The sequence below is a fragment of the Mastigoproctus giganteus genome, chromosome 1, assembly GCF_048544385.1.
Source record: "Mastigoproctus giganteus isolate SK-2022 chromosome 1, ASM4854438v1, whole genome shotgun sequence".
Lineage (NCBI taxonomy): Eukaryota > Metazoa > Arthropoda > Arachnida > Uropygi > Thelyphonidae > Mastigoproctus > Mastigoproctus giganteus.
The window spans coordinates 233,394,109-233,682,466 of NC_143575.1; the positions used below are offsets into that span (position 1 = coordinate 233,394,109).

The window sequence follows — 288,358 nt, forward strand, 5'->3', positions numbered from 1 at the left end:
TTAGTCTTGGTTATCAAAAATGGAGAGAAGAATGGCTTCAGAAAAAAAGGAACATTTCCACGATTTTAGATTGCTGTACAGCCAAGATACTTAAGTTGACAAATATGTGGCTGTTGTTTTTGCCTCCCAGTACCACCAGTTTTATGCAGCCACTGGATCAAGGCATTATTTTTGTCCACAAGAGAGCATATAGAGCCTGCCTGATAAGGTACTTGATCCTCAAAATAGGAGGGAGGTAACAATTTGCAGCCAAATTGGAATGTCTTGGATGCTATCTGTACTCTTGTTATTGCTTGGGACAGTATTGCATCAAGTGTAATAATCAACTTCTTCAGAAAGAGTGGCTTTGGAAAGAATATCAATTGAAAAACATGGTCCAGCAAGCGAATGTGATAGCAACAGTGAGGAATGGGGGAATTTGAAGGGGCATGTGGATTTTGTTGGAAAATTTGAAGAGTTTGTGAAAGTACATGATGTAGTTTCTACCACAGCAATGCAACACCAGAAGAGCTGCTGAGCACCAAGAAAAACGATGTTGTTGTTACCGGCAACAGAAAAAGTGAAGAAGTACACACCGTCATCTAAAAAAGATGCCCAAAATGCATTGAGCATAATAGAGAATGTGTTGGCCTGCAGTAACGTTGATAAAAAAAAATAAAATAAAATATTGCATTTGATAATGTTTGTGTTGTAGTTAAAAATGCATATAGGACAAAACCTGTCCAAAGAACATTGAATTATTTTTTTAAATTGGATTAATTTTCAAAAAACTAATGGTTTCTATGTCTCCTTTTATATTAAGATCTTTTTACTGTGATACTAAAATATTGTATGTATCAAAATATATACTGTACAATATTTTTATTTCTGTTAATTGCTTTTCCCTCAGTTTATCTTACAAATAAAATCAAATCAAATCTAAAGTGTGTTATTCCTAATGCTATACTGTTAGACAAGTCTTTTGTTTTTATTATTATTCTTAGATACAGCAGACCTTCAGAATAGTGGCACCTTCGGGGATTCAAGGTGCTGTTATTTCGATTTTTTCGTTATCTAGAAAGTTTTATTTTTAATATATTTAATGCAGAAATAATGAGGCTAAATAAGAAATACAGAGATTAAGAATGTAATTTTATTAACTGCACATAAAAAACAAACATGTTGACGATCTAATGTTATATTCTGCCATCAATACACTCCTATTTTTGTCCCGTTCTATTTTCTTTATTATATCAAGTTTGAATCCCGTTGATGAAGCAAGGAACTTTTATGGGCTTTTTTTTCACTCCGTGGCTGAGTTAGTTGGTCTCAGGCATAGATAGAAAGGGTTCTCCCCCCCCCCCCGAAACTCGGGTATTTTTGTCCAGCAAAACAGGCAAATCGACCACAGAACACACACAATACACATGGGTATATGAATTAACTTTCCAGGTGACCCTGATGTTAATAGTTTGGATTATATCAAATTTGTCAGTAAGCTTTAATGTTGTTCTTCTTTTCCTCTCTGTATGAGGTTTATTAACTTTAGGAGCCACAGTGAGGGGTTTTTAATTTAAAATAAATGTAAAACAGTGGTATAATCCGTGATATCAGTACAGAATTCATTTTCAAACTGGTGAAAGTAAACAAATAGTAATACAGTAATCACGTGACTTGCCATTTTCTTTTTTTGCCACTGCAAGACATCTCGTATGTAAACATCCAATCTCAATGTGCCGTTAGCTCGAACGTTCCGTTATTTGGGGTACCATTATTTTGACAGTCTACTGCATGTAGTATGTGCCAAAAAAAAAAGTAAAATTTTGATACTTTTGGGAGACCTCGTTACTACAAAAATATGAAAATTTAGGTCTGTAGTGGAAGTGGATGGGTTGAATAAATTCAAGGGAGAACTAGATAAATTCTTGGAGGGTATGGATTTGTGAACTGTTTTTTTTTTTTTTTTTTTTTGGCTGATGCTATATAAGCATGCTCTCTTGCATCATTTGCCATTACTACTACTATTTACAAAGTTTGTTTTTTTTTTTTTTTTTTTGTTTAAAAAAAAATGACATGATCTGATGGGGATTATAAGTTTCTTAAGCTTTTTTTTTTTTTTGCTGGTGCAGCATAAGTCATATGCTGCACCGTGTGGCCATTGCTAATACTAAGTGATTTCACAGATAGTTAATCTTCAGTCATTTTGTATGTTTTGTAACAAAGTTCACACTCGATACACGATTTCATGATTTGTTGAAGTTGAGGACTGTTGAGATTGCAGATCACTTTTGACAGATTCTGAAGTGATAACGCTAGTCACAAAAACCTGTGTGGCCCATTGCAGAGTTCAAAAGATGCTATTTTAAGCAGGTCAAATATTTCACTTGCACAGTTTTTCCAATTTTAAAGCAAAATTGTACACACACACACACATACATGCAGTTCAGTGCACTTAAACATTTTGAAATATGAGGTCTTCATTTTTGGCTGACAATAATAGATTGCTGTAAGCAAGTGAACAGCTTACTACTTTGGTGCATTGCACTCTGCTATCTTAATCTTGAACAACAAGCATAATCCAGATACTTTTTGAACAGACCTCATATTGCTGTGGCTGATTTATTTCTGCATTACAGAAGTAAATATTGATCTATGTGCATTATGTCTGTAAAATTTACTTCTGTGGCAGATTCTAATAAGATACCCTAGGTTTTAATCCTGAAAATTGACTCATAATATAGTGCTATGGAAATGATGTACATAGATCTGTATATACCTCTGTATTGGAGGAGAAAAAATAAATTCTACTCCTTTTACTTTAAACAACTCGATCGAATGTAACCCTTGACTGATTGTGCAAAATAACACTGAAAATCCTGAAAACAGTTTAATCTGCTATCACTTGCACCCTCAATTTAAACAAAAATGATTGTGCATCTTTGAGACAGTCCTTTTATTTTTTTTTCTTTAATTAAAAAAATTAATTTTGATTTGCCAAACTCAATTAAAAAATTGCTGAATGAAAATAAATGAGAAAAGCCAATAATAACAAAGAAAGTCATTTTTTTTTTAGAATTTAAGGTCACTCGTTCCCAGACTGAAACATGGATACAACATGAATATCTATATTTTTGCAGTTGTTTATGTTTAGCTGGTGAAACCAAAGTTCTATGGCAAGGTTAGACAACTGTTGCTAGCATCTTAAAATACTACATAACAAATACTAAATGCTGCAAATTCAAGAATATTGGTGGAATATTTCATTTATAGTTATAAAAAAAAAAAAAGAGAAAATTTTAAAAAAAATTTTAAAGAAATTAAAAAAAAAATTTTTTAAATTTTTTTTTAAATTTTTCTTTAAAAAATTTTTTTTTAAAAATTTCTTTAAAAAAATTTTTTTTTAAAGAAAATTTAAAAAAAAAATTTAAAAAGTTGCATCTATACTAGCTGTTGTATAGATGGATGCTATACTAGCAATAATAAAAAGATAAGCATGTTTAATTTAGTGTCTTTTTTAGAATTAATTTTAGGCTACAAATGTGAATAACTATATCCATTTAAGCCTTAAGGCAGAAGTCTATTCAAGAAGGTTATTTGTCAGTTTCACATGTGAAGTATAGTTTTATTTAATCAATTCCATGAAATTAATAATTAGAATTTAGAAACAATAACAAAATTTTCTTCCTCTAAAATAAATATCAACATTCCAAGATAAGCATGTAGGTTATCTGGAGAGTTAGTTTGAGGTGGGATTTCTGGTAAGGGTGCCAAGACTATCAAAAGTCAGTTCTGTACATTGGCAACATTTAGTTGTCTTAGGTGGTTTTTTTTTTTTTTTTTTTGTCATATTCAGCAAATTCTGCACTCTGACATTAGACTCACTCACAGAAATAACATGAAATTCAATGCCTAAGATAAAATTATTTCACAGGAATAAATGTACTGATAAAATGGTTAATTTTTTAAACATTTTCTGGAATGCATCTTATTTAATGCAGAATTGAAAGGAGGCATGTACTTTCTTTTCTCTGTACATAGTATTCTGCACTTATAATTGTTGTAACAGGAGAAGTCATTTTTGTGTTAATATTCTCCTGCACTATGCACTCTTATACACACTTCATCTGCAACGAACTGTTCATATCTCATGTGCAGCTATCACGAAACTGCAAAAAAGGGTAGTTTAACATTCTTAATATCTGAGCCTATAGTGATTTATTTATAGACACCAGTTTTGTAATTAACACCAATTTCTGTACAATAATAGTTAATAAAGTGTTCTTCATTATCATTTTTCACAGGTGTACTTTGTGTCTATTTTTAAAACTCTGTTTTAAAGCAATAGAATAAAATAAATTTTCATTTATCCTCTAGATGTTCAAAGCTAGTTTTATTGGAATTTAAATTTTTTATTGAAAGTGAAGCAATATACGACTTGAATCAACCAAAGTTTCCATGCTCACAATGCATTAAATATACATTTGTATTCTCATTTTTATCTCATTAACAAAAAATTAATACTTGGGACATACAAAGGGGGGGGTTTCAACTTTATAACTAGGGTAATAATGTACATAATTTTGTTTTTAATACCTTTTGGAATATCTTTTTTTAATGAAGAAGGGAATGGTATAACTAGGGTAGTTAATTACATTTATATAAATGGATAATATAGCTACATTTCTGTGTATAACACATATGAGAGTATCATTGGACTCAGGGGAAGTCACCATGGACTGGAGTAGTGACACGAGTAATTACAGACCAGTTAGTTTAACTTCTGTTCTGGGGAAAATAATGTAGTCACTTGTTAAAGAAGCAGTGCAGGATCATCCAGACAATACTGCAGCAATAATTCAGACACAGCATGGGTTTGTTAAGGGGAAGTCTTGTCTGACCAATTTGATTGGATACTATGACATGGTCACAAAGGAACTGGATGCAAAAAATAATTTTGATATCATATACTTAGATTTCAGGAAAACTTTTGATACTGTTGCACATGGAAGACTACTGTACAAATTGGAGCAGTATGGCATTAAGGGCAAGTTGCTACAATGTATAAAAGGATGGTTGAGGGAGAGAACACAGAGAGTGGTTAATAAATGGACACTGTTCTTTGTGGACTAATGTTATTAGTAGTGTCCCCCACAGTTCGGTGTTGGGCCCGTTGTTGTTTTGTATATTTATCAATGATATTGATGAAGGTATATCAAGCTTAATGTCGAAGTTACAGATAATACAAAGGTTGGCAGGGTTGTTAATGACAGTATGCTACTGCAACAGGATCTTGAAAAGTTGGGCAGATGGGCTGAGAAGTGGCAACTGAAGTTTAACATTGACAAATGCAAAGTGCTACATATGGATAGCAGTAACCCCAGAGAAATGTATGAATTGTGTGGTGTTACACTGAGGAAAGTGGAATGAAAGAGACCTGGGAGTAATTGTGCAGTCAGATATGAAGTTTTCTGAGCAATGCAGACAGGCTGCCAGAGTAGCCTGTCTGCATTGCTCAGTAGGCAATTGAGTCTTGTCAATGATATACAGGAATTTTGCTAGCAGGGATAAGGAGGTGATTATCCCCTTGTATAAGGCAGCAGTCAGGCCACACTTTGGGTATTGTGTACATGTCTGGAGGCCTCATTTTTGGAAAGTTGTAGAGTTGCTTGAGCGTGTACAGAGATAGGCAACAAGACTGGTGAGGGGAACAAAGAAAGGCCAAAGTTCTGCAAATTGTAGCGTCTGGAGACTAGGTACCTGCAAGGTGATCTGATTGAAGTGTTTAAGGCCTCGAATGGATCGAGCAGGCTCAATGCTGATGGGATTCTTCCTCTTGCTCAGATTACAAACCTGAGGGAAACAAACTGAAATTGAGGAAAGACAGTTGTCAAATAGATGTGAGGAAATCTGCCTTTAGCCAATGGGTAATTGATTGCTGGAACAAACTTCCATCTGTCGTTGTGGAAGTTGATAGCTTAAATAAATTTAGGAAGAAGAGGGCAAACTTTTGAAGTGAATGGATGGGTGAAATGGGAAGGGTTTTTTTTTTTTTTTTTTTTGGCTGTATAAGGTTGCTTTTTTCCATCATATGCTAATGCTAAAAATTGATTAAAAATTAAAACCTTCAGAAATGAGTAGAAAAATAACTTAAATTAACAGATGGAAGCAAGACCCTATCACAAATAAGGAAATAAGAAAAAATCATGGGGTTAACAAATATTCATCAGTTGTAAGTAAAGCAAATTTATGATGGCATGGGCATGTAGCAAGAATGGGAAAAGAAAGATTAGAGTTAGATATTTGAAGCAAAATGAATAGCAACAGGCCAAGAGGAAGGTGGATCAAAGATGTCAAGCAAGCAAACATTAAATGAAAGAAGGATTACTCTCTCACTGGGGGATAAAAGATATAACAGGAAATATGATAATGTGAAGGAAAATGGTGAATAGTAGGCTGATGATCCAGAAGAACTAATTTTTAATATCATGGTGGTCTCTCACTGGATATAACAGATTCGGATGTTAATGATATTTCCTAACATTTAAGTGGAAAACACAATTTTTGTAAAAAGGTACAAAGTTTACTAAGAATAACTGGATATCTAGTGCTTGAATGGGTTTAGTTGTCTCAATTGAAAACTGAACGCCAAAAATTACTGATAAAGCTTTTAAAACAAGATTAATCATAAATTAAGATTGTCTTTATTACAGGACTACCTTTATTATTATTCTGTACAGCAGAACACTTATCAAGCTCTCTAATTTCAATAATAATAGCAATACCTGTTAAAGTTACTCTTTAAGTAAATAAATTACATGTAATCAGCAAGTAATTTGCCGAAACATTTCAATTTTTATATGCAGAAGAAAATTACATGGAGAAAAAGTATAGCAAACAGAATTGAGGAAAAAGTTATTTAAATGAAGAAAAAAAATTTACTCAAATACCATATCAAATACATTTTAAAAATACATTCTTCACTGGTTAGTCTGTGTTGTTTATTACATACACTTTTCTGAGACATATCACAAGCTGTTGAACATATGATACCAAAGACTACTGACAAATTTACTAAAATCAGATCGTTCCAGTCTAAAATAAAGTTCACAGTACCCACAACCAGTTACTCTGTAACAAACAATGAAGGGTTATTTCAAAAATGAGTATCTGACTTGCATTTACTAAAATGTCTAAAGTCATACACGAATCCACTAAAATAGCAACCAAAAATAATTTACTGATGCAGTTGCCATACTCCAGCACTGCACACTTGTAGTTCCTTTATCACTGAAAGGCAAAACTTACAGGTGACCTTTATCTTACACAATTCTATTTTTGTTGATCTGAATATGCCACTGGCACTCATGAATGGAAACAGTTGTGATTTGATGATTGGCAGTCCAGAGCAAATGATGAATAAATTTTGAAATGTGGCTAATGTGTATTTTGTGAAGAAGGATGGGGAAAACAGAAGTAAGTTACCACAGTGATGCATCATGACTCTCCATTCCCAGAATCTTCATTATCATCATTAAATTCTTCATTTTCCTCTTCATCATCTACCTCATCTCCATAGTCGTCATCATAGAAATCAGTCATATCTGCTTCTGTTTCTGTAGGCTTTGCTTTATGTTTAATGCAATATTCTTCTAATGTTGTCGGAACTACTACATTATCTTTCTCTGCTTCAAGTCGACTAGCCAAAACTTGTTTCCTAAAAATATTGAACGTGAAATGCATTGTAATATTTAAATACAGGATTTTATTATTAATTCAATATCAATGAACAGAGTACTCATTTTAACCCTTGAGTTAGTGTGGTGTGGCTGACCCTAAAGTGTTACGGAGCCATTAAATGTGAATAAAAAATTATCTATTAGAGTGCTTACCAATTTTAATATTTCTCAATTATTACATTTCCTTTCAGTCTACATCATTGTTTTGTTAATGAAGGAGTTTAGCCATAAACAGATAAAATAATGCATTTTCATTAAACTTAAATGCATGCAATCATTAAAAATATTAATTTAAAATTAATATTTTAAGTGAAAATGAAAAGTGCTGGTGTAAATAACTCAAGAGCCAATAAAGAAGAACATGTTAGATTTGTTTTCATAAGTGCTGCTATTCTTTGTGAGCTTTAGCAATGGGTTTTCCTTCCCATAGCAACAAATTACACCACACCCAAAGAAGGGAGGCAAGTTCAAACAATAAAACATGTATGACCCAGAGGTATTATTTTTTAAAAAAAATATTTAAAAATATACATTTTCAATATTAAGAAATGGATTTTTCACAGGTGTGTTCATAAGAGATTGTAAATGTAGGGTGGGCATTAAAAAGTAAACAATTTTGAATTATTATTTGCCAACAGCACTTGGGGGAAAATGTGCCCCTCATATGAGAGGGTTGGACATGCATGCCCATTTGAGATTTAATATGGCTGACAGAATTACATTTTTATAGTTAAACAAATCAATGCAATATAAAAACTGACACACACACACACACACACACACACACACACACACACACACACACACACACACACACACACACACACACACACCCTATCAAGAAGAGAACAGATCGATGCATTCATAGGGCAATTCTAGTCTACTAAAGCAATGAACTATAGATAATGTGTTAGGGATTGCAAACTAGTTCAAACACTCCCAGCATAAACAAAAAATGAACACAGGACAGTAAAAATGCAATTCAATCCTAATGCAGCTGTGAATGCAAGTAGAATCAGAAAATTCCAGGACTGGATTTTTATTAACAGAAATATATTTACAGATAATTACAAATCTTAGCTATTTACATATTTTTTCCCATCAGTTATATAATTGCAAAACTACTTATTTAAAATCCTTTTTCTCAGAATTCTTGATTGCATTTGCCATAACTTCTGCTTCACTGGAAAATCAATTCCTGTTAATTAGTTCTTTGGGAATAAAACAGAAATCATGTGACTAAGGAGGATATTTCAGATGTATACATAAAGTGTTTAGAAAGGTACTTAGAAATTACTGTTGCAAGACAAACAGGAGCAATGACGTGCAAGAATTAAAAATTTTTCCTTGCCCAAAAGATAAGGCCTCTTCCAACTGCATTTTCTCAAGCACTTACTGAATTTTAGATACAGTCTCATTAACATTATGACCAGGTACAGAATAATAATGAAATTATGATTATGCCTGCCAATCTGTATTTTTTTTCTTCCTGGGAAATGTGGCAGATTTCCATTCAGAAGATCAATGTTTTGTCTATGTGTTTTAATGTAACACGTTTTATTTCCAGTCACTGGTGTTTTTAGAAATTCCAGATCACAATCATAAATTTCAACTCTGAAAGTCCCGAGAGTTGTTTGGTTCCTGAGGCTTTACAGATATTCTTTCAGGTATGACAGTGTAGGTTGCTACCCGGCAGTCTAAATGCCGATGGTACTGATATTCATGTTCCATTTGTGAATAAAGTGGACCAAATTTCAGCAAAGTTCCATCATTCTGTGACAAACAACCAAATCCTCTGCTTGAACCTTCATGACCTTTGTAACCCTGTATACCTCCAGGGTTACAAAGAGTCCTGTCGTGCAACACCAGTAACACTAAACTGTATTTAAGCTGCAACTAGTACTGGAGACAGCTACACAGGGGCAAACCAATGTAAGCGGGATCGATGTGTGGTATCCATATTGCATACAGGAATGGCCAATCCTTTGAACCACCAGCAATACTAGATGGCCAGTGACTCATCACCTGGTGCGATACCACCACTTTGCTTATTAGAGACTTGAAGAGGCAACATCCACATTTATCTCGAGCAACCTACACTTCTTGCTTTCCACCCCCTAAAATAAATCTGTTAACTGCTCATCAGATCATCCTGAACTGTACATTCAGAAGAATGTACAGTACAGCTTCTTTCAATGTCTGGAGCCATGTTGGAAACAATTTAACTAAACTTTAAAACTTCCCTTTTTATTTCGATATTTAATGCTTTCTGTTTTTTGAAATACTTGTTTTTTCTGTACCCATTGTTTAGAGTACAGGAAGGAATATGTATATACAGGAACTGTACATAAGTTTTTACACACAAAATATATAAAAGAATCAAGATATGAAACATACATGGACACTGAAATGAGTAAGAGTGTATATGATGGTGTGTGTTTCATGCATATAACTTCAAATTTTTGTGCATGTAATGGTGGACAAGGAATCGAATAAATATGTGCATAACTTGAAACATCTAAAAGATATTTCTTGGCTCATACTCTCCTTCACACTCTAAATGTCTCAGAGTATGAAGGAGTTTATTAATGCATGGGTAATGCACACATCATTTCTATTACCAAGGTAGGTTTAATTATATCTCATATTGTTAATATCTTTACTACAAGTTGCCCTGGTATTGCACTACCTCGAATAATTAATGCTTCACCCATGGAGAAGATTATTGTTACTTATTCTCGGCAGATACCACCACCACCTAGACGGCACCATTTCCCCATGCATAAGTAAACTCCTTCATACTCTGAGGCATTTAGGCAAGAAATATCTTTTAGATTAAACCATGCACACCAACAGGCATCTCTCATATTGTGGAGTTATACTTCATAACTGGGTTGTCACTATTGCAACAACAGGGTACCTACCCACCCACCGAAGAGTGGCCAAAAAACCTTGACACAGTGCCATCTGGGTGGTGGTATCTGCTGAGAATAAGTAACAATAGTCTTCTCCATAGGTGAAGTGTTACTTATTCGAGGTAATGCAATACCAGGGCAACTTGTGAAGGTATTCACAATATGAGGTATAATTAAAACAATGCATTAAAACTATCTTGGTAGTAGAAATGATGTGTGCATTACCCATGCATAAGTTAGCTCCTTCAACTTGAAACATGTAAAATGGCATGTTATAGCAGGATGAGTTGTATACTACCCACTATTCAGACTGTGGTATTCATTTTGTCATATAACTTGTATGTCAAATAAATTTTAAAGCAACAGGATAAGGCTTAGAATGTAATGGTTGGAAAACTATCTGGTGGTTGCTACTCTAGCAGATATGAGGTATCTTGAGATGGGAAATATTCCACAATTATAAAGCTTGTAATTGAGAACACATGCACAAGTTGCCAAAACAATTTTTTCTGTTATTACTTTCTACATGGAAACATACTACTTTGGGACGTTACCACAAGTTTCTGTGGTTATATATAATTCATGTCAGCTAACACAATTCTTTTTTATTTAAAGATTTTCAAGAAGTGCCAGATTTTGAGAATTAGATTCAGAATGCCTAATTTATGAGATTATACTATTTTATATATAAAAAAAGAAGGCATGCAGAAAACACTGATGATATGATAAGGGGTGAAGTCAGTCTGTGAAAGGTGGCCACAGTTGAGGATTTTCAGAGAGGCTTTAGAAGCATCTCTCCAATGTCAGAACCTTAATTCAACATGGTTGAATGTGAAATGTGTTCAAAGTTAACAGCTATTCAGAATAAAAAGAATTGCAGAAACAAAAGAGAAAACCTAGTTTTTTCTGGATATAGAGGCAGTGATATTTATGTCGAGAATAATGAAATGTACTTTCAATTATAAATCTGGAAGCATTTGAAAATGAGTGCAGGAGCATGTTATCTTTTGTGGGAAATAAAAAAGGAATGAATTTTAGGCCTGAAGTTAAATATGGAAGCTTAGTTAACTAGGTTTCTTTTCTTTTTTTGAAGGTTTTGGTTCCCAGAATCTTATGATTGCTACAGTGTCTCACTAACTGAAGGAAATGCTTCAAAATTTTGCTCTTCTAAATATTTGAGAATGGGATATAATAATTTTTATGTAAGATGGTGTTCCTCAATACAAAATTCTGAATTTAAGTTGAATTTAATTTGTTGGATATAAACTTTCCACATGGAGAGGACAGACAATGGGAAGTGAAAGCATGGCCAGCAAACCTGCCAATCTGGATAAACAAGAACCTTTTAATCTAGATGTGCCAAAGGGATTTCTTAGCATTCAGTAGAAAATGTTGCTGAATTTTCAAAAAATGCACTGGAAAATAATTGGAGTGTACTTATATATTATAATATGGTATTTAGTTATTTAAAATAGAAACTCAATTTTCAATTTCGCTGTATAATTTCCACAATTTCAAGCATTTCACAATTACATTAGTTTGGATGATTATAAATTATCAAGAGATAAAATCCTACAATAAGCACAAACAAATGTACAACCAAATTACTCAGGGAATTAGGCGGGATACAGCACAGTATGAAAATTCCCCAACTAAGAATGTAAAGAAAATAGCAAGGAATTCATTGCATATGTTAACACCAGAAGGGAAGGGAACGGAAAGGAATGAATCACAGTGATTAAATGGATATGAATATGTCTATTGATGATCCTTTACAGACCGCTGATCAACTGAATAAATATTTGCATTCACATATGAAGTAGTTTTGAGAGATGAATTAAGCAGAACTCTATCAAATACTGATTTTAGGCTAAATGATTTTATGATAGAAGGTAAGGTTGTAGAGAAATTGCTACAGCTAAAAGAACAAAGCACCTGGTGCTCACAGAATCTATCCAATCATATTAAGAGAAGTTGTAAATGTATCTGCTATTCACAAGGGTGGTTTTAAGGATGAAGTGGACCTCTCTGACATGGAAAATTATGGAATCATTAGTTAAGAAGTACTACAAGATTATCTTTATAGGAGTGCACTTCTGGACACGTGTTCTGTATTAGGTAGGGTGGCTTCTGAACGCTAGCTCAACTGTGCTGTAGTACTCTGTAAAATGGCCAGAAATTAGTATAGTGTTAGATTTGTGTTGTGTGTGTGTGTGTGTGTGTGTGTGTGTGTGTGTGTGTGTGTGTGTGTGTGTGTGTGTGTGTGTAATTTTGTTATGTTGCTTCTGGCCACTTTGCTACCACGAAAAAACAGAAATCACGAGGAAAGCTGCTTCCTAGTAACCCGTCCATGCTACAAGGGGGTGAACTGCATCTGTACTTATACATAAATCTAAAGATCCTGCATCCACCTGGAAGGCAGAAGCCAAATGCCTGTGATACCAGAAAAAAAAAAAAAAAAAAAAAAAAAAAAAAAAGGAAATTAAGAATACTAGAACACAGCAAAATAAAAATAATAGTTTAAAAATAATATTAATAGAAACGGTGGAGTATGAATAAAAAAGGAAAACAATAGTAAAATTAAGAAAATAAAGTAAAATACAGCTTTGAAAGAGGGCCATATAGATCCTGACCCAAAAGTGAGGCTAACATAAGATATATATATATATATTGCGTTCTTATTGAAGATTATGATAATGATATCTGGTAAAGTTTACCGTATTAGGTATTGTCAGTTGTGCAACGTTAATGCTATTGTACATAGGGCAATTAGACATTATATATGCATGAAATTATATTGGTCGATTTTATTTAATTAAATGGTATTTAGCATTAGTAGAGGCATATGATGCAAGAAAGCAAGCTTATGCAGCATCAGCAAAAAAAAAAAAAAAAAAAACCACTTCACCCCTTCGTTCGAAATACTTGTCCAGCTGAGCTTTAAATTTATTTAGGCTATCAACTTCCACAATAAGGGATGGAAGTCTGTTCCACCAATCAACTACCCGCTGCCTAAAGGCAAATTTCCGCACATCTATCCTACATCTGTCTTTCCTCGATCTGAATTTCTGCCCTGTCCGGTGATTATTCTGAGCAAGAGGAAGGAATCCCATCGGCATTGAGCATGCTCAAACCATTCAAGGCTTTATACACCTCTATCAGATCACCTTGCCGGTGCCTAGTCTCCAGACACTATAATTTGCAGAACTTAAGCCTTTCTTCGTAAGAGCAACCCTTTGTTCCATTCATTAATCTTGTTACCCTTCTCTGTTCTCATTCTAGCAGCTCTACATCCTTCTTGAAATGAGGCCTCTAGACTTGTATACAGTACTCAAGGTGTGGCCTGACCATTGCCTTATACAAGGGAATAATCACCTCTTTATCCCTGCTAGAAAAATTCCTGTATATCATTGACAAGACACTATGAGCTAATCTAGCAACTGTCTGCACAGCTGAGAAAACTTCATATCTGCCTGCACAATTACCCCCAGGTCCTTTTCATTCTCTACCACTGTCAGTGTAGTACCACAGATTTGATACGTTGCCCTGGGGGTTGCTGTTTCCCATATGTAGTACTTTACATTTGTCAATGTTAAACTTCATTTGCCACCTCTCAGCCCATCTGCTCAACCTTTCCAGATAGCGTCAGTAATGTCCTTAACAACCCTACCAACCTTTGTATCGTCTGCAAACTTGGACATTAAGCTTGATATACCATCATCAATATTATTTATAAATACAGAAAACAATAATGGACCCAACACTGAACCCTGAGGAACTCCACTAATAACATTAGTCCATGATGAGCAGTGTCCATTGATTAAAATTCTATGTCTTCTCCCCCTCAACCACCCCTTTATCCACAGCAGCAATTTGCCTCCAATGCCACACTACTCCAATTTGTGCAGCAGTCTTCCATGTGAAACAGTATCAAAAGCCTTTCTAAGATCCAAATATAATATCAAAGTTATTCCCTGCATCCAGTTCTTTTGTGACTGCATCATAGTATCCAATAAAATTGGTCAGGCAAGACCTTCCCTTAACAAAACCATGCTGTGTCCAAGCTATAACTGAAGTCTTGTCTAGATGATCCTGCAGTGCTTCTTTAACCAGTGCCTCCATTAATTTTCCTGGAACAGAAGTTAAACTAACAGGTCTGTAATTACTTGTGTCAGCCTTTGATCCTCCTTTGTGAATTGGGGTCACAATTGCATTTATCTGTAGGGAATTAGGTGTATATGGACCAGGCTACCAAGTTAGCAAATGTAAACTAGCTTTAGCCTGGGAGGCCTATAAACGTTATATTAATGAAATGGTATTAAAAATAATGATGCTAAATAATGAAAATAACAATAAAAATGATAATAAACAATGTAAATAGCAAATAACATTCCCTCACTTGGTCATCTGTCTGCTACTTCATCGGGGGCTTTGAGCAGAATGATAGCCAGACTAAAGGAATGTCTCATACCTACCCGTTTCTGTTGTCCCCATACCAGTTTTGCCAGTTATTAATTTTTAATTGATAGTATTAAACTTAAAATTAATAGAAATTCAATGAGAATGGATAATATGTTTAGCTTAATTTTCATAAAATTTTTAATTTTGAAAACGTAGTATCAGAAACATCAAACTGGGATAGGTGATACAAAGACCAACAGGTGTGTATCAGAATAAATGCGAAAGGTTCGTACTTCCTTCTTGTTCTGTGGTGGTCAGACTGAAAAGGGGGGGGGGGGGTCAATTCCGCCTTCTGGTTGTTTTATATGTTGATGAAATTATATCGCACAGACATGCCTTTTGTAGATTAAGGTGTGATGGTGAAATTGCTGTAGGCAATATTGGCTGTTTGTTTCTGGTTGTTTTATATGTTGATAAGATTATACTGCGCAAACGTGCCTTTTGTAGATTATGGTGTGATGGTGAAATTATGGTATGATGGTGAATATTGCCTACAGCAATTTCACCACCACACCTTAATCTACAAAAGGCACGTCTGCATAGTATAATCTTATCAACATATCAATATCCATAATCTAGAAAAGGCATGTCTGTGCAGTATAATCTTATCAACATATAAAACAACCAGAAGGCGGGAATTGACCCCTCTTTTCAGTCTGACCACCACAGAACAAGAAAGAAATAAGAACCTTTCTCATTTATTCTGATACATACCTGTTGGGCATTGTGTCACCTATCCCAGTTTGCTGTTTCTGACACTACGTTTGCAAATTTTAAAATTAAAATTTAATAATTTTACAAAAATTAAACTAAACATATTATCCATTCTCATTGAATTTATTAATTTTAATACTATCACTTAAAAATTAATAACTGGCAAAACTGGTATGGGGACAACAGAAATGGGTAGGTATGAGACATTCCTTTAGTCTGGCTATCGTTCTGCTCAAAGCCCCCGATGTAGTAGCAGACAGATGGCCAAGTGAGGGAATGTTATTTGCTATTTACATTGTTTATTATCATTTTTATTGTTATTTTCATTATTTAGCATCATTATTTTTAATACCATTTATTAATATAAAGTTTATAGGCCTCCCAGGCTAAAGCTAGTTTACATTTGCTAACTTGGTAGCCTGGTCCATATACACCTAATTCCCTACAGATAAATACCATTTAATTAAATAAAATCGAGCAATATATAAGTAGTATGAATAAAATAAAATGCAATAATAATAATAATGGAAAGGATAAAGACAGAGACATAAGTATCTTCATAGGAGTGAAGACATAATTCAGAATTTTGGCTCTTTAATTGGGTCAACCAGAAAGCTAGTCTCCCACTGCAGCACAGAACTACAATCTTAGCTACTTTGATGGGGATGCCAGTGACTACCTCTTTGAAATGTCTTGAGATTTGGTCTGTGTTCATTTTAGCTTTGGGATTCATGTTACTGGTGAACAGTCAGGCCAGAACTTTGGTCAGCCCCATTGCACTTCACAAAGCATTGGGGGAATTTATCTCCCAAATCAAATGCTAACTGAAGTACAGCACCTCAATGTCGACTTGAATAAATTTTCACTAATAAACCTATAGAAAAGAAGTTTTGGCAGCTTGATTGCATCATAGAAGTCAATAAAAGCAACACTATGTTCCCCCTAAGTACCACCTGCCAAGCTCTTCTGTGTGAGCTATTTTCAGTTACCAGAAACAAAACAGTGATACCAGACCTGTCTGTTGATATACTGTTGTATACGGATAAGAATATTCTGCAATGTGCCATACTGTGGTGTCCTAGACATTAAGTACTGGACAGCACTTTGCCTTTATCTGCGGAGTGCCAACCATGACCCATGCTAAAAAAAAAAAAAAAATTATTATTCCTCCTAGTGACAAAATTCATTTGCTATGTGTGGCAGTGAAGTCTTACCATACCCATGCTTCTTTAAACCAGAGTACATCAATGTGTATCCACATAGACAGTGTGAATATCATTCATACATATATATTGTAAATATAACCTTACATGATGTAGCATTGTAAATACAGTTAATACTTGTATTATGTGAGGAAATATTATAGCTACATTAGTATTAGTATTAGCAATGGCCACATGGTGCAAGGAAGCCTATGGTTTATGCTGCATTAGCCAAAAAAAAAAATAAATAAAATAAAATAAATAAATAAATAAAATAACAAAAAAATAAAATAAAATAAAAATAATAAGAATAAGAAAAAAATATAATGAGAATATAATAAAATTCAGCTGACCTTTGAATTTCCCTAAGCTGTCAGCCTCTATTACCCATGTAGATAACCCCTGGCTTTTAGCCGTGAAGGGTATTGTGTACGGCATGTGCGTTTGTATGCAATAAAGAGTTCTTCTTCTTATTATTCTTCTTATTCCAGTAATTTATAACTTGCTAGCTAAAATAAAACTTCCTGCAACCCAGTCTAAACATCTCCCCTTGTAACTTGAAATTATGGCCCCCTTGTTCTAGAATAATTTATAACTGTGAAAATTTTGTCCTCATTCATTTTGGCTTATGAATGAGGACAAAGCCTCTCAGAGCCTTAAACACCTCAATCAAGTCTCCTCTAAGGTGCCTAGTTTCCAAGCTCTGCAACCCAAATATTTGAAGTCTTTCCTCGTATGGATGCCCTTTTGCTGATCCCACCAGGCGAATTACCCATCTGTGGACCCTTTCAACATAAGGCAATAGAAACACCTGGAATACTGCATAATACAGATTTGGAAACCTCATGTTAGGAAGGACACAGGTCTGTTGGAAAGAGTGGAGATGAGCAATAAGATTGGCTGGGGGCACAAAAGCATATTCTTAAAGAAAGACTGGATTTCTGTAAATTGCAGTCTCTGCAATTTACAGAAATCACAAAGTTGACCTAAATGTGAAGTGTATAAAGCTTCACATTTAGATCAACCATTCAGATAATGATGCAGATGCAGACAATGATGGCGTTAGCATTTAGTAAACTAAATGCTGACGCCATCTTTACTCTTTCTCAGATAATGAGAAAAAAGGATGGCTGCAGAATGGATGTGTGGAAATTTGCATTTGGCCAAACAGCAATCAAATGGAATAAAGTTTCTCTACGTTGTGGAGGTAGGCAGTCTGAATAAATTTAAGGAAGGTTTGGACAAATTAATGGAAGGAATGGGCAATTAAATTTCTTTCCTTCTTCCTCTATTTTTTGTATAAGCTTTGCTTCCTTGCATCATATTGCCAATACTAACAATAACTACAGAATAATCCTACCCAGGTCTTATTATGTGCAGAGAATTGGGCTTTTTTCCCCATCACCATTTCCTGTTACAGTCCACATAGCTTAGTTAATTCAATTTTTAATTCAAATTCCCTCATGATTATTAATATCCTTATAATGCCAATAAATTTATAAAAATGCATATTTTTTGGCATGTACAAATATATGAACAAAAGAAAGAAAATTAGAAGACAATTGATAAACAACACAATACCCAAAAATTAATGGAAAACTTTTCTTATTATTACTTCTTTTTCTGCTGTAGTTTATATAATTTATGGGAAAAGCTAATCATTAAAAATTTTAAATGGTTAAATTTTCATATGAATCTGTATAAATTACAAAAGAAAGAGAGGTAAGGCAAGATAATAAATAAAGAGGTCTTCTGTTAATTTTCTGGGTATTTTTACCATATAACTGCAAACTGTAATTAGTTATTTGCATTAAAAAACTCAATTTTATATATTATATAAAATATATATTATAATTATACCTGATGATATTTTCATACTCCTTATCTCTGCCCTTGGATTCTTTCCAACGCCGGTACATAACTGAAGCATCAACATTGGCAGGAGAGAATGTATTAGGTTCATTAAGTAGAGATATTACACTTAGTAAAATTGTCCTGTTGAATAAAATTAAGTTACATAAATTTCTTAGTACAGATAACTATTAATTCATTCAAATGAATTAATAGTTGTAGTTGTAATTAATAGTTGTAGTTATTATCAATATGGCATTACAAATATCTGAGCTTCATGAAAATACAACTTAAAATCACAATTTTCCAATTATACTTGGATTGTAATGAATGATACCAGCTGTAAATTCAATTTAAGTGGCAGTAATATTCTCATAATTCTCACAATAATAAACACATACATTCATGTGTTTATTATTGCATACATATATATATATATATATATAGTACCTATCTTTCTACATACTTAAACTTGAGCACAGAGGTAGTGTCGTTCGTTGAAATCCATATACACAGGGTGAATAAATAAGTTACTTCACATCTCCTAAGCTAGGCTTTGTGTGGAAACAACTGGTCCACACCCACCATCATCCACTCTTCACCTTCTCATTATGTAACCTGTAAATAGGTTACACCGTTAGGTGAAGGGAGCCAGCTATGTGGCTACTGAAGGAATGAGGATGAGCTGCTAATATGGGACTAATGTTGAAGGATCAAAAAAAAAAAAAAAAAAAAAAAAAAAAAAAAAGTGAAAGAAAGTTCTGCCTGAGATTTAAACATCAGGGAAGGAAATGACATTGTATGCACACACAAATAATATGTTAGAAAATTTAGAGAGAAAAGTAAACCTAATGGTAATGATAAAAGACCACTAAAATTCTGCACAGTGCCAAAAATAAGAGGTATATTAAATGAACAAAAATTAAAAAAAAAAAACTCAGATTTTACAACAACCATTAAATACAGAAAACTTGCTCTAAAGTTAAATGGCATACACTGGATGTTAGCAACTCTAGATGAAAAATTAAAAAAATTACGAAAACATTAGGGGAAGCTGCAAAAGAGAGAAGTGGAGACAGGATAACTAAAGAAGAAATTCTAAATGACATGTTAGGCCAAGAAACTGAAGAGAGTTAGATGGAAGAAAAAAATAAATTTTTGGCAAATTAATAGAATATAAAGAAAAGTACAAGAGTTGCTAAGATATGAGTGAATGAGTTTAAAGAAAACTCTTGGGAAAGATATAGAAAACTAGTATCATGAAAGTGGAAAAATGTTTTGGAATTTAGTTAAAAAATCTCTGAAGGGAAAAAAAAAAAATACCATAACTAAAGTAATCAAAAATTATACGAGAAAGATTTTTATACTATCTCTAATATTGAAATAGGATAGGTCATGGAAAATATCAATTACAGAAAGGCAGTAGGTGTAGATGAAATCAGACCTGATATGCTGAAATCTGGAGAGAAAATAGTGTCACAGTGGTTACATCACATTATCCAGAGGCTATTGTCCAAAGGACAAGTTCCAGAAAAATGGATTCTACTAATATATAAAAAAGAACACAAAGATGAATATTGAAATTATAGAGATTTCACTCTATAGTGCATGCAAAATCTGTTTAAGTAAAAGGTGGCTGAGGATGAAGATTTAAGTGGCTCGTACAATCAAATATGTTTATAATGTAGCACAAAACTGTAGTTGGGAATTCACATGGTATTCGATGATAGGATAATAGCAAGCCTGCTTGGAATATTTTAAACAGGTCTAGAGATCACACATAAAAACAAGTTAGTTAATGTACACAGTGCATTACAATTCAGGCACATTTGATTTATTCTTAAATTAAAAGAATTTTTTTTCTTTTTCTCTTATTAACAGAAGTGAAAAGTAAATATCTCCTTATCAATTAATTACTAAGATTATAACTTTATAAAACTAATTTTATGTACTTTAAAGTTAGCTGTTCATTTTAATTATAGCTGTATAATATTGATTTACTATCTTCTCATATACGCCTCTTTTTTTTTTAAATCTCTTTTCTCTTTGTATGTATTTATGTATGTACAACACACACACAAAGTGTGCAGGGGCTTTCTAAAGTTAATATACATAGCTTTAGGCAGTCTCTGACAAGCCCATAAACATAGTATATTGCATTAATTCTATGTTTAACCTACAAATTTCTTTTTTTACATATAAATTGTATGAAAAAAAAAATAAAAAATAAATAATGATTGTAGATTTTTGTTTGTCTGACTTAATGAAATTTGAAATGGCTTGAAAAATATTTTTAAAAGGCCCCAAAAAAATATTTCATGAAAATTCATCCACTAGAATTCGAGTTTAAGTGGCTCATACAATCAAATATGTTTATAACATAGAACAAAACTGTAGTCGGGAATTCATGTAGTATTCGATGATGTGTCAGACTTTTGCAAGAATATATATATATATAGGTGCACGTACGTAAAAAAGACAGAACTTCGAGAGAGAACACAAATTACTAATTGTTGCCCTTACAAGGAGCAGCTATGATGTGCACTCTAGAGCTTGGCAACTAGACACTTGGGGGGGGGGACCTGAGTGAGGTGTACAAGGCTCTGAAGGAATGAGTAAAATGAATGACGTAAATATTCACTAGAAGGAGAGACCAGGAGAAAGGGGGACACAAATATAAAATCTTAGTGAGCAACAGAAGGTGGGATTTCATGAAGTTTACCTTCAGACAGCATGTTGTAGATCATTAGATTTACAACATGCTGCTGCCTTTGTGAATATGGGACCTTTACACCTTGTGCTGCCTACAGAGGATGACAAAGATCTATGACTCCTGAAGTAGAGAAGGAGATTTTGGATGTTGTGCATGCCACTCCTAGAATCAGAATAGCAATGCAACTGGCTGTTCGACTATTTGGAGAGTGTTGCAAGAATACCAACTGTATCCTTACCATCTGCAATGGGTACAGGCCTTGTCACCAGCAGATTACCCTGCGTGAGTAATGTTCTGCCAGTGGTTCTTGCAGCAGTGTGGTACAACTCCTCACTTTCCTGCCTTAGTGATATTCACAGATGAAGCACAGTTCACACGAGACGGAATCCAAAACTTTCACAATCAGCACGTATGGGCTGAGGAAAACCCACGTGCAATTCTTCCATCACATCACCAACAGCGGTTCAGCCTCAACATCTGGGCGGGTGTTTTTGGTGATAATTTATTTGGTTATTTGCAATTACCTGAATCGAAGGTTTCCTGGGCGGTGGATAGGTAGAGGTGGACCAACTGCCTGGCTTCCACACTCACCTGATTTAAACCCACTAGATTTCTTCTTGTGGGCCATTTAAAGCAATTTGGCATCATCTTCGCAAGTCCACGAGACGTCGATGTGAGGTCTGTATTCAGGCAGAAGGTGGACATTTTGAACAATTACTATAAGGTGATGTGAACAGTTAAGTGTCATAGACAGACCTTCAAAACTCAGAAACCAAGCATTTTTGGAACTATGTTGGTATAAAATATTTTTATTATCTACATATGAGGAACTCATTCCTGAAGTTATGCCGTGCATTTTTGAGACACCCTGTATATTCCACATTCCATGGACACTGCTCATCGTGGACTAATGTTATTAGTGGAGTCCCTCAAGGTTCGGTGTTGGGTCCATTATTGTTTTCTGTATTTATAAATGATATTGATGATGGTATATCAAGCTTAATGTCCAAGTTTGCAGACGATACAAAGGTTGGCAGGGTTGTCAAGGACACTACTGACACTATGCTGAGAGGTGGCAAATGAAGTTTAACATTGACAAATGTAAAGTACTACATATGGGAAACAGCAACCCCAGAGCAACATATCAACTCTGTGGTACTACACTGACAGTGGTAGAGAATGAAAAGGACCTGGGGGTAATTGTGCAGGCAGATATGAAGTTCTCTGAGCAGTGCAGACGGGCTGCAAGAGTAGCTCATGGTGTCTTGTCAATGATATACAGGAATTTTTCTAGCAGGGATAAGGAGGTGATTATTCCCTTGTATAAGGCAATGGTCAGGCCACACCTTGAGTACTGTATATACTTCTTGAAATGAGGTCTGGAGGCCTCATTTCAAGAAGGATGTAGAGCTACTGGAACGAGTACAGAGAAGGGCAACAAGATTAGTGAATGGAACAAAGGGGTACTCTTATGAAGAAAGGCTTAAGTTTTGCAAATTACAGTGTCTGGAGACTAGGCACCAGCGAGGTGATCTGATAGAGGTGTATAAAGCCTTGAATGGTTTGAGAATGCTCAATGCTGATGGGATTCTTCCTCTTGCTCAGAATAATCACCTGAGAGGGCATAAATTCAAATTGAGGAAAGACAGATGTAGGATAGATGTGTGGAAATTTGCCTTTAGCCAGCAGGTAGTTGGTTGGTGGAACAGACTTCCATCGCTCGTCGTGGAAGTTGATAGCCTAAATAAATTTAAGGCCCAGCTGGACAGATATTTTGAACGAATGGAGGGGTGAAGTGGAAGTGTTTTTTTTTTTTTTTTTTTTTTTGCTGATGCTGCATAAGCTTGCTTTCTTGCATCATATGCCTCTCTACTAATGCTAATGCCTCATTCTGTAATTATGTTACCTAATTAAGGGGGCATATTCTTTAGATGGAAATAAGTAAATAAAATTATTATTATTATTAGCCATATGGTGCAAGGAAGCCTGAAGTTTATGTTGCACCAACAAAAAAAATTCAAGTTACCCTGAGAGAGAGAGAGAGAGAGAGAGAGAGAGAGAGAGAGAGAGAGAGAGAGAGAGAGAAATCATCAAGAAAGAGAAGAATGATGATATCCAGCTCAGGACCCTGGGTGTGCCAAGGCCACCATACTCACCAGATGTGAGCCCCTGGGGGAAATCATACGAATGTGGATCCTTATATCTTTTGTTACTGAGATACAAACTACTAAGTTTTTTTATGTGCATTTCATGAAGTTTCATGGACAACATAACCTAATTCCACTATATTTATCTTTGAAATCAAGCTTATTATAACAGAAAAGAAATAATTGAATAATGAAAATGCCAATAAACAGGAGTGGTAAAAGTGGAATAATTTAATTCTTATTCCAAATACTGTGGAATAAGAATTAATTATTCCACTTTTTTTGGAAACAGAATCAACATAAAATTGCATTGACATGTTTCTAAAATGGCAGATATGAATATGATTCTAGGTGAAGAAAAAGGAAATTCAGCCATAACTGAATGACTTTATGAAGAAAACTATTTACACCGAGCTAAGAACAGCTGGTATTTGCAACATATAGTTTCATGTTTGAAAATATCATGTACGTGGAATGTGTTCATTACTCTCTGGCAAGACCATCCTGATTTCAGTTAAGTAAAACTGAACCAAATTCTGGTACTTTCATGGTGATATGGTTTATCACATCGTACTATTTAATATTGTATTTTTCATTTAATTCGGTAATCTCTTAGATTATTTCTTGTAATAATAGTTGCTTTATTTTGTAAAGGAGAAAGAAAAACAGGACTGTTTTCTTAGTTATTAATAACTAAGAAAATAATTTAACATGCTAACCTAGTTATTAATAACTAAAGGGAAAAAGAAATAGGACTGTTTTCTTAGTTATTAATAACTAAGAAAACAGTTGAGATAAATAACTAAAAAATAAAAAATTTCTTGGTTATTTACCTTGGCTTCAAAATCAACACACATTAGATCCAATTGGATAACGTAGTGTATTATAATAATAGTATAGAGTATGAACTAACATTTTACATCAGAGAGATATTTTTACTGTATTCTGCCTATTTTTTTCTTTTTTAGAGTTATATCTAAGTTATTGTGAGGCATCAATAAACAAAAAAATGTTATAACAGTGGATCCAAAGTAAACATGTCTCCTGCAGGAAATAAGCAGTGAAACTGTATAAAATAAAGCAACACAATGAACGTTATGGGCTAAAGCAAAAGTTTCCATTAAACATTTGATTTTTAAAAAATTATTTTTAATTAGTCCATGCTGTTTGGTATACTGTATTCTAAAGTCTAACTGTTGGATGCATAACTATCAAAGCATTTGATGTGATGTAGCCAAGTGGCCAGGAGCAGGAGTGCAGTAGCACATGCTCTTTGAATAGACCAGGGTTCACGCAACTGACTGCTAAATACGGTGAGGAGGCTTCCATCCTGCAGTGGGTTGATAATGGTAGCAGTTTACCTTTTTTTTTACTACCACTATAAATCTCAATATGCCTAATATGCAATCTTCAGAATTATAACGAGAATTCAAAATTATGAAAGATTTACTTGCATATAAATATTTATAGTTTTCTATGTGCCTGTATGCATTATATATTTATTTAAATAATCTCATTCAGAGTTGTGTGTTTGCTGTTATATGCAAACAATATATATGTATTAACAAAATAATTTCTTGGATTAAATGTGGCTCACCTAACATTTTGAGTTGGATTCCAACGTTCACATGGAAGCTCTCCACTTTGAGGATCATCAATTGGTGGATGTAGGATGGAAATACATAAGTCACCATTCTAAAATTTTAAATTTAGCCTATTAATAACATAGTATAAAAAATTTTGGCAATTAACCCTCTGACCGTTAGTGAAGTGCTAGGTGTGTTCATAACAAACTGTAAGAAAACACTGGCAATGCCTAGTGTATCTTGCATTTGCAGTTAGTTTTATTTGTATGCTGTTCCAAAAGTGTGGAGTGTATTTGTGATTTTTTTTTGTGCCAAAATTTCCATATCTTGGCTTACTTTATGATTGATATGTAATTGTGTCATGAAAAAATGGCCCAGAAGAAAGTATTTAAAATGATAACAAACAGTGAGGAGGATTATGAGGAATTATCTCAAAATTAACTGAGGACAATGACAATTTGTTCTTTGGTTACATAGTCAGAACTTTTTTTTTTTTTTATTTCTATAAGTAAAAGCCTGAATGTAGATTTTTAATGCTGGTGAAATATTTTATATGATATGAAATAAAATCTTTAATATTACACAAGAGAGAGTTAAAATAAAAACGCTCAGAGGGTTAAAAATAGTGAAAATTATTTTAAAAAAATAACAAAATGAAAATTTCTCTATGCGTCATAAAGAGGCTTCTCTATTTCCCTGATATCTACACAGCAAACCCCTATAAATGTAGTAAATACTGGGTTCACCAATAGTGAAAGGGATTTCAGTTAATTTTCAAACAAATTCATTGGGATCCAAGACTCACAAGAACCAACCAAATTTAAGAGGTTGGTTGCTTGCTTCAAGTTTAGTTGGTACATCAGTGATGAAGCTATAATGCACCAGACAAAGTCATAAAATGTCAAAATAAAGGTTTTGGCAACCTTTGAAATAGGATACCTCATAAAAAAGTAGTTATACATGTATAAAAAGGGATAAAAAAGCAGTATATGAAGTTAAAATAAATGCATTATTTTATATACAAGCTAATAATGTGTAAAAACTTAAATAGTTCACATAGGATCATTGATGGATAAAATCTAATTGAATGTATAAGGCTGTCAGATGGCTAAAAGAAGTAAAACATATTGTCTATTACTAATATTTGAATACTTAAAATATGCTGGACAGATAAACACAGGAAGGTCATCAGTCCTCAGCAGAAAAGAGTGTGTAAGATGATCATGCAGATCTGAACCAGTGCAACAACTGCCCTAAAGGCTTGGTAACCAGGAAGTTCTTTCCATAGGTAACTGATGTCAATCACAGGAAGAGACCTCGGTTTTAACCTGACTGTATACTACCTTCATACTTATTGGATGTGGATCCTTCAAGGGCTCCATTCCTTGGGGGGGGTCTAGAGGGCAAATCTCTTATTGCTGCTATGGGCCGACTGATGACTGGCAGCATATCCTTTGGCTTTGACTGCCCACCTTATGCTACTATCTGAACTATTCTTCACTCTGTCGTTGGATACCTACTAACACATGATAAACCCATGATGCTTGATGTAAGATGCTGTATCAGAGGCCTCTACAAGACATAACAGCCCTGTAATAGGAAAATATTCCACATCCACTGGAAGAAGCTCAAAACCAAACAGGATCAGCAAAGATCCTGTGCCTTTGGTAACCCAAACCAAGAGCATCAGCCCAAATGTAAATTACAAAATGTAAAGTAAAACACTAAAAATATTAAAGAAAATTAATTAGTAACTAACTGAAAGTTAAAAAGTTGGTTCAGAAACTCCATAAACAAAGTATTAAAGTTAAGCTAGGTAGACACTATGGTTCCAAAAACACAAGATACAATAAACTAGTAAATATCTATAAGGTACAATAGTGCTTCAAAATTCAAGGAGACCTGACCCTATATATATATATATATATATATATATATATATATATATATATATTATTAGCATTAGCAGAGGGATTTGATGCAAGAAAGCAAGCTTATGCAGCATCAGCCAAAAAAAAAAAAAAAAAAAAACCCACTTCCACTTCACCCCTCTGTTCGTTCAAAATACCTGTCCAGCTGAGCCTTAAACTTATTTAGGCTATCAATCTCCACCACAAGGGATGGAAGTCTGTTCCACCAACCAACCACCCGCTGGCTAAAGGCAAATTTCCGCACGTCTATCCTACATCTGTCTTTCCTCAATTTGAATTTATGCCCTCTCAGGTGATTTTCCTGAGCTAGAGGAAGAATCCCATCAGCATTGAGCATGCTTAAACCATTCAAGGCTTTATACACCTCTATCAGATCACCTCGCTGGTGCCTAGTCTTTAGACACTAATTTGCAAAACTTAAGCCTTTCTTCGTAAGAGCACCCCTTTGTTCCATTCACTAATCTTGTTGCCCTTCTCTGTACTCGTTCCAGCAGCTCTACATCCTTCTTGAAATGAGGCCTCCAGACCTGTATACAGTACTCTAGGTGTGGCCTGACCATTGCCTTATACAATGGAATAATCACCTCCTTATCCCTGCTGGAAAAATTCCTGTATATCATTGACAATACTCCATGAGCTACTCTTGCAGCCCGTCTGCACTGCTCAGAGAACTTCATATCTGCCTGCACAACCACCCCCAAGTCCCTTTCATTCTCTACCACAGAGTTGATATGTTGCTCTGGGGTTGCTGTTTCCCATGTGTAGTACTTTACATTTGTCAATGTTAAACTTCATTTGCCACCTCTCAGCCCATCTGCTCAACCTTTCCAGATCCTGTTGCAGCAGCATAGTGTCAGTAGTGTCCTTGACAACCCTGCCAACCTTTGTATCATCTGCAAACTTGGACATTAAGCTTGATATACCATCATCAATATCATTTATAAATACAGAAAACAATAATGGACTGAGCCCTGAGGGACTCCACTAATAACATTAGTCCACGATGAGCAGTGTCCATTGATTACCACTCTCTGTCTTCTCCCCCTCAACCACCCCTTTATCCATAGCAGCAATTTGCCTCCAATGTCACACTGCTCCAATTTGTGTAGCAGTCTTCCATGTGCAACAGTATCAAAAGCCTTTCTAAGATCCAAGTATATAATATCAAAGTTATTCCCTGCATCCAGTTCTTTTGTGACTGCATCATAGTATCCAATCAAGTTGGTCAGGCAAGACTTCCCCTTAACAAAACCATGCTGTGTCTGAGCTATAACTGAAGTCTTGTCTAAATGATCCTGCAGTGCTTCTTTAACCAGTGCCTCCATTAATTTTCCTGGAACAGAAGTTAAGCTCACAGGTCTATAATTACTTGTGTCAGCCTTTGATCCTCCTTTGTGAATTGGGGTCACATTTGCACATTTCCAGTCTATGGGTACCTTCCCTGAGTCCAAGGAAGCTCTCATAATTATGGCTAAGGGTTTGCTTACTTCCTTTGCTGCCTCTTTTAATATAACTGGATAGATCCCATCCACCCCGGGTGCCTTTCTTGTGTTTATCTTCAACAGTTTCTCCTCCACTTTACTCCCAGTTATTTCAAGATTCTGTAGCTTACTGCTAGAGTTGAATACACCTCTGGCATTCCCCTTGCTGAATAATATATATACAATATATATATATATATATATATATATATATATATATATATATATTGTATACATAGTTTTAAAACCAAAAGTTCAGTTAACAATTAAGACATCACTAAGGTTTTAAGAAGCAGAGTTAACCATTGTCTCAATAGTTGCAACAGAATCATGGACATGAGTCAGAGTTTTCTTCCTCTTGAAAATTCTCCGAATTCAAGATGTCTGAACATGATCATGCTGAGTGACTCTAGTGATGGAAAAAAGATGAGTCCTGAGATCATTGTATATATGGACAAAGAAGCAAAACGTGAGCCCAGTCTTTTCTGGGACCACAAAGATACAAATTGGTATCAGATAGATAAAAAGGAAAACATTTTATCATTAAGGCTGCCATGCCCAGTTAGAATAAAATCCATATACAAACTTGGGGTAAACCAACAAGGTTTTAACAGAAAAGAAATGAATGCATTTATTCTTGCACCTCCTCTATTTAAGTGTATCCCATACCTGTAAAAACACTCTCATGGTCTGTGCTTCTTTACAGTCTCATGTAAAGCACAGACCATGCTGAGAAAAATTCTACATCATGAGCCTTGCACAGTCTCTCCAGGGGTAAACTGATTGACAAGGTTCTCATCACATATTCCATCCTATTGTGTCTGGGCAGAATTGCAAATACACTCAAATTTAATCCCAACTCATGATTTTTTCACAACATTTTCCTATACTTGCTAAGTAACTCTTCGGATCTCCTATTCTTAATATCATTAGTACCAAACAGTATATCTACTGTGCCCTAAAAAGATGACAGCTGCTCTATAATGTCAACTTTACTGCTGGTAGACATGTCCTGGTCCTATTGTATCCCTAGCCTTTTTACACAAAATATTTCCTGTTTCCCTCATGACAGTGATCGCTACCATTGAGGATGTTGTTATGTTGTTTGATGCTTGAGCATGGGTTCTGGTGTCAAGCTGGGCAGCTGAATGATTGATAGGTCCTTCTGAATGATTGATAGGTCCTTCATTTCAATTCTGCCGAGGGGATAAACCCTGCTCTTCAGCCCTCATATAAACCTATCAGGACAATAAATTTACACTTCATCTCCTCACACTAAATCCTGATTCATAAGAGAACTGCCAATGGCAGTTCCCTTATGAATCAGGAGATTAAGAGAACTTATGGCAGTTCTTCCCCAAGCCAAAGGGCTCACACTACTTTGAGTCTTTTGTTTTCTGCTCTACTCTGAGGCATGATTTTAGGCTAAATTTAATCTACTCTAAAATTTATTTGTTATGTGGTTTAGTGTTTTCTTTTTTTTTTTTTACAAATCTTAGCTTCAAATGCACATCTATAGCTGTAATTACTGTGAAGTAGTTTTAAATGCTTTATAAAAACAAAGGATATTTTCTATTATCTTACCTCATATACATTTGGGTGCCAAACTTTTGTCAAGAAACGAATACTGGGTGGTGAATATGGATAATCTGGAGGAAATTTCATATGAGCCTGAGTAAAAAATTGATACTCAATTGAAATAAACATGAGTGGTATGATAATGATTAAAATTACATAAAGCAACATAACATTTGAATATTTAATTATTCTGATTTTAAATATAATTAAAATAAATAAATTTCAGTTTATACTCAGTATGATCATTGCAGCCAGGAGCTTAATGGCATACCCAAGTCCTATATGTTACTGCAGAACTATAATTCATGTATCAAATATAGCGGAGACAACAGTAGATATACAAATGATAGTCATTTTAGAAGGCTAATCTTCAAGAACATATTGGTTTTTTACTGTTAGGTAAATTGCAACTAACCTGATGACATTTCATACCATTCATAAAACATATCTCAATAAAGGAATGCAACTCCTGTGGTTTGTTATTGGCTTTCTTCCAGTAATAAGGATAAAATGCTGAAGGAGCTAATATCAGGTCTTACTTATGAGTCAAATTCTGACTGTTTTTGCAACAGTCAAATCCTCTGCTTGCATCTTCACACTGTTGGGATTATTAGTAATCCCTATGTGCAAGTGAGACCAAGAGGGGGAGAAAGAGGAAACAATACCTGGTATACTGGAGATGAATCAACATAAGTCAAGCTCAAAAATGTGGCATTTGTACCACATAGAGCAATGGTCACACCACTCTGACACTAGGTCATCACCTTGTACAGTACCAACACTTTGCTTAATAGGCAATCAAAGCAGCTCAAATTGTGTTTGGCCTAAAGAACAAAGCCTCAGAATCTTATCCATCATTTTCAATCATTCAGTATAACACATTTTTTAAGGTAACAAGGGACATGGAAAGATAATACCTGTTACATTTTGTGGGTATAGCTTTAAAATGTCTTTCACAGGCTAGATAGTTAACTGAACAAACTACTAATACTAGGAGATACATCTGAATCAGTTAGTGTATAATCTTGTTACATCAGCTCTGCCAGCAGTGAATGGGTGAGGTGCTGATGAAGTCACATTATGTTAAGGAGCCAGGTATACCATCTAAAAATTTGATTCCTTTGTACATGTTCCCCTCCTAACTTATCTCACCTAAATTAATGCATCACGACTAATCTTCAGTGACAGTATAACGGTTTTGCCTTCTCTCATTTGGAGAGGTTTGGGTTCAGGTCTCATCACAGACTGGAAGAATAGCTAAAGGTTCTTCAACTGGGGTTGTAGTTAGCCAATATCAGATGGAAGTAAGTAGGGTTTTCCACACCTGAATTATTGTGGGTTTTTCAACCCACACAAACTGGCTTCTGAGCTCACTTTTACAGACAATACACACAGTTCAATATGGTCTTAGTTGCTGATGCACCTAAAAAAACCCAAAAACAACAGCATCACGACTAGTCAAATTAATAAACTTATCTGTGAAAAGAACTAAACCTTCCAAAAACTTTCTAACTCATTTCACTAATATACATGATCTCAGTTATAATCTAAGTGATGGTCCAATTCCATCTACAAAGACCCAGTTAGTTTATTTAATTTACTTCAAATTCTGTTTGTCCTAATTCAAGATTATATCTCTGTGATTCACTAGTGATATCTCAGCTTATGTTAATCATCTTTGGACAAATTCCAATAAAGTGTTTGGAATAATTCAAGTAGTTGTCCTTGATATTTCTAATGTTTTCAACTGTTTTGCATAAAGTCTTCCTAAGCAAGCTTTCATCTTATGGTCTACCTACTCGTATTTTGCAACTGACCAGTCAGTTTCCTCTCTGACTGTTCACTGTGTGTGAGATGGTAGATGGAATTTTGTTATCTAACTTCTCAACTAATGCTGAAGTTCCTTAATGATCTGTTCTGTTGTTATTTAGTTTTTTTTTTAGGAGCATTAGCAACTAAGGCCATATTGCTCCAGGGATATGCGGTGGTCATTCCCTGACCTTTCCGCATCCTCCATATTTGGTGGTGACGGGCTCGAACCCCGGTCTAATCAAGAAGCGTGTGCTACGCACTGCTGCTCCATCCCACCTGGCTACGTAGGCGCCTTCCTTGAAAGCACCATAACTTTAAAATCAACACCCACAAATGCTTTTCTTCAGAATTTATATGAAGAAATAATCAGTATGGATCAAGTCAGTTATAGGGCAGGAGGTTAACTCCTGCAATCTGCAAACTCTGGGAGCAGCAATTGCTGTATGGAAATTGTGTACTGTACAATGTCATGAAAAATCAAGACACCTGACATCAATTTCCTTTTTCCTTTATGAAGCCTTTTTTTTTTTTAAGAACAGAAGCATTTCCAGTAATTGCTTTTGTATGTAGAATATAGTCTATTAAAAGGAAACCTTCTTTCCATATCCCAAAAAAAAAGTAGCCAAGATTTTCCTAGCAGAGTTGAATCCTGAAGTTTTTGGGCAATGGTGACCCATGGGGTTTCCACTGCATAGATTCCTCTTTTGTTTCCAGATCCCATTAACGAATCACTGTTTCATCACCAGTTAAAATTCTTAAAATAAATCCTTGTGGATATCCACCAGGGTTTCTTTTAAGAATTTTAACTGTAAATTTTCCTCACAAATTTCAGCCCTGGTGAAATTTTCCTCACAAAGTTCACACCATGCATGTGTAAATTTTCCTCATTTCAGCCCTACACTGTTTCTGAAGAAGTGTGAATATTTTGGGTACCCAGAGAGGACTGATCTTTGACACAGCCAAGTGTTCATAAAGTTGGTCAGTGCTGTCCCCCTAAGAAATATTACATTCTCTAGCAATCATAGATGATAATAATGCCTCTGTAAGACCAGGTATTCAATATTCTAGAGATATTACTTTCACTGGTCATCCCCAGAGATAATTTTCTATGGATATTCAACCGCATTTAAACTGCTTAGATCAAAATTTTATTTGTTATCAGAAGGGGAAGCATCACCGCATGCAACTTTCATGCATTCATGAATGACTTTTGGACCATTTCCATCATTTGTCAAATATTTAATGATGACTTGATGTTCCAATTTTTTTATGACATCCATGATGTTTCATGACATTAGCTAATTTAATTGCCTTCTGTTCTTTTGTACTTCACTGTATTGAGCTTGGCCTGTGAAAACAAGACAGAGATTTATGAGAAAATAATAAAACTATTTTTTTATATATCAAGCATATTTATAGTCAAGGCAAATTATATATAAAGAGCAATCAATGATCCTCGTCTTCAGTGGAGATGACCTTGGTTTTCAACAGTAAAAAATTTGATTCTCTCTTTCACTTTCAGAATTACTTTTCCAATGTAAACGGCTACCAATTCTGTACAAATTATAAATCTGCCCAGGTTCACATTTGTGATGGTGCCTCAAAACCTCTCTTAAACCTACAGAATCAAACCGTAAGTAGGTCATGATAATTAATGATCCCTCGCTTAAAAATTCACTCTACTCCCTATCACACATGTTCAGTTTCAGTTGTCTTTTTCATAGATATTTCCATTGGCACTATTCTTCTGAATTAGTACTTTTGTGGACTTACTGGATGACTGTTTTCTACAGCTGAACATCAAAGAGGAAGCAATACTCTTTATCTGATTATCATCAGTGATTCTTCACACGTTAAGAGTCTGCAGGTAAAAGACAAATTGGGTGGCAGTGATTACAGTGTACTGATGCAGAATTTAGATAAAGACATAATACTGTTAAGGGTAAAGGGAAGGGCTTTTGCTTTTTTAAGGGTCAGTGGTGGACTAAGAAAAAAATCAGGCCCTAGGCAAGATTCTGATTTCGGGCCCCACCGTTTGATCGTTATTGATTGATCATTATGTTTACACATACAGAATAAAACATTTGAACTCTATTATTGAAGTTGCCAACTTAAATCCAATAGTTCATACCAACTTACAACAGAGGCATTGATTAAGTAACTAAATCTACCTAATCAATGTGCGACTAGCGCTATCTGGTGAATCATCGTATATACCTCGCCTGGCGCAGTACACACGATGATTCACCAGATAGTGCAGCGTGCAAAGATGCTTTGATTGATCGGTGCAAAACATTATAAATTTATTTAAAATAAAATAATGAAAAAAATGTACAATAAAACCATTTTACGGGCTCTAGGCTGATGCTTAGACCAAAGTCCACCCCTGGTAAGGGTGACTACAGTGGTCCCAGTTTTTAAATTCTATGCAGTGGGGCCAACTGATGATACAAACAACAAATTCTAATTGGGAAGCATTAAGTGAAGTAATTGTAGAAGATACTAGGCTTTTCATACCAACTAAGGAACACTATCCAAGGGTAAGATCTAAATGGATGTCAGATGAACTAGACTTGTAGCAGAGATGGAAAAAAATGCATGGGATGAACAAAAGTTATTAGTGATACAGATGCCAACAGCAGATATACACTGGACTGCAATCAAATTACAAAGGAGGTTATGCAAGCTAAGGCAGATTACGAGAAGTCTCTAACAAAGAATGCAAAGAAAAGCAGCAAAGATTTTGTTACTTATATTATCAGTAGAAGAAGGGGTTTCAATCACATTGTTCCACTTGATGCTGATGGTTTAACTGTTAATGATCCTGCTCAGATTGTTGAGAAACTGATTGGGTATTTTTCATTTACATTCACACAAGAAATCTTTAGGAAAGAGGATGTCAGAAGTTTACCAAACTCTAGCAGGGAGCGAAATGATTTTGTGATAACTGAAAGGAAAGTGGAAGAGAAACTGTTGAAGCTAAACATAAAAATTATGCCTGGGATCTATCCAATTATATTAAGTGAGGCAGCAAAAGAGCTAATGCTTAGCCATAATTATGAGAGCATGTTTGGATTCTGGGGAGCCCCTATGACTGGAGATATGCAAATGTATCCTCAATTCACATAAATTAATTAAATTTTATTCCAGGGGGAGGGGAACAATGGAGTCACTTGCGAAAGGAGTAGTGCATGGCTATCTAGACAGGAATGCAATCATACTGCAGTCAGAGCACAGATTTATTATGGGGGCGATCTTGTAGCAAAAAAAAGCAGCAGCAAAAAAAGGAACTTTGACATCATGTACTGGACTTAAGAAATGCTTTTGATATCACTGCACATGAAATACTGCTTAAAGTACATAAATTGAAGCAGTGTGGCATTAAGGGCAAGCTGCTGCTATGGATAAAGGGATGGTTGAGTGGGAGAAGACAGATGGTGTTATTAATGGACGCTGCTCTTCACAGACTAAATATTATTAGTGGGGTTGCTCAGAGTTCAGTGCTGGACCAATTTTTGTTTTATATTTATTAATGATATTGATGAAGGTATATCAGTCTTAATATCTAGATTTGCAGGTGACACAAAGGTTGGCTGGGTGGTTAATGACAATATTGAAGGCATTGTGTTGCAACATGACCTAGAAAAATTAAGCAGATGAGTTGAGAAATGGCAACTGAAATTTAACACTGACAAATGCAAAGTACTGCATATGGGCAGCAGTAATCCCTGAGTAAAGTTATCAAATGTGTGGTTACTATTCTCAGGGTAGTGGGATATGAAACATAATGAAAAAACTTGGGGGTAATTTTGCAGTCAGATATGAAGTTTTCTAAGAAGTGTAGACAGGCAGCCAGGTCAGTTTCTGGGGTTTTATCAATGATATACAGGAATTTTTCTAACAGGATAAGAAGGTGAACAGCCCATTGTACACAGTAATGGTTAGGCCACATCTTGATTACTATATACGAGTCTGGAGGCCTCATTTTAGGAAAGATGTGGATCTGTTGGAATGGGTGCAGCACTGATGGCATTCTTCCTCAGACTAGACACAAGGGGATATAAATTCAAATTGAGGAAGGATGGTCACAGGATAGATGTGCAGAAGTTTGCCTTTAGTCAGCAGGTGTTTGATAGTTGGAACAAATTTTAATCTGTTCTTTGAAAGTGGAAATTGGCAGGGCCGGGTTAACGCTATGGCCAAACCGGCCATGGCCAGGAGCTTCACCCGAAGAGGGGCTTCATTTTCAGTCTAAATATTTTCTAAAGTAGTGATAAAATTTTCTAATAATAATAAAAAAAAAAAATCAAGAAAACGTGTAATATAAAAGCATACTTAAACTTAACTTGTTAAGCGTTTAAATTTTATTCTTATACCATTTTATTGCACAATAATTAAGTTAAAAGTTTTAATTAAAATTGTTTTTTTGTTACTTTAGTTTTCAAGTCAAAAAACAAAACATTTTTCACCTCTTATTTTACATTTTTATCAAGGAATTATTTTTTACAATATAAATATAAAAGGGGTCATTCCATGTCAAGTGGCCTAGGGGTTCCTGCTCGACCATCTTCAATTTTGTTGAAATAGGTTTCAAATGAAGCTGTGCAAAATTTCAGTTCAAAATATAGTTTGATTGAGGTACCAGCACCTTTTTTGTGGAGGTCACTTGTGTTATGCGGAATAAATAAAAAAAAAATTTCAAAGTTTTTAAGTATTACCATTGCAAAACAGTGACAGGTAGTGCTCTGAAACTTGGTATACCTAGTTAACGTTTGGCAGAGAATGGAAAACATTTGGTGTCCAGGCTCAAAAACCTTCACACTTTTTTACAATGCAGTCTAAAAATGGCGCCAAAAATTTGTCACAACAAATTTAAGCAAGACTTTTGAAAGTCATAACTTTGAAATAAAAACCTTTGGTGCCTTCTTTGGACATTCCACTTACCAACTGCATGAATTCAGCCTAACTAAATATCAGCTTTTATACTTGCTTTCTGGCTGAGATATTTTCCTTCAAAGATTGACTCAAAATTTGACCTATCTTAATTGGCAAATATCTTCAATTCTCTCACCACTGGAAAGAGCAGAGTTTCAACTACAAGGATCATGGTTTATCTGTTTTATGTCTTTGCACTTAGTGCCTTAAAATTAAGCCTAAACATCAAGTAGTTTTATGTGCCGTATTGTTATTTTGTGAGATCTTTTTTGTTGCAGAACACTTCCTTAATCCTGCCTAATGTTTAGAATAATCTAGAAATAGAGTATATTCTAGAATTCTGGAATATTCTAGAAGAATAATCAAGAATTATAGAATATTCTAGAATCATACAAAAAAGTATAAATAGCTGATATTTGAACCATGCTGTTATTAATGTGTTTTATCTTCATGATGAACAGTTTGTTTATTTTGTTTCTCTATTTTTTATTGTTTGACTGTAATAAAGTTTTCATTGCTTGCAGAAACATCCACTTATTAGTCAGCATGAAAGCCATGGAATCAGAAGATTTTGCTGGAGATAAGCTGGACTCATGCACCATCAGTCATATAGATAATTTAAATGTCGTGTTATCCTATACATGCAAAACTGAGTTAAAATTACTTAAAGAATTTGAAGAACAACTGATAGGTCGACACTGTGGATTAAAACTGGGTGAAGAAGACAATTTGTCTACATCATTATTATTATTAATAGCCATATGGTGCAAGAAAGCCTGAGGCTTATGCTGCACCAGGAAAAAAAAAGTTCCCGAGGTACCCTGAGAGAGAGAGAGAGAGAGAGTGAGTCAAAAGTAGAAAGGAATCACCAAGAAAGAGAAGAATGATGATATGCTCAGGACCCTGGGTGCGACAAGCCCATACTCACCAGATGTGAGCCCCCCGGGGTTAAGCATTGTTTGACAAAATTTGAATTTTTGCAGCATTCATGTTGCAATCCTTTCCAGAAGAAAAATCATATGGTGAAAAAAAGTTTACAACCAATTGATTTGTTAATGGTAGACTACCTGAAAGACCTTACAAAGGTAGACATAAAACCAAGCCAGAAGCTGTACCCATCATGCTGAAAAGAGTCTAACAGCCAAAAAGCAGCAACAGGAATATCAACTTCATCTGGATCAGACCATGATGATAAAATGCATGTGACTGAAAGCTTGAACACAAGTTTGATGGCTATTGGTATTTCTCCTCAAAATTTCAGTGAATGGCTAAGAGAGACTCACAAGGCTATGCCAAAAGGAAGGCAAGTCAAGTACAAGATGTAATTGCCAGTAAAATTACATCTATTGGTGGCTTGGATCCAAATGACATCATGGAGCCAAGTGCAAGTCACCAGTGTGGAAACTGCTTAGATTACAATGAGCTGCTGAAAGAATTGAAAGAAAATTTGATGGTATCAAGTCATTCAGAAATACTTCAAATATTAACACTAGCTTCAGTTAGTTGGTCCATAAAAAACAATGGAAGAGTTGTGTCTCAGAAAGAATGGTCAAGAAAGCTAGAAAACTTAAAGCAGAAGAAGGAATCATGGCCATACCTTGAAAAAAGCTTTCTGAGCGAGTAAAGCAAAAGGTGATGGAATTTTTTGAAGATTATGAATTTAGTTGGATATGTCTTGGAAAGAAAGATTACATTTCCATTAGAAATGCAGATGGAATAAAAATGCAAATGCAACTACTGCTCAGCAACTTGAAGGAAATGTTTATAACTTATCAAGATAGAAATGGATCTGACATTGCATTTTCTAAATTTTGTGAACTTCGACCCAAGTGGTGTGTCAGAGTTGGTGCACCAGGAACACATTCTGTATGTGTATGCACAATCCATCAAAATGTCAAGTTAATGCTAGCAGCAAGTCCTGTTGAATGTGATTACAAGGTTCTCATTGGTTGAACAGTCTGTGATTTGGAGTCAAAAGATTGTATGCTTCATCAGTGTGAAAAATGTCTAGGAATAGATGAATTTAAAAAGTTTCTAGAGAATATCAGAAGATATTGAATTCAAGCAATGGATACACACTGACAGAGGTACACTGGACACAAAGCAATTAACAACAGATTTTATTGAAGAGTTCAGTACAAAGATATTTAACGTTACCTGTCATCACTACATTGCTAAACATCAAAGCTACCATTTGAAGTCAACAAAGGAAAACCTAATTACAGGAGAATTGGTCATCTTGATGGATTTTGCAGAAAATTATTAATTTGTTGTGCAAGATGCTGTTCAAAGGTTCCACTGGGAGAATAGCCAGGCTACATTGCATCCATTTGTCATTTATTACAAGGATGTTGAACTTCAGAATATAAGTTTCTGCATAATCAGTGACTGCCTTTGTCAGTGTGTATCCATTGTTTTAGACCGCATTGTAAAAAATGTGAAAATCAATTGCAGTTCATGTTTTTCTAACCAACGTAATTGAATATTTGAAGAGTTTCATGACAGAAATCAGGCACATTTGCTACTTCAGTGATGGTTCTGCAGCTCAATACAAAAATTTTATTAACTTGTGTCATCAGAAGGATTTTTATATCAGTGCTGAATTGAATTTCTTTGGCACTAGCCATGGCAAGTCACCATGTGATGGAATTGGTGGAACAATAAAACGATTGCCAGCACATGCAAGTCTCCACCGCCCAATTGAAAACCAAATTCTGACACCAAGAAACATGTTTGAATTTTGTGACAAGCATGTGACTGGAATAAAATTCTGTTTTGTCTCTAAAGAGGAAATTGAGCAAGTAAGACCATTTCAAGAGAAAAGATTATTAGACGGTCATACTATTGCTGGAACAAGAGAAAATCATCACTTCATTCCTATTGATGCAAGACAGATTCATGTTTGCAAAGTATCAAATGACACACCATCATTTGTAGCTTATGTAGATCAGACTAGTGGAACCAATATTCAATATGTGCCAATTGTTAATTTACAACCTGGCCAATACATTGCCTGTATTTATGACAATAATTGGTGGACTGGAAATATTTGTGAAATTTCATTTGAAGAACATGATGTATTGGTAAATTTCATGCATCATCATAGAGCAGCTTGCTCATTTCACTGGCCTGCTAGACAAGATGTCTGCTGGATTCCTGAACAAAAAATTGCCAATCTTCCAGCTCCAAAAACAACAACAATGGAACGACAATAGAGCTTGCCTGAAGTAGTAATATCAACCATCAATGAAAAATTCCAGTCCATTACGAAGCAGTGATTCAATATCTTCACACTCACTTGCTTATTTCAAATTGTATTGTGTTTTAAATAAATTTTGTTGCAGTTATAACTTCTTTCAAGCTTAGAAACCAATAGATCATCATCTTTATGCTTGGAATCCTGAATAAAGACCACTTTTCAGGCTTGGGAACTTGCACTAAAGAAACCCATGCAATTTATTTTTTGCCATTTTGCCAAAAATACAGATCTTTTTGTGCATTGGCAATATATTCTTTCTCCTTAAACCAAAGGGCAGAGTAATTGCAGAAAATTTCACTCTTGTAAATGCAATAGTTCTGTCCTTATTGAGATGTGAAACTTCACCATCAAAATAAGTATGCAAATATTATGTGGAAAATATAAAATATTTAAGGCTATTTTTTAGGACTTAAGTTTTTTAGGACAAAACTGAAAAAACCATGATTCTTGTTGCTTAAAACCTGCTCTTTTCAATGGTGGCAAAAACAAGAGAGTTGAAGGTGCCTCATATTAAGATATTTGCCCCTAAAGATAAGTCAAAATTTGACCTTCAAATTTTGAGTATGTTTGAAGGAAAATATCTCAGCCAGCAGCAAACAATTATAAGAGCTGATATTTAGTTAGGGCTGAATTCATGCAGATGTTAAATGGAATGCCCAAAGAAGAAGATACCAAAGGTCTTTATTTCAAAGTTATGACTTTCAAAAGCCTTGCTTAAATTTGTTGCAACAAATTTTTGGTGCCAGTTTTAGACCGCATTGTAAAAAATGTGAAGGTTTTTGAGCCTGGACACAAAGTTTTGCAGTCTCTGCCAAACATTAACTAGGTATACCAAGTTTCAGAGCACTACCTCTCAATGTTATGCAATGTTCTACCTCTCATTAATGAAAATTAGGAGAGAAATGCTGGCCTTGAAAATTTTAATAGAAATATCACTGGTCACTTCACCTTCCTTGAGCTGTTGGGATACATAAACTTAGCCCAGATCCACGCTAACTAATTTCTTTTTTTTAGTTCTTTCAGAGAATGGTGCGAGCACTTTAGTATTAAGAATGCACAAGAATCCTTACCCAAATGCAGATTTGTCAACCCTGAATTTGAGATAACACAGTTTTATATTCGTATACCAAAATTTTACAATTCATGTTTTTTTTCCTTAAACAAAATAACCTGACAATTATTGCTTCCATCGCCTGTACATCACTATGGGCAGGTCTAGGGAGAGAAATACCAAATTTAGGTAGTCTGAGACCCTATTACACATATTTAGAGGCCCTAAAAATAAGGTGATGGGGAGGAGCTTTACCACTAATTGCTTTATTATGATGCTCCCATCAACCTTGGGTACAATAGAGCAATCAAGGCACTGCAGCCTTGGAAAATCCTCCACCTTGTTAACATGGTGCAATGGGGATGAATTTGTTTACACTCTACCCTCTCTGACTTGCTAGTGTTTAATTAATCGGTCACCAATTAATTTTATTTGTGGTTTGTGTGGTCCAGCCCCTATTTTGGCAACCTGTTTATCTTTCCTTTTATTACAGAACACAAACAGGGTGCATTCAATATAACGTATGATTGATCTTTTAAATATTCCACATCAAATTAAGGGAACTTACAGAGATGAATAACTAAAATAATTACTTTATGCGGGATATTTAAAAGATCAATTGGATAAGGTAAAGAAAGCCTGCACGAGAAGCATGCAAAAGTTTGATGAAATTTACCGGTAAAAGTACTTTGCCATAACTGCATTTGTATTGTTGCTCGCTCGGTAAACAGATGGTGGGTGTTATCGGTCTGGAGTCGAAGTTGAATCCCACGGGAGCTTGAAACCCTCCCGAAGTGCGTGTGTGTGGGGAGGGTAACCTGACCTTTTTTCTTTAGAATCACGAACAGAGTAACAGAGTCATATTGGAAGTTCTGGCATCGAAAAAAATGTTCGTATGTATATATACGTTCGTGTGTATATAAACTTTATTTGTGTAAACTGAATATACATATCGCTTAAATAAAGTACAGTTAGGATGAGTCCATCCTCATAAAGGGTGTGCCTTTAGGAGAGACCCTGTTTAGGCTGAAGATACACATTATCATTCTTATTAATCCATAAGGTATCACATCTAGTTCAAGTAAAGAATTCTTACTTATCAGAACAAAAAGCTGATACTGCACAAATGCTATGACATCAACCTTCTGTTCCCATTCCTTCCCTTCTCCCCCTCACATATCACTGACTGCCTTCATAAAATAGACAAGCTACGAGTGATGAATATATGCTGTTGTTATTTGGTTTTTAGGAGCATTAGCAACTAAGGCCACATTGCTCCGGGGATATGCGGTGGTCATTCCCTGACCTTTCCGCATCCTCCATATTTAATGGTTTACGGGCTCGAACCCCGATCTGATCTAATCAAGAAGCGTGTGCTACGCACTGCTGCTCCTGCCCACGGAGGCACCAATGTAAGTATGAATCAGGGGTCAGTTATGTATGAGTAGGGTTGCATACTTTGAGACCCTACTGTATTTTAACCCATCTACACACCCAAAAAAGGATGTGCTGGTGGATTAAAATATATTAAAAGCATATATTTTATAAATCTCCCTTTAGACTTGTTGGAAGTTGCAAAATGCAAATTTAAAAACTACATGTTTCAATGAACACCTGTGATTGGATGCCAGCCTGTCAGTAACAGGAACACCAGCTCAATTGAAACATGAAGTATGTGCATCAACAGTTTGATTCCAGACAATGCTTCAATTCACGAAGCCAAAGCGTATGATTCGAGGAAAGCATGCAGCAGTAAAGCCAGCTTACTATCAATAACTGTAAGTGACTGATTACAGTCAATACACGCTGCATGCAATTTACGTTTAACTTAATTGTGAATTACGTTTAACTTAATTCACAAATTTTTCCTAACTGTGCAATAATTTTCCATGGAGAAATTAAAGAAAACATTTTAAAAGAACAGCTATTAGGAGTTTCAACTGCATGGCCAGAGTAGATGAAGAGCATGAATTGCTGAAATATTTTTTTTTTGGGGTCTCATCAACCCTATGCACTTGACTTATGGTTAATAGTATAATTATTAGTTTTCCACTAATACCCCAATTCTCTAAAGGATCTTAATTTTGCCAAACACAGTACTTTTCAGGAACATATCCCCTGCAATTAGCCAGGGATTTTTGTATTTATGCTAAAAGATCTATTTTTATTAATATTAATAGATCTAACTGATATTTTTTAAGCCAAGGGAATAATGATCTGAAGAATTATAATAATTTAGTAGGCTCTGCAATCAATAATCAATATAATAATTTACATTAATCTGTCGTACTGTTAGCATTAGTTGTGGCATATGATGCAAGAAAGCAAGCTTATAACAGCATTAGCCAAAAAAAAAAAAAACCTTTCCCATTTCACCCATCCGGTCACTCTAAATGTTTGTCTATTTCAGCCTTAAATTTATTTAAGCTATCAATTTCCACAACAACAGATGGAAGTCTGTTCCAGCAATCAACTACCTACTGGCTAAAGGCAAACTTCCGCACATCTATTCTACAACTGTCTTTCTTCAATTTGAATCTATGCCCCCTCAGGTACTTAATCTGAGCAAGTGGAAGTATCCCATCAGCATTGACCTTGCTCAAACCATTCAAGGCCTTATACACCCCGATCAGATCAGGTCACCTCACCAGATGCTGCAACTTGCAGAATATAAGCCTTTCTTTATAAGCACACCCCTCTGTTCCTTTCATCTATCTTGTTGCCCTTCTCTGTACTCATTCTAGCAACTCTACATCCTTCCTAAAATGAGGCCTTCAGACCTGTATACAGTACTCAAGGTGTGGCCTGACCATTGCCTCATACAAAGGGATAATCACCTCCTTGTCTCTGCTAGCAAAAGTCCTATATATCATTGACAAAACTCCATGATCTGATCTGGCAGCCTGTCTGCACTGCTCAGAGAGCTTCATATCTGACTGCACAATTACCCCCAGATCTTTTTCATTCACCACCTCCCTGAGTGTAGTACCACAGAATTAGTAAGTTTCTCTTAGGTTACTGCTACCCATATGGAATAATTTGCATTTGTCAATGTTAAACTTCAGTTGCCACTTCTCAGCCCATCTGCCTAACTTTCCTAGATCCTGTTGCAGTAGCATACTGTTTTTACTGGGCGCCTCCGTAGCCAGGTGGGAAGGAGCAGCAGTGCGTACCACACGCTTCTTGATTAGACCGGGGTTCGAGCCCGTCACCACCAAATATGGAGGATGCGGAAAGGTCAAGGAATGACCACCGCATATTCCGGAGCAATATGGCCTTAGTTGCTAATGCTCCTAAAAAAAAAACCAAACAACAAACAACAACTGTTTTTACTGTCATTAACAACCCTGCCAATCTTTGTATCATCTATAAACTTGGACATTAAACATGATATACCTTCATTGATAAATCCACAAAACAACAATGGGCCCATCACCGAACCATAGGGGACTCCACTAATAACCAAAGGGAAAAAAAAAAAAAAAAAAAAAAAAGACATTTTTTCCTCTCTTTCTTATATTTTAATATAAAATTGCTAATCTGTATGACAAATAAATATTACACTATATGGAAGACTTCAGACACCTCATGCATTAAGTGAAGGCGAAGAGAGAAAAATTACAAAAAAAAAAAAAAAAAAAAAAGAAAAAAAAAAGAGACATTTTTCCTATCTTTCTTGTATTTTAGATATTTTAATATAAAATTGTACAATTTATATATTTATAAACTTCCAATGTAATTATTGAAATTGTTAAGAAGTGTATACACTGTGTGAAGGTCAAACAATGTTTCAATCCTCATCTTTTAATATTAGAGAACAGCATAAAGTACAAAATATACAGTAATTATCAATTAACAACTTTTTAATGACCTGTCAACTATAAAAAAAATTAATAAAAAAGAGAGTACAAAAAATTACCACTATTGTGGGTCAGTTTTATAAAATGAATATAAAATCCTGTTTATTTTATAAAAACAGTTTTGACTCACTTTGTGTGATATCTATTGAATTCACACAAAGGGTCTCGAAAATTTGTAAGCTATGTTCAAATGAGTTTGAATATACATTACAAATTGCTCCCCAAGCGAAACTTATGTACAGCTTTCTATGTTGTCCGTTCAAGTTATGTGGAAATATGGGCTGCAGAAGAACTATCAGCAATGTGATATTTCTAATATGTGATACATGAAGGATCACAAGGTAGCAGCAAATAAGTTTCCATAAGGAGAAAAGATATGAAATAAAATGCCAATTAATCTTTTTACATCTAATCGAATTCAACTAATTTTAAATTTATAATAAACTCTGTTGGCACTATTTTAGGGCATTTATTAAATGTTATTCGCACATCCAATAAAAGCATTAAAGTTTTAAATAATGGTATATTTCAATTACAATAACTACTAATTGTACACCTAATGCACATAACATAATCATTTGTGAAAACTGAACAAACGCATATTTGTTCAGCATACTTTGATTTGCATGTAGGTGGAAGAAACTCTACGTTCACCTAAGATAAACTGAAGCTAAGCCATAAGACCTTTATTTAGATCTATTCTGGATTGTGTATTCTTTCAGAATACACAAACCAGAACAACTAAAGGTAGAATTTCATCTAATACTGAAAGGTGGCATCTTAGACCTAACAAGGAATTCTGAAATATTTAAGTGATGCATCAGTTTTTGTAATACCGTATAGTGGTTTTGCCAATTGCAAAAAAAACTTGGAAAAGTTTGGATTTGATTCCCAACCAAAGAAATTTTATGACTTTCATTCATGGTTGCAATTACTATTAGTATTGGCAAAATGATGCAAGGAAGCAAGACTTGCTCAGCATCAGCCAAAAAATAAATAAAATAAAATTTTATCCACTTCATTTATCCAATCCTTTTTTTAAGTTTATTCAAACTTATCACTTCCACAACACTAGGTGGAAGTTTATTTCAACAATCAGTTACTTTCTGGATGAAAGCAAATTTTTGCATGCAAAAATTTTTGCAAATTTTTGTAATTGCACTTCAATTAGATCACTATACATATGCTAATTTCCAAATGCTGCAATTTACAGAATAACAGTCTTTCTTGGATCCTAACCAACCTTACTTCTCTGCTGCATACCCTTTCCAAACAGATCTATGTCCTTCCTAAAATGCAGTTTCTAAAGCTGTATACTATATTCCAGAAGTGGCCTAACCACTGCTTTATACAATGGAATAATTGCCTTGTTCCTTTTGTCAAACTTTCTGTATATAATTTACAGAACCCATGGGCTGTTCTAGCCGTGTGCACTACTCAGAGTGCCTTCACATTATACTGTGCAAATACCTCTAGAACTTCTTCCTTATTAAGTACTAAGGCAGTCGATAAGGAAAAAGATCTAGAGTTTGGTGATTTCAAAAGGGCATGTTATTCAGGAATTACTGCTACCCAAATGCAGTAACTTGCCTACATCTATGTTAAACCTCAACTGTCGTTTTTCAGCCCATCAGTCTTGTTTATTCAAATCTTGAAGTAGAATATCCTGATTAATGTCATTAATTATCCAATAAACCTATCATCAGCAAACCTAGACGTTAAACTTGAAATCCTGCACAAATTTCATTAATAAATATTCAATGTAGAAGGATTCAACACCAAAACTTGTGGTATTCCAATGAGTACATAGTAGAACACAAGCAATGTCTATTGAGATCATGATGGGCATTGTGGTAAGATCCAACATCCTTTTTATTTTGAGGGTAGGGTTTGAAAATGGCATTTGCTGGCTGGCTGCTAGAGATAGAGAGAGAGAGAGTCCAGAACAAAAAGCTATTGGTAATTCTCTACAAGGCATCTGCATTAGTTAGCACATAATCTCACTGTTTCTACTCTGCTGTCTGTGCATTTAGCACAGTGGTATCGTCACCGTCTTCTCCACACTGGGTGGAAAAGGCCTGGGTTTGAAATCTGTCAACGACGCAAGGAACTTTAATGGGCTTTTTTCATTCCGTGGCTGAGTTAGTCGATCTCAGGCGTAGATAGCAAGGTTTCTTCCCCAGACACTGGATTTTTTTTTTTGTCCAGCAAAACAACCAGAGAACACACAATACATATATGGGTACGTGTATTAACTTACCAGGTGACTCTAATATAATTGTTTGGTTTTCTTGTTTCTACTCTGCCAACTGGTGAGAGTTTGAGTAGTATGTATAAGTTATGTCAAGGAGCTGTGTGTAATCTTTCTGTGTGTAAGCAATATCCAGCAATTTCATTAATTCATACAACACATTACACTTTTACTTTATCTACTGAATGCATCATGAATAGTCAAACTAATCTGTGAAACGATCTAAATTTCCTAAATAACTTCCTTATTCAATTCATAAATATAGATGGTTTCAGTTCAATCTCAATGATGTCCATTTCGGGCTAAAATCTGAAAAGCTCCTCTTACTTTTTCTGACAGTTTCAATTATTCATTGCCTGAACTAAGGTTTCAAAGATGGTAACACTTGTGCATATGTCTGCTATGATATTCTTTGCTAGAGACTTCCTAATTTGGAATCTCCGAAAGGTGTGTGCAGCCTAAAACAAGAAGGGAGCCAACCGCATTTTGGGCTCTCCCCCCATAAAAACTAAAACATATTTTTATAAATACAGTTTTGTGTATATATATTAAAACTTTTATTTATTCAAAAAATAAATTTATATAATAATTTATTTAAAAAACATATACATTAAAATATATTATAATAGTTTGTAACAAATAAATATTCAACCTTTTTAGGTTTACAATGTTATTAGGCCTATTTATTATAATAATATTCTATGTTCAAAAGGAACAGACACGACAAATTTGTCAATTACTTCTACAGTGACTGCAGCAGTTAAATCCTGTTCCACGTATGAAAGCAATAAGTAGTTCAACCTTTCTTGAGTCATGACGCTTTTTTTGTTTTTATGACTCATTTTGGAAAAAGTTCATTCAGGAGTGCAACTTGTAACACCTAAAACCTGAAAGTCTTATGTCACTTTTGTGAAATTTGGATATAATTTATATCAATAGGCATCATTAAGCCGCTTGCTCCAGGTTAAAAGATTTTTTCTGTCTGTAAATCCATCAAAGATAATTGAAAACAGTCGCAGAGTATTTTCATATAGTATTCAGATGTAAGATTTAATTCAAGGAGATTCCTCATAGCTTTGATTACTAGGATTATTTCTTAATTAAATCTGTTCTATACAGCATTCATTAGGATATCAAGAAGTGGGTAGTAAAAATTTATTCATAAATCTAAATTTTCAAAGTGTTATTGAGCATTTCCACTTCCGAAGGCCCCTTCAAGATTTCAGGGGGCCATACCCCTCATGCACATGCCTATGGAAGCTGAAAATCTCTCTGCCCTATTCATCTGTTATTTTCCAACTCTAATCACATGAGACTCTGACTTCCTACCTCTGAAACTTGATTTTCCAGTCTAATTCTCCCAAAAGTGAGATAATTTTCCTTGGTGATTTTAATGTTGAAAACTCCTTTTGGCTTTAGTTTTCTAGTCATACAGATCAGATTGGTCAAGATACTGAGGCTTTTTTTTTAATTACTAATGATCTCACACTGCTTATTTATTGACCTACCAGAATACTAGTCAATCCAAATCACACACCCTATAATACTCTTGATCTTTTTTTTTTTTTTTTTTTAACCAACAACCTTTCAGAGTAAATGGTCAATGTTAGTGGTCCTCTACACTCAGATCACAACTTGGTGACAGTCCCTCCTCCAAAAGAGCTCTTCTCTTTCTCTCATGGCCATTCTTAGCCTTGTACTATTTAGCATTACAGGAGTGTGAAATGGGATGATCAGTACTATTTCTTGGTTGGATTACTGTTTTAAATCTTCTGATCACAATGTTTGCTCATCTTGTGTTAGTGAAATTATCTTTGTAGAGATGAAATTGTTTATTCTGCATTCCACTCTAAAATTTTGGTCCCTTATCTAAACATTGGTTCTCCAATAAATGTGCTAAGGCTGTTCAAGCTAAGAAGCAGCATATTACAACTGGCTTGCATCAAAATCTCCAGCTTCATTTTCTGCCTAATAAAGCTCACAACAATCGCAAAATAGTTATTAATCAATCCAAATTCAATTTTGAAATGGCTAAGAGTAGAAAACTTGCTTCTTGTACCAAAGGATAGTCAAGTATTTTAGTCTATTGCCAAAGCTATTGGCTGCAAATTGTGCCCATCACTATTCTCACCTCTGTTACAACCAGATGGTTCTATTGTATCCTCAGCTAAAGACAACTTACTAGCATCCTATTTTTCTTCTAACTCTTGTATTGATGAACTTGGTAAACCACCTCCCACCATACCCAATCCTGTGATCTTCCAACAGAAGGATGTTTGAAGAATTCATAACAATCTTGACCCTATGAAAGCTCCAAGTCCTGCTGGCATCTCTCCACTTGTTCTCAAAATAGATGCTCTGTTCTGTGTCACTTTTTAGACTTTATTTAAACAGGGTTTCTCCCTTCTACACAGAAATTTGCTCATATCCAACCAGTTCTTAAAAAAAAAAGGGATGAAAAATCCCTCCTGTCTAATTATTTCCACATTTCACTTACTTCTACTCTTTCCAAAATAACAGAGAAAAAAATTTTTAAGCTGTCTTTTAACTGCTAACTCTTAAGCAGTCTAGAAACCTTCCATCCAATAAATGATGATTAACATGGATTCTGTCAGCGTTGCACCAATGGTGATGTACTGGCTTGTTATTCATTGTTGGTCAAATTCAATGGAAAAATTTGGTAAAATCAAGCAGTTGCCCTTGAAATTTCTAAGGCTTTTAATCATTTTTGTCATAAATGTATTCTAAATAAGCTTTTACGTTATGGCCTGCATTGTTTTTTGAATAGGTATCAGTTTTCTTTCTGGATGGCCTTCTTTCTTCTCATTTCTCCACCAATCTGGTGTGCTCAGCATTAGGGAAGGTTCATTCCTTTCTCTCACTCTTTCCTCTTGTATATTAACTTTCTTCCACTGATTAGAATCTTATCCATGGTTTTGCTGATGACAGCAAGCTACATTCCACTTTCCAGTCTGAGACACCTTTTCCTGCACAAACAGCCTCAACTTCTCAAATATCCACCACCAATTTCTTAAATGCTCATATTGGTAATTTTCCAATGAGGCAAATAAAACAGTTAATTTCAAAATTCTAAAACTCAGTGCTGCCTTATTCTTGCAAAGTCTACTGCCTTTATGCTCATCTTTGATGACACTCAGATTTCTAGAGAAGCTATCTCTATTAGCAATTACTCTGACTTCTAATTTCTCTCTCGGCATAACATATCACAAATATGGCTTCTACTGCATCAAAAAAGTGGGCTTTCTTTTTTGCTCTCAGACGTCATTCCACTATCTTTGCCTAATAGACATATTTTTTGATGCATGCCTTTTCTACAGACACTTCCATGGACACTGTTCTTCTGAATTGATATTGATAAGCCAGTTTGAATATATGGTGCAGTCAGCATCCATTCACTGTTCAACTTGAAACTCACAGAATCAACTTTTCTTTTTCCTCATTTATCCCTTCTGTTTTCTGGAACAACCTTTCTTCTCGTGTACTTCCTGAAAACTACACTCTAGAGAAATTCAAGTCTAATATCAACAAGTATCTTTTGTCTTCTCAACCTTCAGCCCATACATGGGACAAAGTACTACAAGTTTTCTTACCTTTTGTATTCAGAATTTCGATAAAAAAAAAAAAAAAAATTCTCCACTCCACATTAGTCCATGAAAAGAAGTAGCCATTTATAACTACTGTCTCATACCACTGTTCTCCAATGCCACATTTCTACAATCTTACACAACAGTCATTAATGCTAAACAGTATCAAAAGCTTTGCTGAAATCTAAGTATATGATGTCAGAATTATTCTATCCAGTTCCTTTGTGATAACCTCAGGGTAGCTAATCAGATTGATCAGCCATGACCTCCCTTTAATAAAGCTATGCTCTGATTGTCTTATACTCAATGATCACCAAATTGTGACCACCTACCAACTGTCTTGGACCACCATTTGCATGGGTAACAGCTTCTATTTGCCTAGGCACTGACTCCAATAGGTGTCTGAAGACATCCATAGGGATCTGTAGCCATGCTGCCTGCAAGGCTTTCCACAGTGTCAAATAGATGATGGTTGCATGTCCATGTACCTCATTTCCCTTTCCAAAATATCTCACAGGTGTTCATTGAATTGAGGTCAGGCAAATTTGGAGGCCAATCAAGATGGGTGACATCTTCACTGCATTCCATTTCCTGAACCATTTGTGCACAGTGCGGGCCTGATGACATGGAGAATTATCGTCTTGGAAGATCAATTTCTGTCTGGGAAAAAATGCAATGTGGCACGGTGCACATAGTATCCTAAGAGCTATCAGTGAAACACTGGTCCATATACACCAGGGGTTCCTAGTTCTTGCCAGAAAAACATGTCCCATATTAAGCAACCTGGATAGTGAGCACCATACAGGATGGGTCCATGGACTAAAGTTGCTTGTGCCACACATAAAGAGGCATCTGTTGGCGTTTTGCACAAGGTAGCTGGACTCATCCAATCAGCAAACTCGTTTCCAGTCCTCCAGTGTCCAACCAGCATGTTGTTGACACCACAGCATTCGTTATCAATGATGATCAGCAGTAAGGAGTGGGAGTCTCTTGGGTCGTCTGTGTGGAACCCCATATGTCTAAGTGTGTTGCATACAGCCACCTAGGATATTGTTCTTGCATTCTCCATATTGTATTGCGATATCAACTCATACAGTGGCTTGCCATTGAGGCCCATACAATCTGCTGCACCCTTTGCTCACCATGAACATCCACCTTTCATAATCCCTGCCTTGTTTATCTTCAACATCTCTTTCAAAATTCCTTTTTATCATAAAATCATTTAACTCCCAATCAGCATTATAAATATAATCTTTATTGTGTACAAAAGGATGTATACAATGTACCTTTCAAGGCAGGAATGCCAGGGGCTTCACATTGGCTTGAGGATGGAGGCCACATCGAAATTCGGATTCATCCCCCCGGGGCAAACAATATAATAAGTTGCAGTTAAATTATTCACAATATATTCATAAAAATATTATACAGTATTTTTGACATTATATACAATATCATACAGGCATCCTTTTTTAAATTTATTATACTGTGCAGTTTACCTGGTTGAGTTTAGGTCATCAAGGATCTCTCTCTGGTATTTGCGATCCTTGACAAATTTGTAGAGATTGCCTCCGATTGCTTGGACTGCGATAAGCATCTGCTTGGGGAGAAAGTGGTCACTAAGGGCTAGTCTGTAATGGTTGGCTATAAGTGTCAGAGCTGACCTCAGTCTGGGTTGAGGGATTCTCCAGCTGCACAGTTCCCATATGTTTGGCTCCGAGATTATTCCAGTGGTCATTTTGGCAGTTAGTGTGAGGAGTCTTTCCATTATAAGGTTTGGCAGTCGGGCAAAGTTCAGTGCGGTTGCCATCGCAGTTGTTCTTTGCTGGGGTTGATGATGATGTTTATGTGTGATCCAACGAAGGAGCCAGTATTCGAAAGAGTACACACACTTCATTTTCGTGGGGCTGCAGATGCCCATATTTCTGAGGCATATAACACAATGGAGTATACAGAGGTGTATACGTACCGCCGAGTCACATCCAGATCCTTAACGTGGAGTAGTTGTTGTTTGGTAATCCATCGCATTTTGCAGAATTTTGTTAGAGCTTGTCAATCAGTTTGTAATCGAAAACGACTCCCAAGTCTGTATGTATATTTACCACTGGAAGGAGAATGCAATCTAGCAAAGCTTGGACTTCAGTGGGTTGGTGCTTCAAAGAAAAGACAATTTGGACTGATTTTGCAGGATTAATAAGTAGTCCAAATTGATGGAGATAGGATCCTAAGTCGTGTAGCTTTCGATTGATCTTTTCATTAATTTTTGGGATATGTTTGCCGGGGTTAATCTGGGTGTGTAGCTTAATATCGTCAGCATAGCAGATTATGTCTTCTCTTCTTGCACAAATGAAATAATGACTGCAGTAAATAATGCTCCGGAGAGGACTCCGCCTTGGGGAACTCCCACAGTGATTTTTCTTGAGATTATATCTTGATCTACTGTAAGAACAATGATTCTGTCTGATAGCAGGGTTGTGATAAACCACAATATGTCATCTTTTATACGGAAGTAATTTTCTAGGAGGTGAACAAGCGGGGGAATGCTAATTGAGTCGAAGGTAGCTTCCAGGACGACATACGTGATGGCAAGTTCTGCTTTAGCTTCTAGTGCTCTGAGAATGGTGCTGGTTATGGATATTAAATTAGTGACTGTGGATCTTCCGGTAATGGCATAGTGAATTTCTGGGGGTTTGTGAGGCATGATTTGATTGGTGATGGTTGAAAGTAATACCTTCTCCATAAGTTTCAAGAGGCTGGAAGAGTGAGAGATTGGCCTGAACTGTTTAATGAGGGATGCAGATTGACATTTAGGATGTGGCCTCACAGCATATCTGTTCCAGAGAGGGGGAAAGTAGTGCTGTGTTAAGACACGGTTAAAAATCTAGAGTAGTGGATCGATGATAAACGTGCTGAGACACTTGATCATGAATTGTGGCACAAGGTTGAGGCCTGTGGTTGCGATGGGTGGCAATCCATTTATAGCAGTTATAAGCTGTTTCCTGGATATGTTGGGGCCACATTGTTCGAGAACCGTGCAATGTGATCCATCCACAGTTTAAGGTCCAGTGGTTTACAAATTTCTATTATTTCTATCTTCAGAGAGATGGGAATGTAGATGTAAAATATTTATTCAATTTGCCATTATTAATATTATGCCATTCACATAAAGTTGATAAATGGATTTATTAATTTCATTCTACTGTGAATAGAAGCAAAGAATTCTTGGCTCAAAGGTTTTCATAATTTGCACTGGTGTCTATTCCCCTTCAACACCTCCCAGAGTCACTTGATTATAGACTAATTTATGCTTACTACAGGATTCTCTAATCTCTGACAGTTCATAATCCCCACTTTTTTCTTCTCTGCTACTAAACTCATCAGGCCATTTGACACCCATTTTGGTCTAAAGAGTTGTAGACCATGTGACATCAAATTTTTAGAATTTAAGATCCTAGCAAAACCAGCAGATTGCAGCTTAATGACACGATTTTAATAAAAATGGATAAGCAGTTATTCATTGAAGGAAACATCAGGTCCAAGAATCTCCTTAGTTCCAAATTAATTTCACTTATGCAAAAGTTTAAATTCACAAGAGGCAATAGCAACTAATTACAATAGTGTGATTAACTGCAAAGAGATAAGGTATAGTAGTAACTATGCATACTTTTCTTTATATATAAGATCCACATGCTGGCTATTAGCAGTTTGGTGTGAATGGTTGCTTATATGAAGCATGCAGGTGGTCTGCTTTCCAGAGACCAACACCTTTAAACATGAATGGAACTAAGGGTTGCTCTTATGAAGAAAGGCTTAAGTTTTGCAAATTACAGTGTCTAGAGACTAGGCACCTGCGAGGTGATCTGATTGAGGTGTATAAAACCTTGAATGGTTTGAGTATGCTCAATGCTGATGGGATTTTTCCTCTTGCTCAGAATAATCACCTGAGAGGGCACAAATTCAAATTGAGCAAAGACAGTTGTGTGATAGATGTGCAGAAGTTTTCCTTTGGTCAGCATGTGGTTGATTGCAGGAACAAACTTCCATCTGTTGTTGTAGAAGTAGATAGCTTAAATAAATTCAAGGCATAATTAGACAAACATTTGGAGCGAGTGGATGGGTCAAATTAGAAGATGATGCTATATAAGTTTGCATTCTTGCATCATGTGCCTTTACAAATGCTAATATCTTAAATGAATTATATAAGTTAATGGGAGCATATACAGTAACAGAACATCAAGACTGGTCATTGCTGGTTGTGTTAATCTGTCTGTTTACTGGAATGAATTTTAGTTTAAGCCTGCTGCTGGTTGTCAGTGGCTATCCTGTTGCTGGGCACTGACTGGAGGAACAAATTGGCAATATGGCAGATGTGCAGAAATGAAATATTCTTGATTCACTCAAGCCTTTTCTTTGGTAGTCTCTGCTGGGTTAGTTCATTTTTGTCAATTGATGATCAGCCTTTTTTAAAATTTTGGCAGAGTGCTATGACACTGCGCACTGCTTTTTCATATACATTGAGGACATCAACAAAAGAACTATATTTCATTGAGACCTCGATCTGTGGACCAATGAATACTCCCTCTTTTACCTTCACATCATTAGGTCCATGAAATTTTTGTTTTGCAGACCTAAAGTTTTCTTTTGTTTTCAAGTACTGGATCTACATCCTTTGTTCAAACCTTTCATGAAGTTTTTCATTCAGCCCAAGCTTATACGAAGAGGGGCAATAAAATCTTTTCCCTATCAACTAGCAGTGTATGGAATGATCTGTGCAGGAATATATGCTATTTGAGATGACCAATTCATTATAATATGATGGGAATCTTTCCTGTGCTGTTCCATTCACACAAGAAACTGCAAAAAAATTTTGTGAATCAAGCAGCAAAACAAGTAAAAGTGCGATCACTTTCAGATCATAACAAATTTACAGTTATACTTTTCTGTAATTATTATTATTTTTGAGGAACTCCATATGTGCTGTTGCATAATGGAATATTCCATATTCTGTTATGTAACAGCACAACCTTTAAACTATGTTTTGACAAGGCAATAAAAATGCTCCAGTCTTTAGGGTTATGCTTGTGATCTATATCATCTATTAAGCCATCAATATCACTGCAGAAATGAGAACTCCTGTCAAAGAAAAAAAATTATATTAAATATTTTCAGCAACTACAATATTTAGATATGGTTGTGTGAGCAAGTTTCTTCTCTGCAATTTGGAACACTTAGAAAAATTAAGTTGCCAATTGGGTCACTTAATTCTGCTTGAGTAACCAAATTGGGCAGGCTCTTTGTTTGATATATATTTTTCATTCTTGTCAGACAATTATATTTATTCATTATGTTCACAAGATGACATAAAAGCAGAGTGGAAGGCATAAATGGGATATTCTAGAACAAATCAGAATTACAAAGCAATTGACACTTGACTCCACATAAGGCTTGTGGTAAAATTATCAAAATTGGTCATCAAGTGTAAAAGAAATCATTCAGCATCCAATATATCTCACAATTTAAGCTGAAACCTTATGTGAAGTTAAATTTCAATTACTCTGTAATTCTGATTTAGCGAACAGTATGACATATATTTATATGAAGTCCATGTTTGAGGAGGCTTATGAACTGGCATGTCATCAGAATGAGCTGCTGACCATTTCATGAATCCTATTCTTACTTTATTATTATTATTATTAGCTATATGATGCAAGAAAGCCTGAGGCCTATGCTGCACCAGCCAAAAAAAAAAAAAAAAAATTCCTGAGTTACCCTGAGAGAGAGAGAGAGAGAGAGAGAGAGAGAGAGAGAGAGAGAGAGAGAGAGAGAGAGAGAGAGAGGTAGAAGGGAATCACCAAGAAAGAGAAGAATAATGATATCCAGCTCAGGACCCTGGGTGTGCCAAGCCCACACTCACCAGATGTGAGCCACTGGGGTTAGATGAAAAGCCAATGGTTAAATAAAACTGGCAAATACTTTTTATTTGTTCATGCCAAAATCACTGGAATTGAAAATGGCATGCATACATTTAATTTTTCTGTTCAACCATCCTTGAGCATCACTGCACAAGAGATGTCAGGACCCCATAAAAGGTTTACCTTCATCTCTTATATTGCAGCCCAAATACAGATTGCAAGCTTTCTTGACCACAGAAATTGTTCTTCTGTGCTATTAAATTATATACTTGTCACAAACATAACAGAAACCATTGTTTATTACCACACTGATATGAAATTTCAGTTCTCACACTACGGAGTGTGAGAACTGAAATTTTCACACTACGGAGTTCTCACACTACGGAGTGTGAGCACTGCTGCTCCGTAGCCAGGTGCAGCAGTGCGTAGCACACACTTCTTGATTACACCGGGGTTCGGGCCTGTGACCACCAAATACGGAGAATGCGGAAAGGTCAAAGAATGACCACCGCATATCCCCGGAGCAATATGGCCTTAGTTGCTAATGCTCCTAAAAACTAAAATAACAAACAAACAAACACAAATATTTAATTCACACACAACAAATTTTAGAAGGAGCACACAGAAACAACTGACTTCAAGTTGTATATTAAATACAAATCATTAATTTCATATATAGACTGTAATGTAGTACTGTGCCACTTCACACTTTAGTGTTATTTCTGTTAAAATGTAACCCATCATGTCACAATCAATCACACAATAAGGAGTGTCACCTATAGTCAATAACTCAATGATTTCAGGCTAAGAGGTGCTATTAGTCTTCAAGAATTTTAAATGCAATTGCAGTTTATTTCCTACTATAATATAAGTATAGAATTTAATATAAAATAATGAAATTTTCAATCATCTCACATGATAGGAATATTTGTCATTTTTGTAACCAGGAAAAAAAAGTGTATTAAAGAAAAAAATTTACTTTACCAGTAAAATTTTAACAGTGATATTCCCCACAGGGAGGGCCTGAGAAAAAATTTCAAATAATGACACTGTAAGCACCAATTTAATACTTTTTCCTAATGTTAAAAGTTAATTTATTAGCAGAACTTTGGCTGGAGTTTTCATGGGCCCTGCCAAATTACAAGCCCTGAACAATCTTATTTGGTGAGGTGTAAATTTGGTCCTGCTTTAAGACTAACAGATGATGGTATATTCTCAGGGTTACTAACAGTTAGGTGTGAAGACACAAGCAGAGGCTGTCACAGAATGACTGGACTTTTCTGAAGTTTTACATACATGCACAACTTGAATATCAGCTTCATCAGTGTTTTACACTTCAAAGTGTTAAACTGGTTGGGCAGCATTGTATTATGTTTAGGACTGCTTGGATATATCACTAGAAGAATGTCTGGAACTACCTCTTATGAATGTGCATTTGGTTTTATATTTTTTAAAGCATTAATTTTGCACATTTCAGTTTCATTCTTCTTCCTTTTATACACTTAGAGTTGCTTTCTTTGTCATGCCAGTAGGTAAATGCAATCACCACTACACTGTTTGAAAATTTCCATTATAGGGTTTATATTTTAATATGCACATTCTGAAGTGGTACCTCTTAAAATAAGCACAGGCAATTTGCCGTTTCTGAAGCCATGTCAGGCAGCCTTCTTAAGATGCAGGATTAAATGCAATAAAATTTTTAATGTGCTCAGAAAATAGCAACACTTTTGTCAACATTAGGTTTCACGGTTGTGGTATTATTTAACACACAGGAAACAATATGGCTATTTCAGTAAAAACTACATCAGTTGTGCAATTTGTTTCCTAAATAAGTTATTGTTTGGTTTAATTTTTATTATTTATTAATGAGAAAGGGAGAGATACTGTAAACTTTCGTTTCGTGGATGCAAAACTTACTGAATGCTTCTGTTTAAATTCAATGATGAAAAGAGGTGGTAAGAAATAACAACGATACTCAAGTCCTACTTTATTTGAATGTTTATTATTTTTCCTTAAGTGACAGTACCCATCCTCGTGTAATTTTAGTAAATTAAATATACGAGTTTTTTTTAAATAGTATAATACAGTTCACATCACAACTATACTGTAAATCCCTGACTTATTTTATATACGTGAAAATTTAAATAGTAAGAAGCATCGTTTGTTTATGCTTGATAACGGCACTCCCTCCCCCAAGAAAACCGTTTTCCCACTTTAAATAATAATTCTGTAAAATGCGGACTGAAATTCTTAAAGCAGCTTTTCTCAGAAGATCGAAATTCCACTGTACGTCACAACAGATACCTTTAAATGAATGAATAGAAAATCAGTACGATTTTTGTTTTTAACGTTTTCAGTTTGTGTACAGAATCTTTGAGGTAAACTTTAAATTTCAGAGTAGAAATAAATGTAAAATTAATATGCATATATCAAAAAGTAGCACTGCTACTTTCACATATTCACAGCTGATTATCGAAGGAATAAAGAAGCAATCTATTCTGTTTTAACCTTGAGAGAAACCAGTTTTATTTCTAAACGCTCAAACTATTCGGATTTCGTGAAACCGTTTCAACATATGTATTACACCACAAAAGCGTGCCTTTATGCTAACTTTTGCTGCCAAACATCAAACGGAAAAAAAAGCACTGACTCATCTAGTTAATACATAATCTATCAAACTGCGACCGTTCACTATTTGGATGTATTGTTAGGGACACCAGTCTTACCTAAAATATACATACCTTGAAGTATCCTCCTTCATATAACGTTTCTGGGGGACCAAATATTGCAACTTCCCATTCAAATAAGTTTTCTTCATTTATTAATCTTACACGAAATCCTTCAACGGGTTCTTCTTGCAGACCTTTAAATTCTAGGGCCAGGGCTCTCAACGCACTGCTTGTGGGTTGCTGAGCCATATCTGAGCCCAAAAGATATCCGATATCAAATCACTACAAAACAGTTAATATAATTTTTTTTTTTTATGTAAACTGTTCACAAATACAGTTCTATATACTGCTTGCGTATAAGAACTCTGTTCAGCACGAAATTTTGCAACTATCACTAACAAAGAATTTTGAATTTCGAAAAGGCTATTATAACAAAACACCTTTCACACACACACACGGATAAGCCTTAGCTACTAGTACGAACTCTGCGTCAAAACATCACAAAGCTTAGGTGATGATCATGACGTCACTAGAAAGCAGCAGTAAACAAAAATGTTAAGCAATTTTTACATTGAATTTCAATGATTCTGCTTCTTTCCGAACTACATACAGTAATGGTAAGCTTGCATGTAAACCGCGATTAGAATATATTTGAGCTGAAATTACATGTTGGCCGATATACTCTCGTCCCTTTGTTATTCTGAGCTCAGAGACAAGAAAGTGCAATGACATGAAGGTTGACGGATGGGTAATAGTACGGTTTACATGTTATTTTATGTTGAAGTCGGTGATTAGCCCATAATCTGTTCAAGAAGAGGCGGAGAAGGAAAACAGGTTAGATTTTATTTTTTTTTTTTCTGAAGCCATTTCGTAGGCGGTACCGTTGTAGTTAATGAATGGAACTGTCAGTATATATAACTAATCTAATAATCATTTAAATTAATTCTCACTCAAATACGACCCCTTTAACAAATGTTATTTTTATATAAATATGTATTTCGTATTCATCATATATTTTTTGAAATTTTTGCTATATTTGTTTTTATAAAATTTTTGCCTTGTCAATTGATACCGATGTGATGGTGCAATGTAAAAATCATCTTAGCATTTTTTGACAACGTATTTCAGTTTTTCGTAATGTCATCTTTCCTGTTGAAGTTTTTTTTTATATTTATTAAGTCATCTGCGGTATTTGACTTTGTGTCCTCTCCGATTCTTAGCATCTTAAGCCTGTAGAAGTGACCGAAGAATGGGAATATCTGTAGAAACAGTGCGTTAACTGTATTTTCGTAAGTCTTGTATTTAGCGCCTAGAATTTACGCAGCACAGGATGTGAGTAAGGATATTTGATAGCAAGTATAGTCAAAAATTTAATAATATTTCATTGATTTCTACCATATCTGTAGCATGTTGTATGGCATAATGCTGGTTTGTTGAAAATATAAACTCGAATTTACGTTTTCTCATGTATCTCTCTCTCCTCTTCCACCTCAAACTTTGCGAAACCGTCACAGTTCTTTTCTATATAATGTTAATGGTAACGATCTTTGGATGCTGCCTAGTTACATACGGTTATCACTAATGCGCTTCCGGATCAGTTCAAGTGGAAGTGTGTGGGAGGTTAAATATTCTCTGAAACCATCTTTTGTTCCAACTGTGTATGCATCGCAATTTTAATAGATTGCTTATGTTATGAAATTTGAACACAAACTACCAAAAAAAAAAAAAAAAAAAAAAGTTAGGGGAAAATACTCCAGTGTAGTTATTTTCTTGTGCTCTCTCTCTCTCACAGAATTGTAATCTTAAGATGTTTAGAGCACTCATAGCAAAAGCGGAATACTGTTTTGTGAAGGCAGCTAAAAAACTGAGTTTTGTCATTTTCTTTTAACATTGCTTTTTTGAGATTAATTTATTCATGTGCTGTTTTCCCGTAACTGTCGAGATATTATCTGAGTGAGAGCAGTGTTAATTTTTTTTTTATCTTGGTATAACTTTTTTATACTATAGATTTGAAAGACTGGTAGTCCCACTGTATTGTTAATTTTATTTAGCTGCTAAATTTACATAAAACAAATATGTGCAAATAAAACCAAAAAGTGCAAATATAATTTATTAGAACTTATTAAAAGTTAATAATTAAAATTAATATTTTAAAAAGTAGAAATGAAATTGTAAGAGGAATAAAATATGCATTTATAAATTTTTTTGTGGGCCACCTTTAGATTTTCATAAAAATGTATTGTAGACAGGATTATTTCAATACTGGATAATTAAACTCATTGGCCAAGTTGGTCTAAAGGGACCTTTGCAGTACACTGGAAAACTTTCCTTGTAACTTTTTAGTGGTTGGTTAATAGCCTGACAATCATAATACATGATTATCAGGCTATAGATTGTTTGTTTCTTTTTGGTTGGTATTAATTATAACTTTACAGCTGCTATCAATTAGCCTATACATTGCATAGAGTGTGAGTGAACTGTGTCCTTTTAAATGCAGATTAGAAATAAAAACTTTGTTATCTCCATTTGATACTTCAGTAAATTTTCCTAACTTAACAGCATAGCACATCATAAAAATTTGGTAAAGTGAATACAGAAAAGAGAAATTATTTTATACTGACTATATTTCACTGTGATTACATAGTATCGCCAATTTTCCATGACTTAACCATTTAGTTAAGGAAATTGACTAATATCCATTTACTTAAGCATTAAATGTAGATAAGATAGTTTAGATAGATAAGATCTGACCATCCTCCCATCATTTCTAACCCAGAGATGATGGGGTAGGGAGGTATTAAAAGCAAATCTGAAAGGTGTTTATGTTTTTTAGATTACTTTTTTACTAAAAAGTTAATATGTTAAATTTTATTTTTTAGGGAAAATACTGTTAAAATTATTTAATGATAAATAGTGAAAACTATTTATTTATCTACTATCTATTTATAACTAATTTCAGATTTTCAGTTTAGAATCTTATCAATACCACAATTTAAAACAGGGGTTGGCAAGTGGTATCTCATTGAAAAGAAATAAAAACAAATGTAATATTATTATCCAGAGAATACCAATGTCACAAATCTCATTAATTACTTTCCTGATTTAGTTTTTAATTTTATTTAAAATAGATATCCACTTATAAAAAATTGTAATATATCGATCTCACAAGCATGCTTATTTTAAAGGAGCTCTCATAGTGAAACATACATCCCAAAATAGAATGGAAATTTTATTTTTCTCTTCCATTCTATGACCCAGAGCTGCTCTGCCATCCACAAACCCAGAGAGGTGGCAAGTCTAGGATAAGATGAAGTGTTTTATTTTAATTATCACAACAGTTAGTAAAATGCATCCCAATTTTTTTTTTTTTTGTGTAAATAGAAAAAAAAATCTATATCTGTTCGCTATTTTTCACGATACGAAAATGTATGAAATCCCAATTTGATTTCCAGTTAAAGTTAGTTACAGTTAAAGACAAGTGAACGTCATACATTGTGGTTATCAAGCTGTCTTAGTTATCAATCAGTCATAGCAAAGTGTTCAAGAATGCTGCTTGAGATGTTTGTTTGTTATTCGGTTTTTTGGAGCATTAGCAACTAAGGCCATATTGCTCCGCGAATATGCGGTGCTCGTTCCTTGACCTTTCTGCATCCTCCGTATTTGGTGGTGATGGGATCGAACCCCGGTCTAATCAAGAAGCGTGTGTTACACACTGCTGCTCCTTCCCACCTGGCTACGGAGGCGCTTGAGATGAATTTTGGTCAGATTTACTGTCATTAACATCCCCTCATCAACTGATTAGGCTCTGCATGGTTTTAAAATATGTTATGTTGAAGTACTGATATCACATATAATATTTAGTTTAATGGACTGTTCAATAAACCTTCCAACAATTTGCACCTGTTGGAAGGTTTATTAAATAATTATTAGTCATCTAATTTGATTTTGAATTTTTTTTTCCCCTTTGGCATTCATGTTTTACAAAATGCTGTATTTTTTCTTATTTGGTATTCAGTGATTTACACCCAGTTCGTTATGAATTCTTATGCTTATGAATGCTGTTCCAAATTTGTTAAATTATTTATGAATGTTTATGAAGTATGGTAGACATTAGCATTGGTAGAGGCATATGATGCAAGAAAGCAAGCTTATGCAGCATCAGCCAAAAAAAAAAAAAAAAAAACCCACTTTCACTTCCTGTCCAGCTGAGCCTTAAATTTATTTAGGCTATCAACTTCCACGACAAGGGATGGAAGTCCGTTCCACATGGGTGCAGGTATCAGTTGGTTTCATTGATTTGGTTAAAATTTATTTGTATTTTTTTGCTCTTCATACATACAAAATGCATGCATCAATGTATTTCATATTTTTTGCTTTCTCAGAGCTCCCATAGCAAAGTCCTCTGTATCTGAATCTACAAAACTTTTTTATTACCCATCTTTTGCATTTTTTTTGTTCCTCAGTGGTCTCCTTTGATGTTAGCCATCTTTATTCCACCTTTTCCATTTTTACCACTTCTTTTATTTTAATTAAAAAAAATTCATTTTTAGCTTTTTTACTGAATTGAAATCATTGTTCAATTAATTATGATTTGGTACTCTCAGTTACAAAATATTGAAGAGAAATAAATGAGAGAAACCAATAACCTAGCTGCCAACATTTCTCCAGATTTACAATGGAGAATCTGCTTTACTCAGTTTGACCCCTTCTCCATCTCGCAACCATGATATAGTTGATTATAAAGAGTTTCTCTGTTTTTTTGCAAACATATTTTTTTCACATGTTTCTTTTTTCAAAAATATAGTATAACTATGTTAAAACTTGAATTTTTCAAAAAAAATTTGTGAACTTATGTTTATATTTGTTAACAAATTCACTGTTAGATGTACTAGTCTACATTAAAAAATAGAAATGCAGGATAACAGTCTTGTTCTCTGCAGTGTATAATCATTTCATCATACTTGTGTGGTGCAAAGCTAATTAAGAATGTCTTTCAAATTAGCTTCCAAAGAAATGCAAAGCAAAATTTCAGAAGACATATTGCAAGATTTTCCATGTATTGTAATCTGAAAAAGGTAATACATTTTGTCTTTGGAATTGTATGTAGATGAGATGTTTCAACTTTGAGTGGCAGGGAACACAATGTAATCAGACATTTGCAAACAAATAAGCACAGGTGCATCATGAAGTACATAGAAAGAAGTGTGAAAATAGATGTAACATTTTATAGTGACAATAAGTTCTTATGTGCCAAATGTTTATTTGCATCTTTTGCTATAGAACATAATCTTCCTCGAATTGTGCTGATCATGCAGGCATTGTTTGGAAATTTATTATTAGCTATATGGTGCAAGGAAACCTGAGGCTTATGCTGCACCAGCCAAAAAAAATTCCCGAGTTACCCTAAGAGAGAGAGAGATTGACAGAAGTAGAAAGGAATCACCAAGAAAGAGAAGAATGATGATATCCAGCTCAGGACCCTGGGTGTGCCAAGCCTATACTCATCAGATGTGAGCCCCTGGGGCTAGGAGTACAGTTGTGGAAGAACAGAAAATGATGAGTGTTATTAATGAAATTTCATGGATAGGGCTATTGTGGTGACCTTTCTTAATAATAATAACAAAAATCTTCAAATCAAAAGAAGCTTGCTCTCAGGGCCAGCATTACAGGGTACACTGGGCATCTTCTTTTAAAAAGCCTGAAAGCTTGTGGGATTCCTTTAAAAAAACTGTCTGGTAATTATTGGTGATAATGAGCCCTTTTATGGTATTCCTGAAAACTGGTATAGCAAGGCTATTAAGAGAGGATGAGACCTTTTTAGCATTAGCAAAGGCACATGATGCAAGAAAGCAAACTTATATAGCATAAGCCAAAAAAAAAAAAAAAAAAAACCCTTATTTCACCCATTCACTCGCTCCAAATGTTTGCCTTGAATCTATTTAAGCTATCAGCTTCTACAACGACAGATGATGGAAGTTTGTTCCAGCAATCAACCACCCACTAGCTAAAGGCAAACTTCCGCACATCTATCCTACAACCATCTTTCCTCATAAATTTGAATTTATGCCCTCTGAGCAAGAGGAAGAATCCCATCAGCATTGAGCATGCTCAAACCATTTAAGGCTTTATACACCTCAATCAGATTACCTTGCAGGTTCCTAGTCTCCAGATGCTGTAATTTGCAAAACTTAAGCCTTTCTTCGTAAGCGCGACCCTTTGTTCCATTCACTAATCTTGTTGCCCTTCTCTGTACTCGTTCCAACAGCTCTACGTTCTACATCCTTCTTAAAATGGGGCCTTCAGACCTGTATACACTACTCAAGGCGTGGCCTGACCATTGCCTTATGCAAGGGGATAATCACCTCCTTATCCCTGCTAGAAAAATTCATTTCTGTATATCATTGACAAGACACCATGAGCTACTCTTGCAGACCTCTGCACTGCTCAGAAAACTTCATATCTGCCTGCACAATTACCCCCAGGCCCTTTTCATTCTCTACCACTGTCAGTGTGGTACCACAGAGTTGATATGTTACTCTGGGCCCATATGTAGTACTTTACATTTGTCAATGTTAAACTTAATTTGCCACCTCTCAGCCTATCTGCTCAACTTTTCTAGATCCTGTTGCAGCAGTGTACTGTCATTAGTAACCCTGCCAACCTTCGTATCGTCTGCAAACTTGGACATTAAGCCTGATATACCATCATCAGTATCATTTATAAATACAGAAAACAACAATGGACCCAACACTGAACCCTGAGGGACTCCACTAATAACATTAATCCACGAAGAGCAGTGTCCATTGATTACCACTCTGTCTTCTCCCACTCAACCATCCCTTTATCCATGGCAGCAATTTGCCTCCAATGCCACACTGCTCCAATTTGTGCAGCAGTCTTCCATGTGCAACAGGCGGTAATAAACTGGCCTTGTCATCTTTATTAATTTCTGTGCTGAAAAGGGAGGCTGCATTGCTTCCTGTGAAGGTGATTGAATAATTGGGCAACATTTACTACTATCTAGAAGTATTTAAAGGAAAGATATGTTTAAACAATTTCAACATCTGCATACCATGGAAGTAAAAAAAAGTTGAAGCATGTGTGTATGTTGGCCATCTTTGGTTAAATGTGTAACTACACTGGTAGAACAGTGGCAACCTTTGGATAGTATATTTAAAGAAGTGGGGAGAAAGGCCATATGTGCACTTTTCAGAGTTACCAAATTGAAAAGTACAAGTGATCACTGGTGAGTGGTTCTGACTTGTGTTCAAGTCCAATTTAAAAATAATAATATAAAAAAAAAATAATAAAAACTGAGTGAAAATACAATTCAGAATAAATAAGCAGAGACCTACACCCACCCAAGAAAGCATAGCTACACAATCTTCTGCAAAAAACGTAGGCATAACTGTTGCTGGGAACACTCCAGGAAACTGCCACTGTGCTAAATCTGATGGGTGAATACAGATTCACAATTGAAGATTAAAAAATAATTAGTGGTTTAACCACCAATTACACTCATATCAAAGTTTCTTGCAATGACCGACTTATTGTGGTCATCGCAAGAAACTTTGATATAATGCAACCCAATGCACAAGGTCTGTTTTCTACTGATTACACTGGTCAACAAAATGAAACTTTCACTTCCCCGCCTTCAAAGGTGTAAACACACTTTTCTAAACAAGTTTTGCATGTTTACTTCAAATATGTTGGTTTTTACCTGTCATGTGTAGTTTTTGTAGTACAATTGATGATATCAGTACAAATTAAGACAATTTTGTTACAAACCATGCAAGACTGGTTAGGTTGTTAAATAAGATTGGTTAAATTCTTTTCTTTTTACTTTCTAACTCTAAAATTTTATAGCTTAAGATCTATTAGAGCAATTAGAGGGAAATTGAGGTACTATTACTATATTTATTTTTACCTCCTTTCTCCTTATTTCAGCATAAGCATTCTTCTGCACATGTATAAAATAAATAAAAAAACACCACATCTGAAGTGAAAATTATGGTTGGCACTCTTTTTTCTGTATTATATTCTGTATATTCGTTTCAGTGCTATCTGTTGGGCTAGCTGTTATCTTGTCTGTTCGCTGTTAAATTTAAAGTTTAGCATAGATTGCCTTTGTTTAATTATTTGGACCTAGTTAAACAGGCAGATAACAATCAGAAACAGATAGCGTTGCTAATTATTGGTGGGATATATTGAATGGTGTTAGCCTTCGAAAAAGTGCCATTCAATGTATCTGATTATCAATAATTAGCTGCATAATCGTTATTTTATTCTATTTTATATTTTTTTATTTTATTGCTAATTATATGTTTATTTCTAGGGTATAGCAATGTAAACCAACATGGGCTATCTTAGTCTTTATAGGTTCTTATGGCCAACTGAGTACTTTTATGCCAATGTTTTAATACACTTTGAATTATACTCTTACAATAGTAATTAGATTACAGACTAATGTTCAATCTACAATTGATGGCATTAATCTGATCTGACATACCTTTTACATCTATTCAAATATTTCATAATAGACGAGTATATATATATATATATATATTTAAAGCTCAATGTGAAAATGTTGTGTGAATGATTTTTATTCATACACTTTATCCAGAATATCGCAGTACGATGTCCAGCAATAGCCTGCCAACATATGTTCGTTCCAGAAACTTTGGTATTGATTTTCTGTTGACTTAATCTTACTGGAATTGACCCCTCCCCATCACTCATTGTGCTCAGGTTTTTGGGAAAGAAGTTGAAATGTGAATGCAAGAAATGAGATGTTGTACGTTAATGAAACTTCATTTCTTGCATTCACATGAAGTTTCAGTAGCATACAACATTCCATTTCTTTATACATGTCGAGTAGTTTCTGAACTCTTTGTATGCAGGAGACCTGTGTTCCCAAAATGTTTCCACAGAGCCATTCGAAAGCCTGCCATGCTTTTAGATCTAATACATTGAGGCATTCTTCAGAGCTTTCATTAGCATTAGTAGAGGCATTTGATGCAAGAAAGCAAGCTTATGCAGCATCAGCAAAAAAAAAAAAAAAAAAAAACACTTCCACTTCACCCCTCTGTTTGTTCAAAATACCTGTCCAGCTGAGCCTTAAACTTATTTAGGCTATCAACTTCCATGACAAGGGATGGAAGTCTGTTCCACCAACCAACCACCCGCTGGCCAAAGGCAAATTTCCGCACGTCTATCCTACATCTGTCCTTCCCCAATTTGAATTTATGCCCTCTCAGGTGATTATTCTGAGCAAGAGGAAGAATCCCATCAGCATTGAGCATGTTCAAACCATTCAAGGCTTTATACACCTCTATCAGATCACCTCGCTGGTGCCTAGTCTTTAGACACTAATTTGCAAAACTTAAGCCTTTCTTCTTAAGAGCACCCCTTTGTTCCATTCACTAATCTTGTTGCCCTTCTCTGTACTCATTCCAGCAGCTCTACATCCTTCTTGAAATAAGGCCTCCAGACCTGTATACAGTACTCTAGGTGTGGCCTGACCATTGACTTATACAAGGGAATAATCACCTCCTTATCCCTGCTAGAAAAATTCCTATACATGTATATCATTGACAATACACCATGAGCTACTCTTGCAGCCTGTCTGCACTGCTCAGAGAACTTCATATCTGCCTGCACAACCACCCCCAGGTCCCTTTCATTCTCTACCACTGTCAGTGTAGTACTACAGAGTTGATACGTTGCTCTGGGGTTGCTGTTTCCCATGTGTAGTACTTTACATTTGTCAATGTTAAACTTCATTTGCCACCTCTCAGCCCATCTGCTCAACCTTTCCAGATCCTGTTGCAGCAGCATAGTGTCAGTAGCGTCCTTGACAACCCTGCCAACCTTTGTATCATCTGCAAACTTGGCAATTAAGCTTGATATGCCATCATCAATATCATTTATGAATACAGAAAACAATAATGGACCCAACACTGAGCCCTGAGGGACTCCACTAATAACATTAGTCCACGACGAGCAGTGTCCATTGATTACCACTCTCTGTCTTCTCCCCCTCAGCCACCCCTTTATCCACAGCCTCCAATGCCCCACTGCTCCAATTTGTGCAGCAGTCTTCCATGTGCAACAGTATCAAAAGCCTTTCTAAGATCCAAGTATATAATATCAAAGTTATTCCCTGCATCCAGTTCCTTTGTGTCTGCATCATAGTATCCGATCAAATTGGTCAGGCAAGACTTCCCCTTAACAAAACCATGCTGTGTCCGAGCTATAGCTGAAGTCTTGTCTAAATAATCCTGCAGTGCTTCTTTAACTAGTGCCTCCATTAATTTTCCTGGAACAGAAGTTAAACTCACAGGTCTATAATTACTTGTGTCAGCCTTTGATCCTCCTTTGTGAATTGGGGTGACATTTGCACATCTCCAGTCTGTGGGTACCTCCCCTGAGTCCAAGGAAGCTCTCATAATTATGGCTAAGGGTTTGCTTACTTCCTTTGCTGCCTCCTTTAATATAACTGGATAGATCCCATCCACCCCAGGTGCCTTTCTTGTGTTTATCTTCAACAATTTCTCCTCCACTTTACTCTCAGTTATTACAAGATTCTCTAGCTTACTGCTAGAGTTGAATACACCCCTGGCTTTCCCCTCGCTAAATACTCCTCATGTGTGAATGTCGATGCAAAATATTCATTTAGTTTGTTAGCTACCTGAGCAGGATCATCAACAGTTGACCCATCGATATCAAGTGAACCAATCTGATTCATCCCCTTCCTTCTAGAGTTTACATAAGTAAAGAACTCTTTGCTGTTTTTCTTTGCATTCCTTGCCAAAGATTTCTCGTAATCTGCCTTCGCCTGGCTAACTACCTTTGTAACTTGGTTACAGATCAACTTGTATCTATCATAGGCTTCTGTGTCATGTGTTAATTTGTATGTATCCCATGCATGTTTCTTCTCTGCCATATGCCTCATCAGTTCATCTGACATCCATTTAGGCCTAAACCTTGAACAATATTTCTTAGTTGGTATGTATAGCCTAGTAGCTTCCAAGATAAGTTCTTTGAATGCTTCCCATTTTGCATTTGCTGTTGGTAACATCATCAGTTGGTCCCACTGTATAGAATTTAAATACTGTCTCAGTCCATCGTAGTCACCTTTATGAAAGCAATAACCCTTCCCTTTACCCCTAATGGTAGTTACCTCTTTGAGTAAATCCCACTTCAGCACACTGTGATCACTGCCACCTAGTGGTTCATTTATCTGCAGATTCTTAATGCATGAAGAGTCACTGCTGATAATCAAATCAAGAGTATTCTTCCCTCTAGTTGCCTCCTGAACATGCTGATGTTGAAAACAATCATCCAATAAATCCACAAAAGCCTTGCTAGTGTGTGAGTGACCAGCCCACAAATTCCAGTCAATATCTGGGAAATTAAAATCTCCCATTATAAGACTCTGATTTACTGGCCCACTCTATTTCCCTGTATAGTATCTTATTATACTCATCAGAGTCATTAGGGCTATAGCACACTCCTACTCTCAATTTTGATCTCCCAGTGCTTATGTCACACCAAACTGACTCGACACTGCACTGTCCAGCAATGTCCACTGGCTTCACTTCCTTGGATTTTATGTATTTCTTAACTAATAGCATAACCCCTTCTCCCTTCCTATCCAGTCTATCCTTTGTGTAGACGTTGTACTCCCTAAATTCCAGTTCTGCATTCCTTATATCTGTGTGACACCACATCTCTGATATCCCAACAATATCTGCCTTTGATGTTTTGAGCAATACCTCAAATTCATCAAATTTATTTACTAAACTCCTAGCATTGGTGTACACGCAAGTATACATGCAATCATCCTGCAGAAGCTCTCTGATTTGAGGCCCTACAAAGATTCCCCCTTTTCACTTTTGTGGCACTGATCTTTGGAAATTTCTTACTTAAGTAATGAAATCTTCTTGTATTGATCTTACCCATTGCTTTTACAAGACTTCTTTAGGCCAGGCTTAATGTGGAGAGGTGGAATGGAAACTTCATAATGCATGCTACTCATTCCTGGTTCATATGTGCTTCTTTGAGGCCAGTCATGTCTGATGTAATGGTCTGCAGTAGACTGGCACTCTCATAGGCATAGGAAATAGCAATATTTTCTGAACCTTCCTTTCATGTCTTTGACATACCAACGACTTTGAGGTCACTGTAGATATTCCATTGATGAATGCTGTATTGAAATGCTTCGAGTAGGTGGTTTCATGTTATGGTTTGTATCCTTTAGATGAACTGAGTGGGTAGTGGGGATGGTTGGCTCTAAGTTCTCATTTTGCAAGGGAACAGATTTGAGACTATACTGTGAGGAGTCAATGAAGAGTTTCTATTCAGATGTAATGTGTACTTGTGACAGTTCCCTAAAACTCCATTGATAATATGGCAGTATTTAAAAAAAAAAATTTTTTTTAAATAGACTTCATTAAATTCCATTTCATGTTCCAAAAAATCTAGTACATGCACTGAAGGTACTAGAATTTGCACACTGTTTGTAAGGGATTTGTCTCATCACTGAATCCTGGTTTGGATAAACCATCTTGTGCTTATTCTTTGCTAAGAATCCAGTTATATTCATATTATAAAAGTAACAATCATCATTGTGCTTTTGGCTCCCTCTACATCATGTATGGCAAACCTTTTTTGGTATTGACTTTTTCCTTTTGTTCAGCCAGTCATGTAATCTATTCGAACAAGTAGTACAAATAACATGTGGTGCCCATGCCTTATTCTGGTCATCTAGAGCAGTGTTTCTCATTATGCAAGGGAAGAGATTTCAGACTATACTGTGACTATATTGGCCTGTATCGGAAAAAAATAAAAAATTTTTCTTTTTTTCAGATACAGGCCAATTTTATATTTAAAGTGGAAACCACAGACCTTTTTTATTTGTTAAACTAGATCTTTGAGGTAGAGGCCATAGATTACAAAAGAATATTAAGCTATATATGCAAATATTTTAATATTTTTATTACATACTTAACATACTTAATTTTATTACATACTTAACATATGTAATAATTATGTATGTTAGGCTCTTATATAAAGGCATACCTGTGTCTCTCATCAGCCTTAATGGAATTATTGCCGACCACAAAATAGCTGGGTTTTACTTTTAAAAATTTTTCTTGTTTATACTCTGGAATTACCACCAGATCAGAGGAGTTTACAATAAATTATTTCAGCAATGAATACAGTCATTAACCATATTTCTCATGGACCACTTTCCCAAGTTATGCTGACCTAGAGTATAACTGGTAAGTTTTTTGAATATTCATCATAACAGATGAAGCATGATGATGTATGTTTCAGTAATTCACTGGATCTTGCCAAAAATGTTTTTGATCAAATAATTAAATTATGAAATGAGGACACAGATATATTCAAACAATTACACAAATATGAATGTATAAACAACAATAATAATAAATAACAATTACAGTAAGCTGGCTGAATAGGTATATGAGTGGCATATTCAGTCTCATCATATCACTAACTCTAGACACATGCTAGAGGAAAAGGCGCCTCCGTAGCCAGGTGGGAAGGAGCAGCAGTGCATAGCACCACGCTTCTTGATTAGACCGGGGTTCGAGCCCGTCGCCACCAAATATGGAGGATGCGGAAAGGTCAGGAAATGACCACCGCATATCCCGGAGCAATATGGCCTTAGTTGCTAATGCTCCTAAAAAAAAAAAAAAAAACCAAACCAAACCAGCTAGAGGAAAACCAAAAACAGATTTGGAATCACTGTTATGAAAACTAAAGATCTAGTTACTCCACTCTCCCCCCTCACTCTGTAAAAAAAAAAAATACTGATCTGTGTTATTATATAAATTATACAGATAGTTTTTTTTTTGGGGGGGGGGTTATTGCAGAAAAAATTGTGAAATATCTAGACATGTGTTCAAGAAAGACATTTGGTGGCAAAATATAAATCATCATCGTGTACTACAATTACTTATTGACCCTGACTCACTTTACTGCCTATTTATTTAAAATTATGTACTCTGTTCATTGCCTAATGGACATGCATTTATTTAAAATTATGTACTCTGTTCATTGCTTAGTGGACATGCAGTGGGTGTGGTGTTTTTACTTCAATCAGTTTTTTGGCAAAAATAAAAAGGCAAGTAATAGTTTAAAATGGAAAACTAAAATTTTATTTTTAATTCTGATTTTATATTCTGTAATAAGATCGAGAAACAGTAGTCTTGTTATCCAAAAAAAATCACAACTACTGTAATTTTTTTTTTTTTTTTTTTTTTTTGATAACAAGACTACTGTTTCTCGATCTTATTACAGAATATAAAATCAGAATTAAAATAAAATTTTAGTTTTCCATTTTAAACTATTACTTGCCTTTTTATTTTTGCCAAAAAACTGATTGAAGTAAAAACACCACACCCACTGCATGTCCACTAAGCAATGAACAGAGTACATAATTTTAAATAAATGCATGTCCATTAGGCAATGAACAGAGTACATAATTTTAAATAAATAGGCCAGTAAAGTGAGTCAGGGTCAATAAGTAATTGTAGTACACGATGATGATTTATATTTTGCCACCAAATGTCTTTCTTGAACACATGTCTAGATATTTCACAATTTTTTTTCTGCAATAACCCCCCCCCCCCCCAAAAAAAAAAAAAAAAAAAATCACAACTACTGTAAGGCGCCTCCGTAGCCAGGTGGGAAGGAGCAGCAGTGCGTAGCACATGCTTCTTGATTAGACCGGGGTTCGAGCCCGTCACCACCAAATACAGAGTAGGCGGAAAGGTCAGGGAATGACCACCGCATATCCCGGAGCAATATGGCCTTAGTTGCTAATGCTCCTAAAAACCAAATAACAAACATAACACAACAACTACTGTACAGCCAAATCTTGATAGTGAAGTGTGCAGATAATACAGAAACAAAACTCTGTGGAAAGTTATAGCATGTTTTTTGATGAACATCTTGAAATTTAAAGGATTGAAATAAATTCAATATCTAATAGATATTGAAATATAGGTTTTATTGTATGAAGTACACCAAGCATGCCAGCTAATGGGTTAATACCGGTAGCTTTCCAATAAAAAATAATAGGTAGCACAGTAATGCTTACTGATGATGTGCTTAAGGAACTAGTAATATGTGCTTCTAGGAACATAAGGATGGAATTGCTGAGAAACTATTTAGTCAAAAGCAGTGTCAATTAAGTATTGGTACCAATTAGTATAACAATGTTAATTATTTTTTATTGCATGTTTTATCTAGGTAAACTCAATATTATGTATGCAACATATTACAGTGAGCATAATGTAATTAGTTCTACATGAAATTCTATAGGCAGTTGAAGGTCATTTGTTAGCTTTACTTTTCTCTTCCGTAATTCATGGTACTTACTGCTTACATAAGATGTGTATTTGTTAGATCAACAATTTGCTGATGAGAAGGGGTGGATTTATAGCACGAATGCATTGCAGAATAACTAGTGAATGACTAACATATTGACCACCCCATAGAAATTCACTTTACTATAACATAAGTTTGCATTCTCCCTGTATGTAAGTGAAAGTATCAAATTTAGTAGTATATGTTCACATAGCTGCCAACTTTGAATTTAGAGGCCCCTCTTATTTATTTATTATTTTTTTTTTTGTTTTGACTCATTCTCCTGCTCAACATCCTGACATAGCCTTTCTCGATGTTTTTCACAAAAAATCATAAACTATAGTTTTCATGTTAAATTTGGAATTAAAGAAAAAGAAATTCTGTAAATTTGTGCATGGAATTTTGTCTATTTCTATTTAATGAATTAATGATCAAGTCTGTTGCATAAAAATTTTTGGAATGTTAGATATACTATATAACATTAAAATGTAGTTTCTTTGTATATGTGGTGTGAAATTAAATTTGATTTCACAATCATTTAGTAAGATGTCAAAGAAATACAATGTAGTTTTTCAGAAGAATTATAGTCATCATTTTTTGTTATAAAATTTGGAAAAAGTTGCATTTTTTCTTCATGTAGCATATGCAGATGTGATTTTTCAGTTTTAGGTGGCAGGAAATGCAATGTATTAGTAGTGGGAAAAATGATGCAATGAAGCAAGCTTATACAGCATTAGCAAAACAGAAATGTCCACATCTGTTCAACCTTTCTAAAGTTGTCTAGCAAAATTCTTGTATATCATTGATAAGACCCCATAAGCTGCTTTGGCAGCCTGTGTGCACTGCTTAGAAAACTTCATATCTGACTGCACAATTGACCCCAGGTCTTTTTCATTCAACACTACTCTGGATGTAGTGCTGCACAGTTGGTACGTTACTCTGGGATTACTGCTACCCATATGCAGTACTTTGAATTTGTCAATTTTAAACTTCATTTGTGACCTCTCAGTCCATCTTCCCAACTTTTCTAGATCCTGTTGCAGTAGCATAATGTTATTAGTGTCATTAACAACCCTGTCAACCTTCGTATCATCTAAAAACTTGGACATTAAGCCTGATATATCTTCATCAATATCATTGATAAATACAGAAAACAACAATGAGCTCAACATTGAACCCTGGGGGAGTGTGTCTACTAATAACATTTGACATCCATTTTATAAGATAGATGGAGGGGAGTGGTTTCGGGATTTTTATCCTGAACCAAAAAAGTGATTTGGGATGAAAATGATATGGGGGTTACGATTCAGGCAGAAATGAAATTTTCCATGCAGTGTAAACAAGTGGTTAGGAAAGCACATGGTGCGCAATCTGTGATATATAGCACAGGTTCTTAAACTTTTTTTTATCTGTGACCCCTTTTCTTAAGATGAAATTGTTAGTGACTCCAGTTTCTTTTTCGTGACCCCCAGAGGGATCGCAACCCACAGTTTAAGAACTGCAGGTGTATAATAATTTCAATAGTTCTATAATAAATATTTAATTTAATCACGTTTATCAGTGTTTACTGCGACCTCCAGAATCTTTTTTGTGACCCTCCGGGGATCGCAATTCACAGTTTAAGAACCCCTGATATGGGACCTTCGCAAATAAGGCAAATGATGTCATTATTCCTTTATACAGGGCGTCTCAAAAATACATGGCATAACTTCAGGAATGAGTTCCTCATATGTAGACAATAAAAATATTTTATATCGACACAGTTCCGGAAATGCTTGGTTTCCGAGTTTTGAAGGTCTGTCTATGACACTTAATTGTTCACATCACCTTATAGTAATTGTTCAAAATGTCCACCTTCTGCCTGAATACAAGCCTCACATCGACATCTCATGGACTCGTGAAGACCATGCGAAAGACAATACGAAACATGCCAAATTCCTGGCATGTTTCGTATTGTCTCACAACCTGCCACAATTCGATTGCGGAGAGTTTCTACATCAGCTACTGGAGCCAAATACACCAATGACTTTAAATTTCCCCACATGAAGAAATCTAGTGGGTTTAAATCGGTGAGCTTGGAGACCAGGCAGTTGGGCCACCCCTCTACTTCAGGAGTCGTAGATCTTGGTCGTCCTCTGTCCGCAGCACGAGGTGTAAAGGTCCCATGTTCACAAAGGCGGTGATGGATACCTGCAAAAGTTTTCCTGTCTAGACATTTTTGTTCTGGGAACCTTTGTGGTACAAATGGTGAGCCTCCAGAGCATTGCCGTTCGCCAAACCACACATAAAGTGCATATCTGCCTACTCCTGATTTGAGTACATAGTCGGAATGGAAAACCATCAGATTCTGTCAGTACCTTGTGATGAAGGAAATCACCCGCAGGAGATAAGACATTCTGGTTAATAACTCGGGAACCAAACATTTCTGGAACTATGTTGATATAAAATATTTTTATTGTCTACAAATGAGGAACTCATTCCTGAAGTTATGCCATGTATTTTTGAGACACCCTGTATAAGATAATGGTGAGATGCATTTAGAATATTGTTTTAGCATCACCACCAAATACGGAGGATGCGGAAAGGTCAGGAAATGACCACCGCATATCCTGGAGCAATATGGCCTTAGTTGCTAATGCTCCTAAAAACCAAATAACAACAACAATATTGTTTTAGGTCTGTAGGCCACGCTTAAAGAAAGACATAGAGCTTCTAGAAAAAGGTTCAAAGAAGGGCATCCAGATTGGTCAGGAGTGCTAATTGATATACATATGAAAATTGACTTAGATGGTGCACACTGCAGAGCTTAGTAACTAGACATCTTGTGAGGGTGGGCCTGTTAGAGATACACAAGGCATTCTAGAGAATAAAAATTACAAGGGAGGTATATTTTTACTGGAAGAAGGGAGAACCAGTTGGCTGAAATGCAAAAACTCTCTGCCTCAACAGTTACTGAGGCAGAGGGAGTTTGCTAAAGTTTAAAATGGAATTAGATGTTACTTTCTGGCTACAGGGAAAGAATAAATAATAGGGGTTTTTTTTTTTTTTTTTTTGGCACATGCAGAAAAAATACTTTTCCTTGCCTCATTTACTCAATACTAATACTGAATTCAAAAATACTGGTGTCATTTAGAATTACATTTTGATAGAAAAGTAAACCGCTTCAGAGTAACTTCCACAAGCATATCAATATACACACTGTTATTATTGCAGTATGTGTATATTGATACCCATACTGCAATTAATCCCAAACAGACTGGGATTAATTGTGCTGGCAAATATGAAGTTCTCTGAGCAATGCAGATAAGCTGTCAGGCAGCTCATGGGGTTTTGCCAATGATATACAGGAATTTTGCTTGCAGGGATGAGGTGATTATCCCATTGTATATGGCAGCGGTCAGGCCACACCTTGAGTACTGCATATAGGTTTGGAGGCCTTATTTTAGGAGGGATGTAGAACTACTGGAATGGTTACAGAGAAGGGCAATGAGATTGGTGATGGAAGAAAGGGGTGCTCTTATAATAAAGACGTCAGTTCTGCAAATTGCTGCATCTGGAGACTAGACACCTGCAAAGTGATCTGATTGAGGTGTTTAAGGCTTTTAATGGATTGAACAAGCTCAATGCTTATTGGATTCTTCCTCTTGCTCAGACTACACACATGAGGGGAGGCATAAATTCAAATTGAATGAGAATGGATGCAGAATTGATGTGTGGAAGTTTACCTTTTAGCCAGCAGGTGCTTGATTGCTGGAACAAACTTCCAGTTGTTGTTGTGGAAGCTGATAGCTTAAATGAATTCAAGGAAGAACTAGACAAACTATTGGAGGAAATGAATAAAGTGAAATGGGAGGTGGTTGTTTTTTTTTGGTTGATGCTGTATAACCTTGCTTTCTTGCATCATTTGCCACTACTAATGCTAATGCCTAACACTAAATCTACGTTATTTTTCATACAGTGGTTAAACCAATAAACAAAATTCTTCATTTTTAAGGCAAGCTATATAGCTTATAGGAGCTCAGATAAAAATTACAGCATACAGGTAATTCTAATTAACTGGTGCCCAATTATGATGACGTTTTGAATTCAGCTTGGGAATTCATTTTCAAGCCTGGACTCAATCTATAGAAACTTATTTATTGACAGCTAAAAGAGAACTGAACAGAACTTCGGGGGTATGATTTTCGTCAGGATTCTTTTTTAAGAATATAGATGGGTCGTTCTCATGGCTGAGGAAAAGAGCATGGTCTATGGCAGTATAGCTTAGTCTACACTGGTAGTGTTTCGAAAGTGCCCAATTTAATTTCAAGGTTAAATGCTTCATTTTGCTTTCTTGGACTTTGATATTACAGCTATTTCACTTCTTGAGTATAATTGGTCTCCAAGGTTTGTCAGACATTCTTCCAATTGTGACGTGTTAGTGTTTGCTACCTGGGTGTCTGAAACTGATATTTAACTCACATTTGGTTGAATCTCGGTGAAGTCTTGTCTACAGCAAAATCCTCTGCATGTGCCTTCATGATGGTGGTGGGACTCTCAGTAATCCTGGATATACCTGGTGGGAGTCTGAGTAGTGTAGTTGGGTAGGACATTGTCTAAGCAACATTGTCAAAGAACAGGATATTTTTCTCCTGTTTTTGATCTCTTCTGGCTTAAAATCTCTTTACCCATTCTGTCAAATTCATCTGTTGCCTTTATCCTTCTCCCACTTCCACTAATAACTCAGAACTCTTTAAATTCCTTTCTTTGAAGCTTGACTTTCTCTAGTCTAATTTCCCTAACAGTGAGGGAATTTTCCTTGGTGATTTTAATGTTCAAAACTCTTGTTGACTTCAGTTTTTTAATTATGTGGACCCAGCTTGTTGATGTTGAGGATTTTGCAATTACTAATGACCGCACACAGTATGCTCATTTACCTACCAGAATACCAGACGATCCTAACCACACACCCTTAACATCCTTGATTGTTTTCTGGCCAACAATCTTTCCAAATATATGGTCAATGTTAGTGGGCCTCTAGGCACTTCATATCACAACTTGGTTGATGGTGTGTTTCAGTGTGCCATTTTCAGCCTTGTGTTATTTGGCATTATAGGAATGAAAAATAGAGGGATCTGCATGATTACAATCCTTACTTTCCTTGGCTGGATTACTGTTTTAAATCTTCTGATTCTTATATTTGTTCAGATTGTGTTAATGAAGTTATTTTTGGAGGAATGAAATCCTTTATTCTGCATTTCCTTATCGGAATCTTGGTTTTTCTAATAAATTCTTCTTTCTTTTTTTTTTTTTTTGTCTTTTTGTATGATGCTATATAAGCTTTCTTCCTTTTACCATTTCCTAATACTTAGATTACTGTTACCCACTTACATTTACTAGCATTGTACTTCAACTACTGTTTCTATGACCAATTGAATAATTTATGTAGTTCTTGTTGAAGCAGCATACGTTGGTTACTATTGTTAATCTTCCTCCCATCCTTTGCATCAACAGCAAATTTTGATGTCATCCTCTACTTTCTAAAGCAGCAGCAGCACTTAACTTTTTTGTCCGTAAAACTATTGAAATGGCCTTATGACATCCCCCCCCCCCTCTCTCTCTCTCTCTCTCTCTCTCTCTAAACTAAGGAATATGGGTTTAGCTGTTTAGATCAATGGTTCCCAATCATTTATCATTCATGGCACACCTAAATAGTGATTTCTGTTAAACTCAGTGGAGTTTAATGGCAGTCACTGACCAGTGTACTGGAGCACACCAGTTTGGAACCACTGGTTTAGATCAATTTTAGTTGAGCATTTTCACGCACACTTATGAAAAATATTTGTGGCATATTTAAGTTAAGTATAGCTACTATATGATACTAGTCTATATTATGACTGTACATATTATACTGATGCACTAATAATGAATTGATTTTTATGCTCTGTGTGTTGTTTTTATCTCTTGAACTGCTCATTCTTCATAATTTAGTAAATTAGTATTAAAGTGGCAGTTTGGTTTAGTAAAATTTATTATTTTCACTAGTCCTCACCTTTTTAATTCACTTTAAGGGGCCCACTGTTTCGTTTTTAATCAATATTCACTCAATCTATACTATATTCTGGTGCAAATTCACCAGATGGTATTGTATATATCAATTGTTTCCCATGGAATTTTTTCTTCCATTATCAGAAATTTGCTGTTGTGTCCATTGATTTCTATTAGCATTGGCAAAGTGATGTAAGGAAACAAAACTTATACAGAATCATCCAAAAAAAAAAAAAAAATACTCACTAATTTCTCCATTCCTCCTAATAATTGGTCCATATTTTCTTTAAATTTTTCATCTACCCACCTCCACAACATGTTCATTCCAACGTTTGATAACTCTCTGGCTGAATGCAAATTTCCACACCTGTTCTGCAGCCATCCTTTTCACTTTAAATTTGTGTTCTCCTGTGTGTGTTTGTTATGAGAAGGAGTAAAGAATTTAGTTCACTTAACCCTTTTAAAGCCTTATACACTTCAGTTAGGTCACCATGCAGATGCCTAGTTCCCATTCATTCTGTAATTTGCGTAATCCCCATATTTTTTTGGTAAGAATATCTTTTTGTTTGCCCAATTAATCTTGTTGTTTATCTTTCCAACAGATTTATGCCTTCCTATAATGAGATTTCCAAACCTGTTTGCAGTATTTCAGATGTGGCCTAACCAGTCCCTTCTGGCCAAATTCCTGTATATTATTGACAGAACCACACAAGCTGTTCTAGCAGCCTGTCTACACTTTACAGAGAATTTCTTGCCTAACCATACAATTATTCCTAGTCTGTTTCCTCATTGGCTAGCTCTCTTGCGTCTGGTGCTACCTATATGTTAGGGTAGTACTACCTAAATACTTTAAGGGGCTAAAGGGGCTTAGCCCCTTCCCAAGGATCACTCCTGTCTTGTATTTATCAATGTTAAACTTCAGTTGCCAATTTTGAGCCCATCTGCCTAGTTTATGTTGATAGATCTCTTTGAAATAGCTTACCCTGATTACTGCCATTACCTACCTTTGTATCATTAGCAAAAGAAAAGACATTAAACTTGAAATGTGTATATCGATGTCATTAATAAATACAGTATTAAAAACAGACATTAGTCTATGAAGAATAAGTGGCCATTTATGATCACTCTGTCTCCACATAACTATCCCTTTAGTATTAGCAATGGCTACATGGTGCAAGGAAGCCTATGGCTTATGCTGCACCAGCCAAAAAAAAAAAAAAATTAAAATAATAAAATAACAAAAATAAATAAAATAATAATTAATAATAGAAAAGGAAATAGACAACGTATGTGTTTCCCTCTTCCGATATGTAATTATCTAGCTGACCTTTGAATTTCCCCAAACTGTCAGCCTCTACCACCCATGTAGGTAACTTATTCCAGTAATTTATAACTTGCTGGCTAAAATAAAACTTCCTGCAATCCAGTCTAAACATCTCCCCCCTTAACTTGAAATTATGGCTCCTTGTTCTAGAATCATTTATAACTGTGAAATTTTCATCCTCATTCATTTTGCTTATGCCTTTCAGAGCCTTAAATACCTCAATCAAGTCTCCTCTAAGGTGCCTTGTTTCCAAGCTCTGCAACCCACATATTCAAAGTCTTATCCATATAACTCTTAAATTTGTCCTGAGTCCTTTTTGCCCTGAGTATTATGTTTATGTAAGTTGTTATTGGCCTGCCCATTAGATATAAGCATTGCTTTTTGTAATTAGCATTGGTTAAGAACTATTTGCCTATGTAGAACTTGTACATTACACCCTTTACTTGTATAGGAGATGGGGCTGCTCTACTCTTGTTATATAACCTCTGCCACTCTGTTAATCTTTAATAAAACACTTCACCTGCTAATGTAATATTAAAAATTGTAAGAGCATTTTAAGTAACTTGTCTCACTATCTGTTGGGTTAAACCAGTGGTGCCCAACCTATGGCCCACGAATAATTTTTATATGGCTACTTTGTTCGGATCAACATATGTTTGTAAGCAAATTTTTTCACGCATGAAATCAAATAAATAATTAAAAAGAAACAGAATACCAGTTGAGCATCTTCAATCCGTATTGAGAATTGCAAATTTTCATACAACTTTTGAACAGTTATAAAAATATCCAGCGTCAATCGTCTCATTAAATGTTAAGTTTTGTTCAGTAAATGTTATTGTGTATTGTACTTAATTTTTTTCGAATATTTTCAATTTTAGGTGTCATATTTATTTATTTATTCACCTTAATATTGAAAAGTAGTGATGCTTTTTAGGTTGTAAATTTTCTAAAGTGAGCATTTAAAAGCAAAAGTAAGGTATTTTTTTAAAAAAACAAAAGTAAGTCATAATTTTAATAAAATCTAAAAAATAAATCACTGACATAGATTTGTTGCACATAAACATGTTGGGAATTTGCATTTTTTATATACTGGGTGTCTCAAAAATATTGGTACAAACATTTCGGGGAGGTAGGTAACATCTAAAGGAATATGAATCGCATAGGAACCCATAACCGGAAACATCATGGGAAAGTAGTAGCGGAGGCACAAGAAGCAAAAATGACACAAGACAGTAATCCGACCGGACTAGCCGGGTGGGTAAAGTGCCTGCCTGGCAACCCAAAGGTCGCGGGTTTGATTCCCGCCTCGGGCTTGGATCAAAGTACTGCAAAAACCTTGGGAGGTGCATTATGGCCACAGAAGCCTATGCACCAACAACTACCAAAAAAAAAAAAAAAAAAAGACACAAGAGAGTAATTAGTGGCAAACATTTATTCGACATAATATTAACAATGGAGTACGAGATGGATGCATGCATGACACCGACGCAGCATGGATTAGCGGGCATGGTTGAACACACCTGGAGTTTTTGAAAGTAGCAGCAGCACAGACGAGTCTCGCCACAAGATCCATTTCTGTCTCCACATGCGATTCATACACGATAGATTTGAGGGTCCCCACAGAAAGAAATCAAGGCTCGATAAATCAGGTGAGCATGGGGCCACACAACGGGTCCACCACGGCCAGTCCAGTCGACGCCCAAAGCACCTGTTCAAATGGTCACAAACACACCTTCCATAATGGGCAGGTGCCCTGTCATATTGAAACCAAATGTTGCATCTCACATTTGCTGGAACACTGTCAAGTAACCCTGGTAGAACTTGTTCAAGAAAGATCCAATATTTAGCGAAGTTCGTGCGGGATGGTAACAGGTATGGGCCGACTAAGCAGTCACCGACCATACCTGCCCACACATTTATTGCGAAGCGATGTGCCACATGTGGGCCCTCTGCTAATCCATACGCTAGGTGCATGTCTGCCAGCTCACAGTTCGTATATCGATGCATGCTTTTTGTGCGGCGACTACTGCTTGAATGAGTAAACCAGAAATTTTCCCTCTCGCGAACTGATGAACAGCGCCGTGTACCGAGTTACGATTACGTTTCTGGTTATGAGTTCCTATGCGATTCACATTCCTTTAGATGTTACCTACCTCCCCTAAACATTTGTACCAATATATTTGAGACACCCTGTTATAGCCTGAAAATAAAAAAAAAAAACGGTAATATTAAAATAGAAACTTTCCTTTTACATGTAACAAGATGTGGAAAATGTAACACACTAATTTTTCTAGAATCGTTCATTGTGGCCCTCGAAACAAATCTAATTTTTAATATGGCCCCAATATGGAAAAAGGTTGGAAACCACTGGGTTAAAGGATCAAAAAAAAAAAAAAATAATAATTGTCTGTTCTTTCATCTATACTTATTATGAACATTTAACTCAGTGGTTTTCAACCGAGGTGCCGCAACAACATTCCAGGGGTGCCACATAATTTGGGTTTAAATTACTTAAAACTTATTATTTTTTTTAAAAATTTATATGCTTGTTTCCTTATAAAAAGGTGTACAGTATCTTTTTAATTTTGTGGTGATCTATAATTGATGTTTACTTATTCCTCTATATAAAGAATAAAATTATTATATACTGTATATATCTTTTTTATAATTATATTATTGTAATAACTATCATATATATTTTTAATATTACACACACACACACACACACACACACACACACAAACAGGGAGAGAATCTAACAGGCAGAAAATTGAGTAGGGATGTCGCAAAATAAAATAAATAATTCAGGGTTGTCGTTATTAAAAAAAAGGTTGAAAACCACTGATTTGACCCATAGATAAGTGAGGTGAGTTACTTAAAAAATGATGCTCTTGCGATTTCTAATATGTGATTTGTAATACACAGTGACTAGCAGCCATTGGACTATAATTAATGTCACTATTCACACATTAATTGAAAACATCAGCCAAATTTTTAATAGTTGCTAGTTTGCTACCAAAGTCTGTTCAAAAGTTATTTCACTTTTTAATTTTTTTTCTTTTGCTTAACATCATTATTATCATTGACTCACTATTATTGAAATCTTATGATATTAATTGTGATATCTGTTTCCAAGAAAGGTAAAAGTGATTTCAAAAATATACTTATATTTCTTATCAAGAAAACACAAGTTATGTTCAACAAATTTACCAGACCAAAGAAAATCATGGCTGATAGACAAGAACTGGAAGTGGAAAAGTGTTTACCTTGGACAAGAAATTTCAGCAGATGGAAACATCATGATAGAAATTGAACAGCACATAAAATTGGAATGGCAAGCATTTGGAAAGCTTAATGTGGTCTTCAAGACAGACTTGCCACTCTGTCTCAAATAAAAAGTTTTTGAGTGGTGTATCCTCCCTGTCCTAACATATGGTTGTGAAACATGGACATTGAATGCCAAAGCTTTACAAAGACTGAGGGTCACAAGAGGTATTGAAGGGCTAAATTTTGAACGTAACCAAAAGAGACCAATGAATCAAGGTCTGTGACATCATTGAAAGAACAAAGCGCTTCAAATGGAAATGGATAGATAGACCAAACAAATTTTGTAATGGATACTGCTTGACTTTAAATGTTCAATAAAAAGACCACAGATTAGGTGGATTGATGAAATTGTAAAATTTGCTGGTGTACAGCAGCAACAGAAAGCGCAAGACTGCAGTTCCTCGAAATTTGTTGAGGAGACCTTCATTGTGCAGTGGATCAACAATGGCTGAAGATGATGATTCCTTATCACCCACTAATAAAATGAACGAATTCATTGACAAGACAGTGTTAATTATGTCAAGACTCTTTGTGCCAAAGTAATGCCTTTTTTTTTTTTTTTTTTTTTGTTTTTGGGGGGGGGGGGGTAGCAAATTTTCTTTTGCAAAAATGTTCTGTAAATTTCAGTGTTTCGAAACCAGGCATCTGCATGGTGACCTGCTTGAGATATTATTCCAGGGGAATATTTAACTCTTTCTTGGGAGACATATAAGGAGATATAAATTTAGATTGAGAAATTGGAATAGATATGCAAAAATTTTGCTTTAGCCAAATGGTAATTCAGTGTTGAAATAAACTCCCACCTACTCTCAATCAAAGGGTAATTGAGTTGTTGGAATAAACTCCCAACTACATCTTGTGGAGTGGGAAGTTTATTTAAATTTAAAGAGGGATTAGACAAATGTTTAGGATAAATAGGGAGTGATGGTGATATTTTTTTTTTTTTTTTTTTTATTAGGTTAGGCCTAAGAAGTCCCAACAACAATAAAAAAAAAATTAACCCAGTATAATTAGGCCCAAACAGCCTTAAATAACTAAATAAAATTGATTAGGTTAGAAAGGTGGTACTTGTGCATATGTCCGTTCTGATATTCCCTGTCAGAGACTTGGCAATTTGGAATCTTCTCTGGCTTAAAATCTCTCTACCTCATTGTGTAAAATTCATCTGTTGTCTCTACCGTTCTCCCAACTCCACTAATCACTTGGAGCTCCTTGACTTCCTCTCTTTGCAACTTGACTTTCTCCAGTCCAACTTTCCTAACAGTGAGGTAATTTTCCTTGGTGATTTTAACGTTCACAACTCCAGCTGGCTTCCTTTTTCTAGTCAAACCGACCCAGCAGGTCGAGATGCTGAGGCTTTTGCAATTACTAATGACCTAGCACAGATTGTTCATTTACCTACAAGAATACCGGACAATCCTAATCATACAGCCAATACGCTTGATCTTTTTCTCACAAACAACCCTTCTAAGTACAAGGTTGAAGTGAGAGGTCCTTTAGGCACTTCAGATCACAACTTGGTGATTGTCTCTTCTCCAATGGAACCTTTATCTCATGCCTATTCCCAACCTCGTATTGTTTGGCATTACAAGAATGCAAAATGGGATGACCTGCGAGACTTCTTTTCTTCTTTTCCTTGGTCTGATTACTGTTTCAAAACTTCTGATGTCAACGTTTGCTCAGATCGTGTCAGTGAAATTATTCTTGCAGGAATGGAATCCTTTATCCCACACTCCACTTTAAAATCTCGTCCTTTATCTAAACCTTGGTTTTCCAATAAATGTGCTAAGGCTGTCCAAGAGAAGAATGTTGCATATCGTAATTGGCTTGTTTCTAATTCTTCAGTTTCATTTTCTGCCTACACCAAAGTTCGCAACAATTGTAAAGCAGTTATTAATCAGTCCAAACTAGAGTTTGAACAGGCTAAGAGTAGAAAACTTGCTTCTTGCCCTAATGGTAGCCGAGCATTCTGGTCTCTTGCCAAAGCTATTGGCCGCAACTTTTGCCCATCTCTGCTCCCACCTCTGTCCAAACCAGATGGTTCTGTTGTCACTTCAGCCAAGGATAAAGCTGACCTGCTAGCATCCCAATTTTCTTCGAGCTCATGTATTAATGATCTTGGTAAAACACCTCCCACCATTCCTAACACGCTCCATTCAATGCCTCCTGTGGTCTTCCGTCAAAAGGATATCAGAAGGATTTTGATGAATCTTGATGCTAAGAAAGCTCCAGGTCCGGACGGTATTTCTCCACTTGTTCTCAAAACCTGTGCTCCTGAACTTACTCCTATTCTTTGCCGCCTTTTTTCACTTTCTTATTCCAAAGGTGTTTTTCCTTCTGCTTGGAAATTTGCTCATATCCAGCCAGTTCCTAAAAAGGGTGACAAATCCCTCCCATCCAATTATCATCCCATTGCAATTACTTCTACTCTTTCTAAAGTAATGGAGAAATCAATTAATCGCCAACTCTTAAACTACCTAGAAACCTTCCGTCTGATCAACGATCGCCAGTATGGATTCCGTCAGTGTCGATCCACTGGTGATATTCTGGCTTATGTTACCCATTTATGGACTAATTCAATGGAAAGGTTCGGTGAAACACAAGTAGTTGCTCTTGACATCTCAAAGGCTTTTGATCGTGTTTGGCATAAAGGTCTTCTAAACAAGCTTCCATCTTATGGTTTGCCAACTGTTTTTAGTAATTGGTTATCTAGTTTTCTCTCTGATCGCTCACTGAGGGTGATGGTAGATGGCTCTCTGTCTTCTAACTTCTCCACTAATGCCGGTGTCCCCCAAGGTTCAGTTCTTTCCCCCACTCTTTTCCTCTTGTATATCAATGACCTTCTTCCATTGACTGGAAATTCTATCCATAGTTTTGCCGATGATAGCACATTGCATTCAACTTTCCATTTTGAGAAACCTTGTCCAGCTCAATCAGCTTCAAGTTCTCGAAAATCTGCTGCCAATTCCTTAAATGCTGATCTTCAGGTAATTCTCCAGTGGGGCAAATACAACTTAGTTGATTTCAACCCTTCTAAAACTCAATCTTGTCTTATATCTCGCAAAAAGGATTCTTCTGCTCCTATGCTTATCTTTAGTGACACTCCGATTTCTAGGCAAAATGATATATCTCTTTTGGGGATTACCCTGACTTCTAATCTCTCTTGGCACAAGCACATTACAAATATTGCTTCCTCTGCATCTAAAAAACTTGGTTTTCTCTTTCGCTCTCGGTGTTACTTTTCTCCCAAACAGCTGCTCACTCTGTATAAATCGCAAATCCGCCCTGCCATGGAATATTGTTCCCACATCTGGGGTGGTGCCCCCAAAACCTCTCTCAGACTTCTTGATTCCATTCAGAAGAGGGCAGTTAGGTTAATTAATGATTCATCTCTAACAGAGTCTCTCCACTCGCTTTCTCATAGACGCACTGTTTCTGCTGCATGCCTCTTCTACAGATACTTCCACGGGCACTGTTCTTCTGAATTGGCTTCTATAATTCCCGCTCTCTCTTTCAAAACAGTCCGAACACGTGCCGCCACCAGCCAACATCCATTTACTGTCCAACTTCAAACCCGCAGAACCAACTTTTCATCTTCCTCATTTATTCATTCAACTGCCGTTTTCTGGAACAACCTTCCGTCATATGTATTTCCTGAAAATTACAATCTACAGAAGTTCAAGTCCAATATCAACAAATATCTTCTTTCGTCTTCTCAACCTCCAACCCAAGCACGGTGCTAAGTACTATAGGTTATAATACCTCTCGTGTTTGTGGTTCTCATAAAAAAAAAAAAAAAATCTCTCAAACCTAAAAAACAAGCAATATAGACCTTGGGTACTGTTTAAAATGCCGCACTCTTCATAGCAATTTGGCTGTACTTTTGCAAGACCTCCAGTTTGATATGAGTACCTTGAATGTTGTCATTTTTTTGCTTTTTTGGCTGATGCTATCGGAAGCTTGCTTTCTTGCATCATTCACCACTACTACTAATACTAATATTGCTGTATGTTAAATATTAGTGTTATAATATTTTTTGACCTCCATAGATTTATTATGTATATATCCCATATTGTTGACATATAGGTAGATCTTAACCTTCAGAACAGAGGCTAAAATATGATGGGAATGCCTGAAGCCCTATCTCCTCAGGAAGAACAAGTAAGTTGCTCTGATTTATATTTTATGTATATAATAAACTATTTATGTAATGAGTGTTAAAACCAAAAGTTTGCAAATCATTTTTCCATTTACTAAATGCAGCTGTCACGTATTGGCCAGTGATCAAACCATGTTGAAGAGATCCCTGTTTCTGATTCTTAACATAAAATGCCAGCATGTACATTTTATGCATTATTACACAAGTTATGAAGTTAGCAAACAAGCTAACAGTACTGCATTAAAACTAAATTTAATCTATGAATTTCTTTTTTACCTATAAATTATATGGAAAAAGAAATAATAATTGCCGGATTTCTAATTGTCTGATTTTAATGAAATTTGGAATGGCTCGACCAATATTTTTAAGAGGCCAAAATATAAAATTTGATGAAAATCTACACACACACACACAGTGCTTTTTTTGTAAAAAAAATAGGTGCCGGTACTAATAGGTGCCATTCTTTGCTATCAGCAAAAATTAAAAGGATATGAAAAGACTCTAAAAATTTTTTTTCTGATATTGTTACCTTAGTAGTAATGTTTTTAGAATAAGAACAACAAATTAAGTATATTAACACAGTTTATTAAGCATAAATTTATTATTCAAGTATATAAAAAAATAAGTAAAAAATAATAACATAAGTAAAAATAATTTCCTGATAAAGTTTTTGTAGAATATTCCAAATTTTTATTAAGTTCTCATCCGACACCTTATGCCAGGGGTCGACAACCTTTTTTGAGCGAAGAGCCGTGCCTCAGCTCAAGCTGGGAGGAATGGGGGAAGCGAGAGTTTTTTAAGAAATGGAATAGAGTGGGAAGGTGTTTATTAAAAAATATATTTTGAAATATTATTTATTAATACTGAAAAAACATAAACATCCAATTAGGTACAAATTAATGTGACTTTTGATGTTGAGGGACTCGCTCAAGAAGTTGAGCGAGTCTCTCAACGTCATGCGAGTATGTCGTAATTAAACATGCTTGCATTGTTCAGACAACAGTTTCTTGATTTATTTTTAATATGGTTAATGTTCAAAAATATTTGCTCGCAGAAATATGTTGAACCAAAAACTGAGAGAAGTCCAAACGCAAATATTTTCAAATTTATGAGTCCAGTAAGCTACTCCACACATCGAACACAATTTGGTCTGCATTTTAAACTCATCTATCGCCGTCTATTTGGGTAGAATTGCAATTTTTAAGTCCTCTTAACTCCATTTCAAATTGTGCTTCATGTGAGTTGTAAAGTTAAAGAACCGCAGTTACGTGTTATGTGATTGAGGTGTATAAAGCCTTGAATGGTTTGAGCTTGCTCAATGCTGATGGGATTTTTCCTCTTGCTCAGAATAATCATCTGAGAGGGCATAAATTCAAATTGAGGAAAGACAGTTGTAGGATAGATGTGCGGAAGTTTGCCTTTAGCCAGCGGGTGGTTGATTGCTGGAACAAACTTCCATCTATTGATAGCTTAAATAGATTCAAGGCAGAACTTGACAAACATTTGGAGCTAGTGGATGGGTGAAATAAGGGTGGTTTTTTTTTTTTTTGGCTGATGCTATATAACTTGCTTTCTTGCATCATGAGCCTTTGCTAATGCTAAAAGAGCTGCTCATGAACCTCAGGTTACTGACTTCTTTTCTTCCTCTTTGTGTGTTGTTGAATGACGTTTCTGAAGCAGCCATGAATCGACATATTTTGCTGGATCGAAGTGGGTCAGTGGCGGGCCTACAATTTTAAGGAACAGTAGTGAAGAAACTGTTTTTGTTCAACGGAGGGCTGGTTGGGTTGACGATCAGATTCATTTGGGAAAATCCTCATTCACATTCACTCGATGAAATTGGTATCGTACTCAGAGCGTTCATCCAATTCTTCCGAAACCTTATCAATTAGGTATCCCCAAAACCCACGAATTGCATATCTTTCATTTAACTGTAACCTAATTGACAATTTTCTAACTTCGCTTTCACAAAATTACAACAATTCAATTGTTTAGAAGGATTATACCTTCGTTGTCTTCGTTTTCCATCTGTCGTCATCAGTATTGTGACTAGTTCTTAAATTTGAATTTTTTTCTTTTCTTTTCTTTTCTTTTTTTTTTTTTTTTGAAACTGTCTAAAATGTCGGTGTCATTCAGATATTCAGGTTCTGTGACCATGTAAACAGAGATAGGGAAAATTTACGGAAAAACACGATAATGCACTTCCGCGAAACAACAGATAATTATTTGTCGGGGTAAAAGAAAATCACTTTTCTAATTCTCAAATGGGTGGCTTACAGTTGATTCACAGAGGTGTCCAACTGCGAGGAAAGTGAACTAAAACAGCATTTTAAAATTTATTTATGTAATTGTGTATTGTATTTAATAAAATTTTCGAATATTTTCTTTGAATTTTTTTGAATATGGCCACTGTACGGGAAAAGGTTGGACACCACTGCAGTAGATGGGCCAGAGCCCATTGGGAATACACCTTGATCTGCTCACTCTTGACTAGTGCGACTCCTGTATGAGGAACAGGTGGTCGGATAGGTTTTACCAGGGTACCATAAGTTGTAGAATGCTTTAGCTCTCATAATTCGTGCAGCAGGACTAATTGCCTAAATTGCCTGAAGGCCAGAAATGCAAAAAGTGTGTACCGAGTTAATTCTCTCCTAATCCGTTCGCTGCTGTCTTATATCTTAAAGTAAATGTTAATATCTTAACAATAGACAGTAAAAAATGCAAATTTAGTTAAATAATTTTAAGCTTATTTGAATAGTAGGTAAACATATGAAAAAAAATTTATGGAATATTACAAATTTCGAAGGGCACTGCATCCAAATGTCACTCGTCACTGTTAATAAAGGTGCCGGTATGCAGCACTGTTACGTACCATCTAATAAAAAGCACTGTGTGTGTGTGTGTGTGAATGCACCAAAAAATTATTAAGTTTTATCTCATTTTTCCGATTATTGGAAACTACTATCAGAATAAATAGCAATACATGTATTAAATTTGTGCAAGCTAAATGGTGCCAAATGCCAATGTTTTGGCACTGATTCCTTAACAAACATATGGTCCTTTTTTGTGGTGGTTTTAGTTTGTGTTTATTATGACTGATTTGGTCACAAATAATGATGACATCTCCAATTGAAACTGAAATTCTAGAAGCACCTACTGGGGAGTAATTAATAAAAGGGAGCCAGAAGGATTAATAAATCTTGAATTTAGCAGTTTTATGAATGATATTGTTAAGAGGAATGATATCATATATGCTGTCATTGCATTAATGATTATTGTTGTTGCTTTTGAAGTAAGTTTTATATATTTATAACATAACTAATCACTGTAATATTACTAATTGTTTTACATTTTAACATATATTTTTTATGTACTATATGGGTATTTTGTAATTGTAATAGTAGATATTTTTGAAAGTAAAACTGAATATTCACAGATTTACCAGTGCGAGGAGAAGCAACTTTGGTGTCTCTTCTCCTTGCATTGTAAGAGTTTTTAAATTGAATATTTTAATCTCATTGAGCTTAAAATATTCAGTTTAATTTTATTTTAGGATTTTACTTATGCCACTGAATCCTTGGATCCAACTCACTAGAATATTTCTAAACTAATTCTTTATAAAAATGTTGCAATATAGCTTCCAAGTTACCATTTTCATTGTTAGTTGAATTTTTTTCAAAGTTTTTGTGTGGCCTTATCAACTTGCTGCTGTGTGAATTTATAAGTAATTAAAGTAGTTCATTATTCTTTTGTTTTATGGCAAATTAATATTGAACTAATATAAAGTAAAGAAAAAAAAGTGGTAATCAAAATATAGAAAATTATAAACTATGAACATTTTATCATAGATGAGAATTGGACCTGCAACCATATGCTTTAATCTGTAGATCACAGGTACTGATGCCATTAGGTGAACTATAAGTTACTGCACTTGCAGCAATTCTTATACACGTTATAATAATGTTAAATTTTTCTATATCATTGGTTGATTATAGCATATTTAATTTACATTTTTAGTATGTAAACACTATAATTCTAAAATATCACTTTTATAACATGGTTACTTTTTATTATGATATTATGTGCTGTTATATAAATATCACATTTATAATGGTTACTTTTTATTAAAAAATGCTTTCAGTTTTCACACTGAATTATTCTGTTTTATGCTAAATTTAGTCCTTTATAGCATGCTAACCAGTAGAGATTTCTGTTTGAAATTTTATCTTTCAGATGCACATTGAAGAAATGCTCCAAAAATAGTTGTTAGATTCAAATTGCTTGTTAGTTCAGGTTTTGCAAAGTTATTTTTAATGTGGGGACTGCCTAACCTCCCAAAATCTGAAGCTTATGATGAGACTAATAGTGTTATCTGACATTTACTCATTCTTGATAAAATACAATATTTGTTGAAGAGGTTTGAGGTAACGTATTGTTTACAAAACCCTGTTATGGTTAAAATAAAGGCATTCACATGTAGTGTCTTCTGTTCAGCAGCATTGAATGCGTATTTTTTTTAACAGCTACATGCAGAAGATACACAAGTAATTAAATACACAGTGGTCATATTGACTGAAACTATTGGGGGGTGTGTTTTGATTTTTTGTGAAAAGCACAGCTCAAAATAAATAACACTGAGTTGTAAATTGCCCTACAGAGATGAAAAATGACTTTCCGTGCCATATGCTAATTTACGACCATTTCTAAATGTCCAGACCCTAGCGGTATTTCAGATTGGGCCTACAGTTGAGCTGTTTACTTATTGCTTAAATGTTGTATTCTTAATGGCAAAATCAAGGCAAAAACTTTCCTGGAAAGTAATATGAGTTACAGTTGGGTGGATAATCTGTTGAAACAGTTACAAAGAATTGTTTGATGAGTCTTCTCAGTCATCCATTGGAGGATTAACACTGAAGGTGTTTGGGGTGAACAGTGCTATTTGGATGAGCAGAGCACAACATTTTAGGAAGGTGTCAAAAGCAGGGGCAGCTGATTGGTAGGTATTGTGAACTGCAGTGCCCCCCCAGCTTTTTAAATCTAAATGCAGTATACAGTCTATGAAGTTTTGTGAAGGATGATGCAATGCAATGAATGAATATTTTTATTAACAGGTTCTGCATATAGCATACCCATCCTCTAGTTCCAGTAATCAAAAAAAATAAAATAAATAAATAATTGCTTTATTTAATACAAGTATTAAACTGAGCTCAGGACATCCAGGCCCAACCATATGCTAAGGCCTTTGGTTCATGGGAAAACAATTATTTCCAGTAATCATTTCAATAATAAACGAATAGAAACACAAAATCGTTTTCAACTTTGAAGTTTAACCGTAGATGTAACTGTGCATTACACAGTTCCATAGTTTTCTCTCAGTGGTTGAGTCAATGCTTAGTTGGCAGATTGCCAATACACATTTTGTAGAGGTGACAAAATGAGCCAAAGGAACTGCCGTGCGAAGCAGTGCAGATTTGAACAGTGCACCAAACTTGAATGAAAAAGTTATTAATCTGTTTTCAACAAATAAAAACCGAAAAATGGATTTTATTTTAAAATAAAATTTCAAGATTACCCAAATCTGTTAATGGTAAATGTCGAGTTAATGTTTTGTAATATTTTTTAACTTGCTTATTATTATTATTATCCATGTCTACAAGTCTTATAACCAAGGCAATTGAATGTAACTTTAAGAAACAGCACCCCCCATACATCAGAGTCACAAGCCACCATTGGGCAAAAGGCATAGAGCACTATATATAAAACCAGCACTGATTGAATTGCACTGTAAGAAGGGACAAACTCTGAAGTTGCAGGCAGGAGTAAAGAACTTATTGACATAATCTTTTCTTTACCAGACTGTCTTCCTTAAGTCCAATGAAATAGCGGTACCATTGAAAAAACTGTTGGGGTCACAGTACCTTATGAATGAAAGCATTAGTAATTTTTGAAAGGGTAATGTAATTTATTCTAATGGAATATTGAGATAGTCCTTGGCAGCTGGTATGCCAAGCGCTGTCTCAATTAGTATAGCAACCTGATGTGAATCCTTTTGCTATACTAAGAAAAAGGATTCACATAATGTATTTAATAATTAATTTATTCACATTATGTTTCTGTTATAATATGCTTAAACCTTTTTAAGATCTTTATTTAAAGGTTATATCATTCCCAATTTTTCAATTATAATTGACTTACAAAATCAGTACCAACAGGGAGAAAAAATAGCCTATTTTGTATGATGTGCATTTTTACACAACACTTGGCTAAAAATTGGACTGTAAATGAACAATGTAATGATTAATGTATCGAGAATGTTTTTGTTGCAGTAAAATAATAAAGTTAATGTAAAAAAGAGATCTGTATCTTTAATTATGAAAAATGTTAGTGGATTTAGCATTAATTTTATGTGTGTAGAATTTAAGTATTTGCTAAATTCAAAATTTTTTACCTGGCAATATGACATTGAACTAGTTTCCTTTACAGACTTAAAAATTACCACTATTTAGATAAAATATCTTTTTATAAAAATAACTTGATATATTATATTTATTTATAAGAAATTATGAATAAAAATGACTAATGGATTTATTTGTTAAGAAGATAACTAACAACCAAAATAAAAACACACTCAGCCACTCCTTGACATTGCATCATTTAGTGTTGATTCATTATAGTGCTGTCGGGTTCAACTATGGGAGAGAAAAGAGGGGCATTTTCCTGGAGGCTTATGGTTGAGCTTGTCAGGGAAAATGTCATCTCGAAAGAAAAATGCTAACAATAAATCTTTTTTTCTGGTGGTGGTGGTGGGGGGGGGCAGACATGGTTTTGCAAACCAGAATCCAGAAATTCATGATTGGGCCCTTAATTGTAATAAGCATTTAGCAAATAAAGTGTAAAATTATTTTTTATCATTTGCTTTGTAATTATGTTCATTGCTTTCTAAGTTATATGTCCTGTGTTTTATATTTGTTTTGGCTTTTCATATTGTGTTCAGTCCTGTTGTATGTTGATTTTCAATAACTGTTACAGTAATATATTATATTATCTATAAAATATCATGTATCTAAATGAAAAACCCTTATATTTAGCTCATAGGAAAAAAATGATTATTTCAGTTGTGCATTTACACATACACAAAGATGGTTAAAGATTGATGTGGATTTTTTTTTTTCTAATTACAGAAGATATGGGCACAATTGATAGTTGGATTGTTGCTCTCAGTTCCTGACATATGCTTTGCCCTCACTGTATTGTGGATTGGAAGCAGTACAAGATGGCAACCCCCCCACCACAAATTTCTGGAGCCACTCCTAAGTGTCATTGAATATGGCATAGGGGAGACTTCTTTTTGTGAAAAATAAAACAGGTGTGACTGTTAAAAGGATTGAAGTAGAGTTTTTGTTGCCCCATTGGAGAATTACCCGAAGGTCAGCATTTAACGAATTTGTAGTGTATATTTGAGAAGTTGAAGCTGTTTATGCAGGACACTGTTTCTCAAACTGAAAGGTGAAGTATGCTGTCATCAGCAAAACTATGAATAGGATTCATGTATCTGTGGAAGAATACCATCAATATACAAGAGGAAAAGAGTGGAGGAAAGAACTGACTTAGGGAGATACCAGCATTAGTTAAGAATTTAGAAGATAGAGAACCATTAATATCATGCATAACAAGAAGTTGGAGAGAAAACTGGCTAACTAATTGCAAAAAACAGATGGAAATCCATAAGATGGGAGCTTGTTTAGGAGACCTTTATGCAAAATGCAATCAAAAGCTTAGAAATTTTGAGCAGTTAGTAGTAATGGCAAGTGATGCAAGAAAGCAAGCTTATATAGCATTGGCTAAAAAAAAAAAAATGCAGTTCACCCATCTGTACCCTCCAAGAATTTGGCTAGTTCTCCCATGAATTTATTCAACCCATCCACTTCAACAACATATGGAAACCTGTTCCAACACTCAACCACCTGCTGGCTGAAGGCAAACTACTACACATCTATCCTGCAACTGTCCTTCCTCAACTTGAATTTATGCCTCCTGATGTGTGTGGTTCTTAGCAAGTGGAAGAATACCATTACCATTCAGATTACTTGCTCCATTCAAGGCTTTAAACACCTCAATCAGATGCCTAGTCTTGAGATGCTGCAATTTGCAAAACTGAAGCCTTTCTAAGTAAGAGAACCCTTTTGTTTGTTCCCTTCACCAATCTGGTTGACCTTCTCTGCACTCATTCCAGCAGATCTATGTTTTTCCTAAAGTGAGGCCTCCAGATCTGTATACAGTACTTAAAAGATGTGGCTTAGCCATGGCCTTATACAAAGGGATAATCATCTACTTATCCCTGCTAGCAAAATTTCTGTATATCATTGACAAAACCCTAGGAGCTGTCCTGGCAGCATGTTTATACTGTTCCGAGAATTTCATGTCTGACTGCATGATTACCCCCAGTTTTTTTTTTTTTTCATTTTTCATTCCAACACCCTAAGTATGGTACCACACAGTTGATAAGTTACTCTGGAGTTACTGCTACCCATGTGCAGTACCTTGCATTTGTCAATATTAAACTTCAACTGCCATTTCTCAGCTTATCGACCCAATTTTCATAGATCTTGTTGCAGTAGCATACTATCATTACTGTTGTTAACCTTCCTGCCAACCTTTGTGTCATCTGCAAACTTTGACATTAAGCCTGATATACATTCATCAGTATCATTAATAAATATTGAAAACAACAATGGACCCAGCACTGAATGCTGGGGAGCTCCACTGATAATGTTAGTCCACAAAGAGTAGTGCCCATTGATAACCACTCTGTCTTCTTCAGCTTAACTATCCTTTTATTCAGAGCAGTAACTTGCCCTTAGTGCCACGTCGCTGTCGTCTATACAATAGTCTTTTATGTGCAACACTATCAAAAGCCTTCCCAAAATCCAAGTATATGATGTCAAAATTATTTTTTACATCCAGTTCCTTGGTCACTGCATCATAGTAACCTATCAGGTTGGTTAGACAAGACTGCCCCTTGACAAATCCATGCTGTGATTGCAGTATAATTGCATGCCTACCCAAATCGTCCTGCATTATTTCTTTAATTAGTGATTCCATTATTTTCCCTTTTTTTTTTTTTTTTTTTTTTTTATTAATTTTTGGTGCATCAGCTTCTGTGACCATATTGCACCAACCCAAAGGTCACGGGATTCAAACCTGCGACCTTTGGGTTGCCAGGCAGCCACTTTACCCGCCTGGCTAGCCCGGTCGGCATTATTTTCCCTGGAACAGTCATTAAGCTAATAGGTCTGTAATTACTCATTGCCTTTTGATCCTCTTTTATGAATTAGGGATATATTTGCACTTCTTCAGGCCATGGGGGAACCTCCTCTGAACCCAAGGATGCTGTCATATTTATGGGTTTTCCTAAGCAAAGGTAAGAAAACTAAGGATTTTCTTACTTCCTTTGCTGCCTCCCTTAATATAATTGGATAGATTCCATTTTCCTAGGTGCCTCTTTTTATGTCCATCCTCAACAATTTCTCCTCCACTTTCATTTCAGTTATCACAAAGTCATTTAGCTCTTCATTAAATCCCCAGGGGCTCACATCTGGTGAGTATGGGCTTGTCACACCCAGGGTCCTGAGCTGGATATCATCATTCTTCTTTTTCTTGATGATTCCTCTCTCTCTCTCTCTCTCTCTCTCTCTCTCTCTCTCTCTCTCTCTCACTCTCAGGGTAACTCGGGAATTTTTTTGGCTAGTGCAGTAATAAGCCTCAGGCTTCCTTGCACAATGTGGCTAATAATAATAATAGAATGTGATAAACCTTCTGGCATTCCCTTCACTAAAGAATTCCTCATGGGTGAATGTAAATGCAAAATTCCTATTCACTTTGTCTGCAACCTGAGCAGGGTCATCAGCAGTTAATCCATAGATGAGTGCCCCGATGTGATTCAACCCCTTCATTCTACTGTTAATATAAAAGCCTTTGCTGTGTTTCTTTGCTTTCATTACTAGATATGTTTCATAATCTGCCTTAACTTGTCTAACCTCCTTTGTGACTTGATTACAGACTAATTTATATCTACCATAAGGCTTCTGTATCACCTGATAATCTATATGCATCCCATGCACTTTTCTTCTCTGTCTGATGTGGATAGAAAGGAACTGGATGCAAAAAATAATTTTGATATCATATACTTGGATTTCAGGAATGCTTTTGACACTATTGCACGTGGAAGACTACTGTACAAATTGGAGCAGAATGGTATTAAGGGTAAGTTGCTACAATGGATAAAAGGATGGTTGAGTGGGAGAAGACAGAGGGTGGTAATCAATGGGTGCTGCTCTTCGTGGACTAATGTTATTAGTGGAGTCCCACAGGGTTCGGTGTTGGGTCCACTGTTGTTTTGTATATTTATTGATGAAGTCAATATTGATGAAGGTATATTAGGCTTAGTATCGAAGTTTGCAGTTGATACAAAGGCTGGCAGGGTTGTTAATGACAGTAATGGCAGTGTGTTACTGCTACAGGATCTAGAAAATTTGGGCAGATGGGCTGAGAAATGGCAACTGAAATTTAACATTGAAAAATGCAAAGTGCTGCATATGGGTAGAAGTAACCCCAGAGAAACGTACCAACTGTGTGGTACTACACTTAAGATGGTAGAAAATGAAAAAGACCTGGGAGTAATTGTGCAGTCAGATATGAAGTTTTCTGAGCAATGCAGACAGGCTGCCAGGGCAGGTCATGGGGTGTTATTAGACCGGGGTTCGAGCCCATCGCCACAAATATGGAAGATGCGGAAAGGTCAGGGAATGACCACCGCATATCCCGGAGCAATATGGCCTTAGTTGCTAATGCTCCTAAAAAAAAAAAAACCAAATAACAATAACATGGGGTGTTGTCAATGATATACAGGAATTTTGTTAGCAGGGAAAAGGAGGTGATTGTCCCTCTTTATAAGGCAATGGTCAGGCCACGCCTTGAGTACTGTGTGCAGGTCTGGAGGCCTCATTTTAGGAAGGTTGTAGATTTGCTTGATCGTGTACAGAGAAGGGCAACAAGATTGGTGAGGGGAATGAAGGGATCCTCTTACCAGGAGAGGTTTAAGTTCTGCAAATTGCAGGAGCTGGAGACTAGGCACCTGCGAGGTGATCTGATTGAGGTGTATATATGGCCTTGAATGGGTTGAGCACGCTGAATTCTGATTGGATTCTTCCACTTGTTCAGATTACGAAACTAAGGGAGCATAAATTGAAATTAAGGAAGGACAGATGTAGAATAGGTGTGCGGAAATTTGCCTTTAGCCAGCGGGTGGTTAATTGCTGGAACAAACTTCCATCTGTCGTGGAAGTTGATAGGTTAAATAAATTTAAGGAGGAATTGGACAAATATTTAGAGGGGGATTGTTTTGTAATTTTTTTTTTTTTTTTGGTTGATGCTGTATAAGCTCATACACTTGCTTTCTTGCATCACACGGCACTGCTACCTACTACATGTCTCAGTTGTTCATCTGACATCCACTTAGGTCTAAGCTTTGAAGAGTATTTCTTTGTTGGTATGAAAAGCCTAGTAACTTCTTTGATTACTTCCCATTTCAAATTTACTGTTGGTAACATCATCAATTTTTCCCACTGCACTGAAATTAAAAATTGTCTAAGACTTCTGTAGTCACCCTTATGAAAGCAAAAGCCTTTCCATTTACCCTTGACAGTAGTTATGTCTTTAATTAAATTTCACATTAGTACACTATGATCACTGCCACCCAGTGGGTCTTTTATCTTCAAATTTTTAATGCATAAAGGATCACTGCTGATAATCAGATCAGTAATATTGCTATATCTTGTTTGTTTACTCTCTAACATGCTGCTGTAGAAAACAGTTATCCAATAAATGCATAAAAGTCTTGTTAGCGCGTGAGTGACCAACCCACAAATTCCAGTCAATATCTGGAAAGTTAAAACCCCCCATTATGAGACATTCTGATTTGCTGGTCCACTCTATTTCCCTGTATAGCTGTTTGGTATACTCATCACAGTCAGTAGCCCTGTAATGCACTTGTGCTCTCAATTTTGTTTTCCCAGTGCTTATATGATGCCAAACTGACTCAACATTGCACTCTTTACCCAAGTCAACTGAATGCACTGCCTCAGATTTAATTTCTTTTTAACTAAAAGCGTAACCCCTCTACTTTTCCTGTCCTGTCTTTGATTGCAGGAATAGCAGAGATATGACATTGTAGGAAAGCAGAGACATGGTGTCTGAGTGACACCACATCTCTAATATTCCTACAATGTCTGCATTTGACAAATTAATCAGTACTTCAAATTCATCAAATATATTTACAGTGCTCCTGGCATTAGTCTATATGCAAGTATACATGCACATGCTCTTACTCTTAGTTAACCTAACACAGCCCATGTATTCATTTATTCCATGATGACCCACAGCATGGCCTGAAATCCCAGAAACCTTGCTTTCCAGCCTGCTGCACGTACCAGTAGTAGCAGTGCAAGGATCACTTGCACCCCTGCCTGCAGCTGTTTTTAATATATTACTGAGTATCCCTCCCTCAAGGTAGCAGTTTTCCAACCCACCTAACATGTTTCAATAGCATCAGAAAATATTCTTGCACTTCCTCTATTTAGGTGTATTGCATCCCTGTAAAACAATCTCTCTTGTTAACAAGCACAGATCATACTGTGAAGACTTCTACCCAAATGAGCCTTGTACAAACTATCAGGGCCGAATTAATTGACAAAGCTCCCATTATGCACTCCCTCCTATCATGTCTGGGCAGAATTTCAGATGCTTTTAAAGTTAATCTTAACTCTTAACTTTTTCTTAACATTGCTCTGTACTTGTTGAGTAAATCTTTAGATTTCCTACTCTTAATATCACTGGTGCCAACATGTAGAACAATATCACCTTTTGTGCCCTTAAAAGTTGATATCTGCTCTGCAACATTATCTACCTTAGCAGACGTACTCTAGTCCTTTTCCACCTATTATTTTTGCACAGTATATTTCCTGTTTCCCTGACAATAACCACCTTCTGTTTGACTTGCACACTCTGCCTTGTGGATTGCAATTATGTTGCCTGATGCAGAAGTGTAAGTTGTGGCATTGAGTTAAGCAGCTGAGAGGTTGATAGGACCACATATTAATTCCTTTGAGTGCATCAACTCTGTTCTTCAAGCTCTCATAAACACCAATCAGAACACTGAGTTAGTGCCCAATTTCCTCGGGCGCCTCCGTAGCCAGGTGGGAAGGAGCAGCAGTGCGTAGCACACGCTTCTTGATTAGACCGAGGTTCGAACCCGTCACCACCAAATACGGAGGATGCGGAAAGGTAAGGGATGACCATCGCATATCCCCGGAGCAATATGGCCTTAGTTGCTAATGCTCCTTAAAAAAAACCAAATAACCAAACCCAATTTCCTCACACTCTTTGCACTTAACACACACAGAGAAATCACCATTGGTTGTATCATGTTCCATTCCATATAGCTCCGCATGCATTGCACAAATAGCACATTTTGTAAGACTGTGATTTGTAGGAGAATACCCCCCCACTTTGCATCTCTCCCGAGCCATGGCACTTCCGCTACTTTGAGCCATTTACTTTGCTACTCTGAGACATCATTTCTGTTTAAATTCCACTTAATTTGAGAATACTGCACTGAACTGATAGATACCTTAATACAATAATACATACTGCACTATCAAGTTTACGCTTTATATATTATTCTGTACTGTTGTATTTGTAAAGTTTTAAATTAGCTATATAGCTCTACTAGAAATAAAATTTCTTGGCTAAAACAAAAGATTATATAGCTACCTACGTGATTAGAACTGTCAAGCTACTTATTTATCACAATTAAAACCTTACAATTCTACTAATATGCATGACACTACTAGTTGCATAATACAATATTTATGCCAAATCACACAAAAGCTCTATGCGTTTGGACTGATTAACTCCTTTACAATTTTTGCAAGTTTGGCTTAAGCTTAAATGAAGCTGAAGATTTAGATACATCCCAATTTCAATATGCTGCAGTCTTGGTTTGAACATCTAACATCTTTATCACATTTGTTGGAAAACCAAGGTTTAGAGGAAGGGCAAGATTTTAAGTTGGAACATGGAATAAAGAATTTCATCCTGACAAGCATAATTTCATTGATGCAATCTGCACAAACATTATAATTGGAATATTTAAAACCAGAATCGGCCATGGGAAATGCATGGGGTCCCATTTAGAGTAGTTTTCTGGAGCCTCCTAGTAAGGACATATTTTATTATTGCTACTGAAAATATATGGCCAATTTGTCATTTTTTTTTTCATACAGTGTGCTTGACAAAGGACTATTTTGCAGTAGATAGCTACTGTTAAATACACAAGCCATAGTCATGGCTCTTGCCTTACACAAATGAGCATTTAGTTTATAACTCTAAAGTTTCTATTTATACTTCAAGTGTAATTTTCCTTGCTTTTCTCTCTGCAGATTCTTTTATTTTGTCAATTCCAAGGTTTTTGCTATACCACATTGAATGGATAAAATTGAAAGGTTGTTTAGTTGTCTTCTTCATGGTTGAATAGAGATATGTCTCGATGGGCTTGAGCTTAACAGTTTCTTTTACCTGATGCAACACTTACAGCAATGGTCAGAAGTATCTGAATACCAATAAAAGAAAATTGGAAATGTTTTGGGTCTGTTATTCAAGGTAAGAAATTTGAAAATTCATCAAACATTATGAGGTTGGTGTCTAAAGCTATTTCTCAGATGTCTGCAAACCCAATGCCAAATAATAGTCCGTTAAAAAAAAAAAAAAAAAAAAAGTGTGGACCCTGTCATGGCATGGGCCCAATTGGTTCCGATGGTTAAAGGTTTGCCCTGTTTAACATGGTAATCTAATCAAATAAAGAGGAATAGAAAACAAACAAATCATCCCATTTTGCATTTTTGTAATGCCAAATGACATGAGGCTGAGAATGACCATGAGAGAAGGGACTCCACTGGAGAAGAGACTTTCACCAAGCTGTGACATGAGGGACCTAGAGGACCACTAACATTGATTGTGTGCTTTGAAGAGTTGTTGAGGAGAAAAAGATCAAGATTGTTGGGTCTGTGGTGTGAATTGTCACATATTTATTCTGGTGTGTAAATGCATTATTTGCGTAAGATCATTAGCAATCATGAAAGCCTCATCATCTTGGCCAGCTGGGTCTGTGTAACTAGAAAATTGAAGCCAGCTACAGTCATGGATCTTAAAGTCATAAGGAAAATTAGTTTGCAGAAAGCTGAGCTTCAAAAAAAATGAAGTAAAGAGTTCTGAGTGATTTGTAGAGTTGGGAGAATTATAGAGGCAGCAGATGAATTTGACAGAATGGAGTAATAAGATTTGAAGCCAGAGGAGATTCCAGATTAGGATGTCTCTGACATGGAATATTAGAGTGGGCATATGCACATGTACCACCTTTAAAGCAAAAGGAATTATTGAGTGAATAATTAGGGCAACTGAGGTGGTTGAGGTACACAAATAGTTCAGATTCTTTCATATGAAGTAAGCAGGGCATGGCATATTGTAGGTAGAAATATACATCATTGATATTGGAAGTGAGACTGTATATTTATGAGATGAATGTTGAAGTTTGGATAATTTAGATATTTTAACAGATATTTATTCTATTTGATTATTCTTGATACATTGAGTAGATAATGTAAAAAAGTATGGGTGGGACACAAGAATTTTTGAAAGTTTTGGATGTGGTGCACACATGTCAAGAATATGCCCAGATCTTTGATATAACATGATTTTGACACTGCCTTCTGCATATGCTGTACCCCAGCCATTCTCCAGTTGCAGTTGACCTAGATGCTCCTAGAGAGTTATCAGTGGGTTCAGTCTAATGGATTGTTTAGCTCCTGGCCTGTGAAAACTGTTCTAAAGCTGTATACTCAATGTGTAACGAGTATTGGATATAACCATGATGCCCATCATAATTTTAAAAGATGACTTCTACTACACGATAGAAGAGATGGGGTAATTGCCAGAGCTTCTCTGCGGACTAAATGTTCTTTTCACTACTTTAATTCTTCTAAGTAAAGTGGCAATATTGCATCAATAACGAGAGTTAACAATCAGTTGTTGTCTGGTGACAGTGTTAGTCATTCTTCACTGTGTGGATGCCACACCTTGACCCCTGTTTACATTTTATATTTATTTATTTAAAAATTTATAGTTCACACCTTTGTGGTGATACTGGAGGTGACTCCAGTATGCTGGATGCAGCATTTCTGACCTTGGTTGTGGAAGTATACTCATGGGTACTAGCAGTCTCACCATTGTTGAAGATGCAGTCAGAGGATTTGGTTATTACAGAACAACTGGACTTTACCAAAAATTCAGTCCATTTGATTCACAAGTGGAATCTGAATACTGGTGTCCTCAGTGTTTTAGATTCTCATGTAGCAGTCCTAACTGCCATACTTCGGAATGGGCTTGCATTTAGGGATTGTTACCATCAGTATACTACCTGGCATATGGGTTCCTGTGTCAAACCTCAGGAATCCAAAACCTGGGCATTTTTTTATCCAATGTATAGATACCAAATTAAAAATATATATATTTAGAATCTCTATTTTAGTTAAAAATTGTACGTTATACTTGAAATTGTGCCTTATACTTGAAAACTTATGATAAATGCTCAGACCTAAGTAATATCATAACATAGCTGAGCTATTTTTTGAATTTAGAAAGTTTTAAATTATTTCAGTTTCATAATTAATAGTATTAGACAGGAATTATTTATATTTGTTATTTTTTGAGTTGACAGAGTTCAAAATACTTAGCATTAGCCTGCTTCATTAACTTTAGTTCATTAAGATATGTACATTTTTATTTCTTCAGAACTATCTCATAAAATTATAAGATAGTTCTGTGTGATATTGTACTTAATGGTTTTTGATTTTACTTTTTGATTTTTTACATAATGTTGTATGATTTGCATTGTGCATGATAATGATTTAATGGTTTAAAAATTAGTTATATATTTAAACAATTTCCTAGCATAAATTTTAATTAATTTTGTTAAGGCTGTAAAGGAATTCATATCAGTTGTGAATGAACTGCAGCTGCATAACAATGGCGGCTCAATGTCATGGAGTACAGCTGTAAAATTTATGATGGCCAGAAAATTTGATGTGTGTAGAGCAGTAACTTTGTACGAGGCACATGAGGTAAGAATAATTATATTCTTTTGAAAACTGCAACTGTTGACTTTTATAGCAAAAATTTTTTTTCAGGCAGTAATAGTTTTCTAAAAAAATTGCATTCTAGTTTAAAAATGTATATATTGTAATTAAAATTGAAATTAAACTTAAGGGAGAAATAATAAAGAGTGGAAAAGATGGAAAGACATATATTGGTGGATGTGAAGCATATCAAACTGAATGTTGTCAAAAAGACAAGGTAAATTAAGTTAAGAATAGGTTAAGCAGAGTGGAGAAGCCTTGTAAGATGCAAATACAATGGAATCAATCATTAGGTGTGTTTGGCTGGGGGGGGGGGGAGAACTATATAAGAATTAGGGAATTGCAGGAGAAATACATTCATCATAATTTAGAATATATTAATTAAAAGGCTAATATGACCAGATTACAAACCAATTATAAATATAAACTGGTGCCCCTTGATAATGAGAAAAGTTGAATATCATAAAATATCGCCTTAATAATAGCAAAAATGAACTATAACATGAGCAATATATGAAAAAAAATTAATTAAAACAATACAATAATTGACTTCTATCACATTGGAAACACTGCATTTCAAACATTGAAAAAACAATATATCAGCACAACTGACCAAAACTGTAACCAAAATTAATCAGCATGTCAGTGCATTAGATTTGTATGAAGGCAAACTTATCAGAAAAAATGCCTTAGGTATTGTGAAATTTGATATTTGTAAAATAATAAGAGAAGTTTACCTCAATATAATACTCAATGTCTACTGCACATAGACCACCTTCAAATAAAGTTCTGTTGACTCCGGTGGATGATTAAACAACAACTAATGCACGTCCATGACCAGGCTGTTGGGTGCGTAAATACGTAAAGTGGGCGATATCGCCCCATGGGAGCCGTTTGAATTATCCATGGGGTGTTAGGCATGAAAGGGGTGACAGGGGGGCAGATGGAGCACCATCAATGATTGGCCTTTATAAGAGTTTTATGGCTTATTTAAAAAATGCTGTGCCAAATATTATTACTGTTCATTGTGTCATTCACCGTCAGCATTTACGTGCGAAAAAAACTTGGTGATCAACTGCACAATTCTCTACAAACTGTTATTACTGCTATAAACAAAATTAAAGCACATTCTTTGAATGATTGTATATTTCGAAAGCTTTGTGATCAAAACAGTGTAGATTTTGAACGATTGCTACTTCACTCTGAGGTTCGGTGGCTATCAAAAGGCAACTGTCTCAACAGATTTTATGAACTCTTTGATACTGTTGTCAAAGTTTTTGAAGATAGGAAAAATGACCTCAAGAAAATGAAAACTGATATTGCTTATCTTGCAGATTTATTTGCTAGATTCAACTCAGTTTTGGATTAAGGCAAAAACTCAAATTTAAGCATTTATTTCAAAATTAAAGCTTTTTATGTGCAACGTAGGATGAAACAAATTGTATCAATTTCCAAATATGTTGGAAATAGAGAAAAAAGAAAAAATAGCTGATGAAACTCTACTAACTTTTTGTAATCATCTAGAAATGTTACACAGAGATATGCAGAAAAGGTTCGATCTCCTTAATTTGAAAATTCCACTTTGGATTATAAATCCTTTTTTAAATAATGACGATGGTGAACGTTTTGTAGAAGAATTGATTGTGTTACAAAATGAAGTTGAACTGAAGCCAAAACTTCAAAATTCATATCAGGAATTTTGGTTACAAAAGAAAATCCCTGCATTGTGGGGAATTGTAAAAAAACATTATCCTGCATTGTGGGGAATTGTAAAAAAATTACTTATTTCTTTTCCAACATCATATTTAGTCGAAACCGGTTTCAGTGCTCTATCTCAATTGCTGAAAAAACAAAGAAATTGTCTGGATATTGTTAAATGTGGCGATTTACGACTTCTACTTACAGATATTAAACCTAATATTGATAAGCTAATAAATCTCCAACTTGTCCATCGCATTAAATATTAAAATATATATATATATATTTTTTTACTATTTCCATTAATATTATGACTTATTTATGTAATTAACTTTAATTTAAGTGACTATAACTGACTTTATTTATGTAGTTGTAATTTTTTACGAAGAAGGAATAAAATGCAGTAAATAGTTTTCTTTATAATTCACACACATACATGCAGGGCTGCATTTATGTTTTTGGAGGCAAACAGATAAATATTCATTTCAGTTATTTAGCTTCACTTTATATTGGTGGGCTAAAAAAAAGCCCTGGCGGAGGGCTTTTTTTTTTGGGGGGGGGGACGGTGATCCAAAAAAGTTTGAGAAGCACTGCTCTACAGCAATTAAAACGAAAAAATCGAAAATCGTACATTACAGTAAAAAATAATTAAAAATCAATCTAATGCAATTAAAAATTGCTGACCGGGCTAGCCGGGTGGGTAAAGTGCCTGCCTGGCAACCCAAAGGTTGCGGGTTCGATTCCCGCCTCGGGCTTGGATCAAAGTACTGCAAAAACCTTGGGAGGTGCAATATGGCCACAGAAGCCTATGCGCCAACAACTACCAAAAAAAAAAAAAAAAAATTTAAAAATTAAATAAATTAATTAAAAGAAATTTAACGAAAAAATTGCAAAATGATTTTCCTTCCTGAAGCTGACAACTCTTTTCAACCGTGTGTCGTGATCACAGGAACGAAAATTACTGAATAGGAGTGAGCATGAAACTCGAATAGGGATTATTTGTCTTTGTGCATGCGCTTTTACACACACGAATCAGAGATTAGAAATAGCCGGCGAACATTAACAGAATTCTCATGTAATTTAATTTCGACAGTTTTTGCAATTAATAGTCTGGTATAATGTATAAATACAGCGCAAGCGCATCAGAAATACATAGCTATATCTGAATAAATCAGAATATTAGTAAAACGGCATCGTTTTACTAATATTCATTCAAGTTATATCGCTTTCTAGTCTGGTATAAGTATGTTGGACACTAAGTATTTTGGCTTTGTTAAATAAAAAAGTATGTTTTTTGTTAACGGCATGAAAGGCTAATTTTGACGCTGCTGAATGAGAAGCATGAACTGAGGCCGCGAGTTGATTAACATGAAAATTCAGAGGAAAATGCATAGAACCTTGGTACAGTGAGTTGATATCACTGCAAGAAATGTTGTCGAGGTCATTCATTTGTGTTGCGAATGAGGAAAGGATAGAGTGATTTTTCAGTATAGCGTCTAATTTCCGTATTGGTCTGGCCACAATTTTAAATTCGGTATCTTTAAAGAATCTGTTAAGCTGTTTGTGCCACTGTTCAACATATAGGATAGAAATAAAGTATTTTTAATATTACGATTGTTGGTTGATGTAGTATTTTGTATCCTATCCCTAGCTTGTACCCTAATTCGGTTTATTGTAGCAAGGGGATAACTCCTGTTTAAGAATCTGCTGGTTAATATTTGTATTTCTGAGCCCAAAGCAGATTCCGTCGTTGAATATTTATAGGCATTTAGAAATTGATTAAAGATAATAGATCTCTTGTAGGAAAACGGGTGATAGCTGTTATAATGTAGAAACATGCCAGTGTTTGTAGGTTTACGATAGATGTTAAATTGATTTTATTCCAGTCCGGAGTAAGCGTGAAATTTAGAAAATTTAATGACTTTGTATCCATACCCTCCCTTTCCAATCTAAATTTGAGTCTAGAGTGAATATTATTAAATGAATGTAAAATGTCTTGGATAGTACTACTATTGGTAATAACTAGAACATTGTCTAAATATCTCCCACAGTATATGATACGGGGTAGAAAAGGCGTCAAATGTATATGCTCAATCGAGAGATATACCTCCAATATTAAGCCACTCAAGCTCAATCCCATCGGCAAACCAAAAATTTGTCTGTATACTTTGTCTTTAAAGGTGATATAGTTGGCCTCAACTAAGAGTTTAGTTAAGTGAAAAATTTCTTTAATAGGAAGCTTCGTATAATTAATCGGTATAGAATTATTATTTAACATATCCCAAATAATATCTAATGTGTATTCAACGTTTACATTCGTATATAACGAGGTAACATCTAGTGAGAATAAATTATCATTATTGCCAAGTCTACAATCCTTAAGGTAAAAAATGTATTGTTAGTTCTTAATCCCAAATTGTATCACCTGTCTAAAGGGTTTTATAATGCTATATACATGTGTGACCAAGGATGAAAATGCCGAGTTTCTGTAGGAAACAATAGGCTGAATAGGAAATCGGTCTTGTGTAATTTTACCTGACCAAAAAGTGCAGTAATATTGTACGTTCTGACCTTCAATTCCTTTAACTGAGCCATAGTAATGTAGTCATTTTTTTGATACGTGGTTAACGTTTTATTTTATTGATTGACCAAATTGGTAAATAGTGCCGGGTCTACTTCAAGATAAGTGGAAGTATCTGAAACAACTGAATCTAACTTATTAATATAATCATGTTTATCGAGTATTACAACTGTTTTATTTTACAAATATTGATATCAACGTAGAATGTATTGAGCATTACAGCTCTGGTTCATACTGTGAAATTTAATATAAAATATTTCTTTCAACAAGTGACCAAACTCGAGAGTTTAAAACCAAGACTTTAATAAAATAAATAATAATTATATAATATATAAATAAAATAAATCTGCTGCCATTGTCAATCCACTGCAGGATGTGGAGGCCTTCTGAAGAAGTCATGTCAAGGGAAATGGACAATAATCTGCCATGTTGGTCCTGTATGGGTTGGCAGATAAACCATATTTAGCAGTCAGGAGCTTGAATCCCAGTCTACTCAAAGAGCGTGTGCTTTTGAACTCCCACTCCTGACCATTCGGCTACAAAATAGCCAAGTGGTCAGGAGTGGGAGTGCATTATTATACATATAATATATAATAATGATTTCATAATGATTATAAATGAAACAGTTGAGTAAGTGTTAAAATGCAAATAAAAATTAAAATTGATAGATATGTATGGAAAAGTACTTTTAATCTGGCTTTGTTAACTTTTATTGCATTTGTTAACTTTTATTGCATATTATATAAGGTGTGCCACCTTATACAATAAAAAATTATAAAATAGCAGCTGGAAGGATTCACAGCGCAGAGTCAAACTGCCAATGATAGATGGTTAATTAAGAAATGAAAATATATGAAAAACATTAATTCAAATAGTAACTCCCAGCATTTTTTGTGGCTGTTGTAGAAACCAGATAGGTGGCAGTGTGAGCAGTGGTGCTTTGTATTTCAGCCCAACTACTACCATTTACAATAATTAAAATTAAACTTAAGGGAAGAATAATAAAGAATAAAAGGTAAAAAAGGTAAAAGGTAAAATATGGGGCTCAATAGCCACTCTATTTTAATTTTTTTTTCACATGTTTCTCACGTTTTAGTTGGTTTGTGGTATCTTTTAAGGTGATATTTTATGATATTCAATTTTTTCAGTATTGAGGGAAAACCAGCTTAAATTTATTTATGAATGTGTGTAATCTGGGCATATTAGCCTTTTAATTAATATATTCTGAATTATCAGGTATGTATTCCTTCTACAGCATGCTTAATTTAGTTTTCTCCACTTCCACATCAAATATCTTTATTGTTTCTATTTTATAGTACTTGTTTCCATTGTATTTGTATCTTATGAGGCTTACTCACTTTGTTAGACTATTCTTAACTTAATTTACATTTCATTTGTATACAGGGTGCCCACAAACTTCCTCTATAAAATGAAAACATTTTTGTGCGAATAGGGGTTATTCAAGTTTTTATTCACCAACTGCAAATTTTTATTTACCAACCTGAAAATATACACACTGCAGTAGGTGGCAGCATGATTGCAAAATTGTAATCATGGTGGAATTTATCAACAAAATTCCATCATCTTGGTTTTGACAAGATGATGTTCGGTGCTCTACAACCTTGACAGCTTCAACTTTTGACAAAATCAATAGACAGCTCTGTACAAGCTGTAACTTGTATGGCTTCACCTTCAGATGGTGAACTTGTTGCACATTATTGATTTTGATACATTGAGCTCACAACTGGTACATATAGATTTCCCTGGGATTCACATAAAACTTCCTTGAAACAGCTTCACTATGCCCTCACTGATTTTTGCTCATCCTCCACCTTGTCTGGAAACTACACAAACAGGCATCCTTTATCCTGCACTGTTGCAGAACTGACTTTCTACTCATTGGCTCCTTAAACTATGTTAATTAAAACATAAAAAAAATGACATGCAGCAGTGGTGGCATAAATAAAAATAAATAAATTGCAGCCATTATCAACCCACTGCAGGATGGAAGCCTCCTCAACAATTCATGCTGAGGGAAATGGACCATAATCTGCCACGCTGGTCCAGTGCGGGTTGGCAGATCGACCGTATTTAGCAGTCAGGGGCTTGAACCCCTGGTATACTCAAAGAGCGTGTGCCACTGCACTCCCGCTCCTGACCACTCGGCTACGGAGCTGTAGCACATTGAACCAAAGTATACACCGTGTCTTTTTGGGGTCTCTTTTGTCTTATCTTCAAGTGGGCTATCTTCCCTGCAGCCCACTACTTATAACCCCCTGCATTCTGACCAACCTACTTGTCTGTGTCCTTTACCTAATAATACCCCCCCCCATGCCTGTTCAGGAAACTCAGGTGACCCTAGCGGGGGCTAGCCAGAGTGATAGTCCTACTGCCTGGCTCACCTCCCTGTGGTGACGGCAGGCAATGTGGGTCCCACTAGGGGCCCCCTGTGGGCAAATATCCAGAAGAACAACACACTACACTACACAAACCACAAATTAGATGCATTTCTGGCATTCACAGAGTTCTGTTTTCTTCTTGAGAGTATTGATGATGCCGTTGTAGGAAACCACTGGTGGTGCCTTACCCTCAACATTATGCCATTATCTGCCTTCTTGGAGTTGATAGATTTCTCTATGATTACAATTTTGTGATTATACCACCATCTACTATAATGTGCATACTTTTGATGTTGAAAATATGCACACTATAAAAAAAAGTGTAAAGTTGGTGATTAAAACTTGAAGGTACCCTCTATCACAGGAAGTGATTTCAGGTGGTAGAGGTTTGTATCATGTTCTATTCACACGGTAACATTTTAGTTTTGTAAAGGTTTGTGGACATTCTATATATATCAGTGTGTGTGTGTGGGATATCAGTTTTTAAAATAGGATATATATACAGTAAAGCATTGATAATCCGAACTAATTCGGATCAGGGGTAGTTTTGACTTCTGATTTGTTTGGATTTTTGAACTCATCAAAAATACTGTTCTGGTGACTAAAAAAAAGGTTTAGCAAGTTTCAAAATAAAAACACTAAGTTGTACTTAAGTATTTTTATTCATAGGTAAAAAAACAAATGGAACTTTCAGCCACAATAACACATATTTGTAGAAATATGTGTTAATTTGAAAATAATTACTTATTTTTTGCTGCACCATTTTCGAACTTCGTTTCTTTGCTGCTGGATCTCTCATTCTTTTCAGCAAGAATAGTTGAGTTGGACAGCATTCAGTTTGTTGCTTGTACCAAGCCATTACAGTCTCTAGCTTGGCGAATGCCTCAGCATGCATAGGCCCAGTGTTGACGTCATTTTCTTTGTTGTCGTCTTCATCCATATCATTTTCAGGAGCTCCAGTTTCTTTTACATTCACAGTTTCTTTTCATTTAAAACAGGAAACTCTGTAGCATCAATATCATTTTCCAGCCACACCCTTTCATCATTGCAATCTTCAAACCCAGGGATTGGCTGAAACAAGTTGATCATTTCATTCAGTATTTGTCCCTCATCTCCTTCAGTTTAATTCTGCTTGTCTCCTATGGCCTATTCTGTAATAGGCCACAGTTTTTTCCAAGCATTTTTTTAAATTCTGCACAGTGAGTAATTCCCACGTGTCAGCTAACATGCTTTCTTTAGATGGAACTTTTTTGCAAAAGCTAGAATGCTTTCTTTGTTGTTTTCTGCTAAAAGTAAACGATGCAAGACTTGTTTTTGTAGATTGTCTTCAATTTTTCAATGACTCCCTTGTCCATCAGTTGGAGGAGTGAAGTAACGTTTGCTGGAAGAAATAGCATCTTGAATCCATCATATATTTCGTTTAATGTTTCCATTGAAGGATGTGATAGCATGATATCTAGAATAAGCAAGACCTTGCCTCTTTTGCCTTCTCATTCACGATACTTTTTGACATTTGGGATAAAATCATTGGTAAACCAGGCGCCTCCGTAGCCAGGTGGGAAGGAGCAGCAGTGCCTAGCACACGCTTCTTGATTAGACCGGGGTTCGAGCCCGTCACCACCAAATACGGAGGATGCGGGAAGGTCAGGGAATGACCACCGCATATCCCGGAGCAATATGGCCTTAGTTGCTAATGCTCCTAACATCCAAATAACAAACAAACAAACATTGGTAAACCAATTGGTAAGCACTTCTGAGTTCGTCCATGCAATTTTTTGCATTTTATAACTCACTGGAAGGCAGAAAAATGTTTAAAACAATGAGGTTTCTTTGATTTTCCTATCAACATCAATGGCAAAGCATGAATCCCATTGGCATTAGCACAAACCATAGTTGTAATTTGCTCTTTACTCACTTTAAACCCGGGAGCATCTGTTTTGTGGCGAGATGCAAGAGATTTTCGAGGCAGTGACTTCCAGTTTATTCCAGTCTGTCAACATTGTATACATCATCTTTGGAATATCCTTCACTTTCCACAAGATGATAAACTTTATTTTTAAATGATTCTGCTGCAACAAAATCACAAGATAAAATTTCCACTTCAATGTGAAGTTCTCTAATGCTGTGCCTTGATTTAAAGGTTTTTAGCCAGCATGTACTGGATTTAAAATCTGAGGGACTGCCTAATTCTTTGTTAAAATCCAGCACCTTTTCACACAACGAAGTTCCAGATATGAGTTCTCCTAAATTTCATCTCTGTGTGTGAACCACAAATATATGGCATCTTCAAGGGATGGGTCATTAGCTGTTCTCATAGTTTTTTTTTTTTTTTTTTTTTTTTGCACCATCATCTGAATCAAGTTTTGATGCAAACTTTAAAATTCTTTCCTTGTTTTTAATATCTGTTATGGTTGACTTTCCAACCTTGTAAAATTTTGATAATGAAGACCTGCTTTCTCCCTTTGAAAGTCTGTTTAAAATCTCAATCTTCGATTCAATTATTATTTTAATTTCTGCTTCCTTTTAAAAGAAGAGGAAGAAGATGCCATAACTACAGTAAAATAAAACTCTATTATAAATTCTGTTCAGAATCTTCTCTTCATTCCTATATCTAAACTTCGTAAATTTTTTACTCCATATCACGCGCATGTATCGTGTTAGTTGCAATTTTGCCGTGCTGTATTCTTTGTTCTTGATTGACACATTTTTTTTCTTACTATTTTAGATTTTACAACCCAAAAAAAATAAAAAATGTCAGTGTACAGAAATATCAATTACAAAGTGTGTTGAATAGCAGATTACAAAGTGTTATGTTTAGTTAGTACTGCATGTATATTAATTAAGCTATGAGAAGTTTAAATTTATTTTTCTTTTGCTAACCCGTGGATAATATTCCTTCAATTTTCGCTTATTAGAATTGCCATTTATTAAAATCAAAATTCAATTCGCAAACATGATCACAATAACCGCCGCTTACTGTAATTATTTTATGGCACCAGCATAAAAAAAATAAATAAATGGTGGCCGTTCAGATTTTTGATGCTCTACTGTATGTATATAATACAGCAGGCCCCGTTATAACGTGGTTCCGCTTTACGCTGATTCGCTACAACGCTGTTCTTATAACCCATATCTGACTATACCGCTGTCACAGATCACTATAACGCTCTTTTACAGATTGCATTTTTGGCATATTTAACAAAATCGTTTCATTTGATGGAGTCGATAGCTTGAAAATGAATAGCAAAACAAAATTAAAACGTTTCCTACGGCGACTTGAGAAATTTTCCCACGCTCAGTGAAATTTTCTCGCGCGCTAATTTAATTGCATTACAGTGACTTGTTACGTAGTTCCGAGATCAACATTTTAAAAAATGATCAAGTGTATTGCTTGTAATATTTGCATTATATGCATTTATCCGAAGTCTAGTCATCAATCAGTACAGTATTAGACATCGTGCGTAACGGACAGTTTACTCGAACATTGTATCATAATTAATGCAACCAATGCAGTTACATTTTCGAAGAGTTAATAATGGCCAATAAGAATGAAAAAGCAACAATGTCTGGGTGCAGTACGAAGACTATAAATGTAAGAAAAATACTACTGAATTTGAAAATTAAATTAGACGTTTTGAAGCAAATCGATTCCAGTCAAAGACAAGCAGATGTGTGCCATAATTTAGGACTTGCAAGTTTAACTGTAAGAACAATTATAAAAAAATAAAGAATTAATTTTAGCAGTGGGAAAGATAGCTGTTCCACTGCCAGCAACTAGGACTAGGTTGGCTATTAGGATTGAAATGGAAAGACTAACTAATTTTATTGAAGATAATATCCAATGCAGAATTCAGTTAAGTTAAATATTATTAAAAAAAAAAAAAAAGAGAGAAAGAGATTAGCCAATATGATGATCTGAAGAAAACTCACCTAAAAAAAAAAAAAAAAAAATCTTGGACCATTTAAAACTGGTAAGGGCTGGTTGAATAGATTTAAAATCCAGGGAGAAGCCGCAAGTGCAGAAGGAGCCGAAACTTTCAAAAAAGAACTTGTTAAAATTATTGAAGAGGGATATTATGTGTTAAACTGTACTTCTCAACAAGTTTTTAACATAGATGAAGCAGGACTTTTGTGGAAACGAATGCCTAAAAGAAGTTTCACATTGAAAGAATAAAAAAACATGCCAGGTTTGAAAGTGGCGAAGGATCGGTTGACTTTATTGTTGGGTGGTAATTAAACTGTGGGGGATTTAAAATTAATACCCTTTTAGTTTATTTGGAAGAGGGCCAAAGTTCAACCCAAAATTCGGGTTGAACTTTGGAAAATCAGCCCTATTAAATTAAATCAATTTTGATCAATTAAATTCATGATTTTAATTGGAATTTTAAGTTTAATTTTGATACATAAGTAGTTACCACAAAATTATATACATATGTAATGCAGAATATTTTATATGTATAAATATTTGAATATTAAATATTTTGACCGACATTTGTGCATCTTTTCACTACCGTTTATTACTGATTAGGAAATATCCTATGGCACCGACCGCAACTCACAAATACATATGTTACCTTATGGGAATGCGGCGCTCGCTTAGCACGGATTCACTTAGCGCTCTGTTTTTCCGGAACGAATTATCAGCGTTAAGCGGGAGTCACCTGTAGTTTAAATGCATATATAAAAGGTTTATTTGAATTCTTACCATTCACAATGCATTTTATCATGGAATCCTGATAAAAGTTCTGCAGTTATTAACAGATAAAACATACTTCCTGATTGGTAGTAGTGTTCAGTTCGATTTGTTACGTGTGCATACACTAGCACCAGTGGGTACAATGGACTGTAACTGAAAGAGAAACTTGTTTGCTTACAGCATTCACTATGAAGTGTTCTTTGTGAGGTTCCATGATTAAAAACATCTTGTATTATTTATTGTGTTAGGAATTTAAAGAAACATAATGGTGTATGAATGTTTATTTTACAGTGCAATTGTGATAATCATTCTAAATGTTTGGATTAGTGGGATTATAACATACACATTTTTTGTATATAAATTGTCAATTTAATATATGTATAATAAATATATGTATGTATATGTATTCAGAATGTTTACCCAATATAGTGATCACTTTTTAATTAAGAAATAGTTATAGATGTTTATCTGTTTTTCTTTGCTTAGTCTCTTCTTTGAAGTGCATTCATAGAGCTAATATAAAAACAGGATCTGTTCTGCTGGTATGTCATTTTCTGTAGTCTATTCAGCTGATATGCTGAAACATAAAGCAGCATCTATATGTCCTAATTATTTGCTTCATGATTCCATTGACTTCAAAGGCAGTACTTGCTCATGTTAACTCTCATATATTCCCTATCAAAGACCTAGTAATTTGGAATCTCCTCTTTTCAATCTTTTCTGGCTTGAGTTTCTCTACCCCATTCTGTCAAATTCATCTGTTGCATCTATTATTCTCCTAACTCCACTAATCACATGGAACTCTGACATCCTTTCTTTGAAACTCAACTCTTTACAGTTCAAGTTTCGTAACAGTTAGGTAAATTTCCTTGGCAATTTTAACATTCACAACTCTAGTTGGTTTCAATTTTCTAGACCAGGCTGAACAAGATGCTGAGGCTTTTGCAATTACTAATGACCTCACACAGATTGTTCATTTACCTACTGGAATACCAGACAATCCTAACCACACCCATTACTATAGATCTTTTTTTCAAAAGTACACAGTCGAGGTGAGTGATTCTCTAGGAACCTCAGATCACAAGTTGGTGATGGTCTCTTCTACAGTGGAGCCTTTTCTCATGCCATTCTCGCATTGCTTGGCATTATAAGGATGCAAAATGGGATGATCCACAAGATTTCTATTCTTCTTTTCCTTAGTGTGGATTTAAATCTTATTAGAGTTTGCTCACATTTGTGTCAGTGAAATTATTCTTATAGGGATGAAATCCTTTATTCTACGCTAAACCTTAAAATCTTGTCCTTTGTCTAAACCTTGGTTTTCCAATAAATGTTCTAAGGCTGTTTAAGACAAGAATGTTGCATATCGCAATTGGCTCACACCGAAATCTCCAGGTTAATTTTATACCTGCAATAAAGCTTGCAACAACTGTAAAGCAGTTATTAAAAAATCAGATTTTCAACAGACTAATTTCTCTTAGGAAGAAAAAAAAATTACTTCTTGTATGGTAAAAGAAAATTCTCACACGAAAGCTATTGGTCCCAACTTTTGTCAATCTGTACTCCCACCTCTGTTAAGACCCTGATGGTTCTATTGCCTCCTCAGCTAAAGTTAAAGCTGACTTACTAGAATCTTAATTTTTTTTCTAATCTTATATTGATGACCTTGGTACTCCTACCATCCCCCAGTACACTCCACTCAATGCCTCTGTGGTCTTCCATTAAAAGGATGTGAGAAGAATTTTGAACAGTCTTGATGCCAAAAAAGCTCCATCCCTCATGGCATTTCTCCACTTGTTCTCAAAACCTATGCTGCTAAGTTTGTTTCTGTTGTGTCACTTTTTTATTCCACTGGTATTTTTCCTTCTGCTTGGAAATTTGCTCGTATCCAGCTAGTTCCTAAAAAAGAGTGATAAATCTCTCCCATCCAGTTATCATCACATCACACTTATCTCTACTGTTTCCAAAGTAATGGAGAAATCCAGCATCCACTAACTCTAACTATATCAAAACCTTCCATCTGATTAATGATTGCCAGTATGGATTCTGCCAGTGTTAATCCATTAGTTATATATTGACTTGTGTTACTTGTCTTTGGACAAATTTAACGGAAAAGTTTTTTGCAATTCAAGCAGTTGCTCTTGACGTTTCTAAGGTTTTTGATTGTGTTTAGCATAAAGATTTTTTAAACAAGCTTCCGTCTTATGGATTGTTGACTGTGTTTTGCAATCAGGTATTCAGTTTTCTCTTTGACTACTCTCTGTGGGTGATATTAGATGGCTCTGTTTTCTAATTTCTTCATTAATACTAGCATTCTCCAATTTTTAGTTCTTTTCCTACTCTTTTCCTGTTGTTTATTAATGATCATTTCCACTGACTGGAAATCCTACCCATAGTTTTGCTGATGAAAGCACACTATATTCTACCTTCAAGTTTGAGTCAACTTGCTCAGCTCAAAGCTTCAACTTCTCAAATTTTCACCATCAGTTCCTTAAACTAATCTCCAATGGATGAAGTGTACTTCAGTCCCTCTAAAAATCTTTTTTTTTTTTTTCTGTTTTCCTGCAAAAAAAAAAAAAAAAAAATACTGCACCTATGCTCATCTTCCAGGACACTCAGATTTATCCTGGAAGGCGTGATATTAGGGATTATTATGACTTCTAATCTCTCTTAGCATAAGCACTTCACAAACATTGCTTCCTCTGCATCTAAAATAGTGGATTTTCTCTTTCATTCTCTGTGTTACTTTTCTTCTAAACAACTACTCACTCTGTATAAATCTCAAATCTGCTCTAGTATGGAACATTGTTCCCACATCTGGGGTAGTGCCTCCAAAACCTCCCTCAGGATTCTAGATTTCATTCAAAAGAGGGCAGTTAGGTTAATTAGTGACTTGTCTTTTACAAAGTCTCTCTGCCTCATAAACATTCTGTTTCTGTTGCATGCCTTTTCTGTAGGTACTTCTATAGACAATGTTCTTCTGAATTGGCATCTGTAATCCCCCCCCCAACCAGTTTGAACACATTCCACAATCACTCAGCATCCATTTATTGTCCAGCTTCAGATTCACAGAACCAAAGTGAACAATTATCTTTTGTCTTTGCAACCTTCATACCTACACATGGTGCCAAGTACTGTAGGCTCTAATACCTTTTGTGTTTGGGGTTTTGTTCCATAAAAATATATATATATATGTGTGTGTGTGTTTACTTGAATAGCTCCTTGATCTTCTTCCTTTTCCTTTTCTTCATCTTACAAGACACTTTGTAATTTTTTAATTGGTCTATGATTCAAAATCATTTTCTTGTTTTCCTGTTAATCTAATCTGCAACCTCTTTATGACTCCTTTCAACTTCTTAGGTCATTTATTTATTTGGTCAAAAACTGATATCTCAATGACCTAGTGTATTGTCAAGAATTAGACAATGTGTCAAGTCAGGAAGAGCTTTTTCTGGCATTGTTTTACAGATGGAACAAATTTACAATAAATCATTCGGTGCACAATTTTCTATTTGCCCAACTCTTCTTTGTGGCCTTTTTAGAGAAAATAGTACTGGGTAGTTTTTGTGATTTTCCTATTTGCGACTTCTGATGTAATTTTCCGACGATATGATCATCACTTACATTTCACTAATTTTGCAACCTGGTGCAGAAACTTCATCTTTATTAGTTAGTTTTCTTGTTTACTCACTTAACACTGTGCTGTGTTTATTGAAAGAAATGATTTTATGGGGCTCTGGCAGGTTAAATCCATCTATATTTCATTATATATTTTTAAATTTATTCTATCATTCATTTATTTATTTTTGGCATTTTAGTTTGCTAATCTTGCACCTTCTTAAGTATCTGCTGCAAAGGAAACAAGATCATCTCAAGTAAACATAGTGTATTTTCATACATGATTCAAAGAATCATTTCTTTCGATCTCTTTGTAGTGTAGCATTAAGTGAGTAGATTTGTAATTCGTGTTTATTTTGTTCCCTTTTGCTTGCATACTTTTGAAAAAGTTTTCTGTGATAAAATTCTTCAAAATAAGCCACTTTCATCAGCATTGTAAACTTGTTTGTTCCCAAACTCACTTCGGTTACCTTGATTATACATTCCTTGATTAATCATGTTACATCTGGCAAGGGTTTGATTACTGTTGGAATGTGTGCTGCATTACTTCTAGAAGTTGCATTGAAATGCTACTATTACTTCCCCTGTTACTTCAACAATTACTTACACTAATTTTCTCTGAGTGCAATGTTTCTTCTAATGTAAACATATTACAGAGTTATAAGGCACTAAATGTAGCTTCATACATTTGACTTGCCATGTATAATACATCAGTAATTGGTTTTCTGTGTCTTTATTACATTATTATGGATTGCTTTCTGAAGAGCAGTTAGATATACTGAGGATGAGTTGTAGTTTTGTAGATGCATCCAGAAAGTCCCATATGTTGTGTAAATGTTACTCTAATATTCTGTACTTACAGTAATGAAAGTATATAGTAAAAAACACTGAAATATTTTATTGCATACATCAACAAGTTTATCATGTATCCAGTGGATCTGTATTCAAATGATAGTTTGCGTACTGATCTGCTAGATACACTGCACAGAATGATAGTTGCTTGTATCATACATATGTGCGTTTTTTTTTTTTTTTTTTTTTTTTTTTTTTTTTGGCTGATGCTGCAAAGCAAGCTACCAAAAAAAAAAAAAACCCCACTTCCCTCCATTCACCCCTCCATTCCTTCAAAATACCTGTCCAGATGAGCCTTAAATTTATTTAGGCTATCAACTTCCACAACAAGGGATGGAAGTCTGTTCCACCAACAAACTACCTGCCGACTAAAGGCAAATTTCTGCACATCTATCCTACATCTGTCTTTCCTCAATCTGAATTTATGCCCTCTCAGGTGATTATTCTGAGCAAGAGGAAGAATCTCATTGGCATTGAGCATGCTCAAACCATTCAAGGCTTTATACACCTCTATCAGATCACTTCACTGGTGCCTAGTTTCCAGACACTGTAATTTGCAAAACTTAAGCTTTCTTCGTAAGAGCAACCCTTTGTTCCTTTCACTAATCTTGATGCCCTTCTCTGTACTTGTTCCAGCAGCTCTACATCCTTCTTGCGGCGCCTCCGTAGCCAGGTGGGAAGGAGCAGCAGTGCGTAGCACACACTTCTTGATTAGACCAGGGTTCGAGCCCGTCACCACCAAATACAGAGGATGCGGAAAGGTCAGGGAATGACCACCGCATATACCGGAGCAATATGGCCTTAGTTGCTAATGCTCCTAAAAACCAAAAAACAAACAAACAATCCTTCTTGAAATGAGGCCTCCAGACCTGTATACAATACTCCAGGTGTGGCCTGACCATTGCCTTATACAAGGGAATAATCACCTCCTTATCCCTGCTAGAAAAATTCCTGTATATAATTGACAAGACACCATGAGCTACTCTTGCAGCCCGTCTGCACTGCTCAGAGAACTTCATATCTGCCTGCACAATTACCCCCAGGTCCTTTTCATTCTCTACCACTGGCAGTGTAGTACCACAGTTGATACGTCACTCTGGGGTTGCTGCTTCCCATATGTAGTACTTTACATTTGTCAATGTTAAACTTCATTTTCCACCTCTCAGCCCATCTGCTCAACCTTTCCAGATCCTGTTGCTGCAGCATAGTGTCAATAGTGTCCTTAACAACCCTACCAACCTTTGTATCATCTGCAAACTTGGAAATTAAGCTTGATATGCCATCATCAATATCATTTATAAATACAGAAAACAATAATGGATCCAACACTGAACCCTGAGGGAATCCACTAATAACATTAGTCCACGCTGAGCAGTGTTCATTGATTACCACTCTGTCTTCTCCCCCTCAACCATCCCTTTATCCATAGCAGCAATTTGCCTCCAATGCCACACTTCTCCAATTTGTGCAGCAGTCTTCCATGTGCAACACTATCAAAAGCCTTTCTAAGATCCAAATATATAATATCAAAGTAATTCCCTGCATCCAGTTCTTTTGTGACTGCATCATAGTATCCAATCAAATTTGTCAGGCAAGACTTTCCCTTAACAAAGGCGTCTCCGTAGCCAGGTGGGCAGGAGCAGCAGTGCGTAGCACATGCTTCTTGATTAGACCGGGGTTCGAGCCCGTGACCACCAAATACAGAGGATGCGGAGAGGTCAGGGAATGACCACCGCATATCTCCGGAGCAATATGGCCTTAGTTGCTAATGCTCCTATAAACCAAATAACAAAAAAAACAACAGCCCTTAACAAAACCATGCTGTGTCTGAACTATAACTGAAGTCTTGTCTAGATGATCCTGCAGTGCTTCTTTTACCAGTGCCTCCATTAATTTTCTTGGAACAGAAATTAAACTCACAGGTCTATAATTACTTATCAGCCTTTGATCCTCTGTGAATTGGGGTCACATTTGCACATCTCCAATCTATGGGTTCCTCCCTGAGTCCAAGGAAGCTCTCGTAACTATGGCTAAGGGTTTGCTTGCTTACTTCCTTTGCTGCATCCTTTAATATAACTGTATAGATCCCATCCACCCCAGGTGTCTTTCTTGTGTTTATCTTCAACAATTTCTCCTTCACTTTACTCTTAGTTATTACAAGATTATCTAGCTTACTGCCAGAGTTGAGTACACCTTTGGCATTCCCCTCACTGAATAACTCCTCATGTGTGAATGTTGATGCAAAATATTCATTTAGTTTGTTAGCTACCTGAGCAGGATCATCAACAGTTGAACCATCGATATCAAGTGGACCTATCTGATTCATCCCCTTCCTTCTAGAGTTTACATAAGTAAAGAACTCTTTGCTGTTTTTCTTTGCATCCCTTGCCAAAGATTTCTCGTAACCTGCCTTCACCTGTGTAACCTCCTTTGTAACTTGGTTACAGACTAGCTTATATTTGTCATAGGCTTCTGTGTAACATGTTAATTTATATGTATCCCATGCATTTTTATTCTCTGCCACGTGTCTCATTAGTTCATCTGACATGCATTTAGGCCTAAACCTTGAACAATATTTCTTAGTTGGTAGGTAAAGCCTAGTAGCTTCCAAGATAAGTTCTTCAAATGCTTCCCATTTTGAATTCGCTGTTGGTAACATCATCAGTTGGTCCCACTGTATAGAATTTAAATACTTTCTCAGACCATCGTAGTCACCTTTACGAAAGCAAAAACCCTTCCCTTTACCCCTGATGGTAGTTACCTCTTTGAGTAAATCCCACTTCAACACACTGTGATCACTGCTACCTGGTGGTTCCTTTATCTGCAGATTCTTAATGCATGAAGAATCACTACTGATAATCAGACGAAGAGTATTACTCCCTCTAGTTGCCTCACGAACATGCTGATGTAGAAAACAATCATCCAATAAATCCACAAAAGCCTTGCTAGTGTGTGAGTGACCAACTCACAAATTTCAGTCAATATCTGGGAAATTAAAATCCCCCATTATAAGACTCTCTGATTTACTGGCCCACTCTATTTCCCTGTACAGTTTCTTATTGTACTCATTGGATTCATTAGGCCAATAGCACACTCCTACTCTGAATTTTGATCTCCCAATGCTTATGTCACACCAAACTGACTTGACACGGCACTGTCCAGCGATGTCGACTGGCTTCACTTCCTTGGATTTTATGTGTTTCTTAACTAATAGCATAACCCCTCCTCCTTTCCTATCCTGTCTATCCTTTCTGCAGACGTTGTACTCCCCAAATTCCAGTTTTGCATTCCTTATATCTGTGTGAGACCACGTCTCTGATATCCCAACAATATCTGCCTTTGATGTTTTGAGCAATACCTCAAATTCATCAAATTTATTTACCAAAGTCCTAGCATTGGTGTACACGCAAGTATACATGCACCTGTTCCTATTCTTAGCTACTCTAACACAACCCATGTGTTTACTTGTACTGCAGTGACTCCCAGCAGTCTTTGAAATATCCTGCAACTTGTTTTCCAGGCTGCTGCTGATTCCAATAGAAGCAGCGCAAGAATCACTTTCACCTCTGCCAGTGGCTACTGTTAATCTATTAGTCCTTGTATCCCCCCCCCACACTAGCAGTTTTCTGAGCCACCTAACACTGCCTCGATAGCATCAGCAAATATTCTTTCACCCTTTCTATTTAAGTGTATCCCATCCCTGTAGAAGCAGTCTCTCCTGTTAACAAGTACAGACCAAGCTGAAAAAAATTCTACCCCTTTAGCCTTGCACAATCTTTCCCGGGCCGAATTGATTGACAAGGCTGTCATCATATACTCCCTCCTATCGTGTCTGGGCAGAATTGCAGACACTTTCAAATTCAACCCTAATTCACGGCTTTTTATCAACAGTGACTCGTACTTGTTAAGTAATTCTGCCGATCTCCTACTCTTAATATCATTAGTGCCAACGTGTACAACTATATCACCTTTTGCGCCCTTAAAAGATGATATCCGCTCTATGTCATCAACCTGTGCCCCTGGCATACATACATATCCAGTTTTCTGAAATACATAAAAACAAAATGTGAATTACAAACAAACTAAAACATTATGAATGAATAAAAATAGCATGTTAATTATTAAGTGATGTTACATAGTTAAAAAGGATATAACTGCAATACTGGAGTAGCATTTACATAGGTGTTACAAGACTCTCAGGACACCCTGTACATAATATAAAAAATGTATTATGTAATCTCCAATGTTTATATTAATTTTTAATTATTATTTTTTTTTAAATCTTAGGTTGCGAGGCGTAGAGAAGGTCTTGTAAGATTTGATCCAACTAGCGAACCTTTAAGAAAAGAGTTGGAATCAGGAAAATTTACAGTTTTGGTAAGTTCATATAGTCAAGTCCAAAATTAAAAGGTAGCTACTTTAATATTTAAAGTATGATTCATTTTTAGACACTCTTTATTTACACCAATGTTATATTTTCCTTCACAGAAAATTTATTGTTGTTTTGAGACAGAGTGAAAGAAATTTGTGGCATTTACCAACATGATATTAGTATCATAGTAAAGCTTGAGATTCCTTAGGGCCAAAATGGCTCTTTATTATTCAGTTAAAATAAGCTTTGTTATATATTTCATTTAAGTAACTCACCTCACTATATATGTAATTATGAAAAGTATAGTTGTAAAATAAGCTTTAACTTATTTTAAATTTCTTATTGTGAGAGAACAATCAGGTGGTGATTTATATACTGTCGAGCAGTGACATGTTTTTGGACAATGCTATTCAGTTAAGTAAAGGAGTATAGGGGAAAGGGACATAGAGGGAAAGAAAGGAAACTTAATCTTATCTAAGTTCGGTATCTTTTGAAAAATCTATATGGTGGTCTGGTGTTTAATATTAAGTTCTTATGTAGTTTTAATTTTGTAATTTCTAGAGCTTCATTTATCCATAATTTATATTCATAATTTTCTTTTATTAATATTATTACATTATCTAACGTTGGGTATGTACACTGTTTTTTCCATGTGTTTAAACATTTGTCCTCTTTCATTATTTTTAAAACCATATTTGTGATCCAGTAGTTCTTTGACATATGTATAATACTGTTTCACTTTCATGTTTCACTTTCACAACACAAGAAAGGCACCCGGGGTGGATGGGATCTATCCAGTTATATTAAAGGAGGCAGCAAAGGAAGTAAGCAAACCCTTAGCCATAATTATGAGAGCTTCCTTGGACTCAGGGGAGGTACCCATAGACTGGAAATGTGCAAATGTGACCCCAATTCACAAAGGAGGATCAAAGGCTGACACAAGTAATTATAGACCTGTGAGCTTAACTTCTGTTCCAGGAAAATTAATGGAGGCACTGGTTAAAGAAGCACTGCAGGATCATTTAGACAAGACTTCAGTTATAGCTTAGACACAGCATGGTTTTGTTAAGGGGAAGTCTTGCCTGACCAACTTGATTGGATACTATGATGCAGTCACAAAAGAACTGGATGCAGGGAATAACTTTGATATTATATACTTGGATCTTAGAAAGGCTTTTGATACTGTTGCACATGGAAGACTGCTACACAAATTGGAGCAGTGTGACATTGGAGGCAAATTGCTGCTATGGATAAAGGGGTGGTTGAGGGGGAGAAGACAGAGAGTGGTAATCAATGGACACTGCTCATCGTGGACTGATGTTATTAGTGGAGTCCCTCAGGGCTCAGTGTTGGGTCCATTATTGTTTTCTGTATTTATAAATGATATTGATGATGGTATATCGGGCTTAATGTCCAAGTTTGCAGACGATACAAAGTTGGCAGGGTTGTCAAGGACACTACTGACACTATGCTGCTGCAACAGGATCTGGAAAGGTTGAGCAGATGGGCTGAGAGGTGGCAAATGAAGTTTAACATTGACAAATGTAAAGTACTACACATGGGAAACAGCAACCCCAGAGCAACATATCAACTCTGTGGTACTACACTGACAGTGGTAGAGAATGAAAGGGACTTGGGGGTGGTTGTGCAGGCAGATATGAAGTTCTCTGAGCAGTGCAGACTGGCTGCAAGAGTAGCTCATGGAGTATTGTCAATGATATACAGGAATTTTTCCAGCAGGGATAAGGAGGTGATTATTCCATTGTATAAGGCGATGGTCAGGCCACACCTAGAGTACTGTATACAGGTCTGGAGGTCTCATTTCAAGAAGGATGTAGAGCTGCTGGAACGAGTACAGAGAAGGGCAACAAGATTAGTGAATGGAACAAAGGGGTGCTCTTATGTTTTGCAAATTACAGTAAGTTTTGCAAATTACAGTGTCTGGAGACTAGGCACCAGCGAGGTGATCTGATAGAGGTGTATAAAGCCTTGAATGGTTTAAGCATGCTCAATGCTGATGGGATTCTTCCTCTAGCTCAGAAAAATCACCTGAGAGGGCATAAATTCAAATTGAGGAAAGACAGATGTAGGATAGACGTGCGGAAATTTGCCTTTAGCCAGCGGGTGGTTGGTTGGTGGAACAGACTTCCATCCCTTGTGGTATAGGTTGATAGCCTAAATAAGTTTAAGGCTCAGCTGGACAGGTATTTTGAACGAACAGAGGGGTGAAGTGGAAGTGGGTTTTTTTTTTTTTTTTTTGGCTGATGCTGCATAAGCTTGCTTTCTTGCATCACATGCCTCTACTAATGCTAATGCTAATGTATGAGGTGTGACAATAAAATTCTCGGACTTGTGCAATTAAAAGAAAAAGTGGAGCTAGTTTTATTTTTATTCAAGGTAATCACCATCTGATTGAATACACACAATTACACTGTTCTAAAGTTTCTGAAAAGAGTCAGTGAAGTCCAAAGGGATAATATTCAGTTTGGCAGTTAGGTTTTTCTTTATGCTGAAGAAACATCCTGAAATTCCTTTCCTTTGAGGGTAGTCTTCACCTTAGGAAAGAGGAAGTCTGCTAGTGCTAGATTGGAAGAGTAGGGTGGGTGGTTGATCTGTACAGTGTTGTTTCATCAGAATTGTCTTAACAACCTGTGTGGAATGGGCATAGGCATTGTCATGCAACAAGAACTACCTGCCTTTCTATCCAAATTGTGGTCTCACCCAGGAAATACACTTCAAGAGTCTTTGAAGCACTTGTATGTAGAATCAGCATTGATTCTCTGCCCTTCAGGTACAAATTCCTTGTGAATCACACCCTGTTTGTTGAAAAACATGATCAACATTGTCTTGAATCTAGACTTCTGTAAATTAAACTTTTTAAGGCTTGGTGAAGATTTTGAAGTCCCCTATATGTTCTGACACTTTGTCTCTGGGTTGTACTGAAATGCTCAATGCTCGTCTTTGGCAACAATATAGTTGAGGAAATTAGGATTGTTTTGATAAGTCTGGACAAAGTCTTTGCATGATGATATTCGTAGTTTCTGCTCATCTGTGAGGCAACAGAAATTTTGCATAGATCTTCCTTTCCCTAAATTTTCATGCAGAATTTAATAATTTGTCTCCTTCATATCCAACTTATCAGCCATCATGCTGAGGGTCAAACGATGATCTCCTGCCATAACTTCCTGAACTTTTACAACTCTGTCATTTTGAGAGGTTGATGGATGCCTACTTCTTGGATCATCACAAACATCCTCATGTTCATCTCTGAACCACTTATACCATTTAAACACACAAGTATAACAATGTTTTGTCGCCATAAACAGTTTTTAACATGTCATGTGTTTCTGTTACAGGCTTTCCCAGTTTATAGCAAAATTTGATATTTGTTCATTGCTGCATTGCAAAATTTTGACATGGAATGTTAACGCTACTAATGAAACTGCTTTTTATTTGGAATCTGTCAGCCTACTGGACAATCGCTGTACCACCATCTATTGACGCAAGTTTGGACTACAACAGCACCATTATGGGAACTTGATTGCTACACCTTGTATACTTCCATATTGTTTATTACCAGCTTGTTCACTTTTGCCATGCTGTCTGCTTTCCACATTTATTCATTATGTTTACTGAACTGACCACTGTATGTTTGTTAGTGCTGCTGGTCACAGAGAAAGAGCTTTCAAAGAAAGTTTTGAAGTTATGCCAGAAATGAGGTATAGCATTTAGAAGTTTGCATTGCATTTTAATTGATTCTGATCAGCTGTTTTACTATATGGAAGATAGGTATTTATTTAGTGCTTAAAAATGTTTGTTTATGCAAATAAAAAGCATTTTTAAGGTTTATAGTTTTTTTATCTGGGAACTGTAAGGCATTTAAAACTTGGGCGCCTCCGTAGCCAGGTGGGAAGGAGCAGCAGTGCGTAGCACACGATTCTTGATTAGACCGGGGTTCGAGCCCATCACCACCAAATACGGAGGATGCGGAAAGGTCAGGGAATGACCGCCGCATATTCCCGGAGCAATATGGCCTTAGTTGTTAATGCTCCTAAAAACCAAACAACAACAACAACAACAGCATTTAAAACATTCTGCTTAGATTGAATTCTGATAATGTCTGCCATTGGTTTAAAGGGAAACAGAAGTTAAATTCTGAAAGGACTGCTAATAAAATTAAGGAATAGTTAGGTATGGAGGTATGAGTAGGCCTCCGTAGCTGAGTGGTCAGGAGCGGAAATGCAGTAGCACACGCTGTTTGAGTAGACCGGGGTTCAAGCCCCTGACTGCTAAATACGGTCAATCTGCCAACCTGCACTGGACTAGCATGGCAGATTATAGTCCATTTCTCTCGACATGAATTGTTGAGGAGGTTTCCATCCTGCAGTTAAAATTTTTTTGATTTCAGTTAAGTTTGGTATGGAGATAGTTCACGGATAGTTAGGTATACAGCCACTCCCCGATTAACGTAAGGGTTGCGTTCTGCAGAACTCTGTGTAAGTTGGATTTCCCCCTTGCTTGTGCAGCACTCGCAACTGTGCTCGCTGAATTGATTGAATCAGAAAAGAAATGTTTGACAAACGTGTGAATAGAATTATTTATTGTATTTATTCAATTTATCTCATGCGTAGGAAAAATTGCAAAAGCGTGCAATTTAAGAAATTTCAAAATTATAAAATTGCAGTAAGTATGCCGCTGCAGAGGTTGAGGGCTGTGGAAATTTATAAGGGGTCGGCCGCTCAACCTTACAAAAGAACATATTAATGGATGACTGGAAGGTGGCTTTTTTCTTTTCATCGTAGATTTCTTTGTAGCAAGCAAGCATATTATTCACCTCCTCTGTTAACTTTTAAGAATCATTTGCTGTCAGGATCGATCTTCTCAAACCTCTCCATTGCTGGTGCAGTTTCACAAAATGCCATTGCCATCTCTCTGGCGATGAAGCATCTCAGCTCCTCGTTTGGTTCATCTTTAGCTTCGTCAGCATTTTCTTCTTTCACTAATGCTGCCTGCAAGTCAATAAATTCTTCGTTAGATATTCCTTCTCTTCTTCCTCTATTAACTCCTCCATATCTTTGGCAACAACCTCAAGCTGAAGTAGCTCTGCAACCTTTACAATCTTATCTGTAACCACTTCATATGATTCGTTTTGTTTTCAAACCCTTCGAAGCCTTTTATGTGCTGTGGGCATATTTTCTTCCATGCACCATTTAAACAACTTTTAGTAATTTCTGCTCAGGCCTTATTAATGTTTAAGATGCTGTGGTAAATATTGTAAGATTTCCAAAAGTCTCTTAACGTAAAATTTTTCTCACCGTCTACTGTAGACAATGCCTGAGCAAATGTTGTGTGTAAATAGTATGCTTTTAAATTTGAAATAACACCCTGATCCATAGGTTGGATTAGTGAAGTCGTGTTTGGCGGTAGAAATATGACTTTCATGTTCGAATTGAAATCATCTAGATGTGTAGGACGTCCAGGATCATTATCTAATAGAAGCAAAATCTTGAAAGGAATGTCGTTGTCTTTACAATATTCTTCAACCTCAGGAATGAAGCAGCATTTAACCAATCCTCAAAGAGAGATATTGCTGTCCATGCTCTCTGGCTCGATCGGAAATGCATGGGTAGGATGGCTTTATTGATCCCCTTAAATGCACGAGGATTTCCAGAATGGTACTCAAGCAGTTGTATTAATCTGTAATCTCCCGCTGCATTAGCCCCAAGCAAGAACATGGCCTCTTTTCCTCTTTGGCAATGTACTGAAACAATCCAGCATTTTTAATGTTTACTTTACTGTATACTTTAATGTTTTGGAAACCAGCGTGATGCTTGAATCTATTAAACCACCCATTGCTTGGCATGAACTTGGTTTAGGGTGCGTTGTACTTATCCTTAATATCTTAGTGGAGTCCCTCAGGGTTCAGTATTGGGGCCTTTATTGTTTTCTGTATTTATAAATGATATTGATGATGGTATATCAGGCTTAATGTCCAAGTTTGCAGACGATACGAAGGTTGGCAGGGTTGTCAAGGACACTACTGACACTATGCTGCTGCAACAGGATTTGGAAAGGTTGAGCAGATGGGCTTCGAGGTGGCAAATGAAGTTTAACATTGACAAATGTAAAGTACTACATATGGGAAACAGCAACCCCAGAGCAACGTATCAACTCTGTGGTACTACACTGACAGTGGTAGAGAATGAAAGGGACCTGGGGGTGGTGGTGCAGGCAGATATGAAGTTCTCTGAGCAGTGCAGACGAGCTGCAAGAGTAGCTCATGGTGTATTGTCAATGATATATAGGAATTTTTCTAGCAGGGATAAGGAGGTGATTATTCCCTTGTATAAGGCAATGGTCAGGCCACACCTAGAGTACTGTATACAGGCCTGGAGGCCTCATTTCAGGAAGGATGTAGAGCTGCTGGAACGAGTACAGAGAAGGGCAACTAGATTGGTGAATGGGACAAAGGGGTTCTCTTACGAAGAAAGGCTTAAGTTTTGCAGATTACAGTGTCTGGAAACTAGGCACCAGCGGGGTGATCTGATAGAGGTGTACAAAGCCTTGAATGGTTTGAGCATGCTCAATGCTGATGGGATTCTTCCTCTAGCTCAGAAAAATCACCTGAGAGGGCATAAATTCAAATTGAGGAAAGACAGATGTAGGATAGATGTGCGGAAATTTGCCTTTAGCCAGCGGGTGGTTGGTGGGTGGAACAGACTTCCATCCCTTGTTGTGGAAGTTGATAGCCTAAATAAGTTTAAGGCTCAGCTGGACAGGTATTTCGAACGAACAGAGGGGTGAAGTGGAAGTGGTTATTTTTATTTATTTATGTTACTTTTTTTTTTTTTTTTTTTTTTTTGGCTGATGCTGCATAAGCTTGCTTTCTTGCATCAAATGCCTCTACTAATGCTAATGCTAATCTCCATAAATACTTCTTGCTTTTGCTTGAATGGCTATTGGACTCAGGGGCACTTGCTTCTGAATCTGATTTTCCATCCATATTATTGATAGCTATTCCATCTTCGATATAGCACCTGAACACTGTTGATGTTAAGTGCATTGAACCTTTAACATCTTCTTTTATACGTACACTGTCCTTTAAAATAGTATTCACTGTTGACACATCGAGACCTAATTCCCTTGCAATAGATGACAAACTTTATCCTGCTTCGTACTTCTTAATCACTTTCATCTTCATTTCTAAATCAATTTTGTTTCGTTTCCTATCACTGCTAGCACTTCACTTTCTGTTGATCCCTTTCCCTTCATCATTGTAATACGTAAATAGTAATGAAGAGAAGTTTCTGAAAAATTTGTTTTTTTTATGATTGAAGATTTCAGTGAAGGGGAACACATTTCACCATAATACTGAAATGTAAAAACCCACAGAATTCCAACCCTTTCCTATCTCTTCCATCATGCAGTATGATTGATGAATTAGCATTAGCATTAGTAGAATCATTTGATGCAAGAAAGCAAGCTTATACAGCATCAGCCAAAAAAAAAGAAAGTAACATAAATAAAAATAACCACTTCCACTTCACCCCTCTGTTCGTTCGAAATACCTGTCCAGCTGAGCCTTAAACTTATTTAGGCTATCAACTTCCACGACAAGGGATGGAAGTCTGTTCCACCTACCAACCACCCGCTGGCTAAAGGCAAATTTCCGCACATCTATCCTACATATGTCTTTCCTCAATTTGAATTTATGCCCTCTCAGGTGATTATTCTGAGCAAGAGGAAGAATCCCATCAGCATTGAGCATGCTCAAACCATTCAAGGCTTTGTATACCTCTATCAGATCACCTTGCTGGTGCCTAGTTTCCAGACACTGTAATTCGCAAAACTTAAGCCTTTCTTCGTAAGAGTACCCCTTTGTCCCATTCACCAATCTAGTTGCCCTTCTCTGTACTCGTTCCAGCAGCTCTACATCCTTCTTCAAATGAGGCCTCCAGGCCTGTATACAGTACTCTAGGTGTGGCCTGACCATTGCCTTATACAAGGGAATAATCACCTCCTTATCCCTGCTAGAAAAATTCCTATATATATTTGACAATACACCATGAGCTACTCTTGCAGCCCGTCTGCACTGCTCAGAGAACTTCATATCTGCCTGCACAACCACCCCCAGGTCCCTTTCATTCTCTACCACTGTCAGTGTAGTACCACAGAGTTGATACGTTGCTCTGGGGTTGCTGTTTCCCATATGTAGTACTTTACATTTGTCAATGTTAAACTTCATTTGCCACCTCGAAGCCCATCTGCTCAACCTTTCCAAATCCTGTTGCAGTAGCATAGTGTCAGTAGTGTCCTTGACAACCCTGCTAACCTTCGTATCGTCTGCAAACTTGGACATTAAGCCTGATATACCATCATCAATATCATTTATAAATACAGAAAACAATAAAGGACCCAATACTGAACCCTGAGGGACTCCACTAATAACATTAGTCCACGATGAGCAGTGTCCATCGATTACCACTCTCTGTCTTCTCCCCCTCAACCACCCCTTTATCCATAGCAGCAATTTGCCTCCAATGCCACACTGCTCCAATTTGTGCAGCAGTCTTCCATGTGCAACAGTATCAAAAGCCTTTCTGAGATCCAAGTATATAATATCAAAGTTATTCCCTGCATCCAGTTCTTTTTGTGACTGCATCATAGTATCCAATCAAATTGGTCAGGCAAGACTTACCCTTAACAAAACCATGCTGTGTCCTAGCTATAACTGAAGTCTTGTCTAGATGATCCTGCAGTGCTTCTTTAACCAGTGCCTCCATTAATTTTCCGTGAACAGAAGTTAAACTCACAGGTCTATAATTACTTGTGTCAGCCTTTGATCCCCCTTTGTGAATTGGGGTCACATTTGCACATCTCCAGTCCGTGGGTACCTCCCCTGAGTCCAAGGAAGCTCTCATAATTATAGCTAAGGGTTTGCCTACTTCCTTTGCTGCCTCCTTTAATATAACTGGATAGATCCCATCCACCCCAGGTGCCTTTCTTGTGTTTATCTTCAACAATTTCTCCTCCACTTTGCTCTCAGTTATTACAAGATTCTCTAGCTTACTGCTAGAGTTGAATACACCTCTGGCATTCCCCTCGCTGAATAACTCCTCATGTGTGAATGTCGATGCAAAATATTCATTTAGTTTGTTAGCTACCTGAGGAGGATCATCAACAGTTGACCCATCGATCTCAAGTGGACCAATCTGATTCATCCCCTTCCTTTTAGAGTTTACATAAGTAAAGAACTCTTTGCTGTTTTTCTTCGCATCCCTTGCCAAGGATCTCTCGTAATCTGCCTTCGCCTGCCTAACCTCCTTTGTAACTTGGTTACAGATCAACTTGTATCTATCATAGGCTTCTGTGTCATGTGTTAATTTGTATGTATCCCATGCATTTTTCTTCTCTGCCATATGCCTCATTAGTTCATCTGACATCCATTTAGGCCTAAACCTTGAACAATATTTCTTAGTTGGTATGTAAAGCCTAGTAGCTTCCAAGATAAGTTCTTTGAATGCTTCCCATTTTGAATTTGCTGTTGGCAATATCATCAGTTGATTCCACTGTATAGAATTTAAATACTGTCTCAGTCCATTGTAGTCGCCTTTACGAAAGCAATACCCCTTCCCTTTACCCCTAATGGTAGTTTCCTCTTTGAGTAACTCCCACTTCAGCACACTGTGATCACTGCCACCTAGTGGTTCATTTATCTGCAGATTCTTAATGCATGAAGAATCACTACTGATAATCAAATCAAGGGTATTACTCCCTCTAGTTGCCTCCCGAACATGCTGATGTAGAAAACAATCATCCAGTAAATCCACAAAAGCCCTGCTAGTGTGTGAGTGACCAGCCCCCAAATTCCAGTCAATATCTGGGTAATTAAAATCCCCCATTATAAGACTCTCTGATTTACTGGCCCACTCTATTTCTCTGTACAGTTTCTTATTATACTCATCAGAGTCATTAGGCGTATAGCACACTCCTACTCTCAATTTTGATCTCCCAATGCTTGTGTCACACCAAACTGACTCGACACTGCACTGTCCAGCGATGTCAACTGGCTTCACTTCCTTGGATTTTATGTGTTTCTTAACTAATAGCATAACCCCTCCTCCCTTCCTATCCTGTCTATCCTTTCTGTAGACATTGTACTCCCCAAATTCCAGTTCTGCAATACTTATATCTGTGTGACACCACGTCTCTGAAATTCCACCAATATCTGCCTTTGATGTTTTGAGCAATACCTCAAATTCATCAAATTTATTTACTAAACTCCTAGCATTGGTGTACACGCAAGTATACATGCACCTGCTCTTCCTCTTAGCCACCCTAACACAACCCATGTGTTTACTTGTACCCCCATGATTCCCAGCAGTTCTCTGAAATATCCTGCATCGTATTTTCCAGGCTGCTGCTCATTCCAATAGAAGCAGTGCAAGAATCACTTTCTTCTCTGCCAGTGGCTACTGTTAATCTATTAGTCCTTGTATCTCCCCAATCTAGCAGTTTTCCGACCCACCTAACACTGCCTCGATAGCATCAGCAAACATTCTTGCTCCCTTTCTATTTAAGTGTATCCCATCCCTGTAGAAGCAGTCTCTCCTGTTAACAAGTACAGACCAGGCTGAAAAAAATTCTACCCATTGAGCCCTGCACAATCTTTCCAGGGCCGAATTGATCGACAGGGCTCTCATCATATACTCCCTCCTATCGTGTCTGGGCAGAATTGCAGACACTTTCAAATTCAACCCTAATTCACGGCTTTTTTTCATCAGTGACCTGTACTTGTTAAGTAATTCCGCCGGTCTCCTACTCTTAATATCATTAGTGCCAACGTGTACAACTATATCACCTTTTGTGCCCTTAAAAGATGATATTCGCTCTACAACGTCATCAACCTTTGCCCCTGGCAGACATACCCTGGTCCTGTTCCACCTATCTTTTTTACAAAGCATGTTCCCCGTTTCCCTGACAATAGAGTCACCAACGACTACTCGTTCCTTTGGGACCAGCGCATTCTGCCTTGGGGGTTACCGCTGTGTTGCGCGATGACCAAGTGCAAGCTCTGGCATTGGTGTGGGCAGCTGAGAGCTTGATGGGCCCCTCACTTGTAATCCTTCGAGGGCATCCATCCTGTCCTTCAAGCTCTCATATAGGCCCATAACAACGCTGAGTTGTCGCCTGATTTCCTTACACTCCTTGCATTGCGCACACACAAAGACATCCCCCATGGCAGTATCATGTCCCATACCTGACTGCTCCGCAAACATCAAGCAAATAGTGCATCTTAAGAGGCTGTGATTCAGTGGGCAACTGCCCCCCCCTCAGTTCTCCCCTGAGCCACAGCATTCTCATTAGCTTGAGCCTTTTGCTTTGCTTTGCTGCTCTGGTTTGAGTCATGATTTCGATTTACTTTCAATAAAATTTCAATTTCAGTATAAAATTAAATCCTAAACTTGTATCCCAACACAGTTATAACGCTATATTTATGTTTCAGTAATGAGTGTTATCTACGAAATCTACGAGTGTTATCTACGAAATATTTATGTTTCTGTAACGAGTGTTATCTACGAAATCCCTTTATATAACTTCCGTATCAAGTTATGTATTAATTATTTATTTTTACTAATTATTTATGTTACGTAACCTAAGTGGTTATATGTATAGTTAAAAGTACAATTTAATTGCCAATGAAGTTCGACAAGATTAATAGATTTTACTGATTAATTTTCCCGTAACAATGGCGGCTATTTACCAACGGTAAACACGTGGTTTGATACCCTTTCCGATACTAAGTAATACCTACAAAATCTCTATCTAAGTTACTTTAAACTTAAGTACCGTAAATAGGAATATAAAGCTACTCTAGAAAATAAGTTAATATGTCAATTTAAACTAATAAAGCAGAAAATAAATCGGAAAAAACTTCTCTGTTCCAAGAGCGGCAGAAAGGCACGTCCGCACCGGCAACCCTCGTCCTCTCACCGAGGACGTATATGGGTAGCAGTAACCCAAGAGAAACGTACCAACTCTGTGGTACTACACTTAGGGAGTTGGAGAATGAAAAAGACCTGGGGGTAATTGTGCAGTCAGATATAAAGTTCTCTGAGCTGTGCAGACGGGGTGCCAGAGCAGGACATGGAGTTCTGTCAGTGGTATATAGGATTTTTGCTAGCAGAGACAAGGAGGTGATTATCCCTTTGTATAAAGCAATGGTGAGGCCACACCTTGAGTACTGTATACAGGTCTTGGAGGCCTCATTTTAGGAAAGATGTAGAGTTTCTAGAATAAGTACATAGAAGGGCAGCAAGATTGGTGAGAGGAACAAAGGGGTGTGCTTATGAAGAAAGGCTTGAGTTCTGCAAGTTGCAGCATTTGGAGACTAGGCGCCTGCGAGGTGTTCTGATTGAGATCTATAAGGCCTTGAATGGTTTGAGCAGGCTCAGTGCTGATGGGATACTTTCGCTTGCTCAGACTAAGAACCTGAGGGGGGCATAGATTGAAATTGGGGAGAGACAGTTGTAGAATAGATGTGGAATTTTGCCTTTAGCCAACGGGTAGTTGATTACTGGAACAGACTTCCATCTGTTGTTGTGGATGTTGATAGCTTAAATAAATTTAAGGATGGACTAGACAAATATTTGTAGTGACTGGGTGGGTAAAATGGGAAGTTTTTTTTTTTTTGGCTGATGCTCCTTAATCTTGCTCTCTTGCATCATATGCTTCAACTAATGTTGATACTAACATTAGTTGAAAATAAGGCCACATAATTTAATTGTGGTGGCCACTGGTAGTGTTAGGAAAACCTGATTTAACATAGTAAAGAGTATTCTGTAAATTTCTTTTTGGCAGAGCTAAAGCTTATAGTGAATTCTTAAACATGTTGCCATTTGAGCTATTTGAAAACATGCTGTATTTTTATTAATTTGCTGTAACAAGCCACTGGGTTGAGAGTCACCATACTTGTGATGATTTTGGGGAAGTCAAAGACCATGTCTAGAACAGCAGTATGATTTTAATCTGGTTGGTTAAGAATTTTCATTACAAGACTAAAATCATGTTATTAATTATTTTGAGAGGGTGTAGGCATCTGTTTAGAACTTAGTACAATTTCTTTGAGCTGTTCTTCACAGATGCATTGCTGATCCTCTTGTTTAGTTGAGTGTTTATATGCATAATCTGATATTTGTTTACAGGATCATCAGTGTTTCTAACTGCTTAGATACCTAATGACTATTGAACAACAAGTGATTCACAGGCTGTGATAAGGAATGGTTTCACAGAAAGACAAATGCTTCCATCTAGGTAAAGATTTTGGCCTCCTTGTAACTAGGTGAAGTAGAGTTTTTGAATTATCAGAGATAACTTTTTGTAACTGATGAAGCATATAATTAGCAGCAGCAGTCTGGGTCCAGGACCTGGAGTGGGTTTGACCTACCAGGATGAGCCCTAATGCATCATTAACTGAGACATCAGGGTAGCTTGATTTTTTTTTATTTATTGATGATGATGAATCACTTTTTGATATCATTTGTTTTCAAAGTATATTTTATATGTATTGTATTACTTGCAGACTCATTCCTAGTGCTATCTGTGATGTTGGTAGAGATTGAGTTAGTTGATGACAGTCATGTGTTAGTTTAGTGTATTAGTAATGCTTAATTGTGTAGTACCCATTGGTGTGGTCCATTGGGATGGGGAAGGGATTAATGAGTATAATAATTTTTATGTAGAGATGCCCTGTTTGGTAATTTAGTAACATGAGGATGTTGTTCCTGAGCTTTAAAGGGACAGAATTAGTGCCTGATCTGTAAAATGACTGATCACTCCCTAAACAGTGAGGAGATGGTGGTGTATTAAGATCGGTTACAGGTAAGCTCTGCTTAACCTGGGAAGGATGCATTCCTGATACTGTCGCGTTTGCTGGGGAATTGTTTGTTATTTGGTTTTTAGGAGCATTAGCAACTAAGGCCATATTGCTCCGGGATATGCGGTGGTCATTCCCTGACCTTTCCACATCTTCCATATTTGGTGGTGACGGGCTCGAACCCCGGTCTAATCAAGAAGCGTGTGCTACGCACTGCTGCTCTTTCCCACCTGGCTACGGAGGCGCCCGTTTGCTGAATGAATGATAAGATTCTTTAATCTAGATGTTCTCATCATCAAAGGGATACAGATGATACTTGGCTCATATGTTAGCTGTATAGGTAGGTTTATTTGAGAAATAATGCACTGACAAAATATGGTAGGTTATTACAAAGAAGAGATTTGTACAAGTTTACAAGAATTAATGATACTAAACCTTACAAAAATTAAAGACATTAAATCATGCATTTCCATAGATGTTATTTTGTTTTTATAAGGAGTTGGCAAAGACATAGAGGGGGGGGGGGGAGAAACATAAATGAGAAATGACCATTTGGAAAATAGTGACATTTATTCCACATCTTTCCATAAATTTTGTAGTGTTCTCCATGTAGTTTTGTGTTCACAGCTGTTCAGTTTTGTGCACACCATCGCTGCGTGATGATCATAATTTCATTCAGAAATGTTCATTTTGCTTTATGGTAATGTTTTCTTCAAAAAAAAAGGGATGATATTTTAAGTCACTACATTGTTCTTTAATAAATATTGAAAGCTGGTATTAATGAACTTGAACCTTATATTTAAATGTTTCTTCTGAATAATAATTTGTCTTCTCCCTTGTAGCCAAACAGAGATAACAATGGAGCTGCAATTGTTGTGTTTACTGCTTGCAAACATAATCCTATTGAAACATCCCATCAGACTACACTTCAAGGAGTTGTGTATCAGTTGGATGTTGCCTTGGAAAGGTTAATTTATAGTTTCACTTTTTATCTTTTTTTAATTAAAATATAAATAGCATAATATAAAACATGATTTTAATTATTTTTTATTATAAAATAATTTAACTTAATAGCTAACATATAAGGGTTGTTCAGATCAAATATAAAAAAAGTGTATTTTTTTACTTAGCATTGCAAAACATACAAAATACTGTATAGACATTTAGACATTTGTCAACCTTATACAAGCAAATTCAGGCTGCTAATGGGGAATGCAAGTGGAAGTCTTCATCTACACAAAAAGGCATACCTTTTGAGATTTTTTTTAAAGGGAACAAGATACACTAATTACATGGAGAAAGGCAGCGCAGAGGATGTTTGAACACCCCAATGAAACTGTCCTCTGTAGCAAAGTAGTAAAGTTTTTGGGGTTATATTTCAATGCAGACTGAAATAATTTGGCTTGGGAGCACTTTTAAAATTATATTAGCAATTAGGTTAACTCATTGACAATGGTATTATCTCTAATGAAAGCAAAAGCCAAAGCTTCAAAGGCCAGAAATCAGTATCTGTCACTGGATGGACCAGTGTGTTCAGTACAGAAATGGGATGCAGAAAAATATGGACAAGGTTTAAATTAAATTGTCCTTTATAACATTTATTTTTGTTTATAGGAGTGCACTGTTTGTTTGTTTGTTATTTTGTTTTTAGGAGCATTAGCAACTAAGGCCATATTGCTCCGGGATGTGCGGCGGTCATTCCCTGACCTTTCCGCATCCTCTGTATTTTTTGGTCACAGGCTCGAACCCCGGTCTAATCAAGAAATGTGTGCTACACACTACTGCTCCTGCCCACCTGGCTATGGAGGCGCCAGGAGTGCACTGTGATACAGCAATACAACACCTGCACCAACTAGTTTGGCCAATTCTTTCTGCAAATGTAATGTTTTTTTTTTTTTTTTTTTTTTTTTTTTTTTGCCAATTAGAATTTATCATGATGTCCTGCAGCAGAAAATTTAAAAGTAAAGGTTAGCAATAGTCAAAGAACCTTACTTGACCAGTAGCCACCAGAAGCTTTAACAACTGCGTCAATTTTGCCTATGCAGACGACTTGGTTATTTGCATTGCAGGAAGATCCAGGAGAACCCTTGAGGACTGTGCAAAGATTGTTCTGGATGACCTGGTAAACTGAACCCTCAGAAATAAATTAAAAATATCAAACACAAAAACAAAGCTAATGATCTTCAAAAACAGGTTGAATTACTGCAGACCCCCTAAAGTGCTTATTCAAGGGAAGCAAATTCCATATGTTTCACAAACTAAACAACTTGGCATAATATTGGATAACAGGCTCAGTTTCCACCACACATGATAGTTTAGCAAACAAAACCAAAGCCTTCTCTGCAGCCGTCATCAGGATCTTCCGTTCGGACTGGGGACTCACCAAAAGAACCTTATCTCTCTACTATAAAGTTGTGTTCTCGCCAATTGCCTCCTATGCTGCTGGGATCTGGTTCCATAGGGTCACTAACAGTAAAATCTGGGCCAAAATCCTTTCCATGCAAAGAACTATGCTGCTTGCGACACACCGAGTAACAAGAACAACATCAACTAATGCACTGCAGTTTCTATCTGGGGCCCTTCCCCTGGACCTATATATAGCTTATAGAGGTTTCATCTACAAACACAAAAAAGGCCTACCAACCTCACTCTTTGGAATAAACTGCAATCCTGCTATAAATATCAAACAGGAAAAAATAAACCTATGGAATAAACTCCTCTCCCTTTGGCAGGTTAGATGGTATGAAAGTCCTACTGGAGAGGTCACCAGATTTTTATCCCGGATGTCACCTTTGCCACGAATAAGCCACATTGTAATTGGTTCTACCCATTCACGATCACATTCTACATCCTAACAGGTCATGGCTCTCTTAAAGTGAAACTGTTCCAATTCGGACTGGCGACAAGTCCTCATTGTTCCTGTGGGAAAGAAGAATCCTGGAACCACATCCTATTGTCCTGTCCCAACTACGAAGAACAATGGACAACACTTAAAAATAAGGTTCAGAACATCTCAGAAGTCAATCTTAAAGACTTAATTGAAAATGAGACTAAATTTCAAGCCCTTCAAATCTTCACCAACGATGTCTTCAGCAGAAGAATGTAGATGCTTCACCACACTGGATAATTCAACACTCACTTGCTGAGCTGTTCCTTGTGTCACCTACCAGTCATCCTGGACTTGAATTCTTTTGATCTCTGAGGTTGTTCAGAGATTTCAACCACTGGTGTTTTTTTTATTATTATTTTTTTATTATATTTATTTATTATTATTAATTTATATATTTTATTTATTATTTTATTATTATTATTATTTTTTTATTTTATTTTATTATTATTATTTTTTTCCTGCTGGTACTCAGGACTGGGCATCCTGAGTATGGGATTGCTGGCATCCACTGGTATTGCACTACCTCCAGTGGATGCGGGATTTTAGCGCACTACCGAAGCGCAGATAGTTGATTATGTCCGGTTCCATGTGCCTTGGGACAGCATCAGGCAGCAGTTGCTCAGGTGTTGGCTTCTCACATTTCAGGCTCTGATTACACAGATTCTGTAATCAAGATAGAGACAATTTGCGGAGATGGACCCAGGTCCTGGAACCACTACAAACAGGCTACATACATACACGAATACATAAATGTCATTGAGTGTGCATACATGCATTTCTTTTACTTGAATCATGAGAGTTTTGTTGTGTTTTACAATTTTGTAAGAGAAACTAAACTTTATGCTGGAGTTTCTTACACAGGTTCAAATGATTGTAAATAGAGAGTTATGTATTTATGTAAATAAAAAATAGTCAAAGAAAACTGAGGTAAAGGTTGTTAGGAAAAATATCCAAATCATATGTTTTTCATTGACTTATCTATAAGACATTGATACCTGAAAAACAGTCAGTATATTCCTAGATAGTATTAGTAGTGGCAAATGAATCAAAAAAACAAACTTACACACACACACACACACACACACACACACACACACACACACACACACACACACACACACACTTTTCATTTCGCCCCTATTCATCCCTTCCAATAGTTTGCCTAGTTCTTCCTTGAATTTATATTCGAGCTATCCACTTCCACAACTACAGAGGGAAGTTTGTACCAGCAATTGACCACATTAGCATTAGTAGAGGCATTTGATGCAAGAAAGCAAGCTTATGCAGCATCAGCCAAAAAAAATAAAATAAAATAAATAAATAAAAATAACCACTTCCACTTCACCCCTCTGTTCGTTCGAAATACCTGTCCAGCTGAGCCTTAAACTTATTTAGGCTATCAACTTCCACAACAAGGGATGGAAGTCTGTTCCACCCACCAACCGCTGGCTAAAGACAAATTTTCGCACGTCTATCCTACATCTATCTTTCCTCAATTTGAATTTATGCCCTCTCAGGTGATTATTCTGAGCAAGAGGAAGAATCCCATCAGCATTGAGCATGCTCAAACCATTCAAGGCTTTATACACCTCTGTCAGATCACCTCGCTGGTGCCTAGTCTCCAGACACTGTAATTTGCAAAACGTAAGCCTTTCTTCGTAAGAGCACCCCTTTGTTCCATTCACTAATCTTGTTGCCCTTCTCTGTACTCGTTCCAGCAGCTCTACATCCTTCTTGAAATGAGGCCTCCAGACCTGTATACAGTACTCTAGGTGTGGCCTGACCTTTGCCTTATCCAAGGGAATAATCACCTCCTTATCCCTGCTAGAAAAATTCCTATATATCATTGACAATACACTATGAGCTACTCTTGCAGCCCGTCTGCACTGCTCAGAGAACTTCATATCTTCCTGCACAATTACCCCCAGGTCCTTTTCATTCTCTACTACTGTCAGTGTAGTACCACAGAGTTAATACGTTGCTCTGGGGTTGCTGTTTCCCATATGTAGTACTTTACATTTGTCAACATTAAACTTCATTTGCCACCTCTCAGCCCATCTGCTCAACCTTTCCAGATCCTGTTGCAGCAGCATAGTGTCAGTAGTGTCCTTGACAACCCTGCCAACGTTCATATCGTCTGAAAACTTGGACATTAAGCTTGATATACCATCATCAATATCATTTATAAATACAGAAAACAATAATGGACCCAACACTGAACCCTGAGGGACTCCACTAATAACATTAGTCCATGATGAGCAGTGTCCATTGATTACCACTCTCTGTCTTCTCCCCCTCAACCACCCCTTTATCCATAGCAGCAATTTTCCTCCAATGCCACACAGCTCCAATTTGTGCAGCAGTTTTCCATGTGCAACAGTATCAAAAGCCTTTCTAAGATCCAAGTATATAATATCAAAGTTATTCCCTGCATCCAGTTCTTTTGTGACTGCATCATAGTATCCAATCAAATTGGTCAGGCAAGACCTCCCCTTAACAAAACCATGCTGTGTCCGAGCTATAACTGAAGTCTTGTCTAGATGATCCTGCAGTGCTTCTTTAACCAGTGCCTCCATTAATGTTCCGGGAACAGAAGTTAAACTCACAGGTCTATAATTACTTGTGTCAGCCTTTGATCCTCCTTTGTGAATTGGGGTCACATTTGCACATCTCCAGTCCATGGGTACCTCCCCTGAGTCCAAGGAAGCTCTCATAATTATGGCTAAGGGTTTGCTTACTTCCTTTGCTGCCTCCTTTAATATAACTGGATAGATCCCATCCACCCCAGGTGCATTTCTTGTGTTTATCTTCAACAATTTCTCCTCCACTTTACTCCCAGTTATTACAAGATTATCTAGCTTACTGCCAGAGTTGAATACACCTCTGGCATTCCCCTCGCTGAATAACTCCTCATGTGTGAATGTCGATGCAAAATATTCATTTAGTTTGTTAGCTACCTGAGTAGGATCATCAACAGTTGACCCATCGATATCAAGTGGACCAATCTGATTCATCCCCTTCCTTCTAGAGTTTACATAAGTAAAGAACTCTTTGCTGTTTTTCTTTGCATCCCTTGCCAAAGATTTCTCGTAATCTGCCTTCGCCTGCCTAACCTCCTTTGTAACTTGGTTACAGATCAACTTGTATCTATCATAGGCTTCTGTGTCACGTGTTAATTTGTTTGTATCCCATGCATTTTTCTTCTCTGCCATATGACTCATTAGTTCATCTGACTAAAGTTCATCTGATTAGTTCATCTGACATGCTGGCTAAAGGCAAATTTCTGCACATCTGTTCTGCAGTCATCCTTCCTCAGTTTGAATTTGTGTTGCTTCATGTGTGAAGTATGAGCAAGGGGAAGAATCCCATTAGCACTGGTCTTGCTCAATCTGTGCAAAGGCTTAAACTTCTCAATCTTGATCACCTTGCAAATGCCTAGTTTCCAGAAACTGCAATTTGCAGAACTGAAGCTTTGTTTGGTAAGAGTACCCCTTTGTACCTCTCACCAGTCTTATTGCCCTTCTCTGTACCCATTCTAGGGGCCATATATCCTTCCTAAAATGAGGCCTCCAGACCTGTATGCAATACTCAAGATGTGGCCTGACCATTGCCTTATACAATGGGATCACCTCCTTACCCTTGTTAGAAAAATTCCTGTATATGATTGACTACACTCCAAGAGCTGTCCTGGCACCTGTCTGCACTGCTCAGAGAACTTCGTATCTGAATGTACAATTACCCACAGGGCCTTTTTATTTTCCATCACCATGAGTTGAGTGTAGTACCATCTGGTTGGTTTGTTACTCTGGGATTACTGCTACCCATATGCAATAATTTGCATTTGTCAGCGTTAAATTGTAATTGCCATTTCTCAGCCCAGCTTGTAATTTTTCAAGGTCTTGTTGCAGGAGCATTCCATCATTACTCTCATTAACTATGCAATTCTTAGACATTAAGATTGATATACCTCCATCAGTATCATTAATAAATACAGAAAACAACGTGTTGCCCAGCACCAAACATTGTGGGATCCAATGTGAACATTAGTCCATGAAGAGTAGTGTCCATTGATAACCACTCTGTCTTCTCCCATGCAACCATCCTTTTATCCATAGCAGTAACTTGTCCTTAATGCCACATTGCTCTAATTTGTAGAGCAGTCTCTTATGTGCAACAGTATCGAAAGCTTTCCTGAAATCCAAGCATGATATCAAATTTTGCACCCATTTCCTTTGTGACTTCTTCATAGTATCCAATCAGATTGGTCAGACAAACCGATGCTGTGACTGAAATATAACTGTGCTTCTGTCTAAAACATCCTGCATTACTTCTATAATCAGTGACTCTTATTTTCTCTGGAACAGAAGTTAAGCTAACTGGTCTTTAATTACTCATATCATCCTTTGATCCCCTTTTGTGAATTGGGGATTCATTTGCATATCTCCGGTCCACATGGACTTCCCCTGAATCCAAGGATGCCCTCATAATTATGGTTAAGGGTTTGCTTACCTCCTTTGCTGCCTCCCTTAATATAATTGGATAGATCCAATCCACCCCAGGTGACTTTCTTATTTTTAACTTCAATTTCTCTTTCACTTTCTTCTCAATTATTACAAAATCATTTAGCTCTCTGTTAGAGTTTGATAAAATTCTGACATCCACTTCCCTAAAGAATTCCTCATGTGTGAATGAAGATGCAAAATACTTATTCATTTTTGTCAACAACCTGAGCAGGATTATCAACAGTTGAACCACTGATATCAAGTGGACCAATGTGATTCATCTTCATGTTTACATAAAAAAGTCTTTGCTGTTTTTATTTGCGTCATTTGCCAAAGATTTCTCGTAATCTGCCTTAGCTTGCCTAGCTTCCTTTGTGACTTGGTTGCAGACTAGTTTCTAAAAGTCTAGTAGCTTCTATGATTATTTCCTTGAATGCTTCCCATTTAGAATTTGCTGATGGCATCATCAGTCAGTTGGTCCCACTGTATACAATTTAAAAACTGTCTGAGACCACTATAATCATCTTTACGAAGGCAAACACGCTTCTCTTTACCCTTGATGGCTGTAAAACTTTAAGTAAATCCCAGATCAATACAATGTGTTTTCTGCCACCTAGTGGTTCTTTTATCAGCATATTCTTAATACATGAATAATTACTGCTGATAATTAGATCAAGAGTATTACTCTCTCTTGTTGCCTCTACAACATGCTGCTGTAGAAAACAGTCATCCAATAAATCCCCAAAATATTGCTAGTGTGCAAGTGAGCACCCCACAAGTTTCAATCAATATCTGGAAAGTTAAAATTCCCCATTATAAGATATTCTGACTTACTGGCCAACTCTCCATGTATATAACTATACTCATCACGGTCATTAGTATTCTCATCATGGTCATTAGGCCTATAATAAACTCCTACTTTTATTTTTGCTTTCTTAGTGCTTATGTCACACCAAACACTGGCCACCCATGTCCATTGGATGACTTGCCTTAGATTATATATGGTTTTTAACTTACAGCATACCTCTGTCCTGTCCTGCTTGTTCACATTGTTCTTGTTTATATTCTGGCCTGACCACCAGGTCAGTGGAGTTTACACTAAATAAATTAATACAAACGTTAATTGTGTTTAGCAGTTACGGACTTGAACCCCTGTCCACTCAGAAATGTGTGCTGCTGCATTCACGCTTCTGACCACTCGGCTACGTCATATTCAAATTCTACATCCCTTATATCTGAGTAACACATCTCTGATATTCCCAAAATTTATGCATTTGATGACTTCACCAGCACTTCAAATTCATCAAATTTATTTACCATGCTTCTAGCATTGGTGTACATGCAAATATACGTGCACCTGTTCTTACTCTTAGTAACCCTACCATAGTCCATGTACACTGATGAGCCAAAACATTATGACCACCTACCTAATATGATGTTGGTCCTCCACGTGCAGCCAAAACAGCTGGTATCTGGCGAGACATGGATGCTACAAGATTTCTGTGTCTTGTTGTATCTGGTACCAACACATAACCAGCAGATCCTTTAACTCCTGTAAGGTCCGTGGTTGCGACGCCACAGATCGGAGTTGCTGTTCCAGCAAAAACCACAGATGCTCGTGGGATTGATGTCTCGGGAATTTGGAGGCCAGGGCAATACCTGGAAGTCTTCCTCATGTTCTGCGAACCAGTCTCGAACGATCTGGGCGGTGTAGCATGGCACAAAAGGGTGTACCTGGTCAACAATTATGTTTAGGTAGGTAGTAGACATCAGAGTAGCCGGCACATGGATGACTGGACTCAGGATATCCCAGCAGAACATCGCCCAAAGCATGACACCGCCACCACTGGCTTGTTTTCGTCCCACAGTGCATTCAGGCAGCATCACTTCCCCAGGTAAATGAAGCACACATACCCAGCCATCCACATGGTGCAAGGTAATGTGATTGATTCGACGAGACTACTTTCTTCCAAACTGGTCTTGGTGCATTATAGCCTTAGAAACTAATGCGCCAATAAAATTCAATCAATCAACCAATCAATCTTCCAATCACTCAAGGTCCTGTTTTGATGCTCGCGTGCCCATTATAGGTGTACCATGGCTAGCATGGGCACTCAGAGCGGCCTGTGGGTATGCATCCCCATTTTCAGCAGGTTTCGATGTACTGTGTGTTGTGACACATTACTCCCATCACCAGCATTCCAATTACTGGCTAATTGCGCCACAATCGTCCTTCTGCTGCCACGTATAATCCAGGAGAGCCTTCGCTCACCTCGAGCATCGATGAGCCGTGGTCATCCAACACCTAGCCGACAGTTCGTGGATTTCCCATCCTCAGACCACTTTCGGTAAGTACTAATCATGGTTGATCGTGAGCACGCCACCAGCCCCCCGTTTCGGATATGCTCTGACCCAGTTGTCTGGCCATTACAATTTGGCCTATGTCAAACTGGTTAAAGTCCACTGCGTTTCCCATCTGAAGAACAAGAGTAATTTAAGTATATCTCATTGCTATGAATATGAATTACCTCATGTCAGTATTTTCCGCTTCCAGGATATTTTGCATTAATTTAATCAATTTCTGTTTTGCTTCCCTCATAATTTGACCCTTTTGCATGTATACTGAGTGGACAGAAATCATGGGCTACCTATCTAGTAACGGGTAGGCCCACCTTTTTCCCAGATAAGGGCATTAACATGGCGAGGCATTGAGTCCACTAGTTCACAAAAGCATTCCACAGGTGTTTTCATCCATGTTTGCTGCACCGCTGTCCATAATTCCATTGCATTCCTGGATGGAGGATCCAAAGCTTGAACAGACCTTTCCACAGCATCCTAAAGATGCTCCACAGGGTTCATGTCCTGTGAACGGGGAGGCCATTCCATGGTGGTAAAATCTGTGGAATGCTCTTTGAACCATGTTCTAGTCACCACGGTTCTGTGGGAGGGTGCATTGTCCTGCTGGAAGAGTCCATTGCCCTGTGGGTGCACAGTGACCATAAAGGGATGCAGATGGTCTGCAAGAATGGACATGTAACCTGGACTGTTCAGAGATGCGTCTAGATGTACCAGAGGTCTCAATGTGTGCCAGTTGAAAACACCCCAAACCATTACTGACCATCCACCTGCCTGAACAGTACACTGTTGACATGATTGGTGCATAGCTTCATGTGGTTTTTTCCAGATACACACCATCCCATATGCTTGAAATAACTGGAAATGGGAGTCGTTAGACCAGGAGACCCATCTCCAATCATCCCAGGCCCTGTGTCCTGGTGTTAGCAATGGGACTCTGGTAGGTCGGCAGCTCCCATAACCTATTGCGGCTAATAATCGCCTAATGGTCTTGGTGGAGACGTTTCTGGCACCTCCATCGTTGAAGTTGGCAGTGATTTGTGCCACTGTCACTCTCTGGTTGGCTGAAACAATGTGAGACACATGTAGACGGCCGCGTTCCTCCACCACCTTTCTCTGGCCACAGTGCTGTCCACGATGAGATGTTATTGCGGAAATGGCGTATTCCTGATACACCCTTGATACTATCAAATGGGGATAGTGCAATTTCTGTACCATCTCCATGATAGTGTGACCCATTCGTTGGGCACCCACTATCATTCCTCTTTCAAAGTCGGTTAACTCACAATGTTTATCCATGCTAACATTGAATTGAATTACCATCTATGTGAATGCAGTGTATCTATATATCTGCCAAGTGGTGGGTTCGTCTACTAGCGAAGGGGGGAGGGTGACAGTGTTGCGTTGCACAGGAACCAGGTATCCCATGAATTCTGTCCTTTCAGTGTACATATATTTTCGATGACTGAGCTCTGCAGAATGGGTACCTGTATATATACATGTTTCAAGGTCACATCATATAATGTCTGTTTATGTATGAATTTGCCAGAAATCATCCATTATCCCCTTTATTTTAAAATAACACTTATTTTTTTATTATACCTATAAAAACACCATGATTCTAATTTGTGTAGGGAGCTAGCAGAAAAAAAAAAAAAAAAAAAATTGAGAGATCCATTTAAACTGCAGTTTGACATTCACTAATTTAAACATACCGCATTTTGACATTCACTAATTTAATATTTTTATTCCACTTAAATCATTTTAGTCAACTTATTTATTGATTCCATTGATTTATCAATATATCTAGCTACATAATAGAATTAATGAAATTTTTATGATATATTTTAATGTATTTGTAAATTAATGTAATCACTTAATGTTATCCAGTAATCACTTGGTAAGCTAATTTTTAAATAAATTTATTTGTTAAAATCAGCAAAGGTACAAAAAAAAATTATATAATTTATAATTATGTTTCACTAGCTGACAATTATCACTCTCTCAAATAACTCTTTTTTTAATCACTTAATTTCATTTCATATTTTATCTAAAAACTTCATTTGGCCACTTTACAAAGTGATATGTATGTAGTTTCTCTTGTTAATGTTTTAATTGTTATTATTAATTTTATTTTCTAGTCTTGAAACCCAGCGATCAGGAATTGTCTTTATTTACAATATGACCGGGTCAAAATATGCAAATTTTGATTATGAACTGAGCCAGAAAATTTTAAATTTATTAAAGGTATGAAATGTTTCTAGAAATCTTAGTATAGTGAAAACTTTTAACAACTCTTCTTTAATCATTTTTGATTGTTCAGGATAATGATGAAAAGGACAACTTTTTCTAAAATCATAGCTAATGCATAAAATAGAGAATAAAAAATGCAATTATTCTTAATAAGTCACAAAAATGATGCTTTGCACTAACTTGTTTGTCTAGTAAATTTCCTGTAGTCTGAGGCAGAGCCGGAACTATGGTAGGGTGAGTAGGGCACCAGCCCCAGGTGCAACATTTTAAGGGTGCATTCGACCAGTTATATATTTTAAAATTGCTTCATTTTTGATTTAATTACTGTCGGACCTGTGTTTACCAAACTTCTTTGTGGCAAATTTTTTGAATTTCTTTTGGTAATTACATTTAAAAGTTTCTGTAGAATGAAGAAAGTTTCCATATAATGAAGAAAGTTTCCATATAATGGATTACGAGAGACATAAATTTGTATGCTTTGTTTCCACCTCTGGCCTTTAGGCAATTTAAGCAATTAGAAAGCCCAAATTAAGGGTTAAAGGGATTACCATTCCACAATGTAAGTGGAATGCAACACATATGCAGCCACTCATTAAACATAACGAGAAGGCATGCTAATCAACTTCTTTCTATAGCCAGTCAAAAGATTAAGTCGTATTCCCAACATGGATAATAGCTACTGGTCAACTTGTGTTCTTTGTTTAAAATAAAAATAAAAATTTTATTAAAAGAAATACTGCATTATCTTTGTACGTGCTACTTGTGATTTTGTGAGAGTGAAAAAAATTATAAATTCGGGATTTATAATCACTTATTCGAAAAAAATATCAGGGAGGAACATCATTATCAGCGCCATTTTCAATCCACTGCAGGATGAAGGCCTCTCCAGCAGCTTTCCAGTTCCTTCTGTTTTGAGCATTGGCCATCCATTTACTACCCACAAACTCATGAATTTCATCTATCCATCTCTGCCTTTGTCTTCCAGGTTTTCTCCTAGCTCCTCTTGGGTACCATTCTGTTATTTTCCTAGTCCATCTCTCATCATGTCTTCGAGCTAGGTGTCCTGCCCAAGACCATTTTAGTTCTTTAGTTTTGATAAGAATATCTTTTACTTGAGTTTGCTGCCTAATCCATGTGTTTCTCTTTTTATCTAACAGTCTGATTACCAATATAATTCGTTCCATTCTTCGCTGTGTAGTTCTCAGCTTCTCTTCCATTCTTTTGGTGAGTGCCCAAGTTTCACTTCCATAAGTCACGGTGGGGAGTACACACTGATTCATTATTTTACGTTTCAGACAAACTGGGATATTGCTCTTCAGTATGTGACTATATTTCCTGAATGCTATCCATCCAAAATTTATTCTTCTCTTGACTTCCAGCCATTTATCATTATTACAGCTAATAACTTGTCCCAGATAAGTATGTGACTCTCCATTTCAATTACTGCTCCTTCAATCATTATTTCCCTTTCTGTGGCATACTTGTTCATCATTACTTTTGTTTTAGCCATATTCATCTGTAGTCCAAAATTCTTACTAACTGTGCATAACTTATTAAGATTTTCCTCTAATTCTTTGGGGTCGTGGCTTATGACCACAATGTCATCTGCAAATCGTAAATGGTTTAGGTACTCTCTGTTCACATTGACTCCTTTCTGCGACCAGTCTAATCTTCTGAAAGCCTTCCTCAAGGGCAGCAGTAAACAGCTTCGGAGATAGTGTCTCCTTGTCGAACTCCTTTCTCGATTTTAAATTTGCTACTGTCTTTGTCTAGTCTAATAAAGGAGGCAGCACTCTCATATATTTTCTTCAAAATCATAACATGTGGGGTATCTATGCCTTGTCTTTCCAGTGCCCGAAACATTGCCTTATGCTATATGGAGTCAAATGCCTTTTCATAATCCACAAATGCCAGGCATAATGGTGTTTTATATTCATTGCTTTCTCCATTAGCTGTGATATTATGTGAAGGTGATCCATAGTTGAGAATCCTGTCCTATTCTCATCTTGATTCTCATCTTGATCAAGAATACTTGATTCTCATCAAGTATTCTTTCTAATTTGTTAGTAATGACCCTTGTGAACAACTTGTAGATGTGGGATAACAAGCTAATTGGTCTATAATTTGCAATTTCTGATTTATCTCCTTTCTTATGCAGCAAAACTATGATTGCATTATTCCACTGCTTAGGTGTCACACCTTTTCTAATGCACTTTGTGAAGAGCCTTGCCAGTTTTTGTGTTATGTCTCTTCCTCCCAATTTTAACAACTCTACAGTAACTTCATCTTCCACCGGGGCTTTCTGATTCTTCATTTTCTTCAATGCATGTTCTACCTCATCAGGAAGAATATCGGTTATGTCGTATGTGTTGTTACTTTGCAATCCATCTTCCCCCTGCTGGCATCATTCCCTCGCTCCTTGTATAATTCTCTGTAGTAGTCTTCTGCTATTTGAATTATGCCTTCTCTGCTATTTATAAGTACACCATTGCTATTCTTCAGTTTCAGTATCATTTGTCTTTCTGTATTACTGCCCATGGCTGCTGATTTAAATCCTTTGTTTTCCTTTAATGCTTGTTCTACTTTTCTTGTGTTACATCCTCTTATGCCCTCTCTGAGTCTCTTTTTAATGGCTTTGCATAACTCAGTATACTCAATTTTCTCTTTGTCTGTTTATTTTTCACCTTCGGTTCATCATAACAAGTGTTTCTTGACTAATTTTTTCTTCTTTGGATTTCTTTTTCCCTATAGGTTTCTTGGGCTTTATCACTTTCAGAAAGTTGTAATATTCCTTGTCGATATCTTGGTCCTGAGCAGTTTGCAGAGGCTCAAACTTGTTCTTAAGTTCCAGTACATACTGCTTTTTCTCCTCTTCTGTTATCTCAAAGACCTTTGTATTATTTACTCGAGTCAGTTTTTCCTTTCCTTTCCTACATCTATATCAAGTGTACATCTTACCATTCTGTGATCACTTCTAACATTTACCTTATTCAGGATGGTAACATCATTCACAAATATATCTTCTGTTAGTGAGGATGAAGTCGATTTCATTAGTTGTTAATCCATTTGGACTCTTCCATGTCCACTTTCTGTTCACCCTTTTCTTGAAAAAAGTGTTCATTACTGATAATCCTTGAGATTCTGCAAATTCCACGTCTTTCACCTCTTTCATTTCTTTCACCAATTCCAAAATTTCCTATAGTTCCCTTTTCTGCACTGTTTTGTCTTTTTCCAACCTTAGCATAGAAGTCCCCCATAATAATAGTGTAGTGGGTTTTCTGCTCATCTAGAAGACTCAATTTTGGTGTACATTTCTTCAACTTCTTCATCATCATCATGGCTCGATGTTGGTGCATAAATCATTATAACCTTTAGCTTGTACCGCTTAGAAATCTTGAGTATTAGTCTTGACACCCTTGGTGATGTACTTTTGAATTCCAAAATGTTGTTTTTTAAATCTTTAGGACCAGAAACCCAACTCCACCTTCACTCCTTTGACTGTTTCCATTGGTGTACAGCAGATTTCCAAACTTATAAGTGATTAATTTCTTCTTCTTGTTTCAGCCAAACCGATGATATTCCAATTCACATTTTCTAATTCCTTTTCCAGCTCTAATATCCTGTCTTCACCGATGAGTGATCTTACTTTATAACAGGCCACAGCCTGGTCATACACAGAGATTCTTAGCACCCTCTGCTTCCACTCTGATCCTCTCGCTGCCATAAGAGGGGGAGTGAAGGCTGCTGGGGACTGAGGGCCATTTGTTTTGTCATTCTGTCATATGCTGGAGGGTTTGGTCTTTTCCTCTTCATGCTGGCCAGGCACCTTGAAGAGAACCACTCTACATGTTCGTTGCCACCTAAGTGACGTAACAGGGCTTACCATCGAGAAGGTATGCATGAGTGGATTTCAGGGAGTCAGGCCAACTAGACTTCTAAATCTTCTGTAATAGAGAGATATTGGATTCATCAGTGTTTTAGGCTGAGTGTGTGATAACACAAGGATACCTGTTCCCTCTAACCCCCAGGGAGGAACAGTGTTTTACGAATTTTGAAAATAACTCCAATTACAAACTTCTATAAAGCATGGCCCATTTTGTGATGTCACGCCTCTGAGCTTTTTGGTTTGTCCTCCAGTGGTTAGCACTGGAGGACACTTAGACTGTGGCTCGAGCCCATGACTATCAAGTACGAAGGATGTGGAAAGGTCAGGGAATGACCACCACATATCCCCGGAGCAATATGGCCTTAGTTGCTAATGCTCCTAAAAACCAAAATAACAATAACAAACTGGAGGATAAACAAAATTTTTCAAATTTCTGTTGATATTTCAACAGATATTTGAAAAATCATGTTTTATCAATTCTGCAGGATATAAAATCTGTATCCCCTTTACAACTTCTCCAATTCGTTCATGAGTATTGTCTAATAGAATCTTATCTAAATATAGAAATAGTGCTATGAATTTTTTTACTCTGCCTGTAACAGAAGCTTCTTGTGAAAGGTTCTCCAAAGTGAGAAAAATTCAATAAAAATAATACACCTTCATTGCATATTTTTAATTTATGTTATAATGTTAAAAGTACTATGTTTCATAATATTTTGTTTCTATGATTTTATATATACATAAACTATCAGATTTTATAATTTTTTTTTGTAGTTATATGTAATTTATTTGTAGTTTCTATAGAATTAAATTCTCTATAGATATAAATGAATATTTGTAAAAAACACTGACAGGGAGAAAATTGAGTATACTGAGTTATGCAAAGCCATTAGAAAGAGATTCAGAGAGGACATAAGAAGATTTAACACAAGAAAAGTAGAACAAGCATTAAGGGAAAACAAAGGATTTAAATCAGCAGCCATGAGCAGTAATACAGAAAGACAAATGATACTGAAACTGAAGAATAGCGATGGTGTACTTATAAACAGCATAGAAGACTTAATTCAAATAGCAGAAGACTACTATAGAGAATTATACAAGGAGCGAGGGAATGATACCAGCAGTGGGGAAGATGGATTGCAAAGTAGCAACACATACGACATACCTGATATTCTTCCTGATGAGGTAGAACATGCATTGAAGAAAATGAAGAATCGAAAAGCCCCGGGGGAAGATGAAGTTACTGTAGAGTTGTTAAAATTGGGAGGAAGAGACATAATACAAAAACTGGCAAGGCTCTTCACAAAGTGCATTAGAAAAGGTGTGATGCTTAAGCAGTGGAATAATTCAATCATAGTTTTGCTGCATAAGAAAGGAGATAAATCAGAAATTGCAAATTATAGACCAATTAGCTTGTTATCCCACATCTACAAGTTGTTCACAAGGGTCATTACTAACAGATTAGAAAGAATATTTGATGAGAATCAACCGAAAGAGCAAGCTTGCTTTAGGACAGGATTCTCAACTATGGATCACCTTCACGTAATATCACAGCTAATGGAGAAAGCAAATGAATATAAAACACCATTATGCCTGGCATTTGTGGATTATGAAAAGACATTTGACTCCATACAGCATAAGGCAATGTTTCGGGCACTGGAAAGACAAGGCATAGATACTCCATATATTATGATTTTGAAGAAAATATATGAGAGTGCTACCTCCTTTATTAGACTAGACGAAGACAGTAGCAAATTTAAAATCGAGAAAGGAGTTCGACAAGGAGACACAATATCTCCGAAGCTGTTTACTACTGCCCTTGAGGAAGCTTTCAGAAGATTAGACTGGTCCCAGAAAGGAGTCAATGTGAATGGAGAGTGCCTAAACCATTTACGATTTGTAGATGACATTGTGGTCATAAGCCACGACCCCAAAGAATTAGAGGAAAATCTTAATAAGTTATGCACAGTTAGTAAGGATTTTGGACTAAAGATGAATATGGCTAAAACAAAAGTAATGATGAACAAGTATGCCACGGAAAGGGAAATAATGATTGAAGGAGCAGTAATTGAAAAGGTGGAGTCATATACTTATCTGGGACAAGTTATTAGCTGCAATAATGATAAATGGCTGGAAGTCAAGAGAAGAATAAATTTTGGATGGATAGCATTCAGGAAATATAGTCACATACTGAAGAGCAATATCCCAGTTTGTCTGAAACGTAAAATAATGAATCAGTGTGTACTCCCCACCGTGACTTATGGAAGTGAAACTTGGGCACTCACCAAAAGAATGGAAGAGAAGCTGAGAACTACACAGCAAAGAATGGAACGAATTATATTGGGAATCAGACCGTTAGATAAGAAGAGAAACACATGGATTAGGCAGCAAACTCAAGTAAAGGACATTCTTATCAAAACTAAAGAACTAAAATGGTCTTGGGCAGGACACATAGCTCGAAGACATGATGTCAGATGGACTAAGAAAATAACAGAATGGTACCCAAGAGGAGCTAGAAGAAAACCTGGAAGACAAAGGCGGAGATGGATAGATGAAATTCATGAGTTTTTGGGTAGTAAATGGATGGCCAGTGCTCAAAATAGAAGGAACTGGAAAGTTGCTGGAGAGGCCTTCATCCTGCAGTGGATTGAAAATGGCTGATGATGATGATTTGTAAGTTTCTTTTTCTTTGATATTTTTGTTTTGTTATATTCATTGTAATATTTAAATTATTTTATTAACAAATATATGCAAGTCATATACCGTTACAATAGTAATTTTTATAAATTCATAAAGATTGAAGGGAATGTAGAAAGTGGGTGCAGAGGGGGGGATTCCCCTGGATTCCAAGCTTCAGGGCACAAACTGAAGGAATTATTTATTACAATCAGGGATGCTAGGAAGACATGCTGCCCCCCAGGTGTCGACGACCCTACCGTCATACTTATAACACTTTTTCCCCAGGCATAGGATTGCCTAGTTCTGGCTCTGGTCTGAGGCTTTCATCCCTAAATCCTTTTTAGTACTTTACTATTGCACACCATCTGGCATCTCTTATATTGTGGAGTTAACTTCATAACTGGGTTGTGATTCATTTTATCACCAGGGTACTTATCTACCCACCATTGAGATGCCAACAAGCTTTGAAATGGTGCCATTTGGTGGGTGGTGGTAACTGCCAAGAATAAGTAACATTAGTCTTTTCTACTGGCGAAGCATTGCTTATTTGAGGTAATGCAATATCAGGCAACTCGTAAAGGCATTCACAATATGAGATGTAACAGAAACGATGCCATTTCACTTACTTCAGTGATTTACTACAAACTAAAATGATACTTTTCCAAATAACTTGTTAATCTAGTAAATCTCATGTAGTCTGAGGCTTTCGGCCCTAAACCCTTTTTAGTAAGTGGTCTCTCTTAACTGTGGTTACTTCAGACTCTCCAGATAATAAATGTTTCACTGGCTGACAATTGTTGCCTTCACCATGTCTGTTCATCTACATCTTGCAACTTTACTGCAAAATTCAGCAGCTATACAGTTGATGTATTTTCATGAAATTCTATATTTAGCTCTTTCAAGCAGATTCTTCAATTTATTCAAAATTTCCTTAAAATCGGACAAATGGAAATCTGGAAATTATTTATTTTTTTTAATACATGTTAAGTAGGTTATCCATACATTGTTATTATTTTTTATTTTTATTTTTTTTTTGGTAGTTGTTGGCGCATCGGCTTCTGTGGCCATAGTGCACCTCCCAAGTTTTTTGCAGTACATTGATCCAAGCCCGAGGCGGGATTTGAACCCGCGACCGTTGGGTTGCCAGGCAGGCACTTTACCCACCTGGCTAGCCCGGTCGGCATACATTGTTATATTGTTACAATATTACAATGTATCCATATATTGCTATATTGTACCTGAAGCACTAGGTATTATATTTGTTGCCATACACTTATTTCAAGGAATGACTGGGCAATATGGCTGATGTACAGAAAGGAAAAATTTTCAGTTTAAGCGCACTGCACATGTGCAAATCATTGCTTTTTTGAGGAGCTCATATTTTTGTTATCAGTTTACTAATATAATTAATGAATTATACTATTTGTTTATTATGTTAATCACAGTAGAAATGTGAAATATGTGTTACCTAAGTTTTAATAAAAATATTTCGATTTTTATTAAAATTCAGAGAGATATAAGTACATTACAAAAATGTTGACTTCATATTATGATATGAGGTACATGTTGCTATTTGTTTATTTCTTTAAATCAAAGACATTCCACGAAGTCCTGAGCTGGATATCATCATTCTTCTCTTTTTTTGGTGATTCCCTTCTACTTCTGACTCTTGTTCTCTCTCTCAGGGTAATTCAGGAATTTTTTTTTTTTTTGGCTGGTGCAGCATAAGCCTCAGGCTTCCTTGCACCGTATGGCTAATAATAATAAATACAAGTTGTTGAATTTCAACATTTATTATTTCATATATATTCCATTGGTTCTTTTACTTGTTACATTTCATTGTCTATTAAAATCCAGGAGGAAATAAGTAAAGTATTACAAAAAAAAGGGTGAGTGAATATTTTGTTTAGGTATGTACAGTGAATTAAAAAATTAATTTTATTTATTTTAATTAGTAATTAATTAGCAACAAGTTAATTAGTTATTACTCTTGATTTCTGTCAATCACCAAAAAGTGAGAATTCAATTAACTTAAGGGAGAAAAAATTGAACCCACCTGATGTGTAATGCACTGCATACATTATCTGACTTGTTTTAAATTTTGCAGTAAAGTTGTATGAACTATTCAAAGGCATTACCACAAAAGTACTGTGTGGATTGGTGTTCAAGCAAGACTGTTATTTGTGAAATTGTTTTTATTGAATCTCATAGTTATATAGGTCTGTGTTGTGAATTGACCGAATTTGATAAGTTCATTATTGTGATCTCCATTGATTTTTGAGGATCAGCAATTTTTACACACATAGCTTGACTGCCTGATATTTGTTAATACAGAAAGGTTTGTTCTTTCCTGGATCAAATTACTTTATCTTGAAGATCCAAGAAACTTCTCTTCCTAACAGTCTGCTTGTTTTACATGAAGAAGCAGTATCGGGTGCAAGTTTTAGATGGGGACAAATGATGGGGGGGGAAAGAAGCCAAATCAACAAGGAGTTGCCTAACATAAGATTAGCTTATATTAAGATTAAAATAAATTAAGATTATCTTAACTATATAATCTATATGCTTCATAGATATTGCTGGTATTTAGTATTAATATTAGCCCTGTAGTGAAAGGAAGCCGCAGGCTTTCATTGCACTAGCCAAAAAATAAATAAATAAAATAAAAATACCATAGTTCACCCCCCCTCATGTAGATACCTATCCAGCTGACTTTTGAATTTCACTGTCAGCGTTAACTACACTGGAGGTAAATTTTGAGTTTGTCACAGACATTCTCTCATATGCCAGACAGGCTGTATTTGCTACCTGGGAGTCTAAAACACTGATGGAACTGATATTCAGGTGACACTCAAGTCAAGTGGACCCAATTTCGGCAATGTCTGGACGGTCTGTGACAGCTAAATCCTCTGCTTGCACCTTCACAATGGTGGGACTGTTAGTAAACCTGGGTATAACCCCCATGCACAAGCACACTGTGGGTGACCACTCAAGTGTGAACCAACGTAAGCAGGGGTCGAGGTGTGACACCTGCACCACATGGAGGAATGCCGCCCCTCTGTGTTACCAGGCAATACTAGATGGTAGATGACTCTCATCAACTGGTGCAATACCACCACTTTGCTTATTGGAGGCTGGAAGTGGTGGAACCCATGTTTAGTCTCCAGAGCTAAGTTCCAATCAGCCCTTCCCCATCTCTTCCATCATGCAGTATGACTGATGACTTTAGAGGTTATGATGGACATCATGGCGAGATCCAATCTTCCTTACATTTTGAGGGTGCAGCTCTAAAATGGTGTTCGCGGGCCGGTCACTAGTTAGTACACTGGACCGAACCTATTGGTAACTCTATAGGAGGCTTCCGGATCAGCTAGTATATAATCTTGCTACCTCTACTCTTCCAGATAGTGACTGGAGGTAGTCCGAGTAGTGTGTATGCGGAGGGCATTGTCGAAGCCACGTTATGTCAAGGATCTGGGTATATTCTTATCATGTGTACGCCACATCCAAAAATTTCACACTTCAATTGAATACACCATGAATTGTAAAACTAATAGAGTAAGCTTATCTGCGAAAAGATCTAAACCTCCTAAACACTTCCCAGTTCATTTCGCAAATATACATGATCTCAACGATGTCCATTTCCACTTGCAGTCTGCCAAACCCCATGTCCTTTTTCTGACAGAATCTAAGTTATCGGTTGATTCAAATTATTCACTGTATGATTCCTTTCGCACAAAAGGTGGTACTTGTGCATATGTCTGTTCCAATATTCCCTGTCAGAGACTTGGTAAATTGGAATCTCCTCTTTTCGATCTTCTCTGGCTTAACATCTCTCTACCTCATTGTGTCAAATTCATCTGTTGTCTTTACCGTTCTCCCAACTCCACTAATCATTTGGAGCTTTTCAACTTCCTCTCTTTGCAACTTGACTTTCCACAGTCCAGCTTTCCTAACAGTGAGGTAATTTTCCTTGGTGATTTTAATGTTCACAACTCCAGCTGGTTTCCATTTTCTAGTCACATCGACTCAGCTGGTTGAGATGCTGAGGCTTTTGCAATAAATTTGCAAATTGTTCATTTACCTACAAGAATACTGGACAATCCTAACCATACAGCCAACAGGCTTGATCTTTTTCTCACAAACAACCCTTCTAAGTACACTGTCGAAGTGAGTGGTCCTTTAGGCACCTTAGATCACAACTTGATGATTGTCTCTTCTTCAATGGAGCCTTTATCTCATGGCTATTCCCAACCTAATGCTTGGGGAACAAGCATTAGGTTGGGAACAACAAAATGCTTGGCATTACAAGAATGCAAAATGGGATGACCTGCGAGATTTCTTTTCCTTGGTTGGATTACTGTTTCAAAACTTCTGATGTCAACATTTGCTCAGATCGTGTCAGTGAAATTATTCTTCTAGGAATGGAATCCTATATCCCACACTCCACTTTAACATCTCATTCTTTATCTAAACTTTGGTTTTTCCAATAAATGTGCCAAGGCTGTTCAGGAAAAAAATGTTGCATATCGTAATTGGCTTGTTTCCAATTCTTCAGATTCATTTTCTGCCTACACCAAAGGCTTTTGCAGTTACTAACTCGCAACAATTGTAGAGCAATTATTAATCAGTCCAAACTAGATTTTGAACAGACTAAGAGTAGAAAACTTGCTTCTTGCTCTAATGGTAGCCGAGCATTCTAGTCTCTTGCCAAAGCTATTGGCCGCAACTTTTGCCCATCTCTCTCCCACCTCTGTCAAAACCAGATGGTTCTGTTGTCACTCTGGCCAAGGATAAAGCTGACCTGCTAGCATCCCATTTTTCTTCCAACTCATGTATTATTGATCTTGATAAAACACCTCCCACCATTTCCAACATGCTCCATTCAGTGCCTCCTGAGGTCTTCTGTCAAAAGGATGTCAGGAGGATTTTGATGAATCTTGATGCTAAGAAAGCTTCAGGTCCTGATGGTATTTCTCCACTTGTTCTCAAAACCTGTACTCCTGAACTTACTCTTGTTCTTTGCCGCCTTTTTTCACTTTCTTATTCCAAAGGTGTTTTTCCTTCTGCTTGGAAATTGCTCATATCCAGCCAGTTCTTAAAAAGGGTGACAAATCCATCCCATCCAATTATCGTCCCATTGCAATTACTTCTACTCTTTCTAAAGTAATGGAGAAATCAATTAACCGCCAACTCTTAAACTACCTAGAAACCTTTCATCTGATCAAAGATTGCCAGTATGGATTCTGCCAGTGTCAATCCACTGGTGATATTCTGGCTTATGTTACCCATTTATGGACAAATTCAATGGAAAAGTTCAGTGAAACACAAGCAGTTGCTCTAGACATCTCAAAGGCTTTTGATCGTGTTTGGCATAAAGGTATTCTAAACAAGCTTCCATCTTATAGTTTGCCAACTGTTTTTTGTAATTGGTTATTCAGTTTTCTCTCTGATCACTCACTGAGGGTGTTGGTAGATGGATCTCTGTCTTCTAACTTCTCTACTAATGCTGGTGTCCCGCCAAGGTTCAGTTCTTTCTCCCACTCTTTTCCTCTTGTATATTAATGACCTTCTTCCATTGACTGGAAATCTTATCCATAGTTTTGCCAATGATAGCACATTGCATTCAACTTTCCATTTTGAGAAACCTTGTCCTGCTCAATCAGCTTCAACTTCTCGAAAATCTGCTACCAATTCCTTAAATGCCGATCTTCAGGTAATTCTCCAGTGGGGCAAAGACAACTTAGTTGATTTTAACCCTTCTAAAACTCAGTCTTGTCTTATATCTCGCAAAAAGGATTCTTCTGCTCCTATGCTTATCTTTAGTGACACTCCGATTTCTAGGCAAAATGATATATCTCTTTTGGGGATTACCCTAACTTCTAATCTCTCTTGGCACAAGCACATTACAAATATTGCTTCCTCTGCATCTAAAAAAACTTGGTTTTCTCTTTCGCTCTCGGTGTTACTTTTCTACCAAACAGCTGTTCACTCTGTACAAATCGCAAATCTACTCTACCATTCAATATTGTTCCCACATCTGGGGTGGTGCCCCCAAAACCTCTCTCAGGCTTCTAGATTCCATTCAGGAGAGGACAGTTAGGTTAATTAATGACTCGTGTCTAACAGAGCCTCTCCACTCGCTGTCTCATAGACGTACTGTTTCTGCTGCATGCTTTTTCTACAGATACTTTCATTGGCACTGTTCTTCTGAATTGGCTTCTATAATTCCCACTCTCTCTTTCAAAACAGTCCAATCACGTGCCACCACCAGCCAATATCCATTTACTGTCCAACTTCAAACCCCCAGAACCAAGTTTTCATCTTCCTTATTTATTCATTCAACTGCCGTTTTCTGGAACAACCTTCCTTCATATGTCTTTCCTGAAAATTTCAGTCTACAGAAATTCAAGTGTAATGTCAACAAATATCTTCTCTTGTCTTCTCATCCTCCAGCTCAAGCACGGTACTAAGTACTATAGGTTCTAATACCTCTTGTGTTGGGGTTTTCATAAAAAAAATAATAATAATAATCTAGTTAATAAAGACTGAAAGAAAACTTTTTGCAATCTAATCGAACTCTCTTTTTCCTCCATGATTGGAATTTATATCTCCAACTTCTAGTATTATTTATAACAGTGAAAATTTAGCTTCCATTCAATTTATTGTTCCCTATCAGTGCCTCACAGGCCTCGGTCAGATCTCTGTAGCTCTAAGCTTTGTGGCTAGATTCTTTCCTCATATGAGAGCCTTTTCCTGATCTTGCTGGGTGTGTTAGAATTAGTAGTGGCAAATGATGCAAGAAAGCAAGCTTATACAGCATTGGCCAAAAAAAAAAAAAAAAAGAGAGAGAAAAATCCCATTCCACCTATCCATTCTCTACAATAGTTTGTGTAGTTCGTCCTTGAATTTATTTAAGATATCAACTTCCACAACAACAGATGGAAGTTTATTCCAGCAATCAAACACCTGCTGGCTAAAGGCAAAATTTTGCACATCAATTCTGCAATCATCCTTCCTCAGTTTGAATTTGTGCTCCCTCATGTTTGTAGTCTGAGCAAGAGGAAGAATCCCATCAGTATTGAGCTTGATTAACCTGTTGATAGCCTTAAACACTTCAATCAGATCTCCTCACAGGTGTCTAGTCTCCAGATACTGCCATTTGTAGAACTGAAGCCCTTTCTTGGTAAGAGCACCCCTTTGTTCTCCTCACCGATCTCGTTGCCCTTGTCTGTACTCATTCCAGCAGCTCAACGTCCTTCCTAAAACAAGGCCTCCAGATCTGTATGCAGTACTCAAGATGTGGCCTCAAGATCATTGCCTTATGCAGTGGGATAACAAATCCTTATCCCTGCTAGAAAAAATTCTGTATACCATTGACAAAACCCCATGAGTTGTCCTGGCAGTCTGTCTGCATTTCTCAGAGAACTTCATATCTGACTGCACAATTATCCTCATGTGTTTTTCTTCTTTATTTTACACTAAACTGAGTGAAGTACCACACAGTTTGTATGTTACTCTGGTATTACTGCTACCCATATGCAGTACTTTGCATTTGTCATTGTTAAACTTCAATTTACATTTCTCAGCCCATCTGCATAACTTTTCTAGAACCTGTTTTGGTAGTATACTCTCATTATTGACATTAACCACCCTGCCAACTTTTGTATCATCTGCAAACTTGGACTTTAAGCCTGATATGCATTCATCAATATCATTGATAAATATAGAAAACAACAATGGGTCCAACACCGAAACCTGGGGGACTCCACATTAGTCCAAGAAGAGCAGGCGCCTCCGTAGCCAGGTGGGCAGGAGCAGCAGTGCGTAGCACATGCTTCTTGATTAAACCGGGGTTCAAGCCTGTGACCACCAAATATGGAGGATGCGGAAGTTCAGGGAATAACCACCGCATATCCCCGGAGCAATATGACCTTAGTTGCTAATGCTCCTAAAAACCCAAAACAACCACGAAGAGCAATATCCATCAATTTCCACTCTGTCTTCTCCCGCTCAACCACCCCTTTATCCATAGCAGCAATTTGCCTTTTTCCTTTAATGCCACACTGCTTCAATTTGTACAGCAGTCTTTTAATTCAACACTATCAAAAGCCTTCCTGAAATCCACATACAGGCAACCCCCTTATAACACACACTACTTCTACAACACAGTTTCGCTCTAACACGATTGATAAATTGTGACAATCCTCGCACAACATGGTTTCACTCTAACATGGTTAGAGAATTTTGGCAAACCTCACATAACACAGTATTTTTGTGGGAAAAACCCTGCTATTATGTTGAATGTAATTTTTCAACATTTTTTTTTTTTGTGAATCCCTGCTGTTGAGTCGTTATTTGTTATGAAAGGGAAAAAAAAAAAAAAAATTATTTGGAAATCCCTGTATTTTATTTTGTTGGAAACTCCCCGTGTTAGGTTCTGTGCTATGGAACTTGGGCTTATTTGAGACCATAAAAAATTGACTTTGATGTGTGCAGTTCTTGACCTTTAAGGTTTTTGTAAGGTTATTTTAGTTTTTATTTTATCATTTATACATTTTTCCAGGTATGTATTACTAAACTTTGTTCTTTAGAACCATATTGAAATAATTTATTTGTTGTGAATTAAAATCCAGCCCTAAATTATGCCTAAGGAAAGTAAAAAAGCACCCCTCCAAAGAAACTTTATTTCTCTTGAATCAAAGATACAAATTTTGAATCGTTTTAAAAAAGCAGAAAATGTATCATACATTTCAAAAAGTTTAAATTTAAATGAAGCAATCAGTTCAGAGAATGATAGTGCAGATGAAAATTCTAAAGTTCCAAATTTTACACTAAAAAGCTTATGGGAAGGCATAAACTTAGCTGAACAATTAGAATCTTATTTTTTCAATGCAGATCCTTTGATTGAAAGGAGCACTGAGGTCAAAAGGGAGCTTCAAAAATGCTTAGCTCCATACCATGAAATTTACAAAGATCTATCGAGCAAAAGCAAACAAACCCAGATTAGTGATTGTTTAAAGAAAGAAGAGACATGAAATCTAGATGCTGCAGAAGAAAGTTCAGAAGGTGAAGATATTCTGCAACAGAAAACATCTCATTTGATTTTGCTTAGCAGCGATGAAGAGGAAGAAAATTAAATGAATGTACATTATCTGTCATATATGTATCACAGTTTGTAAGACGTCTGTTCAGTTATTACTATTTTTAATAAAAATTAAGTCCCGATAGTTATAAAAAATGGTGCATTTTTGTTAGCTTTTGGAACATAACCTCAATTTTGTACTGGTTCTTAGTCCCATATAACACAGTTTCGCACTACACAAGATTTTATAGGAACCTAACTACCGTGTTATATGAGGGTTACCTGTATATGATATCAAAATTATTTTTTGCCTCCAGTTCCTTTGTGACCACATCATAGTATCCACTCAAATCGGTCAGACAAGATTTCCCTTTAACAAACCCATGCTGTGTCAGAAGTATAATTTCATCCTTGTCTAGATGATCCTGCATTACTTCTTTTAGTTCTTTTAACTAAAATAAGTATTGCAATCCAGTAAAAAAAGATAAAATACTGGTATTGTCTAAGCAGTATTCAGAAAAATCCAAAACATTTTTCAGAAATTAAAAATGAAATTGTCATATGTTAGGTGCTTAGCTACTGTGTTTGTCACAACTTGAGTTAAAATCATTAACCCAGCACTACATTCTGGGTTAATGATTTTCCTTTTTAGTTGTGTTTGCATGTACAGTCAGTCCTCGTATAACACGTGTTTACATTACACGAATTCGATCATACATGATTTATAAATAGGGGAACGATATCTTATATAACACGAACCGAATTCGCTTATGCACGATTTGCCTTTGTGTTTACAAGAAATGGCAGTCGAACGTGGAATCACCCCAACTGAACGCAACATGATAGGAATGAAGAGGAGATTCTGAAAATGTATTTATGCATTTTATATCAGTGAAGGGAAAACACATTTCTCCCTAATAACGTAAAATTCCAGCTATCTGTATTATCATGAATGCAATTAGATCGAGTTTACTACCAGTTTATAACAGATTGCACTAGCAGAAACGCAACTGGAAATTGTTTTTATTGTTTTATGGTAGTAACCCCTAGAAATGTGCTTTAGTAAAATGTGAGGTGTTAATAGTGTATCTCTGCCTTTACGGTGTTGTTTATTCAGTTGCTACACGCGCACAGCTTTGTTTATGTGTATCAAGCGTGCCTCCTCGTTTTGTAATTGTGCTTTATTCCCTAAAAATGAGTAAAATACTTAAAAGGTGTGAAAAGGAAGCGTCCTGGTGAAGACACTGCAGATTCAGACAGAAAAAAAAAGCAATATCGATAAACAGAGGTGGACTGGGTCAAAAATTCTTACCCGGGAAAATTTGTAGTGTTCTCACACTAGCGTTTATGGCCAAAATCACACCGGCCACCCGGGGTTTCCCCAGTAAGGCATATGGCCAGTCCGCCACTGTCAATAGCGAAAAAATATGAAACTGTGAACCGCTTTGAGCGAAATGAAAGACCATGTGATATTGCACGTGCTACAGACCTAAATGAGGCAACGTTGAGAATTACAAAAAATGCAGAGAAAATAAAAACAACTTTCATAGCAGGAACAACTCAAAGTGTAATTAAAATCCATTAGATTAAGACACAAAGAATTGGAAGAGATGGAATGGCTGTCATCTGTTTGGATAGAAAATCAAACAAAAAACAATTTTGCTTACGATAGAAGCAAAAGCATTAGCAATATTTTATTATGTAATAGTTGTAATAAAATACGTATTTTATTCGTAAAAAATACGTATTTTTTATTATTTATTATATTATAATAAAATATAATAATTATAATATTATTTTTTATTACATATTTTAATCGTTATAAAATACGTCGTAAGTATTTTATTACGATTATTTATTGTGTTTGGTAATGTTTTGGTTACCAATGTGTGTTCAATCTTGGGTGGTTGGCACCTAACCCTATTTTTCCCATAGGGCCTGTTGTTTATATTGCACAATTTTGCATTGCACGAGGGTTTCTAGGAACACAACTATCGTGCTATACGAGGACTGACTGTATGCATGAAGTGCCTATTGGTATTCACCCTGTCTATCCATCTGCATCTAACAACTCAACTCCCAGTGTACAGAATTTCATGAAATTTATATTTGGCTGTTTTAGCTAGATTTGTTGAGCCATTCCAAATTTCATTCAAATAGGAAAAATAAAAATGTATCAATTATTATTTCTTGTTTCATATATATAACGTGGGGTGGTGATGGACTTCTATTTGGTGGTTGTCCTACATTCAAGATTTACATATATGACTTATCACATATCAGGTATCAATATTCTGTATATTGTTCTGATTTGGAGGAATGAATAGATAAGTTAAATATTTCAGGTAGGGCAGATGTACAGAAAAGAAAAGAGTTCTCAGTTTAAACACAGCACACATGAAAGTCGTTGATTCAAGGTTTTTTTTTTGTTATCGGTTTGCTGAATGTATAAATCATGAATTATTACTATTTGTTTATTATATTAATCACAGCAGATACATGCAATATTTCAATTGTTATTAAAATATAGGATGAAATAAGTAAAATACATTGCAAATGTTCTGAGGTACGTGTTGCATTTCGATTTTTATTAAAAATACAGGAGAATATAAGTAGAGTATTATAAAAAGTTAAGTGAACATTATATTGAGGTATGTGTAGTGAAATGCAGTTACTTATATATTATCACTTAATTAATTATGTGGGAAACGAGGTAATTAGATATTTACTTTTCATTCTATTAATTATAGAAAAAGAAAAAATTGGATTAATTTAAGAAATAAAAATCAAAGGCACCTGAAATGTAATGCACTGTACACATTACCTGACTTGTTTATATTGCAAATCAGTTCTTTATTTTATTCTTTAAACGTTAAATTGGCTTATTTTATCCCGTCGATGACACAAGGAACTTTTATGGGCTTTTTTCACTCTGTGGCTGAGTTAGTGGGTCTCAGATGTAGATAGCAAGGTTTTCCCTCCAGAAACTGGGGTTCTTCATCCAGCAAAACAGACAAATCGACCAGAGAACACACAATTTACAGACACAATACACGTGGGTATATGAATTAACTCACCGGGTGACCCTAATGTAATAGTTTGGATTATATCAAGTTTGTCACTAAGCTTTGTTGTTCTTCTTTTTGTTCTCTGTATGAGGTTCATTAACTTTAGGAACTGTAGTGAGGGGTTTTTAATTTAAAATAAATGTAAAACAGCGGTATAATCTGTGATATCAGTACAGAATTCACTTTCAAAATGGCAAACATAAACAAATGCAGTAATCATGTGATTTGCTGTTCCATTTTTTCGGCACTGCAAGATGTGAGCCACCAAATACGGAGAATGCAGAAAGAAAGGTCAGGGAATGACCACTGCATATCCCCGGAGCAATATGGCCCTAGTTGCTAATGCTCCTAAAAACCAAATAACAACAACAGCACTGCAAGACATCTGTGCTGTATGTAAACATCCAATCTCAATGTGCCATTACTTGGGGTGCCATTATTTTGACAGTCTACTGTACTGTATTACATTTCTGAACACTGATATTGTTAGTTATTACAAATTTTTGTCTAAAATTGATATAAGAGATGGAAGTAAATAAGTTGTCTGCATTTTACTAAATATCTGAAGAAATTCTGTTGGTCAGTTTTTTTAAGAGAGAGAGATTATTTTGGATCAAATAATCAATATAAGCCATCATTCTATATCTTGAGGCAAAAAAAGTCTTAAAATTTTATGTGATCTTTATGCTATCCAAATATTAAAGAAGTACTTGTCTTTGTTACAAATATTTTGTATTTTATTTATTCATTCATTGAGTCCATAAGCTATCTTTCTAGTTACTAAATTTGAGACCAGTGATATACATGGGATTTTTGGAAAGGACTGATGACAGCTTTAAGTGATTCCATATTAACATGGATTTACTGTATATTTTTCAATTTCTAAAGAGATCAAAAATACATTATTCACCATTGAAATGGCTCCTTCGAATTAGTTGATGGATTTGGTGGAAAATTCATCTGATTGTTGTTTGGATTTAAATTTGCAAACAGTTTGCTTTACAAAACAGTTGCTGTGGTAATACTGGACCCACAAAACAAATTATATTGTTTCTCTGATAATTGTAATTGCTTCTTACAGATATTTGATTAGTGGTATATGCAAGAAAAAGGTGAGGTGAAGTGCCTGTCTTTAGCATTAGTAGAGGCACGTGATGCAAGAAAGCAAGCTTATACAGCGTCAGCCAAAAAAAAAAAAAAAGTTAGTACTGTTAGCACATGTGCTCAAAACTCATAACTTTATGTAGACTTGAATGAATTTTAACAGTGATAAATTATTGGGTTGTTTGAAGCTGGATAGTCAGCATGGAAAATTTCTGCTCATGTGGGCTGTGTTGTAAGAATTCTAGGAAGGCATTGGCAACAATATGAGGTGTGACTATAAAATAATGAGACTGTTGCAATAACATAAAATAAATATAATGAAATATTTTGTACCTTAAAAGTTTCCCCTTGCAATGTCTTGGGCTTGCATACACTGTTCCACACACTTCTTCCAAGCACAGAAATATTTCTGGAAGTCACCTTTTCTGTAAGCCCTTTTAACACTTTAGTCGTTTTTTTTTCTGAATGTTTTCACTGGACTGAAAATGGGTTCCCTTAAGTATACTTTTCAGTTTAGGGAAGAGAAAAAAGTCAAAAAAGGCTGTCTGGTGAGCAGGATGCATATTCACACAGAGGGATTTGTTTTTGGCTAGAAACTGGTGAGCACAGAGCACAGTGTGTGCATTGTCTTGGTGGAGCATCCAACATCCTTCCACAATTCCTTCGAATCACGCAGCATTGCTAGAACTTCAACATATTGTGTTTAATTGACAATTGGATTTGGTGGTACATACTGAGCCTTTAATATCGAAGAAAACAAGAAACATGTTTTTGATTTTGACATTCTTGATTATTTTGGTCTGTGGAATTGTTTTATCTTCCATTGTATTGACTGTCTCTTAGTTTCTTGGTCATACTGGAACAGGCAGCTTTCATCGTAATAAGCATCGTAACATCGTAACAGGCAGCGTTCATGTAATTTCATAAGTAATTACAATACTCAGAAAGTCTGGATCTTCTTCAGTTTTTTTTTTTTTTTTTTTTTTCAAAACATGTTCACAAACTTTCTCATTTTTCAAAGAATGAGAAAACTCATTCTTTGAAATGTACTTATTTCATGCCTCAAGTTTCAATTAAAATTTGTCTAACTATTTATTTGTCCCTATTGAGTTTTGATGCAACCATTCTAATGCTTAAACAATGATCACTTTTAATTAATGTCCTTACTCAGTCCACATTTTCATTTTTCATGGATACATGAAAAATGTATCCATGGATACATTTTTCATGGATGGCCTGGTTGTTCATCATCTTCCACATTCTCTCTTTTTTTTTTTTCAAAAAATCTTATGTCATTCAAACACGCAAGCTCTTGACATAGTATCTTCCCCATAACGTGACATAACAATAACTTTCAGTTGGTGTTTTCTTTAGTTTTGTCAAAATTTTGAGGTTGATTTGTTGTTTGATTCTTTTGTCTGTCATTTTTCTGGCAAATTGCAAAAACAATGTAGTAAAACCTGTCTCACTGAAAAGTGAATGAGCGTGTTGGAACGTGATTTGGCAGACAACTAGGGAAAAGTTCAGGGCCAACTGCTATTCCGTTGTTTCACTGACGGCACTTGGTGTGTGGTGGCTATGCACACAGTCTCATTATTTAATGGCCACATCTTGTAGTTACAGAAAGGTATTTGGGCATATGAATGTCAGCTTAAGGATGATTGATGGATTCCTTAATTAGCTACAAGACACAGATCAGTAACCACCTGCCAGTTTTCAAACACTGTGACACCATCCTGGGTTTGATCTGTATCAACAAGCACATTAACAAATAACTAGGCAAAGTAGGGCTGTGTTTTTGCTGTCTGTTATTCCATGTATCTCACATGGAATACCATCATCACTGCTTGCTGAGGCATCAGAAAAGAACCAACTGACTTGCTAAATGGCATTACGTAGTCATCATTGGTTCTGTTTGGGAATTAGCAGTGGGCACTTTCTTATTTGGAGACAGTTTGCAATGAGAGTTCTTTCATCCTGTATTAAGGGATGCCATACCATACCGGTGGTAGAATGGTACAGAAGCCACCACCTGAAACAGTTCTACATCCCTGGTCATTATAGAAAGCACTTTGATGATACTGCATTATGTTGACACTATCCTGAGACCATGCTGCTCCATTCATATAGCATCCCAGACACCATATTTCAACAAAACAAAGTGGGACACATGCTTACCTTTCTTCCCTAAGCTCCTAACTATTGCCTAGCACAGAATACAAGTACAGCAAGCATAGACAGTTGTCCCATGGAATGACATTCACCACCTTTTTGACTTGCTGCCACAACATGTTAAAAAAAAAGTTAAATATTTCAGTGTACAGGACTGGTAAAACTTCAAATTGAAATTGAAATAGTGATTTCTTTCCCCACTTCTTATTTAGGGGGGCTATCCAGCCAGATTAAAAAAAGTATTGATTGTTGCAGCACCATTGTGGTTTAAAGCACCCTTCAGAATTCTTCAGCTTTTTGTTAAGGAGAAGTTAAAAGATAGGGTAAGTTCTAATGAGGTATAAAAATTATATTTAAAGTGTAATTAAAAACATTTAAATTGTTTTGAAAGTTATTTACATAGTTCTCTATGTGTGTGTTCTATATTTATTATTTCAGTTGTCTGTATATTCACTGTAGTGAAAGCTAATTTCTTTACATGTTATATCAACACCAGTTTTAAATAAATTCCTAATGTATTGATCTTATTTTGCCCTTTGTAGCATACAGGAGGGACACCTATGCAGAAGGTAGTAATGTATTTTTTTTTTTTTCAACTGTAAGGAAACTTATTTTTAAGTATTTTATTAGGAGAAAAGTTTGTTTCACTGCTGTGAATGCTAAAGATTTTGTAAATACTTAGTGATATATCTGTAAGCAAGATAAAAAAAAAATTGAAATTTTGCTTTTACAATTTTTTAAATAATCTGTGTTGTAATCAAATTCTTGAGAAAAGCATTAAAATTATGTATACACACTGTATTTAGAAAATGTCATAAGTTGAAACTACAGATGGAATTTTTGAAGAATAAAACAGGTCACTGGTTATATGGTAGTTGAGCATTTGACTCCCTAGATTATCTGATTATTAGCTGTGAGAAGCACTTGAGATATCTGCCTTAGGGCACATTCATATCTTTATATGCAGTTAAAATTGCTTAATTTGTTCATGAAATGACCAAACAGTTATAGACATCTTAAGTGGAAAATAATTTTAAGAGTTAAAATATTTTTTTTACACCATATTGAATGTTGGGACTCGAAGAGAATTCTTGCTACAGTAATCATTTGCATTTTATTGTAGGTTTTAATACCCTATTCAGGTTGATCAAGTATAGTTAATAGAGTTGGCACAATCAGTTAGTGATTTAATTGTAGAGCTAAAACAATTAGAAACTATAACTGAAAGGAATGCTTATCGTTGGTGATCATTGTAAAAATTATAAATGGAAGTCTGTGAATGCAAGAATATCATAATACAAATCAAAGTTTTTATTGGGGAACAAAGGGCTTTTTTTTCATAAAATGGCATATATCTCTCATATGGAATGTCAATTTCACAATAAATTGCTTCAGTATTGCACTGCTTCAAACAGGACTTCCCTATGTCAATAGGGACATGCTGCTTGAAGCGAAACACATTCTTAACATAAGAGCACCCACCACCTGAACTTTTGTGAAGGTGGTAAATGTTCTGTACAATATATTTGTGCCGTTACAAAGAACACTTTTTTTTCTCCCTTTCTAATATGCCACTTGGTGATTGTAACTGTAGAATAGAAAAAGTTCATAGGTCCATCCACCATTCATAGTATTGGCTGCGTATAAGAATGAATGGTAGCTCTGGATGAAAATTATCATATCTGCGAATCAGGTTCTCAGGGGCAGGAAAATGGGGCGGTTTAATATAATGAAGTGGCAACAAAATGAATATAGTATTAATTGAGCAACTTTTCATGTAGTAGAGCATTGTCTTGTTTGCATCTTTTTTTTTTTTTTTGATACTGATACTTGCTAAAGTCCTAACACATCTTAGCATGTGATTAATATATGGGTTAGTAGAGGTATATTGTATGGCTAAAATGTTGCTTTATAAAGACTGAAACGGATTTCTTAGGTGGAGAAATTCTTTTAAACAGGAACATTTTGGGTAAAAAGTATATACATTAAACTTGTGGGACATTTTTTGTAACGAGATAATCTAGACTTCTTAAAAGAGATTCCACTCTGTTTTAATGTAAAAACAAAATACCTGTATGTGTAAATTTTTTAAATTCAGTATCTGTATTTTTTTTTTTTTTTTTTTGTTTACTTCAGTGATGTTTTTGTAAGGTGATATGAGCACAATACCAAATTGAAGATGAATATAGGACTATCTGTATTACAACATAGTGAGCAATTTTTTTTTTTTTTTTTTTTGGCAGTAGCTTTTGTCATGATGTGCTAGTTCCTTTTATTTATTATGTGTTATGTTTGTATAAATATGAGAGGCATTTGAAAAGTTTGTGGCCTGAGTATAAAAGAGTAGTTGTACAGTGTGAAAAACTTCTTTACTTGATGTATAACACTTCAAATAGTAACTCACCAAGTTTCATGTAGTTTCAGTAATATCTTTTTTTAATTACACGTCCTGAAGTCAACTAAGCTGTATAAATGAGGAAAGATGGACAAAATCAGTTATGTAGTCATCCAATATTTTTTGGGAAAAGGGACTAATGCCAAAGGCAATTCATGAGTGTATGGTTACAACATTGGAGAAGAAATCCCTTCCTATTCCTGGGTTAAGAAGTGGGTAGCAGAATTTAAATGAGAAAGAAGCCTGGAAGATGATCCACACTCTGGAAAACCTCCACCCTCCATCACTCCACATGTTGTTGACAACAGTGTGCAATATCTGGTGATGAGTGACAGTTTAGTACATTGCCAGCATCTTGAGAGTGACATGTGTACCACATAATAACAGAGGTTCTTGCTATGAAAAAGGTGTCAGCACAATGGGTCCCAAAGTTGTTGACAGTAGATCAAAAATTCACAAGAGTTTTCAAGTAAAGTGAACATCTGCATTGTTTTCAAGCAGATTCAGCAAATTTCTTTGCAAGATTTGTAACATTGGATGAGATGTGGGTCCATCACATTCAGCCAGAGACAGAGGAGCAGTCCAAACAGTGGAAACACAGTGCTTCTCTCCCTCCAGTGATTCCTTTTGTTGGCAAGGTAATGGAATCGGTTTTTTGGGATACTGATGGAGTGCTGCTACTGGATTACATCCAGAAAGGCTAGATAACCACAGGGACATATTATGCAGACTTTAAGGCAATTGTGTGAAAGCATCAAAGACAAATGCTGAGGAAAACTCAGCAGAGGGGTCATATTCCACCAGGACAATGTCCCTGCTCACAAGTCTGTCGTTGCCATGACTGCACTGCATGAGTGTGGCTTTGAAATTTTAAACTATCTCCCATATTCACCAGATATAGCACTGTTGGACTTTCACCTGTTTCGTAATTTGAAAAATATCTGGCTGGAATCTATTTTCCCACTGACAGTGATGCCATTGCTGCAGTGGATGCATCCTGAAGCCCAAGAGAAAACTTTCTTCACAGCTGGAATCAACACATTGCAGCAGTGGTATATTGACTCCAAAGGGAAATAGTTGAAAAGCAACATTTTACCAGGCTCTCAAATAAACCTTTCATACTCAGGCCATGAATTTTTCAAATGCCCCTCATATGTGTTCAATAAATGCACACTATTGGTGCCTTTTAATGCTGTGGAAAATTTTCCTAATTGTCCTCTTATTGTTTGATAGCTAGGCAGTTATCCATGACGTGGTAGGGAAACTAAATATCTGCCAACCTCACTCCCAGCAGCAGATATATATGTATGTGGTTTTTGTGATTGAGTATATCTACTGGCCTATCTTGCAACTTGATGCAAAGACAGAGTAGTATTACGTGTATATACTCATTTTGTGACATGTTGTACTCACAGGCAATGGAATAGCAATTTAGCTAGTAGTAGATGAGATTAGGTAAGGAATATATGTTATATATAATATATCTATTTAGAAATTCAGTTCAGTTTATTGCCTAAATATAAAAATTGTCATGCACACAACAAATTGCATAAGTACAAAATGTAGCAATGCTCCTTCACAGTGAACTAAAGGATTTACAACTAATACAGAAATATGCCATCAGTTTTCAACAGTGTCTCGTAATTGATCTAAATAAAACAGTCAAGTTTCTATAGTTCCATATCAATGGAAACTTGACATTTCCATAGATCTGTATTTTTTTTTTAACTAGATATATAGAGTAGATAATTAAATTGATCTACTATATTATATATATATATATATATATATTTTTTTTTTTTAATATATATATCTAGAAAGAAGTGGCAGTGAAGAATTTTATTTCAGAAGTTCATTAAGCACATTAATTGCTATAATGTTAATAAAAATAGATTCCTGGAGGCCTCCTTTTTTTTTTTTTCTTGAAAATATAATTATACCATGACTAATTCTAGGCATTTGACATGGAAAAAGTATGTGTTATTTCACATAAGTAATGTGTTACTTCACATACAATCTTTTGGTTTGATGCCTTAAAACCTGGTGCAGTTTTCTCTCTCTTTGTTTATTTCAAAAAAAAAAAAAAAAAAATTCTGTTGGGGTTTTTTCCACCAAAGACCTGTCTAACTGGCATTGAAAACGTGATATGGTGTGTATCCATACGCTTCAGTAATTTTTTGAAATTCATCTGCATACTTCTTGACAGCGTAATTATCAGCTGATACACTTTTTCCTTGAATTCTTATGATGTAATGAGAAGCAGTTTTTAAATTGCTGAACCCAACCTTTACTGGCAACAAATTCTGGGTTAACAGAAGATTCTCCATTTTCTTTTAAATGGTTATAAATTTTTAGTACCTTTTGTTTAATTACATTGCTATCTAATGGGATCCATTTTTCACTGCTATCATCAATCCAAATACTGAGTGCTTTTTCCATTTTCTCAATTATTGTCGCTCGGGGATAACGGGAAATTAAAAATCCTGCAGCAACAGCAGTTCTAATTTTCTGTTCATTTTTCTTTATGGTCCAGATTGTTGCTTCATTTAAATTTAAACTTTTTGCAATGTATGATACCTTTTACCCTTTTTTAAGACAATCCAAAATTTGTATCTTTGTTTCTGGAGAAATAGTTTCTTTTGAGCAGTGCTTTTTTACTTTCCTTAGGCATAATTTTTTGTTTCATTTTTCATTCTTCCTTTTGTTTACTTGTGGCAGATGTGATATTTCACCATTTGGGCCACTACTTATTCAGATTGTTCTTGTCCTAACATCTCTGTAGCTGGCAAAATTCATATTTTGAATTTTAGCTATGATGGGCACTGTTATTTTACTTCCTTCATTAATTTTCATTTACTTTTGCCATTTCTGTTCTTACTGCTTTAGATTCCTGTGCAAATTTGTGTTCCATTGAAATAAGTGATATTTCACTTCATAATTTAAGCTGTTTTTAGTAGCCTCAGAATTAATACTCTTGGTTTTAAATTATCATTGGCAATTGTCCTTATGATTTTTAAATTATTTATATTTCACAGTGTCTGTATTTTCTTACATTACTGCCTTAGCTGCAGTTATTGATATTACTGTTATGTTCTAATTTTAAATATATTACAGAAAAATGAAGTGTCTGCTGTATTACTCATGCTATTTCATTATGGTTTCCACATTTTTCTTTACACTCCACTCCTTTTATTCACTTTAATCATATTTAACACACACCACACAGTGTACATTTGTAAAAAAATGTAATAAAAAAAGAGTAATATTATTACTAACTGAAATAGTGGGAATAATATAAAAAGGTGTGTGTGTGTGTGTGTGTGTGTGTGTGTGTGTGTGTGTGTGTGTGTGTGTGTGTGTATATATATATAGGGTGTCTCAAAAATATTGGTACAAACGTTTAGGGGAGGTAGGTAACATCTAAAGGAATGTGAATAGCAAGGAACCCATAATCGGAAACGTCACGGGAAAGTAGTAGCAGAGGCACAAGAAGCAGAAATGACACAAGACAGTAATTATTGGCAAACATTTATTTGACATAATATTAACAATGGAGTATGAGATGGATGCATTTCATGATGTTACAACAGATGCTCGAAGGTTCCACCATGAGACGTGATGCATGTGTGACACCGACGCAGCGCGGATTGGCGGACACGGTCGAACACACCTGGAGTTTCTTTGACAGTAGCAGCAGCGCAGACGAGTCTCGCCAAGAAATCCATTTCCGTCTCCGCAGGTGATTCATACACGATAGATTTGAGGGCCCCCCACAGAAAGAAATCAAGGCTCGATAAATCAGGTGAGCGTGGGGGCCAGGCAACGGGTCCACCACAGCCAATCCATTGATGCCCAAAATGCCTGTTCAAATGGTCACGAACACACCTTCCATAATGGGCAGGCGTCCCGTCATGTTGAAACCAAATGTTGCATCTCACATTGGCTGGAACATTGTCAAGTAACCCTGGTAGAACTTGTTCAAGAAAGATCTGATATTTACTGGAGTTAATGCGGCATGGTAACAGGTATGGGCCGACTAAGCAGTCACCGACCATACCTGCCCACACATTTATTGCGAAGCGATGTTGTGCCGCATGGGGGCGCACACCGTGTGGGCCCTCTGCCAATCCATACACTAGGTGCATGTCTGCCAGCTCACAGTTCGTATATCGATGCATGCTCTTCATGCGGCAACTACTGCTTGAATGAGTAAACCAGAAATTTTTCCTCTCATGAATTGATTGATTGATTTTGATTTTATTGGTGCAAAAACAACTGTGGTTATATTGTGCCAAGAAAATATTAAATTATCAACAAAGATAAATTCTGGTAACCTTTAAAAAGGTTACCTCGTCAAATTGTTATATATATATATAAGGCAGTATAAGTTTAAAAGTAAATTATCCAATTTATATATGTGTGTATATATTAATAGCTTGTAAAAACTTAAAAACTGCTGACATGTGGTCGTTGTCTGATAAAATCTGACTGAGTGTATAAGGCTCAGTCAGATGAGTAAAAGCGGTAAAATATATATTGCAAACATGGGTAAAATTAACGCAATCTATTAAAATATGCTTTATTGATAAAATGGTGTCGCTCGCGAACTGATGAACAGCGCCGTGTAAAGACTTACAGTGACGTTTTCGGTTATGGGTTCCTATGCGATTCACATTCCTTTAGATGTTACCTACCTCCCTTAAACGTTTGTACCAATATTTTGGATACACCTTGTTTATTGTTTTTTCTCTTTCTACCTACTTATTAAATTTTTGGGTCCACCATGGCATTCTGAACCTTCTGCTCGCAACTTACAGTTATGTTCCATTAAATTTTTGTCATTCTTCATCTAAAGTCAGATTAGAAATCAGGAATGCCATTTAACTTTTGAGTAGCATTTCTATATTTAGCAGATGTTGGTAAATTCACGAGTTTTTTTGATTTTTGACTCTTTGAATGCTGTTTTTTATACCTTATTTTTGATACCAATTTTCAGTTTTAATTTGTTCAATACAATTGATGGTCACTTCCAATAACTTTAAAAGTGACCATCAACATACACTTAAACCTTGTATTTTCAACTAGTTGTTTAAGCTCCATTTCTCTAATGATATAGTCAGTAATGCTCCTTTACATAAACTTGTGATTTATTTCAGTATGCTCTTTTTGTATAATGTGGTGGCCATCCATACACTATAATTCTTTTTTTTATTGTATTTTTAATTATGAGTGCATTGCAAAATTCTAAAAATTGATATCCTTTGTTTACTTTTCTCTCCAAATGTTTTAAAAATATCTTTGTAAACATAATTGTCACATCTTACTCTGCTGTGTAAATCTCCAACAAGCACTACTCTCTCTCTCTCTCTCTCTCTCTCTCTCTCTAAATATTAAACTTTTATATTTCAGCTGAATATTTCAAGCTGTAGGCACAGACAAATTTCATCGTGCAACTTTCCATTGAAAATTTTGGCCACATGGGTCTACTGGATAATTCTTCCTAGCCAATTAAACTTTCTTACAAACCATGTAATTTAGCGCCAGAGCCTCAGGTTATGAAAGAAGTTCATTTACATACAAGTTAGTACAATAGCATCATTTCTGTACATAGCCAGCTACTTAAGTAGTTACGAATTGGCATCATTTAAGTATATCTCATATTGTAAATACTTTCACAACAAGTTACCGTGATATTGCACTATCTCGAATAAGTAACGCTTCACCACAGGAGAAGACTATTGTTACTTATTCTCTGCGGATACCACCACCCATACAGTACCATTTCAAAGCTTATTGGCTCATCGGTGGGTGGGCAGGTATCCTGGTGTGGAGTTATACTTCACAACTGGGTTGTCATCATTGCAACACCAAGCCAATTTGTAACTGTTTAAGTAGTTGGCTACGTACAGAAATGATGCTATTGCACTAACTTGTATATAACTTTCTTACAAATTAATTATTAAAGATATTGCTGCACCTTCTTTGTATTTTACACTCCAGAATGAATTAATTTATAATTATATTTATTAAGCTAAATACAGGTAGGACCCATTTTACGACATGGTTAGGTTCCAGCAAAACAGGGTCGTAAAATGAAAAGTCGTAAAACAAGACCAAATTATAATGTAATTGAATGGATAGGTTCCAAAATTCCCAAAATTTTTCAAGTATGCACTAATATTTCTGTTCTTTCTAAATAATTAAATATTTTAAACATTTAATGCACATGTTTTATTTATACTTATGTATAAAATAATTAATAAAATAAAATTTTACTTTGGTCCTGTGGAGTCATCACTTGAGTACATATTTACTCAAGTGATGACTCCACTACCTCTTTCGTCCACATTAAAAACTAAATCAGGGTGGTAGTTGCCTTCGTCTATTAAGCGTTTAAATTCGCAAGGATACTCTTCCACCGCTGCAATGTGAGCACTAGCAGCCTCACCAGACACTTTCACATTGTTTCATCAGTTTAAAAACTGTACAACAGTTTTTAAACTGATGAAACCACCCTTTGCTAGCCATAAATGTTTCAGTGCTACCAAACTCCTCACATATTTCGTCAAATAACAACTTTGCCTTGTCCAGAATTACCACCTGTGTAACAGGAATCTTATTTTGGTTCATATCATCAACCCACAACACTAACAATTTCTCCATTTTTTTCATTGTCTCACTGCATGAATAAGTTGTTCTGGAGGATGACACACTTGTTATCCCTGTGTGTGTGTGTGCTTTATTTTATCAACATTGTTCATAATCGTTGATACAGTAGAAGGTGCTAAACTAAATGCCTTACATACACACACACCCGACAGATGCTCACCAGACTCCATGTGACAATCACATCCATTTTCTCCTTATTGTTAGTTTTACACTCTTTTTGGCCACCCCCAACACAGAAACTGTCCTAGGCTTAGAGCTCATGGTTACACAAAAATTATTATTAATGAGAAAAAAACACTGTGTAACCTGTTAACAATTGAGGGAAAATTCACAATGAAACAAACATGGTACACTGAATGTAAACAAAGAATCCCGGGGGCTCACATTTTGTGAGTATGGGCTTGGCACACCCAGGGTCCTGAACTAGATATCATCATTCTTCTCTTTCTTGGTGATTCCCTTCTACTTTTGACTCTCTCTCTCAGGTAACTTGGGATTTTTTTTTTTCCCCCTGGTGCAGCATAAGTCTTGGGCTTCCTTACACCATATAGCTATTAATAATAACTCTTGGCGTAGCTATCATTCCACCCGGCACCTCCGTAGCCAGGTGGGCAGGAGCAGCAGTGCGTAGCACACGCTTCTTGATTAGACCGGGGTTTGAGCCCGTGCCCACCAAATACGGAGGATGCGGAAAGGTCAGGGAATGACCACCGCATATCCCTGGAGCAATATGGCCTTAGTTGCTAATGCTCCTAAAAACCAAATAACTAACAAACTACCATTCCACCCACAATGCACCACGAAAAACAAAAGAAATGCCTAGTGCATGTTTGGACTTGCAGGTGTTGCTGCAACGTGTTACTGAGTTGTGATTTTTTTGTTATTTTAAATTTTTTCAGGTAATATTTTGAAACAGTCGTTAATGTGAAAAGTTGTAAAACGGGACCTACCTGCATATAAATTATAATTATATATTTAGCTCCTATTACTTTGCATTCACATTTTTTTCAGAATGACAGGATATCAGTATGATTCTGATATCTGCCATTCATGCCTGTGATGAGAATTTAACCCAGATATCGGCTGCTCATTTGGGGAGGTCTAGGTTTAATTCGATTAGCATTAGTGATGCAAGAAAGCAAGCTTATATAGTATCAGCCAAAAAAAAAAAAAAAAAAAAAAAGAAACCATTTTATCCATTCACTTGCACCAAATGTTTGTCTAGTTCTGCCTTGAATCTATTTAAGCTATCAACTTCTACAACGACAGATGAAAGTTTGTTCCAACAAACAACCACCCGCTGGCTAAAGGCAAACTTCTGCACATGTATCCTACAACTGTCTTTCCTCAATTTGAATTTATGCTCTCTCACGCGATTATTCTGAGCAAGAGGAAGAATCCCATCAGCATTGAGCATGCTCAAATCATTCAAGGCTTTATGCACCTCAATCGATCACCTCGCAGGTGCCTAGTTTCCAGACACTGTAATTTGCAAAACTTAAGCATTTCTTCATAAGAGCAACCCATTGCTCCATTCACTAATCTTGTTGCCCTTCTCTGTACTCATTCCAAAAGCTCTATATCCTTCTTAAAATGAGGCCTGCAGACCTGTATACAGTATTGAAGGTGTGGCCTGACCATTGCCTTATACAAGGGGATAATCACCTCCTTATCCCTGCTAGAAAAATTCCTGTATATCATTGACAAGACACCATGAGCTAATCTAGCAGACTGTCTGCACAGCTGAGAAAACTTCATATCTGCCTGCACAATTATCTCCAGGTCCTTTTCATTCTCTATCACTGTCAGTGTAGTACCACAGTTGATACGTTTCTCTGGGGTTATTGCTTCCCATATGCAGTACTTTACATTTGTCAATGTTAAACTTTAGTTGCCACTTCTCAGCCCATCTGCTCAACTTTTCTAGATCCTGTTGCAGCAGCGTACTGTCATTAGTGTCATTAACAACCATGCCGACCTTCGTATCATCTACAAACTTGGACATTAAGCCTGATATACCATCATCAGTATCATTAATAAATACAGAAAACAACAATGGATCCAACACCGACACTGAACCCTGGGGGACTCCACTAATAACATTAGTCCACAAAGAGCAGTGTCCATTGATTACCACTCTCTGTCTTCTCCTACTCAACCGTCCCTTTATCCATAGCAGAAATTTACCTCCAGTGCCACACTGCTCCAATTTGTGCAGCAGTCTTCCTTGTGAAACAGTGTAAAAAGCCTTTCTAAGATCCAAATATATGATATGAAAATTATTCTTTGCATAGAGTTCCTTTGTGACCACATCATAGTATCCAATCAGATTGGTCGGACAAGACTTCCCCTTAAGAAAGCCATGCTGTGTCCGAGCTATAACTGAAGTGTTGTCTAGATGATCCTGCAGTGTTTATTTAATCAGTGCCTCCATTAATTTCCCTGGAACAGAAGTTAAACTAACAGGTCTGTAATTATCTGTGTCTCCCTTTGATCCTCCTCTGTGAATTGGGGTCACATTTGCACATCTCCAGTCCATGGATACCTCCCAAGTTCAAGGAACTCTCATAATTATGGCTAAGGGTTTGCTTACTTCTTTTGCTGCCTCCTTTAATATAACTGGATAGATCCCATCCACCCCAGGTGCTTTTCTTATGTTTATCTTCAACAATTTATCCACCACTTTACTCCCAGTTATTACAAAATCATCTAGCTCACTGCCAGAGTTTAATTCACCTCTGGCATTCCCCTCCCTGCATAACTACTCATGTGTGAATGTAGATGCAAAATACTCATTTAGTTTGTTAGCTACCTGGGCAGGATCACCAACAGTTGAACCATCGATATCAAGTGGACCAATCTGATTCATCCCTTTCCCCTCTAGAATTTATGTAAGTAAAGAACTCTTTGCTGTTTTTCTTTGCATCCTTTGCCAAAGATTTCTCTTAATCTGCCTAACCTCCTTTGTGACTTGGTTACAGATCAACTTGTATCTATCATAGGCTTCTGTGTCATGTGTTAATTTGTATGTATCCCATGCATGTTTCTTCTCTGCCATATGCCTCATCAGTTCATCTGACATCCATTTAGGCCTAAACCTTGAACAATATTTCTTAGTTGGTATGAAAAGCCTAGTAGCTTCCAAGATTAATTCTTTGAATGCTTCCCATTTTGAATTTGCTGTTGGCAACGTCATCAGTTGGTCCCACCATATAGAAATTAAATACTAGTTACATCTTTGAGTAATTCCAACTTCAGCACATTGTGATCAATGCCACCTAGTGGTTCCTCTATTGCAGATTCTTAATGCATGAAGAATCACTACTGATAATAAGATCAAGAGTATTACTCCCTCTAGTTGCCTCCCGAACATGCTGCTGTAGAAAACAATCATCCATAAATTATAATCCCCCATTATGAGACACTCTGATTTACTGGCCCACTCTATTTTTCTGTACAGCTGTTTATTATACTCATCAGTCATTAAGCCTATAACACACTCCTACTCACAATTTTGCTTTCCCAGTGTTTATGTCATACCAACCTGACTGCACTGTACAGCCATGTCAGCTGGCTATACTTCCTTGGATTTTATGTGTTTCTTAACTAATAGCATAAACCCTCCTCCCTTCATATACACATTGTACTCCCTAAATTCCAGTTCTGCATTCCTTGTTCGAGCCCGTCACCACCAAATACGGAGGATGCGGAAAGGTCAGGGAATGACCACCGCATATCCCGGAGCAATATGGCCCTAGTTGCTAATGCTCCTAAAAACCAAATAACAAACTAACAAACAAACTCTGCATTCCTTATATCTGTGTGACACCACGTCTCTGATATCTCAAGAATATCTGCCTTTGATGTTTTGACCAACACTTCAAATTCATCAAATTTATTTACCAAACTCCTAGCATTAGTGTACACACAAGTATACATGCACCAGTTCCTATTCTTAGCTACCCTAACACAGCCTATGTATTTACTTGTTCTGCAATGACTCCCACCAGTCTCTGGAATCCCCTGCACCTTGTTTTCCAGGCTGCTGCTCATTCCAATAGAAGCAGTGCAAGAATCACTGTTACCTTTGCCAGCGGCTACTGTTAAACTATTAGTGCATGTATCCCCCCAAGCTAGCAGTTTTCCAACCTACCTAACAATGCCTCGATAGCATCAGCAAATATTTTTGCACCCTTTCTGTTTAAGTGTATCACCTCCCTGTAGAAGCATTCTCTCCTGTTAACAAGCACTGACCAGGCTGAGAAAAATTCTATCCTTTGAGCCTTGCACAATCTCTCCATGGCCAAATTGATCAACAAGGATCTCATCATATACTCCCTCCTATCGTGTCTGGGCAGAATTGCAGACACCTTCAAATTCAACCCTAACTCACAGCTTTTTTTCAACATTGACCTGTACTTGTTAAATAATTCTGCTGTTCTCCTACTCTTAATATCATTAGTGCCAACATGTACAACAATATCATCTTTTATGCCCTTAAAAGATGATATCTGATCTACAACATCATCAACCTTTGCCCCTGGCAGGCATACTCTACCAGGGGCAAAGTATCATCCCATCAGTGACTGGGGATATTTCTCAAGTCTTCAATTGGGACTGTAAATGCTGCTCTTGGGTGAAGAGATTTTTCTCCCACAAGTTACTCTAGGTTTTTCAGTCTGCACAACATGTAAATTGGCCTGCAAATGTACACTTATAGAGACAAAAATATCGATGGATGTAAGTAACAAGCTCTTGTTCTGTTAAAATAATAACATGAATTTAATAGTACAGTCGATTCTGGTTATTTGGGACACATCGGGACTAGTGCATTTTGGCCCAATTAAGTGGCTGCCCCAATTACCCGAAGTTTCAAGTAAATAGTTAAAAATACAATCCCCCCCTCCCCGTGCTTTACAATTGGATCACTGTACAATCAAATCACGTTATGATGGACTCACCATAGTAAAGTACCATTCACTGTACGATGTGTAGTAAGCCCCAGTCATTGTGATCACGTTTGTGAATTGAATTTTAATTCTGTTAAACATCGATTCTAATTAGCAAAAATAGAAGGAATATTATCCACAGGCTATAAAAGTGAAGATATACTGTATTACCCTTTATTACCTTACCAATTAAAAAATTAAATGATACATGAAAATCGAAATAATTAATACGTACTGTAATATGTACATACTAACTAGTTGACGTTTGTGGGTGGGGGTTAAAATTAAAAACAGTAAAAAGATAAGTAATCAATAACAAAGAATACGGCACACACAAATTGCAAGTAACATGACATGTGCAAGTGAGTACGGAGTAACAAGTTACGAAGCTTTAAAAATAGGAATGAAGAGAAGATTCTGATAATTAATTTTTTTATATGATTGAAGATTTCATGGAAGTGTAAACACATTTCACTATAATAACCCACAGAATTCCAGCTGTCGGTATTATCGCAAATTCAATAAGATCAAGTTTACTATCCGTTTATGATAGATTGCACTAACAGAAAAGCCCAATAAACAGGTGACTGCTAATTGTTTTATGGTTGTGACCTCCAGAAATCCGACCAAACCATGTGGTACGGTCGCAGGATAATCTCCAGTGCTGCGGTCTCCTGCTCCGATTAAACGGTATGTTGTCCCAATTAAGCGAAGTAAACCCTGGCTATTTTCTCGATTGGGTTCTGTTTTTTAAGATTTGCCCCAAATAAACGGCTGCCCCGATTAACTGGTGGCCCAAATAACCGGAATCCACTGTATTAGACTAGTCAGCTCTACAAAAGGAACACTTGGGATCAGTTATTATAAAGTAGTACTTCAATAAAGGAATTGATATTACAGTTAAAGTTAAAAGTTTGTTAAATTGGTTACAGTTAAAACCTGAAATTCGTTACTACTAGTTCTTACCAGTAAAAACTAGAAGCTCTTAACAGCATTCGACAAAACTAGTTTTTACTAATAAGAACTAGAAACCACTTAGCCTGCTGATAAAAACCCCAAATCCAAAGCGTCTCTCATAGTATTTACTGACATTTTTGGTAAGAACTAGTAAAAACTAGTTCTTATCATATACCTTTCAGTAAAAACTAGTGCCTTCAAAATTTCAGTTAGCAGAAACCACAAGAACACTGTAAAATGTAAGGGAGGAAAGGTGAAACTTTATAACAAGACTCTTTACCAGTGGATCTTTGTGACAACAAATGATGGCCAGATCTAGCTCTGCCCACTGCTTTGCGCTGATTGACTGCTAATCACCATGATTTTGCATTAGAGTGAATGCCATTCTGCAAGCAAGTACAGCTGGCAGGAATTTAATAGACTTTCATGTTTAGCTAGTAAAAAAGGTTATGTTATAGTTTACCCCACCAATTCAGGACAGATTCTATGAAAAACAGTGTCTGTTATGTTTAGTATGCACCATTTTTCACTTGAATCTGTCCCAAATTTGGGGGCATAAACTAACCTGACCTTTTTTCACTAGTGGAAATAAAAGTCCGTTAAGAAAACTCCTGCTACAAATGAAAGTGAGATTTCCCAGCCTGTCTATTTTATTTCTACTGGCTCTACTTGCTTGCAGAACAGCATTCACTGTAACACAAAATCATGATGATTAGCAGCCAATCAGCATGAAGCAGTTGGGTATAACTGGATCTGGCCATCATTCACGGGTAAGTGTCTTTCATAAAGTTTAACCTTCCTCCTGTATTACATTTTACAGTGTTTTTATTAATTAATTATAATTATTAATTATAACTAATAATTAATAATCAATATCTTATCATAGTTGAATTGTGATAAATTTTTCTGAAAAATCAGGATTGATTTCCATAAATAACAAGAATCACACTTTTCCTACATTCAAACAATTTTTTTAATAAAGGGTGTCCTGTATGTCTCCAACCATAGGTTACATGGTTTGCTTAGTGTTTTTTTCTTCCTGTTGCAGTTGTGACTGATGACACTGAATAAAGGTGAGCATGTGGAAATAATTCTGATGTGAAAAGATTTTAGCGAAAAGTTGTGTTCAACTCACATCACCAGGAGCAGTCACCAGTTTCTCATTTAATTAGAAGTTCTCTATGGCTCCAAACTTATGGGACACCCTGTGTATTAATGATACTAATTATTAATTTTAACAGTACATTTTGAAATATTTACTTTTTCCTTTATAAGAATGGCTTCTTTCATAGATAAAATTAGGAATTATTAATATTATTATTATTATTAATATGCACAAAATAAAAAAAAAACTGGAAGGGTGTATACATCTTGGAGAAGTTGAGGTCAAAGGTTAATGTTATAGAAATATGTAAAGTTAACAAAATATTTTGCAAAAACTTTTAAAAATTCAAATCTGTTTCAATCAGTTTTAATTCTTTAGTTAGCCTCTTCAAAATTTTGCCTAATTAATTAAATAAAATTTGTTTCATAACATACCAACCAGTGGATCACACTGAGCCTGAACCACTATGGATATTAAATAGAAGTTTATCTCCCCCCCCCCCACTTCCTGAGAGGATTTTTAATATGCAAACTGTATCCAGATGCAATTTCTGATTCACTAATGTCTTTCTATAATTAGTAACTATTTTATTTTTATTATTATTAATATGAACCTTCAATTGTAAGATCTGTTGCTCATTGTCTTAATAGTGGTGATAGATTTGGGCAAAGAATTAAAAAATATTTCTGTGCCTATAAAACCATGCCTTCAGGGATTTTTTTACACTTTTCATTAACAGTATTATAACTCAAGTTTTTATATATAGTTTTATTACATTATTATTATTATTATTATTATTATTATTATTATATTATGCATTGAAGACATTTAGAAAAGTAAACAACTTTTATCTTTTGATTAAAAAAGGTTTGGTTGCAGTTAATGTTCAGTAGAAATTACAACATAATGCAAAGATCATATATAATGTATTCAAATTGAAAAATTCTATAACATGTTTAATATAAATGAAGAGTTTGGGCTAGAATACCCACTTTTGTATATTTCTGTATCTTAGGTATGTATGGTTCATATGTCTCAACTTGCGCTGCATGTTCCTTCAATATCCCTGCCACGTGAATTAGGAGGGTGTCTTCAGGTTGACCATAGAGTTTGGCTTCTTCACTGTCTGAAATCAACGATGAACCGTTATAATGATCTCTGTGACCTTACAATCTTGCCTTTATCTCCAGATTCTCTGCAAAATGACCATTTGAAATTATCTGTTAAACAGTTTTCGCAAAATGAAATAACCAGTGGACCACCTAGTAACTTTACTAGTGAGAATGAAGCAGATGAATCTGATTATCAGCACTCTGTTTATGAAAAACAAAACTGTGAAGAAAGAGAAAAAGAAGTTGAAGTCACAAAAGAAGAAATACAGTTATCAGATTCTCAGTCTGTGGTAAGCCATTTTTGGGACTAGGAAATTATATTTTGTTTAATGTTGCAAATTAAATATTACAGATATGCATATTTTATTACTAAAATCTGCTTAGAACAACTTATGATTGATATTTTGTTCTTTACTCTATATTGCATATACAGTAATCCCTCGGTTAGTGTGCTTAATGCATCTTGCAAAAGTGCTGCACTAATCGAAAGTGCATTAATCGAACTTAATAACCTGTGGAAAATACTGCAATTGGTTCTGTGACTTTTTTAAAATTTATTCTTGAAAATATACAATACTGTATTTTAAAAAAAAAATTTTTTTGAACAAATAATTACAAAGCACAATAAAAATTAAACAAAATTAGAAGTTAAATAAAGGAAAATATTTTACTTTTTTAAAAAAAAAAAATTATTAAGTGTAGTTTAATGTGTATTCTCCTTCCTCTTATCATACATCTTTCGATAAGGAATTAAAGCTTCTTCCATTTTTCAACAAATTTGACTGCTGCATTCTACATAATGGTCAGCATCTAAGCATTGCTGCTGAAAAACTTCAATAGTGCGAAAAATCTCATCAAACTCCTTTCGAGTGACCTCTTTCTTGTGGGTAGGAGTTACATCCCCTTGACAATTATCGGCAGCTTCGTACACTCGTTGGGTATCTAAATTTAGAAGATCACTATTGCTCAGTTCTTCGTAATGGGATTCAATTAATTCTTGAACATTTTGGTTGCCTAATCATTAAAACCAAAGGTCCTTTCCGATGTGAGTTATTTCTTCAACAATGCCTTCCATTTCTTTTGGAAAGCCTTTAAATTCATTTGCACAGTGAGGAAGAAGATGCTGCCACACGGCTCTCATATTGCTTGATGTAAGTTCAAGCCATGACTGGTGAATGTTTTCAATGGCATACTTTTTCAAGAATTCTGTCAATGAAATTGCATTCTCTCCAGATGTTGCTTGAATTGCCTGTTTAAAAGTCCTCCTCAGGTAGTAAGCTTCAAAAGTTGCAATAAGCCCTTGATCCATCGGTTGCAGCAAGGAAACTATTAGGTGGTAAAAATATCACTGATATTTTCACCAAGAGCATTGTCCAAAATTAATAAAGCTTTAAAATCAAGATTATTTTTTCTGCAATAATTTTAAACTGTTGGGCAAAAATAGCCTGTGAACCATTCTTCAAACAGAGCTTTAGTTATCCATGCTTTCTTGTTAGATTGCTAAATTACGGGGAGTGATCGTTAATTTAAGCCTTTAAGAGCCCTAGGATTCTGTGCGCAATAAACAAGCATGGGCTTTAATTTTAAATCCCCCTCAGCATTATCCCCTAATAACCAGGTGACTTTATAACCAGGTTGTGATTTTTCTGTTTTAGCCAAGAAAATATTAGAAGGCATTCGCTTCCAGAACAATCTGGTTTCATCTACGTTAAATATTTGTTCATCACTATAACCTCCTTGCACAATTTCCTTTAAAGTGTCTGGATATTTTTGAGCAGCCTCTTTATCTGCACTTGCAGCTTCACCTGTGATTCAAACAATATGCAAGCTAGTTCTTTTTTTAAACCTCTGAAACCATCCAGAACTAGCACCAAATTCTTCATTGTCCCCTTTTTTATCTTCTGTGGCCTTTTCTTTCAAAGATGAGAAAAGATTAATGCTTTTGATTTAATAATATTATTACTTAGTGGGATTCAGTTTTGGTTACAATCTTCAATCTAAGTAGACAACAGTCATTCCATTTGAATCATTGTGCTCCGTAGCCCAGTGGTCAGGAGTGGGAGTGCAATAGCACACACTCTTTGAGTAGACCAGGGTTCAAGCCTCTGACTGCTAAATACGGTCAATCTGCCAACCCGTACTGGACCACCGTGGCAGATTATGGTCCATTTCCCTCAGCATGAATTGTTGAAGAGGCTTCCACTCTGCAGTGGGTTGATAATGGCTGCAGTTTACCTTTTTTTAATGCTTCTATTTCGAGTTGTTTGCATACATTCAGAACTTGGTGCAACCTCATTTTTTTTTTGTACTCATCTGCTTTGCTCAAAATTGCTTGTATTGTTGATTCACCCATCCCACGGTCCTGTCTTATTTTTAGTCTATCACCATGTTCATGCCTTTTTTATTATTTCTAGTTTTTTTTTCTTCTAAGGAAATACCTTTTCGACTCTTCTTTATACGATCAATTTTCACTTTACTATTTCATTTTCTCATAGCTGAGGGCAAATTACATATTACCTAAACTTTGTAAGAAAAACAAAAACAAAAAAATATGTACTGTTAGCAGTTGATATGGTTGTCTGGCATCTACTAAATTAATTTAGCAGATAACCATACATACAAAGAAGATTTTTTTGAGGTATACTGTATACAAAAGGTCTTAAATACAATTTGTGTGATCTTTTAAGTTTTTATATCTGTTTGGCAGTTTTTTTTTTTTTTTTTTTTTTTGAGTGGGGATTCATAGCTAATGTATCATTACAACTACTTGTTGCAGAGAGTTAAAAATTTGCACGAGCTTGCTCTCAGACATGGGCTTTATTTCTGAGGTCCAAGTTTATGTAAGGATATAGTTTCACTTTGTACCACCAGGATCTATGATATGAACAAAAATTTAATGTGATAAATTGGTGCTACATGCAAAGCTGAAATTTGAAAGCAGCACTATGCATATTAGAAAATGTTATTATATCATAAAGTATAACTGTAGACTGGATATAAGAAAATGCTCCTCTATTCAAAGAGTAATCAGTTATTGGAACCTTATCAATTAGCTTTGTCAAACTGGACAGCTTATATAGATTTAAAGAGGTGTTAGTAAAATATAACTAGAGAGAGAGAAAAACACTTTTTGTTTGATGCATAAGCTTTGCTCCTTTCATTGTTCTATCGTTTCAATACTAATACTAAAAGGATTGGTATTATTTCAAAAAAAATTTTTTTTACTTATTCTTCCTCTTTAGCTAATTGAATATTCTATAAAAAAATTTAATATTCTAGAAGCAGGATTTGGTTGTCTTCTTCTTTTAAGATAAATATTACAATGTCACTTCTCTTTCTCATGAGGCGCCTCCGTAGCCAGGTGGGAAGGAGCAGCAGTGCGTAGCACACGCTTCTTGATTAGACCGGGGTTCGAGCCCGTCGCCACCAAATACGGAGGCTGCGGAAAGGTCAGGGAATGACCATCGCATATCCCGGAGCAATATGGCCTTAGTTGCTAATGCTCCTAAAAACCAAATAACAAAACATCCCACCATGTTTTTGAAGAATGGCAGATTGCATTTCATCAAATGGGGGGGGGGGACTACTTTGAAAAGGACCATCAAATATGGATGATTAATAAAGATATGTTGTGAAAAAAAAAATTATGATCATTCTTTATTGAAAAGACCTCTTACTGTTAATTAGGTTTGTAATGGCTGTATATTACGTATTACGTGCAGTGGAGATACAGGATTCAGTTTGTGGTACTATACTTAAAAAAAAAGTGTGGGAATACTGTAATACATTTTTTCAAAAACAGAAAAAAAGTAACACTGTCAACTGACTTCATAGGTAATTTTCCACGTCCACGAATATATTTTGATAAAAACTCTATATCGTGCTTGACATTACTTTTATAAATGCTTTAGTGACAGCGATGTCCAAGTTTATATGACTAAGGGTGATGAATAATTCTCTTGTGCTGACATACCACTTTCACACTGCAGTGAAATGTGGCCATTTAAGTTGTAATGTATGAAAATTTTATCAAAATTGTATGTAGGTCCCCCTTTGGAATACTGGTTGAAATTTTCTTATGTATTACATTGATTGCACGTTGATTTTTTAAGAAATTAAAATTTCTTGCTGTTTGTAGAAGGGCCATATGCAGAAATTTAAGAGAGGGATTTTGATCCATTGAATGGGAGGTTGTATACTATTACATTAAAAAATTTTAGGTGAGAAAAAATGATGAAATGGACTGAAACTAGTAAGTGATCTAGTGATCTAATTATCATAATGAAAATGAAATGCTCTAAACATAACAATTTATATTCATTTTTACTTAAAGTTAATTATGTGTTCTACTAAAAGAGTTAGTTAATTGAAAAAAATGACAATGTAAATATGTACAATGATAAAAATGACAAATATGTACAATTTAAAAAAAAAAAAAAAAAAAAATTGTAATCAACCAGTTTACGTGGAATTTAATTTTTCTGAATTATTGAAACTGGCTGTGCTGAAAATGCAGAAAAAACTGAATTATTGAAACTGGCTATGCAAAATGCACACTGCTGTACAATGGATATTTTCTTCTGACCCTGTGGTGTAGAATTGTTAGAAGAAACATGATAGTATGTGTTGTAAAATAAAGATACTACAGTGAAACCAGTTTAGAGAGGTTTCACTGAATTATGTTTATGTTACAGCTCATGCTATCATGTTTAATTTAATAGCTAAAATTCTTTAGATTATGTGATAGATTGGAGAATAGAAAGTCTACACCTAGACTTGAGGTATTGTAGTATTAAAATGACAGAATGATTCAAGGAAGCAAAGCTTGTGTGGTATCTGCCATAAACGGAAACTTCATATAAATAATTAAAAGTAGAATTTCCCCAAGTTTTATATTTTATCCGCCTGTCCAAATCTACATATTTTCAATTGCTAAAGTAATCTAGATTTTAAGAATTTTTCCTGTTTGGGATTACTATAAAAAATAAATAAATAAAATAAAGCCGCTGTCTGTTTATCAGTTACTGCACTTTTAACTCTATTGTATTAAAAGTCAGCAGGTTAGAAGTATAATAATGAAATTAAAATTTTTTAGACTTTAAATATTCTGTTTTTTAATTTTTCAGAAAGGCAATGCAGAAAATAATCTTCTTACTCCAGAATCAACAAACACAGATATCACAGAAGATGAAGAAAAGCATCTTTCCAGTAGTTGTGCTTCACTTTCATTTTGTGAGGATTCTATATTTTATGATGATGTGAGTGGTATGTCACTTGAGGAGTTCATTGAGCATTTACAAGTCACAGGCCGCAAAGGACTTTATCAGGAATATTCAGAAATTAAGATGATGCCACCTGAAGGAACATTTGAAACATCTAAGTATGGACATTTAATATATTTAATCAGTCCAGAGTATTTTCACTTAATTTTGGAATGTTTTTCATAGGTTTCAAGTTTAATAATTAGTGAAATTTAGATTTAATAGACTTAAAAGTTTTACTTGTGAAAAAATTCTGCAGCATTATATTTGGGGTGGGGGGAACTAAGTACTGTAAATTAATGCTAAATGTACAGAATTACATAGAACCTCAAAAATCCTGTACCCTTTGAATATTTCTTTGAGGAGAGTCAACTGTACAAGGGCAGAGGGAAATAGACTGTCTGGACTTAAGCGGCACAGGTGCCATATTTATGCATTATATTCCATTATATCATATCACTGCAGGCACCTAAGGATGAATGCACACAAGTACAAACTACAAACACTGTCAGGAGAGTATACAATCCAAAATACATCAACATTGACTGACCCAACTAGCCAGGTGGGTAAAGTGCCTGCTTGGCAACCCAAAGGTCGTGGGTTTGAATCCCACCGCTGGTTTGGATCACAGTAAAAAAAAAAAAAAAAAAAAAAAAAAAACTTAGGGAGGTGTATTATGGCCACAGAAGCCGATGCCCCAACAACTAATAAAAAAAAAACCAAAAAACCCCACCAACATTGGAAAAGTGACTACGCTTTTCCAACTTTACCCATGGAACTGGCTGAGCTTAACATGAACTTAACATTGCAGGCCTTGCATGGAATTCATTGCAAGGTTGGAATGTTCAAAACATGCATCCATTGTTCCCACTCAAAGCCATGGTGGAATGACCTCCTGACTAAGGCCTTTAGGTATAAACAGGCAGTCCATGCCTCCTACAAGAAGTTGCCTTCACAAGACTCATATGCCAAATTTTCCAAAGCAAGGATGGATTTCCAGAAGAGTAAACAATCAGCTATTGACAATTTTGTGAACGGCCGACTATCCAGAGGAAAATGTGTGTGGTCTACAAGTCATACTTGCACCCCTCTGTCTTTAGATGTCCAGGAATGGTGTGAGCATGTGCTGTGTTTTAAGCGAGATCACTGTGTGTCCGAAGCATATCCTTGGAATGAAGCACTTAACTTAACATTTCTTCGCCTACTAGTAAAACAGAAATTTCCGAAAAACAGCTAATATTTATAATAAATTCACTACCTGACAAGTCCACCACAGGAATTGATGCAATACCTCATTTTAGTCTAAAAATTGCTTCTTATTTCATCAGCAGAGAGCTCACTCACCTCTACAACAAAGTACTCAAATATGCACAGGTGACTTCAAGCTGGTTGTCATACAGAGTCGTGGCAATTCCGAAAAAGCCTCATGTGAAAACACCAGCTGACTTTAGGCCAATATCAATTGCCTCTACCTTCCTGAAATGTCTCGAGAAGTGCATCTATAATGATGTAGCACTTGCAATCTTTGTGCACAGGCCCAAACATACCCGTTATGCCGTGACTAATAGATCTACTGTAACCTGCCTACAGTCCTTATCACAGAAAATACTTCATGTCTGGAATGACAACGAAGATCTTCACACCATTTTTCTGGACACGAAATCTGCTTTTGACTCAGTCCAAATCACACCCCTTCTTGCCTTACTTGAAATATTTTACGGGATATTCGGAAATATGCTTGAGATCCTCAATAATCTACTATTTAGGAGAATGCTTCACTTTGCAGCCAATGGCTTACAGTCTGTAAAAGCGTGGAGGTAGGGATCCCACAAAGTAGTTCTCTCTTGGCCTTGCTATTTGCAGCAATATTCGTTCCACTAATGGGTCAGACAAACCTCCTCTGAATCTGTAAACAGCTACCTAAATACATTCTGTAAGTATGCCAAATTTTTTGGCCTGTCAGTTAATCCAGAGAAGTCAAACCATCTCACCTTTACTCCAAGTCGGGTCACTTCTACTGATACTGCATCTTCTCTACATCTGGAATTGGCAGGAAATGTTCTGACTTCCACAGATAGTGTCAAATTCCTAGGAGTAATTCTTGATGCCAATCTCACCCTATAAACAACAAATCCAATCACAGTATTCCAAAGCCCTGAGAGCCTTCTGGGTAATAAAAATAGATCTGTGCAAAATGCACAATAAGCAAATAATTAGGAAATACCTTGCAACTTACTTCTGTAGTGTGCTCTCCTGTGCCGTGGAAATTTGGTCTGCGGCACTACCCACCAGCCTCAGGAAACTATGGGGCCTTGAATTCTGGGTGCTGATGTGGGCCAACTTGTGGTCGGACCAGATCTACATGACATCTAAATCTGCACTCTGCTCCAACCTGCAATACACGCCCACAGTCCTTAGAGCCCATGTGCTAAAAATAAAGCCATTCCTTCATCTATGTTCAGCTAAGCATGATCACATCAACATCTGGAATACAGACGGTTGGTGGTTTCCAGGCAGACATCTCTGCAGTACCACATCCTTGTGCTCAAGGCTCCAGAGGTTACAGAATTTCAAGAGACATTTCTCAAATGTGACTCTGGGCACACTCAACTTGTTCAACATTGCCATCAACCTGTGGTCTATTGACAAGGCATATCGCGATGGCATCTTGGCCTATCTTTCCCTTTGTAAAGGACAATTATGTAAGTGCCGGTCTTAGTTAGCCAGTCATTTCATGATCTGCTCAACTTGTAGTCCTTTTTCATTTTAATTATTATTACATTTTGATTATTATTTTTTGTTCTTATTTATTATTATTATTTTTTTTTTTTTCTAATAAAAAAAAATCATTTGTATAAACAATGTATTGTAAGATTCCTCTGGCTTTCTGTGTAAGGAATCACTATTGCATACAATTTATGTTAATAAAGAATATTATTATTAATAATTTCCAAACACCAATTGCTTTCCTTTTTACATATTTCCTAGACTATATCACTGTTAATATGTATTTGCAATGTATAAAATTCATTTTGCAAGACATTCAATACTAGTTTATATGGTATACATAAATACAAAAAATAATATAAATGCATAGTAGTATCTATTTAGTTTTTAAAGTGATTCAATTGCTGAAATCATATCGCAATATTTATACCTATGTTAAAAAAATTGGACAATTTCAATATCCATACCAGAGACAACATTTGCACCTTCAATCTATTTACTTGCCTAAGGAAATAGATTGCACCTTCAATCTATTTCCTTAGGCAAGTACATTACCCACTGGACCAATCTAGCAGTACAAGTTGGCATTTTGGCTTGATGCTGGAAACTGTCTTTCTGTGGAAATTATAATAATCAGAGCCATCTAATAAAAATAGCATGTTAAATAATAATGTATTATCTAATAAAAATAATGAGTTCCTACTGTAGTAGTAGGCTATATGTATATAGTCTAATCTACTACTTAGGCTATATACATATACTTCGAAAACTGGAATTTTCAAAATAGGATGCCAGATTTATGAGGTTCTGCTGTCTTTTATTTAGTAAAAATTAAGATGACTTTTTTCAGTTCTGAACTGAAATTTCAAGGTCATAAGTATCACTGTCTCTATATATATATATATATATATATATGTATATACTATCATTGATTTATATTAAATATTAACATAAATTAAATTATAATAAAGGGAATAAATAAATAAATAATTAGGCGTTCATTAGAGGCAGCGGCATGCAATTCCTCCATATGAAGCTGAAATACATCCAATATTTTAAATTAAATAAAACATAAGCCAGTAGTATGGCAAAAACTATAGAGCAAAAATTAACATAAAAATAACCCAAATAAACAAACGAACGAAAAAAGAAATAGACATAATAGTAGCCCGATAACCCTTATGTAATTTCGAGTTTTAAATTCGATTAATAAAAACTATACAAATTTTAGAATAATGCCAATTATATAATAATTTAGCGGTATCCCCCAGAGGTACCAGTTTCGAAAGACGTGAAATATCACCAAAAGAGGGTTAAAGGAACTACCAAACTATTTTCGCTCTATAGTTTTTGCCATACTACTGGCTTATGTTTTATTTAATTTAAAATATTGGATATATATATATAATCAAATTAATCCAAAAATTAAATAGAGAAATAAAAATATATATTAAAAATAAATAAGAAAAAATAGTAGGAAAGCTAACATCAGTGGCAGCAGAAAAGCACAATCCACTACATGTTGTTTATAATAAGCTAAATTAAAATAGGATATTTTCCAGTAGCATGGCATACCAGTAAAGTGAAAAAGAACTTAGCCAAATAACATAACAATAACAGAAAAGTATATGGGGGGGGATAAAGAAGAAGAGGGTAGTGTTGAAGCAATGTTCCTAAAATAATTTAGAAAATGATAATTTAGTGACGAAGTGCTAACGCTGCATTCATACTGCCATCTATAGCCTAATTTGTTTCTATATATTTTCAGTTCAACTATTGTTTTGTCAGTGGTGTGGTTTGGCCATGCGAGTGTTAGGCTTTCTGTTTTATTATTTTTCGCTCCATAAGGACCACCGCTATGCAAATCTATTGCATTGGCGGTCTGATTTTAGTATCATTCCATTGTTGCATGGATTTGTTTAGCGTTTGAAATGCAGTGATTCCCTGACTATCATTGGCCTCGTGGTCCTCTGTTGAGATGGGGCATAATGGTCAGTCTATTTTTTATTAATTATTATTTTCATTAATTATTATTTATTTGGTCATGTGATGTTGTTAGTCTACATTTCCACCTTAGTGAGATTTCACATAATTCGGAAACGGGTGCTATCAAGGGGGCCCTGCTAAATTTCTTTTAATTGGCTTAATTTTCTAAATTGTTTTAGGAATGTTGCTTCAACACTACCCTCTTCTACTTTATCCCCTCCTCCCCATATAATTTTCTGTTATTGTTATGTTATTTTATTTGGCTAAGTTGGCAAATATTTTATTTGGCAAATATCCTGTTTTAATTTATTATATATATATATATATGATTCAAAAAATGATCTAGTTTTAGATCATTTTAGACAGCTGTTTATAGTGATCATATTGAAATGTCTTTCCATAATGTTGCAAAAAATTTAGAGCTGCCTTCACAGCATTGACGAACTTATTTGTTGTAGATTTGTTTCAGATAAATTAGAAAGAGTGAATGCATGTCTACATAGCAAGATGAGCACTGCCAACACATTGTTTTGAGTTTAAAAAAATTGTAGTACATAACTTTTTAAAATAGGCAATAGCATCTTTCTGTACATAGTTTTGAGCAAACTAGGTTTGCTATTTAGTGCATCAATCTGATATTGAGGAGACACTTCACTATGAGTTTCCTTGGTATGACACTACCACCTGGGGCGCGTCCGTAGCCAGGTGGACAGGAGCAGCAGTGCGTAGCACACGCTTCTTGATCAGACCAGGGTTCAAGCCTGTGACCACCAAATACGGAGGATGCAGAAAGGTCAGGGAATGACCATCGCATATTCTTGGAACAATATGGCTTTAGTTGCTAATGCTCCTAAAAACCAAATAACTACCACCTGGACTGTAGTTTCAACCCTGATTTGGGACTCCTCAGCAGGTAGGTAGGCAGGCACTGTGAACACCTGAACAATCCAGTGATGAGATATGTCCGCAGGATGTGAGATGGTTCAGTAAATGAAGTAGACATGGTTAAGTCTAGGGTAAAAGCCTCAAGCTATGAAACTATAAAAAGTCGTAATACACGTCAGGCATAGCCTCTTTTGGTACATAGCTTTGAGCAAAATGTATAGAAAGAGACTACGACTTTTTATTGCTTTCACAGCTTGAGGCTTTTGCCTTAGACTTAACCATGTAATAGTTTTAATTAAATTTTCTATTTTTTTCATAAAATGTTGTTTTATTATAAACTGAGTTGTATAATTGGATAACTCTGTATTACAATACATTATTTACTCAGATCTAAGGTGAGCTGTATTGGCTTTCAGGTCTTTAGAACTAAATCCATACTTATTTTTTACTTTCAAACATTTTTAAGGGTGCAATAAACCCGAGGAGATTGATATAGTGCTATTTTTTGTTATTTTCTGTCAGAATGTTAATGAACTGAAACAGTTGTTTTAAAACAAAGGTGAAAGATTAGCTAACTCATTTTGCCAAACAAACATAAATAGCTGCTTTTTTTTAGTTAACCAAGTTTATAAAAAATTCTTTTAAATTTGATGCCTAAAATGTAAGTGAATTTAGGGCAAAAGCCTCATGTTATGAGAGCTATAGGACATTTTTGCACAGGTTAGGGTGATATTCTCAGTTTTACAAGTAGCTATGAGCAAACTAGGTTTGCTATGACTGCATTAGTCTTATGTAAGAGTATATAGCTGTTTGCTATGACTGCATTAGTCTTATGTAAGAGTATATAGCTGTTTGCTATGACTGCATCAAACTTGTATAATAACATTATAAGTTGAAGCATCTTAGAAAGGATGGTATGGGTCAGCTGTGGTCCAGTGGTAAGTGTGTGCGACAAGTAAGGAGGTTGTGAATGCAGACCTGTAAGCTTCTGTCGTATGACCATTGTGACCACAGTGGCGCCTCCGTAGCCAGGTAGGAAGGAGCAGCAGTGTATAACACACGCTTCTTGATTGGACCTAGGTTCGAGCCCATCACCACCAAATACAGAGGATGCAGAAAGGTCAGGGAATGACCACCGCATATTCTTGGAGCAATATGGCCTTAGTTGCTAATGCTCCTAAAAACCAAATAACATAACATGTAACCACAGTGTTGAAAATCTGGCTGCCCTTAATAATTCAATATATATACAATGACAATGAATATGTAAATTCTTCTAGCCTTGGCCAAATGGAGAATAAATGGAAATGTATTTATTTACTTATGAAATAACTTTTGGGGAGTTGAGATAACTGTCCATATCACATTTTGCGTGTTCCACCCAATCTGATGAACTTGTGATATTTTTTTTTTTTTCCCCTTCATCATAGAGAAATAAAATGTGTAAATTGAAAATTGTATAGTTAGAAGTTATATAATTAAAAACAAATAAAATAAATGATTAAATGTGAATGAAACATCGATGTATTATATATGCACAAGGAGCTATCAAGTGCCATCTAGTTTAATGCTTCTATATATTTTTGGTTTCAATGCCATTTTAATAGTTTAAAAGTTGAAGTGTTATTATACTTATCTTTATACAATTAGATACTGTCATTACAGTACAAAACACACACACACACACACACACACACACACACACACACACACACACACACACACACACACACACACACACACACACACACACACACACACACACACACACACACACAAGTAGATATGTAGTCATAGTATAGCTAATAATTGATAAATTCCAAAGTGTGAAATTTTTAAATTACATCCATAAAAATTTTATCTTAAATAATATTTTTTAATATTTTTGATAAAAAAAATCACTGAATTTTTAAAAATTTAACTTATATATTTATAAAATAATTATTTAGACTCTTTCAAATCAGTAAATTGAAAATTGTTTGAAACATAATGTAGTATCATATCAGTGATACCACTTTGGTGGATCTCACAGTGGTTAACCTCCATGGCTCAGTAAAGGCTTGCATCTGCTGAGAGGAAAGGTTGAGGATTGAAACCTATTAATGAACTTTAGGGTTTTCCTCCAGGTGTACAGTTTGGCAGACTTACAGAGATAGTATTATTCTCCCATTAGGAAATCTGTTTTTTTTTTTTTTTTTTTTTTGTTCTCACAAGTAAAAAACAGACTGAGTACAATTTACAAAGGAAGATTGTCATTAATGGAAATGGAAGTGATTTTGGTGAGCATTTTTTGGTTGTACTTCTGGATCCCAACTGACCTCTGGTAGTTGCTTTTTGATAGCTAATACAGTAAACCCCTGCTATTCGCGATCGCCGATTTAATATAAAATGAAACCTAAAAAAATGTGAATTTTAAAGTGCCGTGAACATTTTCCGCCATAAAAAAACATGGGCGTGGCTAAAATTATCTTTCCCGGTCGAAACAGGGCTCAGTGGGTGGGGGGGCGACAAAATCGCGAGCGTGGATGTTTCGCGCTAATCCTTGTTCAGTATGTGTTATGCGCTTGCCATGGGAGGTTTATACGCTTATAAATTGAATAAATTTATCAATTTATAAATTGATATGCTTACAAAAGTGATAAATCTACCGTTTTGCAGTGTAAAACAGACTTTTTCGAGTGTGTTAACGGAAGAAAGTGACTTTATTGTGTACAAGTTCTTTCTAACCCGTACAAAAATATGGCTACGAATAACAAGGGAAATGTGAAAATATCAAAAAAGGTGATGACATTAGCGAATAAAATTGAGTTATTAGATAAAATTTCTAATGGTGAAAGTGTCTCCTCAGTGGCAAAACATTATAAAATCAATGAGTCAACGGTACGACCAATCAAGAAATCGGAAAAAAAAAATCCGCCATAGTGTCCGCAAAAACGCGCTAATTTTGCTTCAAAAATTTGTTCTGTAACTCGTGATGTTAAATTAGAAAAATTGGAAAAGGCTTTAAATCTGTGGATAGAAGACCAAACTCAAAATAAAATTCCGTTAAGTTCACTCATCATTCGTGAAAAGACAAAACTCCTTTATCAACACTAGCGAAACTGGTGATAGCACTGGCGGGATAAGTTTTTTTTTGCTAGCAAAGGCGCTGGTTTGAAAGATTTGTTTGAAATTTCTAATAAATATTACATTTAATATTAAATTGTTTCTTATTTTCATTTCGATGCCATATGCTTGCATTTCACTATGTACTGTCTATGTACATAGTCATATTATGAAGGTACATATAATACATACATAGACAAAATTTTAGATTAGTTTTTATTATATATTTCATACTTTGGAACGGAACCCCTTTATTACTATGGGAGCCATAACTCAGTATTCGCGTTTTCGGTATTCGCGACATTTCTCAGGAACGTAACCCCCGCGACTAGCGGGGGTTTACTGTACTTGCATGTGTTTGAATTTCTGAGTCTGTGGCCATGTGTATTTCATGGATTTGGTTCCAATCTTTTTTTCTCTTGATTTATATGTAATGCAGTAAATTGTCATAAGTATTATTTCTTCTACTTTTACCTTTTTTATTAAGGACCAGACAGGCATTAAATACCACCAATGAGAAATTTTTATATTTGTGCTTTTGTTATTTAAAAACATTATTCTCTAGTCCATCTCATTAATATGCATTAAATAAATTAATCAGCTTATGATAATCATTTGAATTGATATAGACCAAGAAACAGCTGCAAATTCAAAACACAAATTCACAACATTCTAGTATTTTTGGTGGCAAATATTTGCCATCTACTAGATGACCTCTAGTTGGCAAATATTTGCCAACTGACCTCTATAATATTTGCATGCAAACATCTTCTAGAGGTCAGTTGGGGTAAAGAGGTGTCACCAAAAAAATTTTAATCAAAATTGGTTTCCATTGTGATGACAAGCTTATGTTTTTCAATCTTGCAATGGACTAGAAATGATTTTTCAGAAGCAAAGTACTCAATTGATACTATATTATAGTTCAGACTGTGTTATTTCTTTATTTCATTGCATTGGAAAAGCCAAAACTTACTTTTTTATGCATTCATTTCAGACAGAAACATAATCAACCGAAGAACCGATACACTGATGTTTTATGCTATGATCATAGTCGGGTGAAACTGTCAGGTAATGATGATTATCCACATTCTGATTATGTAAATGCCAATTATGTTGATGGATACAAACAAAAGAATGCATTTATTTCAACTCAAGGTAGGCATTTATAAACATATACCATGAAATAACTTGAATTTACTTTGAATTACTATCAGGAATGATGTTTATTTGTTAACTTAAAAACTACAACTTTGAAATTTTTAGTGTTATGTGGCAGTGGTTTCAATTTGTGGAAAACAACCACTGGGGGGGGAGGGATTTCAAGAAACATACCAGGGATTGTGATTTATCAAATTAAATTAAAACAATCTTAAATGGAGGGTAACTAAGCTTGTTATGACCAATAATGGGATCATCCAATAGTTGTGCACTTAAAAGGAGGGTGTCAGAAGTTGAGAAACATGTGAACCATTCTCTGTTGCATCCCCAACTACAGTTTTAAGTTGAGTGTTTGTGTGTTTGTGATGGTGGAATATGCATGGTCGTGGTATTTAATTATGTGAGTCATTTGTTATCATCTCATTTGGGATTTATTGAAATTCTAGTATGGATAAATGTAGTTTTGAAAGTGAATAGCTAAATAAGAGGACAGTAGAGGCTATAACTAATAAGAAAACTGACTTCTGTGGAAGCTAGCTACGTTACTAGTGATACATCTTCAGACACAGAAGCACTTTGGCAGTGAACTGTTTTGTGTTGTGTGAGAAGAAACATTTAATGAAAGTTGAATTAATATTTATTGCATACAGAGCTTTGATGTTCACTAAGTTTCCTGCAGTATTTCAGAAAGATGGGCTGCTAATTCACATTTTCAATAATGAAGTAACAGTTGATTTTATCCATCTTGAGTTGGATTTTAGGCTGAAGCAATTCAAGCATTATCAAGAAATTTAAATATTGATCATTTTGAAGCAGGAAACTTAATCTTGAGAAAAATTTCAATTTAACCACTTGTTTGTATGCAGTATGGTCAGGCACATCAGTTGAAAATTTATTTGATATGTCCACTACACATTTCAGGTGTCTTCATTTTGTTTTGAAGGTAAATACTCACTAAACTATTATAGCATTATATGATTTGCTTGTAAAATGAAGTTGTTTATTTCTGTAATCATAATTTGGCTGTATTTTAACCAATTTCAATAATATTATTTTCTTGGGAATACATAGGTTAAAATTTCTATGATTAGCATTGGAATGTATGCTTTTGTCATTTTATTATGGTCAAATATAATAATAAAAAGAAAAGGATGTATTTCAACTTTCTTCAGTTTTGGGTCAACAAATATTTCCAGTTTGTTTGATAATATTGGTGCAGGTGAAGAAGATTATTTTAATGCAACTAGAAAATTTTGTATTGTAAATTAAGTATTGTAAGTTTTTTTTCAATCAGACCAAAATCAGAATGGTTTCAAACAGATTGGACCTGTATTCAAGTGGTGGCCATCTTGTTCCAAGATGGCAGACTGCAATACAAGTATCCCCATTAGGGTGCACTGTTACCTACCACAGTATTGTTATTTGGTTTGGATCAAACATAAACAGATATGTTATAAACAGGCAGAAAATTTTAACCTGGTAGAAGTTGCATGGGACTTGGCAGGTCTCTCTTGAAAATAACTGTTGGTCATTAATTGTTTAATGCTGATGACTAAAACTTTCAGCAACCTAAATATAGTCAGACTTTTATTTGGGCAATACTGGAAGTAAATAATTATTGAGTACTTGGAATTATGCATACAAAGAACCTCCCAGGTACTGTGCAACTGTTTATGCCTTCTGCTTCAGCATGCTATTTTCAGTTTCATCGTCTCATAAATAGCATGCTGTTGAAACTGGAACTAGCACCTTGGTTGACTTGTGTGACACATCTGCTACAGCAATCAGATACTGTTTGTTTTATATTTAATTATTGTGAAAATTGTGTTTTTTGTCTGTTATGGATGTCAAATGGTTTCTTGTTTCAATATTACTATTAATTATGTGTTTGTGTGCGCATGCACAAATTTGAATTTTTTTTGTTCTTATTGGTTTTCTGGATGTGTATAAAATGAAAGTGACTATTAGTTTCATGTTTATATTTATGATTGTTATTATTATTATTATTATTTATTTTTTATTATCAGTAGAACTGATAAAAATTTTGGTTTGTTCAAAATAACATGTAACAATTTAAAAATTTTCATTAAAAAATAAAAGATCAAATTGTAAACCATTAGTGGAAGATCAAGCATTTGCATATTGCAAGCAGAATTAAAAAAAAAAAAAAAAAAAAAATTGACATCTGTCAGGTGCTGTGTGACCATGTCTGTTACAATCTGGGGTGTGACTGTTGCTTGGTTAAATCTAATGGTGGCCATTTTCTTTCACAATCATAGATAAAAGTTAAACACCCAATACTCCCTTCCCACTGAGGTGTTTTAGCATTCCTGTGGGGATAAGATTATGTGGAATCAATACAATTATATTAAAGAGGTAAATAAACCATTAGCCATAATTATGAGAGCATTCTTGGATTCAGAGGAGATCCCTACAGACTGGGGATGTGCAAATACCTCTCCTATTCACAAAGGGGGGTGCATCAAGGAGCAAAGTGAATTAAGTACAGACCTCTAAGCTTGGCTTCTGTGCTAGAGAAAATAATGGAGTCAGTTGTTAAAGAATTAATGCAGGAACATTTAAGAGGAATGCATTTGCACAGCAATCAGCATGGATTTGTCAAGGCATTATCTTGCTTGACCAATCTGATTTATTACTATGAGGTAGTCACAAAGGAATTGGATGTAAAAAAAAATAATTCTGATATTGTATGCTTAGATTTTGATATTGTTCCACATAAATGACTGCTCTTGGAGAAATGTGACAATAGGGGAAGCTGTACTACATATAAAAAGTTTGTTGAGTGGCAGGAGACAGAGTGGTTATTAATGGGCACTGCTTTTCCTTCCCCCCTTTAGTATAGTTCCCATGGGACTATACTGAGGATGTCCCTTGGCCCCTTATTGTTTTCAGCATTTATTAACAATATTGATGAACACATATCAAGTGTAATGCCTAAGTTTGCTGATGATATAATGGTTGATAGGGTGGATAATGATAGTAATCAGGGTATGCTACTCTAACAAGACCTGATAAATTAGGTGGATAGGTTGAAATGTGGAAATTGAGGTTTAACATTGAAAGGTACTACATTTGGGTAGTAGTAATTCCAGAATAATGTATCAGTTCAGTGGTACCATATTCAAGGTAGTATAGAATGAAAAAGATGTAGTGATGATTGTACAGTGTGAAGTGAAGTTCCTGTACAGTTCAGACAAGCAGCTAGAACAACTCATGTGGTTCTGTCAGTGATATACTGGAATTTGGCCAGCAGGGAGAAACAGGTGATTATCATGTTGTGTAAGGGCATTGATTAAGCTAAACAATGAGTATTGTATGCAGGTTTGGAAGCCTCATTCAAGGATCAATGGTGACCAGTGATATGAATAACTTTATAGTGTTTGATGCTATTATCATTTTATTTTACATTTTTTGTTAGCATTGTGAACTTTCTATGCAGCCTTGATCTGATCCTTGTTAGATCTTGAGAATTTTCTGGATTTCAAGTGTTTCTGTTAGTTGTAAATTAAAAAAAAAAATTTAAAAAAATACTGTACTTTATTATTCACAGTACTGTACACCAAGAGAAAAGTAACATAGAACACATGGAAAAGCATTATATTAAACAGTACAACATTAAAAGTTAAACTGTATGTAAATAAAACAATAAAATAAATTATTTCCTTTTCTAAAATATATCACCCCTTATGAGATTTTCAAAATTTACAGTTAGCAACACCAATCAAGCTTTTGAATATATAAACACCACCATAATTTCTGGAGAAGACATCCTAGCCTCCTTTGATGTTTCTTTATACACCAATGTATATTTACCCTTTACATTACAATCCTTACGTGAACTCCTAACAACAGACAACACTTTAGCTAAACGCACTTCCCTTAACATCAACAGCATTTTAGAACTCATCTCGATATTACTTGAAGCTAAGCACTTCTGTTTTCAAGACCAAATATTTGGTCTCCCCATGGGATTAGGAATTTCAGCTCCCTTATCAGAAATCTACTTGGCCAGGATCAAAAACCAAGTACTCCAACCTTTTCCTTCGGGTATTAAGCTCTACATGTGGTATACTGATGATGTGTTATTAATAGGAAACAGAGCCACCATTGATTTTTTATTAAATTCAGTACAATACACGAAAGATTAAAATATGCCCTTGAAATAGAAACTGACAATAAAATCAACTTCCTTAACCTCACAATATATAAAATGGGCACCAGGCTAGGAACCAAAATTTATAGAAAAGACACACACACACACACACACACACACACACACAGAGGAAAATATTTGCATTTTCAATCGCATCACCCACTCAGTACAAAAAGTCTGTTCTCTACAATCAAATCTACAAAAGATTGCGCTTACGTGAATAGTTAGAGAGAGATAATCTTTATTACCCTTCACGGCCATAAAGCCAGGGGCTTAGTTTCCCAAACTTCCGGGAAAATTGAACAATTATTTACAAAAAGGTAATTTTACAAAGAAAACATATCATAATACAAAGGAGAGAACTCCTTACGAGAGTTAAATCTGATTGAGCTGGCTTAACATCGAGATAAGAGCACCAGCTCAATCAGACAGGAACAGATGCAAGGTATACATTAGTCATTGCTGATTAGTCCTACTCGTCATAATTTTTTTCCGGTAAGTCCGGTCAGCAGCGAATTTGTTTAGGTCGGCGTCCAGTGCCTGGGTTTGCTTGAGCATCTGCTGAGGCAGGAACCTGTCTGAGAGATGGAGTCGTGCTGAATGCGAGTAGAGCTCGGGATTGGCCCTAAGGGCAGCAGGGGGGATCCTCCAGCCACTGGTATCCCAGAATGAAGGTGTTGCCCTTATGCCTGTTATCATCTTGACTGTTGATAGGAGGTGTTGGTCGTCAACTAAGGTGGGAAGCCGTGGAATTCCGAGAGAGTTGGCAAGCTGTGTGGTATGAATCAGAGCTGGAAGGTTGTGCTTCCTGTTGCTCCACTTTAGGAGCCAGAATTCTATGGCAAAGAGTGGTTTCTTTATTGACTGTGCCGCTGACGTCCAAATTTCAGCAGCATAGAGTAAAGGTGGAAAGATAACTGTTCTTATGTACCTCACGGTTATCTTTTTATCTGTGACATGAAGGAGACATTGTTTTGCTATCCACCGGAGTCTTGAAGCACGTGTGAGGAGCATATCCATGTGGGCGTTGAATCGAAGTTTTGGGTCGAATACAACGCCCAGATCACGATGGCTGGACACAATTGGGATGAGGGTGTTGCCGACCGAAGGCTGGAGAGAAGAAGGAGTTTGCTTCAATGAATACACCATGAATTCGGACTTAGCAGGATTGATCTTGAGCCCAAACTGGCAGAGGTAAGATGTGACTGTGGTGAGAGTGTTGTTAATTTCCACTTTTACCAGATCTAGGTCTTGACCGGGGATGATCGGAGTGAGTATCTTGATATCGTCCGCATAGCTCAGTAGACATCGAGAATGTGCAACCAGTGGGAAGATAATGGATGAAAACAGAAGGCCCGAAAGGACCCCTCCTTGTGGGACTCCTGCGGTGACGGATCTAGTTAAGGTGCGATCTCCTGTATGAAGCTTTATAACTCTGTTATTCAGAAGAGAGGAGAAAAAGCATAATATGTTCCCTGTGATCTGGAAGTGGCATTCCAGGAGAGTGAGAAGTTGGTTTACTTGGACGGCATCAAATGCAGCCTCGATGTCTAAGTAAGTCACAGCTAGTTCCTGCCTATTCTCCAATGCTGACAAGATAGTATTCATGGTGGCTAGCAGATTGGTGATCGTTGATCTGTTTGGAAGGAGTAGTGAATTTGGGCTGGATTACTGGGCAAGATCTGCTTAGTGAGGATGGGGAGTAAGGTCTTCTCCAGGAGCTTCAGCAGGCTGGAGGAGTTGGAGATGGGTCGGAAGTGTTTAGGTTTCGATGGCGACTGAACTTTGGCTAAAGGTTTGATGAGATAGTTTTTCCACTGCTGTGGGAAAATTTTGTTCGAGAGTAACTGGTTGAAGATTATTAAAAGTGGCTGAATAATGTACGGACTTAGGCATTTGAGCATGAATTGGGGAACTCCATCATCACCGGTGGTTGAGGAGGCAGGTAGAGAATTGATGGCTACGATCAGCTGTTGTTTTGTGATCTAGTTGTGGTTGTGCTGTGTTTGTGCTCCTGCAAAAGTGAGCTATATGAATGGTTTCTGATGAATCTGCTCCAACATTTTTATACTGTCTGAATCAGTGAGTTTTGTTTGTCACATCCATCAAGAAAGAAGAGGTTTTGGAAAGATAGTTTTCATGCTATAACGAATGAAATTTATGCTTCCTTTCTACAAGGCATCTCAGATCGTTTCTGTAGGCACCCCAGAAGCTGGGAAGTATCGACGAAAGGATTACTCCCTTGCAGTATAACCAAGATCAGTCACTTTACTGTTTTTGTCCAATAATAGCACGCAAGGTCATCTGTCATTGTTCTTACGAAGAGGACTGTGCCTTTCAAAAGACCCTCTGCTAGTTAATCTATGGTGGTGTGAAATCCAGTACTCTTGCTTAAATGTTGTTTAAATTTAGGAATGTTGTGAGGAATGCCTGTTGCTTAAATTATGAATCTACTAAGCATATCTTTAAAATTCACTCGTTGAATGAATTGTAATGAATTCTGAAGAATTTTAACAAAAGTTTACAGATATGTTTAGTACAAAATTATTTCAGATAGCAATAATTCTGTGTTGTATATCTCATACTTTGTATATTCATATTTTGTATATTGTATATATATATTTTTTTTTAATCTCAAAAGAAATTCTGTGTACTTATTGTTAATTACAATGGCTCCGCAAGTGCAAATTATTTGCCAATTGTGCAAAAAGAAATCCAAAGACTTCCTTCAATGCAATGCGGAATGCGGTCTTGTGTACTGCATTAAATGCATAGATATGTCAACAGCAAACTGGAAAAAGATGTCACAGGCAGCGATTGACTCGTGGAAGGGCCCTTTTTGTATAAATCACAGGCAATCAAAGAAAAAGCAGACGAAACATGAAAATAACGTAGGATCCAGCCCAGCTGATCCCTCAAGCCCTCCCGACGGTGAACCTGTGTTTCAACTATTCCTCATCATCAATAGATACTCGGCAGAGTGGGCTATCCGAGGCCATACCTCATGATGTGGCATCAGAGAAGACAAATCGCTCCTTCCTCACCTCGTTAACCAAGAAGTTTCACAAGGTGAAAATCCAAATGAGCTGACCAAAAAACCTCATTTTTCAAATCTTGGACACTCACAAATCCATGATGGTCTCTCTTCTTGATGAAACTAAAAAAATCATATTGGAAAACATGAAATTGTGTGAATTTAATTATATTTTACTACAGAAAATTTTGGATTTGACAGATCTTATTCAGAACTCCAGCAGATCATTAAGTCCTACATACAATTGGATGAAACCCATCGAAAATTCTACTTTCCAGCCAACCCCTGCTCCTGTTGCAGAAGCCACTTACGCATCTATTATAAAGCAACCTCCATACCCTCCAGCTGTTGATGATCCTGCTCAGGTAGCTAACAAACTAAATGAATATTTTGCATCGACATTCACACATGAGGAGTTATTCAGCGAGGGGAATGCCAGAGGGGTATTCAACTCTAGCAGTAAGCTACAGAATCTTGAAATAACTGGGAGTAAAGTGGAGGAGAAACTGTTGAAGATAAACACAAGAAAGGTACCCGGGGTGGATGGGATCTATCCAGTTATATTAAAGGAGGCAGCAAAGGAAGTAAGCAAACCCTTAGCCATAATTATGAGAGCTTCCTTGGACTCAGGGGAGGTACCCATAGACTGGAAATGTGCAAATGTGACCCCAATTCACAAAGGAGGATCAAAGGCTGACACAAGTAATTATAGACCTGTGAGCTTAACTTCTGTTCCAGGAAAATTAATGGAGGCACTGGTTAAAGAAGCACTGCAGGATCATTTAGACAAGACTTCAGTTATAGCTCGGACACAGCATGGTTTTGTTAAGGGGAAGTCTTGCCTGACCAATTTGATTGGATACTATGATGCAGTCACAAAAGAACTGGATGCAGGGAATAGCTTTGATATTATATACTTGGATCTTAGAAAGGCTTTTGATACTGTTGCACATGGAAGACTGCTACACAAATTGGAGCAGTGTGACATTGGAGGCAAATTGCTGCTATGGATAAAGGGGTGGTTGAGGGGGAGAAGACAGAGAGTGGTAATCAATGGACCCTGCTCATCGTGGACTAATGTTATTAGTGGAGTCCCTCAGGGCTCAGTGTTGGCTCCATTATTGTTTTCTGTATTTATAAATGATATTGATGATGGTATATCAAGCTTAATGTCCAAGTTTGCAGACGATACAAAGGTTGGCAGGGTTGTCAAGGACACTACTGACACTATGCTACTGCAACAGGATCTGGAAAGGTTGAGCAGATGGGCTGAGAGGTGGCAAATGAAGTTTAACATTGACAAATGTAAAGTACTACACATGGGAAACAGCAACCCCAGAGCAACGTATCAACTCTGTGGTACTACACTGACAGTGGTAGAGAATGAAAGGGACTTGGGGGTGGTTGTGCAGGCAGATATGAAGTTCTCTGAGCAGTGCAGACGGGCTGCAAGAGTAGCTCATGGAGTATTGTCAATGATATACAGGAATTTTTCCAGCAGGGATAAGGAAGTGATTATTCCCTTGTATAAGGCAATGGTCAGGCCACACCTAGAGTACTGTATACAGGTCTGGAGGCCTCATTTCAAGAAGGATGTAGAGCTGCTGGAACGAGTACAGAGAAGGGCAACAAGATTAGTGAATGGAACAAAGGGGTGTTCTTACGAAGAAAGGCTTAAGTTTTGCAAATTACAGTGTCTGGAGACTAGGCACCAGCGAGGTGATCTGATAGAGGTGTATAAAGCCTTGAATGGTTTGAGCATGCTCAATGCTGATGGGATTCTTCCTCTAGCTCAGAAAAATCACCTGAGAGGGCATAAATTCAAATTGAGGAAAGACAGATGTAGGATAGACGTGCGGAAATTTGCCTTTAGCCAGCGGGTGGTTGGTTGGTTGTACAGACTTCCATCCCTTGTCGTGGAAGTTGATAGCCTAAATAAGTTTAAGGCTCAGCTGGACAGGTATTTTGAACGAACAGAGGGATGAAGTGGAAGTGGGTTTTTTTTTTTTTTTTTTGGCTGATGCTGCATAAGCTTGCTTTCTTGCATCAAATGCCTCTACTAATGCTAATGCTATATGCTCCTGTCGCCAGTCAGTCTCAGAAAACATCTAAGGATGTCAATCCAACTGAAAATCCACTCTTAGAAGATGTCATTTTCTCTAGGCGGCGGACAGATCTCATCAGAAGACAGCGGAATCTATCTACCTCTAATCACACAGGCAGACATCGACATCCTCCTCCTCCTCCTGTTGTGGAAACAGCCACCAACTCTACAATCAGAGCAATCCCCAGAACCAAAAGTTCGACCAAGGGTATTTTTGTCTCGAGACTCGAACCCGAACTCTGCAATAGAGAAGTAGAGCAGCACATCAGAACGCAACTGCAGATAGAAGCAAAGGTAATAAAAATGATTTCTAAACACGAGTCGTACAGCTCTTTCTACTTTCAGTGTCAGCAAATAGACTTTGATGAATTACTGAAGGACCACTGTTGGCCTGTGGGAACCATCATTTGACCTTTCTATGGACAACCCTTCTCTTCGTGGTCCTAGGTTACCAGCTAGTGACTTAGCTATCGAAACAAGTGAGCATGAATGATAATCCGTGCGTTTTTCAGATATTCAGGAATCTCTACAAGAAATAATGTCTACAAATGATTCATCTTTCTCTTCAGCCTATCAGAATTTGAATGACACTAACTCTTGTGAAAACATCTTTCTACCCTGTCACTTGCCAACAATTAAGCCAAACAACTTATGTATTACTGCAGCATCAAAAGATGCAATTACTGTGTTCTATATGAATGCACGCAGTCTTGTAAAACATAATGATTGAAATTCTTGCTGAACTGACATGGAATCTGCATCCAGACCTGATGGTTTTTACTGAGACCTGGTTCTCTCCTGAGGTTTCAATCCAAATTCCAGACTACTCTCTTTTTCAAAGTTGCAGAGGTGATTCAAAAGGTGGTGGAGTTGCTATTTATGTTCATAGTCATCTGCGATGCTCTGCCTTTCCTATTTCAAATCTGCCTGATCAAGCTTGTGAACTCACTTTTATCCGCATTGCCTCTTTGGTGATCGGGTGTCTATACCAACCTCCCTCAGCTTCAGTTAACAGCTCCCTTGTAACTCTTGACAATACTCTATCTCATTTCACAAGCAAATCCCTAAGCCTTCTACTGATTGGTGACTTTAATATTAACATTCTTCAAAGCTCTTCCTCTCAGGTGCAAGACCTCCTAGATGTCATTACTTCAAATGGTTTCTCTGTTCTTACTGATGGAGATATCCTAAGTAGAATGGGAGAGTCCCACAATTCCCTTCTTGACTTCGCAATTGGGGAATGCCCTCTCACGTATGAAATACTTGATACAACTATTTCGGATCATTGTCCCATCTTAACGCTAATTGAAAATGAAATAAATGAAGCAGAGATCATGCACACTTTCAAATCTGTCACTCCAGACTCTCAATCAACTTTTGTTACGACCTGCAGCAGTCAATGGCTGCTGCAGGTCGTTGACTGCTTTTGTTACTGGGATGGAGTGCTTGCTACAAGTGATCCTGAAATTGCAACGAACTGCTTTTTTAAGCATATCCTAAATAGATATAAAAAATACGTGTCATATATCAGGAGCCCAGGGAATAAAAAGGCCACCAGGCCAAGAGGGAAAATATGCCCATTCATCTCAAACAAGATTTGTAGACAGAAAAGACAAGACAAGAAAAGAGACAACCTTGCAAGAATTGCTAGAGCAACAGAAATCGAGGCAGATAAAATTAAATACACAACTTACAGAAACAAAGCCACTGACTGGATTCGGTCAGAGAAAAGAAAATACTATAGTTCTCAACTTACAGGTATCATAACAAGCAAGAAAAAATGGACAGTTTTGAACAAACTATTACCGGGAAGAAAACTGAAATCACGGAGCTACGTTTGAAGATGTAGTTGAAAATGAGGTACTCATTTCAGATGATGAGCTAAAAGCTACTGCCTTCTGTAACCACTTTATATCAAGTGTGAATACCTCATTCAAGACGAACTTGACTTCAGAGACAATGAAATGAGAGAATCTGCCACGTACTCAATCAGAAACTTATTTTTTTTCTCGCTCCTCTCTCCGATCAAAAGATTTTAGAGGCAGGGAATCAATTGAAAGAAAAGGGAGCCCCTGGCTTTGATGAAATATCTCCTCTGCTGAAAAAGGTCCTTAGCTCAATTCTTACACCACTAAGTATATATTCAATCTCTCCTTGCAATCTGGTAAATTCCCTTCTCAATTCAAAAAAGAAATAATCATCCCTGTTCCAAAGGGAAACCGTTGTAACTCTATCAACAACTTTTTCCCAACAGCTCTACTCTCAGTTTTTGCAAAATTATTCGAAAAAAATCCTTCATAGCAGACTCGTGGGTTTTCTTGAAGAAAATCAGCTCATCCATCAACAACAGTATGCTTATTGCTCTGAAAGATCCACTGATCTTGCAATTGTTGACTTCTGCTCAAGGATCATTGATAGTCTTGAAAAGGGTCACTATGCTATAGCACTGTTTCTTGACTTATCTAAAGCTTTTGATTGCATAAACCATAATATTCTACTTAACAAACTCAACAATCTTGGCTTGAGAGGGAAAATTAACCTTCTCCTTGAAGACTACCTTACCGATCGGCTGTTTGTCGTAAGAACAAATCACTATACTCCGACATCTGTTATTTCTCCAGGGGAGTACCTCAAGGCTCACTTCTTGGACCTATCCTATTTGTTCTTTACATTGACAAATTTCTCTCTCTTCTTCCATCTTCTCACCTAGTAGAGTATGCCGATGATATTTCCATCCTGATCACGATAAAGACCCTAATCAGCTTCAACTCAAAATCTCTGCCTTGCTCTCTTTGATGCATAGTTGGCTTCAAAAGAATGAGCTTATACTGAATCCAGAAAAATCAAAATACATGGTGTTTAGAACAAAAAACAAATCACTAAATATTGATTTAGATGTAACATACAAAGAAAAACAACTTGAAGGGGTGAATGAAACCAGGTTTCTCGAAATCTGGCTAGATGATAAGCTAAGTTGGGCAAAACAAATGATAACCCTACGAAAGAAAACTTCGTCACTAGTGGGAATACTTACCAGGGCCTCTGCCTGGTTGTCTCCTTCCCTTCTCAGACTATTATTCCTTTCTTTAATTCAGCTGCGCCTCACCTATGGAATCATCTCATGGGGTACCACCGGCCAAGAAAACCTTGCGAAGGCACCTCCATAGCCAGGAGCAGCAGTGTGTAGCACACGCTTCTTGATTAGACCGGGGGTTCGAGTCTGTGACCATCAAATACGGAGGATGCGGGAAGGTCAGGGAATGACCACTGCATATCCCCAGAGCAATATGGCCTTAATTGCTAATGCTCCTAAAAACCAAATAGCAACAACAAAACCTTGCGAGAATCAACTCCATTCTCAATCGATGCATTTGTTCAATTTTGGGCCTTCCCTGGAACGCACTGGTTAGTTCGAGATACAAGGAAGTGAGATTCCTCAGCATCTACCAACTGTTACAGAAAGCCGAGGCAGTCTTTGTTTACAATACGTTGAAGACACCAGAGTTTCCCTCTCTCTTCAGATCCTTTTTCATAACCATAGAAGAAGAAGAAGAAATATCATACAATCTAAGAAATGAAGCCAACCTGAAGATTCCGCTTTCTTTTCAGAAAAGCCATAGATCAGAAAAGTATAAAATACAGAGGTACAAAAATCAAAAATGTCACTTCACTAATAAATTCAAGAAACTACTAACTGAAAACATTACCAGGGATGTCTGATTCAAATTACCTTCCACAACTCCTGGATTTTAAAAACGCCAACATGGGAATAATGTACAAATGTTAAAGGAAGCAGTTGGCAAATAGTTTGTAAATTTTTGTGCATGTATCTCATCATTTTTCTTTTTTCTCCTCATTTAATTGTAAAAATGTTCACAATGATATTATAAGTAGTGATGCTTTTTGAAGTCTTCTGTAAAGAAATGTACAAAAAAACTCCAGTTTATTTATGTCTTTTCTGTTGAACATTACTTGTACAATTTCAGAACTGTATATTTTTCAATTGTATATTTGTATATTCATCGTTTTTTTTAAGGGAACACCCCCTAAAAAGCCATCAACTTATGTGTTCTCCCTCCCTTTTTGCTGTTATCTTCCAAAAAAAAGTGTAACATAAAATAGGGATAAATAAATTATTATTATTAATGCCATTAAGTTTAGTTCTTCGCAGGATGATTTATCCACCGAACTACAATATCTTACAAAGAAATTCATAGTTAGGAAATACCCTTCACGTCTAATTCAACACAATTTCTGTTGCAAGAAATAATGTCAATAACCCAATAACTCACATAATCATAGCACCAACCAGAACAACAAACAAAGCACATGTATTGTCCTCCCCTATCACAGTGGACTTGCCAGACAGCTTCGCCAAGTGTTTGCCAATACAGACATAACATTAATATTTTCAAACAAACTATAAATTAGGGACCATGTTTAATACATATAGAGACACATGAATGTCTAATAAGCGGCATTAACGTTATATATTTAATTAAATGTTAATCCAGTTGTAACGCATGCTACATCGGGAGCACTACTGCAAAATACGGCACCACAAAAACTTCCAATACATGTGCTTATTACCACCATAATAGCTTCAGAACTAATCAAGCTGCACCGAACTTACACAATATGTGCACTCTCACAACCACAATCCCCTAATCGATTCAGCCATCGCAATTATTAAATTAGGATCTAGTTACAAAATCTTCCAATACTAGGCACTTGTCATAGAACGGTGTCGCCATAACACTAAATTTAACGTTCTAATCATGAAACTTCCAACCAACCTTTCACTGGTCTGGAACCTTACGCACGTAAAGTTCCCGCATGTCTCGAAATGCATCATGGGAACATAGGAATTCTTTAAATACATATTTCCTTTTCTCCTATCATTGCCAACCAAAGATGTTTTTCATGAAAGTCGCTCATTGTGACTATTGGCTTCACCTTGTTCTCATATTAATATTTTATAAATGACAACCAGGGATGAGGTAGTGCACTTCTTCTTTTTTGAGCAAATTTTAATTACAGGTTTTTAACAATTCTGTCTTTATTTATTTTAACTTATTTTAAACTTCATTTCCACTTCAATGCCATGTAACTAAGCAGATCAATTGAGGTGAGTACCGTCAATTAAGCTCTTATTGCTATTATTATTATTAAGTCGATTACATAATGGTACATTAAGAAGCTCTATAAATCAGCTAAGTTTTCTAAAATATGTATTCCATCCATTTTGCTTCAATAAAGTTCCATCACTGAGTTTTTTTTTTTAAATAAAGTAATTTCTTTCACAGTTTAGCTTTCTTTTAGGTGGGATATTTAAGGGCGAATGTAGGCTAAACTATACAGGCACTTCTCATACTATGAATATATGCACATACTGTATGGCAGATGAACAAAGCTTCTTCGTAGCTTGTTATCTTATTACAGGATAATGTTGAAATAACATGCTGAAATTAACAATCTTTGATTTTATAAAGAGATGAAAGATTGTATCAGTTATGTACTGAACACTCTAAACACATTTTAATTAGTAAGTTTAGAATATTTGATGTATGCATATTGTTAACCTAATGGTTTACACATGAATTGAAGGACCCAGAAATCCTTTTATTTCTCCATTGCTAATTATTAATGAGTCACTAATTTTGTTTTCAAATAGCAGTAGAAAATTCCAACTTCTAGGGGGGACTTTCCCATGATGTAAATTACTTATAACCAAGGCTTTTTTCCTGCCAGAACATGCTGGAATGACATTAGAGAAGTTTAAAAGAAATAAAAAAATATTTAAAAAAAATAAAAAAAATTATTTCAAAATAAAAATTATTTATTATTTTTATTTTGAAATAATGTCATTGGCATGTTGTGCATCAGTGGAGAGTTAAGCTAGATACACAGATCGAACTTCAAGAGATGTAATTCATCTCTTGAAGCCTTCACCAATCACAACACTTAATAATTAAAACCCTTAATAAAACCATAGCTTATTCAGGGCCATCATTTGGCCATAGATATAAACAGCAAAAAAAAAAAAAGAAAAGAAAAAAATCACAATAAGAAATATCATGACATGCTTTCACTGTGGAAATCTTTATAAAAACATTTTGAATAATAAATAAATAATATATGTTAAATTAGTTTTGTTCAATTTACTATACTTTTTTTTTTTTTTTAACTTGAAATGTCAAATTTAGCACTTACGATGCTATTATTTATAAGCATCACAGGAATGAGTACGCGTACTGTTTATTAAATAATTTTTTTTTTTTTTTTTGAGATCTTAGGGGTAAAAAAAAAAACCCAAAATTAACTGTTTAAGACTATTTAACCCCCCCCCCCCAATTTGAACCATGATTTTTTAAAAAATTTCTGGCAGTGGACCCCTGGACTCTCTTTCTTAGGGAGACATCCTCAGCATTCCAGAAGTTTATATTTTCCAAAAAAAGCCCTGTTTATTTTATTTTTATTTATTTTTTTATGTTGTACTACCCTGTTTATAACAATGTAAAAATGCCTTAATTCCGAAATTCTATTGTCCATTACTGTGTGTCCACTTCAAAAGTGATCAGTGATTATTAAAAACTGATGGTTGCGACGTGAAACCCCACCCTATTTAGGCAGCTCTACTGTCGCTTGACTAAATAGCTAACCATAAAATTGAATATGTTAATTCTTGGTTCAGTTTGTCAGATTTATCCCTTAAAAATAGGTGAAAAATGGATAGTGTTGTAAAATGAATTTGGGATTGGGCAGGTCAACTGTGATAGCTTTTTTCATGAATTATAGATTGCATTGCTCATATTACATTAAAAGTGCTTGTAAAATATTTTTTGAGAATTTTTGTTACCTTAATTATTTTTCAAGAAACTATCCTTCTCAGAAGGGGTTCCTACATTTCATGAAAATTACAAATTACATGAAAATTACAAAAATGGAAATCCAGAATTTTCAAGTTTCTTACGACTTCCAGTTGTAGTTATTTCTATTATGACTTCCATCTATGGTAATATAGTTGTACTACTATCCATGGTAATATAGTAGTATAGATTTTGGTAGTTCTTATGTCTGCCAGTATCATAAAAAAAAAAAGTGATTTCATATAATTCAATTCTTTTCATGTTTATAAATAAAAGGAAGGTACTCATCTCTTCATGGCGGTGAAAACATTGCTGTATTTGGCTGATTTGGAAAGGTTAGGATTTGGATCCTATTTATGATGCAAGAAACTTGTTGAAACCCTTTCAAGTGTGGGGATTAATTTGTTGGTGTTAGAGAGAGGTGTGAGTTTCTACCTCTGATATATATTTTTCATCCCTCAAGTCATAATTTTATATCACATATAGTTTATAAATACAATGAACTGAAGCTCATTTGTATCTGTTAATCTAATACTCATAATAATCACTGTATGGAAGTTTGATTGTTGGAACAACAAATTTCTATCTGCATCTTGTGGAGGTGGGTTTGAATAAATTTAAGGAAGAATTAGACAAATTAGAGGGGACAAATTAAAAAGAATTAGAGGAGATGGACAGGTGAGATGGTTAGTGTTTTCTTTTTTCTGGCTGATGCTGTATAAGCTGGTTTTCTTGCATCATTTTCCACTACCAGTATTAATGTTCTGCATTTCATCTTGTTTAATTATGCCATCAAATGTTTTTACAATAAACTGTCACTCATGAATGGCATTACACAAGGTTTTAATAAATAAATTGTACTATCTATTTTAGATTAGTTCATCTGTCCATTTACTAGATCAAGCTTTTTTTTTTTTTTTTTGTTTATTTCAGGTCCACTACCCAAGACATTTTCTGATTTTTGGTGTATGATATGGGAACAAGAAGTGCAAGTTATTGTTATGACTACAAAAACTGTGGAAAGAGGAAGAATAAAATGTGGTCAGTACTGGCCACCTGAAGAGAATATGAATGCTGACTATGGTAACTTTGAAGTGTTCAACAGTGGAGTGGAACACTATGCTGATTACACAGTTACTAGTTTACTCCTTACTAATAAAAAGGTGAGTTTAGACTGACTGCAACATAAAAATTGAAAATTAAATTAAATACTGTATATTTGAGAATGTTAAAGTGTAGAATGTGAATGACATGTTTAATGCATTGTAGTTCTTTATCCCACCAGGTTATCAAAATCTCAGTTTTTCCTTATAATGTACAGCACTAGCATTATAGTCTGTAATCAACATCTTTTATAAGTATAAAGAAAATTATTAATTCAATTCATTAAGAAAATTATTATTAAATTCATTTAAATGGTTTTGTCTAAGTCAGTTGTTAATTTGATATGTGTGTGCCTTGGATAATCAAACATCTGCTGAAAGTGTAAGTAGTATTGTAAATTTTACCTGTTATAATTTAGCATGCTTCACATGTGTGTAATACTAAGCAGACGTGTGCTAGCTAGAGGAACTGTAATTAAAGAAGAAAAAAGAAAATGAAATGGTATTGTAAGACACTAATCCAAATGTTAGGAACACATAAAGGAATTAATGTTTATGATGTTTGAAGGGCTAGTAAAAATGTATCTCTCCAATAATGTTTAGATTATTCATTTGTCGTAAAAAAGGTTGGTTATTTGAAGCATGATCTTCAAGATTCAAAGATTAAATTCAACTGTTACTATCACTTCTTTTAAAGTTCAATGTAATTCACTTCAGCATGAAGTTTAAAAGAAATTTATGTTCCAAAGGACTTCTTACATTACATGTTGCACTCTTGAATCTCTTGAGAACCTCGATTAGGAGATAACTTGTTTATTTTATTGCTCTTTTGTGAAATTGGAATCTAATGAAGAACTTCCTTGAAAAAGATAAAAGTGGCTTCCCGCAAAAGAAGTTAGTTTCTTCCACAACTTAATGAACTGTTATGGTTTAGTTAAAAGAAGTCGTGCTAAATAACTTAGTTTGGTTTGTGATTAGAAATTAGCCACTTAAACCTTATTCCAGTTTTCTATGTATTTTCTTTGATTTTCTGTGTATGATATTGTAAATATGAAGTTGACAATATATTCAATCTTTTTGGTGTTTCAAAGACTGGTTTCATTATCAAACAGTCTGTACATTAGTCACTGTACATTCATCAGAACACTGTTCCTAGAACCTGTGGGTACTCCGAAGGGAGCCTTAACTTGGCAATTCAAGCCAATTTCCATAGAAGTATCTTTTATTTCTGAGGAGAGTAAAAAGGGATGCAAAAAAGAGAGGAAAATTGCCTTGATTTATTTACCACTGGTAGCTGAATTTTTACAAATAGCTTACTCAACATCACATATCATTAAAGTAAATTATGATGAGCTATCCCAGTCTTCCACTACAAATAAATAGTACTGTTCCCTAAGCAGAAGTATATTGCTATTTATTTATGATGCACACCATTACCTAGATCAAGAGTGGGCAAACTTTTTTGACTGAAGGGCCACATTAGGAATTCAAAAAGAAGGCGGGCCGCACGTAGAATACTATTTTTAGATATATATTATTTGTTATCACGAAGAAATATAACATAAAAAAAATTATTCTCTAACAACCAAGAATTTAATGAGAAGAATGGAACATTTTTTTAATTTCGGGTGTTAATTTTGTAGTTGAGATTCTTAAAACTGCTTGTAAATGTTCATCGGTGATGCTTGATCGTAAAGAATTTTTATTTAGATTCATGATGGAAAATGTTTGTTCACATATGTAGGTTGATCCAAAAATAACCATTTTTGCCCGAAAAATAAAAATTTTTCAGGCAAAATCTTTAAGTTCGTTGAATTTGTCCGAATTAAGAGTATTGTAAAATTTACAGATTCCCTCTTGACGGTGCAATTCCCTTAAATCGGTATCACACTGCAGATTTATAATCTGAAGTTGTAGTTCACTCGGTGCACTACAAATTTCTATTGAAAAAGGGCCGCGCACTATTGCCAAACTTGTCTCGATTTTTCGGAAGTCGCCAAATCTTTGTGAAAAGTCGTCATTCAGCGCTTTGATAATTTCACAATATTTTTCAAATTTATTTTCTGAAATCTTCAGCAACTTCATGGTTGGAAAGTGGTCTACCTTGTTAATCAATAAATGTCGAAGGAACAACTGGAGTTTTAATTGAAATCCATTCAAACTTTTTACCATATCATGGGCGTATAAATTTTTCCCTTGTAACACGGTGTTGAAAGTATTTAAGTGTGTCACGATGTCCAGGGTAAACGCAAAATCACAAATCCAGTTGTTATCAGTTAATTCGGGAAAGTCCATACAAGTATACAAGTTCTTACTGTTAATTACCCTAACACAGCCCATGTTCCATGACGACTCCCAGCAGTTCTTGAAATCCCTAGCACCTTGCTTTCCAGGCTGCTGCTCATTCCAATAGTGCAAGTGCAAGAATCAATTTTACCTCTGTCTGCAGTTACTGTTAATCTATCAGTGTGTGAATCCCCCCAAGCCAGCAGTTTTCCGATCCACCGAACACTGCCTCGATAGCATCAGCAAATATTCTTGCACCATTTCTCCTTAGTATAATGTCAACAGGTAACACCAAAGCAAAAGAAAGAAAAAAAAAAAAAAAAATCAAAAAACAAGAAGAGTTGTGTGTTATGCTGGTTTGAGATTAAAGACATAATTGTGAAAGAGTATTGTTTTGCAATAAAAACTGTCTAACTGTGATGGATTTAAAAGAAATGCCTGAGGTATTCAGTAAGGATGTTGATTAAATGAAAGAATGAATGGGAGACTTCAAAATTAGTTTTGTTATTGAGAAAGTAGTGATGTATTCAGGTGCCTGAGAGTGAATATTTTGATGGCAGCTAAAAAGTCATGTTTTTAGTAGATGTTTCTTTTGTAACAGTTATGAACAGCATAATTATTGAAATTAGCATTAGCATTAGTAGAGGCATTTGATGCAAGAAAGCAAGCTTATGCAGCATCAGCCAAAAAAAAAAAAAAAAAAAAAAAACCACTTCCACTTCACCCCTCGGTTCGTTCAAAATACCTGTCCAGCTGAGCCTTAAACTTATTTAGGCTATCAACTTCCACGACAAGGGATGGAAGTCTGTACAACCAACCAACCACCCGCTGGCTAAAGGCAAATTTCCGCACGTCTATCCTACATCTGTCTTTCCTCAATTTGAATTTATGCCCTCTCAGGTGATTATTCTGAGAGAGAGGAAGAATCCCATCAGCACTGAGCATGCTCAAACCATTCAAGGCTTTATACATCACTATCAGATCACCTCGCTGGTGCCTAGTCTCCACACACTGTAATTTGCAAAACTTAAGCTTTTCTTCGTAAGAGCACCCCTTTGTTCCATTCACTAATCTTGTTGCCCTTCTCTGTACTCGTTCCAGCAGCTCTACATCCTTCTTGAAATGAGGCCTCTAGACCTGTATACAGTACTCTCGGTGTGGCCTGACCATTGCCTTATACAAGGGAATAATCACTTCCTTATCCCTGCTAGAAAAATTCCTATATATCATTGACAATACACCATGAGCTACTCTTGCAGCCTGTCTGCACTGCTCAGAGAACTTCATATCTTCCTGCACAACCACCCCGAGGTCCCTTTCATTCTCTATCACTGTCAGTGTAGTACCACAGAGTTGATACGTTGCTCTGGGTTGCTGTTTCCCATGTGTAGTACTTTACATTTGTCAATGTTAAACTTCATTTGCCACCTCTCAGCCCATCTGCTCAACCTTTCCAGATCCTGTTGCAGCAACATAGTGTCAGTAGTGTCCTTGACAACCCTGCCTACCTTTGTATCGTCTGCAAACTTGGACATTAAGCTTGATATACCATCATCAATATCATTTATGAATACAGAAAACAATAATGGACCCAACACTGAGCCCTGAGGGACTCCACTAATAACATTGTCCAGTGATTACCACTCTCTGTCTTCTCCCACTCAGCCACCCCTTTATCCACAGCAGCAATTTGCCTCCAATGTCACACTGCTCCAATTTGTGGAGCAGTCTTCCATGTGCAACAGTATCAAAAGCCTTTCTAAGATCCAAGTATATAATATCAAAGTTATTCCCTGCATCCAGTTCCTTTGTGACTGTATCATAGTATCCAATCAGATTGGTCAGGCAAGACTTCCCCTTAACAAAACCATGCTGTGTCCGAGCTATAACTGAAGTCTTGTCTAAATGATCCTGCAGTGCTTCTTTAACCAGTGCCTCCATTAATTTTCCTGGAACAGAAGTTAAGCTCACAGGTCTATAATTACTTGTGTCAGCCTTTGATCCTCCTTTGTGAATTGGGGTCACATTTGCACATCTCCAGTCTGTGGGTACCTCCCATGAGTCCAAGGAAGCTCTCATAATTATGGCTAAGGGTTTGCTTACTTCCTCTGCTGTCTCCTTTAATATAACTGGATAGATCCCATCCACCCCGGGTGCCTTTCTTGTGTTTATCTTCAACAATTTCTCCTCCACTTTACTCTCAGTTATTACAAGATTCTCTAGCTTACTGCTAGAGTTGAATACACTTCTGGCTTTCCCCTCGCTAAATAACTCCTCATGTGTGAATGTCGATGCAAAATATTCATTTAGTTTGTTAGCTACCCGAGCAGGATCATCAACAGTTGACCCATCGATATCAAGTGGACCAATCTGATTCATCCCCTTCCTTCTAGAGTTTACATAAGTAAAGAACTCTTTGCTGTTTTTCTTTGCATCCCTTGCCAAAGATTTCTCGTAATCTGCCTTCGCCTGCCTAACCTCCTTTGTAACTTGGTTACAGATCAACTTGTATCTATCATAGGCTTGTGTGTCATGTGTTAATTTGTATGTATCCCATGCATGTTTCTTCTCTGCCATATGCCTCATCAGTTCATCTGACATCCATTTAGGCCTAAACCTTGAACAATATTTCTTAGTTGGTATGTAAAGCCTAGTAGCTTCCAAGATAAGTTCTTTGAATGCTTCCCATTTTGCATTTGCTGTTGGTAACATCATCAGTTGGTCCCACTGTATAGAATTTTAAATACTGTCTCAGTCCATCGTAGTCGCCTTTACGAAAGCAATAACCCTTCCCTTTACCCCTAATGGTAGTTACCTCTTTGAGTAAATCCCACTTCAGCACACTGTGATCACTGCCACCTAGTGGGTCATTTATCTGCAGATTCTTAATGCATGAAGAATCACTGCTGATAATCAAATCAAGAGTATTCCTCCCTCTAGTTGCCTCCCGAACATGCTGGTGTAGAAAACAATCATCCAATAAATCCACAAAAGCCTTGCTAGTGTGTGAGTGACCAGCCCCCAAATTCCAGTCAATATCTGGGAAATTAAAATCTCCCATTATAAGACTCTGATTTACTGGCCCACTCTATTTCCCTGTACAGTTTCTTATTATACTCATCAGAGTCATTAGGCCTATAGCACACTCCTACTCTCAATTTTGATCTCCCAATGCTTATGTCACACCAAACTGACTCGACACTGCACTGTCCAGCGATGTCCACTGGCTTCACTTCCTTGGATTTTATGTATTTCTTAACTAATAGCATAACCCCTCCTCCCTTCCTATCCAGTCTATCCTTTCTGTAGACGTTGTACTCCCCAAATTCCAGTTCTGCATTCCTTATATCTGTGTGACACAACGTCTCTGATATCCCAACAGTATCTGCCTTTGATGTTTTGAGCAATACCTCAAATTCATCAAATTTATTTACTAAACTCCTAGCATTGGTGTACACGCAAGTATACATGGACCTATTTCTATTCTTAGCTACCGTAACACAACCCATGTGTTTACTTGTACCGCAATGACTCCCAGCAGAACTATATCCCCATCCCCAGTTTTAGCGTGAGCATTGGAAAAAATTGACATAAAATGATGAGATATTCTGTTCATACAGTTTATAATGCTGGCCCCGAGTGCCAAGCGATATTTTGTGTGATACATAAGAGTGCTCTTTCTCAGTGGATTAGTTGTATTTATTTCGCAGTGTCTCTATTCTTCCTGATTTTCATAAGTGATTCTTTACTTAAAACCTTTGAAGTAGAATCCAGAAATGAAATTCAGCTTTCTTTCCTTGTATATATATATTTATATAATCCATACTACCCTAACTAACTTTCTAAACTGCTTGGTCACTGGTGTCACCACTCCTGCCTCCACGTGGCGGGGCTGGTAACCTGGGAGAAGAAAACCACTCTCCCAGGGCAAAAAGAAGCAAAGATGGACATAAATAGACATGCCATTTACGGATCTCATGATCCAGATCTCTCAAACAGAGATGACTTAAATTCATGTAATGCAAAACGGCAGAAAAAAGAATGAACAGAAACCCCTGCTCCGCTTTTTCTGATACAGCATTCTTTAACTGATAATCCTTTGAGTAAGCTCTCCCCATTCTTAATACAGAAATGGCTTGAAAATATGGCGGGCCCTCCAAAAATGGTTCGGAGATTAAAATCTGGAGACCTAGTGGAGATGAGTGAGAATAAGCACTCGGAAAGACTATTAAAAACATCGACTTTTGGTGGAATTCCCACAAAGGTTACCCCACATGCCATCCTGAACTCCTCTAAAGGGGTAATAGCCGAGTGAGATCTCCTTAATGTATCTGAGGAGGAGATCGTTCAGGAATTAGGCGATCAAAATGTAATAAATGCCAAAAGGATAGTCATTAAGAAAGATGGGGTTCTTATTCCTACCCAAACGGTCATCTTTACATTTGAAACACCAATTTTACCAACAACTGTTAAAGCTGGATATTTAAGGTGCAAAATTTGACCTTATATTCCAAACTCAGTCCGGTGTTTTAAATGCCAAAAATTTGGACACTCACAAGCAGTCTGCAGGGGTGTAACCACCTGTGCCTCCTGTGGTTCGAAAGAGCATGTTCACATGGACTGCACCACTGAAATGCAATGCTGCCCAAACTGTAAGGGAAGTCATTCAGCATTTTCAAAGGAGTGCATCCAGTGGCAGACAGAAAATAATATACAAAAGTACAACACAAGGTGCCATAGCAAAAAGGCATTTTTCAATTTCTAATAAATTGCCATCTTATTGCGGCGCCTCTGTAGCCAGGTGGGAAGGAGCAGCAATGCATAGCACACGCTTCTTGATTAGACCAGGGTTCGAGCCCGTCATCACCAAATACGGAGGATGTGGAAAGGTCAGGGAATGACCACCGCATATCCCCGGAGCAATATGGCCTTAGTTGCTAATGCTCCTAAAAACCAAATAACAAACAAAACAAACAAGCTATCTTATTCTTCAGTTATAAAAAAGCAGCGATCCATAACAGTACAAGCAGATTGTTCAGTTCCACCAAGCATCTCAGTTTCTGATTGGGCAAAGTCAGTCCTCTCTACACTAAATGAACAGCCTACCCAACAGCAATCAACTCATTCGGTAAACACACCATTGACAATACCGCCAGATAAAAATGCTGTACAACAGCCAGTTAATGAAACAAGCTCTGAAAGAAATAATCAAAAATCGAGTACTGATACCATGGACATAGATAGAAATTCACACCGAAATGAACCACTTCTTGAACTTCATGCAGAAGAGGAGGACATGGATGTCACTAGACCAAATTTCCCAAAAAGGGAAAAAAAAACAAGACTAGACAGGAGTAAACAAACCACATCCCATAAGCAAGCAGACACACCCGATAATCTTCAATAATGCATAGAATCATTCAATGGAATTGTTGCAGACTCTGAGCTAACTTAGACGATGTTTATGACTTAATTACTGAATATAAGCCTGCTGTTCTTTGTCTACAGGAAACAAACCTGACCTGTAAAATATCTATGAGCATAAAACATCATATAATGCTTAGAAAGGATAGGAACGACTCTAATACAGCACATGGAGGTGTAGCATTGCTAGTAAACTCCAGAACTCCTTTCAGACCTGTCTCACTGCAAACAATTTTTGAAGCAATCGCTGCTAGAGTTGAGATAGCGGTAACACAGTTGTTTCCTTATACCTTTCGCCCAATTATTCATACACTTTAGCAGATTTGGATAATTTAGTTACCCAGTTGCCACCACCTGTCTGTATCTTGAGTGACTGAAACGGGCATCACTCCTTATGAAGTTCCTCGCACCTCGATAAGAGAGGTCAGTTAATTGAAAAATTTCTTGAAAGGCACAACTTAACATTATTAAACAATGGGACTCGCATGTACGTGCATCTTTCCTCAAGGTCAGCTTCTGCAATTGAGCTTTCAATATGCTCGCCAAACCTCTCTCCGCTTATTGATTGAACGGTCACTGATAACCTTCGTAATGGTGACCACTTTCCAGTAATATGTACACTGTCGACTAACTCTCCTCCTCAAAGTGAAATAAAAACTGTTTGGAAATTCGACAAAGCTAACTGCAAGAGATATCAAAAACTGGCACATCTAGATATTCAGACCATTGAGACTCTGACCATTGGCTCTTCCGTAACTTACATAACTCAGCAAATAATAGCAGCTGCAGAAACCAGTATACCCAGATCATCCATGAAAACCCACTCACACCCAAAAATATGATGGAATGAAGCCTGTAGCAATGCCAAAAAAGAGAAGAATTGATACTGGAACTTATTTTGTAAATACCCAATCTCGTTGCATTCGTCATATACAACGAATAAGCAAAAAAGAGACATGGTCCAAATATGCCTCCACTATAAACAGAACCACAAATATCAGAACTGTTTGGACTAAAGTTCGAAGAATTAATGGAAAATATCCTCCTATAACCACTCCGATAATACTTCTAAAAGGCAAAGAAATCTGCAGGCCTCTTGAAATTTCTAATACATTAGGTGAAACATTTGAAACTATCTCAGCTGTAACCGCATTTGAGCCAAGTTTCCAGGTACATAAAGTACAAGCAAAAAAATATAATTTCAAAACTTCACAACAGCTTCTATATAATATACCCCTTACCATGGCAGAGTTACGTAGTGCACTTGCAAGATCAAATAATAATGCTGCTGGCCCTGATGGATTGTACTATGCCATAATATATCATTTGAGTGAAGGATCCCATTCTGCTGTGCTAAAACTGTATAATAGAATCTTTGACCAAGATTACTACCCTACCAGTTGGCGTCATTCTGTTGTATTAGCTTTCCCAAAATCAGGAAAGGACCATTCAGATCCAGCAAATTACCGACCGATAGCTTTAACTAGTTGTATAGGAAAAATATTAGAAAAAATAATGAATGCCAAATTGACATGGTTCCTAGAGACTGAAAGCATTCTAAGTCAAAATCAATATGGATTTCGAAGAACTAGATTAACACTCGACCTTATGATCAAAGCTGAAGGAAACATCCGAAATGCATTTCTCAGGAATGAACACCTAGTGATGATATGTCTTGACATCGAAAAAGCTTTCAATACGGGATTCTTCATGATTTCTATGAATCTGGTCTTCAAGGTCATCTTCCAAAATTTATCTGTAACTTTTTGAGCAATAGGTCCTTTCAGGTACGATTTCACTCTGCTCTCTTGCAAACATTTGTGTAAGAAGAAGGGGCCCTCAGGGTTTTGTACTTAATGCCACCTCTTCTCCACCAGGATTAATTCAATTACCAAATGTATTCCCGACACAGTTGAAACATCTGTATGCCGATGATCTGGCAATCTTATGCCACTCACAAAACATGCGTTTTATTGAAAGGCAGCTTCAAGGCACAATTAACAAGCTTGTTCAGTGGGCAAAAAATAATGGATATAGACTTTCAAAACAAAAAACAATAGCAATTCATTTTTGCCATAAATGGAATTTACATCCAGGTACCGATTTACATCTTGACTCTCATCCAATTACTTTTGAACAGAATATTAGCTTTCTTGGACTAATTCTGGATAAAAAACTTAGTTTCTTAGAGCATATTAAGCATATTCGTACAAACTTTAGACAACCTGTCTAAAGAAGCTGAATCTGTTCAGGACATTTTCTGCTATGTCATGGGGTGCATGCTGCTACACCCCATGACATAGCAGCTGCACTCATAAGATCCAGACTAGACTGGGTCTCCTGCATATGCCTCAGCTAGAGAAAATGCATTAAAATGGCTCGACCGTACATCACAATGCTCTCCGAATTGCACTGGGAGCTTTTCGTACATCACCAGTTCAGAGTCTCTATATGGAAGCACACGAACCGCCTCTATTTCTTTGTCAGCATGCTCTGCTATTAAGCTATGCAGCTAAAATCAGAAGTTTCACACATCATCCTATAAGGCAGTATCTATTCATCCCAAAATGGCATAATTTGTACCAAAATATAAACCTTTGTAGAATAAACCATGTGGCATTAGATTACAAAGCATAACTATGTGCTGGGAACTAAATATGAATAACATAATTCTAGATATTAGCATGCTACACCACCATGGCAAATACCCTTGGCCAATGTTGTCCAACAATGGGGAAAGAATGGCCTTCCAAATTTCAGTATTCAGCAGATCCATGCAACTGACTGTTTTCAGTTCTCTAGTTTTACCCAAATTTACACTGATGGTTCCAAGACAGTAGTGTTGACGCAGCTGCAGTTCTACCAAACATTACAATATCCCAGCAGCTGCCTTTGGAGTGCAGCACTTACACCGCAGAACTATATGCCATCCTGATGGCTCTAGAGAATGCAAAACAGTCTTTTTATCCTCAAACCATTATCTACACTGATTCCTTAAGCGCTGTATCTGCTCTTCAGTGTAAATTTCCTTCCAGTCATCGGTTACTACAACAAATTCAAATCAAGTTAATGCAGCTTCTTGCAAACAGGCAAAAATTAATTTTCTGTTATATACCTGGGCATTCTGGAATCATAGGAAACGAACAAGCGGATTTTGCTGCCAAGAATGCCAAGTCACAAACATCAGATATGCAGATACCTTACACAGATTTCAAACACATCATACATAGCACTGTTAGAAAAAAAATTGCTATCAATTTGGCAGGGACTAAAAAGCAATAAGCTCTTTCAGATTAAAAACGATCACAAGCAGTGGCTAATCAAGCTGAAGAGGCAATAGAAAGGAAGAAGTATTACTTGCCATTGCGAATAGGACATACCCACCTAACTCATAGTTATTTACTCACTCAGGATGACCCTCCACTATGCAGCAACAGTCAAACTCAATTCACAGTAAACACTTTATCATTGAATGCCTGTTATACTTGAGAGAATGACAAATAGCTTTCTCTTCACATCTATATTCCTCTAATAAACTTACCTTACAGCAGATTCTCGGAGACCGACAAGATATTAATGATGTTTTTACCTTCCTCAGAATGATAAACAAATATCATCTGATCTGAATCCTTTTTTTGTAATATAACAATCATGTACCAAATAAGATTGTAATAGGTGTATTATGGCCTTAGTAGCCCTTGCACCAATAAATCCAACAAACAACAGTGTATAGTGCTGAGCAGTGCTATTTTTTTTGTAAAAAAATAGGTGCCACTACTCATTCTTTGCTATCAGGAAAAATTTTAAATTAAAAGGATATGAAAAATACTCTAAAAATTTTTTTTTTTCCTGATATTATTACTTACGTAGTAATGTTTTTGGAATAAGAGCAACAAATTTAGTATATTAACACAGTTTATTAAGTATAAATTAATTATTCAAGTATATATAGAAAAGTAAGTAAAATGTGAATAAAATAAGTAAATAAATCGGTCAACTACTGAGCGCCGGGCACTCAGTATGACACGAATGGTCATTATTGTAGTATCTCAAATAGAGAGCTTTTTGGTAACTGAAAAAAGTTTCTAGTACCCCGGCTTGGCCTAAAACTTAGGAAATAATGAAAACGTTGTCTATTTGAATCTTTCCAGTTGTTGTGAATGACAAGGGTGGGAAAAGCAACTCCGACTTCTTTCTGGAGACGCGATTAAAGTCTCGGGGGAGAAGCGACTGGCAGGTGAGGGCTGTGCAAGACTCGTGCAGGCACCTCTCCACCACCACCTCAACACTGGCTCTCTGAGTACCTCCTTGCCAGGACAACTGCAGCTTTGAAAATCGTTAAAAAATACTTCTCTTCGCGCAAAATTTATAAATGACCTTTATAGAATTATTAACTAACTATTTAGCAACCTTTTTGTCACCAAAAGGAGAGTTACTTAGTACAAAGAAGCGCACTATCGAAGTGCAATAAATTTTTTTTTTTTTTTTTAATTTTAACACAAAAAGTACATGATAGATTTCAATCGGAATAGTTTTCCCTTGATAAGCATCGAATAACGCATAGCTAATGTGACTTTTAAATTTTTTTAGCTCCATTAGCGATGGAAATAGAGTGGGGGACACGAAAATTACTCACACTTTCCTGTCTGGCGCCGCCATTTTTAATTTTAAAAATATTTTAAAATTATATTTTAAACACTCGTTGAGCTCTTTCCAACGGTGTAGCTATAGGTTTTCGACAACATTTTAACCCCCCTTCCAATTCTCAGACAAATTTTTTTCAACAACGATTAATATGGCGTTATGTTGGCCTACTTGATGTGCAAACCCAGGCAAAATTTCTAGTCAGTAGGTAGAGTGGTTCCAGAGATACAATGCTGTGACAGACGGATGGACAGGCAGACATCCGAGTGACATTTTAAGGGGCCTTCGTTAGACTATGGCCCCTAAAAATAATAAGTAAAAATAATTTTATAATATAGTTTTTGTAGAATGTTCCAAATTTTTATTAAGCTTTCATCCCTATGCCAACTTCTTTTCTTCCTCTTTGTGTATGTCGGTTGCTGAATGATGTTTCCGAAGCAGCCACGAATCGATATATTTTGCTGGATCGAAGCGCAGTGGGCATACAATTTTAAGAAACAGTAGTGAAGAAACTTCTTTTGTCATCAAAGAAGCTCTGGTTGGGCTGACAGTCACATTCATTTGTGAAAATCCTCGTTCACATTCACTCGATGAAATTGGTATCATACTCAAAGCGTCCATCAAATTCTTCAATTTTTCCGAAACCATCTTTTCAGTTAGGTACCCCCGAAACCCACGAATTGCATTTAACTGTAACCTAATTGACAATTTTCTAACTTCATTTTCACCAAATGCCAACAATTTATGCTTAGAAGGTTTAATGCCGTCGTTGTCCTTGTTTTCCTTCTCTCGTCATCGTTATTGTCACTAGTTCTTAAATTTGAATTTTTTTTTTTTTTTTGAAACTGTCCAAAATGTCAGTATCATTCGGATATTCAGGTACTGTGACCATGTAAACAGAGATAAGGAAAATTTACAGAAAAATGTGGATAACGCACTTCCGCGAAACAACAGATGATTATTTATCTGGGTAAAAGAAAAACACTCTCCCCTAATTCTCGAACGGGGCGCTTACAGTTGATTCACAGTGGTGTCCAACCTACGGCCCACGAGGAAAGTGAACTAAAACAGCATTTTAAATTTTGTTAATTATCAAAAAAATTCTCATTAAATGTTTTTGTTCAGTAAATGTAATTGTGTATTGTACTTAATAAAATTTTCGAATATTTTCAATTTTACTTTTACATGCAACAAGATATGGCAAATGTAACACACTAAAAAAATCTAACTGAATTTTTTTTTTTGAATATGGCCCCTCTACAGGAAATGTTTGGACACCACTGCAGTAGAAGGTGGAGCAGAGCCCATTGGGAATGCACCTTGATCTGCTCACTGCAGACTAGCGCAACTTCTCCGTATGTGGGACAGGTGGTTGGATAGTTTTTACCAGGTACCACTAAGTTGTAGAATGGCAATCCCTTCAGCTCTCTTAATTTGTGCAGCATCACTAACTGCCTAAATTGCCTGAAGGCCAGAAATGCGAACAGTTGTGTACCGAGTTAATTCTCTCCTAATCTGTTTGCTATATGAAAATTTTCTCGCTCAACGGAAACTATTTTAAATGTAACTTCCAAGGGGAATTCAAAATAATTAAACAGAGGTCCGACTGAGTAATTTAGAATTATAGAAATGGTTAAAAAATTTTGTATAGAAAATATCTTAACAGTAGACAGTGAAAAATGTAAATTTAGTTAAATAATTTTAAGCTTATTTGAATTGTAGATAAATATGTGAAAAAATTTACGGAATATTAAAAATTTCAAAGTGCACTGCATCCAAATGTCACACGTCACTGTTAATAAAGGTGCTGGTACGCCGTACTGTCACAAAAAAAGCATTGGTATATAAAAATTATGACTTAAAAAATTCTGTGCTGAAAATGTGTGAAACTGTATGTTTCAGATATTCTCCACATACTTCACATTGCTCTATATCAGTGGTTTTCAACCAGGATGCCGCAACAACATTCTGGGGGGAGGTGCGTATTTTTTTAAAATTTATATATTTATTTCACTATGAAAAGGTACATCCTTATTATTGTGTTCCATAAACCACAATGACAGTATTTACTTAGGTCAACTGATCATTCAATTTACGAATCCAAGATAAAAAAAAAAATACAAAAAACTTCGCATTATAAAAGATAACAATTTCATTACATACAATATTATGTTACTATTAACCTTTTGTGCTCCCTTGTCGAGTGGGACTCGGCATTACACAAATGTGCTCCAGGACTTGTATCGAATTAAGCTCGATGATAAGTAGTTGCTTACATATATTGAAGATTTATTTGGCTACTTGGAAGAATTTTCTACATCCTACCTATGTGAATTAGGATTTTCTGTGCTTATCACTATAAAAACTAACTAGAGGGGAAAGACTGCAAATGATTGAGGAAGACATGAGAGTATGAATGTCTCTCCAATACTCCACCTAATATCAAAAAGATCTGTGAAACACACCAGGCACAAATATCTCACTGGAAAGTTATGTAAACCAAGTGTTTAAATACCTTCTATTGTACCGTATCTTTTTTTGTGGTGATCTATAATTGATGTTTTTTTAGTACCTCTATATAAAGGATAAAATCATTATATAAGTATATATAATTTGTATTATGAATTGTAATTTTGTTTATAATTATATTATAATAACATATTTTTTTAATATTATATATATATACCTATACACATATACACACACAGAGAGAATCAGATATTAATAGGCAGAAATTTGAGTAAGGGTGCCATTATTAAAAAAAAAGGTCGAAAACCACTGCAATAGACAAAGCTGTCAAGTGAGTGTTTTTAAAACATTCACTTAAACAGTATGGTAAAAATTTACTTGCATGTAATTATATATTTTTGGAGTGAGACTTTCATTGGGGCTAACAGCTGTGTTCCTTGGGCTAGTTTTTATGAAAGTTAAAGTTTTAAAAACTGTAAAGTTGTTAAGTTAAAAAAAAAAAATAGCTGGCCTCCAAGAAATTGTTCAGTCATTTGGCCAAACTTAATTCTACATCTTACTGTTATGCTGTAGGAATTCTTTCATGTGTTGATGAACATGGAGAGCATAAAATGTGTTCGTTATAAGTTTTATTTTTATTTATATCCTGTATCATCTGATTTGTTTAAAAAATCAGTGCTTCGAGTAAGGCATGTGTTTGAAATTTAGATAAAATGTTGCTGTAAAGACTTGGTTGGTGGTGCTCAGAATTTGTACAGTTATTGTAATAATTGTTTGCATTAATTTTTTTTTTTAGGTTAGCTCTTCCCAGAAGGTTGTACACATGCAGTTTACTAGCTGGCCTGATTATGGCGTCCCATCTTCAGCTCTTGCCATGTTAGATTTTCGAGATAAAATTCGGGAAAGGCAGATTCAAGCAGTAAAATCAATGGGATCGCAGTGGAGTGGTCATCCATTAGGACCTCCCATACTAGTACATTGTAGTGCTGGCATTGGCCGAACAGGTGAGATAAATAAAAGTAATGCTTTTGTACACAGTATTTGGAAATATCATTGGGATATTATCCAAATATTGTTGTTAGGTATTTTCTAGCAGTATATTGTCCTCCTTAATGTTTGATTAATAAATCAGATCATATATAGCATCGTTATTTTTGACATCAAGTGACAGTGGACTATTATTAGAACGTAGGAACTGGATTTGTCGTGGATTCTCAAATAATTTCCTGTATTGAGACACATAAGCATACTATTATGATTTTTTTTTTCTTTTTTAATTACCTTGGTCTTGATCAAGTTAATATAAGCCAATCAAATGGTTTTTGCCAGTTTGTTTGTAATTTGGAAAGAGGCAATAATTCATCACACTTCTTTTGTAAAATGGTTCTGTGAGTTGCAGCTGGATGGTTGGAAAGCAGCTGGGAACCTCTTGGTCCCCTACACATGGATATGCAAGTTAAAAAAAAAAATAAGCATGATGTTAATTCATCAGCTAGTTCTTCATTGGCCTTTATTTCTTTGAGGAGTTCACGGTATAGAAATTCTTGTGATAACTGTTAACAGTGAATGTTTCCAGACAAACTGAAAAGTATATAATGATAACATGAGAGAGAGAATCTTTATTTGAAACCATTCAAATACAGATGTTCCTGCTTAGCACTCTTAAGTAGGGTTGGAAAAAAAAAGAGTGCTAAGTGAATCTATGTTAAGGAGAGATTTATCCATAGGAAATAATGTAAATAATTTTAAGTGATTAGTGTGACCAATGTTTCTGCCTGATTTTTCTATTTAACAATATTAAATGTAACAGAAGCATTTAAATATGAATTTAAATACACAAATTGTGCAATAAAATATAATTACAGTATATGTTCCAGAAATGCAAGAAAACTTACCTTAAAATTATTGAACCTTATACGTATACTGTATTTACATTATTTACAGTAACAGCTGGCACCTCCGTAGCCAGGTGGGCAGGAGCAGCAGTGTGTAGCACACGCTTCTTGATCAGACCGGGGTTCGAGCCCGTGATCACCAAATACGGAGGATGCGGAAAAGTCATGAAATGACCACCGCATATCCCCGGAGCAATATGGCCTTAGTTGCTAATGCTCCTAAAAACCAAACAACACACACCACCACAGTAACAGCTTGCAATGCTGTTAATTTTTAGTTCACTCTTAAACCATTCAGTGTAGTGCAAATCTAGTGCTCTCCAGATACTGGATCTCCTAGATCCAGTCTTTTTAGAATGTCTAATTTAGTTTCCTGTGACAAATTTTTTTGATAGCTTTTCACCTTCATGTTATTAGCACTAGCTTAATCTTTGAGGCCATTTAAAAAAAACAGAAGCTGAAACTATGTGTATGGTAAAATAAAATCAGTCACTCAGATCAGTTGTTTAGCAGTGCTATTGTGCAGTGTGCAGCTAAAAGAAACTCCTTGTCAAGAAATTACAGTTTCTAAAGAAAATCTTTATACACTTCAATTGATTAGAACCTCCAAGTGGGGGATCCCTTTCCCATAACATAATTGGGCAAGAGGATGTATAAAATGTATATTTGTGTAATATGCAAGAAATTATGCATGTGATCATAGCGTTTTATAGCTGTGGACACAGGAAACTTGTGCTGGTACAAATGGCTACAGAAAATTAACACAGAGAAGTAAATTACTCATGGATGTGAAAAATAACTTTTGGGCCAATAAACAGATAATTTCAAAGTTTCTCCTTATAAAGTGCCTGCCTGGCAACCAAAAGGTCGCGGGTTCGAATCCCGCCTCAGGCTTGGATCAGAGTACAAAATGCAAAAACTTTGGGAGGTGCATTGTGGCCACAGAAGCCGGTGCGCCAACAACAAAAAAAAAAAATATATCAATCATAAATTGGAAATTATTTTTAGCACTTCAAGTTTGTCTATCAATTCAGCCATTTTCTCATTAATTACATTCTCAGTTTTCATTTTAATCTAAAAGTCACCTTTGAAGGCAAGCATTGTGAATTGCAATTGATTGGAAAATTGAATTGAAGAGCATTAAAATTTATTATTATTATTATTATTTTATTTATTTATTTTTTTTTGATAGGCTTAACAGTCACTTAAACAACTGCTAATAGATAATTCTTCACAAGGTGTTTGGAGTGAATAGTGCTATTCCAGGGAAGAGAATGCAACTTGTTGGGGGGGGGGGGCAAAAATAAGAGTGCTATAGCAAACAAGAGCCGCACGAACCATGCTATAGCAGGGGACAACTGTATATACTTTGATTAAATTGGATGCAAAGCCCCTTCATGGCCATATATTTTGAGGTCAGGGAATGATTATATAAATGAAGTGCTTTGGAATGACCCATAAAAATACTCCTACAGAATTAATTTGGCAATAATGATGAGCAGACACTTTCCACTGGGAAAATGTCTGCTCATCGGATTTGACGTACATAAATTTTTCTGCATCTATTACTATCATTGAATTGAAGAGTATTATCTGGCATCATACTGCCAGTTGAAAATGTGAGCATGATTAGCACTTTTAGGCTGACCTTGTCATTCCATCTCTCTGATCTAATTAGAAGTATTGAATGGCAAGTATCGGTGTAGGAAATCATTTTAGAATTAATTATGTTGTATGTTCATGAGGTTAAAAATTATAATACACTTTTTTTTATAGGCACATTTATTACACTAGACATTTGTATCAACCGTTTGGAAGCCACTGGTTGGATTGATATTCATAGAACAGTAGAAAGGATTCGTTCTCAAAGAGCATACAGTATTCAGATGCCAGATCAGTATGTTTTCTGTCACCTTGCACTATTAGAATATGCCCTAAGCCGTGGACTTCTAGAAGATGTAGATCTCTCAGGATTCAATGACGATGACTCAGAGTCAGAATAAAGAGTCAGACAAATCATTTATTTATCATGATTGTTTATGCTCATTTAAACTTTACATTTTTTTATGCATAGCAGCATGTAATCTTTCCTTGTTATCTTTTAAAAAATTCCTCAATCATTCCTTTTTGTTGCTTATTTATCATTTTGGAGCCAAATGTAGATATTTTGACAGTAATTTTACCTTAATAGTATTTCGATACCTTCTAGCCATAAGGTAATGTCTGGTATTTATTTTGATTTCTTGTGAATATAGGACCATCATTTTCATTATAGAAACAATTTAGGTGCATTTTTATTTTTATAACTATTTTGCCTAAAAGAAGTCATATGTACATTCATTTCCATTATTCTTACATTATACATGGCAACTAAGTCATTGTGTAAACTTTGAATAGAATAATACAGATTTGGGTATTAAAGAAGTTAAAATACAGATTTAAAAAATTTAGATATTATTCTCTTAAGGAAGTAGTATTTCTTTGTGAAGATTTTTGTAGATGACATTAATTAGGAATATTGATATATTCCTGCAACAGATCATTCCTTCTTGCAGCAAGGTGAAAAAGTTAATTTTGCCCATTTAAAAGGAGGTTTACTTGTATAACTTATCTGTTTGCTCTATTTTTGGGTGTTTACATGATAAAGTAATGTTATTTATGTATAAAGAATTAATTCTAAGAGTTTGTGGAAGAATGCTTCATGGTTACACGGGACTTGTCTTTGGATGTCTTAAATTGTTTTTGCTTGTTGTATGCTCAGAGAAAGCAGTTAAATTTACTGAAAAACACCATAATTTAATTTAAACCATTGTCAATTTATGTGGCTTCTTAACATATCTTTCTCTTAGGCATAAAAAAGATTAAAGAAAGAAGTAAATTGTTTTCACTAAACCAGCAAGCAGTGTTGACATCTTGAGATAAATTAGTGCCAGAATATGTCAGCATGTATATTGAAAGATTTTGTAATATTGAACATCCTTCATTATCCTTTCATTTCTGCAAATGTGCTGCGAGCATTAATTTTGACACTTCTTTAGAGCATCTTACAATAATATTCCTGTGTTACACATATATTTAAGTATAGAAAGAATAAAAAAAAACTATTGTGAATACTCAACTGCAGTATTTGGTTTCAGTAAATTACCCTTGAGAGTAATTATTCATATGATAACACACTATTATCGGATTTAGTGATACTGAATCTCTATTTCATTAAAAGAAAAAGCATTGTATAAAGCTTGTATCTTACCACAATAATAGGGCTTACCATCTCTTTTATGCTAATTTTGTTAAATTTCATCAGTGGAAAGCTAAGAAAAGGCCATTAAAGTTTCATAATCCATTTAGACAAAGGATAAAAAAATTATGGTCTTTTATTTAGATAGAGCCAGCTTGTCGGAACGTTTAATAATTCAAATTAGGTAAACATTCAATTCTGAATGTTTACCTAATTCGGTTTAATTGAATTAGGTAACTTTGTGGTGAGTCTTTATCACAATTGATATGTTGATATTAATAAACAGGAAAAAAATTTAAGAAAACATTATTCTAAAATGCCAACCCACTAAGGTTTAGATTTAGTGATTTTTTTTACTTGGTGAAAACTTCTTTGTCAGTGTTCATTGTTAATATTCAGAGATATTTATATCTCTGTTTTGAGATCAGGCATCAATTTGCAGTGATAATTTCTCTAATGCTATCTTCAGAGTTGATAACTGCTATAAATTTTTTGTAGTTTGTATATGAATTTTGAATAGTTCTTAATTTGAACAGTAATCCAAAAATATTTTTAGGTTATATGCATAAATTTCTCTATCTCATTTTATTATTTCAGTTGTTAATTTAAGTAAAGAAAACAAATTTTTTAAGCTTATTTTGCATCATGTATGTTTTCTTTAAGAAAAAGAGGTGTAAGTTTGAACATTATGGTTACATAGGGGAGTAATAAAATAAATGAGTCATAGAAGGTTAAGAAATATGTGAACTTTTAAAAATATTTAATATCCATGGGTGGGGAGGAATTTCCCCTTTGGTTTCCTGGGAAGGATAGCTATCTTTCCCTGAAAGTGGAATAAATAAAACAAAACCTATAACTACAAAAAATAAATAAATAAAAACAAGTAAACGTAGGCAGTGTCTTGGCTGTTAAGTACACAAGAGAAGCAGTAAAAAATTGTTTTTGAGCTCATATAATGTTTGGATACAGATAATGATTAGTAAGGTGTATCATGTTATACCTGCACAGACAATTTTATTATGGCATAAATAGAGAAGAGACATTATAAGCATTAGAATTTAAGAATATTAAATTAAGAAATAATGCTTTTAATGGATAAGATTTTTCTGTCAGAATGATATAATAATGATGCTATGAAGAAATGTGCTCTTTGTCTTATAATATTGTCCTGCAATACTGATGAACAAAGAATATAAAGAATCTAAAATGAAATGCAAAATAAAATGCAAAATTTGAATATTAAATAAAATCTATACACTTTACTGAATTTAATTTTTGATCATGGGACCATTCCGAGCAGAATGATCCCCATGACTGAAAATTGAATGCAGTAAAAGATTACAGATTTTATTTGATTCCAACTGTTGCATTGAAATATCCCCCTACCATGAATTCTGTATTATTATACCACATAGGGCAATTGCAGATCAGTTCCAGGGGTTAAAGGCACACATAATGGTTATGTGTTTCAATGGAAGTTTTATTTCCATACATTACTTGGCTGTTTACTTAGACAAAATACTTATTCACAGTTCTGCATAGAGGCTATCCACCACCTGATCAGAAGTCAGTAGCTTCAAAACAGTTGTCTTGGTGGCTATACATTTAAGAATCTCTGGCATTTAAATGTATAAGCACATTCACCTGTTCAGCGATGCTATAACTTAAAAAGATATTAGCAATTTAGGCAGAACCGCGGATTATGGTATTTGTTTCTAAGTTGAACATAAGCCCAAGACTTAATGCCAAACTCATCTTCAGGCTTCAGGGGGGGAGTAGAATCAATTTTTGGAGTAAATTCTGCTCCTTCACTGAGAGCCAAATCAATCTGTTCAATTTTTGATCACGGAATGATCTCTGTGGTCAAAATTTGAAGAGTAATGGAGATGAATTTTATTTGATATCAACTAATACTGCACTGAAATGTAGAGTATAACTGATAGACTATCATGCACCGACAGCCATCAGTTATACTCTACAGTCAAACTGATGGACTGTAAGTGCATGACATATTTGTAGCTGACCCCATAACAGGATGTATATAGGTCCTCTTTTGAATAAATATTGGGATCCAGTATAGGTATATAGAGTAATTCAAGACAGAACAAACCTGAAAGTTATGGGCATGTATTTAACTGGCTAAATCCTGGTGAGGATTGAGCTAGCTACGTTGCTCACTTCAGTAATGCTCAGTTGGAGCAGAGCAATCAAAATTCGCTCAAAATTCGCAGTACAAATAACTCCAGGTTTCTAAATTGAATATAAGCTCTATGGGTGTGTTATACCAGGATTCCATGGACACACCCTGCAATATGGCAGTGAATACAGTAAACCACCCTGGACCCTGTGTATTTATAAGCTGCCAGAAACATCACTAGCTAGTTGACAAACGAGCATACAGCTGTGATTGCTGTGTGTTTTATTAGTACTCATGTTTTATATTATCTATGCTTTGTGTACATAGACATTTTATGTATTAAAATTTATTTTGCATTTCATTTTAGCTAGCACATCAAGACACGATGGTTCCTGATGCTTTTGATCTTTTTTATGTTTTCTTGGTCAAAAATGTAAAATTTTTATCCCCTGAAATTTTTTTTATTGAAGTTACACACTGTTTAATTCTCTGTTGTTTTATTTCTTCCATTCTGCTTATTTTCTGCATGTTTACAACAAAATTATCATTGTGATTTTAATTGGAATACTGGCTGTTGTATGGTTGGTTATTCATTTCAAACAGTGCCCTGTGGCATGGTAATAAATGTTATTTCTTGTCTATAAATTTAAAATGACAGGACCCCAAATTTCATATGTTTTAAAAATAACAAAACTTTCTGAATTTACATACCAATTGCAAAGATCTCTCTTGGATATTTATGTACCATCATTAAGACTGAAATTTAACACCAGAGTTCAGTTAAATTTTTTGTGTAGGGACAAAAAAGCAGAGGAATCTCAGCAGATAAATTTTATTCTTAGACAGGCCCTTTCATATTAAAAAAACTGCTAGAAAAAATATGCATAAAATATCATAACACCACTTGTAATCAAATCAAGAATGTTATGTAAAACATACTGAGAGAGAGAGAGAGAGAGAGAGAGAGAGAGAGAGAGAGAGAGAGAGAGAGAGAGAGAGAGAGAGAGAGAGTTGACACAAGTGGGAGCTTATACACCTTCAATTGAGAAATATTGATAGGCATGTTCACCATTGAAAACAAAATAAAAATGAGCAGAACCATGCAGATTAAAAGGAAATTAAGCAGCTCTTTGCATTTTAAAATAATGAGAGATTTTGATCAGTATCAAATCTCACACTGGTGATGATAAAACAATTTTCTGCTGATGTTATTTGGTTTGTAATCCATTTTTATGAATACCTCTTTGCCGTTTATTAAACAATACTTTAGTGATTGAAGTGAATGATACTACAAATTTCTTTGGCATATATAAGCTCTATAATAAGGGCTCTGTTAGATTTAGATTTTAGATTAGTAGTTAAACTGTAAATGTGGTTTGTATGTGTTTATGATTAGCAAAAGATTATATGGTTGAACCAGAATATTTTGAACTTTATATAAATATTGTTATAATGATATATTTCAGTGAAAGGAATAGCATTGTTTATATTTAATAAATTTACTAATCTTGAAATTTGGTTTTAATACAGTATTTAAAGTTCAGTGATCTTAAAATTTTAATTAATAGTTTAGCACTTTATATAGTGAAAAGATATAAGGGATATTTAATGTTCATGTTAGATTTATTCCAAGTGTCATTTTCTTTTATTTCTACTTCATGAATCATGTTATAGATAAGAAATGTGGAATACCTCATAATTGTAAACTTACAAATAAGTGGTTATAGTATACTCTCTCTCAAATCTTTTTGATTTTGGACCATTGTCTGATTTCTGAATAATCAGTTTATTATTTATCTCTGAAACCATCGTTGTTTAAAAATAACTAAATGCACAAATATATATAAAAAACTAAAAGTTTATTATATATATAATATCGGTGTACATACATCATAGACAACTCTTAAGAAACTTGTAGTAGGCATCATTTGCTCTGTTTCTCATATTGTTCTCTTCCTTCATGACGAGTTGCCATGATGTTGCACTACCTCGAATAAGTAACGCTTCACTATTGTTACTTATTCTCACTGAGAATAAGTAACAATGGTACTCACTGAGAATAAGTAACAATAGTCTTTTCTATTAGTGAAGCGTTACTTATTCGAGGTAGTGCAATATCATGGCAACTCGTCGTGAAGGAAGAGAACAATATGAGAAACAGAGAAAATGATGCCTACTACAACAACTACTTTGTAGTTTCTTAAGAGTTGTCTATGGTGTATCTACACCGATATTATATAGATAAGAAACCATTATTGTATAACATAAGAATACTTTGTAATATTTTATAATATGTTTTATGAACAGGTGAAGAGGGAAAACACAAAAATACTAGAATTGAGGAAAGACTATTGTAACAAAGATGTAGTATTATTAATCTCAGTAATGAATAGAAGAATGGCATTTCTATTCAGGATTGTAGACAGGCATGTAAGTCCAAAGGAAAGAATATCCCTTAGGCCATCATTGACATAACTCTTTCCAATTTGAAAATATGTGGGTTCACATCAGATTTGGAGGTATATGGATTCGATTCAGAATAAAGTGATTTATTCCTGTTGGTATTAATGTCAGGTACTTTTAAAGGACTTACATACTTACAAATGAAGTACAGCCGAGTCAGCCAGCTGTAGATGAAAGTCTTTTTCTCAATAATTCTGGTCTCCCATTCCATAAAAACAATAGAATACTGTAATTTACAGACATGTACTGCCATTACAAAGCCTTAGTTACCTTGGTACTTATCCAAAACAATCCAAGTTTTCCCAGCTGTAAATTACCATATATGCCCAATATATATAAATATTCCATATATGCCCAATATATATAAATATTCCAATAACTGAGAGAATCCCACTTAGGCAGTAGCCTAAGTGGGATTAGAAAGTAACATAATAAGCAATATGTTATTTTAATTAAGCAGTTTATTTCATAAGATGTTTGCTTTTAGCAAACATCTTATGAATCTTTTTATGCAGGATTAAAATAATTTGCTGAAAGCACCTCACTGCATCGGGAAAGGATGCATTTATTGGGAGAGGATTATTTAGAATGACAATATTCTGTCATTCCAATAAATCTTTTTGCCACGGAACTGATATGTATGTAGCAGTTCCACTTTTCATTTTGATATTTATTTGCGCTGATCTGAGTAATTTTTCTACTGTGAGTGTCAAAGGGCAAATCTTTATTCATTCAGGTATACTGTATCTAGAAAAAAAAAAAAAAACATTTCAGCATGCTTAATAACAATGGATTTATTAAAATTTAGATAATAATTAATAACAGGAACATAATTTAGAAATAACTAAGCCATACATTACTATCGCCTCTTGATCTGCATACGTGGAAAAAATGTAAAAAAATTAACACAAAAATGACTTATGTATCATTGGATGGAAGTCAGGAAACAACAGAATTTAAACAACATGCACGTTTTGTGTTTATTTTGATGTATTTGCCACAGATGAAAGTTGTAATGAAATATTATAATATTTTTACTTAGTTGTTTCCAAACTATGTTCCAAATTATTAATTGGTTATTTAAATTATAATAAATCCTTTGTTACTGCACACATTGAAGTGTTTCTTTCTATATACAAGTAGCTCTTTTCCTTTTCATATACTTAAGTTACTGATTAAGACCTATAAATAAGAGTTGAAATTTGTGGTACACCTCATAATTTAAAGTGAAATTCTTATTTATACTCTAAGTCCACAGGAGTTTTGACTGTTTTATTTCTGTAGTTAAACCAGTGCAACATGATGCTAAGCACTTTATATACATAACCAGTGCAACATTAACACATTGCATTTCTTGTGGTAGTGTATGGGTTCAATCTCACAATATGCATGCTTGCTTTTATGTATTTCCCCAGCAGTACCACACCACAGCCAATCCTCTTCTTAGAGCACCCATTTGTCTCTTATTGTGTACCTTTGTTCTGTTTCTTGACATTTAAACAAAAAAACCAGTAGGTAACACTCTAAAATATTCACAAATTACAAAATCACAATTTTAGCAAAAATGGCATGGAATTGAACATTAGATCCAACTTAAGCTATTAATTTAATGTATTATAATAATCATGAAATATTTGTTAGGTTTTTCCCAGCCTAAGCAATTGTTATATTGGTTATTTTACCACACATAATCAGTTTGAGCCTGTATGTTTTAATGTAGATTCTCATTATTAAGGAAACATAGCAGAATTTAAAATTTTTGTTCAGTTTCCACTTCCCATATGCCAAGATCAGAAACTTTATTAAACTTTATTTTTTAATGAAGCACACCAATATAATAATGCCATTAATTTCAGTAACTGTCAAGAGGAATTATGAAGTTTCCACTACTGTTTTTTGCTGTTTAATTTTCTGCTAATTGCATTAAAACTTCATGCTTATAGTTTTTTAAGTAACAAAAATCAGTTCTTAAATTTCAAAAAAAATGAAATTTTATACCCTCATTTAGATTAAGCATTAATAATTTGTAGATATAATAACTTTTTCTATAACAGCAGGAAAAGTATACATGAAGTGGAATAGATCACAGTTAATTTTAGAAGAATGCTTACCATGTCATCAGAGCATAATTTAATAATGATCAAGGTTCTCCTTATTTTAAAATGCAAACAGCTTTGGTTTCTGAAATGGTCCACTTATTTTCATTTTATATTTCTAAAACATTCCAATTTCTCCAAAATTCTGTAAGCAGAAAATGTGAGTTAGACAAAAGTAGGGGAACTGTCATCACTTCTGATTACATTATACTCCATCCTGAATGTGAATGTGTTATTTATATTATTCTTGACTTGTTTATTTTAATTAAGGTATGATCTTTTGTGTTTTTTTTCCCCCTTGTTTTATTAATTTTGGTTTTTGTTTATGAATAACTTATGTTTTCACAATTTAGATTTACTTTTTTGGATCTGTGAGGATTATTTCATTAATTTTTGGAATTGCAAGGCAAAATTGTCACAATGACAATTTCCAGACGTCAGGATTAAATATATAGTGCTTCTTCAGTTATTTCCAATTATCTCTCAAAAAAAAGACATTTTATCTAACATTTTAGGCAAAATGATATACATTTATATCTACATATACTTTATGTACACATTCCATGTGACAGACATTCCCTGAGTGTCTGTCACATGGAATGTGTACGTGTAAGTACACTTTTTTTATATATATATTTTTTTTTAATAAGTACATTCTCATTTGAATTGAATATTTATATAGTAGTTTCTTCTGTAATTATCTATTCATTAACTACAGAATTATTGTGCATAGAGATGGGGTCAAAATGTTATCTTTTACTTGAATTTTTAAAGTCGAACTAAAATCTAAATTCTTAGTGTTATGTAGACTATGTTACAATATTGACAGCTAGGTTATTTGAAGGAAATATTTGAAGGAAAGTAGTGTGTACAGTATTTCATTTGTTAATTAGTTCAATAGTGATTATGCATATCACATATTCATGCTCTGTTTAAAAAACAGTATAATAGAAATTTTAGAGTAACATTTTCAAGTTCAAAAGAAAGTTAATAAGCTTGAAGTAAATTTATTTTCATTGCATAACACTTCATTCCTATTGCATTAATGCTTTATTACTGGTAAGCTGAGTTCTGTATAAATATAAGATTTAGCTATTTTCAGATTTATTTACAAAATGCAGTAAAACATCACTAATTTGGACTATAATTTTCACTCATTAGTGATATCATCGTTGCTATTAACAGAAACTTTATGATCTTATGATGTCATATTTAATTCATGCATGACAACTCTCATTCCTTAGTTTTTAGAATTAAGAGAAAATTAAATATTCAAAATTAAAAACAACTCAGCTTGAAGCTTTCTTTTGGAAGCAAAAAAACTCTTTGTTCGGCATTGTTCATTTACATAACTAGATAGAAAATTTCATTCTTTTTTGTGCCATTTGATGGTTGTCAGTTGTACTGTCTTGTATTTATTTATCTCTAAGTTCGTGATTGAAAGATATCTTTCAAACTTCCCTGCAGAGGTATCTCTGATTAGCCATATCATTCTGTTGCAAGTGTTTGGAAGTTGTAATAAATACTTTGTATCGGCTGCATATGTAGGAATGTAGATGGCCACAAACAGAATAACTGAGAGAACCCCACTCTGAGATCTTTCTTCTGACTTGTCTCACTGTTCTGTGGGAAAGTTGTCTTGGTTGAAGAATGTATTTTTTAACAATTAAAATGGAGACAAATAGTTTTAAGTAATTAAGAAGAATAGGCAAAAGAGCTGTAATGGATATGTTGTAGGTCGATTTAATGACCAGAAAGACTGTGTTTGCCTGGGCTTTATTATTCAGGTCTTCTTGTATTCTAAGTACAGTAGCTAAGAGATTGGCAAAGGTCAATCTTTGATGCATTACTCTGTGTAACTGGCCTCGGTCAGCAAGCAGAGCAGAGTGAGAGCATCCTATAGATATCAAGCAATAATCTTTGGCAGTTTTAGGGTTCTTCATTTTTTCACTGGTTTAACTGTTGCTTCTTCACAGTTCTAGTATACAAGAGATTAGAAACTTGTCTGGGCCATCTGGGGATTTTTGGAGAGGTTGTTAATGACCTTTATCAGCTGATCATTATTTATAATGGTATCTTTGTTATAAGCTGAGGCTCTTGATGGAGGGGGGATGTAAGGCACAGTTTCTTGAAATAGATTTTAAAGAAACCATCTTTGCATATGATTTGCAAAACATCTGTTTTAGGTTGATTTTAATAATTTTACATAAAGTCATAATTTTTAGATTTTTTTATACATTCCTGTCTTTTTTTCTTTTTAAAGTTAAATAAGGTAGAAATGTTTGCTATTTTTATATTTATTATTGTTAAGAATTTTTATTAATTTAAAGTTAATCATAAAGGAGCCATAAGGATACATTAGTGTTTACTTTTTTATAACTGTTTATGCTTTAGTCTTATTTGTTCTTGTTTTTCTTCCCTTTGTTCAATAATAACATCAATATTATCAAAGAGATTTGTTTATTAATATTTTTGATATTCCTTTCCCTCCCACGTGATTAAAGAGTAAAAATGCTTGGGTACCACAGCACAAGAAACAACTAGAGAATTCTACTGTCCTAGCTGTTTTCTTAATTATTGCGGACAAATAAAGTTATATATTTTTTTCTTTTTGATATTCTTCTACTGCTAAAAAAATAGATTTTATGGATTTGAAAATTGAATTAACTTTCCATACAGAAATTGCTTACAGTGTCATCATACACTAAATAAACTGGACTTTATGAATATATGCCAAAAATAATATCATTCCAAATGTTATTTATTAGTATGGATATACTTTTTTTTAAATGATGACCTCAAACAAAAGGATGACCTCAAATAAAACAAAAGGAATTAAATGTATTAATTTTCTTTTAAGAAATAATATGGGTTCAAAAATATTTGACAAGCTTTACCTGTTTCACTAATATAATTTTAAATACAGATTAATTATAGCCATTTATTGCTTTTTGGCTAGTATTCTAAATTTACTATAATTTTAGAAGTCTCATATTTTAATAATATAACTAAATTTGTACCACTAAAATATTAACTGATGTGTATATAATAAAATTGAAATTTCAAACAGTGTTTTACCAAGTAAAGGTTATAGGATTATATTTCAATGCAAGCATTTAATTAATTTAAATAAACTATTACACTCAGCTTGTAGTATAAACTAGCTCAGAAAAAATTAGAAAAATGCTGGAGCACTACTAATGTAAAGGTTAGATTATTTTTATATTCTTTTGGTTCTAAAATTAAATAGGAGTTGAATACTATATTTACTTTACATATATCTGTTTACATACATACATACATACAGAAATAAATAAAAAATCTATAAATTAAACGCTGAAATGCATAAAATTCTTAAGTTATGTTTTATTAAACACTGCATATAAAAAATACAGCTTAAGAGTAAGTATTTACATTGTTTCTTTTTTTGTACCTTTATCATTATTTTTTTTTCCTTATAAAATACTGTATATAAAATAGAACTGAGTAAAATTGCATATTTGTATGTCTGCTTCCTACTTTCTGTTCAGCTTAAAAGGGAACGATAACTTTTAATCTATATAATTACTGACATGAACTCTCTACATTGTTTAAAAAAAAAGAACACACCTTATATTCAAGTACTGTGAATTCCCATTAGTTGAAAAACTGTAGAGCATTATCTTTTTTTTTTTTTTTTTTAATTAATTAATTTTCAATGGGGGGGGGGTCCTCACAGACATCCAAATATTTGCTAACTCCTCCCAAACTGTTTAGAGTGAATAGTGCTATTTTGGGATAGAAGAGTGCAACTCTGGGAAAAGGTATCAAAAAATACAGAGCATTATAGTGAACAAACATTGAGGGAACCATGCCATAGCAGGGAACAACTGTAGTGTTAAATTAATAATAATGATTTAGTATGTCTTTTTTTATAACCTTGCTTATCAGTTTCTACCAGACATTACACAAATAAGGAGAAATTTAACTTACCAAGAAAAGATTTAGAAATGTGTTGAAGGGTGATGTGGTAGACATGGATATTTCTGAAAGTGCATGAATGAAGAATGCTGTGATGAAGTGGAATTTCTCTTTGCTGCTGGAAGTAGTCTTTCGCAGCAAAGCTACACCATGTGATGTTATTCCAATCCTTTACATTTCCATCAACTTTTTTATGTTTAAGGTGAAAATTGCAAAGTTGTGAGATTAATTTTCCACAACTGAGTGCACTTGGTTCTTTTTCAAAGTCAGCATTTATAAAATGCTGTAATGAGAAAAATTGAAATTTTATATTTTTCTCTCTTTCAATCAGTGTTATTAATTTTTTTCATTATAATGAAAATTGCCATCTTTAAGTAAAATTATCAGTAATTCATCAGTCATATCATTGAAAAATCACAAAGCAAACTATTGTTGAGCGCGAGTTTACCATATCACTATTTTAGTTTTTAATTGTTTTATGTGAATTTCCTGCAAATTTTATGGTTATAATTGGTAGAATTTTGTGCATTTAAACAGGGAGTTTGCTTTATATGATGATGATGACATACTGCGTAAAGCAAAAGTTATCTCAGGAATATGAAATTTATTGTGATCTTAAAAAATTGTGATATGTCAGTCATATTATAGCTTGCACGAAGCTTGTCGCAACATAGAGGAAACATAAATGAAAACCTTGAACTAAGCTTGTCATAATATAAATGAAAAAGTATTTATTTATATAAATACTGATGGTTTTAACATAACAGTTTCGTATTTAATATTAAATGAAAGTTAATATAAAAGTTATAAAATCATTATTTGTTGTGTTCAGATTTACTGGTTTTATTCTTGGTTGTGTTAGTAATTTCCTCTTTTGTCTAGTTTTTTCAACTTGCAGAAAGGGAAATGAAGTTCCAGAAATGTTTGGGACAAATTAATTCTAGCAGATTCATGTGAATTTTACTATATGATTTTGAATTTTGATATCTCTCAGATCGGCAAAGGTTTCCATGTATTTTACAAGTACCCAGTGACTACCAGCCATTATATTTGAATATTATGAGTTAGGTGTCTTTTTTCCTGGTGACCGCTGTTAATTAAACTCTAGTCTTTATTTACATATACCTTTCTGTTATTTCTTTGGTGGTTCTATCTATATTTTACCCATGTTGTGAGTTTTATATGAGACATTAGCTTTGGAAGTCTTTCAGATTTATGTGCACAATGCACATCCATTTGTGTGTGTAACCATTCTTCTCTTTTTTGGGACTAATTTCATGTTTAAATGCTATTTTCACATCTTCATTTTATTTTTTTGAAATAATTTTCAAATTGATCATACTGTATTTTACATGTATTTATTTATTGGAATTGTATAATAAAAATATATCTTTGTCAAGTCATTATAAAAGGCATGCATTGGTTGCAAATGTGCATTAATTTTATCCTAACTTCATTCCTTTAAAATGAAATGCCTTCCCCTACATTTGAATTCCTTCTTCCTTTGTGACTGTACAAAATGACTACAGCAAACTATATACAGAGCTACACATTTTAATCTATTAACTGAGATTAACTGAGATGTGGTCACATGGTTTGTGCACATTACTTAAGAGTTAGGCTCTTAAGATATGTGATTGTGGTCTTGATTGACTCACACTGGGTTGAAGGTTTAAAGTTACTTTAGCTTATTGCTCACTCCATATCTTTAAAATATTTCAAATTGGATTCATTCTTTGAAATTCACTTGATTCCTTCAGAAAATTCTGCTTACTTAATTATCTGATATGTTGCGTTTTTTAAAGAGACACTTCTCAGCAACACTGATTTAAGAAATTATAAGAGAAAGTTATTGCAATATATTTTATTTACAAAAATAAAAAAATGAACAGGCTTTATTCCTTTATCTTGTGTTGCATTTGCTGACCTGAAGATAGCAAACCATTAATTTCTTCTGTTGTTAATAAGTTGTGAAAGTTCATCCCTGTTTTATCAGAAAATTCATTTCATTCATTGTCAGACCTGATTGGTTGCAATTACTAATTATCTCTTAATCCCTTTCACTTGGCTGCCATTTTGAAATATAGCACAGTGCAGCACTTTATTTACAGTCTGAATTCTGTGCTTTATTAGACCTAACTTTTAGGCCAGAAAAATTCTCATTTCTGAACATGTTATAACTTGACAAAAAAAAAAAAAAAAAAAAAAAAAAATTACCCTGTAGAAATGAATATTTTCTAAAGTTGCATTGAACAGGCTAATTGTAATTTGTAATACTGGTAGTGAATTTGCAGCCATTCCTCTTTATTAAATAAGAGTAGAATTATTTCCTTCTGTTCCCTCATCCATGCATCTTTCCCGCATTTACCACACCAGTGCCCTCCATGACAGTAGTTTTGTCACTTGTTTGAGAAGATGGACTGAATTAAAATACTCTCGCAGACTGGAGGAATTTTTAATGGCTTGCCTCTTCAGTTGGAGAGAAAGAATAAATTTCCATAGTTATTATAGGATTTTCAGCCTACATAACGTGCATGCTGGCCTGTGTATACATTTGTATAGATAACATACATAATAAAATATGAACTACAGTATACCATAACTGGGTGTGGCTAAGGTAAAGAAAGTGTGCACGAGAAGCACGCAAAAGTTTGATGAAATTTACCGGTAAAAGTACTTTGCTGTAATGGCATTTGTATTGTTGCTTGCTTGGTAAACAGACTGTGGGTGTTGTCAGTCTGGAGTAGAAGTTGAATCCCATGGGAGCTTGAAGCCCTCCTGAAATGGTGTGTGGGGGGTAACCTGACCTTTTTTCTTTATAATCACTAATTGAATTAACTAATTTAATTACTAACAGTCATATTGGAAGTTCTGGCGTCGTAAAAAATGTTCGTAACATAGTTTCACCAGTAAACTTTTTCGAAGTTTGCCGTGCTTCTCGTGTGGGCTTCCTTTGCCTTTTTTTTTTTTTTTTTCTTAATAAACAGTTTATCCACTAGTCCACCAGTGATTCTAAAGAAAAAAGGTCAGGTTACCCCCTCTACTTTGGGAAAGTTTCAATTTCTACTCCTGATCGATAACACCCACCGTATGTTTACTGGGTGAGCAACAGTACAAATGCCGTTACGACAAAGTACTTTTACAGGTAAATTTCATCGAACTTTTGTGTGCTTCTCGTTGCAAGCTTTCTTTACCTTCGCCCTGGGTGCCGGTGCATTACTAAGTAACAAATGTGCCAAAAATTCCCAAGGAGAATTTGTGTAAATATGACTTTTTTCTTTTTTTTTTTTTTTTAATAAAGATGACTGATATTATTTCCATTTTTTATACATATTCTTTGTGATATGACATATAGGGATTCCAAATCTGACCGAAAAAGAAAGAAGGAATTGCAATTACTTTCCTCTATTTTTTTTCCCTCACACACAAAAATGAAATCTTAGCCCACAGTAAGTTTTTTTAAAATATTTGTTAAGATTTTTTCCCTCCTCCCACTGAGTCTTATCAAAGTGATATTTGCCAAATCAGGTAATTTTTATTGTTTGCAATCCTTGTTTACTAATTAACATCGAAAGGTTTTCACAAAATTTTGTTATCAACAAATTTTCAAATTAGTGATGTATGTTTTTACATATATCTATAATTTATTATTTTAAATAATTTTTAGACAGCTGTTATTTTAGCATAGTTTTCATGAAAAGTAGTTATGATTTGTTATCATGAATACACTATTTAAAAGATAATATAATTGTAGGCCTCTGTAGCCAAGGAGTGGGAGTGCAATAGCACATGCTCTTTGAGTAGACTGGGGTTCAAGCCCCTAACTGCTAAATATGGTCAATCTGCCAACCTGCACTAGACCAGCATGGCAGATTATGGTCCCTTTTCCTCAACATGACTTGTTGGGGAGACTTCCATCCTGCAGTGAATTGACTATGGCTACAGATTTATTTTATTTTAATATAATTGTAATCTTGGTTATTTGACCATAATCTTAAATTGTAATGCATTACATAAATATGTCAATGAGAAAGGAATTTTAGTAGTATTTCTTTACAAATGAATTATACATTTTTTTCAAGAAACTGGAATTCTGATCTGTAATGAGTATCTGTCTGAAATTCTTCTTGCAAGACTTATAAAATTACAGTTCTAGAACAATCTAAATTTCACCTGTAACTCTAAATTGATTTAATATTTTTACTTTATAACTAGTTCTTATGGATATATCAGTCCTGAGAGCCTTTTCCTTATCTCCATATATTATTTTTGTAAGTAGGATCGAGTTAATTGATCTCATAAATGTGCTCCATGCATAGCATTTGTAGACATAATTCACTGATGTTTTATTGCTCAAGCTCCCTTGCTGCTCGATACCAGTTCATAATAAGCCTGGGGAGAAAAAAAAGTTTCTCCAGAATTTTTCATGTGCTCCAATAAAATTTTTGCCACATTTCTTGGTTACTCTCCTGTTCCTTTATCCAGTGATAAGGTACTAGTTTGAAAGTGCCAAAAGTTGCTTTAATAATATAAATAGCAATAACATAAGTATATAACCAATGGAAACACTTTAACAGTAGAATAGTCCAAGGTTCCCTTCATTGTTAAATAAGCCTTTTTATTAAGAATCGTCTGTGCCTCCCCAATCCACTATATATTACATATTCTGATAAGCACATTTGCAGATATGCTAAACCCACAGTTATCCTGCCTCATATTTGGGAGAGGGAGTTTGGATAATCCAAAATTTATTTTAACTCACACACATTAGTGAGTTTTTTTTTTTTTTTTTTTTGGTTTTTTTTTTTATAAAACATACATAAGAGTAATTTTAAATTATGATTTTATGCTTATCTGCAATATCAATAAAGTATGCATGGAGAACTGTTAAGCATTAAATTTCTGGTAGATAAAACTATAAATGGATAAAATTAGATAAATCAGATTGGCATCATAATGCAATAGTTTCATCGAATTTTCTCACGCATTTTTTCGTAACATTAATTTTATCCATAAATGCCAAATGAAATTCTTACACACATTTAGAATATGGATTATTATTGTGATTACTGTACACTATAATTTTTGAAAAAAGTAGAGTTAGCTCATTGCATCCCTGACAGGAGGCTGTAATTTCTCTATTAGTTTCTAATTAATAGAGAAATTACAACAAAGGGGTGCTCTTACCAAGAAAGGCTTTTAAGTTCTGCAATTTGCAGTGTCTTGAGACTAGGCACCTGCGAGGTGATCTGATTGAGGTGTATAAGGCCTTGAATGGTTTGAGCATGCTGAATGCTTATGGGATTCTTTCTCATGCTCAGATTACAAACTTGAGGGGGCATAAACTCAAATTGAGGAAAGACAGTTGTAGAATAGATGTGCAGAAGTTTGCCTTTAGCCAACAGGTAGATGATTGCTGGAACAGACTTCCATCTGTCGTTGTGGAAGTTGATAGTGTAAATAAACTCAAGGCAGAACTGGAATTTATGGAAACACTTCCCATTTCACCCATCTGTTTGCAGATGGGTGAAATGGGAAGTTTTTTTTTTTTTTTTTGATTGATGCTGTATAAGTTTGCTTTCTTGCATCATAGGCCTCTGCTAATGCTAACTGTAAAACTACATTATAAATGGAAGGATGGGGAGAGATAGATCATAATTTAAATTCACAATCAGTTGCCACAAAGTCCATGTTTCTTTGTCTTGTGAATATTACGTGTATACAGTTAAAGGTAGTATGTCTAGTTAATGTGTAATGTACTAATTGCACCTTATAAAACTACAGTTTTCAAATCATGAGGCCATCATAAGGCTAGTATGCTTTAAATTGTTTCAGATTTTGAAGGAATTTGTTGCTTACCCCCTCTCCTCCCCACCACAAAAAAAAACCAACAAAAAACCCAGTTAACATGACACTTAATAACCCTGCCTTTTATTAATTGATATTTTCCATTTAACCTTTCGATGTATTGAATACAAAATGTGAGGCTTTTTTCCCACATTTTCCAACTTGTTTGTATAAGCTGCTGCCATCAAGTAAGCAAGCTTGGCTTATTTTCATTCAAGTACATTTAAATACAAAAAAGCTTACTGCCAGTGAAATTAGAAGGGGGGGGGTGTAAATTATGGATTGATGAATTTATGCCATAAATTCTCAAATCTGACATCCTTGAGTTTGATTTGTTGTCAGATATTAGAAACAGTTGCATCACCTATTTATTTACAAAATTCTATATTGATTGTATTATACTGTGCTGCATTATGTAATAATATAATAATTAATTAAGTTCAGGACAAAATCTTCAAACTATGAATGCAATGCTGTAAAAAAAGTTATTGTGCATATCTGGCAGTCTTTTTCTGTACAAGTTTGAACAAACTGAGTTAGTGTTATTAGTATTAGCAATATTATGCAAGAAAGCAAAGCTTATAACAGCACCAGCCAAAAAAAAAAAAAAAAAACCCTCTCTATTTTACCAAACTTTGTCCAAACCTTCCTTAAATATACTCAAACTATCCACTTCCTCAATACCGGGCAGAAGGTTATTCTAACAATTGACTACCCTTTGGCTGAATGCAGATTTCTGTGCATTTAATATGCAGCCATTCTTTTATTGTTTTCCAATTTAAATTTGTCCCTTTATGTGTTTTGAGAAAGGATTAAGATGGTATCACCATTTAGTTTACTTAACCCTTTTTAAGCTCTATACACTTCAGTTAGATCACCACATAGATGCTAATTTACACTCAATTTAATCTCTTTGCTCTTCTCTGCACCTTTCCAGCAGATCTATTTCCTTCCTGAAATGAGATTTACAAACTTGTATGCGGTATTCAATATGTGGCCTAATCATTGCTTTTTACAATGGAATGATCACCTCTTTGTCCCAGCTTGCAAAATTCCTGTATATCCATGAGCTATTCTAGCAGCTAATTTGCACTGCTCAGAGAATTTCATATCAAACAGGTGGCTAGAACAGCTTAGAGCTATTTAGTGTATCAATCTCATATTGTGGAGGCACTTTGCCACGAGTCACCTTGGCATTGTGTTACTCTAAATAAAAAACACTTCTCCAGCGGAGAAGTATATTACTTTTTATTTATGTAAGTAGTGGAATATAATTTAAATAAAATGCAATATACTTCTTTATTGGAGCAGTGGTTTTTATTTAGAGTAGTGTAATGCCAAGACAACTCAAAGCCAAGTACCTCTGCAATGTGAGATTGATGCACTAAGTGGAAAACTCCGTTTGCTCAAAGCTATGTACAGAAAGAGATTATGCCCGACATTTACAGTAATAATGTTATTTATATATCGATCTACCTATATTATGTCTATAAAAATATACAGAGTTGATCAGAAAAGATATTCAGTTTAAATTTCATATATTTTTTGATATACTTAATGTACAGGAATGATTCCAGTATTAATTAGCATAGTTTATTTGGGAGAACCATGTGGAAATTGTTTCTGTACATAATCTTTCAGATGTTTCCATAAAAGGTAATTTGGGGGGTTGAGGTCAAAAGAATATTTGCATAAGCTGCTTGTTAGCATAATCTTGGAGGTGAAAAGAAACCTCATCTGTGAAGCAGGTATTTCAAAGACCTGTTGGATTTCACTACACAAATCCCAGAAAAAAATCAATTCCATCTTGTGTGCATTTTCTTAAGCTGTGATGCATTTCAGTCTTATACAGAAATTACCACGTATTTTGTTAGTTAGATGCTCTGTAAAAACACGTCACAACTCATGACGTGTTTTTAGAGATTTGAGAGAACTCTTCGCATAACTACTTTATTAATGTGTATGGTTTTAGTAAGTGATATTGCTGTTCTGTTTCTATAGACAATGTTCTTCTTCATAATAATGATGCTAATGGTGCCTAGTATACAAACTTTGTTTTGTTTTGATGTACTTACTTATCTTATACTCTTCTTATTGTTGGTTACAGCATTCATATATTCAAACTTCTGGACCAACCTGTCTATTGCTGATCTGCCGACCGGGCTAGCCGGGTGGGTAAAGTGCCTGCCTGGCAACCCAAAGGTCGTGGATTCAATTCCCGCCTCGGGCTTGGATCAAAGTACTGCAAAAACCTTGGGAGGTGCATTATGGCCACAGAAGCCTATGTGCCAACAACTACCAAAAAAAAAAAAAAAAAAAAATTTGCTGATCTGCTCATTGAGTTGAATATCCTGCAAAGATTGTGCTGCTCTTGCATTACTATGAGTACAGTAAAATGTTTTTAATATAAATGGTTTCAACAATGTGGCTGTTCAATTAGGAAAAATACATTATTCACATAGTTTGGTATATTTTTACTAATAAAGAGGCCACCTTCAAGCCCAATGAAAGCCAGTAAGCCTAAAAAAAGCTACCCTAATAACTGAATAGACAAATCTATTACTACTTAATGGATTTGCCTATTTGGGTAATCCTGTAGTTTAAAAAGATATTTGCAACTTAGGCAGAACTATGGATAATGGTATTTGTCTCTAAGCTGGACATAAGACCTTAGCCAAGTTCTTGCCATTTGTTTTTTGATGCTGCAGAACATCCCCCCCCCCCACGATTATACACCTAATGCAGTAATATGCCCCAGATTTGTGATTTTGACTTCTGCATTGAATCATTTTCCCACGGTCCTGTATCATTATAAACTTTTTGTTTGTTTTGTGTATGCTGACTTGTGAAACAATATTCAGGATATTACCACTGGTTTTCCCATATCTGCTGTGCTAATCATATTAGTTTGGTTGTTTCCAAATTTAGCTCATTGTAGTTATTTTAATGGTGATGGGAGGATTGTTTTATGTTCAATCTGGGCATATAAGGGTGGGGCTTAAGGATCATAGTTTATAGAACCATGCTACAGCAGGGTTACCAGATGTCCTCAGTTTGCAGGGGCAGTCCCTGGAATGTCTCTAGTTTTTGAAATGTGTCCATGGAAAGGTGACTCACTTGTGATGACTTACAGTACTTTCCAGGTGCTGCAGGTCATCATATGTTTGAGATAACCCTTTCCAGGTTCAGCAATTTGCACATTACATAATGGGTTTCCCTCAAAATTGTCAACAGTGACATACTCCTTTACCATTACTACAGGTGTATTAATGTGAATATGAATGGCAAAAATAGGGTATAACAAATGTGGCCTCAAACCACAACAGAAACTTTGCCTCCAGAATGAGTTTCCATGCTATTTCACTGCTTTTAAATATTTATTTGAAATGAGTGGGTAGTGCAATTGGCAGATTAACCTTTTAGAGATGACATTAAAAGCCAACAGGTTAGTACACTATTTAGCTATTGTATCATCTTTTAAATAAATGGCCGAGTAACCTTTAAAATAAATAACATCACAAGAAAAATGGGGCCATCTAAGTAGTGCAACTCATGAAGGCAAATTTTGTTCTGCTGTCAGCATTAAGACTATTGGATTACCTAAGTAGCTTAAATCTCAGTGGCTGCAAAAAAGGAGGTGATCATATAAACCTAATCTAATTAATATTAAAAATGTTAAAATTGTAATACAACTATATTTTTAGATTGATAACTAATTTAATTAGATCATAATTGATTTATTTAATAATAATTATCATTATATAATTTGTTCTCAGAAATACAAAATAGTATATGTTTATTTTTTATATTTATATTGAAGCCACTTTATCCCTTGATTTGAAGGTTAAAATATGGTAACACTCTGCTACAGGGAAATGTGACAAATATGGGATTCTAAAAAGACAGTTCACATATATTTGTGAGATATTTTTGAACTGTGCACAGTCGCATTGCTCTTAAAGTTCTGAAATCTTATCCAAAATGCAAAATGTTAGCATCATAATTTGTATTGTGATTTGAGTATGTGCTTTCTATGTAATTTATTTTTCAGTTACAAGTTAGCAGCAATTCCTTAGTAATACAACTTAAGTCTGTCAGTAGCAAGGTTGATTTTTGTCTCTCCAATGATAACGAAGAGTCATATGTCTGACTTACATGTGATGCAGTGATTAATATTTACTAAGGTCTTAACCATGGTGAAAAGCCTCCGCCCAGATTGCTCATTTATCTTTGTAAACAGAAAACTGGTGCATACATGCAACATTCAAGCAGTTCCACGCTTAAGGTAGATTATGGTATTGCATTCCAGTTTTCCAGTGGTTTAATTGGGAATGGTCATCTAGCTGTAAAACGTAACTCGTGTCACTCTTGGCATACCCCCAGTAAGTTTAGGAATCCACTGGTATATAATAAAAAGGATGAAAAAAGTAATAAGACTGAAAGGAACTGTAATTTATCCTTAAAGAAAGAAATTATGTTTATGTAAAATGCAAGTTAACTTCTGGGTGTTTATATATGACCAGTTTGTAAAATGAAGAGTGAGAGTGTGCTTCTGTCCAGAAATCATAATTTATTTTAAGACTATTTAAATGAATTTTTCTTACATTGAATCGTGCAATTAAAATACAGTATCCAAGAAGTTAATTGCAATTCATATGTGATGAATTCTTAATTCTAGAAACTATTTGAACCAATTTAATATTACAAGTTCATATTTAGTAGATTTTTATGTCACGGATGTTTTCATTATTAAAAGATATTAGCTGTTAGTATATTTTAATAGTAGTCATCTCCTACCTGTTCACACTTTGTAGAGCCATACTCTAAGGAAATGTTAGTAATACAGATTCTATATCTGTCACATTTCCCTGAAGCATAGAGCCTATCACATAATAAAATGACTGCTGTTATTCTTATTCATAAATATAACAGCTAATGTTACCAAAGCAAGTGTTTATTTCAACACTCAAGTTTAATTCTTACTAAATATTGATGCTAGAAGAAATAAATGAAAGCTGCAATTCTCTACCTGTGGTGTCTATAATTGTGAATATTGTTGTGGTAAGATAATTTGCCTTATATCTGAATTCTTACAATGTACTGAGCATCATAAAAGTAGGACATTCATATGCAAAAGTGCAACTCCTTACTAGTGATTTAAAAGTGGTGCTGCTTAATTGCACTAGAATTTAAAAAAAATATTGGAAATTTCATATTGCTGTTGGATTAGTGTTTGAAATTTTTAAATAGTTACTACAGTTATGTAAACTATTGATTACACATGATCTTTTAGATACCTGTAGAGACACTTGTTGGTCATGTGTTTGATGTGCACAAATTAGTTGTGCAGTTATGTATTTGGTTAATGTAATCCACAATCTATTGTAAGTGTATTTATAGTCTCCTGAGTGTTATCATTATTGAATTATGAAGAAAAGGTACTCAAGTTTCTTCAGAGATTTTTAAAGTTTAGTACTATCTATATGGAAGTTTTATACTTGATTCACCTTGTGTATGTACATATATATGTGCATGTGTATATATATGTATTACATGCATTCTTTTAATATGCTTAATTTCTATACTACATATTTTTTGTATAATCATGTGCCATTTTCAATTTATGTGCATATTTACTTGTATAGAATTGTAATTTTTTTTTTTTTTTAGAAATGTGCCAAATTTTATAATATTATACAGTTTATTCTGTTCTGAAGCAAATCACTTTTCATATGTAATATTCTTTAATAACTGATTAGCTGTACATTGTGTTGATCTATAACACTGAAAAATGTTTGTAAGAATAGTGTCAGTGTGTGTATATACATGCATACAGTTGTTTAATGATATTTGAAAATTCATAGTTATTAAAATCATTTTACAGTTTAGACCATCCATATTAGCCATCCAATTCTGATAATCTGTCCATTATTTCTTTCATACAGATGTGGAAAACTTAAGTAACTGTGAAGTACATTTGCATTTTTAGGAAAGTTCATTTTTTTTTTTACAAGTGGATGCACAGAAAAGTACATTAACACTTCTCTGTTTTGCTCTGCAATATGTATATATTTTTATGGAATTTATTTCATTTAGAATTTTGTAGTGAAGCATAATGCAGAGCTGGTAGAAGACACTGATAGCAAATTTTCACTATCATGCTTATTAAATTAGTAATTGCTTATTGTGTTTATAACCACTGAGATCTGTTATGCTTTACTCATTTGCATTAATTTTAGAAGTATTTGGTTGACATTTACTAATGATAACCAATAATTTATTGCCAGTGATAAAAGAGTTTGATAAATAGGAGCGAAAGGTAAGCATAAATCAAGATTAAATGTATGGTAAAGAGGCAGGGACAAAAAGATTAACTTTTTTTGTTATAAAGAAAAGTTTTAAAATTTTCACACCTGTCCTGTTTTTTTAGGGGGAAAATAAAGGAAAGGACAAAGTTGTTTCAAATAGCAGAGCACAAGTCCTATGTTGTCCTCTTATTTCCTTCAAAAAAAAAAAAAAATCTACCAAAATTTTCTATAACAAAAAAGGATATAGTGATATATATCTGTATATGAAATATTACCATTAGAATGGAAGGAACAATGAGATAAAGTTCCAAATGTTAATTGAAAATGAAATCATCTTAAAAAGTTAAAAATACTTAATCATTACTTTTAGCTCTTTTTTAATCCTTTTAATTTTGAAATAACCTCTGAATTTTACTATTTTCGCAAATTAATTTACCAACATAAATTTTTCATATTGTTTACTTTTACATTTTGAAAAGTTTAGTTTGTATATATATATATATATACTGTGGTACTCTGTATATCTGAATATGAGCCAGCTAGTAATTACAGTATGTAATTATTTAGTAAATTAGCTTATATCAGGCGGTTCAAGAGATATTAATAACATGGAGACCTGATATTTGATTGCCAATTTATTATTCATGACATTTTTGCCCACCTTAAAACCTTATCAGGATTATTTTTAAACTGTTTGATACTAAAAAAATAATAATAATATGCTAGTCTGTTGGTATTCCACTGTGCTACAAAGCAGGCTGTAATCAAGGTACATTCCCCATGAACGTGCAATGACATAATGGATACTACAGAATAATTCAAAATACAGGTAAGCTATAAATGCAGTATGAAATAAAGAAGTTAGGTATACAAAACTGAGGCAATATATAATATAATTATAAATAATATATATTTATAATTCTTTATTGTTCATCTGTCACAGTAAATTCTATTGTGTATCACAAGAAAGAACTGATAATAATTGTTTCATTCCATATCCACTGTTTACCAAGTAAAATATGATATTTGTTTATATACAGGGTGTCCCAAAAAGGTGTAACCAATTTTAAATGTTTATAACAAATGTAATTTTAATGATAGAAACACAAAACCTGCGCTAAATGTGAGAAAACCAGTTGAAGTTTTTACTGACATTCAACATGTGCAGCACTTGGCACACGAACAATATCTAATCGATAATAAAGTTTTTTCAAGGATGTCATGCTTAATCATGGTAATTGCATTTGTAATCCTGCGCTTTAAGTCTGCAACAGGGGTCTTGTAGACTGTGTCTTGGATTAATCCCCATAAGAAGAAATCACAAGGGGATAAATCTGGTGAACGTGGTGGCCATGCAATGGGACCATCACGCCCAATCCAACGGCCAGGAAACTTGTCATCAAGAGACCTCCTCACACTCAAAGCCCAATGTGGCAGTGCTCCATACTGTTGGAAAATAACCCTATTTGGCAGTTCATCCAGTTGAGGATACACATAAAGCTCAAGCATGTCCTGGTAATTATTCACTCTCACAGTCGCTTCTTGAAAGAAAGAGTCCAATAACACGATCAACCATGATGCCACACCACACATTCACCTTTGGGCTATCTCGCTGATACTCCTGCGTGCAGTGTGGGTTTTCAGTCCCCAAAATTCTGACATTTTGCTTATTCACCTTTCCCAAAACATGAAATGTGCACTTGTCTGGGAAACAAATCCGTGTCATTACACGTTCATCTTGTTCCAATTTCTCCAACATGTTTGTATTGCTCGTTTAAAATTGGTTACACCTTTTTGTTCGTGTGATAAATGGTGCACATGTTGAATGTCAGTAAAAACCTCAACTGTTTTTCTCACATTTACCGCAGGTTTTGTGTTTCTATCATTAAAATTACATTTGTTACAAACGTTTAAAATTGGTTACACCTTTTTGGGACATCCTGTATAATGCAGTATTAACAAATAGTAATGGCATGCTATCAGATTAATATGCATTGCATTATAGAAATCATTCAGTTTAAATAAACTTTGCAGGCTAGAAATTGTTGGTTTTGACCAGTCTTACACTAGTTGTTAAATAATTAGAGATTGCTAATAGCCTAGTTTGTTATTAAGTTAATATAAGAATGTAGTGATATATATCCATCTATGAAAAATGACAATTAGAATGGAAGGCTCAATAAGATAAAATAAAATTGCAAATCAAATTTTAATGAAAAGGAAATCCTAAATTCGGTATGGGATTAAAATAAAAAAAATAAAATTATAATAAATTATAGAAAAATACAAATCCTATTAAGCAAATATTTGCACAACAGTATCAGGGAACTTTGTCTTTAGCTGATGAAAATATATATTTAAACAACTGTGCTACATTCTGTTAAATAGTACACTTCAGTTAATAGTAAACGAATTACTCCAATTGATGACCTTCTGATACGTGTGGCCTACACTGATCACCAGAAATGACCAAATTAAGACATTTTACTTTTTGGTGGTACAACCGTTCAATATTAAAGCTTCGATTGGCTGTATTCAGATAAAGCTCTTGGACATTTCCTATGCTTAAAAAAAAAAAAAAACCTTTTGATATTCAAAGAGCCAATTCAGTTGACCTGTACCTAATGTATTAAATTTTACATGACATATGTCAGAACTTACGAGCCATTATAATTAAAAATTTAATTTTATTTTTTGTTTAATTTTTTATTTATTTTAACTAACGTGTTGCTGCTTTTAATTTAAATTGATTTTCTTTAAATTTAGTGAGTCTAGTTGATTCAAATATATAGTTTCTGAAAAACAGTAAATGCATACCAATTGGTATACCCTGTTTTAAAAAAATAAAGCATTGGGCTCTCTGTTAAATTAAGACTATTCTGAACAAAAGAGTACAGATGAGCTTTTATTATTTATAACTGAATACAGTTTGGAATAATTTCCGTAATTTAATATAGTTTACCAGTAAGACTACATGATGTAGTGGGATGAACGAGAAAATTCACATTGTTATAATAAGCAGAATCAAATATTTCTTTATCATTTAAAAATTCTTCTTTATATTTACATTTTTATAAGCATTTTTTATAGCATGGAATTAGAAATTTAGTGTATCTACACAATAATAGAATGATTGTGTAGAAAAAGTCACTCCTGTTATTGTATTTTTCTTGGGAAAGCTAACCCTTTTATTTATTAGCTTCATTAGGTTCATTTTCAAGGAAAGGAACATGGTTGTATATAGTAATAAATTGGGTATATAATATATGAATGTTTAATACATGTAATAACTGCTGCATTTTTTGCTAGTATCATTTAAAATAAATAAACAAGAAAGCAGGCAGTAAGTATCAGAAATTGTACTCACTATTTTTTATACAGCATACTCTCCAATATGGAGTCTGTGTCCCATGACAGCATTGCAGTTGGTGAATCTCCATTAGATGAACCTAATACTGTGTGGAATTGATGGAGATATGGGAATGTGGCTACCATAAAAGTCAAACAAAATCATAAATATACTGTAAGGATATTTATTTTCAACAAACTGTGTAATATAATAAATTATCATTAGAAAGTTAAGCATTAAGTTATGCATCAAATTCCATCATATTGGATGCAGATGTTAATGGTTTGGGATCAACTTGAGTAGGAATGGGTGTTTTTTGTTTCTTTTTTTATGAAAGTCTTTCAAGATTTCCCTGTATAGTGCTACAAATTCATAAACTCTCCTTTTGAATTTCAAAGTCCTCTCCATTATGAGATTTATACTGACACCTGTCTTCTCTGCTGGCTTGTCTGCTTTGCAAAAAAATTGGACATGGCCTTTACCGTTAACATAGGCTCAGCATGTTCTTCCTTCTCAGAATCATCATCAATTTCACTGCTGGCTAGCAGCATTTCAGGTTCCTCATTTGTTAGCACACTTGAATATGATATTCCTCCAATTCATTCACCTTATCTTCTTTCATATCATCAAACCCTCACCTCCAATTTATTTAGTGAGCTTCACAACTTCAGCAAGCTTTTTGTCTACCTTTGGGAGGCCCCTAAAATCATTCACAAATTTAGGCAAAAAGTTGATGCCAGCATATGTTTTTGGTAAAACCTTTCACCTGTAGACCCTTTTATTGAGATTTTGATGACTTTGGTGACAGGTCATTTTATGTTCTTCAAGCATGTTCTTCCTTCTCAGAATCATCATCAATTTCACTGCTGGCTAGCAGCATTTCAGGTTCCTCATTTGTTAGCACACTTGAATATGATATTCCTCCAATCCATTCACCTTATCTTCTTTCATATCATCAAACCCTCACCTCCAATTTATTTAGTGAGCTTCACAACTTCAGCAAGCTTTTTGTCTACCTTTGGGAGGCCCCTAAAATCATTCACAAATTTAGGCAAAAAGTTGATGCCAGCATATGTTTTTGGTAAAACCTTTCACCTGTAGACCCTTTTATTGAGATTTTGGTGACAGGTCATTTTATTTGGCAAAAAACCCTTGCCCATTTTATAAAAAAGACCTGTCACATCTGTTTTGAAGACTTGATTCAGGAAATGTCCTATTTTCCTTACTTAATCTGAATAACTTAGGCTTTTAACTTTTGAGTGCTGCATGCTATGCAGGTTAAATTTTGGTGCACTATGGCCACAGATGCCGATGCACCTAATAAATCCCCAAACAAATAGCAGGTTAAATTATTGAATAAATTTATCCAACTAGCCTTTGCTGGCTTTAAAATCACTCATATGTTCACTCCCATCCTCTGTGTGAGAGACCATGTTTGTATAAACGGTTTTCTCTTTTATGGCTATGCTATCAATAGCAGAGCCTTTTTTTTGTTTACTTGCTCACTCATCCCCATTCTCTCATGGTATAATCATACAACTTTTCTTTGCTTCATTATCACTTTTAGAGTTACATATTTATTCAGTAATTCTGTCTAAGGGCAATAGCATAAACAGTAAAATACAGGAAACAATGTGACATGATTTAAGATAGTAACAGCATATGTGAGCTGAGACCCAACTATATATGATGTGGCTGTGAAAAGGACATTTTTATATATGCTGAATAAAACAAAGTTGGTTATACAAATACATACACAAAAGCTAAACTATCCTTAGCTTTATTAAATGGTGGCAGTGTTACATGTAATGTAAAATTTTCATGCATGTAATCAAATGCATATTGGCAGAGAGTTTACTGTATGCAATGAATTACTGTAATTATAAGATATTTCCAAATTTAATGTATTTTGATTAGGATGTGTTTACTTAAGATGATCCTTATATTCCTAGCTGTATGAAACTATTGTTTTCTCCATTAGGAAACATTACAGTCTATTTTTTACTTGCATAACCACTTCTATTTAATTGTTTTCACAATTAAAAATTTAAGTGCTATAAATCTTGTACTTAAAATTTCATGTGTTCTTTAACTTTGTATACCTTTACAGCAATCAGATCCCCATTTCATTAACTGTCCAGAAAGAAATGGGGTGACAGAATTTAGAAGTACTGCTACTTGAATTTCATTTATGTAGTTATTCTTAAGTATAATAGTTTGTTATACAAATTTTCAGTGATACAACTAACTGAAAAGTTAAAATTTGAATGTTTCAAACAGTAAAAAAATATATATAATAGTATATACTACTACTATATATATATTAGTAGTAGTGTATATAGTAATATGTATTAAGAGTAGTATATACAACTACTAATACTTTTGCAAACCTTATGCAACCCTCCAGCAGCTGGCTTAACTACCACCACGGCACCTCTGTAGCCAGGTGGGCAGGAGCAGCAGTGCATAGTCAAGAACCCCGGTCTAATCACGCTTCTTGATTAGACCGGGGTTCGAGCCCGTGACCACCAAATACGGAGGACGTGGAAAGGTCAGGGAATGACCACCGCATATCCCCAGAGCAATATGGCCTTAGTTGCTAATGCTCCTAAAAACCAAAATAACAAACATAACAATGGTACCAGACAAGGTTGAACATTTTTCACAACCAAAAATGGAAAATGATTTGAACCATTTGCTGTTCACAATAACTATTTATCACTTTTACTAAAGCCATGACATTCGGCTGTGATTTTTTTTTTTTTTTTTTAATATTTGTCATTGTAAAATATATGTGGAAAGATGACCAGAGTTCGTCTGTATTAAAACCAGGCCAGTGCTTGAAGCAGGCCAAAGTGCATCAGAACACCATTCCAATTGATAATTTTATTTATTATTATTAATTTTTAAAAATTAAGCTTAAACATTTTGGCTTTTTAAACTTAAAAAAAAAAAAAAAAATTCCAGAATGGTGATTGTAGTTACAAGTTCAAGCATATTAACAATTATCATCCTTTCTGAATATCACAACCAATGAGAACTGGTGTGTAATGTTTGCATGGAGCAGATCAAAACATTCGACTGTAAATATTTTCAGTTTGAGCACCGATTATGCCTGAAATAACACAGTCCACTTACTGTTCATCTGTCTTTATTCTTTTTTAACAAACAAGTAATGGAAAAGGATGCAGTATATCAGGAGCCACTGTATGTACATAATTCTCATTTAACTGCTAAGTAGAAAACAAACCTAGGCATTTAGACTGAACAAGAGAATGACAACTAGTAGTACAGCAAGAGAAGTAGAGGCATACACAGTTGTTACCAGATTTAGTAGTGGAGTGTTTCAAGTGTGTTTTTCTCTTCACTCTTATTTTATATATATCTCTGCCTTCATTTAATAAATCTTTTCTTCTATAACACCAGTTTTTTAAGAATGAAATTAGACTGTACGCAGCATGTAACACACACTTTAGTTTCCTCATTCCTGCTTTTAAAACATTTGCATTTTAATTTTGTTTTATTTTTGAATGATCATATAATTATTAAAATTGTATGAATTTTTAAAATTCTTTCTTATTCATTTTTAATTAATTTTGTGGAAGGTACAGATTTTTTTTTTTTTTTTTTACGAGAGGAAACATTTTGCTTCTGAACATTTATTTATAAAAGCTAACAAAATTTTTAAATAAAATGGAAGTTAGCATAAGTCCCCAGTAAACATTTCTTTCCATTTTATATGATACTCCCCCCCCCCCCCCCAACTCCCCTTCTTGCTTTCATTATTTTACTTTTGTGCACTCTCATAAGTGAAAATTATAGTTCCTAAGCCTTGCCATAAAGGAAACTGGGACAGCATTAATATGCAGATGTTGTTTCACATTGCTGGCACCTGAAAATAAATATATATGGAAACCCCAGTACTAGATTCTGTTGACACAGGAAATGGACAATATAAAAACAGTTTTTTCATTTCACAAAGTATTAATCTGATTAATCTTACAGGTAATAAGGCGTAATGGTCAAGCCATTTTGCTGTGATATCTGACAATCACAGGTTTGGTGTTGAGAATAAGCATATATCATATTACTTTCCATATATATATCTAGTCATGATATGGAGACCCAGCTACAGCTGGGAATGATTTACCTGTCCTAGCTGGGGCAAAATTTAAAACTATTTGTAACTCAGGGTACACCATGATTTAGAAAAAGTACATCCCTCCATAACAGATGTTGCACAAAATTAACTGGATGGTGTAGCTTTTATACAGTATCCTTTCTGAAGATTTTTAAACATAATTGTATAATACTAATATACAAAATACAAATATATATTTTTAAAAATATATATCAAATATTTTAAATACAAAAGTTGATGATTACATGTTGCATTGACTTCTTTAGCTAATGTCATTTATCCATTACTATTGCAGTGTGCCAAGTGAACATTCTCCACGAGTTACTACTGCTTATACAAAAAATCTGAGTTGATCGCATATGCTCTTTGTAAACTCAGACTTATTAAAGTTTCAGCATTCTAACTCAAAAACTGTGCACTGTAGTTTTCCTCACATTCTAATGATTTATACAAACAGCTTGTATTTCTCAGAGAAAGTTTTAGCTGGTCACCGAAAATTTGCCATAATATCAGTATTAGACAAATTCTCTCAGTGAGTTCATACTGTTCTTCCAAGTTCATGGATGACTGTCTTTTGTATCAAGATCATATGAATTCATTTCTTTATTATTTAAAAATTTTATTTCTTTACACTTAGGTTTTAAAAGAGAAGTTTCTTCATTGAATGTAAAAATTCTTTAGAACCTTCTCAGTTTGTCAGGTATTGTTTTCATTTCTTGTTTCATATCACTTTCAGATATGCACAATAATGCAGTAAACTTTTCATCATATGATTTTTATCCCCTTCATTAGTGGAAAGATTCATATTAGAAATAATAAAAACAATCATACATGTGTAATTGCAAATTTAAATGTGTACATTAAATTTGCAAGGAAAATGTAAGAAAAATTGTCATACTATAAGCATTTTGATTGATTTAACTGAACTCAGTATAGGCAAGAAATGACTGAATCATCAAAACCAAAAGATCTCTATTTGATGTAGGAAAACAGCATACATCAATATGAAGTGCACCCTCTGGCAGCAGTTCAAACTGTTATGCATATTGGTATTGAGTCAGAAAGGTCCATGATATTCTGTTAATGAATACTGCTTCATGCCTGAGTTAAATGTTCTCTTAAAACTGCTGTGGTTTTAGGTGGTTGAGGCCTGGCTCTAAGTTGTCATTCCATCATATTCCATACATGATCACTAGTAGACAAATCAATAGATTAAACAGGCTAAGAAAACATCTATTTGCAGAGGAGCTGCCCAACAATCCTGAATCCCATAACTGATGTTATGGGGTTCAGGATTGTCCAGCTGTAATGAGCTGTTGGAGAAATGGTGAAAGGGCAGATATAAGTACAGTTTCACTGCAATCTCAATCCGAGAGATTTGCCATAATATAAATGTTAGAAATTCCTTCAGTAAGTTCATGCAGTTTCTGAAGAAACTGCATGAAGAATTAATCCTTCATGCAGTTTCTTCCAAGTTTATATAAATGAATAGCTTATCTTAAGAGATGGTACTCCATATGATGCTTATTGGTGTTCATTGTGGATGCCACTGTTGAATACAGGCAGAAATATTTCTTAAACCAGAGCATTGTCACACATGGATCTTTTCTTTTCTTTTTTTTTTTTTTTTTTTCACTTTCCAAACAAATGAGTTATCATTAAATAAAATTCATCACCATTCTTCATTCCACTGTATGCAATGAGATGTGGTGATCTCGTTGCATACAGTGAGAGGGGGAGTAGTTGGCACAGTGCACAACTTGAATGCATTCCTATCTTGGTGTCAATACTATTGGTGCTTCTTGATATTGGATGTCCTAACATCCTCTCTAATCCTTCCCAGAACAGGAAATCTAACATTTGAAGCCAGCTGGTAAATTATTTGGTCCATGCCCTCTGAACAGCTGTGGGTATATTCTGTTATCCACTAGTGCTAACTTCAACCACCCATTCTAGGATCTCATCCAGCACAAACAGCAGTCTGCTGGGTGGACCATCCAGCCTCACAAATCTATATGACCTCATTCAAACCCATTGCTACTTGTCCATGAGGTTCAAACATTTTGAAAGCTTTTTTAACAAAGTAACTCAAAATAGAATTCTCTTCTTTTGCAATTAATAATAGCATATCATGCTGACCACCTCAATGGCTATGTCTTTTTTATTTTTCCTTCTAGCTTATAGATTGTTTGATCATTTGTATATCATCACAATGTATTGATATATATATTTCCAGTTCCATTAACTCTTTTAAGGTGGGGGAATCTTTCTGGGTAAGTGACTAATTGATGTTACATCAATCCAGTTAGTAATAATAAGATAAAAGAGTTTTCAATTTTACTGATTTTTATTTGTAAGCACTTTTTTATATATTTTTTTGGAATGAGAAAGGCTTGGTTATTTTATTTGGCTCATTCTGCTGGAATGATGTTTTTTGCATTTTATGCTGAATATACACAAGATAAATGCTAAGGCGAATATCTCAGACAGCTTATCACAGTGAAGTGTTGGTTACACATGTTTTTATTTTTGAATTATTTTATTACAGCCAGCTGATCTGTCTTTTTAACTGTTCTTAAATTTAAAATATTGACTTACTGAAGTTATCATTCTTTATATTTTCATATGATGCCCTTTGTCTATTAAAGTGTTATACTACGTGACATGAGTGTGAAAGAAAAAAAAAAAAAATTAGAAATTTATGAAGATGTAAGTAGTACAGGCATAACACTTAACTATTATCCAATCTTTATAGAGACTGAAGGGAAAAGGAAACGGCCTGTAATATCATTTTGTTAGCTTGTTTAGGTAACAAAATATTCATTTTGAGTTCTTTGTTGTTATTTGCTTTTTAACTAAATATTTAAATTTTTTCTCCTTACCATAAATTTATTTCTAAAGTTCAAATCATATCTAATTACCAATAAAAGTGTTGCTTGCTTCAAAAGATAAATGGTGGCTGAAGACAGAGAAAGAATAACTTTGAATTTAGGAATAGTACAGCAATAATTTTAAATAAGGTTTCAACTTCATTGCAAAGTTATGTGTAGAAGTTAAAAAGACAGAGAGAAAATAAATCTTAGTTCAGGCTGCCTGAAAGTCATTCGATTTAGATGTCATTTTAAGTGATTCTGAAAATCTGTTTCAAAAAAAAACAACCCCCCCCCCCTTTATGTGTGCTTTAACTGAAGTTTTTCAGTTTTAATGTTGTAATTTGTGCTGTTCTTGAAATTGATTTTTGGTCCCCCCCACCAATTTTCAAAAGTATGGTCACTTTATGTATATTGAAATCAGTACGGTTTTGAGTTCCATGTATAGAGAAAACTTCAGGATGTGGGAGTGTTTGCATCAAAATAGTAATTGTTTTTAGAAAATGCATGAATATAAAGAATGTTTTTTTTTCAAAGGGTATACTTTTGTTTTTTATCTTCTGAACTTAAAACTGCCAAGTTAGTAAAAGTGCTTAGATGAATGTTTTCTAATGAGAATAAGACGGTAGCATGTAATCATAAAATTATAAAAACATACAGAAAATTACTATATTAAAACAAGTGTATATATCAAGGCATGTGAAGTGAAAGTACATATTTTTAATGCAGCATATTTGGAAAAATTTTAAGAAATGATTAAAGAAGAAAGTTTAAAGCAATTAGAATTATTATATTTATTAATAATATAGTCATATCTTTTTGAGTCTTCAGTATTCAGGTTTAAGAAATAAAGCTTCTTCCTACATATGTGTGCTCATGTAGTTTTAATATTATTATACCATTACTAATTACATTATTATTATATCCCATATGAGATTAAGATTAACCATGTTTAAAATGTCTTCCAGTGAGTATTATTAATAACAATAGTTATTACTAATATTTACCTTAACAAAATAAACCTTAATCCTAATTAAAGTATTATTTTTAAAGCTTAGTTTGAGTGTATATTATTATTATTATTATTATTATTATTTTTTTTTTTTTGTAGTCATGCAGGTTAGCTCAATAATTGCTAACGATTCAAAAAAAAAAAAAAAATATGGAAATGTGTTTCTTTTATACTATGGGGCAGCTGTATGATAAGGGGTTTATGGCAGACATACATGATGCATAGTTAACAGTGGATTGTATATTTTTATTACATCATGCAGATTCAGATATGCACTGAGGTGTGTTTTCAAAAAGGAATGCTACCCATTCAGCCACAGCTAGCCATTAAAAAGTTTTTTTTTTTTTTTTTTTTTAATACTCCAGGATGGCCATATAGAAAGAGGAGGGCTAATAGCTTTATTATCATGGCATGTGATAATAAAGCTATTAGCCCATTTTTGTAAAAATATGGGTCTGAACATAACAATGCATATCTTTTGAACAAGTATGCTATACTACTACACAGTAGTCTCTGCCTGTTTAACAAATAGTACTTTTTATTATTTTTCTATATGTATAGTGTTGCGATATACTCTTACAATCTGGAATTTCATATTAGTGGTGTCATCTTTTTATATTTCCACTTGAATGATGATAACATACTTTTCTTTTTATTAGCAATCAGCTAATAGTCACTTTAGGTACCAGTTCAAGCTAATACTGTGTTCCTCAAAATGTTTAATGAATTCATCTAATATTTATATACAGATTTCCTCCTATTTCGTCCTGTTGTTATAAATGTATTTTGCATAAGTTTAAAAAATTCTATTAATCAGATAATTGTTATATTTGAAATATTCTGATAATACACAGTAATAGTTCCAGTTTGGAAGTTTGATGGAACTGCCAAACTTAAGCTAATTCAGCCAAATTGCATAAATATACAATTTGAATTATTGTATTAAATATAAAAATGTTAAATACAACTAAATATTTCATTTTAAATGGTTAATAAACTTTCAAGTTCTCTGTGGTTCCGCCAGTTTTTTTTTAAGAGTGAGCTTAATGTTAATAATTTGTAAAGAAAATGAGTTCAACTTCAGAAAGAGGCTCATACTCATAGATCTTTCAACAGTAAATGATGGCCAGATCTAGCTCCTCTCCCTGTTTGCACTGAATGGAGGATATATTCCTTCACATAATTTTTCCTGATTTAAAATCAGCAGTAAAGGGGGGGGAGATTGTTTCCTGATTTTAAACTAGCAACAAAGAGGGGGGGGACTAGTTTCCCAATAAATAGTTTAGGTTTACTGGTTTTAAATTGGGAAACAAAATCACATGAAGGAATAGATCACCGCAAAGCAGTAGGAGGAGCTAAGCTTATCCACTGCTCCATGTTGCAAAGATTCATAGGTAAGAGTCTCTTTCTGCAGTTTAACCTGAAATTGTTACAAATTGTCATTGATATTTTACTTATTAGCATATTTTAGCTAACCAAACAGCAGTATACGGTTTTAATCAGTTTATAATTTGGGTATATCAATTAGATATATATATTTAACTAATTTATTTTTCTTGCATATAGTTAGGGAAATTTAATGTAACCTACAATTGTATGTGTTGTTATTGTTATTATTTTTTTCAGGTTTTTGTAATTTTGCGTTTAACAAAAATAAGTTAAATCTTAATAATGAGGCTTTACAAAAGCTGGCTTTTTGTCATTAATTGCAAATGTCTTTTCAATTAAAACATTTTTTCAGTTATTTTGTAATGACGGTTTGTCATTCATATTTAGGAATTTTATTTCTTTAATGCAAAATATGCATTGGTACACAACTAACTACAAATATTTCACTGAATTTTCAAAAGTTGAATTAAGATAAAATTAGTTGAGCTAAATATTCCTGGAACCACTGAAGAATTGCTCAAATTAATGTTAACAGGAACAAAGAAATGTTAGTTTATATAAATCTTAGTGTTTTGTAATACCTTTACATAGATTTTGGGATCAAATATAGAATGTATCTTTAACTAAATATTTCTAGAAAATAAATTAAACATTATTTTCGAATCTCATTTTATGTTGTTGTTTATTGTGATATTGTTAATGGGTGTAAATTTTTAATGCAAAACTTATGTTTTTATTATGTTTTGATGTGGATTATAACATTCCAAATAATGTTAAGAATCTTGAAAAAGAAAGCTTAAATTTTTTTTCTTTTTTTTCCTTTGTAGTTTGTTGATTTATTACTTAATCATTCATTTGGAGTTCTATTAATGAATAGTCAAATACACTTTGCACTGAAAAAAAAAAAAAATAAATAAAATAAAATGTCTTAAATCAGCTTTGGATTAAGAATTCCATTTGTTAGTTTTCTGTGTTTGAGAATCAGTATGTGTTATTAAAATTCTTTCAAATTTACACTGTACATCTTCATAAAATATATCCTTAATCAGTAAAATTTATATTATATTCCTTTTTGGATAAGAATTTTACTCATGTTTCATTAAATGTTGAGAGTATGTTTTTAAAAAGTGTATGTAGTTTGAAAAGTGGACTGAAATCAAAGTTTTGACATTTCTGAAAATAAACTTTTTGTGGTCTTTTGTTATTATTCAGTGGAGCTGTATTTTCAGATAGATCCTGTGTTAGTTTAGTTCTTGTTATAAATTCCCATTGTTAAAGGCTGAATATGTGCAGTATTTTTGAAGTTATGTCTACTGCAGTGTTTCCTAAACTAATAAATAGAATTTTTAATATTGTATATCTAGGCTCCTGTGAAATGTTAATCTTTGTCAGGTGTTATATACAGTAATTATTATTCTAAGATCTTATTTAGTTTAGTTTTCACTTGTATTTTAAATTTGGCAGCTTTTTCTCTTATGAAGAGGAAATTAAAATCAGAATTTGAAATGTGCAAAAAAATTGTTTACTACAATGTTAATTTATTGAATTATTACACATCTTTGAGTGATAAAATATCTTGTTTACTTGTGTATATTTAATGTGACGATTGAAGAAGGACATTGTGGGTTTCTTAAATATTAATTAATTAATTAAAGAATAATACACTTTCCCATATGATTCAGCTTTAGTTCAGTTTATTTGGTAACCCATCAGAAGTACTTACCCCAACAGATTCCAAATACCAAACTAGAAACTGTCAGCATTGGATTCTGCATCGAAATCCAGCCTTCAAGCCAAATGGGGATTATAAGCAGCTAACACTAAAACTTGTGTATGCTTTAACTACATGAGTTTTAGTGTTATAGCGAACAGCTGAGTTGGCTGAATTAGTATACTGAGAATTAATCCTACAAGAGTTTGCTTTATCTGTTAGAGACTGGTTGGAATTAGCTGTTAATAACCCCACTTGGTCCAAAGATGCGATTCCAAAGCATAATCCAGAAACATTGTCAGTTCATAGTTTGGTAATCGGAATTCTATTAGCAGTTTGCTCTTCTGAAAAGTTGATAATAAACTAAACTAAAACTGAATCGCATGGTAAAGTGTCGTACTTTATAGTAATTCATTCATCATACTCATAAATATTTATTTTAAGTGTCACTTTAAACTGGTGCAATATGTTGTACTATGGAAGTATATTAGAATTGAAAAGTACGAGATGGTTCTTGTAAACATGCTACGGAAGTCATGCCGTAAGGCATTCGATTACTAGTCATGTCCCATTTTGTTGTCTTTTAATATTCATAGAAAATTTGTAACAAAATATTTGTTGGACTGTCTTAATGAATGTTACATTTCATAAAGAATAAATAAGCTTTTGGGCTATGTGAAAATATTTTAATAAATTCATTTCTGCACTTTAATTCAACACTGATTTAATAGACCTGGATTTTAACTCTTATTCTAGAATTTTCACTAAATCTAGCATATACAAGGTGTCCCCAAAATAAATGCGGTAAATTGAAGGCAGTATTCTCTGCATCAGAACAGTGACAAAACATATAAACATGGATTTGGAAATACTTTAAGAAACTGGAGCCATTCAAAATTTTTCTTCAAAATAGTAGGATAGTATAACTTCATTTCAAAAGAACCTTATGCTAGGGACATATTTTAAGGAAATTTAAGTTGAGACTTAAGATGTGGGTGACTAATTGCCTTTTATCACTACCATCTTTCTCCCATTCAACAACAAAACACTGTTTTGTCATAGATGACTTGTTAATCTATGTTTTTACTGTAATACTAATGGCCATTGTTGCCTCCTGTCATTGGAATAGTAAAAGTATTTTATCTTGTAGAACTACATTTTTACAAGATAGAATTTTTTTTTTAACGTTCTTTTGTCATTAAAATGTTTGTCTTATAGGTGTTGCATCAGGTGTGGTTCCAGTTTTTGAATGTAAATAATTTCATATGATAATACCAAAAATTAATATATTAACTTATAAAGTAATTGTTTTTATTCGTTTTTCTAAGTAACATTATTTACTGTTTTTTTGTTGTTGTTTGTGGCTTTAATTACACACTGTGCTACTCCACTGTTGATGTCTTCATAAATTGTGCACATGCCAAAAGGTACGATTAGATCTAAAATTATTTTTTTAACCCTCACCTCATTATCATTTTGCCAGATGAACGAAGATGAAAAACACGAGACTCATAGACATCCTTTTTCTATTTCTGAATTAATTTTGATTATGATGGTTGGTTGTTGTTGGGATTTGGTTTAGGTGCACAGCAATTAGGCCATATTGCACCATATATAATATGTTTGCAAACTGCTTGCATGTTCTATTGTTGATTTGCTGTTTTCTGGATGAAAAACCCATTTCCAGGAGGAAAAAACCTTGCCCGAGACCAGCTAATTCAGCCATGTTGTGAAAAAAGACCCATAGAAATTCCTCTCATTATTGACAGGATTTGAACTCGGGTACTTTCCACCCGGTGTGGAGAGGACAGCAATTATACCAACTGTGCTACCCATGAGGACTCTGAATATGATGTTACTGTTGTTATTATGTTATATTATGTTGCTTCTGATTATGAACTTTGCACTCAGTGCATACAGAATTAGACATTGAATTGGCAATAAAAATGAAATCTTTTAAAAGTTTCCCAAAAATTGCAGATATAAAGAATACTAACTTATGATTTTCATTCATAGCTTTAAATTCAAAATTACTGTATAATTTAAGTAGCTTATTCTCATACATACAATATGTGCATTTTCATTTTTTACTGTCCTGATTTAATTCTTGCCATCCCTGCCAATGGTGCCAGTGAAAGTTTTCTGCATCTGGATTTCTCATCCAAGGAAGAAGAGTACAACTGAACCCAGAAACTGCTTATGTCCCATTTCTGCTCAGCAACTTACTAAAAATTGCAAATTATATTATGAATGTTTCTTTCTTTTTTTTTTTTTTTAATTTATATATTTTTCACTATTTTTATATAGTATGAATCAGAGCTGTAATACTCAATATGTTCTACGTTGATAATAATATTAGTAAAATTATAAGAGGAGTTTACCTCAATATAGTACGTGGAACACTTCCGTATGATACCCTCCAGAAATTAAAACGGAAAAAACGAAAAAATCGACAACTTACCGGTACATTAAAGTAAAATATAAATAATTAAAGTAAAATATAAATAATTAAATAATCAATTTAACACAATTCAAAATCAATTCAAAACAATTAAAATTCAAATTAACGCAATTAAAAGAATCTAACGAAAATATTCAAAACGATTTTCCTTCCTGAAGCTGACAATGCTTTTCGACCGACTGTCGTGATCACAGGAATGAAAATTCATTCCTGTCGTGATCACAGGAATTTTCATTCCTGTGATCACGACAGTCGGTCGAAAAGCATTGTCAGCTTCAGGAAGGAAAATCGTTTTGAATATTTTCGTTAGATTCTTTTAATTGCGTTAATTTGAATTTTAATTGTTTTGAATTGATTTTGAATTGTGTTAAATTGATTATTTAATTATTTATATTTTACTTTAATTATTTATATTTTACTTTAATGTACCGGTAAGTTGTCGATTTTTTCGTTTTTTCCGTTTTAATTTCTGGAGGGTATCATACGGAAGTGTTCCACGTACTATATTGAGGTAAACTCCTCTTATAATTTTACTAATACTATTTTTATATGTATTATATACATTAAAATAAAATATTAATCATTATTGATTGATTTATTTTAATTTAAAACTAACTAGGCATTATTACTGATGTGTAAAAAAATTAATAGAAATTTTCTTAATGTCTTTTTTGCGGTTTGTGAATTGGGTTGCGGGTACAATGTGTGGGTCAGGTTCTAGTGTGGTTCCAGTTATTGCAGGTGCGGGTCTAATGCAGTGGACTTGCGAAAGACTAATGTGAGGTATGAATGTCTCATTCTTTTTTTTATTTTATTTATTTATATATTATTTTTTATTTTCATGTATTATATACAATACGATGAAATGTTAATAGTAATGATTGATATATTTTAATTTAAATCTAATTATTGTATTATTATTTATGTGTAGAAAACTTAATATGAATTTTCTTATACATCATTCTTTTTATTTTAATTTTTTATTTCTATTTATTTATTTATTTAATCTTTGTGGGTTGTGGGTATAAACAGTTTGGGTTGGGTGCAGTTCCAGTTACTGCTGGTGCGGGTCTAATACAGTGAACCTCCACAGGACTCTACCAAGGTCAGTTCCACTGCACTCATTACTTTTGAAACCTACCTTTTGTCACAGAAAATTTTTTAAAATGGCTCTAGTTTGTCAAAGCATATCAGGACCCATGTTCATGTAATATTTTCACTAATTTAGTTTATAGAACACACCCTCCAATTTACTGCACTTATTCCAGGGACACTGTGCAAACACAAACCTCTTCTTTCATTACTAAAGGCTTTTTTTTTAAATATATACCCCGATTCAACTAATATGAACATTTTTGACTAATGCTCATATTACTTGAATCAGCAGTTTTTTTTTTTTTTTCCCTTCTTTTGAAGAGATAAATTAAAATCAAATTTGATTTTAATTTAATGTAATTAAATTAAATTTGATGTAATTTGCAAAAAAAAAGTTTTGACACAATAATTTATTTAATTATTACACATCTTTCAGTGATAAAATATCTTGTTTACTCATATATATACAATGTAATAATTGAAGGACTAACATTCCATATTAATAAAGGCAATCAGTGCCAGGAAGTCAGACTTGTTCAGCAATTAGCCTGTAGAAAGATGCTAATTGCTGAACTTTATTCCTATGGAGAGAATTTCTTATGTCCAGTCTGTAAGTTTAATAACATGAAAATTATAAAATTATACACTGGATGTAATTTTTATGTCTAGTTTGTGTAACCATAAAAAGAAAAAGGATATCCACATTTATTAAATTAGTAAGCTTTTCAAAAGTTTATATTCCTCAAGTGGCCATTCCAACATTTTGAGACTTTGCAACCCACAGAACTGAAATTTTTCTCTGTAGGAATGCTTCCTTAAATCAGTAATTAACATTGTTGCTCCTCACTCTACCTTTTGTAGCAGATCCACATCTTCCTAAAAATGGGACTTACAAAACCTGTGTATAGTATTCAACATGTGATCTAACCAAGGCCTTTATGTAATGGAATAATTACTTTTGTTCCTACTAGTAAAATTTTTATGCATTATTAATTGCCATTTATAACCACTTTCATCTGTTATCATTTAAACATCCCATATATTCATCATAGTTGGTTATTCCACTAGAATAACAAAGTTCTGCAATCATTTTTGCACCAATATCTTTAACCCAAGCAGTTTGCCTTTTCTATAACAATATTTGTAGATGCCCAAGTTACATTTGTAACTTGGTATCCACAAATTCTTTCATAAATTTTGTAAAAGAGCATATTTTATGCTGAAAGAAATCCAAAACTTTAAATTTTGAACAGAAAAGCCAGACTGTTTAAAATTTGAATAATTTTTCAGTTCAAAATATGTGCTAACAAACTTGGGATACTTATAGCAACCTAAACAGCATCAACATGCTTTGGGTTCTTCCATGTTTTTTTATGTGAAAATGGGATAGACAGGTTAAAGGTTAAAAATCATTGGGCTAGAGGATTAATGTGTATTGGATTCAGGTCAGTTGTTGATAATGTAAGTGATGAAAGCTCCTCCACTGTAATGAGAATACTCAAGTGAATCTGAGCACTGGGAAATAAGCAAAATGGAAATTACCATGGATTGCTTAATAGAAACACTTAAATAAGCCTGAAAGCAGTAAAGGCCTTAGAGTAGATTGCATAAAACCATTAAGGCTAATGACGAGTGCCTCATTAGACTCAAATGATTCCCTTGGATTGAAGAAGAACCAGTGTATTACCAGTCTATAAAGGTAGCTATAAGGATGAAGTGGAAACTAAAAGACTGGTCAATCTGACTTCAGTGGTAGAGAAAATCAGAGGCAATGAATAAGAATTGAATACAAGGCATCAAAGTTGTTTTCTCAAGGGAGCATTCATTTCATAAGGCATTTTGTTAAAGAAAATGTTATTTAACTAGCTTAATAAAGTATTATGAATGTCACTTGTGAGTTAGATGCAGAAAATAACTTCGATGTTTATGTGGACTTTAGCAAAGTGTTTGATTCAATCTCTTGCAAAAGATTGCCGTCTAAGAATCTCTGCCCATGATCCCAACACATTCCAACTTATAAGCTAGAATGTGTTGGGATCATGGGCAGAGATCCTTAGAGGATTACAGGATGACTACATGACAAGGAGTTGCAAAGGGTTGTAATTAATGTTTGTTCTACAGAATGGTTCTGTAATAATTTTATAGTTTGAATTAATTATATATATATATATATATCTCAAGCAGTAAGATATAATTGCAAATATATTTCAATTTCTACATGCTGCTGAAGGAGTCCCTAAAACTGTATATAATGTATAACATTGCAAATATTTCATCTAAGTTGTACAGGAAAGCCATTAAATGTTTTGCTTCTAGATAGCGGTGTGCATTTTTATTAATCTATTTATAGATTGCTAACAAATAGATTAATAAAAGCATGTTCAGGAGGCAACCAGAGGGCCTGTGACCACCAAATACGGAGAATGCGGAAAGGTCAGGGAATGACCACCGCATATCCCCGGAGCAATATGGCCTTAGTTGCTAATGCTCCTAAAAACCAAATAACAAACAAAAAGCAACCAGAGGGAGTAATACTCTTGATATGGTTATCAGCAGTGATTATTCATGCATTAAGAATTGTCAGATAAAGGAACCACTAGATAGCAGTGGTCACAGTGTACTGCTGTGGAATTTACTCATATATGTAACTACCATCAGGGGTAAAGGGAAGGATTTTGCTTTCATAAGGTGACTACAGTGGTCTCAGAGATTTTTTAAATTCTATACAGTGGAACCAACTGCTGATGTTAC

The 288,358-nt window shown here is 35.2% G+C and overlaps 2 protein-coding genes across 2 annotated transcripts; one reads left to right on the forward strand and one right to left on the reverse strand.

Annotated features, from left to right (window-relative positions):
• Positions 1-6,967: 6,967 nt before the first annotated feature.
• On the reverse strand, positions 6,968-60,154 carry LOC150091610 (ubiquitin-conjugating enzyme E2 R2-like). The gene is made up of 5 exons (XM_090384914.1): positions 59,718-60,154; positions 30,301-30,387; positions 25,316-25,413; positions 18,868-19,002; positions 6,968-7,693 (listed from the first exon to the last, which is right to left on the reverse strand). Exons 1-5 carry the CDS (start codon positions 59,892-59,894, stop codon positions 7,474-7,476), a joined length of 717 nt encoding a protein of 238 aa, XP_090241040.1. The 5' UTR covers positions 59,895-60,154; the 3' UTR covers positions 6,968-7,473.
• A 752-nt stretch (positions 60,155-60,906) lies between these two features.
• Positions 60,907-243,533, forward strand: LOC150091611 (tyrosine-protein phosphatase non-receptor type 9-like). The gene is made up of 13 exons (XM_090384926.1): positions 60,907-60,981; positions 89,812-89,886; positions 106,975-107,118; positions 127,265-127,354; positions 142,068-142,192; positions 153,114-153,219; positions 175,432-175,542; positions 192,310-192,696; positions 197,533-197,786; positions 207,365-207,525; positions 224,643-224,872; positions 240,432-240,639; positions 243,307-243,533. The coding sequence occupies exons 2-13, from the start codon at positions 89,845-89,847 to the stop codon at positions 243,531-243,533; spliced, it is 2,085 nt and encodes a 694-aa protein (XP_090241052.1). The 5' UTR covers positions 60,907-60,981; positions 89,812-89,844.
• Positions 243,534-288,358: the final 44,825 nt, after the last annotated feature.

What these genes read in the sequence shown, in the direction of transcription:
- LOC150091611 (XM_090384926.1), top strand. Translation starts at nt 89,845, where the DNA reads ATGATGGGAATGCCTGAAGCCCTATCTCCTCAGGAAGAACAA. An exon ending in CAGGAAAATTTACAGTTTTG is followed by an intron (nt 127,355 to 142,067) that starts GTAAGTTCATAT and finishes TCTCCCTTGTAG; the next exon opens with CCAAACAGAGATAACAATGG. An exon ending in TGCATTTATTTCAACTCAAG is followed by an intron (nt 207,526 to 224,642) that starts GTAGGCATTTAT and finishes TGTTTATTTCAG; the next exon opens with GTCCACTACCCAAGACATTT.
- LOC150091610 (XM_090384914.1), bottom strand. Translation starts at nt 59,894, where the DNA reads ATGGCTCAGCAACCCACAAGCAGTGCGTTGAGAGCCCTGGCCCTAGAA. An exon ending in ATGAAGGAGGATACTTCAAG is followed by an intron (nt 30,388 to 59,717) that starts GTATGTATATTT and finishes TTTTTTACTCAG; the next exon opens with GCTCATATGAAATTTCCTCC. An exon ending in GGCACCCAAATGTATATGAG is followed by an intron (nt 25,414 to 30,300) that starts GTAAGATAATAG and finishes TTAAAATTTTAG; the next exon opens with AATGGTGACTTATGTATTTC.